Here is a 269,506-nt window from a genome sequence, read left to right as displayed (position 1 = left end):
GATTTGTAGTGGGACACTGATGGGTTAATTTGCTTTCCTTTTCCACCTGTACCTTTCATCTAAGCGCTAGGGGCCACATTGCTCAGTAAATAACAATAGGAGGCATTTAAACAACTAACAAACATTACTCAGTGATGGGCAGCACGAAGTCTAATGGGCAATTAGCGCTGCAATATCTACACATCATCAAAGCTTGCTCCAATCCACACTATTAGCAATGACAATGGAGACACTGAGTGGGGCCTGAAGAAACCGTATTATTCCAGTTGGAAAAGATTTCGGGGTTTCCTTGTTGCACTGGAGGAGATGCTCTTTCAGTTTCTCTTCTTTTTGCCTTTTTAAATATTCACTTTTGCCCAGTGATGACTTCGTCTGTCAGAGTTGAGTGCTGTCAGCTGTGGATCCTTTGAGTAAATCTGTGTGCATATAAGCCTGCTTCCTTATTGGCTATGCTGCAAGGCTAAACTCCTAATTTATTGTTAAGTGCCGAGATGGAAGGGTTTGCTATTATGAAGATGGTTAAATATCTTCCTTCTTCTCCTCCTTCGTCTCTTTTTTTCCAGTAAATAAATGAGTTACATTAATTTGTTTGCTTCTCTTATAAGACACAAGTGCTTGTAATCATTTCTGTTAGATAATCACTGGAAGAGGGAGAAGGAAGGAAATACGAGTTATCCTGTAATATTCAACTCCCCAGTTATCATTCTGGACTGGCAGTGTCAGAGAAGGACACGATTTCAGAAAGGGTTCAGTCTGAATAGATCTCTAGAGAATCAGCCACTTTCAGACTGTGGAATCTCAGTCCTAAGCAGACACTTCATGCTGTGAGACAAGAAGTGAGCTGGAGGTGTATCTCTACCTTTGTTCTTGCTTTCTGGCAAGCAGGAGATTTTGACTGCAACACAGAGGAAGCGTTTTTGCATTTGAAGCTCCTATTTTGTCGGGGGCAGGGGAGGAAACTGAATTTAAAAGAAGAATACAGTGCTTTCACCTAAACTTAAAGAATCTTAGGTTTAAAGAAAAATTATTTTTTTAAATTTTGCTTAATCTCTAAGTCTGGTAACAATATTGCAGAGAAAACACATCACATTAAAAAAACGCGCAGGCTGGGAAGATAACTGCAAAGGCAGTAGGATAAATAGCTGAGCCACATGTGCTTTTAATTGACACCAATCAGTTAAAGCGCTTCAGTTAGACTAAAAAAAAGTCCAGTTTCATTCAGTCTGTGGAAGATACTGATTTGTTTGTTCTGTCTCCTAAATGGTGTAACGGGGTTTGAGGTGAAAGAGCTGCATGAACTTCGGTTTAAAAAATGATAATGACCGAGGCTGTCCGTGGTTTTCACAGACAGTGTTCGGGTTTTTTTCAAAGAAGAGGAAAGAATTTTGTTTCTGTGCAATCTCAAGTCGTTTGTGGCGTCAAAACCTGGTAACATTCTGCCTCAAAAAGAGCCTGGATCTTAGGTAAGAAGTTAAAAACAACCTGGTGGTTTCTATAGTTCAGAATAACTGTACAAACACTACTTTGCGAAGTGTGGATTTCTCCTTTCTAAATGTAGATATCTTAAAGTGGAATAGTTATTCAAAGCCATTTCTTCATTTATTCGATGTCATGAGTTTATTCCAAATCACTTTACTGGCCTTCCTCCACACTTAACAAAGAACAGCATTCCTGGCTGATAGCTCTTTCGAGTGCTTTTGGAATTGAATTATCACTTGGACATGCTCATTCTTCTTTTCTAAAGGATCAAAGTCCTTTTTCTTTTCCTTTTTCAGAAAAGAGGGTGTGTGTATAGAGTTACATCAGATCAAGCAATCAATTACGTAACTGGCTAAAGTCATGAAGTAAATGAAGCAATTTCTCAAGAAGCTGCTAAAATTCTGTCTGAGATTCCCTGGTTACAAGTAAGGTTGCGCTGATCACTAATGCTCCAACAAATTCACTGACGATACCAGACATGGAAGAGGGAGATAGGTCAAGGCTTTATCCAAGCCATCAAGGTAACTTTTGTTGTTTTAAAAAATGCCACTCAATTCCACAATGGTGATGATAAATTCTGAATTTAAGAAAATGCATTTCAGAAGTCCACACTAAAAAAGTTCTGAGAAATTATGTGAAGTCACAAGATGAAGTAGATAATTCAGTGTTGCAGTAAAATCAGGAAATTGTTACCAAGAGGGCATTAGCTCTGTACTGCAGGAAAAAGTGTCAAGTAGTATTTGGGGCTGGTTATGGTCCTCATTAGACAGACATTATTTCTTTTAAGAAATCAGTTGTTTTCTCTCACTGTGAAAAATTTTAAGAGGGCCTTTCTAAGATGGGACCTTGCATAGCTGGACATGGATCTCAAGTCTGAACTGTACCTTTCAAGCTCTTTTTTTTTTCTGACCAGCATGAGGTAAGAAATCTTAGTTATTTCTGAATATTCATTTCTAAAAGGAAATCCCTTATTTCTGAATATATGAAATGTTATGCTGGTTTACTTAGTCCCCAGTGTTACAAATTGTTCTAAATCATAGGTGTGAAACTATGGTGAAAAGTGCGGTATTCACAGTTAGCTGTTCTCAGACTTTCCAAATTAGTCTGTTTCTTCTTTTCTGTAATGTTTTTTTTAAATCCCTGTTTATGTTTTTATGCCTATTAAAAAAGCAAACATAGAAGGCTCACTGTAAAACAGAGTAATCCACTCATTCAAACGGAGCAGCTTGAAGGATGAAATCATCTAAGTTGTAAATAAGGCAACTGTTTCTTCATTAGTGTAATGAGTACTTGTATTTTTGAACCAGACATTTGAGACCTTCTTTCTAGAGAGTTTCAAAACTTCTGGGCCTGGCAGGTGGCTGTAGCCAAATCTTAGATCTGTTGTACCCTTGGAAGTAGGAGCTCCATAAGCAGGATATAATTAATAACCAGCTTGTTTGTAACTCAGACATTAACACACTTGTATAATTATCAGTGTATAAGCATTTTTGTACCTGGTGTACCTAATAAAAGTAGTATTGCCATTGCTAGAAACAGCTTTTAGGCTTTACACTAACTGTACCGGACTCCAGTCCCTGCTTGTTAGGTTTGGTAGCAGCTTGTTACAAGAACTTGTGTGTGAACTTCAGCTTTAACTAGTGTCTTTAGCTATATACACAATTTAAACATAAAATAGCATCTAAGGCCTTGAAAATATGGGCACATGTTGAAACAGAGTCCCCAGGACTGTGTCAGCAATGAGTTGATCAACTGTGGTCAGCCCCTGGTGATTAAAAAGGCACACCCTGGGAGGCTGAGAAAAGACTGCTTTGGCTTTAAGGTGGTGGGGAAGTAGAAAAGGTAGCAGCTTATCAAGAGATTAAAGAAGAGAAATCACACACAAAATCCCAGCACAAAATGAAAAACAACAGGCCAAGACATATATAGTAGCCTGGAAAAGTACATCTCCCCTCCCAGCATGCTGCAGTGCATGGGTGAATGGGTTAGAACTGTCTGGAAACTGAAACACTTATAAAAGGAGGAAAGTATTGAATTTAGGCTTGTAAAGGAAGGTTTTCCCCTTTGATTCCAGCTTCTCCTTTCTCACAACTGATCTCTTTCACCTTCTGGACTGAGATCATCAAGAATGGGAGCCTTATGCTATTTGAATACATGGTGATTGTTATCATAAGTACCAACAGCCAGTAATATGTGTATTGTTCTCAAAAAAGTGGAGTTGATTTTAGAGTTTAAAACTGCCCTTATTTATCTGTCTTTTAAATGCTCCCATCACAGTAGTCTGTTTCCTTAACTAGTACTGCTGTACTCAATTACAGCATGCTAAGGAGTTGACCAAGGAACTTTATTCTCAGTAGTGAATCAAACAAATAGTATTTAATACTATAGCTAATATTTATATATTTCATGTTACATGGGCAAACAGGGAAATATGTAGGCAAGATTTAGAAAACCTAGTGGGATTCACCTGACCTAATCTGACAAGTCTGCAGTACAGATATCTGCATCTGATCTAATCTTTGTGTCTCCTTTCATACTCAGTGGAGGGAAATAAACTCTTCTGAATTTCTAGTCATTTGTCCTATTTTTGAGTGAGATGAGGTGACCCTTGAAAGGCCTATTTCTGTCTCTTCATAAAGGGAGCCCAGACAATGAGCTCCAAGGTGACAGTCTGCACCACAAACATCTCCATTTTGACAGAGGAGTCACACACTTTGGGTTTTACAGTTGTATGCTGCTGCTGCAAACATGTCTGGCCAGAAGTTCCTTTTCTGTCTCTTAGAACCACAGAATAGTTAGGGTTGGAAAGGACCTTAAGATCATCTACTTCCGATCTCCCTGTCATGGGCAGGGACTTCTTCATGTGGGAGGCTAGTAGAATCTTGGTTTAGAGTGAGAAAGCCCACCAAGATTATTCATTTGTTATTCTTAATTTTCATCTTCTTCAAGCAATCCAGTTTTTGAGGTCAAGTAGATATTGATTAGTTATAAGTTCAGAGTAAATGTTATGCAATTATTTTTCTGCTTAAATTAGTGTTCCCAGTCTTCCTCCTGCTTAAGCCTCACACACACACAATTTTGATACCAACAGAGTACTGTTTGAGTGTAGGAATGTAGGTTTCTATGTTGATGAAAAGGCTAATATGTTGTTATTCTGGGGAGCAAGGTATGATGGCAATGCAATTTATACTGGGTAGGAGATGATGACCAAAGGAATGAAGTTCAGGCTCTTCTCAAGGTCATTGGCTCATAATATACCTCAAATAGGCACAGAAAGAGACAGTGCTGGAGAAGTGGCTGTAGGGGCAATTAACTGCACAATAAGAGGAGGCAGAAAACTACAATGCATTCAGGGAGCAATGAGAAAGCCAGAAATGAGGCAGTGTGACCTCAAAAACAATTGCTGACTGAACAGACTGGAGCTCAAGAAACAGACATGAAAGACTGTGGTGGAGGAGACCTGTAACATCTAGCATAGGTCCCTGTGCTACTCCTTCCCCATGATCTTTCGGCTGCTGTGAGGCCAGTACCACCTTAAATTTAAGCTGCTGTGGCAAATGCTTTATGAGGTAGGGAATGATTTGGGAAGCAGTGGGACATAGACTAACAAAAAATACACTAAAATGAAAAATATTTGGTACTGGTTCCTAGCCTATTGGAAGAAGATAATACACATATGTAGCAGAGTACCTGTCACATTGGCTGCTCTTAGGAGCCTTGCTCAGAGCATATGTACTTGCATTTGCACTAAAATAGCTTCCAGGCAAGGGAAGAAATGAACTTAAAGTGACAGCTGCTAGAATTCAAGGACTAGGAAAGACTCTAGGGATGTATTCTGCTGTAGATTGCAGACAGATCAAAGTCATTGAGTAAACTGGTGGTTTACCCCATCTCTGTGTTGCTGACTCAAGGAAAAAAAGTTACACTCCTTTTGCATATATTCCAGCTCCACTACCATCTCCCTGACTTGTACAACTTGGGAACACACTGCAGTATGCCTTCAGTGGTTTAAAATCCAAATTATGGTAAACATCACATGAAGGTACAGCTAACAAAAGAGTAAAGTACTGTTAGAATATTTTCTGCCCCCTTCCGTCTCCGTGTCTGTCACTAGGTTAGCAGTACGCTTTCGGATTCTCTGAACAGTTCCAGCTCCTGAAGCCTAGCATCCCAGTCTGCCTTTCTTGAGGCTCATGAAGATGATCCACTGCGGCCTGTGCACACCTTACTGTGTACTTCTGGTCCTATCATGCACATACAATGGAACTAGGTCCTATTATTATAGAAAAGAGCACACATCCTAACCTACCTCACTGTTATTTCTGAGCTGCTGCTGTTTTTTCTCTGAATGAATAACTTCGAATACCAGGTGAATGCTGAAAACTTTTGGATTGGAACACAGCGGTTGTTCCTTGATGCAATAAAGGGAATGGCAGTTGGTTAACTAGCTAGTCCTTAAAAGGAATCCTTCCCTATCCACACCCATATCAAAGCACAGACTCCTGGTACTGTTCAAAAGCAACTTGTACTTGCTGGTGGTCTTTGTGTTTTCAGGGTGGTTTGGGGTTTTTTTTGTTACAGTGGTAGGGAAAGAGCACTTTGATTTACTTTGCTCCTATTATATGCCCCAGGCCTTTGCGAGCAGCTGACAAGATAGACTTCTTTTTACAAGCTTAAAACAATGGAATTCAATATACAAACTTCTGAGCATCTCAGCCATAAATTCCTGCAGCGATCAAGCTGGCTTACGCTTGGACCAGCCTGGTGCTCCAGGATGTCTTATGCAGATTTTGTTCAGACTCTTTTGCTTTGTAAGTCTTGATCTTGTTTGGTTTAGGGTTTTTTGTTTGTGTTTTGGTTTCTATGGGGTGTTCTTGGTTTCCGTTGATTTTGGGGTTTGTTTTTTGGGTTTTTTTTGTTGTTGTTTTTTTTTGTTTGTTTGGTTGGTTGGTTGGTTTTTTTTGTTTGTTTGGTTTGGTTTTTTTTACAGATCTGTGCTACAGTAAAGAGCAAGCTAATTAAATCTGCATAGACAATCTTTTCTTGCATCTCTATCCTGCTGTAATAATATTTGACAGATATTATGTCCTGCCTATTATCTCCCAACTTTTGTCTTGTGGTTGCAAGATTGTGCTTTAGTTGGAAGCACAGTTCTCTCACCTTGCTATGTGCATCACTGTTGCTTGTTATAATTAAAGGACCTGCAATCTTACAAAAGTGAGAACTGGGATTTTGAAAGGAGTTGCTGAAGCAGTTGTTAATCCATAGGAAAGAAAGCATGTAATATATTTTTTTAAATTCTAGAAAGTCTGCATGTTATTGGCCTGACCAATGAAAGTCCCACAGATGGGCAAGTGAAAGATGATGAAAATTAAAGATGACAAAGTCATTATCACAGCTTAGTGTAAGCATAGTATTTTTCTGTTTATTTAAATTTATTTACTCAAAGCGCTTGGCTTGAACCATTAGACACTTTTATAACTTTTTTGAAACATGAAACTCCAGCAAACCTAATGTCCTTAAAAATCTACAGAATTCCATATTCCTCTTCAAAGCTTAAAGCTCCTAAACTCAGTGCAATAAAACCCACTAACTACATTACATGTTGAGAGACTAACTTTGCATCTTGTCATATCCAGGAAGGATGTGAATTCAACTTGCAGGTGACCAAAAGAAAATACCAGGTTATTGGTTTCCTCCCGTTTGAAAAGCTTGTCATGTGTCAAAGCAGCTCAGTAACTAAGAATTTGCTTAGTGTCACACGGGGAAAAAGAGGATTGCCAAGATAAACAAGACACAAGCAACTGAGCTTTATAGATAAAAATCAATAAGTGAAAGTATTGCACTTCAAAATATAGGTATGTTGTACTCTATGTGTTATTTGACACACAAGAATTTAGGAAATTAGAGAAGTCCAGTGTCAAAAATACTGTAGCAACCTGTTGACAAAGTCATAGAATCCTCTACTGGGATCTGCTCTGTAATAATTTACTTTCATATTCTTCTCTGGTTCATAATGAGAAGCTGTCATCAAATAGTGCTGCTAATGATCCTTGCCAGTGTGTAAATAGCCAGTCATATAAAAGATGGCTGGAATATACTCGGTATACCAAATACCTTAGCAAGCCTCTCACAAGAATTCTTGCTAAATCTGCAACCAAGATGCTCTACAGTGTCAGATTGGATGCACAGCCTGGTCCAGTATCATTACATATAGAATATATGTACATACAGTGGTATAATTTCCACAAAGATGTAAGAGATGACGAAATGATTTTCTGCCTTACTTGGAATATTAAATACATGCAGCTCTTATCCCTGACACATTATCCAAAACTATTCTTAAAACTCCTTATTGAGAGGATCCTACTGCCTCTCCAGGTAGCCTGTTCCAGAGCTTAAGTATCCTTAGAGTAGCAAGTGTTTTTCTAGCACGTAACCTAAATCCTCTTTGCTGCAAATTAAGCAGATTACTTCTTGCCTTCCTCCAGAGGACACAGAGAACAACTGGTCAGTATCCTTATTGTGATAACCTTTGATAAACTGGAAGACTCTCTTGCCTTCCCTCAACTTATCATCTAAAAAGACAGTGGTTTTGGAAAAAAAAAAAAAGCTTATTTTTCTTGCTCTCTGTTGGATATTCTCTATACCCATGCTTCTTTAATTGCAGTGCCCAAAGCAGGAACCAAGCTCTCGCTAGTAACAAGTAGAGCAGAATAATTACCTCCCTTGTCTTGCATACAGTGTGTCTGATAATATACCCCAGAATTAGATTTTTCTGGCTTTTGAAAGTGGCATCTCAATAGTCTGTGAACCACTATAACCCCAGGTATTTCCTTTCAGTACTAGTCACTCATTTAATTCCCCATTTTACTCACTTGTATTTGCTCTGACCTGCCTGACTGTATGTTTCTGAATGTGTCATTATGAAATTCTGTCTTATTTCAGACTCTTCCTCCCAAATTGACAAGGTACTTCTGAATACCAAAAGGCTTGCCTTTTTCCCTATCTGGCATCAGCTAAAATTTTGTGTGCATTACAATAGCATATAAGGTGCTAGTAAACCAGCTCTGTAGAGCCGGATGCATGACAGATTCCTGTAGGAATACATGAATACATGAAATGTCATCACAGACCGACAGTAAACTGTAGTTTAAACACTGATTTTTTATTTTTTTTTTCAGAGCCTATTACTTATGAACCTTATGGTGATTTAATCTAAACCATTTCTAGGGTGTAACCAAGTTGGTTTTTGAAGTTTATCTTCAAATTCAGCACAGAAAAATGAAGTGTCAAATTCAAGGCTGAGGAGGGGAGAAGGAAGAGGTTAGAGCTGGAATAACAGAACATTAAAAGGTGACTTGATCTACATGGCATCAGGAAAAGTAAGCATACTGGAGAAAAAGAAGATGAGACCAGGCACAAAGATTCACAAAGGCTTTCTAGAGGAAGAGGAACAGAAGAATATTAGCAGTTAACAGAGACATACTGTAGGCAGGGAAGTAAGTGTGAAAAGAAATGCAGTGTTCTTTAGCCAGGAATGGACCAGATTTGAAGAACAAACTAATTTGGAAAGTAGAAAGATAACAGTACCAAAAGGCATCTTGCAGAATTGCTAACATTATGCACAAAAGCAGCAGAGTGTGTTTGGGACCTAGATCCCAGCTCTTGCTTAGGGAAACAGCTCCCTTTTGAACAAAAGGGAAACAGAGAAAACAGGCCAGAAACCTCAATGCTGTGACAGAGGGATTTGTAATAGGAGACTGAAAGCAGGAAAAGTAGATGAAAAAACAGATGAAGAGAAAGAGCAGTAAGAGATTATAGATACTTGTTTATCTTCTCAAAAAAACCCACCCATGATCACTGTAGCAAACATGGGAATCGAGATGGCTTATACACAGTGACAGCTTAAATTCTCTGACATTTTCATAGCTGGCTTGGTAAACCAGAGATTTTCAGGAGTTTAACCCTTGAAGAGACTGTATTAGTTTTTCCATTTTTGTCTATAAATATGGTTAGGGAGTTTTGTCATTATCAAGAGCCCTATCAGGATCATTGCCAGCAGAAGATGTTTTAGGAATTTTACTTCTATGCAAAGGGCAGAAAACTTATTGGTCAACCACTTCTTATGATGCAAGTCCCTGCTTTATGTGTCATCTTTCTGTTTCAGAGCAGTATGGGATTTCCCTGTACATTTACTGTCACTTATGTTCCCTATAATCAAGGGTGACAGCCCAGTGGGGTAAGTCAAGCCCTCTGGTGCCCATGTAACTGGATGCTTCTGTGAACAATAAGCACCTTTTACTGCACAGTCCGCAATGTCTCTCATGTGTGAATCATTCTGTTCTGCTCATGCTTCCTTCACTCTGCATCGTTTTATTGCTCAAGGGCATTCTATTCTTACTTAAAGAAACCTACATCTTCCTTCCTTTTGCTGCTTCACTGTCATTTATTTATGTTTAAGAGCTGAAAGAGTTGAATCTTAATTTCAACTCATTGAAGTCTACATTAGGTTGTCCTTGTCTGCTTTCTGGGACACCAGTCAGCACAAATTCAGTCTCTGTGTATGATAAGTGACTAGCAGTAAGAAAGGTCAATGCTTTTCAGTCACGTACACAGAGGCACACAGACTTCTTCAACTAAAGGAAAATAAGAGGTGGCTTTATAAATGTTCTTGGCATGCAATTGAGGCATAAAAATGTTTTGGAAAAGTGAAAGGCTTTTCTGGGCACAGACTGTGGTAGAGGTCAGTATGAGGGGTATCAGGTAGGTAAGATTTGGGGAAAAACAAGGTCTGTTCAAGGAGAGGTAGTGTAGTCAGAGACTAAAATGTTTTGTTCGGTTTTGGCTTTTTTTCCCATCAGCATTTTAACTCTATGGTGTATGTCACAGGCAGATGAGAAGTAACAGGGAGGACCATCCTGCAGGAACAGTATGGTTCTGAGGAGCTGTGCACTTCTGAATAAAGAACAAACGGTTTAACTGTGGGGTAGTGCTGACTCATTTGACATTCCTGAAAATAAGCCTGAGGCAGGTCCACATGGAAGCCCTGGCCAGGCTTGGCAAAACTATTCCAGTGCTAACTGGGCTGACTCCATGTTCCAGAAAGTTGAGAACAGCATATGCTACAATGACAGACTGAGTAGGATAGACTTAAACAGCTTTTACAGTGCTCAGAGATGCTGATATACCAGCAGAACTGAGAGGTACCACAGCATCCAGATATGAGATGAGTGGGGAAAAAGAAAATCTAGTTGCTTTATACTCTCAGCTGATATTTAATATATCCCCTTCTCAAATCCCAATTCCTTTCAGAGCTCAGGACTTGGGTTGGGTGAGCCAGTGCAACTGGAGAGCTCTGGCTGGTTCCTCACATGGGTTGGGTAATATGGTCCATGGCAGCCATAAAGGGAAACATGTTTGCTTTGGTATTTTCAGCATCAATCAGCTTCAGGATTTGCTTTTTGACCTCTACTCAGTACTGCACAATCACCTGTTCAGGTCTGTTGAGCAATAGCTATACTTCCATATGCATAAATATTCAAGGACTGATCATTAGCTAAAGGCATTTGTGGTACAGAGGTGCACCACAGTGCTGTGGCATGAAAACATTCCATCTCTGGCTTCCTTTATTCACAGATCACTCCAGAAAGAGGATTTATGCATCCTCTTCCCTGAGGAAGAATAATGGCAGAGTGCTCTATGATGCAGCACACACACACATGCTGCACACATGTACCCTACAATGTATATAAGTAAAGGCCACCCTAGCATGTGAAGTTTTAAAATGTATTACAGTGCCTATGAAACTACAGGACTGAACTTCCCAAGCATTATTTAACATATTGTTATTAGATTTTCTTAGTAAAGAATCCACTATCTTCCTTTTTGTCTATGAAATGACCACAATATCAGCCTGACAGAGATGAATGTGTTGCTTTCTTGCTGCCAGACATTCTGCAATCTGAACTCGCTGTTATTAGAGAGAATCAATATGTGTGGCCCCAGTTCTGATCTTCAGAACAGATAACTATAAAAGCCTGCATTTAATTTCCTTCCAAATATTAGGCAATTTTAGAATTATCTTTGTAACAGATTACATTGCTATAAACATTACTGTTGGTAAAATAAATGAGTAATTCTTTAACATTCTTTGTTATTTGGTTGATACTATCTAGAGCAACTGCCTTCAACCTTAACAAACTTTTATCTAGAAACATTCTGTTCTTTCACAAATAACTTCAGTGTTGACTGGCGTACAGTTTTGGGACCAACGTTATGAAACTTTGTTTCTCTTAAGGCAAGTACAGAGATGAGTTTTAGAGCTGACAAGCATTCACTGGAGAAGTTTTTCCACACATAATGACTTGGAGTTCCTCTAGAACTAGTTTCTAGGTAGTACAACAGCCTCAGATGATAGAATCCATGAGAGGGTTGTATGAAAAACTCACAAGTATTTTTGGTTTATAATTAAGTCCTTGCATTCAGCTGAACATAGGGTGTGCTCTCTCTTATTAAAACCTGGCATATAGACCATTTGAAAACATAAATGGAAGCTACTGACTAATTTTGTCTCTGTGCTGCACAGCAGCACTGTAAAGATAAAGCAGTAAAAAGGCTTTCTGTTTCCTGGGGGTTTACTGAAGAAATAGTGTCTACTTGGATATCTACTGGTGTGTTCTCAGTGTAGTTATGCACCACTGTATGTCTTTTCCCCCTAGCTGGGACAGTTACCACACTTAACCACAGAGAGCATTGTGGGCAGAGGTAGAATTTTCAACTGGAAACCAGGTATGAGAAGATAATCAGAATGTTGGTAGAGCTTACCCTAGAGAAGGATCAGAGGGGATTTTATCAAATACCTGATTGGAGGGAGTAAAGCAGACAGAGATATTGACAGGGCAATAGGCAGGACCAGAAATACATGAAATTCAGTTCTAAGCATAAGAAAAAACTTTCATACTGTAACAGTAGCTGACTACTGGAACAGGTTGCCCAAAGAGATTGTGATGTCTTAATTCCTGCAGGTATTCAAAACCCAACTGCTTTAGCTTACCCAGCTTTGGGCAGTGTGTTGAACTAGATGTCCAGAAGGTACATTCTAATGTCAACTGTTCTGTGGCTCTGGGGTTGATAAGAAAACTGGTTCCTAATAGAGCAGCTTGACAGTGAGCTCCTCGGAATGAAAGAGAAGTTCAGAATCAAAATTGGTCACATTGAGGTAATGTACAACTCATGCATTTTCAGTAGAAGATGGGAATTCACATTTTGCTAAAAGAAGTCCATTATGCCCCTAGGGCTAGTTGACCAAAAGATATTAGGAGTAGGCTGTTACATTCAATTTGATGAAGCTGAGTAAACTAGAATTTGATTTACACTTTATCTTTTTATTTCATATATTTAACTTCAAAGCCAGCTTTTTCCTTTTACAAACTTTTCATGCTGTATGTACCCTAATCATTAACTTCCTAATTTAACAAGATGCAGCATAGTGTCAAATCATTTTTATGTCCATGATTTCCCTCTGTGATATTTGTTACCACTGTGAAAAATTCTGTCAGATTTGATAGGAATAATCCCCCATGTGTGAATCCCACAGAGTCAAACTCCCCTTAATTAAATCATAACAGTCCAGCTGGCCTGCTCCATCTTGGCTTAGTGGTGTCCTCTGTTACCCTTCCTGCATGCTTTTGTATTCTTGCATTTTCCTTAGTATAAAAGACAGGTGTTACAACTGAATCTTTCTAAACACCTCTGCTTCCAGAAGCATATTGAATACATATGCTAATATTGCCTCAGTTCTTTTGGCATTTGCCTTGGGATTTGCAAAGGAGGCTTTCTCATTTTGCACAGTTGCTTAATCTTCCAATGCTCTAATTTTTTTCTTTTAATTTTTTTTTTTCATTCTTTCTTTTTAAGTACCAGATCTGGCAAAATACCAGTTTCCTTCAGTGCATTTTGTTTTCTAAAGCAAGAGCATCTGTTCCTGGCAAAAGTGGCTTGCCTTAATAACTGCATGGCTTTTAGTAATTCCCTTGGGTGTTCTTGTTTCTCATTTTACTGTTGTTAGTTGTGCTGATGTTATAGTTACTGCTGAACAGTCAGGCCACTTGGTCAAAAGCATTGCAGTCTGCTCAAAACCAAACTTGTTCAAAAACATTATATACTTGCTGATGATAAAAGTAAGGCAGTAGAACGAACTTCCTTTGCATTATGATGACCATTTAACATGTGATACGTATAATACAAGGTGAAACTATAAAATGGAGATCAAACTTCATAATTTTTACTCATACCTTTCCTTATCTTTGTACATCTGGATAAATTAAAAGCTGAAGTTAAACCTGGAATTTTTGTATTAGGAATGCTCATCTGGTTCAGTAACTGCAACACATCCTCTTAAATGTTAAGGTACTTCCCTGTAAACTTAGTATTTTTTTAATACAATTTGCAGTTGGAGAAAAGGTATTAGAAGGCAAATGATCAAGTAGGTCAAGAAGACTGATAGTTCTCTTTCGCTATCTCTATTTCTCAATTTTATTCCAGAATATTCACCAAAAAAATCTGCTATAATCAATTTTAGAATGTGCTTTTATATGGAGATTATGTTTGGACTTGCATGGATCTATATGTAAATAAACCCCAACAGTTCTTTAGCATTAAATTTACATCTTCCTCTCAGTCATTTTATGCACATGCTTGATTTTGTGTCCTTGTCCTTTTGCTGTTTCTTGCTTCATTGTTGACACACTTTTGATTTTTGTAGACTTATATCTTACCTTGTCATCTATTTCTCCCTAAGCTATATATTTTTAACTCCTTTTCCTCACATTTAATTTCCTTCAGCCATTTTATCAGTTGTTAATATTTCTTTGGATTGGCTTAGTTTATGAACATGTTGCACTTGAGCTATCCTGTGTTGTGCAGCCATCCATTTATTATAAAACGGATATTATAGAAACAGAGAGAATACAAACCTGTCAGATTTCCAGATGGATCTAGGAACTGTAGTTAATTAAAAATATTACAAAAGTTTCGTGTCTACTGTTTAGAAAATAGGAAGCTTACTAGTTCATGGTACAAAAAAGAGTACAGAGTTACAGGGGTGTAGTTGAACTTCTTGTCTTTTTCATTTATAGTGGATGGTATAATTAAATATATGAACAAAGCAGCAAGTAATGATGTAGAAAATTGACAAAATATACCATTCACTTGCAGGGTGCATTACCTTTTACCTTAGATTACACCAGCTAAACCCAAGGTAACAGCCTGGATGATGCACTGCTTTTCAGGGTATTTCAGAAGTGCTTCTTATGATCAAAATATAATCAGGAATAAATAGGAATACAGATCATAATATTATAAAAGTAGAATAATCCTTGCTGGCTAGTTTGTAGGAGTTAGAGCTGTAAACATCACCCTTGAGGAAGCCCAGGTAGTGAAATATTTCAGCTTGCATGGGTAACGTTAAAACCTCTCTTCTGTTTCCTTTCAGTAGGATTTATGTATTTGTGATTATATAGCATTTCAAAGGAGTGAACTTTAATCTGTTTTGTTACCACTCCACATCCCAGCCAGTTTTACCCACATCCTGATCACATTCCCTAGAAAATTCTGCCCAACTTAATACTGCAGCGAAGGGCAAAGGACTCAGGACAGACTATGGGTTTGCAAGGACAGCCTCCTCAAAACACAAAAAAAGCACTATTCCAAACCATGGGAAGTCAAACAGGCATTGCAGAAGCCAACTTGAATGTGCAACGAAGTCCTGAGCTCAAGTGCTAGCAGGATTTGCACAGTGAAAGTGGGAATGGACTGCTCAAACGCAATATAGAAACCCGACTTGACCATGCTGAGGTCACATTTGTGAGGCTGACACTGAGCTGGAGTACGAACCAGGGTGTGATGATACAGCAAGAAAACTCGCAGAGTTACAATGACAGCAAAAAGAAGTCTAAGGAAAACAGCAGCTCACTGCCCAGTGGGGTGGGTGGTGTAACGACAAATGACATGACTTTCCTCTTCCAGTTAAGGCAGACTAAACTCGTATTTCACCCCCAAAAAGCAATGGCATAAATGCAGACTTTAAGAATCCCATGTTTACTGTCTGATTGGAACAGGTTATACAGAGAAGCTGTGACTGCCCCATCCCTGGTAGTGCTCAAGGCCAGGTTGGATGGGGCTTGCAGCAACCTGTTCTAGTGGAAGGTGTTCCTGCCCATGGTAGGGGAATTGGAACCAGATAAGATTTCAGGTCCCTTCCAACCCAAATCTATCTGGGATTCTATGATTCTGTGACAGAGCTCAGATCAACCATGTTCATAATACAAGCAAGAAGTATGTTCTCTATTGCCAAGAAGCACCATTTCTGATAGAAGTCAGGCTGTTTGCATTGCCTGGGTATAGGTGCAACAGGGAAGATAATATTTAACACATCACATTGGTTTTTATGTTCTGAAAGATCATAATTTCAGAGTACACAATGGCAGACAGGGGAGTAGCTGCCTACAGTCATTACAAAGGTCAGCATCTGACCCTACAGATGTATCTTCATTAACACCTCAGTTCATATTTGTGATATGGAACAGGCAGAGCAGAGGTGGCTCTAAAGATCTCAAAGGGAATATATTTATATATCTATATATATATACTAAATATATATATAAGCAGAACCAAATATAGCTAGGGGATCAGCAAGATGTCTACTCTTCAAAAGACAGCTGGAATTGAAATGAGGTATTTACAAAATGACAAAAACCAAAAAAAGTCAACCTATTTTACTTAATGCACACATATGCAGTCCCTGAGGGGTAGCGCAGAGATCAGTCTGTCATTTGAAAGAATCCTGTGGGAAATTGACTCACAAGAAGCAACATCTGATGCACACAGCTCTTTTGACCAGAAGGAAAGGGACTTGTGTGTGTTTCCAAAGGTATGGAGTTGGAACTTTGTTTTATATCTTTGTGGTTTCAGTAATGCCTGTGAAAATCTCTAGTTGTCTGTGTCTTTAGGAGGGGCACAACAAAGAGTAAAAGCTGAATTTGGTTCATTTTATTATTTAAAAAAGTAATTCCTAGAGAATCTGAGTGTTAATTAAAAGATGAGATTATTTTGAAAGTTAATAGTTATGAAAGCTAATAGATTAGGAATCAAATGTGGAGAGACTAAATACAGAAGACATGAAATTTGACCTAGAGCATGTTAGATATTGATGGATATATTTTGCAGATGCAAGATGAATTTTGTGATCATCTAACATGCTCTGTGTAGGCTGTGCACTGCTTATTTGTATCCACTGCTTCTTGCAACAGGACTGCTGAGTTGTTACAGGATTACAAACTCTCTTTAGAAAGACCCTGCCTATTGACTTGAAGGTATCAAATGAGACCTACGCCTTGTCCATGTTCTTTTGCTGTTCTAAATTGTACTTGATTCCCTATTTTCACTTCTTTAAACTTCTGAATAAACAGGGACATGTTAAAGAGCCATGTAATAGATATCTGTTCATCAGAGTCTGATCAAGCCATCTGTAATTTCACAACGGTAAATTGAAAACTGGAGTTTTTCAGTCTCTGCATCTTGTTCTTCTAGCACACTCTCACTGTTCCTCTGTGAACTACCAGCATTTCTGAAGTGCACACATGGAAACAACAATACGTTTCTATCAAAGAAATGCTGTATTTCTACTTAGTGTTCTGTAATAATCAATGTGTTGCGTTAGCTTTCCCAGTGGTGTTCAAGACATTGCTTACAGAAATTTTCAGTCTGTCCAGAGCTAACATCTTCTGAAGCACTGCCTACAGACAGGTCTCTGTGTATGGTTCTTTGGTCCTGCAGGAATAACATTGTGTTTTGTTGTATCAAAAAATGCCTTGCTGTGCCATAGCAAGCATTCCACAGCTCTGTGAACCAATTGGCTTTCTTGTTTATCAATATTTATATAATTTGAAAACTTTGCAAGAACAGAAATATATTTAAACTATCATTATCTCTACATATAATTGCAAAAGATGACTCTATATAAAAGCATAAAAGAAAGTCTTTATAGGACATTACCAGTTTAATTGCTATTTGATGCAACCAGATTAATTGCAGTGAGACTACCAACTTGACACATTCAATTCAATATGTGCCATTCAAATTTTCCATGGTGCTCTTGTTTTCACTTTTTTTATCTGAACATTAGAAGCATAAAGCCAGTCTTACAAAAGTCTGATTATATATCAGTGCTGCAGTCTCAATTATCATTCATATTCGTAATCTTGTCAGAGAAAGATATCAAATCTTTTGGCATAATTCCATTGAGTTGTACTTTCCTCATTAGACTTGTGATGAAAGTTTAAACTGTTGCCACCCAGCAACAGGACTATCTAGGTTCTTCTACTTTTTGCTACTTTCTAGTAGGAAATAAGGTGAGTAGGAATTGGGGGTTTAACTTGTTCACTTCTTCCTGATGGCTGGAAGCACTGCTTTTCCCTTGCTTGTGACTTTTGCTACATGTTTCCCCTTGTGTCCAAGTCCAATAATTGTGTTTTAGAAATAACAAGTTAATTCCCTTACTTGCTGGTTGGCAGCCAGTACTGTATGCAACAATAACTGGAACATACACAGAGGACTGGAAGATGTTACAGACCTCTGCTTAAGACCCATGTCTTTCTGGCACTGAAGACAAGGCCAGGCATCCTCTATGATGCATATATATATACACACGCTACATTGTGCTGTGTTTCACCTTGAGTAACACCAGGGACCTCTAAGAAGCTAAAAGGTCTTAAGAATTTAGGAAATTACTACCTCAATAAAAATTGTATTTCCAGCTTCCCTGTAAAAGAACTTGAGAAAAGTCTTATGAATACATTTTCTGCTCTGGTTAGAGATATACACACATTTAGGGATGTTTACAATGTCAATTCAGAAACCCTCAGAATAGTCTCAGGATTTTGTTCCCATGGGCTAGGAAACCAGTACCTGCAGTCCCCTGAAAGGTGCTCAGTGTCTGTCACTGTTTCACTTAGTGACAAAAGAATCACTTTCCAAGCTTGATCTTATTCTTAATTGTGTATAATTCACACATTTTATTTCAGAGGCAAGTGCAAATGTCTGTCTGGTAGGAAGGGTCTTTTCTTTCTTCCCTTCCACCCCAATTTGATGTGAAACTTCAAATGATGCAGGAAGAACTTTTGTAAGAACAATACTTTTGGCATTTTAAAGAAATTCATTTGACCATTCATATCAAGTCTTTTTGAATATTCAAGTGAATTGGTAGGTATACCAGCCTGGGGTTTCCGTTTGTTTGCTTGGGGCTTTTTTTTGGGGAAAATACTTTTCTGATTTCACCATTTATTTTCAGCTCCAGCATTTTATTCTTAGGGGAAGCATCAAGGTTTTCATTGATTTATATGATAACACCGTTCTGACAATCTGACTATCTCTTACATTTCCTTCTTATTTCTCTTAAGGACCCATTGCTTGCTATCTGCATGCCATTTATGAGTGTCCTCTTTGGTGGACAACATTTTGTTATACCTCTTAATAACCATCTTAGTACAAAACAGAGTTCTCCTTAAAGCTCTAGAAATTTCCTACAACAAATGCAAGATGCATTATGCGATGCATCTTCCATTCAGGGGATTCTTTGAGCAGACTGCACTTCCTGGTATTGACCTTGTCATGGGGTTGTGATGGCTCTTGTATCTCTGGCTAAAATTTATGTCCAGTATTATGCTAACTGCTCCCATATGCTATGCACAGTATGTGCGTTGTGGTAATGTTACAGCTAGTTTTCAGGCTATTGACAAACTTGACAACAGTTGGATGGCTTCTGTATAACAGCAGAAAGTAGTAGTGTGTTTGAGAATCTATTATCTGTTTCCTAAAATAATTATCTGTTCTTAAAGAGAGTGTAAAGCAGAAGTTGTCTAGAAGAGGCAGCCAGGATTTATAGATCTTAACGATTATTTTGTGTTCCTTAGAATTTGTAACTTTTCCCCTCAACTGAAATTTCTTTGTTGGCTTTTTGGCCTATTTTGTCATTGTTGTTGCTTTTAAAAATAGTAAATTAGTTTCTCAGTCTTACCACATAGCTGTTGCTCTAATCCACCTTTTATTGTTGGTACTAGGCCTCACTGGTTTTCTCCCTTTCAACACACTGAGACTTGAGGAAGCTGTATTTTCAGCCATCTGTGACTTACTGTTCTGAAGCTGGAGAGCATTCGAGCCATCAGTGAGGTAAGGAGGAAAGCAAACAAGTTAAAAATCTCAGATTCAGAGGCAATATCAAATGGTTTGTCTGAATGCTATGTAAATGAAAAGAATTGATAGGCTATTATCATATTTGCTTTTCTTTAGTTATTCTTCTCCTGCAGTTCACCTTTAGGCAAGGCTTCCTTGAAGAAAATTTTTGCTGCATCCTCAGAATGCTGGAACTCAATTATCTGTGCAGTTCAACAGTGCAATTCATCTTATTTTTTCTGTCGTTTTGCTGATGAGGTATGTGTGAAGGTTATGTATAAAGCAAGAATCACTACAGAGGTTTATTCTGTTAAGCTTAAAGGGTTTGCCAAATACTGTATCTGATGTCTTTCTGCCACATGCATTTATTAGACAGAGTTAATAAACAAAGACTGGATAGCCAGGAGTCTCTTGGTTTAGCTTTTTATCTAAAAGTAACTTATACTCCATCTACTGAACAACAATGTAATGAAAATTTATGTCTTCCTGTTGCTGTATCAAATATCCTGGTTTCACCCTCAGAATAACAGACGGTTGTGTATTGGCCACAGAGTGGGGTTTTCCATATGTTCAAAAGGATACACATTTAAACTCGAGTTTGGAAAGAGAAAGCTCAACATACATGCTTTTTATTCACACAAGCAGCCTGTATTAATTCTTAATCTGTCTGAGAGTCACTCATGACTTTGTACCAGGTGTGAGGAAATTATTTTTGGACATTTTTTTCTTTTGCTGCCCTGATTGATGTATCAAGAAACAGAATGAGATACATGAAAGAAAAAAATAATGAAGCAAAGAAATACTGATTTAGTTGTTAGCTACTGCCTGCAAATGAATATAATGTAGGTTTTTAAAGGAAGGCTAAGAACCACTCCAGTCCCATGCCAAAGTTCCTATCATTCAATATCCAGAGATGAGTTTGAACCTTTTTAGGCAGAGTTTAATTTTGAAACCTTAACCATAAGCTGGTATTAAATAAAAAGGAGATCATACAATCTTCTTCTCCACTTTAGAGTTTCAAAAGAAAACACTGTTCTCTGCCTAGCAGCACCACAGTTTGCATAGGTTCTGCACAAAGTCTATCCACTGATGCTGAGTGAACCAGATGTCTTCGGGAAGACAGACATGGGATCACAAACTTCTGAATCCCATCTGGGCACTCAAAGGAAAAACTAAGGTGCTTGTAATGTCAGGACATATCTGCACATGCAGAGGCAGAACTCTGTGATCTGACAGAACTCTAGAGGAAGAGCACTGATGTTCCTCAGCAGTGTACCTCCGAGTTCTCTGTCTCTGAGGGGGCAGAGCAGGGCTTCCAGGATTACACTTCAAAAACTTTGTCCTTAATTTCCAGTTAAGTAGTCTTTAATCATTTGGGCCTTCAGGACTAGTCCTAACTACACACATAACAATTGGTGAAGTTAAGACACATGTTTTCTATATACGTAATTTTTTTCCACAGTGGAAATGTTATGTGCCTGCTTAATTAGATGTATACAAATTCATTTTCCTCTAACACAGTCCAGAATACATGGCTCAGTTATATTTCAAATATCTTAGAGGACTTGAGGACTAAACTGTACAGGCCAAGTAAAATAATAAATTCATCTTCAGAGGAAATTAAATACTGTGAAGCACAGGCACAGAAATGTTTTGCACCTTGAGAAAAATGAGCCCAAACCTATTTTGCTTACAGCAGTGCATTACATGCTTGCTTATTGAAAATCAGAGTTGCTTACTGTGCTTTGGCTGCACCTTCTTTATCGAGCATGTCCACATCTCTAATCTTATTTTAAAATCTTGGCTTAAACTTTAAAAGTTGTATTTTTTAAGGTATTTTAAAAAATCAGTCATGGACAAAACTGTGAATTTAGCCTCAGATTATTGAACTGTGCGATTAGGAATATCATATAGACATATACATGTATATATATATATATATATGAATTCCTTACAACTGTCTCTCTAAATAGGTGTCAGTACCCCACTTTCTTTGTCTACTGTAAAGATTAAAATGGAAGATAAGCATGTAGTAATGAATCTGGATAGAATTCTTTAAGCATATTTAAAATGGTTATGACTATATTCTGCATTAGAGATACACTGGCCTGACAGGGAAGTTAAATCCTTCAGCCCTGGTGTCTCCTCCAGCAATCCCTGATTTCCCGGCTTTAAGCTGGCTGCTGTCCTCACTTGCCCTGTGCTCCCAGTGCTGGGGGGAACCAGTGTACTGCTCAATATTACTGCAATTTAATTTTTGATCTGGGGCAAGGATAAAAAGCCAGTGCTAGGAACCCCAAGGGATAAACCGATCTCCATGGCTGCTCCATGACCTATATCCCCTCTCAAACTTAGCTCAGTCCACAGTGCTGCATTCCCCCTCACAATCTCACCACCTCACTAATAACCTTGTCCCAAGTCCCTGCAGCCCTCTGCTTTGACTTTAAAACTCTCTCAGTCTGAGCTTGTTTCCCTGGGTCTGTGTGTCCCTTTCCCCAGTGCACTGAGAAGCACAATGGGGGCCAGCTCCCCACGGTGCTGATGTGAATGAATAGATGGATAGACAGATAACCGATGGATGGGTGGGTAGGTAAATAGATGGATGGATGGATAGATGGACAGATAGATGAGACAGATAATAGAGACCTGCCTGTCTGGTCCTTGCCCAGCCGAGCCCGGGGAGCTGCCTGGCTGTTTTCAAGCAGGTTTCTGCCGCTCCCTCCCGTGGCTGGCGGGGCCGCCGTTGGTCTGTTTCCGCGGCGGCGGCTGCCCTCCGCTGGCGCAGAGTAGGGATAGCCACAGCGGTTCCGGGCCCACTGCCCCGCCTTCCACGCCGGGCAGAGCTCCGGGCAGGGTCCGACTTACTGCTGGACAAAACGACTGCGTTGAAGTTATCCTAAGTGCTGCCCAAGCCTCATCACCTTCTTGGATGGGCTTAAGCAGATAATATTTTTATATGTAATAGTGCTCATTGACTGCAGGCTTTTTTTAAATAGCACTCTGTCGTGGTTTAACCCAACCAAGCAGCTTGTTAACTCACTCCCCCCCCTTCTTGCCCTCCCCCTACTCTCGGAGGGACGGAGAGGAGAATCAAAAAGAAATGCAATTCCCATGGGTTGAGATAAGAACAGTCTAGTAACTAAGGTATAACACAAACCACTACTGCTACCACCAATAATAATAATGATAAAGGAAATAACAAGGGAAGAGAATACAACACCCCATCACCAGGCGACTGATAACTTGCCCGCCCAGCCCGACCAAGCACCGACCAATACTTCCTCCAACCCTGCAGTCCACTCTAGCCCCTTCTGGGTCACCCCAGTTACATCCTGGGCATGACGTGCTGTGGTATGGAATACCTCTTTGGTCAGTTTGGGTCAGGTGTCCTGTCTCTGCTTCCTCCCGGCTTCCCTCCTCCCTGGCAGAGCATGAGGCCCACAGAGTCCTTGGCCAAACCAAAACATCATTGTTTTTCAGCTCTGTTCCCAGCTGAAAGTCAAAACACAGCACTGCACCAGCTACCAAGAGAAAAATGACTGCCACTGCTAAACCCAGGACACCCTCCCTACCACTGATCCTTCTTTCTTTCCCCTTCTTTCATTTCCCCTTCTTTCATTTCCCCTTATTTTCTTTCCTTTCCCCTTCTTTCCTTTCCCCTTTTCCTTCATAGTTTTTCCCTGTTTGGTTTGCTTCCTTCCCCCACCCTCTTTTGCAAACCCAGAAATAGAAGAATCTTGGCATCAGAGGTGTGCTGTATCTGTCCAGATGTAAACTCTTTGGAAAGTAAATTAGTTGGCATGCACCTTCAGCAGTACCTGATAAATACATTGCTTTCATATCTATTTACTTTATAATTATTCACTAGGAGCTGTGTGTGTGCATCTATCTTTGAGCTGCTGTTCAGTTCTTCACTGCAAGTGTGTCCACTCTGTTAGTAAATGTGATCCTGATATCAATATGCGCCTGTTGGCTAAATAATGATTAAATCCTTTCTGGATTTCTCCCCACAGGATGGATGGTTTCTGCTCTTTTAAGTCTTCTTTCTTTCAGAGTATCTACATGTCTTTTGTCAGCAATACCGAGCTTGTTGAAATGTCATCAGATGAAAAGGACGCCTTTCCACAGCTCAGCTTTGCCAAGGTAAATCAGGTAAAAAAACCCAAAATAGTCAAGATACAAGGGTATGTTAAGATACTGAGAGCCTGGATGTCACCACATTCTGTAAAAGATCTCCCAGGAATTTCACTGGTTACCCTGTATTTCTGGGAATGGTTTAGTTGTGTCAGAGACGAAAGGGTCATTCTATGACCCCACAGGGTTCCTGGTCTGAAGCCGCTCCTGAAATGCGAGAGAAAGGGATCTACAGCTCAGGGTCGAGGGTGTTAAGCAGAGAGCATAAAAACCTTTGCTTCCGAGTATGCTCCCATAACAGGATGTCTCTGCAATTTCTGTGAAGCATAGGCCAGATTTCTCATGCTGGGGTTGTATAGTCTTACCATTTAGCTACTTTTGGTTTATGAGCAGTGCTGTCCACTTAGTTAACTGCTGGACTGGTCACTGTGCCTTCAGAAGCACTAAGCATGAAGGGGGTGATCCGTTCATCTTGACCTATTCCTCTGTTCACCTATGACATGAGTAAACATGATAACACACTTGATTGCTTTTATTCCTGTGAAAACCTCAGTCCAGAAGCTGTTTTCCTTCCAGGCAATGATCTTGCTGGATGTGAAGCTGTGCTTGAATCAGTTCTCCATTGATGTCCCTTTAGGTAGCACTGAGTCAGGAGTTTCCACCTTCTCAGTATGTTCATGCCATCCAAGGGTTACAGGATTGGAAACTTGGTTTGAAGACGGGCCAAACCTGGTATCAGGAAATGGAAAGCAGGGCACTGATGCTTGCTTTCTCTGGTCACTTCATCCTGTTAAACTGAGATAATAGGGTTCTCTCTTGGTTTGCTGCTACCTTCTGATAATTTTCTTACTCCCAAATTGAATGAGAGGCATTTTGAGGGAGAAATATGGAAAACAGGAAATGTAGGTCATAAGCCAGACACTGAGAATGGGGGAGGGACAGGCAGGTGCTTGAAGAACTGTACCTCCACTTTTCTTTCTCTTACTTCCTCTCCTGTCTAAGCAGTTAATTTATTCCTTCTTTGTGTCTATTTTGGCTCCTTTTTGATCCATGCTTTGACTTCAAACAACACCTACTGCCCTTTTCACTCTGACCGACTGGACCCCGATTGCCCTTTACTAAGGCCCATTTTGATTGTTTTCTTACAGGTGCTACAACAAACCAGTTCATCATAAGATGCTTCAAGGATGGATCCTATGTGTATTTCTCTGTCCTTATCCTTCCTGATCAGCCTTGTCAACCAAATAGAATGCTTGTTCACTCTTGGCCCTGCTTGCATAACACTTTTCCCTCTCCTAAACATTGCTATCCCTCTTTCTGCTCACCCTTTCCCTCCTTTCCTTTCAATCCTGCTTCCCAGCTTGGTCCCTGTTTCTCTCATCAGATGAGCAGCTAAACTTTCAAAATTAGCCTAAGGCCAAGCTCTTCCTGTATCCTTTCCTTCCTGGCCTGTCCATTGAAAACCAAATATGTTCTTTGTTAATAACGGTATACAGTAGCTGTTTCTCACTTCATTATTATATCACTCAACCATTTTCCTTCAATCACTTCTAATCATTATGTTCAGGTAGCCAATTGTAGAAACATTTCTTCAGAAGCTGAAAATTTCTTGCCCTTATGCGTGAAATGCCTGTGTGGCACTTCTGTCTCTGAAGTCTCTTTTTCAAGGCTATCCAAATGTCACTGACAAAATCATCTTATTCTCTGATGCTTCATGGAAAGCACACAGAAAGCCAAGATTATTCACACAGTGAACTTGAATAGCCCAATAATCTTGTGCTGCGTGACTGTTCATGGTGTCACTTTCCAATGAAGTCTATCTCTTGCTAATCAACTGAAACAGCCACTGCAGGGAACTGGGAAAGGAGTCTCAGGGAAACTGAACAGAAGAACATAAAAAAAAAAAAAAAAGATCAGTAGATGACATTTTCCCCCACAAAATACATCATCGTAGAGCTAGAAATTGAAATTTTATTTGTGGGCCATCTGAGAGCTCAAACACAAGAAAACAGTTTTCGAGACTTAGGCAGAAAATTGCTGCATATTTGGTCTAGGAGTGAGATTGAGGATGGCAAAATTAGATCCCACTAAACACAAAGTTTATGAAGATGAGAAAAATTACTTGGTTTCAAAAGGCATTTATAACAGCAAAGTGTTGAAGCTGAGAGGATTTATTTTTAAATGAGAAGTACTGAGAATGTCATGTCTTGACAGAAGAGAGCAAGAATTCATTGCCTTCAAAAGATACAGGATGGAAAGGGTTTGGGTAGACATTTGGCAGGTATCTTCTGTCCAGCATTGTTTTTGGAGATTGAAGAGTGCAGAATGTCTCTGAGAAGGTTTATGAACTCAGACTTTTGAAGCAGGGAATTTCCCTTTATTTGTTAAATTTGGAAGGTATGCAGGAGAGATTTTAGAGCGAATAACCTTACAAAACGATGCTAATAGAAAGGAATTACTACTACTGAGGAGAAAACATGGGCCCCATTTTGTCCAAGGAGAATCAGCAGCATTTCTGCCTCAGTCAAAACACCAGAGTCCTGGCAGTGAAGGGGCTGTTGAATGAAAAGGATATCTGGATTTTCCTGGAGAGTGATACTTGCACATCCTTCTTTAAGATATTCTTTGAAAATCCATTGCAGCTGATCCAAGGGACAATGGATGTGTGTTCACTATTAATGCTAAATTGATCATTAACTTCAGGTTACTTTAGGAGAGGACATATAACACCTGGAGATCCCCTTGTTAAACAGAAAATATTCAAAACTCGGCGCCTCCTGCAACCATCATGTGCCTGAAAAAACCTCAGTCGTGTTTCTGGCTTCTGGGAAGTGTAGTGCACAACACATGAGTAGTGCCTGCTACAATTGCCCATGGCCTGCATCTGCGTTAAGCACATTTGCTGGCAGGTTTGTATAGGATGTCTTCTAGACTTTTCATATTTACCTGAATTATTAGAGCCAAACCAAACGCCTTGATAGCTACTAAGAAAGTACGTTTATTTGCCAAAGACTTCAGGTGGGAGACGTGGCTCATAATTTGCCCTAGTGACAGTCAGAACCTAACAGAGGAGAAGCTGCGCTGGGGCTGGTGCAGTTCCTGCGCTGGACGCCAAGCGCCGCTGCTGGCCAGCGCTGGGCGGGGGCTCCCATGCAGGGAGGGACCAGCGAGATGCTGCCTGGCTGACATCAGCTGAGAGCCCAACCGAAATGCCCGGCTGTACTGGAATACGCCTTAGTTTAAAGCCTTTTCAAGGGATGTGCTGGGAATTGCTGCATCGAGAACCGGCTGGAAACATCAAGAGCACAAGGCAGAAGCGGGAAGGAGAAGGGTCTCCCAGGTCCAGCTCTGGGGAATTCAGAAGCATTTCGCCGCAGGTCTGGCGTGACTCAAGCAGAGCCCGTTGGTTGGTAAGCACCGACAACACCGAGAGAAAGTATTGTTTATATTTAACGGAATGATGGGGAAAGCACTAACTGGAGTAAATGCAGAGAGAGGAGGCCGGCTTAGCTCTCGGAAAATGAACCATGAACAGGAGCTGTACCAGAGGGATTTGCAGTATAACGGAGAACCAGCAGGTTGGGAACTATTGTTCCCGGCTTTCCTCACGTTTCCATCCAGCTGAGAGCTCAGGGCAGCCATTTTCATAGGAGAGCTGGGAATTCAAGCGCCGAGTGCTGGATGAGAGAACAGAAACCAGTCCTGGAGCTGTCTGGGAACAAGAGGATGGGAATGTTGGCCCCTGTTTGCACGCATCTTGGAAAACACAGGGACTCGGGAAGCATCTGTGCTTTCGATCTGCAGGCAAAGACTCCTCCCACGCCAGGCTGTCCTTGGGGTGTGCTGGAGGTGGACGGATTCCAGGGATGGGGAAAAAAACTTTTACCCAGGAGGGCAACCGAATTTGCCATGGGGTCTCTGAGATTTTGCTTGGCGGATCTGAATTCCCAGCTAGAAGACCAACAAGAAGAAACAGAAATTGCTAAGGCTGCAGAAGTGCAGCAGAATCTTCATTTAGAAACACTATGCTCTGAAATACAGAGACATACCAGGAACTGAGCAAAGTATGTTGCAGTAACTCTGTTAATGTTAATATGTAAATCTCAGGGTAAAGAAAAGAACCATTTTCCACCATTTTAAACCACCTTCTTAGGATAAAGATGTTATCACTAAAGCAAGAAAAGAGGAAGCCCACAACATTACTACGTGCTCCAGGAGATAAGTAAATTCTCTGACACCTTTATGCAAATCAGTATTTTATTGTGGCTATAGTTCCTTATAGTGTGCCCTAAAACACAATGTGTTGTTGTCTGGCAGCATACGTACTTCTTTTTTTCCAGTTAAACAATGTCCTTTTTATTGTTGTGACCCAAAGGAGAATACCAGCATCCATCCAAAATCCAGTGAGGCATGGCAAATGACCCTATTTATTTGGTATTTCTCTAAGATATGAGCTTCAGTCTGTCGTGGTTTAAGCCCAGGAGGTAACTCAGAACCACGCAGCCGTTCACTCACTCCTCGTCTTCTTTCTCCCCCCTCTCCAGGAGGGATGGGGAGGAGAATCGAAATAATGTAGCTCCCACGGGTTGAGATAAGAGCAGTCCAGTAACTAAGGTATAACACAAAACCACTACTGCTACCACCAATAATAATAATGATAAGGGAAGAGAATATAATCACTCACCACCCACTGACCGATTCCCAGCCCAACCTGAGCAGCGATCTAGCCTTTCCGGGTAACTGCTCCCAGTTTATATACTTGGCATGACGTGCTGTAGTATGGAATACCTCTTTGGCTAGTTTGAGTCAGGTGTCCTGTCTCTGCTTCCTCCTGGCTTCCTCTCCCCCGGCAGAGCATGAAACTGAGAAAGTCTTTGGTCAGGGTAAACGTTACTGAGCAACAACTAAAACCATTGGTGTTACCAGCGTTGTTCCCAGGCTGAAAGCCAAGAACACAGCGCTGCACTAGCTACTAAGGAGAAAAATGACTGCTACTACTGAACCCAAGACAGTCTAAGAACAGCATGTTCTGATGTCCTTTTACACCCTTCTACATCTGAAGTGGAAAGACACCATTCCCATTCTGAAATGGGGTGAGTAACAATTGCCAGGTTATTGCTGAGAGGGTGGGAAGTCTCTATGGAAGCTCTTCCCAGTTTGTGTCTGTTCCAAAGATTATGATATGCAGAAGCAAAAAACTACCTTCCTCTCTCTGAGTTACCAAGAGCTGAGCAGGAGCACTGGCAAGGGCAAAAAGCAAATGGATTCCAAGTATCACTGTTATTTTTGCATGGCACAAATGAGGAGACAAGCCACGTTCCAACACATCTACCACTGTACTTGATCAATGTTTGGTTTTACATCAAGCTTCTTTGCTGGTGAGAATAATAGCCACTCGAGAAGGACACGTACATGCCCCTGGAAAGAAAGAAAGGAAGATAGAGCTGACGTGATCTTTGATGTAAGTTAACCTTTTCAGTTCTATTACCCCTACAATTCAAATGGGGATAAGAAGAAATCACAAAAGATGGCTACACCCGTGAAAAATCCTAATAGCTAAAAATGTAGTTAAAATTCCGTAAAAGTCAACCTTGGCTTTTTTTAGATTACATTCTCCTACTGATACAGTCACGAAGTTTTTATTTTAAAACAAATGAAGACATAAGCGAATTTCTAGAACTTCACCTGGTGAGTATTGCTGGAGAGTGGCAGCCCTTTTAGCAAACAAAACATAAAACGGAAACATCTGGGAAATTAAGGAAAGGTATGAAGAACAAGGAGGTCAGAACACTTTCCATAGAAACAACAACAAAAAAAAAACCCCACCAAAAACAACAACAACAAAAAAAAAAATAGCGCACCAGCGGTACATAGCGTGGGCCTTTCCCGGAGCGCCGCTGCGTCTCTTATGGTTTCTGGTTGAACCTCTCTTGATTTACACCTGAATGGTTCTTTTAATTGCGTCATTAGATCCCGGGTCGTTGCTATTATCCCCTTTAGCTCCTGCTCATTACCTTTTGGGTACCTGGAAGTTTAATTTATGAGCTTTCCTGTCTACTTGCCTTTTGTATTAAATAGCTGTAGGCTGTGTATCCTTACACAGGGAGAGGAGGTCAAGTTTGACGTCTGAGTAGAGGAACAAGTATTTCTAAGCTTGTGGGGTAACAGTAGAGGAGAAAGGACTGTACACCATCTTATGAAGACAGGAGGAGAAAGTTGGGGTTGTTCAGCCTGGAGAAGTCACCCTCGGGGAGACCTTAGAGCAGCTTCCAGGGCCTAAAGGGTCCTTCAAGAAACCTGGAGAGTAGATTTTTATAAGGGCATGTAAGGATAAGACAAGGTGTAATGGTTTTAAAGAGGGGAAATTTAAATTAGATATTAGGAAACAAATCTTCCCTGTGAAGGTGGTAAGACACTGACGAGGTTGCCTAGGGAAGCTGTGGCTGCCCCATCCCTGGCAGTGTTCAGGCAATCCAAAAGATGCTTATTGAGAGTTCGTGGGTGTGAGCTGGGAAAGTGATACCCGGAGCATGAAGGGGGGAAGTCGGCTTCCGAGAGCGAAGAGCATTTACACTGGGCCCGTTAGCTTCGTTTTGGCAGGGAGGCTACAGAATCAAGCAGCAAGCTCCGAACCAGCAGCTCTGCCCCCGAATAAGACAGAGGACGGACTATTCCCCCTTACGACGCTGGGTGGGGATATTGCCCACGGACCTGCAGGTTCCGCAGCTCACCCCGAGTTTGCAGGCACAGGGAGACAAAAAAAAGAAAAGCCGTAGGAGCTACTCGGGAAGAGCTGCTCGGCTCGGAGCTGCGGTGCTCGGAGGTTTTCAATCCCACAAACCCGGGATTCCTGACAAACACCTCTCTGCCTCGGACGCTACTTAGAAATGCTAGGAATCAGGGAGGACGGTGGATGGCTTTTCTGGAGAGTAATGGCGTGCGGGATACGGAACAGAGACAGCAAGAGGCAAGTGATCTTGTTTTTTCTGTGCGTTTGCGTGTCTCAGAGCGCGGCCGAAACCCTCCGCTATTCTCTGTCGGAGGAAATGGAGAAAGACTCCTTTGTCGCCAATATTGCAAAGGACCTGGGGGTTTCTCCGAGCCAGCTCATGGCTCGCAACGCCCGGGTTGTGTCGGAGGGGAACGAGCAGCTTTTCCTCCTTAATCAAAACACCGGAGTCCTGACTGCAAAGGAATCTCTGGACCGAGAGGAGATCTGTCCGCAGAGGGACATCTGCACGCTTGTCTTTAAGATATTCCTTGAAAATCCGCTGCAGCTGATCCGAGGGGAGGTGGAGATTCGTGACGTGAACGACAACTCCCCCGTGTTCCCCGAGAAGGAGATGGTTTTAGAGATTCTGGAAACGGCATCCCCTGGGTCCCGTTTCCCTCTGGAAAGCGCCCAAGACCAGGACGTGGGCAGTAACGGTTTGCAGAACTACAGCCTTGGATCAAATTTACATTTTTCCCTCGCTCTGGAAACAGGGACAAATGGAATGAAATATGCTGAGCTCGTCCTACAGCAGCAGCTGGACCGCGAAGAGCAGCGAGAGATGAATTTACTTATCACTGCCATCGACGGGGGTTCGCCACCCAGGTCAGGGACTGCTCAGGTCCGGATCGTGGTGGTGGATGCCAATGACAACACCCCGGTATTCACTCGGGAGGTCTACGAGGTGCGCGTGGCCGAGAACAGCCCTCCGGAGCAGCTGGTGGTCAGAGTGACGGCCGCTGATCCCGACGAAGGGTCCTACGGAAAAGTGCGGTACGCCTTCACTCAGACACCGGAGCGGTCCCGGCAGCTCTTTGAGCTGAACCCCGCCACAGGGGAGATAAGGGTGGCGGGCAACCTGGATTTCGAGGAAGCGAAAACCCACGAGATGGTGGTAAAAGCCACTGACGGTGGGGGGCTGTCGGCGCATTGCAAAGTGCAGGTGGAAATCCTGGACATGAATGACAACGCTCCGGAGATTGCGCTCACCTCCCTCACAGCCTCCATCGCTGAGGCCGCTCCACCCCGCACCGTGGTGGCCCTGTTCAGTGTGCAGGACCGGGACTCCGGGAACAACGGCAGGACAGAGTGTTCGATCGACGGGGACTTGCCCTTCAGTCTCACCCCAACTTTTGATAATTACTACGAACTGAGAACAAACGCGGCCCTGGACAGGGAGAGGACAGCGGAATACAACATCACCATCACAGCCACGGACTGGGGCACGACGCGGCTCAGCTCCAGGGAAAACCTCTTTGTACAGATATTGGACGTGAACGACAATTCCCCAGAGTTCACCCAGGAGGTTTACACCATGTGGGTCACGGAGAACAACAGCCCCATGCTCCGGATAGGCAGCGTGAACGCCACGGACGCCGACGCTGGAAGCAACGCCCGCATAAACTACGCGCTGTTGCGGCAGGAAGGCAAGGACGAGCCCGTCGTGTCGGTCAACTCTGAAAATGGAGATATTTATGTCCTCCGCCCGATGGACTACGAGGAGGTGCGCGCCTTCGAGGTGGCTGTACGAGCTACCGACGGCGGCTCGCCGCCGCTCAGCGCCCAGACGGTGCTGCGAGTAGTAGTGCGGGATGAGAACGATAACGCACCCGTCGTGCTGCACCCAGCTCCCGAGAGCAGTGCAGCGACGGGTGAGCTGGTGCCGCGCTGGGCTCGGGCGGGCTACCTGGTGGCCAAGGTGGTGGCGGTGGACGCGGACGCAGGGCAGAACGCGTGGCTGTCGTACGAGCTGGCAAAGGCGACGGAGCCGGGGCTGTTCCGCGTGGGACTGCACAGCGGCGAGGTGCGCACGGTGCGGGCCGTGTCGGAGAGGGACGCGTCCCGGCAGAGGCTGGTCGTCCTGGTGCGGGACCAGGGAAAGCCGCCGCGCTCCGCCACGGCCACCCTCGGCATTGCCCTCGTGGACGGCTTCTCCGACGCCCATCTGCGAGTGAGCGAGGAGGTACCAGCCTCTGAGCCCGACGGGCCGCTGACTCTATACCTCATTGCCTCCCTGGTCTGCGTGTCGGCGCTGTTCCTGGCCACCGCGGCGGCCGCCGTGGCCGTGAAGGTGCGGCGGGCCAGGCAGAGTGAGGCAGAGTCCTTGCCCACGTTTCCGAAGGCTGCCACAGATAGCAACGCGGGATCCCTGCCCCGCAGCTACCTGTACGACGTCTGCTTCGCCACGGGGACCGTCAACAGCGAGTTTCGGTTCCTAAGACCCCTCTTACCCTGCTTCCCCGCCGGGCTGCCCGCCGGCCAGGGCGAACAGCGGAGCTCGGTGTGCTCGCAAGACGCGGCTATCACCGGAGAGGGAGGGAACTGGTCTGCACAGGTGAGGGACCTGACGACGGGGGGAGCGGGGTGGGGGGAAGGCAGCGCGGCGGCAGAGTGTGACTGGCAGTAAGGACTATCGATGTTGAGGAGGTGATGCTCCCCAAGTGTTGAATAACCACGCCTCTCCGCCCCTAGCTCTGTGCTCTGAGCATTAGTCTTAGATCAAGTCTTAAGTCTGGTGGGCTTGATCTGTGGGCTCACAGAGGGAGCAGCTGGGCCAAGAGAATATGAGACGTAGAGGTATAGAATTGTGACCCATGCAGTGGATCCTGTCCACGCACTGTGTCATGCCGGTACAGACCCAGAGCAGGAACGACACACCTCCTAGGAACACGTCCAGTAACACCAGGAATGCCGTGATCCTGTCCGGAGTCAACCGGACTGCGGGGACAACGGTGCGAAGGGGTGTCACGTAGCTAAATTATGTCCCCTGCACTGCTGTTACGAGCTGATGCTCGGTGCTGCCAAGTGCTGTTCACCAGGGTAGTGACAGTGCCGGGCTTGGGCTGTCTGATAAACTGCTGGAGGCCACGGAGGTGGGGACCTCTGCCATTGAATTCCCTTACATTTTTTGTGGTTGCACTAATAGTATTGTCCAGAAAAATATGGGTATCTGGACTTTACAACGCAACCTCACAGCCTTTTCCTGACTTTGCGGGTGCTGTCAGACATTATCAGCTGTCAATGTTTCTGTGAACTCAGAGTGAGTCATGTCTGAGGCATCCATTAACATCCGGCTGTTCAAAGAGCAAAAGGGAGATAAGAGGTGATCATTGAAGCAGTTCCTTCTCACTCTCCCATGAAGCCCAAGCGCCCTCTAAATATGGGGTTACTACTTTCTGGGGATCCATCTAGCACTTCACAATGGTCCGGAGCATGAACATATATGAGGCTGAGGACCTCATATATGTTTTAAGACCCACAAACCCGTGATTTTTTACAGTTACACTGTCATATATCATAACCACAGATGACTTATTGCAGGTTCTCAAAACCTGTTGCAGTAGCCTCAGGAGAGACCAGGACCCACCTCGATACAGCAACATTAAATCACATTTACTGTTAGTGAGAAAACGTTTTTATTTCGGGCTCTTACCATCTTAAATTACTTCCTCAAACTCATAAAGGTTTGCTTTTGTCATATCCACAGTGGAGGATGGTCTCTTGCGTTAGATTTTCCCTTTTCAGGTCAGACACCCACCACCAAGTCCAAATTCTTTGGCTCTGGGTAGAGAAGGGTGATGTCACACATGCAGCGGTGTAAGACATGCCCTTAGTTTCTCGATGCTGTCTGCTTACCTTCGAAGCCCAAATGATAACTTCCAGTCTGTTCTCTGCAGGGCAGAGCTCCTCTCCCCGAAGATGTGGGTCCCAGCCCCGCAGAAGCAGCCTACACTGCGAACAGGGGGATGGAGCTAAATGTCAGTTCTGATCAAAACCCTTGGCTCACCCAGTAGTAAGTGGAGAGAAGGACAAGCACACCTGTCCTCACTGATGAACGTCCTCAGAGGGAAAATGGAACAGATACCAAATACCCACCAAAAAGTACCAGGGAGGTACAAAGCTTCCCTGTGTGAACAAAACCACTCTTCTCTTGAGCAGTTCTTTATTCATGTAGGTATTTTGTAATTATGGTATGGATGAAGGAGGAGAGACTTGATGTATGATTGTGAGAGTGCTACTGCTTCTAAATGGTAAGGGAAATACTGAACACTGGAGGCAGGTCTTCAAGATAACTTTTTCCCACATAATCTTTTCCTTGTTGTTGTTTGTTTTTTTGGTTTTTTTTTTTTTCTTATGGAGAGAACTCTTTAACCATGTCTTAAATTTCTTCAGCCTGTTCAATACCAGGCCAAGCAAAATGAAGTGGTGCTTGCAAAGAAATTCCTTAGCAGCAAGCTGAAGCCGGTTACATTAGAAACTGATATTGGCACACTTTGCATACGTGACCAGAAATTTACAGGTTCTCCATATTGTAAAGAGTGGGATTTACGCAATGTATTCAATTTTATTTTCCATAAAGTAAGGTTGAAATTAACTTTTCACCGAGTAGAAAGTAGTAGAGAATTAAACGTATCATTTGTGGGTTTACAGTAAAATAGACTAAAGTTTACAATTAACTTGAGCCGTAGTATAATAGCTTTCTGTTTTCTTTCATTAGTCGGTATTGATCTGTAAGGTAATGTGATATTTCCTGTCACACATTTTTAAAAGTCAAAATGCCTGATGACAGAAAAAAAAAAAACCTACTCGGACCTCCCCCAGGTGAGTGTGCTTTCTCCAAGAGCATTTATCACAATCATGGCCGAGAAAACAGCTGCCCCAAGAGCAGGATTTCGGGAATAAATCCGTGGACATTGTGAAGGGGAAATCAGCAGGTCGTTCTCAGAAGCTGGAGCAAGGTTCCAAGAAGCTGTGTAAAATCTCGGTAGTAGAAAATAGGTCTCAGGGTACCTTATGGGACGTTGGTGCCTGCTAACGATTTAGACACAGGAACGAACGGGAAAAAGTCATCCCACCGAACACCGTGGCCTTTGTCAGTGTGCGGGACGGGACCAGCACTGAGGAAAAACGAGCCGGCAGGACGCCGAGGCGAGAAACAATGCCCGTTTGAGATACGCGCTGGAGCCGGCGCCTCAGGGAGCATCATTTCTGTGGTGGACGCTGAGAAGGGAAACGTGCAGGTGTCTGCTAGACTAAGAGGAAGTGCACGCCTAGAGGGTGGCACCGGGCGATGCCACGCACATGGATTGCTCATTCAAGTGCGGGATGAGAACACCGGTGTTCCAGTCGCGCTGCATTCAAACCCTGACAGGGGTCGGGCGGGTAACCTGGTGGCCAAGGTGATGGCGGTGGACTCGGAAGCGGGGTAGAACGCATGGTTAACGTACAAGCTGGCCAAGCCAACGGACTTACCGCTGTACCGCGATGGGCTGCACAGTGGCGAGGTGCTCACGGCGCGGGCCGTGGCGAGGACGGACGTGTCCCGGCAATGGCTGGCTGTGCTGGTGCGAGAGCAGGGACAAACGCCGCTTTCCACCACCACTACATTAGGCATAACGTTTATTGACAGCTTTTCCGACACGTCCTTCAAGCTGTCTCTTGCTTCTGCGGGGCAGAAGCGCAGCTGCCCAGTCCCCGAGGAGGACCCAGTCAGGGTCAGTGTCATCGCTTTTCCTCCTGCGCGACAGCGGCTGTGAGGCTGCCAGGCAATCCACGCATCGCCTCCCAGACTTAGATAGCCGAGAGCTTTGGGCAGCTGGGAAAGCCTCGAGTCAGCTTCCTGCGATGCCCGGGGGCTTGGGGTGCAGCGGCGGCTCTCTGCGATGTTCATGTACTTCCTGCCGCGGGACCCCAACGTGGGCGAACGCCCATCAGCCGCGCCACGGATCCGTGGAAGGAAACGGGCCGTAGCGAGCGCAGTCCCACCTCGGGCCGCAGGGTGGTGCTGCCGGCCAAGGCTATGCACAGCTTCTGCTAGAGGGGAGGTGGCTGAGCCCACGCAGTCGAGCTGGGCAGCGGAGGCGATCAGGATCCAGTACCAGCCGCTAACAAGACACGGCGGCCGCCCTCCGGGTAGCCAGCCGGACTCTCACAGAGGAAGGGCGCAAGCCCACCGTTCCGACGCGCTGCTGCCGGGTGCCGCTTGCTGCGGACGACAGCACGGGCCATCCCCGACACGGAGGCTGTCCACCGCCTCGCCATGGCCACCGCAAGGCAAGTGCTCTGTCTCTGTGCTTTCCTCTTCCTGCCGCACGCTCGCCCCGAGCCCATCCGCTACTCCGTAGCCGAGGAGAGCGAGAGCGGCTCCGTGGTAGCCAACGTAGCGGAGGACACGGGGCTGACCACGGCGCAGCTCTCGGCTCGCCGCGCCCGGCTGCTCTCGGAGGACGGCCGGCAGCACTTTCGCTTAGACCCGGCCACCGGCCGCCTCGTCGTGGCCGAAAGGCTGGACCGCGAGGAGCTGTGCGGCCAGTCCGCTACCTGCACGCTGCCCTTCGAGCTCCTGCTGGCAAACCCCGTGCAGTTCTTTCGGGTGGAGGTGGCCGTGGAGGACATCAATGACCACGCGCCCGTTTTCCCGAAGGAACTTGTCACCATTAAAATCCCAGAAATGAGCAACCCTGGCTCTCGTTTCCCCCTGCAGGGGGCTCGGGACCTGGATGTTGGCAGCAACAGCATCCAGGCTTATAGCATCTCTCCTGACAATGACTACTTTAGTGTCGCTTTTGGGAGTCAGTCTGAGGATGCTAAGTATATTGAACTGGTCCTGGAAAAGCCACTCGACAGAGAGGAGCAGGCAGAGATGGATTTCAGTCTCATTGCCATAGATGGGGGCTCTCCACCTAGGAGTGGGACCACCCAAATCCACATTGTCATTCTAGATGTAAATGACAATGCTCCCACATTCACACAGAAGGTTTTCATCGCACAGGTTTTGGAAAATGCCCCGGAGGGTTCTTTTGTTCTCAGAGTAGAGGCAACAGATCGTGATACGGGAGTTAATGGGGACATCTCCTATCAGATCAGCCAAGCAGGAGACCAGAGCCACTCAGCATTCGAGATTGACTCCAGGAGTGGTGAAATTAAACTCACAAAGCCTCTGGACTTTGAGACAGCAGAAAATCATAAACTCAGTGTTCAGGCCACAGATGGTGGGGGCCTCTCTGCAATCTGTAGAGTGTTGGTGGAAGTGGTGGATGTGAATGACAATGCACCCGAGCTGGTGGTCAGTTCCTTCACTAGCCCTATCCCTGAGGACACATTGCCTGGGACAGTCGTTGCCCTGTTTACTGTCAGGGACCGAGATGCTGGTTCCAATGGGAAGATCTCCTGTGCCCTTGAGGACCAGCTGTCATTCTCCCTGCGGCCAGCCTATAAAAATTACTTTGAGCTTGTTACTGTGAGTGCACTGGATAGGGAGGAGAGGGCAGAGTACATCCTGACTGTCACAGCAGCAGACGCAGGATCACCTCCTCTCACAACCACCCAGACCTTCACAGTGGACATCTCTGACATGAATGACAATGCCCCTGTGTTCAACCAGACATCTTATACTATGTACGTACGTGAGAATAATGTTCCCACAGTGCTTGTTGGGACTGTCAGTGCTGTAGATGCTGACATGGGGTCTAATGCCAAGGTGACCTATTCTCTGATCCCAGCCCACCCTACAGAGCAGCCTCCCTGCTCCTGCATCTCTGTGAACTCTGAGAATGGGGATGTGTTTGTGCTGCGATCCCTGGACTATGAGCAAGTGAAGCAGATCAAGGTCATGGTGCGTGCTTCTGATGCGGGGTCACCTCCTCTCAGTGCCAGTGTCGCTGTCTACATTTCTGTGGTGGATGAGAACGACAATGCTCCACTGGTGCTGTACCCCTCACAGGACAGTAACCATGCATCCAGTGAGCTGGTGCCCATTTCAGCTGAGGCAGGCTACCTCATCACTAAAGTGGTGGCCGTTGATGCTGACTCAGGGCAGAACTCATGGCTCTCATACCACCTGCTGAGGGCCTCTGATCCTGGACTGTTTGTGGTGGGTGCCCAAAGTGGGGAAGTGCGACTGAGGAGATTGGTGACAGAGAGAGATGCTGTGAAGCAGAAGCTCGTCATACTGGTGCGAGACAATGGTCGACCGCCACTGTCAGCCACGGCAGCAATGAGTGCACTGCTTCTCAATGACTTCTCTGACGTGCGCCTATCACACAGCAGCCTGGCCACAGAAGAGGATGAGGGCAGCTCCCTGACAGTGTACTTAATAATTTCCTTGGTCTTCATCTCACTCCTCTTCCTCGTGTCCACAGCAGCCTTCGTCATTCGCAAGGTGTGCAAGAGAAAGGAGCTGAAGGATGGGCATGTGCTTTACGGTGCCAGCAATTTACAGAGTGGCCTACCTGAGGCAGCTGCTTCAGGGACACTGCCCCATGCCTATTGCTATGAGATCAGCCTCACGACAGGCTCGGGCAACAGTGAGTTCAAGTTCCTGAAGCCCATCCTCCCCAGCCTGCCACCACAGCTTCTTGCCACAGGTGGGGGTACCAACAGTGAGCAAGATTTCCCATGTGGCACTCTCACTGCAGAGGATGTGGCATGAAACAACCCTCAGATGCTCTCTGCAGAGCAATTCAATAGTCTTTCCATTAACTAGCATGGTGTTGGCAGAGACAGAGGTTTCGCGTCTCATGACAGGAAGGGGTTCCAGCTCAGACATGTGGCAATGGTGCCTCCAGAGTTAATCTGTGTTTGCAATTGTCATCATTGATTTCTCTCAAAGAATATGTGAGAAAATATGTTCACTTCTTCTACAACAATACTAAGAAAACCTAAGAAAACAAACTAGAGCTCCCTCACTCAGGAAATAGGTTGTTCTAGCTCTGTTACAGCCATTTTTTAGATGTTTTGAGATTGAGATTTTCTCGAGGAGCTTGGTTAATTTTTTGTCCTAGCTGCTGGCAGACAGGACTATGGGGCAATTCCTTCGTGCTGTAATGGAATGACACAGTCAGGCAGGCAGACTACAATGTCATTAAAATGCATGAGTCATGAAAGCAAGGATGTTGTGAGTACCCTGTAACAATGTGGTGTGAGTATGGGGCTCCTTCTCCTCTGGGTTCTGGTTGTCTGTGTCTGAGTTGGGTGGGCTCTGTGTGTTTTTTCTGCTGGCCACTTTGTCTGTCTGTATCTCGGTTGAGTGCCTGCCTACGCTGCTCAACGGCTAGATATCAAATCAGGCAGTTGCGCATATCCAGCCTTTGCACACCATGCCAGCGAAGGAGAAAGTTGTTTTGACCTTTTGAGTACAGCAGTCTCATTGTCCTTAAGGGAGAACGAGGTCTTCCATTTGCCCATAAGGAGTGATGGGATGGGCTGTCTCCTTGGGATTGCCTGGAGAATACAGCAGCACAAATGGTATTTTGATAAACTGTTATGGGCCAGATTAGACTAGAAATATTTAATTTTGAAGGGACCTACAGTGATCGTCTGGTCCAACTGCCTGACCCCTTCAGGGCTTACTGGAAATTAAAGCATGTTTCTAAGGACATTGTACAGTATCTGTTAAACACTGACAGGCATGGGTCATCAACCACTTCCCTAGGAAGCCTGTTCCAGTGTTTGGCCACCCTTGCAGGAAAAAAAAGGCTTCTTAATATCAAATCTATTCCTTCCGTGGTGTGGCTTTGAACCTTACCCATTATTACTGGATGTGAGGGAGAAGAGTTCATCGCCTCCCTCTCTACCTCCCTTCTTTAGGAAGCTGACCCTCACATGCTGTTTAAATTGTGGCACCCAGCAGAGCGCACAGTTGTAAAGGTGGGGTGACATCAATGCTGAATGCAGAAGGATAATCAAGTGTTGGGAGCAACTGGTTGTGCTGGTTTTGATGCCAACAGGATGAAGTTTGTCATCTTGGCTGACAGAGGGCACTGCTGGCTCCTACTGAGGCTGCAGCACACCAGTAGCTCCAGCAGCTGCCTTTTTGCAGGGCTGCCCTCCAGCCTCTGCTTGCCCAACTTTGACTAAAATCCAGAAAAACTACATCCACCCCCTTCCCTTCATCAGCGAGGTAGGTGACCTTTGTACCCAGTATGATCTTCTCCATATGTTTTCCAGGAGCTGTTTTCTCGCCTGTTGATCTCAGCAACAGGTCTGTAGTTGCCTGTTTTTCCTCATGCCCCTCTTGCAGATTGGAGGGACATTGGCTAGCTGCTAGCCAGAAAGCTCAGGGGTCTGGGGAGCCCTGGGGGCTAACGATTAAATTAAAACTTGAGACAAGGAAAGCACAATGGCTTCTCCTTAATCCCTGTTATTCAGGGAGGGATCACTTTCCACAAGTACCAGTCTAATGTTTTCTTTTGACCTTCACTTGCTGTAAATGTACTTAAAAAAGACATTCTTGTCACCTAAATGTATTTCAAGTGTGATGCAGTTTTGACCTCTCTAGTCTTCTCTGTGCATATATGAACGACAGATCTGTAAGCTTCCTGGAATGCCAGAACTTTCTTCCAGATGCTATACCAGTTCTTTTCCTCTGGAGCTGTTTAACTGGGCTGGTTTTCTGCCCCAGAATTTTGACTTTTGGCACATGGAATTGCCTGCTTATAGACTCTAATCAAACAGAGATGTGAGAACATGTTCTTGTCCTGGGTTCGATTGTAGGGAAACTCCACAAGTTGATTCAAAGGACTTTTTCTGAAGGTTGAATTGAGATAAAATCAGAAGAGGAACTTTGAGTCTGGCCTTGTTATTGTTGTTTCTGAATGCAGGTGTTTCTTGATGGGAGTGGAAAGATGTTATGATTTTCTGTGTTTTTTATTAGACAACTGTATTCTTTTTGCCTTTTCTTCTTCTCTTTGAACTCTGAGTATTGTATTGTGTCTTCCTTTTAAGAAGGATTCTCTCACCTACATATAATAGCGGACTGTTTGAATGAAGGCAGTGTGGCATGGGATATTTGGAAGCCCTCACGATGTGTTGTGCTGCAGTATATAAACTATACTTTTGTAATGTGAGAGAATCATGTGTAAAAGCAAAATAAAGAGAACATCCAAATGTTCTGTGTGGAGAAATTAGTCATTGTAGAGTTGTTCTTTCTGGAAAAGCTTTCTCCTAGATTCTGAAGAGCCAGGAGTATTTTTCACATGCCCGTTGTTTGAGGTAAGGTTGAGTGGGCATAGTTCTTGAGCTGGGAGATATTGCTGGCAGAACATTCAGGAAAGTTGTAGAGAGCATGGACCTCTACATGTCTCCTTGGTACTGAGTGTTCTGCTATGATGGGGCCGTCATATGCAGATTGGGGTGACCTGTCCTCTACCTTTCTAGAGACCCTGGGTCTGCCTTGGTGTCTGCAAAGCAGGGAGGTGGGGAGAGTGACCTGCCCTGAGAGGTCTAGCTGCAGATGGCAAGTGTAAGGCTTTTCAGAACAAAATGTTTGTGACACTAAAGTTGTGGGAGTTTCAGAGATGTATGTCACAAAGGTGGCATCCCTGTTCTTTTGGAAGTGTTTTGGGCAGCACCAAGAGGTGAGAATTTGGTGAGAAAAACCAGCTATCAGGAAGAGGCTTCTTTCCTCAAATGTCTCAGTCTTCACTGGCAAGTGCTCCAGCCTCATCACCCAATCCACAGAGGGCAAGTAGTGGACTGGGAGAATGACGACAAACCACTGTAGAAAAGATCAGGTTTGAGACAGTATAAAGAACATGAAGATGCAGGTATACACGGAACCTGAAGAGATGCAAGTGGACAAGATACTATCCATCATGTTTCAGAAGTCATGCCAGCCAGAATAAGATCCCAGTGACAGAAAAATGGGAAACATAACCCCAGTATTTACAACGGGAAATAGAGCCAGGGAACAACAGGCTGATCAGTCTCACCTTACAGCTCAGCAAGATCATGGACCAGATCTCCCTGGCATGCATGCAAAAGCTCATGGAATGTAAGGATGTGATTAGTGCCTGCTGACATGGCCTCTCTAACATCCCTGAACAATTTGATGGCCTTCCACAATGGGGTTATAGCATTGGTCCATAAGGGAAGACTGAATGCTGTCATCTACTTGGGCTGGGGCAAAAACTTGACTCTGTCCCGCATTACACCCTTCTTAACTGGAGAAGTATTTATGTGATGGATTTACTTGGAATGGATATGGATATGGATATGGAATTGGAAGGATGATTGCACTCAAATATTTGTGGTTAATTGCTCATTATACAAGTGACATGTGGTACTCGTTGATGCAAAGCTCAATGTGACCTGGCAAGGCATGCTTCCAGATCTTAGGCTAACTACATATAAATGATTTAGTTCTGCTGGAGTGAGTCAACAGGAGTGTCACAAAGATGATCAGATGAGTGGAGCACTGGTCCTGTGAGAAAACCATGAGAGCACTGGGTTTGTTCAGCCTGTAGAAGTGATCGTTCAAGGTGGCTTTAGAGCTTATTTGCAAAAGGAGGAATACAAGAGCGTCTAGTGAGAGAACAACTGGTAGTGGCTTTAACTTGAAGGAGGGTAGATAAAGATTAGATTTTAGGAAGAAGTTCTTCACTGTGAGGCTGGTGATGGACTGGAAAAAGTGGTTTGGTGTCACATGCGTTGCCTGGTTGTATGGGACTTTGAACAACCTCAATAAGCAGAATGTGTCCCTGGCCATGACAGAGAATTGGAAATAGATGAGCTTTAAGGTCCCTTCCAAGCCAAACCATTCACAGATTTCTTCTATGAAATGCAGAGGACCACAGCCATACCTTCTAGAAGGCCCTGATATAAAGATAAGTGCTGAGGAAAGACTCTGCTATCCAGTCAACCTGAGCAGAAACAGAATCATCTGATGGAATAGATCCTTGATGCCATCCATATCTAAGGGGATGTTGGATTAGGTATGCTAATCTCCTCCAATAGCGACAGCTGTAAGAAACGGAGTTGTGGAAGGCATTTGAGAAAGTCGGTGTGTCTCTCCTCCAGAGATCACAAGGAACCAGCACCTCCTGGTGTAAAACTGCTGTTTCTCGGGTTCTGGCTGGATAGGCCAAGTGTCTGATGCACTGCTGAAGTAGAGGTATTATCACGGCTTTTACAGAGTGAGAGGACGAAAGCCTCTTTCCAGCACTTGAGAACCTGCATACACTGCTTTCCCCGCGGGCTATTCGGAAGCGCCCTTAAAAGCGCACATTCTTTAAGATGCATCGCAGTGGGCAGGAGCAGTCAGAGAGACTATTCAGGGGGCAGACACTTTCCGTGCCTCTGCAAGCACAACCACCCTCTGCGTCGACCCGTTGGACATTCTGCCCCGCTTCTGCGTGTCCAACCTCTCCTTTGGGGAAGCCACGCTGCATACGGCTAGCCTCCGGGGCGTTGCCAGCGGCGGGCTCTGGGCAGCGAGGGAAGCCGCGGTACAGGTGCCGGCGGTGCCCGGCTCTTGGGATGCAGCGGCGGCCCCGCGGGGCTGTCGGACCTCCTGCCTCGCTCTGCCGTCCCCGACGCGGTGTGAGCGCATCCTGCCGCGGGGCTGCAAAATGGGTGACCGCCCGGCAGCCGCTTGTGTGCGCATGGGTCCGTGTGCCGGGGAGAGCCGACAGTGCGGGTACCAGCCGGCGACGGGCGCAGTCCCGCCTCGGGCCGCAGGGTGGTGCTGCCGGCCAAGGCGACAGAGAGCAGCTGAGAAGGAGGAGGTGTCTGAGCCCACATTCACTCTGCCCAACTGAGCGGAGGAGAGCAGAGCCCAGACCAGCCCCGGCAGAGCCGATCTGGGCAGCGGAGGCAACCAGATTCCCGTAGCAACCACTGCCGGGACACGTCGGCAGCGCTCCGGTCCGCCAGCCGGACTCGCATAGAGGAAGGGCGCACGCCCAACGTGCCGGAGAGCTGCTGCCAGGTGCTGCTTGCCACGGACGACTGCGCGAGCCATCCCCGACACGGAGGCTGTCCACCGCCTCGCCATGGCCACCGCAAGGCAAGTGCTCTGTCTCTGTGCTTTCCTCTCCCTGCCGCACGCTCGCGCCGAGCCCATCCGCTACTCCGTAGCCGAGGAGAGCGAGAGCGGCTCCGTGGTAGCCAACTTGGAGGAGGACGCGGGGCTGGCCACGGCGCAGCTCTCGGCTCGCCGCGCCCGCCTGCTCTCGGAGGACGGCCGGCAGCACTTTCGCTTAGACCCGGCCACCGGCCGCCTCGTCGTGGCCGAGAGGCTGGACCGCGAGGAGCTGTGCGGCCAGTCCGCTACCTGCACGCTGCCCTTCGAGCTCCTGCTGGCAAACCCCGTGCAGTTCTTTCGGGTGGAGGTGGCCGTGGAGGACATCAATGACCACGCGCCCGTTTTCCCTGAGGAACGGGTCGTTCTTAAGATACTGGAAACGAGCTCCCCTGGCTCTCGTTTCCCTCTGCAGGGGGCTCGGGATATGGATGTTGGCAGCAACAGCATCCAAGCTTATAGCATCTCTCCTGATAACGAGTACTTTAGTGTCGCTTCTGGGAGTCAGATTAAGGGCAAGAAGTATGTGGAACTGGTCTTGGAAAAGCCACTCGACAGGGAGGAGCAGGCAGAGGTGGACTTCAATCTCATTGCCATGGATGGGGGCTCTCCACCTAGGAGTGGAAGCACCCAGATCCACATTGTCATTCTAGATGTAAATGACAACGCTCCCATCTTCTCACAGGAACTTTATGTTGGGCACGTTTTGGAAAATGCCCCAGAGGGCTCTGTGGTTCTCAAAGTAGTGGCAACTGATAATGATGCAGGAGTTAATGGGGACATCTCCTATCAGATCAGCCAAGCAGGAGACCAGAGCCACTCAGCATTCATGATAGACCCCAGGAATGGTGAAATTAAACTCACAAAATCTCTGGACTTTGAGGCAGCAGAGAATCATGAGCTTAGTGTTCAGGCCACAGATGGTGGGGGCCTTTCAGCAATCTGCAGAGTGTTGGTGGAAGTGGTGGATGTGAATGACAATGCACCGGAACTGGTGGTCAGTTCCTTCAACAGCCCCATCCCTGAGAATGCATTGCCTGGGACAGTTGTTGCCCTCTTTACTGTCAGGGACCGGGATTCTGGTTCCAATGGGAAGATCTCCTGTGCCCTTGAGGACCAGCTGTCATTCTCCTTGCGGCCAGCCTATAAGAATTACTTTGAGTTGGTCACCGTCAGTGCACTGGACAGGGAGGAGAGGGCACAGTACATCCTGACAGTCACAGCAGCAGACGCGGGATCACCTCCTCTCACAACCACCCAGACCTTCACAGTAGACATCTCTGACATGAATGACAATGCTCCTGTGTTCAACCAGACATCGTATACCATGTATGTACGTGAGAATAATGTTCCCACAGTGCTTGTTGGGACTGTCAGTGCTGTAGATGCCGACATGGGGTCTAATGCCAAGGTGACCTATTCTCTGGTCCCAGCCCACCCTACAGAGCAGCCTCCCTGCTCCTGCATCTCTGTGAACTCTGAGAATGGGGATGTGTTTGTGCTGCGGCCCCTGGACTACGAGGAGGTCAGGCAGATCGAATTCTTGGTGAGTGCCTCTGATGCAGGGTCACCACCTCTCAGTGTCAATGTCACCATCCGTCTTGTTGTGGTGGATGAAAATGACAATGCCCCACTGGTGCTTTACCCCTCACAGGACAGCAGCCCTCCATCCAGTGAGCTGGTTCCTGTTACGGCTGAGGCAGGCTACCTCATCACTAAGGTGGTGGCTGTTGATGCTGACTCAGGGCAGAACTCATGGCTCTCCTATCACTTGCTGAGGGCCGCTGATCCTGGACTATTTGTGGTGGGTGCCCAAAGTGGGGAGGTGCGACTGAGGAGATCGGTGACAGAGAGAGATGCTGTGAAGCAGAAGCTCATCATACTGGTGCGAGACAATGGGCAGCCACCACTATCAGCCACTGCAGCAATGAGTGCACTCCTTCTCAGTGACTTCTCTGACGTGCACCTTCCGCACAGCAGCCTGGCCACAGAGGATGAGGGCAGCTCCCTGACAGTGTACTTAATAATTTCCTTGGTCTTCGTCTCACTCCTCTTCCTCGTGTCCACAGCAGCCTTTGTCATTCGCAAGGTGTGCAAAAGAAAGGAGCTGAAGGATGGGCATGTGCTTTACGGTGCCAGCAACTTGCAGACCAGCCTGGCTGATGCAGCTGCTTCAGGGACCCTGCCCCATGCCTATTGCTATGAGATCAGCCTCACAACGGGCTCTGGCAACAGCGAGTTCAAGTTCCTGAAGCCCATCCTCCCCAGCCTGCCACCACAGCTCCATGCCACAGGTGGGGGTGCCAACAATGAGCGTGATTTCCCATGTGGCCCTAGTATTTCAGGGGACATGGAACCAGAGAACCATGGGATGCTTTCTGCAGAACAGTTCAATAGTCTTTCTTTTAACTAGCATGGTTAACTAGCATGGTTTTAACTAGCATGGTGCTGACATAGATGCTTCACTTCTAATGACGGTAAGGGTCCGTGCTAGGACACGTGGCAATGTGACCTCCAGAGTAAATCTGTATTTACAGCTGTCATGAGTGACTTCCAACAAAGTGAGGAAAAATATTGACTTCTCCTACAGAATAAAACCCAACAAAAGAAGCTAAGGCTGCCTTATTTAGGGAACAGCACGTTTCACCTCTGTTATTGAGGTGAAAATACAATTCTGAAATGCTTTGAGAATGTTTTTAGTTCCATGACCCCAGCTATGATCTCATCTCAGTTGCTGGCAGGCAAGACCATGGAAAATTCCTCTGTGCTCTAATGCAAACTGCAACCTCACTGAAATGCACGTAGCCCTCCTTGTGGGTCAGGAAAGCAGGGATGTTTTGAGCACTGTGTGACTATGTGGTGTGAGTTCATGGCTCTTTCTCCTCTGGGTTCTAAATTTCTCTGTCTCAAGTGGAAATGCTCTGTGTGTCTTTCCTTCTGGGCACTGAGTCTGTCCATACAGTGGTTGTGTGTCTGCTTAGGCTGCACAAGGTCTACACATCATAGCAGGTAGTTGCGCACATCCAGCCATTGCACATTATTCCAGTGAAGCAGAAAGAAAGTTGTTTTGACATTTTGAGTGCAGCAGTCTTCCTTAAGGGAGAGCAGCAAAACACTTGAGACCTTCCATTGGGCCATAAGGGGTGGTTGAGTGGGTTGTCTCCTTGAGATTGCCCGGAGAATACAGCAGCCCAAACGGTGTTGGGATAAAACGTAATGGACTAGACCAGACCAGGCAAGACTAGACTAGGATACACTAGAAGCATGTCGTGGTTTAAGCCCTGCTGGCAACTCAGAACCATGCAGCTGCTCGCTAGCTCACTCCCCCATTTATTTCTCCCTCCACTCCTGGAGGGATGGGGAGGAGAATTGAAAGAATGCAGCTCCCACAGGTTGAGGTAAGAACAGTCCAATAACTGAGGTATAACACAAAAATACTACTGCTACCACCAATAATAATAATTATAAGTGAAATAATAAGGGGAGAGAATAGAATTGCTCACCACCTGCCAACTGATACTCAGCCCAACCCAAGCAGCGATCTGGGCTTTTTGGTTAACTCTACTCAGTTTATTTACTGGGCATGATGTACTGTGGTGTGGAATACCCCTTTGGCTAGAGGCTCAGTTTGGGTCAGGTGTCCTGTTTCTGCTTCCTCCTGGCCTCCCCTCCTCCCTAGGAGAGCATGAGACTGAGAAAGTCCCTGGTTGGCGTAAACATTACTTAGCAACAATTGAAAACATTGGTGTTATCAGCATTCTTCCCAGGCTGAAAGTCAAGAACAAAAGCACTGCACCAGCTATTAAGAAGGAGAACACTGACTGCTACTGCTGAACCCAGGACAAAGTACATTTTGAATGATCTTCTGCTCCAACTATCTGACCACTTCAGGGCTGAACAAAAAATGTTTTAAGAGCATTGTACAAATACCTGTTGAACACTGACAGGCTTGGGCCATTGACCCCCTCTCTAGGAAGCCTCTTCCAGTGTTTGACCACTCTTTCAGGAAAGAAACGCTCATAATATCAAGTGAAATCCTCCACAGGTGTGGCTTTGAACTGTTCCCACACATCCTATATCTGGATATGAGGGAAAAGAGCTCAGTGCCTCCCTCTCCAAACCCCTCCTTAGGAAGATGACCCTCGCATGTTTCTTCAGTTGGAGCACTCAGCACAGCACACAGTACTCAAGGTGAGGCCACACCAATGCTGATAATTATGTCTTGTGTTTGATGTCCACAGGATGTGGTTTGTCATCTTGGCTGGAAGGGCACACTGATGGCTTGTGGTGCACAGGAGCAACCCCAGCAGTTGCCTCTCTGCAGGGCTGCCCTCCAGCTTCTTCTTGCCCAATTTAGACTAAAATCCAGAAAAACTACATCCCCCCTTCTCTTCATGAATGAGGCAGGTGACCTTACACCTCCATATTTTGTCCAGGAGCTGAGGTGAGACCAAGTGGTCTGTAGTTGCTTTCATGAGGAAAGATCTTTCCTCATGACCTTCTTGCAAACTGGAAGAACATTGGCTAGTTTCCAGCCAGGAAGATCAGGGGACTGTCCTCTGTGACACTGGGCAACCCAGGGGTCTAACGATTATTTAAAACGAGGCAAGAAAAGCACCGTCTTCTCTGCTCCTTAGCGCCTGTTACTCGGGGAGGGACCATCTTCCACAAGTACCAGTCTAATGTTTTCTTTCAAACTCCTTGCTATGAACATACTTAAAAAGCCATTCTTGTCATCTAACACAACACTGGTCAGTTTCAACTGTGATTGAGTTTTGGCCTCTGGGGTCTTCTCTGTTCATATATGAACCACAGCTCTGTAAGTTTCCTGCAATGCCAGACCTTTCTTCCAGATTCCATACCATTTCTTTTTCCTCTGGAGCAACACAAGAAGATCCCTTTTGGGCCAGGCCAGCTTCTGATCCAACAGCTTGACTCTTGGCACAGTGTAATTGCTTTCTAACAGACTGTAACTGTACAGAGTAGTGAAAATATGTTCCTTGTCCTTGGCTGGATTGTAGGGAAAATCCATAAGTTGCTTCAAGAGACTTTTTCTGAAAGTAGAATTGAGATAAAATCAGCAGAGGGACTTTGGGTTTGGCCTTATTGTTGTTTCTGAATGCAGGTGTTTCTTGATGGGAGTGGAAAGACGTATTCTTACGATTTTCTGTGTTTTTTATTAGATAAATGCATTCTCCTTTTTGCCTTTTCTTCTTTCAGTCTGTGATCTCTGAGGATTTTCTTGCCCTTTCTCTTAAGAAGGACTGTCACACCCATATATAATAGTGGACTGTTTGAATGCAGCATTGCACAGGGTATTTGGAAACCCTCATGTTGTGTTGTGCTGCAGTTATGAACTGTGCTGTTGTAACGCAGGATACCCTTGTGTATAAAAGCAAAATAAAGAGGACATCCAAATGCTTTGTGTGGGTCCAGTTCTTTGTAGAGCTGTTCTTTCCGGGAAAGTTCTGTCAGAGATTCTAGAGGGCCAGAAGTGTTTTCCCTATGTTGTCCCTTGGCTGAGGTAAGGGTGATTGGGTGCATTTCTTGAGGTGGGGGATGTGGCCAGCAAAGCAACTTCAGGCAAGCTGTGGGAGCATAAAATTGCTGGCAGGCCTATGTATTTCTCCTCAGTACTGACCACCTGGCTGTGACGGGGCCCAGTCATGTTCGGACTTTAGCAAAATGACCCCTAGACTCCCAGAGGCTGTGGTTGTGCAAGGGCCTCTCCAAGGCATGGATATTAAGAGACTGGCCTTCCCAACTCTTCTGACAGCTCCAGCTGCAGATAGCAACCATGAGGCTCTCCAGCATAAAGTGTTTGTGACGCTAAAGGTGTAGTAGTTTCAGAAGATGAATGTCACAAAGACGGCATCCCTGTTGCTTGGTGGAGCTCCAGGAGGTGGGCTTTTGCTGAGCAAAATCAGCAACCAGGAAGAGGCTTCTCTCCAGAAGTGTCTCAGTGTTCACTGTCAAGTGCTCCAGAAACAATGTCCAAGTCACTAAGGGCATGTCATGGACTCTGATAATGTGAACAACCTGCTATAGAAGATCAGGTTTGAGACCATCTAAAGCAACATGAAGGTGCAGTAATTCATGGGACCTGAAGAGATGCATGCGGCCAAGCCATTATCCATCATGTTTCAGAATTCCTTGTAGTTGGATTAAGTTCATAGTGACTGGAAAATCAGTAACATAATCCCAGTTTTTACAAATGGAAAGTCAGAGAAATATGGGCCCATCAGTCTCATCTTGATGCAAAGAAAGATCATGGAGCATATTCCCTGGAAAGCATGGAAAATCTCTTGAAAAATAAGGAGGTGATTTGTCACCACCAACATGGCCTCACTTATGTTCCCGAATAATTTGGTGTCCTTCTACAATGGCGTTATGGCACTACTGGATAAGGGAAGAGTAATGATGTCACTTACCTGGACTTGTGCAAAGATTTGACACTGTCCAAATGACATCCTTCTGCCTAAACTGGAGAGATATTTATATGATGGATGGACAACTTGGTGCATAAGGAATTGCAAGGATAATTGCACTCAAAGATTTGTGGTTAACGGCTCAATGTCTAAGTGACAAGTGGTGGTTGATGCAAAGCTAAACTTCCCTGACGCAAAATGAGTCCATTTCGTCATGTTCTGTTGCTTCTGACTTGAGAGACGCTATCTCCTGAAACTGCTACAAGCCCCTTTTCAGCACGGGAGCTGGCTGTCATCTGCTGTGTTCTTCCTTTGGTGGAAGAAGAAATTCTGCTCATTGTAAGTGAGGAACCTGCAGGCAGCACCCACTTGCTATTGGTGAGAAAACAACATTCCCGAGGGCTCCCTTTAAAAGCAACGGCGCCCTTTAAGAAGCATTGCGGTGGGCAGGAGCGGTCAGACTATTCTGAGCGCAGGCAATTCCCGCGCCTCTGCAAGCACAACCATCTTCGGCATCGGCCCGTTGGACGGATTCTCCCCCGCCTCCCGACACCTTTGCCCCGCTCCTGCGGGTCTGACCTCGCCTTTGGAACGGCCACGCTGTGCACGGCTCGCCTCCGGACGTCGCCAGCGACGGGCTCTGGGCAGCGAGAGAAGCCGCGGGGCAGGTGCCGGCCATGCCCGGGAGCTCGGGATGCAGCGGTGGCCGCGAGGGGCTCTCGGCCCTCCTGACTGGCTCTACCGTCCCCGGTACGGTGTGCGCACATCCTGCTGCGGGACCTCAATGCGGGTGAGAGACGGGTAGCAGCCTGTGTGCGCACGGGTCCGTGTCGGGGGCGAGCCGCCCCGCGAGCAGCCGGCGGCAACTGGTGCAGTCCCGTCTCGGGCCGCAGGGTGGTGCTGCCGGCCAAGGCGACGGAGACCAGCTGAGAGAGGGGATGTGGCCGAGCCCACGCTGGCTCTGCCCAACCCATCCAAGCCGAGCAGAACTCAGTCCAGCAGAGCCGAGCTGGGCAGCGGGGGCGACCAAAAGCCCTTACCACACGCTGCAGCGACACGGCGGCAGCGCTCCGGTCCGCCAGCCGGACTCGCACAGAGGAAGGGCGCACGCCCACCGTGCCGGAGAGCTGCTGCCAGGTGCCGCTTGCCACGGACGACTGCGCGAGCCATCCCCGACACGGAGGCTGTCCGCCGCCCCGCCATGGTGACCGCAAGGCAAGTGCTCTGTCTTTGTGCTTTCCTCTCCCTGCCGCACGCTCGCGCCGACCCCATCCGCTACTCCGTAGCCGAGGAGAGCGAGAGCGGCTCCCTGGTAGCCAACGTAGCGGAGGACGTGGGGCTGGCCCCGGCGCAGCTCTCGGCTCGCCGCGCCCGCCTGCTCTCGGAGGACGGCCGGCAGCACTTTCGCTTAGACCCGGCCACCGGCCGCTTCGTCGTGGCCGAGAGGCTGGACCGCGAGGAGCTGTGCGGCCAGTCCGCTACCTGCACGCTGCCCTTCGAGCTCCTGCTGGCAAACCCCGTGCAGTTCTTTCGGGTGGAGGTGGCCGTGGAGGACATCAATGACCACGCGCCCGTTTTCCCCGAGGAACGGGTCATTCTTAAGATACTGGAAACGAGCTCCCCTGGCTCTCGTTTCCCTTTGGAGGGAGCTCAGGACCTGGATGTTGGCAGCAACAGCATCCAGGCTTACAGCATCGTACCTGAGAATGAGTACTTCAGCATTGACTTTGGAACTCAAACTGAGGATGCCAAATACATTGAACTTGTTTTGGAAAAGCCAATTGACAGGGAGGAGCAGGCAGAGATGGATTTCAGTCTCATTGCCATAGATGGGGGCTCTCCACCTAGGAGTGGAAGCACCGAAATCTACATTGTCATTCTAGATGTAAATGACAACGCTCCCATCTTCTCACAGAAGGCTTTCATTGCACAGGTTTTGGAAAATGCCCCGGAGGGTTCTTTTGTTATCAGAGTAGCAGCAACAGATCGTGATACGGGAGTTAATGGGGACATCTCCTATCAGATCAGCCAAGCAGGAGACCAGAGCCACTCAGCATTCGACATTGACTCCAGGAGTGGTGAAATTAAACTCACAAAGCCTCTGGACTTTGAGACAGCAAAGAATTATGAGCTTAGAGTGCGGGCCACAGATGGTGGGGGCCTTTCAGCAATCTGCAGAGTGTTGGTGGAAGTGGTGGATGTGAATGACAATGCACCCGAGCTGGTGGTCAGTTCCTTCAGTAGCCCCATCCCTGAGGACTCATTGCCTGGAACAGTCGTCGCCCTCTTTACTGTTAAAGACGAGGATTCTGGTTCCAATGGGAAGATCTCTTGTGCCCTTGAGGACCAGCTGTCATTCTCCTTGCGGCCAGCCTACAAGAATTACTTTGAGCTTGTGACAGTCAGTGCACTGGACAGGGAGGAGAAGGCACGGTACATCCTGACTGTCACAGCAGCAGACGCGGGATCACCTCCTCTCACAAGCACACAAACCTTCACAGTGGACATCTCTGACGTGAATGACAATGCCCCTGTGTTCAACCAGACATCGTATACTATGTACGTACGTGAGAATAATGTTCCCACAGTGCTTGTTGGGACTGTCAGTGCTGTAGATGCCGACATGGGGTCTAATGCCAAGGTGACCTATTCTCTGATCCCAGCCCACCCTACAGAGCAGCCTCCCTGCTCCTGCATTTCTGTGAACTCTGAGAATGGGGATGTGTTTGTGCTGCAGCCCCTGGACTATGAGCAGGTGAGGCAGATTGAGGTCATGGTGAGTGCCTCTGATGCAGGGTCACCACCTCTCAGTGCCAATGTCACCGTCCGTCTTGTTGTGGTGGATGAAAATGACAATGCCCCGATGGTGCTTTACCCCTCACAGGACAGCAGCCCTCCATCCAGTGAGCTGGTTCCTGTTATGGCTGAGGCAGGCTACCTCATCACCAAAGTGGTGGCTGTTGATGCTGACTCCGGACAGAACTCATGGCTTTCGTACCATTTGCTGAAGGCCTCCGATCCTGGGCTGTTTGTGGTGGCTGCCCAAAGTGGGGAAGTGCGACTGAGGAGATCGGTGACAGAGAGAGATGCTGTGAAGCAGAAGCTCGTCATACTGGTGCGAGACAATGGGCAGCCACCACTATCAGCCACTGCAGCACTGAGTGCACTCCTTCTCAGTGACTTCTCTGATGTGCACCTTCCGCACAGCAGCCTGGCTACAGAGGATGAGGGCAGCTCCCTGACAGTGTATTTAATAATTTCTTTGGTCTTCGTCTCACTCCTCTTCCTTGTGTCCACAGCAGCCTTTGTCATTCGCAAGGTGTGCAAGAGAAAGGAGCTGAAGGATGGGCATGTGCTTTACGGTGCCAGCAACTTGCAGACCAGCCTGGCTGATGCAGCTGCTTCAGGGACCCTGCCCCATGGCTTTTGCTATGAGATCAGCCTCACAACGGGCTCTGGCAACAGCGAGTTCAAGTTCCTGAAGCCCATCCTCCCCAGCCTGCCACCACAGCTCCATGCCACACATGGGGTTACCAACAATGAACTAGATTTCCCCTGTGGCACTCTTAATAAGGAGGACGTGGCACCAGACAACCATGGGATGCGTTCTGCAGAACAGTTCAATAGTCTTTCTTTTAACTAGCATTGTGTTGGCACAGGCATAGGTTTAGTGTCTTATAATAGGAAGGGATCCATGCTAAGATATGTGGCAATGTGACCTCCAGAGTAAATCTGTATTTACAGTTGACATCAGTGACTTCCCATGAAGACAAAGTGACAGAAAATACTGACTTCACCTACCCAAAACCCCCAAGCAAACAAAAATGTACAAATCCAACCAAAGAAACTAAATCTCTCTCAAGAAATCGCATGTTTCTGCTCTTTTGCAGCCATGTCTGAACTGCTTTCTGATTAGGATTAATACCAGCACCCCAGGTAAATTCTTGTCTCAGTTGCTGGCAGGCAACACTTTGGACCAATTCATGCTGTAACGCAATGGCATGGTGGGGTAGACAAACCACAACTTCACTCAAATGTATATGTTAGGAAGGCAAGGACATTGTGAGTTCTGTGTGACAATGTAGTATGATCATAGGGCTCTTTCTTCTCTGCATGTCTCTGTCTGAGATGGGTGGGCTCTGTGTTTTTTTTCCTTCTGGTCACTGTGTCTGTCCGTACAGCTGTTGTGTCTGCTTATGCTGCACAAGGGCTACACATCAAAGTAGGCAGATGCTCCCATCCAGCCATTGCAATTCCAGCCCAGCATTAAGAAAGATATTTTGTGTTTTTTAATAGAAAAAATCTCATAGTCTCTAAGGGAGAGCAGCAGAACAATTTCTTTTTCCTTTGGAACTCCAGAAGGATTTCCCTGTTTGGCCAAGCTGATTTTCTGCTCCACGTGCTTGACTTTTGGCACAGTGGAATTGCCTCCTAGTAGACTGTAACCATACAGAGTTATGAGAACATGTTCCTTAAGGAAGATTGTAAGAAAACTCCACAAGTTGCTTTAAGGAACTTTTTCTGAAGGTAGCATCAAGATCAAATCTGAAAATGAACTCTGAGTTTGGTATTGTTGTTGTTGTTCCTGGATTCAGAGCTTTCTTGATGGGAGTGGAAAGCTGTTATGCTATGATTTTCTGTGTTTTTCTCTTAGAGCATTTGAGTTGTTCTTTATGTCTTTTCTCCCTCTGCTCTGTGACTACATTTGAAGATTATCTTGCCTCTTCCTCTTAAGGAGGAATGTCACTCCCACATGTAATTAAGGAAAGATTGTTTAAAAGAAAGCAGCATGACACAGGATATTGGGAAACCCTCATGCTGTGTTGTGCTGCAGTTATAAGCTGAGCTGTTGTAACATGGGTGACCCTTGTGTGTAAAAGCAGAATAAAAAGAACACTTTAATGCTTTGTGTGTATCCAGTCACATTTGTAGAGCTGTCCTTCCTGTGAAAGCTCTGTCACAGTTTCCAAAGGGCCAGAAGTGTTTTTTCTATGGTGCCCCTTGGCCGAATTAAGGTTGAGTGGGTACAGTTCTTGAGTTGGGAGATGCTGCCAGCAGAGCCTTCAAGAAAGTTGCAAGGAGCAGGGAATTGCTGGCAGGCCTCTATAGGTCTCCTTGGTACTAACTGTCTTGCTGTGACGAGAAAAGTTATATGCAGATCAAGAATACCAGGCTTCCTCCTTCCCAGAGACCCTGGGTCTGCTTTAATGTCTGCAAAGCAGGGAGGTGGGGAGAGTGACCTGCCCTACTCTCCTGACTTCTGCAGATGGCAACTGAGGCTTTCCTGAAAGTGTAGGAGTTTCAGAAGATGGATGTCACAAAGATGGCACCCCTGTTCTTTTGGAAGTGTTTATGATGTTTGTGGGAACTCCATGATGTGGACATCTGGTGAGCAAAAACAGTGACCAGGGAGAGGCTTCTCTCCAGAAACATCTCAGCCTTCACTGGCAAGTGCTCTAGCATCAATGACCAAGCCACGCAGGGCATGTAATGGACTGGGAGAATGATGACAACCCACTGTAGAGAAGATCAGGTTTGAGACCAACTAAAGGAACATAAAGGTGCAGAAATACATGGGAATTGAAGAGATGCAGTAGTCAATATACTATCCATCATGTTTCAGAAGTCATGTCAGTCAAGAGAGGATCCCAATGACAGAAAAATGGGAAACATAACCCTGATATTTACAAAGGGAAAAATTGCCAGAAAGCTACAAGCCAGTCAGTCTCACCTCATTGCCCAACAAGATCATGGACCAGATCTCCCTGGAATGCATGCAAAGGCTCATGAAATGTAAGGATGTGATTGGTGCCTGCTGACATGGCCTCACTAACATCCCTGAACAATTTGATGGCTTTCCACAATGGGGTAATGGATTGGTTTGTAAGGGAAGACCGAATGCTGTCATCTACTTGGACTTGGGCAAAGACTTGACTCTGTCCCGCATTACTCCCTTCTCCTTAAATTGGAGAAGTATTTATATGATGGATCTACTTGGAATGGATATGGATATGGAATTGGAAGGATAATTGCACTCAAAGATTTATGGTTAATGGCTCAATGTTCAAGAGACAAGTTGTGTTGGCTGATGCAAAGCTAAACTTGACCCAGCAATGTGTGCTTCCAAGATGAGAAGGATGTGGGTCTGTTGGAGTGAGTTAGATTGAGTCCAGACAAGGGCCACAAAGATTATTAGATGGATGGAGCAATGCTCTTACGAGGAAACCCTGAGACAGCTGGAGTTGTCCAGCCTGGACAACAGAAGGCTTAAGTAGGCTTTAGAGCAGCCTTCCTAAAGGGCATGTACAAGTTCATGTAGTGATAGAAAAAGTGGATATGGCTTTAAAATGACATTGGGTAGATATACATTAGATATTATGGAGAAGTTCTTCCTTGTAGGATTGGTAAGGCATTGGAACAGGTTACCCAGAGAAGTGATGGATGTTCCATGTATGGTCAGGTTAGATGGGGCTTTGTGGAACTTTTCTAGTGGAATGTGCCCCTGCCCATTGCAGGGCAGGTTGGAACTAAATGATCTTTAAAGACCCTTCCAAACCAAACCATTCAAGGATTCTGTGATTCTGTGACATGCGGAGGACTACAGCCATGCTTTCTGCATGACTACACTATTCAATCACCCTGAGTGAAACAGAACAATTTGATTTGGTAAAGATCCCTGAAACAATCAAGTCCAATGATTATTTAACACTGCTAAAGACACCACAAAACCATGCCCCAAAGTGCCATGTCCTGGAATGATGACTCAACCACTTCCCTGGGAAGCATTTGTGAACACTTGACAACCCATTTAGTGAAGAAATGTCTCCTAACATCCAGTCTAGACCTTCCTGGCACAAACAGACCATTCTCTCCCGTTCTGTACTTCTTACAAGAAGAGACCAACCGCAATCTAGCTACAATTTCCTTTCAGGCATAAGCCTCGGCTATCCTGTGCTGTGTTGTATTGCACAAATCCTTTGGCAGAAGGAGAAATTCAGCTCATTTTAAGTAAGGAACCTATAGTGAACACCCACTTGCTACTGGTGAGAAAGCCACCTGTGAGCAGTAAGTCCACATAGAACTTCTTTACCTGGGACAGTGGAAAAGAATAGAAGCTGCTCTCTGACAGGAAAGCTCTGAACTGGCTTGGAGGACTGCAAGGGAGTACTCTCTCTTCTCCCTAAGTGGGGTCTGTCAGTGCCTGACTGGAGTCCTGCCTGAAGCTACGCTGCTCAGGGTTCTCCACATCCAAATAGACATAGGATTATGGATGCTAATCTCCTCCAATAGAACACCTGTAAGAAACGGAGTTGTGAAAGCCATTTGAGAAGGCAGGAGTGTCTCTCCTCCGGAGATCAAAAGGAAAAAGCAGTACATAAACCGACTGGTTCTCGGGTCATTCCAGCTGGATGGGACAGGGATGCAGTGCACAACTACAGGATGTATCACAGTTTCTACCCAGTGAGAGGAGGCCTCTCCAGGACTTGAGAACCTGCAAATACTGCGGGGCATTCCTGCGGGCTCTTCGAAGACTCTTTAGGAAGCATTGTGGTGAGCAGGTTATCCTGGGCGCAGGCACTTCCCTTGCCTTTGCAAGCACCGCCACCCTTGGCATCATCCCACTGGACGGCTTCTCCCTCGCCTTGCGCTAACTCTGCCCTGTTCCCGCGTGTCCGGATTCAGCCTTGGAGCGGCCCGGCTGTGCACCGGTCTCCGCCGGGACCTCGCAGGAGCGGATTCTGGATAGCGGAGGAACCCGCAGGGCAGCTGCTGGTGATGAGCTGCAGCGCCGCAGGGCTCTCGGCTCTCCTGACGCGCTCTGCTGTCCCCTGCGCGATGTGCAAGCATCCTGCCGCGGGGTCCCAATGCGGATGAGCGTCCGACAGCCGCCTATGTGCGCACGGGTCCGTGTGGCCGGGCAAGCCGACAGCGCCGGCAGCGGGCGGCAACGGGCGCAGTCCCATTTCGGGCCGCAGGGTGGTGCTGCCGGCCAAGGCGATGCGCTGAGGCTTTGGGAGAGGAGCCGGCGGAGCCCACACTGGCTCTGCCCAGCCCGATGCAGACGAGCCGAACGCAGCAGAGCTGGGCAGAGGTGGGCAGCTGTCGGAGAGCGGTTCCCCGCGCCATTCGCTGACGGGACACGGCGGCCGCGCTCCGGGTCGCCAGCCGCACTCGGACAGAGGAAGGACGCACGCCCGCAACGCTGCTGCCGGGCGCCGCTTGCCGCGGAGGACTGAGAGGGCGATCCCCGACACGGAGGCTGTCCGCCGCCCCGCCATGGCGACCTCAAGGCAAGTGCTCTGTCTCTGTGCTTTCCTCTCACTGCCGCACGCTCGCGCCGAGCCCATCCGCTACTCCGTAATCGAGGAGGGCGAGAGCGGCTCCGTGGTAGCCAACGTAGCGGAGGACGCGGGGCTGGCCCCGGCGCAGCTCTCGGCTCGCCGCGCCCGCCTGCTCTCGGAGGACGGCCGGCAGCACTTTCGCTTAGACCCGGCTACCGGCCGCCTCGTCGTGGCCGAGAGGCTGGACCGCGAGGAGCTGTGCGGCCAGTCCGCTACCTGCACGCTGCCCTTCGAGCTCCTGCTGGCAAACCCCGTGCAGTTCTTTCGGGTGGAGGTGGCCGTGGAGGACATCAATGACCACGCGCCCGTTTTCCCCGAGGAACGGGTCATTCTTAAGATAGTGGAAAGGAGCGACCCTGGCTCTCGTTTCCCTTTGGAGGGAGCTCAGGACCTGGATGTTGGCAGCAACAGCATCCAGGCTTACAGCATCGTACCTGAGAACAAGTACTTTGGTGTTGATTTGGGGAGTCAAGTTAAGGGCAAGAAGTATGTGGAATTGGTCCTTGAAAAGCCACTCGACAGGGAGGAGCAGGCAGAGATGGATTTCAGTCTCATTGCCATAGATGGGGGCTCTCCACCTAGGAGTGGGACCACCCAAATCCACATTGTCATTCTAGATGTAAATGACAATGCTCCATCCTTCTCGCAGGAGCTTTATGTTGGGCAGGTTTTGGAAAATGCCCCAGAGGGTTCTTTCATTCTCAGAGTAGTGGCAAGTGATCGGGATGCAGGAGTTAATGGGGACATCTCCTATCAGATCAGCCAAGCAGGAGGCCAGAGCCACTCAGCATTCAAGATTGACTCCAGGAGTGGTGAAATTAAACTCACAAAGCCTCTGGACTTTGAGACAGCAAAGAATCATGAGCTCAGTGTGCGGGCCACCGATGGTGGGGGCCTCTCCACAATCTGCAGAGTGTTGGTGGAAGTGGTGGATGTGAATGACAATGCACCAGAGGTGATGGTCAATTCCTTCAGCAGCCCAATCCCTGAGGACTCATTGCCTGGGACAGTCATCGCCCTCTTTACTGTCAAAGACCAGGATTCTGGTTCCAACGGGAAGATATCTTGTGCCCTTGAGGACCAGCTGTCATTCTCCCTGCGGCCAGCCTACAAGAATTACTTTGAGCTTGTGACTGTCAGTGCACTGGACAGGGAGGAGAAGGCACGGTACATCCTGACTGTCACAGCAGCAGACGCGGGATCACCTCCTCTCACAACCACCCAGACCTTCACAGTGGACATCTCTGACGTGAATGACAATGCCCCTGTGTTCAACCAGACATCGTACACCATGTATGTACGTGAGAACAATGTTCCCACAGTGCTTGTTGGGACTGTCAGTGCTGTAGATGCTGACATGGGGTCTAATGCCAAGGTGACCTATTCTCTGGTCCCAGCCCACCCTACAGAGCAGCCTCCCTGCTCCTGCATTTCTGTGAACTCTGAGAATGGGGATGTGTTTGTGCTGCGGCCCCTGGACTATGAGCAGGTGAGGCAGATTGAGGTCACGGTGAGCGCCTCTGATGCAGGGTCACCACCTCTCAGTGCCAACATCACCATCCTCATTTCTGTGGTGGATGAGAATGACAATGCACCAGTGGTGCTGTACCCCTCACAGGACAGCAGCTCTCCATCCAGTGAGCTGGTTCCTGTTTCGGCTGAGGCAGGCTACCTCATCACTAAGGTGGTGGCTGTTGATGCTGACTCAGGTCAGAACTCATGGCTTTCCTATCACTTGCTGAGGGCTGCTGATCCTGGGCTGTTTGTGGTGGCTGCCCAAAGTGGGGAAGTGCGACTGAGGAGATCGGTGACAGAGAGAGATGCTGTGAAGCAGAAGCTCATCATACTGGTGCGAGACAATGGTCGACCGCCACTGTCAGCCACTGCAGCAATTAGTGCACTCTTGCTCAGTGACTTCTCGGACATGCGCCTGACACACAGCAACTTGGCCACAGAGGATGAGGGCATCTCCCTGACAACCTATTTAATAATTTCCTTGGTTTTTGTCTCACTCCTCTTCCTTGTGTCCACAGCAGCCTTCATCACTCACAAGGTGTGCAAGAGAAAGGAGCTGAAGGATGGGCATGTGCTTTACGGTGCCAACAACTTGCAAAGCAACCTGGCTGATGCGGCTGCTGCAGGGACCCTGCCCCATGGCTTTTGCTATGAGATCAGCCTCACGACGGGCTCAGGTAACAGCGAGTTCAAGTTCCTGAAGCCCATCCTCCCCAGCCTGCCACCACAGCTTCATGCCACAGGTGGGGTTACCAACAACGAGCAAGATTTCCCATGTGGTCCTCTCACTATGGAGGACATCGCACCAGACAACCATGGGATGCGTTCTGCAGAACAGTTCAATAGTCTCTCCCTTAAGTAACATGGTGTTTGCACAGCCAATCACGAAATGCTTCCCTACCAGGGTGTGTGGCGTTGGTGCCTCCAGAGTTAATCTGCAGTTGGCATTAGTAATTTCCCACAAAGTCAGAAAAAATATTTACTCCTTCCTCCCCCCCCCAGAAAAAACCCAAACAAAGAAACAAAAACCCTAACAAAACTTAACAAAAGAGACTAGTGCTCCCTTATTCAGGAAATGGCATTTTTCAGCTCTGTTACAGCCATTTCTGAAATGCTTTGAGAGTGGTTTTATTTCCTGGACCCAGCTAAGTTCTTAGCTCCCTTACTGGCAGGCAAGACCATGGACCAATTCCTCTATGTTGTAACACAATGGCGCAGTCAGAGAGACAAACTACAACCTTCCTGAAATGAAATGCTTGTAGCCCTCCTCATGGGTCAGGATATGAAGGACATTCTGGGTACTGTGACAATGTGATTTGACCATGGGGCTCTTTCTTCTCTGAGTTCTGGATGTCTCTGTCTGAGATGGGGGGCTGTGTGTGTTTTTCCTTCTGGACGGTGTCTGTCCATACAGTTATGCATCTGCCTATGCTGCACAAGGGCTTCCCATTGAAACAGGCAGTTGCTCCAATCCTGCCATTGAGAGTCCAGTGAAGCAGGAAGAAATATATTTTGACTCTGAGTACAACAGTCTCATTGCCTCTAGGGGAGAGCAGAAAAATACACAAGGTCTTCCCTAGGCCCATAATGGATGTTTAGGTGATCTGGAAAATACAGCAGCACAAATGGTGTTGGAATAAAATCTTACTAGCCAGACTAGACTAGGATAGAAGTATTTAATCTGAAGGGACCTACAGTGATCATCTGGTCTGACTGCTTGATCCTTTCAGGGCTGACCAAAGTTAAGCTATGATTTTAATGGCATTTTACAAATGCCTGTTAAACATGGGCTTGGGACATTGACTACCTCTCTAGGAAGCCTGTTCCAGTGTTTGACCGCCCTTTCAGGAAAGAAATGCTTCCTGATATGATGCCTAAACATCCCCTGGCATTGCTTTAAAAATTCCCATATGAGGTATCACTGGATATGAGGGAGAAAAGCTCAGTGTCTCGCACTCTACTCCCCCTCCTTAGGAAGCTGGCCCTTACATGCTGCTTCAGTTTTGTGCAGTGTTTGATGCCAACAGGATGCAGTTTGCCCTCTTGGCTGCCAGGGCACACTGCTGGCTCCTACTGAGCCTACTGCACACCAGCACCCACAGCAGCTCCCTTTCTGAAGGGCTGCCCTCTGGCCTCTCCTTGTCCAATTTACACTGAAATCCAGAAAACTACATCCACCACTTTCTCTTCATCAAGGAGGCAGGTGGCCTTAGTACTCAGAGTGATCTCTGTATTTTGTCCAGCAGCTGAGGTGAGACCAACAGGTCTGTATTTGCCTACGTCTTTCCTCATACCCTTCTTGCAGACTGGAAGAACATTACCTTCAAGCCAGGAAGCTTAGGAGACTTTCCTCTGTCTCAGGGGATTGGGCATCCCTGGAGTCTAATTTAAGAAGTGAGGCAAGAAAAGCACTGAATGGCTTCTTTTCTTCGTCCCTGTTACTCAGGGAGTGACCATTTTCCACAAGTACCATTCTAATGTTTTCTTTCAAAATTCTCTTGCTATGAACTTACTTTAAAAGCCATTCCTGTTGTTCACCACACAGTGGTCAGTTTCAACTCTGATCATGTTTTGGTCTTTCATGCCTTCTCCGTGCATATATGAACCACAGTTCTGCAAGCTTCTTGCAAAGACTGACCTTGCTTCCAGAGATCATTTAATTTCTTTTTCCTGTGGAGCTCCACAAGGAGTTCCCTGCTCAGCCATGCTGGTTTTCTGCCCCGCATTTGACTTTTGGCACAGTGGAATTGTCTCGTTATAAGTATATGGAGTTGTGAGATGTTCCTTGTCCTGGGGTGGTTTGTACAGAAGCTCAAGTTGCTTCAAGGGGCTTTTTATAAAGGTAGAATTGAGATTAAATCAGAAAAGGGACATTGTGTTTGGCCCTGTCATTCAAATTCAGAATTGTTTCAGAATTTGGAGGTTTCTTGATGGGAGTGGAAAGATGTCCTGATATGTTTTTTTTCTCTTAGAGCATTTGCATTCTTCTTTTTGTCTTTTCTTCTTCCACTCTGCAAACTGTATTTGAGCAGACTGTTTGAATGCATGCAGTGTGGCATGGCATCTTGGAAAACCCTCACGCTGTGTTGTGCTGCAGTTATAAATTGTGCTATTTGAACTTGGGATACCCTTGTGTGTAAAAGCAAATAAAGACAACACCCAAATGCTTTGTGTGGAGTCAGTCTTCTTTGTAGGGCTGCCCTTTCTGCAAAAGGTCAGTCTCAGTTTCCAAAGGGCCAGGAATGTTGTTTATATGTTGTCCCTTGGCTGAGGTAAGGTTGAGTGGGTACCTTTCTTGAACTGGGAGATGTTGTCAGCAGAGCCTTCAGAAAAGTAGTGGGAGTTGCTGGCCAGCCTCTATGGGTCTCCTCAGTAGTGACTACCTGGCTGTGACGGGGCAGAGTTATATCCAGATTGGGGCAAGCTGACTCCTACAGTCCCAGAGGCTCTGGATATGAAAAGGCCTCTCCAAAACATGGATGTTGGAAGAGTGGCTTTCCCAGCCCTTGTGACAGCTCCAGCTGCAGATGGAACTGTGAGGCTTTTCAGAATGGAGTGTTTGTGACACTAAAGGTGTACAAGTTTCAGAAGATGGATGTCACAAAGATGGTATCCATGTTCCTTTGGAAGTGTTTGGGGGTGCTCCATGAGGTGGGCATTTGGTGAGCAAAACCAGCGACCAGGGAGAGGCTTCTCTCCAGAAATGCCTCAGTCTTCATTGGCAAGTGCTCCAGAATCAATGCCCAAGTCGCTAAGGGCAAGTCATAGACTCTGATGATGATGGATGACCTGCTATAGAAGATCAGGTTTGAGACCATCTAAAGGAATGTGAAGATGTAGAAATTCATGGGACCTGAAGAGATGCACGTGGCCAAGCCGCGAACCATCATGTTTCAGAATTCTTGGCAGTTGAGTGAAGTTCCCACTGGCTGGAAAACAGTAAACATAACCCAAATTTTAACAAAGAGATAAAGGAAGAGGCAGGGAACTACAGGCCGATCAGTCTCACCTTGATGCCAAGAAAGATCATTGAGCAGATGCCCCCAGAAAGGGGGCAAAGGGTAATGGAATATTAGGATGTGATTGCAGTTGCCATTGAACTAATGCCCCTGAACAATTTGGTGGCTTTCTTCAGTGGAGTTATGGGACTGATGGATAATGGAAGAGAGAATGATGTCACCTACCTGGACTTGCATGAAGACTTGGCACTGTCCCAAATTACATCCTTCTTCCTAAACTGGAGAAGCATTTATATGGTGGATGGACAACTTGGTGGATATGGACTTGGAAGGATGATTACACTCAAAGATTTGTGGTTAATGCTCAATAACCAAGAGACAAGCTGCTGGTTGATGCAAAGCTAAATGTGACCTGGCAATGTGTCTTCCAGAGGCTACCAGCATATAAAGGATGTGGACCTGTTGGATTGAGTCCAGACGAGGACCGTGAAGATGATCAGGTTGCTGAAGCAGTGCTCCTATGAGGAAACTCTGAGAGAACTGGGATTGTTCAGCCTGGAAAAGAGGAGGCGGCTTCAAATCAGCCTTCCTAAAGGGGGAGTACAAGCTTGTGTAGTAATAGGACAGGTAGAAATGGCTTTAAAATTAAAACAGATTAGGAAGAAGTTCTTCCCTATGAGGCTGGTGAGGCACTGGATCATGTTTCCCAGAGAAGTGGTTTGGTGTACCACCTATTTCCAGGTTGGATGGGGCTTTGAGCAAGGTAGTCTAGTGGAGTGTATCCCTGACCATGACAGGGGGTTGGACCTTTTGAAGGACCTTTGAATGTCCCTTCCAAGCCAAACCATTCTAGGATTCTATGAAATGCAGAGGACTACAGTCATCCCTTCTGTAAGGCCCTGATAAAAAGGTAAGTGCTGAGTAAAGGCTCTACTGTCCAGTGAGCCTGAGTAGAATCATAGAAACATTTGCATTGGAAAATATTTTAGAGGCCATTGAGTCCAACAGTTATCTTTACACTGCTACGGGCAGCACAAAGCCATGTTCCAAAATGTCATATCTAGGGGTGGTGACTCAACCAGTTGTCTGGGCAGCCTTTGCCAATGCTTGAAAACCCTTTTGGTGAAGAAATCTCCTAACATGTCCAATCTAATGTGACCTTCCTGGCACAAACTGAGGCCATTTCCTCACATTCTGTCTCTTCTTTCTTGCAAGAGGACAGATCCAGCCACTTCACTACAAGCTCCTTTCAGGCACTTGTCTGAGTTGTGTTGCACAAATCCTTTGCCAAAAGGAGAAATTCAGCTCTTTGTAAGCAAGGAACCTGCAGGTAACTCCCACCTGCTACTGGTGAGAAAGCCACCTGTGAGCAGTAAGTCCACATAGGAACAACTTCTCCTGGGGCAGTGGAAATTAACAGAAACTGCCCTCTGTCAGGAAAGCTCTAAACTGGCTGAAGGGCTGTCACGAGGTTACTTTCTCTTTTCCCTGAGTAGGGTCTGCCTGGCATGAAGTGAGTGGCTTGAGTCTTGTGTGAACCTACTTTGCTCAGGGTTATCCACATCGAAACGGACATAGGATTAAGGATGCTAATCTCCTCCAATAGTGACAGCTGTAATAAATGGAGCTGTGAAAGACATCTGAAGGACTCTGTGTGTCTCTCCTGAGATCACAAGAAACCAGCACCTCCTGGTGTAAAACTGCTGTTTCTCAGGTCATTCCAGCTGTAGGGTCTAGGTGTTGGAAGCAGTGCGTAACTATAGTTTATCACAGTTTTACTCAATGAGATGGGAAAAGCCAACTTTCTGCACTGGAAGGACTGCATGCACTCCTGAGCTTTCCCTAGAGCTTCTCGAAGACGCCCTTTAGGAAGCGGTGCAATGGGCAGGAGTGGTCAAAGAGGCTATCCTGGGACACAGCACGCCCCGTGCTTCTGCAACCACCGCCACCCTCGGCATAATCCATCTGAAGGGCTTCTACGCCGCCTCTCGCCAGCGCTGTCTTCTCCGTGTCCGGCCTTGTCTTTGCCGCAGCCACTTGTAAACGGCTCGCCTCCGGGACCTCGCTGGCAGCGGGGAAAGCCGCGGGGCCGCTGCCGGCTCTACCCGGGCCTTACAGATGCGGCAGCGGCCCCGCGGGGCTCTCGGCCCTCCTTGCCCCGCTCTGCCGTCCTTGGCGCGGTGTGTTTGTGTTCTGCCGAGGGGCCCCAGCGCGGGCAAGAGCCCGGCAGCCGTGCGTGTGCGCACAGGTCCGAGTGTCGGGGCGAGACGGCAACGCGGGAAGCGGGCTGACGCGGAGGGCGCAGTCCTGCCTCGGGCCGCAGGGTGGTGCTGCCGGCCTAGGCTATGCACAGCAGTTGAGGGATGGGAGAAGGCTGAGCCCAGCTTTAATCTGCCGAGCCCACCGCGGGTCGAGCAGAGCCGAGCCAAACCCAAACCAGGCGAGCAGCAGCTGCGAACAGCAGCAAGCGGTAGAGAACGGTGCTCCGCGTCATCCGCTGCTGGGACACAGCTACAGCGCTCCAAGAGCTATCAGACTCGGAGAGAAGGACGGCACACGCTCGCCGCACCGTTTACCCTTGCAGGACTGCGCGGGCGATCACCGACACGGAGGCTGTCCGCCGCCCCGCCATGGCGACCACAAGGCAAGTGCTCTGTCTCTGTGCTTTCCTCTCACTGCCGCACGCTCGTCCCGAGCCCATCCGCTACTCCGTAGCCGAGGAGAGCGAGAGCGGCTCCGTGGTAGCCAACGTTGCGGAAGACGCGGGGCTGGCCACGGCGCAGCTCTCGGCTCGCCGCGCCCGCCTGCTCTCGGAGGACGGCCGGCAGCACTTTCACTTAGACCCGGCTACCGGCCGCCTCGTCGTGGCCGAGAGGCTGGACCGCGAGGAGCTGTGCGGCCAGTCCGCTACCTGCACGCTGCCCTTCGAGCTCCTGCTGGCAAACCCCGTGCAGTTCTTTCGGGTGGAGGTGGCCGTGGAGGACATCAATGACCACGCACCCGTTTTCCCCGAGGAACGGGTCATTCTTAAGATACTGGAAAGGAGCGACCCTGGCTCTCGTTTCCCTTTGGAGGGAGCTCAGGACCTGGATGTTGGCAGCAACAGCATCCAGGCTTACAGCATTGCTCCTGAGAGCAAGTACTTTGGTGTTGACTTGAGAAGTCGAAGTGACAGTGACCAATATATTGAACTTGTTTTGGAAAAGCCACTCGACAGGGAGGAGCAGGCAGAGATGGATTTCAATCTCATTGCCATAGATGGGGGCTCTCCACCTAGGAGTGGGACCACCCAAATCCACATTGTCATTCTAGATGTAAATGACAATGCTCCCGTCTTCATGCAAGACCGATATATTGCGCAGATTTTGGAAAATGCCCCGGAGAGCTCTGTGGTTCTCAGAGTAGTGGCAAGTGATCGGGATGCAGGAGTTAATGGGGACATCTCCTATCAGATCAGCCAAGCAGGAGGCCAGAGCCACTCAGCATTCAAGATTGACCCCAGGAGTGGTGAAATTAAACTCACAAAGCCTCTGGACTTCGAGGCAGCAGCAAGACATGAACTCAAAGTTCGAGCTACAGATGGTGGGGGCCTCTCTGCAATCTGCAAAGTGTTGGTGGAAGTGGTAGATGTGAATGACAATGCACCGCAGCTGGTGGTCAGTTCCTTCAGCAGCCCAATCCCTGAGAATGCATTGCCTGGGACAGTCATCGCCCTCTTTACTGTCAAAGACCGGGATGCTGGTGCCAATGGGCAGATCTCTTGTGCCCTTGAGGAACAACTGTCATTCTCCCTGCGGCCAGCCTACAAGAATTATTTTGAGTTGGTGACCGTCAGTGCACTGGACAGGGAGGAGAGGGCACGGTACATCCTGACAGTCACAGCAGCAGACGCGGGATCACCTCCTCTCACAACCACCCAGACCTTCACAGTGGACATCTCCGATGTGAATGACAACGCACCTGTGTTCAACCAGACATCGTACACCATGTATGTACGTGAGAACAATGTTCCCACAGTGCTTGTTGGGACCGTCAGTGCTGTAGATGCCGACATGGGGTCTAATGCCAAGGTGACCTATTCTCTGGTCCCAGCCCACCGTACAGAGCAGCCTCCCTGCTCCTGCATTTCTGTGAACTCTGAGAATGGGGATGTGTTTGTGCTGCGGCCCCTGGACTATGAGCAGGTGAGGCAGATTGAGGTCATGGTGAGTGCCTCTGATGCAGGGTCACCACCTCTCAGTGCTAACATCACCATCCTCATTTCTGTGGTGGATGAGAATGACAATGCACCAGTGGTGCTGTACCCCTCACAGGACAGCAGCTCTCCATCCAATGAGCTGGTTCCTGTTTCGGCTGAGGCAGGCTACCTCATCACTAAGGTGGTGGCTGTTGATGCTGACTCAGGGCAGAACTCATGGCTCTCCTACCACCTGCTAAGGGCCACTGATCCTGGACTGTTTATGGTGGGTGCCCAAAGTGGAGAGGTGCAACTGTTGAGATCGGTGACAGAGAGAGATGCTGTGAAGCAGAAACTTGTCGTGCTAGTGCGAGACAATGGGCAGCCACCACTGTCAGCCACTGCAGCAATGAATGCACTCCTGCTCAGTGACTTCTCGGACATGCGCCTGACACACAGCAACTTGGCCACAGAGGATGAGGGCAGCTCCCTGACAATCTATTTAATAATTTCCTTGGTTTTTGTCTCACTCCTCTTCCTTGTGTCCACAGCAGCCTTCATCACTCACAAGGCATGCAAGAGAAAGGAGCTGAAGGATGGGCATGTGCTTTACGGTGCCAGCAACTTGCAAAGCAGCCTAGCTGATGCGGCTTCTGCAGGGACCCTGCCCCATGGCTATTGCTATGAGATCAGCCTCACGACGGGCTCAGGTAACAGCGAGTTCAAGTTCCTGAAGCCCATCCTCCCCAGCCTTCCTCCACAACAGTGTGCCACAGGTGGGGTTACCAACAATGAGCGTGATTTCTCGTGTGGTCCTCTCACTATGGAGAACATGGTACCAGACAGCCATGGGGTGCTCTCTGCAGAGCAGTTCAATAGTCTTTCCTTTAAATAGCACAGTATTGGCACAGCCAGAGGCTTTATGCCTTTTGATAAGAAGGAATCCAGACTAGAACATGTGGCAGTGGTTCCTCCTGACAAAATCTGCATTTCCAGTTGGCATCAGTGTTTTCTCAGCAAGTCAAAGTCTGAAGAAAGGCTGACTCCTCCTACGAAAAAACAACCAAACAAAAGAACCTAATGCTTCTTTACTGAGGAAGGCATGTTTCAGCTGTGTTAGAACAATTTCTGAAATGCTTTAAGAGTGGGGTAATTTACAGAAACCCCAGAAAATTTCTTGGCACTATTGCTGACAAGAACAACAGAGACAAGAGGGATTACTGTAACACAATGGCATGGATGGGCAGGCAAATCACATCCTTACTGAAATGCATGTAGCCCTTTTCCTACATCAGGAAAGCAAGGAAATTGTGAGTACCATGTGACAGTGTGTTATGAACAAAGGCCTTTTTCTTTTCTGAGTCCTTTTTGTGCATCCCTGAGATGGGTGGGGTCTTTTACTCTTTCTTTCCATACAGCTTTTTTGTGTCTCTGTATGCTGCATCAGTGCTGCCCAATGAAGTAGAGTTGCTCATATCTAAATGTGGTGATGTGCACAATTCCATTTCAGCAGGCAAGAAGGATATTTTTATCTCTTAAGTGTAGCTGTCTGATCTTTAGGGGGAGCAGCAAAATGCATGAGATCTTCCTTTGGCCTGTAAAGGGAACTTACTCTCCTTGGGATTGCCTCTGAAATACAGCACCACAAAGAGTGTTGGGTTAGAATGTAATGTAACAGAACAGAACAGAGTAGTAGTATTTGAGTTGTAAACTAATCATCTAGTCTAACTGACTGACCAGGTTTGACCAAGTTAACATATGTTATTATGGACATTTTATAAATGACTGGTAAACACTGAGAGGGTTGGGGCATCAACCACCTCTCTAGGAAGCCTGTTCCAATGTTTGACAACCCTGTCAGGAAATAAATGCTTCCTAAATGTGTAGTCTAAACCTTAACTGGCATGGCTTCGAACTGTTCCCTATCATGGCTCAGATAATCACCTCTTTTGGGCTTCTCCTTGTCTGATATGTATTTATACCTGGGGCAGAGGGTTTTTTTATACAAACTTGTTAGATTTTCTGCCATCAACAATTCCCCCAATGTCTCAATCTATCCAGATACCTCTGCATGGCATCTTGACCCTCAAGAGAGTCAACTGCACCTCCCAGTTTAGTATCATTAAAACAGTTGCTAATCATCCATTCAACTCCTGCATCTAAATCACTGATAAGTACATTGAAAAGCCCTAGAATTGAACCATGAGGAACACTGCTGGTGCCTGTCACCAGACAGATTTAGCCCCATTTACTGCAGCCTTTCAAGCCCTGGCCTCTAGCCAGTTCTTTACCCAGTTCACCACAAACCCAGTCATCTCACAGGTGACCTTATCATAAGCAGAACTTTCTGTTGTGGAACTCATATTGACTATGTCTGATGACTCCATTGTTCTTTAAATGTGTTTCAGTAGTACCCAGTATGACTTTATTAATGATTTTTACAGGAGCTGAGGTGAGACCAACAGGTCTGTAGTTGCCTATGTCTTTCCTCATGCCTTTCTTGCAGACTGGAAGAACAGTGGCTAGTTTTCGGCCACCAGGACCTCCCTGGACTCCTGAGACTTTGTGTAGGTGATTGAGGGGGGTCCTGCTGTAACCTGTGCCATCTCCTTCAGTGCTTTGGGCAGAATCCCATCATGTCCCATATAATTTTGTCCATACAGTTGGTCCACAAATGGAGTCACTCAGTGTTACACTTGTGGTCCTCTGACTCAGGTGACCAGGCAGCCATAGGGACTAACAATGTAATTGAAAAGCATTGAACACCTTCAACTCTTTTTGTCCCTGTTAGTCAGGGTGTGATCTTCAAGTATCAGCCTGTTTTCTTTCTAACTCCTCTTGCTATGAACTTACTTTAAAAGCCATTCCTGTTGTTCACCACAACAGTGGCCAGTTTCAACTCTGATAATGTTTTGGCCTTTCATGCCTTCTCCCTGCATATATGAACCACAGTTCTGCAAGCTTCCTGCATATCCTGACCTTACTTCCAGAGATCATATAATTTCTGTCTGCTCTGGAGCTCCACAAGGAGTTCCCTATTTGGCCAAGCTGATTTTCTGGCCTGTGTGCTTGACTTTTGGCACAGTGGAGTTGCCTTCTAATAGACTGCAACCATAAAGAGTTGTGAGAACATGTTCCTTGTCCTTGGATGGATTGCAGACAGTAAGAACTTTGGCTTAGCTGCCAATTCTGAAGGTGAAATTAAGATGAACTCAGAAGAGAGGCATTGGATTTGGTTTTGTCAGTATTGTTCCCGAATTTAGAGGGCTCATAATGGGAGTGAAAAGTTGTCCTGCTAGGATTTTCTGTGTTTTCCTTTTTTTTTTTTTTTTTCCCCTCCCTAATCTGTGAACTGTATTTGAACATTTTCTTGCCTCTTCCTCGTAAGAAGAACTGTCACCCCCATGTATAATAAAAGATTGTTTAAATGAAAACAGCATGATAGGATATTTGGAAACCCTCATGTGTTGTGCTGCAGTTATAAGCTGTGCTGTTGTAACATGGGAGACGCTTGTATGTAAAAGCAAAATAAAGAGAACACCCAAATTCTTTGTGTGGAGCCAATCTTTGTAGAGCTGTTCTTTCTGGGAAAGCTCTGTCACAGATCCTAAAGGGCCAGGAGTGTTTTTCACATGTTGTCCCTTGGCTGAGATAAGGTTGAGTGGGTACAGTTCTTGTATTGGGAGATGTTGCCAGCAGAACCTTCAGGAAAGTTTTGGGGAGCAGGGAATTGCTGTCAGGCCTCTACAGGTCTCTTCAGTACTGACCACCTGTGTGATAGGGCACAGTTGTATCTAGATTGGGGCAACCTCTCCCTGAGCTTCCTGGGTGACTTGTGTATGCAAAGGCCTCTACAAAACGGATATGGCGAGAGTGACCTTCCGAACTCTTCTGATAGCTCCAGCTGCAGATGGCAACTGGGAGGCTTTCCAGCATAAACTGTGAGACTATAGTTGTAGGAGTTTCAGAAGATGGATGTCACAAAGATGGCATCCCTGTTCCTTTGGTAAGAGTTTGGGGGAGCTCCAGGAGGTGGGCATTTGGTGAGCAAAGACAGCGACCAAGAAGAGGCTTTGCTCTTGAGAAATACAGAGGATTACAGTCTCCCTTTCACAAGGTCCTGATAAAAAGGTAGGTCCAGACAACAGGCTAGTGTAGGGATACTGACCAGAAGACCATTGTACATCAAGGACTGAGTGATCCACTGTCCAGTTGACCTTGGAACGCACAGGCTTAGGCCATCCCGTGTTGTGTTCTATGGCATAAATCCCCTGTTCCACAGACAGTTCATGTTAACAGAGGAACCTGCAGGCAGCTTGCACTTGCTACTGGTGAGAAAGCTACCTGCAAGCAAGGAGGCCTCATAGGAATTTCTTTTCCTGAGACAGGAGAAACAATTAATAAAAATTTCTATCTTGCAGGAAAGCCCTAAAAAGGCTTGAAGAACTGAAACAGGGTCACTCTTTCTTTTTTCTGAGTGGGGTCTGCCTGGCAGTGTGTGGCTGGAGTCTTCTGTCTAGCTACTCTGCTCGGGGTTCTCCACATCTAGAGGGACATGGAATTATGGTTGCTCATCTCCTCCAATGGTGACAACTATAACAAACAGAGTTATAAAGACATTTGAGAGAGTTGGTGTGTAGCTATTCCAGAGATACAAGGAACCAGCATCTCCTGGTGTAAAACTGCAGCTTCTCAGGTTGTTCCAGGTGGAGGGTCTGGTTGTCTGATGCACTGCGTAACTTAAGAATTTATCACCTGAGAATGAGACAGGGAAATGCTCTTTTCTGCACTGGAGAACCTGCACAAAGTGCTGAACTTTCCTGAGGGGCTCATCAGAAGTGCCCCTTAGGATGGACAACTTCTTAGTTCAGGTAAGAGATGGTCCTACCAGAGGAGATGCATTTCTGGACCTGTTGGTCACCAGCGCAGGCAAGCTAATACGAGACATCAAGTTTGGAGACAGACTGGGTTGTAGTGGTCACACACTGGTTTGTTTTGCAGTCTTGAGGGATATAAGTCAGGTGAAGAGTAAAGTCATGTCCCTATATTTTAGGAAAACACACTTCACAGAGGGGTTAGACTGCCTGGAAAGCTACTCTCAGGGTCAAAGGAGCATAATACAGCTGACAGATCTTTAAGGACACTTTCTGCAGAGTGCAAGACCTCTCAGTCCCCACACATAAATCTGGCTGTGATGGGGCCCAGTTATATCCAGACTGGGGCAACCTGACCCCTACCCTCCCCGGGAACCTGGATGTCCAAAGGCCTCTACAAAGCAGGGAGGTTGGAGGAGTGATGTTCCAGACTAGGATGGAAGGCATGGAATGGAAGGCAAGAGACTGACATGGCTGAGTAAAGATTTGCCAGTGAAACTAAGGGGCAAGAAGGAAATGCACAGGCAGCAGAAGCTGGGATAGGTATCCTGAGGAAAGTCTAGGGACACTGCCAGTTGTGTAGGGGTGGAGTCAGGAAGGCCAAGGCATGGCTGAAGCTGAACTTTTTAAGGGATGCAAAGAATAGTGTGAAGGGCTTCTACAGCAGAAGCAAAGTCCTTCCCCTGCCACCGTAAGAGAAGATCAGGTTTGAGACCACCAGAGGAACTGGAACATACGTAAGTTTATGGGACTTAATGAGACGAATCTCAAGGTTCTGAGGGAATTGGCTGATGTAGTTGACAAGCCACTCCATGATATTTCAAAAGTCATGGCAGGTAGGTGAAGTCCCTGGTGACTAGAAAAATGGAAATATCACACCCATTTTTTAAAAGGTTTGAAAGGAGGACCCTGGGAACTAGTACCCTCAACCTCATCTCTGTACCTTGGAAGATTATGGAACAGATCCTCCTAGAAGATGCGTTAAGGCACATGGAGGACAGGGAAGTGATTCGAGACAACCAGCATGGTTTTACCAAGAGCGAGCCTTGCCTGGACAGCCTAATGGCCTTCTATGACACTGACTACATCAGTGAGCAAAGGGAATATATCTACCTGGACTCCTCTGAGGTCTTTGACACAGTCCTGCGCAACACCCTCTCTCTAAATTGGAGACAGGCGCATTTGATGAATGGACTGTTTAGTGGATGAGGAATTGGCTGGATATTCTACAGCATAATGTCCAGATGGAAATCAGTGATGAGCAGTGTGCCTCCGGGGTCCATATGGGGACCAGTACTGTTTAATATCTTCATCAGCAACACAGACAGTGTGATCAAGTGCACCCTCAGCATATTTGCAGATGACACCAGAACTGATGGTGTAGTTCATACACCTGAGGGACAGGATGCCATTCGGAGGGAGCTTGGTAAGCTTGAATGTCATGATGTTTAACAAGGTCAATTGTAAAATCCTGCACCTGGGTCAGAGTGTGGCAGGTACACCTGGCCTTATGAAAGCCTTGACAAAGACCTGGAAAAAGCCCATGGAAGCTTCCTCTTATTGATGAAATCCTGGGAGAGCTTCCTCTATGATCACCTCTTGTTCCACCCACATAGTGGTAAGCACAGGGGCAAGGAAGGTGGGATCCTGAGCCAATGAGGTGACACCATCCAATGTAACTCCTTGTGCTTGAGAGTCCTCCATTTTTAGGTGAGTGATAGTGCATTTTGGATCATTGGGCCCTAAAGTTTAAGAATTGGCAGTTTAGTGATGAATCCATGTGACATCTCGAATCTGTAGTTAATGTGGGTGAAGCTTTAATTGAATTTGAACAATATATTTTGTTTACCCTCAGTTTATTCTGTGACATGGGGCAACCCCCAGGATCAATACAGGTTCAGGGATGAAGGGTTGATAGCAGCCCTACAAAGAAGGACTTGGGCGTACCAGTGGATAAGAAGGTGGACATGAGCCAGTGATGCACTCTCACAGCCAAGAAAGCCAACCATATCCTTGGATGAATTAGCAGCAGCATGGCCAGCAGGTCAAGGGAGATGATTCTGGCCCTGTCCTCCGCCATGGTGAGACCCCACCTGGAGGATTGCATGCAGTACTGGGGGTACCTTATTGTGGACTTTCAATAATTCAAGAGAGCTTGTAAGAGAAATGGGGACAGACTTTTTTAGTAGGGCCTGTTGTGATAGGACAAGGATGAATAGATTTAAACTAAGAGAGTAGATTCGGACTAGACAGAAGGAAGAAACTGTTTACAATGTGGGTGGTGAAACACTAGAAAACGTTGCGCAGCAAGGTGGTAAATGCCCCATGCCTGAAGATATTCAAGGCCAGGTTGGATGGGGCTTTGGGCAACCTGGTCTAGTAAAACGTGCTCCTGCCCATGAGTGGGGTGGAACTATTTGACCTTTAAATACCCTTTCAAACCTACACCATTCTGTGATTCTATGATTCTATTCTATCAGTCAGTAATTCTAAGCAAAACGGTGGGTAGGACTTTTTGGAGAGACTATCCTGAATGCAGGCATGTCCGTAAGTCTGTAAACACTGTTATCACGGGCAATAGCAAGCTCTGCCGGCTGAGCAGGAGTGGAGAGCCGCTTACCCCTGCCGCTGCGCTGCAATTGCTGTCTGCGGCTCCGAGTGTCGCTGTTGACACGCGATGGGCCGAACGCAAGAGGGCTGCCGCCAGAGCAGAGGCGAGCCAGCCGCGGGACTGCGAGATCCGAACCGGAAAGAAGTGCTGCGGGAGCGGTACGAGCCGAGCTGTTCAGAAGAAGGCTCGGCGGGAGGAGCGCAGCGGCAGCGGTGCCCCGCGAGAGGGTTAAGCGAGTGCTGCCGAGCTTCGCAATGGCGGGGAGAGGAGGGCGCTGGAGCCAGAGGGATCAAGCCCTGCTGTGCACCGTCCTGGTGGCGGCGTGGAACGCGGCTTGGGGGCACCTGCGCTACTCGGTTCCCGAGGAGCTGCCCAAGGGCTCGTTCGTGGGCGACGTGGGCAAGGACCTGGGGCTGGAGCTGCCGGCACTCCGCGATCGCGGCGTCCGAATCGTCTCCAAAGGTAGGACGCAGTATTTCGCCCTGCACGGGAAGACGGGCCATTTGGTAACAGCTGAAAGGATAGACAGGGAGCAGCTGTGCCGGCTAGTGGAGAAATGTGTGCTGAGCTGCGAGGTGATAGTGGAGGGGGAAATGAAGCTTTACGAAATTGAAGTGGAGATCACGGACGTTAACGACAACGCGCCCAGCTTCAGGGAAATGGAGCTGGAGGAGACAATGAGTGAGATGACAGCCCCGGGGTCGCGGTTTCCCTTGGCCAGGGCTCACGACCCTGACGCGGGCCCGAATTCCCTGCAGCGCTACGAGCTGAGTGGCGACGACCACTTCTCGCTGGCCGTGCTGGCGGGTCCCGGCGGCGATCAGCGTCCCGAGCTGGTGCTGGAGAAGGCGCTTGACCGGGAGGAGGCGGCGTTTCACGAGCTGGTGCTGAGGGCGAGCGATGGTGGAGAGCCTGCGCGGACGGGCACGGCGCGGATCCGCGTGGTTGTGCTGGACGCCAACGACAACGCGCCCGTTTTCAGCCAGGAGGAGTACAGGGTGCGTGTGCCAGAGGATGTGCCCGTGGGCTCCGTCCTCGTCACCCTCACGGCCATCGACGCTGATGAAGGGCTTAACGGTCATTTGAAATATTCGTTGAAAGAAATGCAGCTGATATCGGACGTGTTTCAGCTGGATTCTGAGACGGGAGAGCTCACCTTGGTGCGCAGCTTGGACTTCGAGGAAGATGACTCCTACGAACTAGACGTGCAGGCACGGGACAGCGGGGGCCTTTTCGATACAGCGAAAGTCGTGATCGCTGTTACAGACGTCAACGACAACGCCCCGGAGATTTCGGTGCGATCGTCGCTGTGCGAGATCTCTGAGGACGCGCCTTCGGGGACGGTGGTGGCCCTGCTACATGTGCAGGACAGGGACTCGGGGACGAACGGCCACGTGCGGTTCTCGCTGGACGGAGGCGTCCCGTTCCGGCTCCAGAGCTCTCAGGGGAGCTACTACAGTGTGCTAACGGCGGGGGAAATGGACCGCGAGAAGGTGTCCGAGTACAACGTGACCGTGCGGGCGGTGGACGGTGGGTCGCCGGCGATGCAGAGCAGCACAGTGCTGGCACTACGGGTGCTGGACGTGAACGACAACGCACCCGTGTTCGCCGAGCCGCGCTATAGCGCCCGGCTGGCAGAGAATAACGCGGCGGGAGCGCTGCTGCTGACGGTGCGGGCAACGGACGCGGACTGGGGGCAGAACGCGCGCGTGCGGTACCGGCTTTCGGAGGGGTGGGTGCGGGGCGCGCCGCTCTCGTCGTACGTGTCGGTGCAGGCAGAGATGGGCGCGCTGTACGCGCTGCGCTCGTTCGACTACGAGGAGGTGCGCGAGGTGCGGCTGTGGGTGTGGGCGGAGGACGGTGGCGCGCCGGCGCTGAGCAGCAACGTGTCAGTGCTGCTGGAGATCGTGGACGAGAACGACAACGCGCCGCAGGTGCTGTACCCGCCGGCAGCGGCGCCTTCGGCGGCGGTGTCGGGCTGGTCGGGCGTGGAGCTGGCGCCGCGGTCGGCGGAACCCGGAGCGCTGGTGGCCAAGGTGGTGGCGGTGGATGCGGACGCGGGGCAGAACGCGTGGCTGTCGTACGAGCTGGCCAAGGCGACGGAGCCGGGGCTGTTCCGCGTGGGGCTGCACAGCGGCGAGGTGCGCACGGCGCGCTTCACGCTGGCTCGCGACGCGGCTCGCCAGAGCCTGGTGGTGGTGGTGAAGGACCACGGGCGGCCGGCACTGTCGGCCACGGCCACGCTGACGGTGGTGCTGGCCGAGAGCGTGGCCGAGCTGCTCTCGGAGTTGGGCAGCGTGGCGGCGGCGCCGGGCGAGCCGGCCGCCAGCCTTACGCGCTGGCTGGTGCTGGCCGTGTCGGCCGTGTCCTGCCTCTTCCTCTCCTTCCTGCTGCTGCTGCTGGCGCTGCGCCTGCGGCACTGGCACCGCTCGCAGCTGCTGGCGGCGTCGGGCAGTGCCGCCTTGCGCGGTGTCCCGGCCTCGCAGTTTGTGGGCATCGACGGCGTCCGCGCCTTCCTGCACTCGTACTCGCATGAGATGTCTCTCACCGCCGACTCGCGCAAGAGCCATCCCCGCTTGTCCTCAGGCAGCTGCTGCGACACGCTCCCGGCCCGTCCGCCTCCTGAGGCTTCGGGTGATCTCGTCCCTGCCGGAGATCACATTGACCGGAATGATGGCCAAGTTTGCTTTCAGGTACGTTAATTTTTTTAAACTTGTCTGTGCAGGTGCCGTAGGATTCGTAGGGTGTCCACTGACATTTCAAACTGCACTGTTCCCAGTTTTGAAGATCCTGTTTTACTGTAGTAGGTAGCTCTTGAATGTAATCGTCTGAAGTGTGCTGAGTATTCTCTGTGGGTTTTATGTGCCATGTTCTCTACCCGCTAGTCGGATGTCATCACATCTAACTTTCCCTAAGGGTGGAAGGTTCCATTACGTATGCAGATGCAAAAGGAAATTTCAGTCTAGGGCTTCCTCTGACACTTGCTTGAAATTGTTTATGTACTTTTAAGTACGAAGTTCCCAGAATTTCATTGGTGTGCTCTATCAGCTGCCATGTGCTAGTAGAATTGATCCACCTTGCATTCCCAAAGCCATCACTTTGAAATCCCAGGTTACTTGGAAGTCTACCTCTAACAAATTAGTTAATCCTGACACTCAAAGTTCTATGAGTTGATTTGTATAACATGGAGAAAAATCCCTCTGATTTTTTCCCAATGCTATGTTTTGTGCCTTAACTTTTGGATTCGATATAAATGCTGTAATTAGTGCGCAAACGTAGACATTGAACTAGAGTATATTTACTAGAATACGGATTTAAAATATTTTAAAACAAAGTATGATTTATCACAGTCTGTTTGTCTTGTGTCTAATTTCAGAATGATAGTTGTTTTGAGAATAAAAATTATTTTATTTCCTGATTTTCTTATTAAAACTTGTTTTTCCTGACAAGCACAGCATTATGTTCTGAAAGCACGTCTACCAAAGAGGCTGTCTTGGAAGTGGCTTGCCTTATTTCTTTCCTTACTGGTCTTTCAGCATTGACTGGATAGGCTTTTTGGACTTCAGGAATAGAATCAATGGATAATATTAGGTCGCCCTATTGCTTGTTATTCTCCTATTTAAGTTCGTTGCATGGGAAACAAAATGAACTCTTGTTACAAAAACTACTGTTTTCAAGTCGAGAGAAAATCGTACTATAAGGTTCATGGTGCGAATTTGCACAGTGTTTTTTGTGGTGATTCTAGATCTTGCTAAAACGTTGTGACTGGCGCTTTTGTGTGTGGTGAGAATGTAAACTGAGACACAAAATATGCCACACATAAACTAACCTTGTGGAAGTTACCCCTTTTGCTGCCATCCATCAGACACAAACTTACATGGAACATGCATGTGAGAAGAAAGTGTTTCCCTCGGTGATGCAGGCTGGTTCTTATCTGCCGACCTTCTGTGGCTTAACTGTGCTGTGTCCCGCACACCCAGGCACAAGGAGGAAGAGAAAATCCTGGAACTAGGAGATATCAATCTCCGCTTAAAACAGCAGCGGGGGAAGGGTAGTTAGGGGCGAAAGGCTGTGTGCGTCGGTGTGTGCGGAGTCCCGAGGTCCCTATACAAATATTTACATCCTTCCCTTGACCTCATGTAAAGATGCTCACCTGATTGCTACCACTTGGCTCCTGACACATTAAAACCAGGTTCTCGTTCAGATAGGTTATTAATTTGTCACCGTGAGTTATGTATGTGTAGCTGGAAGAGAAGGAATTCTCCTCTGGCTATATGGCCAGAGTCAGCAGTAAAACACATTTTCTAACACTTTACTGAGAAGGGGAGGAAGTCTTCCCGCTGACTGGTGGAGGTAATGTGGAGATTTTTCTAGTCTTTCCTTGTCTTCTGTACAAGGGGCTGTGGCGATACAACCTTCCTTCGGGTACATGGGTTGTTTTTCCTATTTTTGTTTTGTTTTGCTTGTTTTTCTTCACGGTAAGTGAGACGAGGTTTTAATGTACAGATGAGATAAAATGCTTAATTGTGAGGGATCTCTCTGTTTTCTCTTGGCTTGTTCAAGCAATGGTAACCGCCGTCGACACTTGCCAAGAAATATTCTTAAGGTCTGAGACCCACTGCAGTAATGGCCGGCTTAGGAGGTAAGGATGTGGTTTGTCAGAGAGATATAAGAAATTCGGGATTGTATTGTATTGTATTGAAATGGTGATGCGGGGCATGGAATGTCAGAAGAGACGGCTCTGGTGGTTCTGGTGTGAGTCCTGTGGTTTAATCAGGGTCCGGGATTCCCGGGCTTCAGCGTTCATCCCATCTTGCCGCTTCTTTCAAAGCGGGGAGGAGGTGGCGGCGGGGACACCCTGTGCAGCATCCTGGAGATCAGAGCTAGAGACCTTGCCTCACATCCAGCAATGGTGGAGGATTTGGGCTGCAGAAGACTTGCAAGTGTAAGGAATTCAGGCAACGGGAATTCCTAGATGCACCATTTCAGCACAAGTACAAGTTTTCTATTTCGCGTTACTGACATATTTTCCCACCCGGGTGTGAGTCCGATATTAAGACGTGCGTGGCAACACCTTGGGGTGTTCTCTCCCTCTCGGTCCTTGCGGTTCTCCAATACGGACTCACGGTGTCACTGTTGCCCAAGTCGGAGAAGCCGCTCAGCAGTCGGCCCCTCCCCGGCTCCTATCTGCAGTGCCGCTCTGCCGGGAGCGGAGAACAGGAACAGCCCGACTCAACCCGTCCTCCGCCCAGCAACAGGGATTTCCTATATTTATTTCTTTCGGGTACAGATTCAGCTGCTCGGAAAGCCTAATTTAAACTCGTCTGCAGAATCCTCTTCAGCAAAGAGAAGGATGGAGGTGAGACCGGCAGCGCAGGGCCGGGCAGCCACGGGAAGGATCTTGCTATTGATCGCTCTGCTGCCGGTGTGCTGCCGGGCGGCGCAGGAGCGAGTCCGCTACGCCATCCCTGAGGAGCTGGGCAGAGGCTCGCTGGTTGGGCAGCTGGCACGGGACCTGGGCCTGAGCCCGGCGGAGCTGCCGGCACGCAAGCTGCAGATAGTCTCTGGTGACGAAAAGCAATATTTCGACCTCGGGGAAGAGAGTGGAAATCTGCGAGTAAAGGAGAGGATAGATCGAGAGAACATCTGCGGGGCCGTGTCACCCTGTGTCCTCAATTTAGAGGCTGTCGTGGAAAACCCTTTCAATATCTTTCATGTGGACATTACTATCCAGGATATCAACGACAATTCTCCTCAGTTTGACAGAGAATTTGTTGACATAGAAATAATGGAGTCCACCGCTCCTGGGGCCAGGTTCCCTCTGGGCAGTGGCAGAGACCCCGACATCGGAACTAACTCATTACAAAACTACCAACTTACCCCCAACCAGCTCTTCTCCCTTGTAGTCAGGGAGAGTCCTGACGGGATGAAATATGCGGAACTGGTATTGGAGAAAAGCTTAGATCGAGAAAAACAGAGAAATCACCATTTGATATTGACGGCCGTGGATAGTGGGAATCCAGTCCGATCCGGAACGGCCCAGATTAATATTTCCGTGACCGATGCAAATGACAACCCGCCGGTATTCACCAAAGAGATCTACAAGGTTCAACTTCTGGAAAACCTGCCAGAGGGCTCTTTAGCTTTTCAGGTGAAAGCTACAGATAGAGACGAAGGTACAAATGCAGAAATTACCTACACTTTCAGTGACATTGCAAACGATGCTCGCCAGCTCTTCACTCTAGACTCGAGGACAGGAGACGTGAAGGTAAAAGGACCCTTAGATTATGAAGAAGGAAAATACTATGAAGCGAGCGTTGAAGGCAAGGACGGGGGTGGACTGAGCGCTCATGCCAAAGTCCACATAAACATTTTAGATGTGAACGACAACGCACCAACACTTTCCCTCCTGCCTATCGTGAACCCTATACCCGAAGACTCGGTCCTCGGTACAGTTGTAGCTGTGGTCAATGTCCGAGACAGAGACTCGGGAGATAACGGAAAAGTGAGCTGCAACATTGACGACGGTATGCCTTTCAGACTAGAATCGTCATCAGGGAAGACCTATAAACTAATAATAGCCAGTGCCTTGGACAGAGAAAAGGTCTCTGCTTACAATATCAACATCACGGCCAGGGACGGGGGCAGCCCGGCGCTCTCAAGCAGCACAGCGCTGGTGCTGGAGGTGTCAGACGTGAACGACAACGCGCCGGTGTTCGAGGAGGCCGCCTATAGCGCCTACGTAGCGGAGAACAACGCGGCGGGGGCGCTGGTGCTGCACGTGAGCGCTCGAGACGCGGACGCGGGCAGCAACGGGCGCGTGAGGTACTCGTTGGAGGTCGGCAGCGCTGGCGCGGCGCCGTACGTGTCGGTGGAGGCTCAGAGCGGCGCGGTGTACGCACAGCGCTCCTTCGACTACGAGCAGTGCCGCGAGTTCGCGGTGGTGGTGAGGGCGCAGGACGGCGGGGAACCTGCTCGGAGCTCGACAGCGACGGTGCGCATCTTCGTGTTAGACCGCAACGACAACGCTCCGCGGGTGCTGTGGCCCGTGCCGGCCGCAGCAGCGGCCGCGGCCCCGTTTGAGGTGGTTCCGCGGTCGGCTGAGACCGGGTACTTGGTGGCCAAGGTGGTGGCGGTGGACGCGGACGCGGGGCGCAACGCCTGGCTGTCGTACGAGCTCGTGCAGGCTTCAGAGCCGGCGCTGTTCCGTGTGGGGCTTCACAGTGGCGAGGTGCGCACTGCGCGGGCCGTGTCGGACAGGGACGCGGTGAAGCAGCGGCTCGTGGCCGTGGTGAAGGACCACGGGCAGCCAGAGCTGTCGGCCACGGCCACGCTGCACGTGGTGCTGGCCGAGAGCTTGCAGGAGGCGCTGCCGGAGCTGAGCGAGCGGGCGGCGGGCGCCGATTCGGCGGCGGAGCTGCAGTTCTCCCTCGTGCTGGCGCTGGCTCTTCTGTCCGCACTCTTCCTGCTGAGCGTGGCGCTGGCCGTGGTGGCAAGGAGCCGCCGTGCCGGCCCGCCCGCCGTGCTGCGCTGCCTGGGTGCGCAGCGCCTCTCCGGGACCGGCGCCGCCTTCCCGGCCGACTTCTGCGAGGGCACCTTGCCCTACTCCTACAACCTGTGCGTGGCGCCCGGGCGCGCCGTCGCCGAGATCGCTTGGCCACCGCCGCCGCTGCCCGTGGAGGAGCTTCTCGGCGGGGAGCCCTGCGGGGAGAGGAGCCTGATCAGCAGCGCTGGCGCTGGAGAGCCGCCCGCGAAGCCCGACGCACTGCAGGTATGTAAGCCCGTGATGTCCTTGTCTCGGACTCTTTTCCGAGTCAACTCTGTGCTCTTATTCGTCATTACCCTGCCTGCAAGGAGGGTCCTCGTGCTGATCTTCGTTTCCACGAGCGCTGTCTCGTGGCTTTTTATGGTAGCAGGCACTGTGGATGGGCACTTCCCGCTTCACCAGGAGAAAGATTTTTTTATTTTGTTTCGTTTTCCACGGTTAGTAATAAGTTAATGATGGTACGGCTATGTTCATCACGAGCTAAATTTCAACGGGGAAATTTTCTGTACAAAACTTGCACTTTAGAAAGTATTATGCGTTAATCACGGTTCAGAGGAGCCCTTTGTGTTCTGATGATCTTTCTGTCTTTCTGAACCTCTGTCCTTTTGCTGCCGGTTTTCGCTGAGTGGAGGAATGGGAAGTGCTGCTCCATGAGTCCATGAAGGAGAGAAGGAACAAGGCAACCCCCTTCCATTTGGAGTCAGCTTGCGGTTTCCCTTCTTGGTGGTTATAGGCTTAGCTTCAGCTAAGAAGTGTTTTCTATGAACCTTGTGTTCAGGCAATATAATGGTGAAGGTGCATTCTCGCTGTGCAGAATAAGATCCGTGAAATCAACATGGCAGGATCTTGAAAATGGGGTTGGCAATTGGTGAAGAAAATTTTTCCTCCCTGATTGCTTTTTCCCAAAGCAATGGGCTTGCACCTGGGTAACAGCTGAACGTAACCCCCTTTGTTAGTGCTGTTTCAGTGTTGAACTCCCAAAGGAAACATGCATGTGGCTCCATGAGTAGAAAAGCAATACTGATCCTCTGTCTCTGCCATGTGCCCTCTCATATTTCGGGGGAAGGTTGATGCAGAAACGGCAGCTTAATTTTGTCCATGCATTATTTCTCTGAGTTATTTGTGCAATTATTTCTATTTTTTTTGGTACTCTCATTTTCTGCCTTTGTTGATCTGTCTTTTTTAACGGGTGTTATGTTGCTTAACCTGATCTCAAGAAAAAGAAAAGGTTGTGTTTTTTATGTTATAGCCTCTTTAACACCCTAAATATCTGTGTTTTGTTTAATGTGATGTTTAGAGTGTGTTTAAGGCTTTCTGATGGGTTTGGGGGTTTTTTTCTTCTAATGACCCCCGACAGATATTGTGTGTACACCCCTGCCTGCTGCTGAGTTACTCTAGAACAAAGCCCCAAGTCCTAGGCTTAAGCGCAGCCTGTAGTGTCAGGCTGTAATGAAAAATTAGCAGGTGATGGTGGGAGAAGGGGGAGGAATGCAGGGTGATCCAGAGCAGCCTTCGGAGTGCAGGGAAAAAGTAGAAAAGTCCAGAGGGAATGGCTGTCCTTGTGCCTGTGGACTGATAGGCGACAACTCATAAGACTCTGCATGTCATATGAAGAGAACTTCCTATTATTACCATTTCATAACCATTGTTCCTTGTGGTAAAAGTAGCAGAACCATGGAAGATCTGTTATTTCTGTCTGGACAGGATCACCTCAAGGATCACACAGGGAGTGCCTTGAGAAAAGCTGAAAACCTGTAAACCGGCATGTCCAGTGTTAATAGCCATCACACACATAGGCTCTGTTGGAGGTTTCTGCCATTCAACTTGTGCTAAATAAAACATTAGTCCTGTGGTGAGGTCTTAGATGAAATGAACTCTGCTGATGCTGGATGCTCACAAGGCGAAAAATGAAAAAAAAAAAAACCAAAAAAACTACCCTTACTTTCATTTACAGTCAGGGCAGGTGGTCAGTAATGCCTCTTCAAAATTGTAGAAGTGTGGTGAACCTTTTGTTTTAGTTCATCATACATTCAGGCTCAGCCGAGAAGTATATTCTATGAAGCTTCTATTGTCTCATATGTTATGAGTCATTAAGGGTGATGGCAGATTCTTAATATTTAGAATGAAATCTTCGAACGTGACATGATGCAGTTGGGCAATTGGGGTCGATTCTTCGTGTTGGAGATTTTTCCTTTCTGAAATATGCATGGTTTCTCAATGAAAGTGGCAGTTGTGGGTTGTTCTATGTTTTGGAGTAAGGCTTCTGCAGAAAAGGTAGTCCAGGTAGAATGGGTTAATTTGTACAGGCACTGTGTCTTCCCAGCCACAAATGTGCTTGACTTGTGTGAGATTCTCTTGATATACGGAATAGTAACAATCCCGGCTATAGCTCTATTGCTCATTTTTTCTATTCTTCTAAACCTTTGTGTTTCTCCATGATAAGGTGGTAAGCAATGAAAGGTCTTTGCATTTGTCTACATTGTGATCTTTGCGTGCAGCTGGTGGAGGAAGGGGCTGGGTAAAAACTGTTTCCCTGACAATGTCCATCTGCCTCTTATGAAGATAAAGGAGAATCCTAAAAATTGCGATCAGATACTGATATGAAGGCTGTACCATTATGGTGGTGCATGGGGAAAATAAGTGATCTGGACAACTCTTCCCTGGATGTCATGTGCTTGCAAATTATGAGGGTCAAGGAACTCAAGTTGTGAAGGGTTGGAGGGGAGAGTTTTGTACCTGTGCTTGAGGGGCTGTTGAAGGGCACAAGAGACACAGTTTACTTCATTCCCTGTTTAGTGCCCAGCTGTAGTATCATGCATTGAGAGTTTTATGTTGCCAAAGAGTGTTTGCTAGAAGACATGTTAATTCAGCTGCATGGGGAGCCTCTTTTGTACTGGTAGGTTGTTGTGGTGTTCTTATTAACAGCTGATTTATGTACTTGTGAAATGTGTCATAACAGGAGCTTTGAGAGGAGGCAATGATCTTTCTATTCCCTACTAAATACCTGGATTATATACCTTCTCTAACTGCTATAATGTAGAAGAGCATGCTGTGATCCCTTCCTTTCTGCATGTGTTTCTTGCCTTGCCTGTTGTGATTAGCTGAACGTCGGATGTTATCTCTAATGTATGTGGAAGATGAGAAATGTTACTTTCATCTGCCTTTCCCATACATGCCTTTTGCGCTTATCAGCTGTAAAGAGAAAGACTTTCACAGACATGTTTAAAATGTCACTGGAAGAAATGCACTCTTGTCACATACCCATGGTGAGAAGTCAAATATCATCCATGGTAAGGAGAACTTCTCTGTTCATCTTTTCTCTTGATGAAGTGGGGGTCTGTTACAGGCTGCTCAAAGATGAAGACCAAGGTGATGAGGCCTTCTACAGAAAGATAGGAGTAGCCTCATATTCACAAGTGCTGGTCCTCGTGGGGGACTTCAATCACCCAGATATCATTGTGGGGACAACAGAGCAGGGCATAAGCAATGCAGGAGATTCCTGGAATGCATTGGTGATAACTTCCTCCTCCAAGGGACAGAGTAGCCATTGAGGTGTAGGCCTATGCTGGACCTTGTCCTCACCAACAAAGAGGGGCTGGTGGGGAATGTGAAGCTTGAGGGCAGCCATGGCTGCAGTGACCATGAAATGCTGTAGCTTGAGATCCTTACATGGTGAGGAAGGCCCACGGCAAGCTGACTACCCTGGATTTCAGGAGAGCAGACGAGAGAGCAGGTATTGGTATGCCTAGTAATATAAATGGATCAGATCATCCAGAAAATTTCGCTAAAGATAAAAATCAGGAGGTGATTGGTGAGAGACAACATGGCCTTCCTAATTGTGCCTGAGAAATATAGTGGTCTTCTACAATGAGGTTACAGCATGGGTGGATAAGGGAAGAGTGAATGATGTTACCTGCCTGGATCTGAGAAAATAATTTGATGTGGTTGCACACATGATCTTTGTCTCAACGCTAGAGACATGGGTTTGACAGATGGACCATTTTGTGGATAAGGAATTGGCTGAATGGTCCCACTCAAAGAGTTGTGATCAGTGGTTGTGTCCATGTGAAAACCAGTGATGAGTGGCATTCCTCAGGAATTGCTATTGTCACAGTGTTGCCCAACATCTTTGTCAACGACATGAACAGTGGGATGGACTGCACTCTCAGCAAGTCTCTTTCTAACACCAAAGTGGTACGCTTGACATGCTGGAGGGAAGGAATGCCATTCAGAGGGACCTGAACAGGCATGAGAGATGAACATATGAGAACCTCATGAAGTTCAACAAGGCCAAATTCAAACTCCTGCTTTTAGGTCAAGGCAATTCTAAGCACAAATACAGGCTGGTTGGAGAACGGATGAGAGAAGCCCTGTAGAAATACTTAAGGGGTGTTGGTTGATGAGATGCTCAGCATGACCCAGCTGTGCTGAGAAGTTTTCTCTGCATAGCTTATGTTGTCTGAAATGTTATAAGTAATGGTGAAGGGGGATCCTTAGACTCAGTGGGAAGGTTCTTGCTGTTCAACTTGTGCTGCACAAAACGGTACATATGGGGTGAACCTCTTAGATGTAACGAGCTCTGCTGATGGTGGATGTTCATAAAACAGAAAAATTGCCTTTTATTTTCCATGGAGAGCAGGACATTAGTGATGGCACTTTGTCACGTGATCAGGCTCAGCTGAGAAGTTTTCTCTACAAAACTTGACCTCTTTAAAGTGGTGCGCATTAGTAATGGGTAAGAAGGGACCCATTATGTGCTGAAGGACCTTTCTGAAGTCAGTGTTTTTTGACGTGGATGCTGTGGTTGTGGGAATGAGAAGTGCTGGTCCATGTGTACATGAAGGAATCAAGGAATGGGGTAAACTCCTTCCATTCAGAGCAGGCAGATAGTGATGGCACTTCCTGGCTAGACATCAGTTGCAAGTTCAGCTGAGAACTTCTGACCACAAAGGTTATGTTTTCTGAGGTGTAATGATTAAGTAACAGTGAAGGCAGATCATCATTGTGCAGGATGAGATCCCCTAACTCTACAGAATGGGACAGGAAACTGGGGTCAATGCTTAATGTTTGGGAATTTTCCTTCCAGATTGCTTGTTCCTAAAGCTACCTACTTAGACTTGGTTGGCAGCTTAACAAAAAAAGCCTTGGTTAATGCAGTTTCAATGCTAGACTCCCAAAGGAAAAGTGTGTGGCTCAGTGAAAGCCCCTAATGAATGTTCCTCCATTCAGTGATGTGCCTCCTGTATTTTGGTGCAGGGCTGCTGCAGAAATGGCAGCAGTAGTGGGATGGATCAGTTTCCTCTGAGCTTGATTTGTTTGTTTTCTTTGTGAGGTTATTCACGGTTTGTCTTCCATCCTGGGTGCCAGTTCCCTCTTCTTTACCATTCCTCATCTGTCTTTTCTACAGAGGCATAGAATGGAATCTAAACCAGAAAATCGGTAGGTGTTTTTCTGAACTTAGCTTCTTTTTCTATGCCTTTCCCCTCCCCCATCAAAAAAAAAATCCAGGTGCTTTGACTCTATTTAATGCTAAGGATGTGCTATGTGCGGCAGAGATGTTACTTTTCTTAATGGATCCCAACAGGGAATGTGTGTGCACTGCTGCCTGCTGCTGAGTTACTCTAGAATGAAGACCCAAGTCCTAAGCATGACCTGTAATGTCAGACTCCAACCTGTGGGAGAGGTTGTACTTTTGGACATATTGGTTCGTAATAAGCTGCATATCATGTGAAGAGAAATTTATAACTGTAATATATCATCCTGGGTAAAAAAAAAAAAAAAAAAAAAAGATTCCATGCAGTAGAATTAGCCGAGCCACGGGAGGAGTGTTATTTGTGCCTGGCCGGGATCACCACGAGGATCACTAAAGAGAGCAGCCGAGGCAGGAGATCACAGTTGCCCTGGTAGTTCCGTGTCGCCTGTGTCGTCCCCGCGAGCTGGCCGTGAATAAAGCCGGGTGGGTCGCGCTCGGCAGCGCTGGGTGCGTGTAGTGCCGGGAGGAGGCTGAGGGTGCCGCTGTTGACCGAGAAGCGAGGAGGAGCGAGAGGAAGACCCGGAGAGCTGCCGGCAATCCCGCCCACTGCGGATCGGCTCACTCGCTGGCTTTCTCCGCGGCTGGGGGATCCGCGAACGTCTTCGCGGTGGGAGCTGTGCTGCAGCAAGGTGGAGGGGCCGGCGGCAGCGGCGGGCAGAGACAACCCGAGCTGGGAGCTAGTGCAATCGCCAGAGGAGGAGCGGGAACAGCGGTCGTCTGCGGAGAGCTGTCTGTAGGGATGAGAGGCCGGTAGGTCAGTGGCGGAGATGGGCATGACGGGGAGGCGATGGGGCCGGTGGGAGCGAGCCCTGCTGTGGACCATCCTAGTGGCGGCGTGGAACGCGGCTTGGGGGCAGCTGCGCTATTCGATTCCCGAGGAGCTGCCCAAGGGCTCGTTCGTGGGCGACGTGGCCAAGGACCTGGGGCTGGGGCTGCCGGCGCTCCGCAATAGTGGCGTCCGAATCTTGGACAGAGGTAGGGCGCAGTATTTCGCCCTGCACGGGAAGACGGGCCATTTAGTGACGGCGGAGAGGATAGACAGGGAGCAGCTGTGTGAAAGCGTGCAGCAATGCATGCTGCGCTGTGAGGTTATCGTGGAGGGAGAAATGAAGGTTTACAAAATAGAAGTGGAAATCACGGACGTTAACGACAACGCGCCCAGCTTCCGACAAGCAGAAAAAGAACTGAGAATGAGCGAGACGACAGCCCCGGGGTCGCGGTTTCTCCTGGCAGAGGCTAACGACCCGGACTTGGGACCGAATTCCCTGCAGCGCTACGAGCTGAGCAGCGACGAGCACTTCTCGCTGGCCGTGCAGACGGGTCCTGGAGGGGATCAGCGTCCGGAGCTGGTGCTGGCGAAGGCGCTGGACCGGGAGGAGGCGGCTTTTCACGAGCTGGTGCTCAGGGCGAGCGACGGTGGAGAGCCTGCCCGAACGGGCACAACGCGGATCCGCGTGGTTGTGCTGGACGCCAACGACAACGCGCCCGTTTTCAGCCAGGCGGAGTACACGGTGCGTGTGGCAGAGGACGTGCCTGTGGGCTCAGTCCTCGTCACCCTCACGGCCTCCGACACCGACGAGGGTCTGAACGGGCACGTGAAATATTCGTTGACGAAAATCACTGAGAAAGCCTCAAAGATTTTCCGTCTGGACTCAGAAACGGGAAGGCTCACGTTGGTGCAGAGCCTGGACTTTGAGGAAGGCGGCTCCTACAAACTGCAGGTGCAGGCACATGATGGCGGGGGTCTTTTCGACACGGCCAATGTCGCGATCACTGTGACAGACGTTAATGACAACCCGCCCGAACTGACCGTGTCGTCGGCATTGAGCGAGATCTCTGAGAACGCACAGCCAGGGACAGTGGTGGCCCTGCTGCACGTACAGGACAGGGACTCGGGGGCGAACGGTCACGTGCGATGCAGCATTAGTGAGAGTCTGCCGTTCCGCCTGGAGAACTCCTTTGAAGACTACTACCGCGTGGTAACGGAGGGAAATCTAGACCGCGAGAAGGTGTCCGAGTACAACGTGACCGTGCGGGCGGTGGACAGCGGGTCTCCGGCGCTGCAGAGCAGCGCGGTGCTGGCACTGCGGGTGCTGGACGTGAATGACAACGCACCCGTGTTCACGGAGCCGCGCTACAGCGCCCGGCTGGCCGAGAACAACGCGGCGGGAGCGCTGCTGCTGACGGTGCGGGCAACGGACGCGGACTGGGGGCAGAACGCGCGCGTGCGGTACCGGCTGTCGGAGGGGCGGGTGCGGGGCGCGCCGCTCTCGTCGTACGTGTCGGTGCAGGCGGAGACGGGCGCGCTGTACGCGCTGCGTTCGTTCGACTACGAGGAGGTGCGCGAGGTGCGGCTGTGGGTGTGGGCGGAGGACGGCGGCGCACCGGCGCTGAGCAGCAACGTGTCAGTGCTGCTGGAGATCGTGGACGAGAACGACAACGCTCCGCAGGTGCTGTACCCGCCGGCAGCGGCGCCTTCTGCGGCCGTGTCGGGCTGGTCGGGCGTGGAGCTGGCGCCGCGGTCGGCGGAACCCGGAGCGCTGGTGGCCAAGGTGGTGGCGGTGGACGCGGACGCGGGGCAGAACGCGTGGCTGTCGTACGAGCTGGCCAAGGCGACGGAGCCGGGGCTGTTCCGCGTGGGGCTGCACAGCGGCGAGGTGCGCACGGCGCGCTTCCCGCTGGCCCGCGACGCGGCGCGTCAGAGCCTGGTGGTGGTGGTGAAGGACCACGGGCGGCCGGCACTGTCGGCCACGGCCACGCTGACGGTGGTGCTGGCCGAGAGCGTGGCCGAGCTGCTCTCGGAGCTGGGCAGCGCGGCGGCGGCGCCGAGCGAGCCGGGCGCCAGCCTTACGCGCTGGCTGGTGCTGGCCGTGGCGGCCGTGTCCTGCCTCTTCCTCACCTTCCTGCTGTTGCTGCTGTCTCTTCGCCTGCGGCGCTGGCACCGCTCGCATCTGCTGCCGGCGTCGGGCAGTGCCGCCTTGCGCGGTGTACCGGCCTCGCAGTTTGTGGGCATCGACGGCGTCCGCGCCTTCCTGCACTCGTACTCTCACGAGGTGTCTCTCACCGCCGACTCGCGCAAGAGCCATCTCCGCTTGTCCTCAGGCAGCTGCTGCGATACCCTCCCGGCCCGTCCACCACCCGACGAGCCCGCCCTGCTGCTCGGGGAGGACCCTGCTGCTGTCTGCAGCCTGGACTCCGTCGCTCCTACGGTGAGTTCCTTTCAGAAGCCATTCTTCAGGCCTCTTCTTTTCTCCTGATGCTTCTCTGGTCTTTTCCCGACTGGTTTCTTGTTCCGTGTGCTGTGCTGGGATTTGCCCAGTTGAAGGCTCAGTCCCGTGCTGGCTGCTGGTATCTGTTGCTCCCGGGAAGTGAATGTGGGGTCACTGCTTAAGTTCTTAGCAGGTTAGAAAAGCAGGAGTGAGCCTGCTGCCAGCTGGATTTCTTTGGATGGAATTCTCTTTCACCACGTCTTCAGTGTGTTCCGTGTTGTTCAGTGATCCAGCTTCTCCTGTAGCACCATGTCTCAGTTTTAAACTTTGAAGTTTCATGAGTAGATAGTGTGTCCAGAGATGAAAATACAGTGCTGGTCTATGTGTCCCTGGGTGATGGTGTTGCAAGTTTATGGAGAAATGATGCCATTAACTGGCTTTCATATGTCATGTGCTAGTAAATATTAAAGTGAAAGAACAGCATGGTAGTTGTGAAGGGCTGGAGAGGAGAATCGTGGGAGATGTCTGTGTGGGGCTATGAAGGAAAAAAGAGATAAGGTTTGATCCTTTCCTTATTCAGTGATCAACTGCAATGTGAGTTTTGTTTTCTCATAAAATGTTTACTGGAAGATGGGTTATGGCCCTTGGATATCATATGCTTCTTGTGAAGGGTTAGAGAATCCTGGAAGCTATGTGTAAGGGGCTTTTGAAGGGCACAAGAGGCATGGGTTGCTCCTTTCTATAACCAGTGCCCATGTGCAGTATTACAGTGTGACCTGGTTTTCCTAGTTACAATGTGACTTTTTTTTTCTCCCCAAAGAATGTCTGCTACAAAACCTGCTATCCCAGCTGTGTGGGGAGCCCTGGGAGGTTCTTCCTATATGTTGGTAGGATATTGTGGTATTCTTTGTTAAAAGCTGAATTATTTATTTCTGGCAAGTGTTTTCATTACTCACTAGATAAGTTCATTCTAAACAATCTGTCATAATCTTGAAAAGTATACCGTGGTACTTTCAGGTTTACGTATTTAACTTTCTTGCCTTGTTAGATAACTTTTATAGACGTTTCCTTAAATTATTTTTGAAAGAAATGCTCTTGCTTGCCAAATGTACCTGGTGGCAAGTCAAATACTATCCGTGGTAAGCAGTTCTGTGCAGGTTTCCTTTCAATGGAATCTGTCTGCAAATGGTGAAGATCAATGATAATGTTAACTGTAACAGGGTTTGAGGAGAGTCTCAGAAGTCCTGTGTGTGTGGAGGTATTGGTGGAGACATGGCATCTGTTGTCTTGATTCCAAGGGTGTATCACTGGTCTACAGAAAATTATTCTGAAGGTGTTATATTGCCTAGCTTGTACTGCAGCCAGAGAAGTTGTGGGTTCATCAGTTTCTTATTGCATGATCACTTTTTGACCATAGGTATACATTTTTACTTTAAACTTTGAAAGTTGTACATCTTCCATGTTTCCCATTTGATAAAGAGGTATGATGGTGTCTTTGAGCTGATACTTTGACAACTGGGTCTTTATCAGAGTCGCATATGGCTTATGTACTGGAGAATGTTTTACATTGCTTCTAAGTTGTGTGATGGGCAGAGAAATCTCTCTGCATGCATCTGTGTTGTAATTGATGTTCCCAGTAGTGAAAAGTTGCATGTGCATCTTTGCTTTCATTGGATGCATGCAAAAGTAGCTTCTCTGTTGCCTAATGTTTGGTCAGGTTAAGAAATTCTGTTTGTCTAGAACTGGGGCAGGTGAAAAGGTTTGCTATGATATCACTTGAAATGTCTAAAATAGGTAGAGATGGGTGTAAAAGTTGTTTGTTCTCATTGTTATATGAGGTCCATGGTCATGGTTCTGTGCATTTGCTTCTTTTTTATTGTCAAAAGAAATTGACTGGAGGGAATGTGGCTGCTGTCTGTGGTCCTCTGGATTTTTCCCAAACTGGATCCCCCTCTTCTGTACCTGCTCTGAAATATAAAGCTTTGATCCCTGCACATCTGCAGGCTTCCCATTCTTGTCTTATTTGTCATCCAGATTTAAAGCTGTGCCTCATTGTGGCTGCTAACTCTTAAAATATTAAAGGTTCTCTTATAGTTGTTGTTCTGGGGAGCAGATCCCATCCATACCTAGGAGAATTTAATCTGCAAAAACAAAGGCATTGATATACCTCTGTTTACCTGAGACGTCACAGAATTACAAGCTCCTTCATATGTGGATGATATGCCTAAAATTCTGCATATTGTCTATGGTGTGACTAAGGGCTTGAAATGCAGACCAAGGAGGTTGAGAGGTTGGCTATGAACCTGGAAAATAGGTGGTCACTGTGGTATTGTCATGGCAACACTTTGATTTCCAGCCTGGTGCTAAGGCCTGTGCCATTTTTTTTATGTGATCCTGGTTTCTCTTTCTTGAAAGGCAATGGTAGTAGAGCATTTATACAGTAACTCAGCACATAGAATGATGATGCATGAACAGAATAGCTTATAATTCCTCTGTGAAATTTCCATTTTCTCTCTGTATATCCCTGTAACATGACAATGTAGATTTTCTTCACAGCTACAGTTACACTTTTTTTTTCAGGCATTTTTTTTTTTTGTGCATGTTGTTTTACTGCAAATACTTATTTCATCCACCAAAGACAAGAGGAAAATGAATCGGAAGCTAAAAGAGAATCTGTTGTACTTTCTCTGAGAACTGAGCTGGAGAGAAGATCCACGATATGGTGCTTACTCTTATGGCTTCGTACCTGTGGGAGTTGAGCAGGCCGCAGAGTAGAAAACAACTTTGGAGAGCTGACTGTTTCTTAAAATGACCCCCACACACTATGTAATCCAGAGGAAGGCTTTAAGCCCACATGTGCAGCCTGAGATAGGAATAACTTCCAGGTGCTCCCAGGGGAGAATTTCAATGTCCACAGCAAAGACCAAGAATTTCTGGTGAGTTCCTTTGACAGCACTTTCCTTTCTAAAGCTTCCTTGCCTTGCTTGTCTGATTTATAGTTTTGGTTTTCTCTTCTTGGTTTCCTACATGTGTCACTTTACTTGTACATAAAAGCATAGATTTGTTTATCAGTGCATCCTGTGTTATTGCTTCTTTCGCATGCTGTAGCTGGTGTGAAAAGCAGGAGATATGAGGGTGCCTTTGTGTTCTGTTATTGTCAGGGGAAACAGATGTCAACATAAACTGGGTAGCTGTCTCATTTCTGCAGAACAATGTGCGTAACAGAGGGAAGGAGTTTCCCTCTAAGTGGAGAGCTGAATGATCCAATCTCTGTTGTATTACTATTCCTCTTTTATTTTGGCCATTTATCATTCGTGTGCTTTTGAATCCTTCTGTTTCTCCTGAGAATGGTGTTAAGAAGCTGATTGTACTTCCCTTTTTTGGAGTGAGGGTAGAACATCATCCTCTCATGATTGGTTTCTGCTTATTCTCTCACAGGCTGAGAGAGATGGGGTTGTTCAGCCTGGGGAAGAGAAGGCTCCTGGGAGACCATAGAACAGCTCCTAGTGCTTAAAGGTGGCTACAGGGAATCTGGAGAACTTTTTACAAGGGTATGTAATGATAAGACAAGGGAGAATGGCTTTAAACTGAAAGAGGGTGAATTTAGGTTAGATATCAAGAAGAAATTCTTTACTATGAGAGTGGTGAGATGCTGGCGTAAGTTGGCCAGAGAAGTTGTGGATGTCCCATCACTGGAAGTGTTGAAGGTCAGGTTGGACAGGGCTTGGAGCAACCTGGTCTAGTGGTAGGTGTCCCTGTCCATGGCAGGGGGTTGGAGCTGGGTGAGTTTTAAACTCCCTTCCAACCCAAAATATTCTGTGATTTCATGGTTCTGTGATTATGAGGTCAGAATTACAGGACATCGTATTTTTGCAATTCTGCCAATTATAAGAAGGTCAGAAGGAAACTGGTAAGTTTTACAGTGTTGCAAAAAAGACAGGGGAGCTCTGTGTGTGAGGCTGTAGATAGTCATTTCCTTGCTTGTCACAGTTCACATAAGCATGTGCCTTATTCAGTAGCACACAAGTAATGCTTCTGTTTCTGAATACATTTGGCCTCAGAATCCTGCTCCATTCATTTCTGTATGTTTCTAAGTCTTACCTTGTGTGTTTTCATGACTGGACCTCAGGGCGTCTGGTCAAATGGGATGGTCACCTCTATTTCAGTTGTCTGAGCATGGGCTCAGTTCCCATGTGCATCTTTGATGTTTACAGCCAGGAAAGGCAAGGCTTTCATAGGCATATGGGTGCTCAACCAGTTGTCCATAGCAAAATTATGCAGTGTGGCAATCCAACCCAGCCAAGGTTGCCATGAACAGACTAGGGGCCAGCAGGAGAACACATGCAGGGTGTCCTCAACATGGTCCTGCATAACATGGTGGCCACTGGGTTGGAGAGATAATGGTTTGGCAGATGGACTCTTAGATGGATAAGGAACTGGCTAGATTAGTCAATGGCTCAATGTCCAAGTGGAAACCAGTGATGTGTGGTGGTCTACAGGGAGGTCTGTACTAGGACCAGTAGTATTTAGTATTTTCACAAAGAGTGGATTGAATGCACCATCAGCAGGTTTACAGATGACATTAAGCCGAGTGATACCATTGATTCACAAAAGGGAAAGGATCCAGCCATCCAGAGGGGCCATGAGACACTTGGGAAGTGTGTCTGTGGAAAGTCATGAAGTTCCACGGGCCAAGTGCAAGGATCTGCACATGCATCAGGGCAATCTCAGGTTTCAGTACAGACTCAAGAGATTGAAAGCAGCCTTGTGGAGATGGACTAGGAGGTAGCGGTGGGTGACAAATGGGACACGAGATGTCAATGTGCACTTGCTACCTAAAAAGGCAGTTGTATCCTGGGCTGCTTCACCAGCAGTGTGGCCAGCAGCTTGAGAGAGGGGATTCTCCCCCTCTACTCTGTTTCATGAGACACTCCCTGGGCACTGTCTCCAGCTCTGATCCACACTACAGGAAAGACGTGGACCTGTTAATTAGGACTGAGAAGGACCATGGAAATGGTCAAAGGGCTAGAACAATTCTACTAAGAAGAAGGGCTCACAGAGGTGAGGTTTTTCAGCCTGGAGAAGAGAAGGCTCTGTGAACATGTTATTGTGGATTTTTTATATATAAACAGGCTTAAAAGAAAGACTTTTTTACCAAGGCCTTTTGCCAAGTTGAGACAGGACAAGAAGTAAGAGTTTTAACCTGAAAAAATGTAGATTTGGATTGGACATAAGGAAGAATTTTTTTACAGTGAGGGTAGTGCGACACTGGAATGGGTTTCCCAGGGAACTTGTTGATGTCCCATCACTGGAAGTGCTCAAGGACAGGTTGGATGGGGCTTTGAGCACTGTAACTAAGCGAAGGATGTCTCTGCCCATGGCAGGGGGTGGCACTCAATGATCTTTATAGTGCCTTCAACCCAAACCCTTCTTGGGTTTTGTGAAAGGCTTGACATGGCTTTGGACTTTCCCATTGTCAGCTCCCCGAGTATGGAGAGGCAAAAAAAGGAACTTCTGTGAATCAGGAAGGAAACAGTAAAAGTTCTTCTCTTCTCTTAGGACAAAGCTACACACATTACCTTTAGAGTGATATTTGTCAGGGAGAATGCTGTTCTGCCTGCAAGAAACATTAGCAATGAGATAAACACCACTGTCTCACATGAGGAAAAGCAAGAAATGTAGGAAGAAAAAGAAAGAAAAAGAAGAAAGACTAAAGCTGAAACACAGCTCTATACCAGCTACTAAGAAGGAGAAAAATAACTGTTACATCTGACAGCAGAGAAGAAGGAAATCTTTATAGCCTGGCATGAATGGATTCCCAGGACTTTTGCTTCATTCTGTTTCTGATTACTCTTTGATTACTCCAACAGTATTTCCTTCTTTGACGAGGTAAGGAAAGCAGAATTCAAAATACCTGTCAGAGTGATAAAAAGCTCTGCCAGTCTTCCACAGATATAATTTCTTGCTTTCATAGTTTCCTTTGCATTCTATTAAGGACAGCCAACTTTATTGCTCTGCCACAAATATTCCTTCTGACTGTTCACTGTCCTCCAAAGAGATGACCTAAAACCCCCAGTGGTGTCTTGAGAGTTGCATAAAGGAAGTGCCTCTGCTTCCCGACTCTGACACAAGTGAGACCTGAAACCAGGTGCAGACCCTTAACAATTACAGCTTTGGCATGAAATTATAAGGCAGGTTTAGAAAATGGGAAAGAACAGCGTTTTGAGCTTTAAGTATGTCCTTCTGCCTCTCCCTTAACATTGCAACTTGGCACAGGGCTTTACCAAAATTGCTGGCAGACCTTACAGATGACGAACATAAAAATCTTCATTCTGCTTCTGACTCTGCACAATGTTTAGCCCCCTGATTCCCTTTTCTCATGGATGCTGGACAAACTATATCTCAGATACAAATGATAGACATAACCCCTAAAGTGTGTGAGTAACTGTCTTTTCACATTTGGTCTTTCATTCTCTGACTGTGCATGAGGGAACTTTATTGGTCTGGCACACAGGTTTTCTTGGTTTTGTGCCAACACAGGCCACAAGATATAAGTCCCTGATAGAGTGTAATACTCCTTTAAAAGTCTTCTGTAGATACAGAAACCCACTTCGATAGAAGCCTGCTCTTGCTGCTGTATGGGGGGCTATAACTGCTTCTGCTAAGCATGAACCCCGTGCCTCGGGGCATCCCACCCTGATACAAGCGAAACCCTGGATACGGGCGCAGACTTTGGCTTTCAGGGCCCCTAAAACGCGGCTATTACCTGACTGCGGTGGCGTCGCGGCGCCTCCGGGTGTCGCTGTTGGCCGACGGAGAGCTGTGATGGAGCCGAAACCGGAGCCGCAGCCACCACAACGTTCTGTCTCTTCAGGCTGCTCGCTCTCCCTAGCACCGGCCAGAGCGGCAGCTGCGCGGGCAGGAGAGGCAACGGGGGGGAGGCTCAGAAGAGCGGCGTCCGAGCCGGCGCAGAGCTCGCTGCCCTCCGGCAGCCCCTCCGCTCCCTGCGGAGAGGAGCTGAAGGCGAGGGAAGGCTGCGGCAGGAGGGAAAAGTGCTGCGAGCTCTGCCGACAATGGCCGGATGGCAGACCCGGCGGCCAGCAGCCAGCCTAGTGCTGCTTCCCTCTTTACTGCTGTGCTGGTGCTGCCGGGCGGCGCCAGAGCGGCTCCGCTACGCCATTCCCGAGGAGCTGGACAAAGGCTCGCTGGTGGGGCCGCTGGCGCGGGACCTGGGGATGAGCCCGGCAGAGCTGCCGGCACGCAAGCTACGGCTGAACACCGAGAAGCAATACTTTACCGTGAATGGGGAGAACGGGAACCTGTACGTAAGCGGGAGGCTGGACAGAGAGGAGATGTGCGGAAAGTTGGCGACCTGTTCTGTCAGCTTCGAGGCACTGGTGCAAAACCCGCTTAATGTTTTCCATGTCGACGTGGCAATCCAGGACGTGAACGACAACGCGCCCCGCTTCCTCAGAGACAGTTTCCAGCTGGAGATTAACGAGCTCACTTCTACTGGCTCCCGTTTTCCCTTGGGCATGGCAGATGACGCGGACGTGGGCAGCAACTCGCTGCAAAGATACGAGCTGGAGGAAAACGGGTACTTCGCAGTGGAGGTGAAGGAGAGCCCGGACGGCGGTAAAATCGCGGAACTGCTGCTGCGCAGGGCGCTGGACCGGGAGAAAGAGCAGAGCCTGAGGCTGCTGCTAACGGCGGTGGACGGCGGAGACCCGCCCCGAAGCGGCACCGCCCAGCTCTGCATTAACGTCACAGACGCCAACGACAACGCCCCCGTGTTCGCACAGGAGCGGTATCGAGTGAGCTTGCGGGAGGATGCACTGCTGGGCTCGACGGTGTTGAGCGTCTCCGCCTCCGACGCCGACTCAGGCAGCAACGCCCGCATCACCTATGGTTTAGGGGAAACACCGGCAAAAGTACTTCAGAAGTTTTTGGTGGATGCGGAGAGTGGGAAAATCACGCTACAGGAAGCGCTGGACTTCGAGGACACCCGTGGCTACACGCTTCTGGTGGAAGCAAGGGACGGGGGCGGTTTGTTGGCTCACTGCAACGTGGAGGTGGAGGTACTGGACATGAACGACAACGAGCCCGAAATCACGGTGCTGTCGGTGTCGAGCCCGATACCCGAGGACTCGCCGGCTGGCACGGTGGTGGCCCTGCTGCAGCTGAAGGATGCGGACTCTGGTGAGAACGGTCAGGTGTGGTGCGAACTGTTGGGTGAGGCTCCTCTGTCGCTCGTGGCGTCGTCGGGCGGCTCGTACAAGGTGGTGACGGCGAGCGCGCTGGACAGGGAGCAGGCGTCCGAGCACCGGGTGACGGTAGTGGCGAGGGACCGGGGCAGCCCGGCGCTCTCGAGCAGCACGGCGCTGGTGCTGGAGGTGTCGGACGTGAACGACAACGCGCCGGTGTTCGAGGAGGCCGCCGATAGCGCCTACGTGGAGGAGAACAACGCGGCGGGAGCACTGGTGCTGCACGTGAGGGCGCGGGACGCAGACGCGGGCAGCAACGGGCGCGTGAGGTACTCGATGGAGGGCGGCAGCGCTGGCGCGGCGCCGTACGTGTCGGTGGAGGCTCAGAGCGGCGCTGTGTACGCACAGCGCTCCTTCGACTACGAGCAGTGCCGCGAGTTCGCGGTGGTGGTGCGGGCTCAGGATGGCGGTGAACCTGCTCGGAGCTCGACAGCAACGGTGCGCATCTTCGTGTTGGACCGCAACGACAACGCGCCGCGGGTGCTGTGGCCGGCGGCGGGCTTGGGAACAGACACGGGCTCGGCCACGGCCCCGGTCCCGTTCGAGATGGTGCCGCGGTCGGCCGAGGCCGGGTACTTGGTGGCCAAGGTGGTGGCAGTAGATGCGGATGCGGGGCGCAACGCCTGGCTGTCGTACGAGCTCGTGCAGGCTTCAGAGCCGGCGCTGTTCCGCGTGGGGTTGCACAGCGGCGAGGTGCGCACTGCGCGGGCCGTGTCTGACAGGGACGCGGCGAAGCAGCGGCTCGTGGCCGTGGTGAAGGACCACGGGCAGCCGGCGCTGTCGGCCACGGCCACGCTGCACGTGGTGCTGGCCGAGAGCTTGCAGGAGGCGCTGCCGGAGCTGAGTGAGCGGGCGGCGGGCGCCGATTCGGCGGCGGAGCTGCAGTTCTCCCTCGTGCTGGCGCTGGCTCTTCTGTCCGCGCTCTTCCTGCTGAGTGTGGCGCTGGCCGTGCTGGCAAGGAGCCGCCGTGCCGGCCCGCCCGCCGTGCTGCGCTGCCTGGGTGCGCAGCGCCTCTCCGGGACCGGCGCCGCCTTCCCGGCCGACTTCTGCGAGGGCACCTTGCCCTACTCCTACAACCTGTGCGTGGCGCCCGGGCGCGCCGTCGCCGAGATCGCTTGGCCACCGCCGCCGCTGCCAAACCTGCCCGCGGAGAAGCTTTTCTGCAGTAAGACCTGCGGGGAGCAGAGCCTGACCACTAACGCTGGCGCTGGAGAGGCGCCAGTGGAGCCTGACGCACAGCAGGTTTGTAAGCACGTTTTTTATGATTCTTATCTCGGAACTTCCCCGAACAGTTGCTAGGAGGTTGGTTGATGCTTTCCGTTGCTCTGCTGAGGGAGGCTGCTACTCTTTTTCCAGAGGCAAATGAAATAACCCTGTCGCTACCCTGTTTTGGTAGCAGGTATTTTCGGCGCGTCACAGACAGGCACAGGTGTTAACTCCATGTAGAGTTGTGTCTCCCCAAATCTCCTCATTCTCCCATCCCCTCCACCCCCAGCTTTTTCTACCGTTCCTGATCTGTCATTTTTTTTTAACCGGGGTTAAATCATATTCGGTCTTTGGTAGCCTTTTTTTTTTTTTTTTTTTTTTAACCACTTTTTTCCCAATAAGCTCTACCTTTTAACCTGAAGGCTGTATTCGAAAAAACCCAAGTGGTAGTGAGAGAAGCTGGAGCTATGCAGAGTCATCAGAGCAGCCTCCAAAGTGCAGGGGAAAAGTATGAATGTCGAGAGGAACGGCCGGACAGAGGAGGTCTCTTTTTAAGTGGACATCTTCATAGGTGTCTTGTGGTATTGCACGGAATTTGGAAATTAATATGGCTGGTGGCGTTCCAGTTTAGTAAGGTTCTGATATGCTGAAAAGGTGAGGGAAAAGTAATTCAAGCAAAAGGATTAGAATAATCTGTGCAATTGGTGAGGGAAATTGTGCTTGCAGGGTGCTGGGCTAAGGTTTCTAATAACATAAAAAGCTGAAAACACAAGAACTTACTTTGAAAAGAAGCTGATGTCTGAAATGTTATGAGTCAGTAATGGTGCAGACAGATCCTTACGGGGCAGAATGAGATCTGCTAACTACGTTACAGGGTCGAGAAAATGTGGTTGACGCTTGGTATTGCAGATTTTTCCTTCCTAATCACTTTTTTACCGAAATGATGGACTTGAACGTGGTTAATGCTGTTTCCCAAAGGAAGCGCACTTACGGTTCTCTCAGTGTCACTCCACAGTAAATGTTCCCGTCTTCTGCTGTGTGTCCTGCCACCTTTTGGAGAAATGGCAGCATTGCTTACAAGGATAGTTTCTATCTCGGCTTAATTTTTCTGATTTCTTTGTGTAGTTACCGCTTATCCCTTTCTCCTGATAGATGTACAATGGGCTCTCAAGAAGAAAAAAACAAAACCCCAAACCAAAACAACATCCTTTTGTATATAGGAACCTGTTCTGTTTTCCTATCCTCATTTCCCGAAGAGAAGCGCTTGCAGTAAACCGAGTTCGGTCTGTCAGTCACTTTTTGCAATATTTGTTGCGTTTTCCTGGTTACCAGTAAAAGCCTCTACGCAACAGAGAAGGAGGTACGCAAAACGGCAAAAATTAGGCACTCGAATAAAAGCCATTTACACATTTACAGGCTACGGTTTGCAGCTCTAATCCAGAGATTGCTGTCCTATGTTGGGTTTTTTTCAATAAGTGTTTATGTGCGCTATTAAAGGGGGAAGTTACCAGTTAAAATACTCCAACTTCACTTTCTAGTCGAATATTAGGAAGATTTATAAGAAAAATGTGCAGTAGTCCTGTAAAACCTGTCGCAAGAGTAAAGGCGGGTGTACCTGTTCTCGTTCTTACTCTAGTCGAACAAGTAAACATATCTTCTGCGGCAGGCGGTGGTAGCAGATCTGAAACTTGTTCCGTATGAGCTGAAGTATGTGCATCTGAGAACTCCAAGCCAGTTTTCTTTTGCTCTCCTTGTACAAGTCAAGCACGAAGGCGAAAAAATATTTATATACCGCCATCACCACTTCGTTTTTAAAGGCGGTGTAAAGAACAAGTCACGGAACAGCTCGTTTCGAGGGCAGCCAGGAGATCAACTGGGACCCGATGGCAGCTCTGTGTCGTCCGAACTGTGGCCGCGAGACGGACCTGGGCAAGGTCAGGCGAACAGAGCTCGGCAGCGCTCGGTGCCTGCAGTGCCAGGAGAAGGCTGCGGGCGCCGCTGTTGACCGAGGAGGAGCAGAAGGAAAGCCGGAGCGATGCCGGCAGCCCCGCCCGCTGCGGCCCGGCTCGCTCGCTGGTTTTTCCAGCGGCTGGGCGGTCTGCGAGTGTCTCGGCAGTGCAAAGCCGTGCTTCAGAGAGGCGGAGGAGCCTGCGGCAGCGGCCGCCAGCGGCGAGAACCGAAACACGGACCAGAAGCCGAAAAAGCAGGAGCTGAAGCAGCGGTGGGCAGAAGGGAAGTGTTTGCGGCGGTGCGGAGCCGACGGGGCCGTGGTAGGGAGATGAGAAATGCGGGAAGGAGCTGGGCCCGGCGGGAGGAAGCGCTGCTGTTGGTCATCCTGGTGGCGGCGTGGAACGCGGCGTGGGGGCAGCTGCGATATTCGGTTCCGGAGGAGCTGCCCAAGGGCTCGTTCGTGGGCGACGTGGAAAAGGACCTGGGGCTGGAGTTGCCGGTTCTCCGCCACCGTGGCGTCCGAGTCGTCTCTGAAGGTAGGACGCAGCATTTCGCCTTGCACGGGAAGACGGGTCATTTGGTGACAGCCGAGAGGATAGACAGGGAGCAGATCTGCGAAAGTGCGCAGCAATGCGTGCTGCGCTGTGAGGTGATCGTGGAGGGAGAAATGAAGGTTTACAAAATAGAAGTAGAGATCACGGACATTAATGACAATGCGCCCAACTTTCGACAAGCAGAAAATGAACTGAGAATGAGCGAGATGACAGCCCCGGGGTCGCGGTTTCCCCTGGCAGAGGCTCACGACCCGGACTCGGGTACGAATTCCCTGCAGCGCTACGAGCTGAGTGGCGACGAGCACTTCTCGCTGGCTGTGCAGGCGGGCCCCGGCGGCAGTCAGTCTCCCGAGCTAGTGCTGGAGAAGGCGCTGGACCGGGAGGAGGCGGCGTTTCACGAGCTGGTGCTGAGGGCGAGCGACGGCGGAGAACCTGTGCGGACGGGCACGTTGCGGATCCGCGTGGCCGTGCTGGACGCCAACGACAACGCGCCCGTTTTCAGCCAGGAGGAGTACACGGTGCGCGTGCCCGAAGACGTACCCGTGGGCTCCGTTCTTGTCGCTGTCACGGCCTCTGACGCCGACGAGGGTCTGAACGGACACGTGAAATACTCGTTGAAGAAAATCACAGACAAAGCCTCGAAGTTCTTGCAGCTGGAGGCTGTGACGGGAACGCTCAAGCTGATGCGAAGCCCGGACTTTGAGGAAATGTCCTCATATGAAATCGAGGTGCAGGCACATGATGGCGGGGGCCTTTTCGACACCGCGAAAGTCGTGATCACGGTGACAGATGTCAATGACAACGCCCCGGAGATTTCGGTGCGGTCGGCTTTGAGTGAAATCTCTGAGGACGCTGCATCAGGAACGGTGGTGGCACTGCTACACGTACAGGACAGGGACTCGGGGGCGAACGGGCAGGTGCGGTGCAGCATCGCCGAGACCCTCCCTTTCCAGCTGGAGAAGACCTTTGAGGATTACTACCGCGTGGTGACGGTGGGGGAGCTGGACCGCGAGAAGGTGTCCGAGTACAACGTGACGGTGCGGGCGGTGGACGGTGGGTCGCCGGCGATGCAGAGCAGAGCGCTGCTGGCGCTACGGGTGCTGGACGTGAATGACAACGCACCCGTGTTCGCGGAGTCGAGCTACAGCGCCCGGCTGGCCGAGAACAACGCGGCGGGCGCGCTGGTGCTGACGGTGCGAGCGTCCGACGCGGACTGGGGGCAGAACGCGCGCGTGCGGTACCGGCTGTCGGAGGGGTGGGTGCGGGGCGCGCCGCTCTCGTCGTACGTGTCGGTGCAGGCGGAGACGGGCGCGCTGTACGCGCTGCGCTCGTTCGACTACGAGGAGGTGCGCGAGGTGCGGCTGTGGGTGTGGGCGGAGGACGGCGGCGCGCCGGCGCTGAGCAGCAACGTGTCAGTGCTGCTGGAGATCGTGGACGAGAACGACAACGCGCCGCAGGTGCTGTACCCGCCGGCAGCGGCGGCGGTCTCGGGCTGGGCGGGCGTGGAGCTGGCGCCGCGGTCGGCGGAGCCTGGGGCGCTGGTGGCCAAGGTGGTGGCGGTGGACGCGGACGCGGGGCAGAACGCGTGGCTGTCGTACGAGCTGGCCAAGGCGACGGAGCCGGGTTTGTTCCGCGTGGGGCTGCACAGCGGCGAGGTGCGCACGGCGCGCTTCCCGCTGGCCCGCGACGCGGCTCGCCAGAGCCTGGTGGTGGTGGTGAAGGACCACGGGCGGCCGGCACTGTCGGCCACGGCCACGCTGACGGTGGTGCTGGCCGAGAGCGTGACCGAGCTGCTTTCGGAACTGGGCAGCGCGGCGGCGGCGCCGGGCGAGCCGGCTGCCAGCCTCACACGCTGGCTGGTGCTGGCCGTGTCGGCCGTGTCCTGCCTCTTCCTAGCCTTCCTGCTGCTGCTGTTGGCGCTGCGTCTCCGGCACTGGCGCCGCTCGCAGCTGCTGGCGGCGTCGGGCAGTGCCGCCTTGCGCGGAGTCCCGGCCTCGCAGTTTGTGGGCATGGACGGCGTCCGTGCCTTCCTGCACTCGTACTCACACGAGGTGTCTCTCACCGCCGACTCGCGCAAGAGCCATCTCCGCTTGTCCTCTGGCAGCTGCTGCGATACCCTCCCGGTCCGGCCGCCTCCTGTCGAGCCCGCGCCGCTGCTTGGGCAGGACCCTGCCGCCACCAGCCGCTTGGACTCCGCCATTCCCCCGGTGAGTTCATCCCAGGAGCTGTTTTCCGCGCTGTTTCCTTCCCCCTGCTGCTTGTCTGCTCTTTCGCCGACTGGTTTTGTATTCCGTTTGCCGCGCGGGAATTGTGTGGACGAGGGAGGCAAACTTTGTCTGAGCCCCGCGTTGGGTACTGGTGCCTCTCGCTCCCGGGAGGCGAATACGGGTTGGATGCTCAGGTTCCCAACGGGTGGGGAGAAGTGAAGCTTCTGCCGGCATGTCTTTCCTTGTGGTGGTGTTTTGTGTTTCATCACGTTCTCTCTGTGTTTTACGCTTTTTAGCGATTTAGTCTCTTCTGATGGTTTGTGCCTGGTTTTCTTTTAAACCTTGATATTTTTCTCTCAAGTGTCATAAGGAGAAAATTTGTCTTCATCTTAGGATAGTTATGTAAAGACCACCATGTGGGTCTTGGAGAGGATCCTCGGAGCAGCTGTGCACGAAGGACACAAGAGACATGATTAGCTCCTTTCCCTATTCAGTGCCCATCTGCAGGATCGTTATGCGTGACTTCCTAAAGAATGTTTGATAGAAGACATGTTATTCTTGCTCTATAGGGGGTGTTTGGAGTTTCCTTCCATGTGCTGTATGTTGTTGTGGTATTCTTAATTAACAGTTATATTATGTGCTTATGACAAGTACACTTAGAGGATGCAACAGTTCTGCCACTTCCAAAAAGCCCCCTTTTCCTGCATACTGAGAGGGGATGACAATCGTTTTACAAACTTGTCTGCAAGCATTAGGCATGGATGTGTGAACATCACTCTGGGCTACCGTGCTTAAGAACTGCTGTGTGAAGCATCATTTTGCCATCTATATCTCGTTGTTGGTTGTATGAAGCTTTCCCCAGCCTTGACCAAATTTCAGATGTTTTCAATGGCTCCTGCTTACATGAAGTAACTGGTGATGTTTTATTGGTATTAAAATTAGTGTGACTGCAGGGTATGGGGTGGGATATTTCTGACATTAATTTCTGAGTCTGAGCTTTGTTCTCTGAAGCATGTGCCAGGAAGTTACTCATTGTATGCACTGTGACAGATGCAGCTTTTCCTGTGAATGGTGGTTACTGGGTGTAGATGTAAATGTCACATAAAGTGTTGTAGAGTCACGTATCTGCACAGTTGCCCAAGTGTGATGCTATCATTGAGCTGATGCTCATGACTCAGTTTTGAACCAACCAGCTAGATACTCTTCTTATGTACCTACTACAGATGACATAGTCGGAGCTACTAAGCTGTAGTGCCTTCATGTCCCCATTTTCTTATTCTTGCCTTGTTTTGTCTCCTGTTCTACACCTGGGTTTCAATGTGGCTGTTAGTAGAGAGCTGTTCTAGCTGTCAGTCTAGCAGAGCAGTGTCCATCCATTCTATGAAGGTGTTCTGCTGCCAAGACAAAGATTTTGATGTAATTTTGTTTCCTAAAATGTCAATGAATGAAACTCTTCATTGTCAGCTTCTAGGCCACATATGGTCAAAAATAGGATATAGTCTGTGCTGGTACTAAAGGCTCTTTATGCAGAACAAGGAAAATGAGAGAATGGCTTGGTACCAGAACTACGGGTGGGTCAACATGCCTTTTGCCTGGTGCCAAGGCCTGTGCCACTCAAGCTGTGATGCTGATTCCTTGTCCTGAAAGGCAGTGGGGGGTCCTGATAAGAGAGCATTTGTACAATATCTCTGCATGTGGAATGCTGATGCACTGGTAGGAGTCAAATATTTTTCGTTGTAAGGAGACATTCTCTGTGTAACTTCTCTTTCGATGGAGTCTGTAAGTGATGAAGATCAGTGACAATGATGCAAACTGTGAAACATTTGAGGAATCTTAGGGGTGCTCTGTGGAGGTATGGTGGAGACATGGCATGTGTTGTGTCAGTTTCCAGGGTTTTTATTACTGGTCTACAGGAAATGAGTCTGAGGGTGTCCTTTGGATATCACACATTTCAGAATCTGACTGCCCAAGCTGTGGGTTCATCAGTTTCCTTTCCTGTTGCATGATCACTTACTGGGCCTAGCTATATGCTTTACATTAGGCTTTGAGAATCATGTATCCTCTAAGTTGGCCTTGTGCTGAAGTAGGATCACATCTTTATACTAATACTTTGACTGGGTCTTTATTGGAGCTGCATATCACTTATGCACTTGAGAAAATTTTACATTGCTTCCAAATAGTGTGATGAAGAGAGAAATCCCTCTCCATACACCAATATTGTGATCTTTTTTCTCAGTTATGTGTTGAACTTCTCTTTCAGTGGTGTCTTCTGGAAATGTAGCTTTCCTTCCATGTGACATTTGGGCATGGTGAGAATTTCTGTCTATCCAGAGACTTAGCAGGTGTATACATTTGCTGTGGTATAATTTGAAATGTCTAAAAGATGAACAGATTATGTAAGTTTGTCCCTTTTTTTCATATGAGGTTCATAGCTGTCCATGCATTTACCTCTTTTTTATTGTCCAAAATGAGGAAACGTGGGTATGTTCTGTGGTGTGAGCTCCTGTGGACATTTTATCAACTAGATCCTTCTTTTGTGTACCTAGTACAGTTGAGATACTCTGAAATTTTAAGCTATAATGCCCTCACCTCTGCAGGTTTCCTGGTGTTCCCTTGTTCGTTGTCCAGGTTTAAAGCTGGATCTCACTGTGGCTGCTAACCCTTACAATATTAAAAGATGTCTTAAATTGTTGGACTGGGTAATGGTTTCCATTGATACTTTCAGTGATTTCATCTACAAAGCCAAGGCTTTGATATACCTTTTTTTTTTCTATGATATCACACAATGACATGATCTCTCACCTGTGGCCAGTATATGGCCAAAACACTGAATATAGTCCATGGTGTGACTCTGGGCTGTGAATGCAGAGCAAGGAGGGCAAGATGCTCATTTTGAACCTGGAAAATAGATGAGTCAGTGTGATTTTGACTGAGCAATGGCTTGAATTCCTGCCTGGTGCCAAGCCCTGTGTCATTTTTTTTTATTGTAATCCTGGTTTCCCTGTCCTGAAATGCAATGGTAGTAGCGCATTTGTACAGCAGCTGAGCATGTAGAGAGATGATGTATAGCTAGAATGGCTGGTGGTCCTTCTGAAATTTCCATTATCCATCTGTATCTCCCTGACTGTTGTGATACAGTGTTTCTTCACAGCTGTTGTTCCACTTTCTTTCAGGCCCTTCTTTCCTGAAAGGTCATGGTTCCCTTTTCCCATTTCTGGACAGTGCTTTTGCATTTGAAACTGCATGGGTTTTTTTGCAACAAATACTTACTTTAGCCTCCTAACACAGAATTGTAAGTGTGAGCAGAAAGAATGAGAATCTAAAAGAGAATCTATTGTGTTTTCTTAGAAGAATGCACTGGAGAAAGTGTCCCATGATGGGGAAGAAACAATAGGAATTAGAGATGTGTACACATCTAAGTGAATATGACATTGTTGGAATCACAGAAGTATGGTGGGATGGCTCCTATGACTGGAGTGTTGGAATGGAAAGTTATAGGCTCTTTAGGAAAGACAGGCCAGGCAGACAGGGGTGAGGGATGTAGCTACTTATGTCAATGGTAGTCTAGAGAGTATGGAACTCTGCCCAGGGATGGGTGATGAGTTTGTGGGTTAAGTTCAAAGGGAGAACTGTGATGGGGACATTACCGTGAGGACCGGCTGCAAGCTGCCTCACCAGGAAGGCTCTGTGAATGAAGCTCTCTATAGACAGATAGGAGCAGCCCACAGTTGCAGGTCTTTGTCCTCATGGGGGACTTCAGCCACCCCAGTATCTCTTGGAAGGATGGTACGGCCCGGCACGAGCAATCCATGAGGTGTCAGTTGTGTGAAAGACAACTTCCTCCTGCAAGTAACAGAGGAGCCAACAAGGAGAGGTGCCATGCTTGACCTTGTGCTCACCAACGGGGGGGACTGGATGGGAATGTGATGCTCCAGGGCAGCCTTCACTGCAGTGATCATGAAATGGTGGAGTTTGTGATCCTCAGGGCAATGAGAAGGTCCCTGGACTTCAAGAGAAAAGACTTTGGACTCTTCAGGAATCTACTCAATACAGTTCCATGGGATAAACCCCTAGAGTGCAGGGGGCCCAAGACTGCTGGTTGATATTTAAAGATCACCTGCTTCAAGCTCAGGAGTGTTGTGTCCCTGCGAGAAGGAAATGGGGCTGGAAAGCCAAGACACCTCCATGGGTGGATAATAAACTGCTGTGAAAACTTAGAGGGAAAGAAAAAGCTTATAGAAAATGGAAGGACAGAAAGCCTGGGAAGAATACAGGAACATTGGGAAGCTAGGGATCAGGTCAGGAAAGCAAATATTCAGGTAGAATTGTCTGGCCAGGGATGTCAAGAATAACAGGAAAGGCTTCTGTGAGTATGTTACAAACAAAAGGAAGTCTAGGAATAATATGGACCCTCTCTGGAAGGAAATGAGAGAACTGGCTACCCTTGATTTGGAAAAGACTGAGGTTCTCAATGACTTCTTTGCCACAGTCTTTACCAGAAAGTGCTCTGACACACCACCCAAGTCTTGGAAGGCAGATGCAGGGACTGTGAGAATTAAGACCTTAGGCCTACTGTAGGAGAGGATCAGGTTCAAGATCATCTTAAGAAACTGAAAGTGCACAAGTCCCTATGGGACCTGATGAAATCCATCCGTAGGTCCTGAGGTAGCTGGCAAATGAAGTTGCTAAGCCACTGTCCTTCATTTTTTTTTAAATCATGGCAGTTGGGTGAAGTACCCAGCAACTGGAGAAAGGGAAATATAACCCCCATTTTCCAGAAGGGCAAAATGGAAAAGCCAGGAAACTACAGATCATTCACTCTCACCTCTGCCTGGCAAAATTTTGTATCAGATTCTCCTGGAAAGCATGCAAAGGCACATGAAAAGCAGTGAGGTGGTTGGTGACAGCTAGCATGGCTTCACTGAGGGCAAATCGTGCCTGACCAATTTAGTGTCTTTCTATGATGGAGCTACAGAACTGATGGATAGGAGCAAAGCAGTTGATGGCATCTACCTGGACTTGTGCAAAGCATTCAACACTGCCCCTCATGACACCCTTGTCTCTAAACTGGAGAAACATAAATTTGATTGATGGACCACTTGATGAATAAAGAATTATCTGGATGGCAGCATGCAAAGAGCTGTGGTCAGCAGCTCAGCGTCCAGATAGAGATGGGTAACGAGTGGTGTCCCTCAGGGGTCAGTGTTGGGACTGATCCTATTTGATGTCTTTGTCAGCAACATGGATGGTGGGTTTGAGGCGCCCTCAGTAAGTTTTCTAACAACACTAAGCTGTGTGGTGCCAACTTCATGAAGTTCAAGAAAGTGCAAGGTCCTACACCTGGGTTGGGGCATTCCCAGGCACAGCTACAGGCTGGGTGGAGAAGTGATTCAGAGTAACCCTGCAGAGAAGGACCTGGGGGTATTGGTCAATGAGAAACTGAACATGAGCCAGCAATGTGTGCTTGCAGCCCAGAAAGCCAACTGTATACTAGGCTGCATCAAAAGAAGAGTGACCAGCAGGTCCAAGGAGGTGATCCTTCCCTTTTACTCCTCTTGTGAGACCTCACTTCGTGTACTGTGTGCAGTTCTGGTGTCCTCAACATAAGATGGACATGGAGCTGTTGGAGCAAGTCTAGAGGAGGGCCACAAGGGTGATAAGGGGACTGGAGCACCTTCTGTGCTAAGACAGGTTAAGAAAGTTGGGGCTATTCAGCCTGTAGAAGAAAAGGCTGCTTTGAGACCTCATAGCAGCCTTCCAATATTTGAAAGGGGCCTACCAGAGGTAACAGGTTCAAACTTAAACAGGGGAAGTTCAGGTTAGAAGGTATAAGGAAGAAGTTCTTTATTGTGAGGATATTTAGGCACTGGCACAGTTTGCCCAAAGAGATGGTGAATGCTTCTTCCCTGGCAGTGTTCAAGGCCAGGTTGGACAGAACGTTGGGCAACATGGTCTAGGGCGAGGCATCCCTGCACATGGCAGAGGTGCTGGAACTAGATGACCTTAAGGTCCTTTTCAACCTCAACTATTCTATGATTAGGCGTTTAAACTTAAAGCTTCATATCTTTGGGAGAATAGAATGCGACATGGTAAAAACAATGCCTGAGGGCTGGTGAGTGGTCCTATAACTGAACCCTGATACTATGTGGTACAGATGAAGACTTTAGGGCCGCACTTGCTACTTCAGATAGGAATGACATCCAGGTGCTCCCAGGATTGAATTTCAATGCCCACAGTGAAGACCAACAAGATTTCCTGGTGAGTTTCAATGACAACACTTAGTTTTCTAAGGCTTCCTTGCCTTGCTTGTCTGATTTATGGTTTTGTTTTTATCTTCTTGGTTTCCTAGGTGTGTATGTTTACTGTAATTAACAGCATAGATTCTAGCAATGTGTCATGATTTAGTGCTTCTTGCTTATGCTCCAGTGGGTGTGAAAGGCAGGAGATATGAGGGTGTTTTTATGTTCTGTTATTGTTGGGGGGAACTAATGTAAACATGAACTGAGCAGAAGTTGCACCTCTCTGGAATGGTGTGTGTGATTAATGAGGGGAAGAGATTCCTCCTAAGCAAATACTTTGGTGACCCAAACTCTGTTGAATGACCACTCCTCTTTAATTTTGGTTTTTTTTTTTTTCTCATTTGTGTGCTTCAGAGTCCTTGTGTTTCTTCTAAGAATGGTGGTGAGAAGCCAAACGTACCTCCCTTCTTGGTGCAATGGTAGGACATCTTCCTCTTATGATAGGTTTCTGCCAATTATGGGAAGGACAGAAGTAATCTTGCAAGTTGTATAGGTTAGAAAAAAGATCAGGGAGCTCTGTGTGTTAGCCTGTAGAAAACCTGATGAGCATTTCCTTGCTTGCTATATGTAACACATGTGCCTGATGGAGTATCACACAGTTTGAGTTCCTGTTTCTCAGTAAGTTTGGCTTAATAAATACACATTTGTCTGTAGCAAAAGAAAGCAAAGCCATCTCTGCTGCAGTCATCAGAGTGTAAAATGGCAACCCAGCCCAGCAAAGGTTGCCATGAATAGACTAGAGGCCAATGTGAGAAGGCCTGCAGGGTGTACTCCACGCATTTCCTTTCATCATGGTGGCCATTTAAAGACACAGAGATGACAGGTGGACAATTAGGTGGTTGGCAAACTGGCTGGATGACCAAGTTCTCAGAGTTTACAGTCAACGGCTCAATATTCAAGAGGAAACCAGTGACGTGCTCTCCTACAGGAGTCCATATTGAGACCCTTGGACTATTATCTTCTTAGTGGGATTGTGTACACCATCAGCCAGTTTATTGTTTTCTACTGGGAGCAGTTAGTTAGTGATGGAATTTCTTGGTTCATCACATTTTCAGGTACAGCTGAAAAGTTTACAAAGGTTGTGTTGTGTGAAATGCTATGAGTTAATAAAGGTGAAGGCCATTCATTAGTGTGTAGAATGACATCTGCCAGCTCTACATAACAGCATTGGGAAAACGATGTTTCATTGTCTGACTCCCAGAGGAGCCTGAAGTGGAAGCACAAACTTTAGTGTCAGGCTATAATGAATTATTCCCGAGTGGTAATGGGAGAAATTTTACAAATGTAAGGTGATCCAGAGCAGCTTCTGGAGTGCAGGGGAAAAGTAACAAAGTCCAAAGGGCCAGTCTGGAGGACAGCTGTCATTGAGGAGGGATCTTGATTGCTGCCTTGTGCTACTACTCGGGATTTGGGAAATTGTGGCATGTCATTCCAGTCTGATACAGGTTTGATCTCCTGAAAGGCTGAGGGAAGAGACATTCAACCACAATGACTACAAAAAGCTATGCAATTGGTGGGAGGGAGATTGTGCCTGCAGAGTGATGGGCACATAAAATATTCCGTGTGGAAAAACTAGTAGAGCCACAGAAAGAATATTGTTTCTGCCTGGCCGGGATCGCAGAGAGAGTCACGGCAGACCTCGTCTCGAGAGCAAACGAGTAAGGAAATCACCGGGACCCGATGGCAACTCCGTGTCGCCTGTACTGTCTCCGCGAGCTGGACCCGAGTAGGTGCGGACGGGCAGCGCTCAGCAGCGCCCGATGACTGCAGTGCAGAGAGGAGGCTGCAGGCGCCGCTGTTGACCGAAGAGGAGAGAGGAAGACTGGAAGCGTTGCCAGCAACCCCGCCCGCTGCGGCCCGGCTCGCTCGCTGACTGTCTCGGCAGCCGAGCGGTCTCCGAGCGTCCCCGCGGTGGGGAACCCTGCTACATCGAGGCAGAGGGGTCGGCGGCAGCAGCGGCCGAAAGCAGCGACACAGACCGGGAGACGGAGCACAAACCAGCAGAGCGGTCGGCAAAGGAGGGAAGTGTTTGCGGCGGTGCGGGGTCGGCGGGGACGCGGATGAAATGGGCACGGCGGAGAGACGCTGCAGCCGGTGTGAGAGAGTGCTGCTGTGGGTCGTCCTGGTGGCGGCGTGGGACGCAGCGTGGGGGCAGCTGCGATACTCGGTTCCGGAGGAGCTGCCCAAGGGCTCGTTCGTGGGCGACGTGGAAAATGACCTGGGGCTGGAGCTACCAGTTCTCCGCGACCGCGGCGTCCGAGTCGTCTCTGAAGGCAGGACGCAGTATTTCGCCTTGCACGGGAAAACAGGCCATTTGATGACAGCGGAGAGGATAGACAGAGAGCAGCTGTGCCGACTGGTGGAGAAATGCGTGCTGCGCTGTGAGGTTATCGTGGAGGAGGAAATGAAGGTTTACAAAATCGAAGTGGAGATCACGGACATTAACGACAACGCGCCCAGCTTCCGACAAGCAGAAAAGGAACTGAGAATGAGCGAGATGACAGCTCCTGGATCACGGTTTACCTTGGCCGAAGCTCACGACCCTGACGCAGGCCCGAATTCCCTGCAGCGCTACGAGCTGAGCGGCGACGAACACTTCTCGCTGGCCGTGCAGACGGGCCCCAGCGGGGATCAGCGTCCCGAGCTCGTGCTGGCGAAGGCGCTGGACCGGGAGGAGGCGGGGTTTCACGAGCTGGTGCTGAAGGCGAGCGACGGCGGAGAGCCTGCGCGGACGGGCACGGTGCGGATTCGCGTGGTGGTGCTGGACGCCAACGACAACGCGCCCGTGTTCAGCCAGGGGGAGTACACGGTGCGTGTGCCCGAGGATGTGCCCGTGGGCTCCGTCCTCGTTACCCTCACGGCCTCCGACGCTGACGAGGGTCAGAACGGACACGTGAAATACATTTTCCATAAAATTTCAGACCGAGCGTCGGAACTTTTCCATCTGGACTCTGAGACTGGAGAAATATCTCTAAAGGACGATTTGGACTTTGAGGAAATCGCCACACACGAACTGGAGGTGCAGGCACACGACGGAGGAGAGCTATCAGATACAGCGAAAATCGCGATCATGGTGACAGACGTCAACGACAATGCCCCCGAGATTTCGGTGCGATCGGCTCTGAATGAGATCTCTGAGGACGCGACATCAGGAACGGTGGTGGCACTGCTGCACGTACAGGACAGGGACTCGGGGGCGAACGGGCAAGTGCGGTGCAGCATCAGTGAGAGTCTGCCTTTCCGGCTGGAGAAGACCTTTGAGGATTACTACCGCGTGGTGACGGTGGGGGAGCTGGACCGCGAGAAGGTGTCCGAGTACAGCCTGACAGTGCAGGCGATGGACGGTGGGTCGCCGGCAATGCAGAGCAGCGCGGTGCTAGTGCTGCGGGTGCTGGACGTGAATGACAACGCCCCCGTGTTCTCGGAGGCGGGCTACAGCGCCCGACTGGCAGAGAACAACGCGGCGGGCGCGCTGGTGCTGACGGTGCGGGCGTTGGACGCGGACTGGGGGCAGAACGCGCGCGTGCGGTACCGGCTGTCGGAGGGGTGGGTGAAGGGCGCGCCGCTCTCATCGTACGTGTCGGTGCAGGCAGAGACGGGCGCGCTGTACGCGCTGCGCTCGTTCGACTACGAGGAGGTGCGCGAGGTGCGGCTGTGGGTGTGGGCGGAGGACGGCGGCGCGCCGGCGCTGAGCAGCAACGTGTCAGTGCTGCTGGAGATCGTGGACGAGAACGACAACGCGCCGCAGGTGCTGTACCCGCCTGCAGCGGCGCCTTCTGCGGCGGTGTCGGGCTGGTCGGGCGTGGAGCTGGCACCGCGGTCGGCGGAGCCCGGAGCGCTGGTGGCCAAGGTGGTGGCGGTGGACGCGGACGCGGGGCAGAACGCGTGGCTGTCGTACGAGCTGGCCAAGGCGACGGAGCCGGGGCTGTTCCGCGTGGGGCTGCACAGCGGCGAGGTGCGCACGGCGCGCTTCCCGCTGGCCCGCGACGCGGCTCGCCAGAGCCTGGTGGTGGTGGTGAAGGACCACGGGCGGCCGGCACTGTCGGCCACGGCCACGCTGACGGTGGTGCTGGCCGAGAGCGTGGCCGAGCTGCTCTCGGAGCTGGGCAGCGTGGCGGCGGCGCCGGGTGAGCCGGCCACCAGCCTCACACGCTGGCTGGTGCTGGCCGTGGCGGCCGTGTCCTGCCTCTTCCTCGCCTTCCTGCTGCTGCTGTTGGCGCTGCGCCTGCGGCGCTGGCGCCATTCGCAGCTGTTGGCGGCGTCGGGCAGTGCCGCCTTGCGCGGTGTCCCGGCCTCGCAGTTTGTGGGCATCGACGGCGTCCGAGCCTTTCTGCACTCGTACTCGCACGAGGTGTCTCTCACCGCCGACTCGCGCAAGAGCCACCTCCGCTTGTCCTCTGGCAGCTGCTGCGACACCCTCCCGGCCCGTCCGCCTCCCGACGAGCCCGCGCCGCTGCTCGGGGCGGACCCTACCACCACCAGCCGCGTGGACCCCTCTGCTCCCACGGTGAGTTCTTTCCATGAGTCTTTTTCCACGCTGCTTCCTCCCCTCTGCTGCTTGTCTGCTCTTTCGCCGGCGGATTCTTTTTCAGTGTTCCCTCTGTAGCGGGGGCAACTGTGGTGACGAGGAAGGCAAAGATTATCTGAGCCCCACTCTGAATTCTGGTGCCTCTTGCGCCGAGGAGGGGATCGTGGGGTGTAGGCTCAGGTTTGCAGCGAATGGCTAGGCAGGAGGAGCAGGTGGCGAGGCCAGATGGATTTTCCTTGGAGGAAGGTGTCATGTTTTACCACATCTTCGCTTTGTTCCATGCTGTTCAGCGACCCGGTCTCTACAGTAGCCTTGTGCATCATTTTCTTTTACACCTTGACTTTTCTTCTCTGTAGGGGCATGAGTAGAAATGTGTCTCCATTTTACTATAGAAATTTAAAGTTGTTCGAGCAATGCATTCAAATTTTGAAGGACCTGTGCCGAGGAGTAATGTCCTTCTCTGTGAGTTCTGCCTTCCAAAGGAATTTTCCTAGAAGGTGTCATTGCATCTGTATGGGTTGCCCTGATAGGTTCTCCATGTGCGTTTGCACTTGTATGAATTTTATGCCTTAGCGGCATTTCTGTGCAACTGTTTTGGTCGAGTTTGTCTGCAGGTGATTAATATCAATGACAATAATGCAAGCTGTGATGGGTTTGAGATCTCGGTGGTGTCTGTGTGAAGGTATTGGTGGAGACATGTTATGTGTTGTGTCGATTCCCAGGGTTTATTGCCGGTGTATTGAAAATTATTCTGAAGATCTCATATGTTTTGGATATTGCCTTGGTTTGGCTCCAACTGTCCAAGCTGTGGGTTCATCAGTTTGCTTTCCTGTTCCATGATCAGTGACAGAGCATAGATATACACTTTACAATAGCGTGGTGAAAAAAATCTCTCTGCATGTTGAGAATCTCCTCTTGAAGGAGAAGCTGCATGTGCAACTTTTCTTTCAATGGTGTCTGAATGAAAATGTAGCTTTTCTGTTGTGTAAGTTTGGGCAGGGTGAGAAATCCTGATCAGGTGCAAAGTTTTGCTGTGGTATAATTTAAAATGTGTATAACATGTAAAGATGGTGTAAAAGGTCAGTTTGTCCTGGTTGTTATTTGAGGCGCGCAGTTGTGGTTCATGTATTTAGGTATTTTTATTGTCCATAGAATTGCCTTGAGGGAATGTGGCTACTCTCTGTGGCGTGAGCTCCTTTTTTTTTGCCAACTAGGTCCTTCTTTAGTGTCCCTGCTGCAGCTGGAATGTTGGCTATGATGCCTTCACTTCTGCAGGTTCCCCATTCCTGCGTTTTTGTTATCCAGGTCTAAAGCTGAGCCTGACTGTCCCTGTTAAAAGGTCTTTTATACTTGCTGGCCTGCAGGAACAGTTGCCATGCATAGCCTGAAGGTGTTCAGCTGCCAAGATGAACACTTTGATATACCTGTTTCCCTGAGATGTCACAGAATGACACGCTCCTCCACCTATGGCTGACATATGGGTAGAATATTGGACATGGTCTGTTGTAGTGCAACTAAGGGCTTGGAATACAAAGCAAGGAGGGTGAAAGGCTGGCTTTGAACCAGGAAAATAGGTGGGTTAGCATGGCTTTGCTTGGGCAGTGCTTTGATTTTTCTGCCTGGTGTGAAGGCCTGTGCCATATTTTGGTGATCCTGGTCTCCCTGTTCTGAAATGCAATACTAGTAGAGCATTTGCACCATAGTACATAGAAGGATGAAGCAAAGGTAAAATGACATAAATCTTGTGAGAAACCTTCTTTATCCAACTTATATCTCCCTGTAACATTACAGTGTAGAGTTCGTTCACAACTGTAGTTACACTTCCTTTCAGGACATTTTTCCTCAGAGGTCATGGTTCTTTTTCACCATTTTGGACAGTGCTTTTACGTTTGGTAATGTGAATGTTGATTTGCAGCACATATTTACTACAGCCATCTAAGACAGTATTGTAACCATGAGGAGAATGAAGCAGAAGGTAGAAGAGAATTTGTTGTATTGTTGAATACTGAGGTGGAAAAGGAGGTCCATGAGAAGGGCTTACTCTTACTGCTTCATATTTCCGGGAGATGAGCAGGCCACAGAACAGAAAAGAGTTGCTGAGAGCTGGTGACTATTAAACTGAACCCGATATTATGTAGTGCAGAGGAAGACTGTGGGTCCACAGTTACAGCTTGAGATAGGAACAGCTTCCAGGTGCTCCCAGGGATGAATTTCAGTGCCTGCAGTAAGTAGCAAGAAGACTTACAGGTAAGTTTCAGTGACAGCACATTCTTTTCTAACACTTCCTTGCCTTGTTTCTGTGATTTATGGGTTTGTAATGTTATGTGATGGTGTCATGAAACTGTTTGCTCAATAATGAACATTCACTTTGGTGACAGATGAACAAGAATTGGTTGGTTAATGCTGTTTTAGTGTTGGACTCAATAAGAAAACGTTCATGTGGTCCATGAACGGTGAAGTGGCAGATTTATCTGCCCTAATAAATGTTAATCCCCTCAGCCTCATGCCGTCGTGCCTTTAGGTGAAGGGTGGCTACAAAAATGGCGAGTAGTGGTATGGGTTCATTTTCTCTGGGCTTGATTTCCTTGTTCTCTTTGTGCAGTTATTACTCAGTTTGTCTTCCATGCTGGGTGGCAGATGGCAGATCCCTCTTCCTTGCCATTTCTCATCTTCTACAGCTGTGTGGGATATAAGGCAACCGTTTAAAATACAGTTTGGTTGTTGCTGGGGTTTTTTTTTGTTGTTTTTGTTTGGTGTGGGTTTTTTTGTTGTTTTTTTTTTTTTTTTGAGAATGCTGCCACACAGTAGAAGCAATTCCCAAGAACTGGTGGCTTTCTTTTCTAATGCTTCCTTGCCTGCTTGTGTGAGGTATGGTTTTGTTTTCCTCTTCTTGATTTCCTCATTGTACAGGTTTACTTGTAATTATCAGCATAGCTTTGTTTAGCAATGTGTTGTAGGTTAGTGCCTCTTGCTCATGCTGCGCCAGCTGTTCAGCGTGTTCTGTTATGGTCATGGTACCCGATGTAAACATAACCTAATCAGAAGTTTAATCTCTGTGGAACAGTGTGTGTGAAAAAAAATTTGGCCTCAGAAATGCTAGACGTCCTGTTCTGTTCATGCATGATCATGCACTGCATCTAGACCTCATGATTTCTGCTCAAGTATCTGTTCTAATTGCCAGAGCAAAGGTGCAGTTCCAGAAGTAAGAGCCACAGGGACGAGGCATGCAGGGTGTCCCCTAAACGGTCTTCCATAACATGTTGGCTTCTCTGTTGGAGAGACGTTTGACAAGTGGACTGTTAGATGGCCTGAGTTCAGGTCCACTACCATTTAGACTCATATTTCTCCATCAGTAATAACCGTTATTTCAAATCAGAATCAAAAGTGAGCAATTCAAAGTAAAATTAAATTCACCCTGAAGCAGTGTAATATAATCTTAAAGTCTCCGTAGCTACAGAAATTATTCTTTAGGTGGGTGGCTGCCGTTGCTGCTATCAGGGGCGCAGCCTCCGATTCGACTTCGGTGGCATGGAGGCGCCTCCGGGTGTCGCTGTTGGCCAACGCGAAGCGGCGCTGGAGCCAAAGCTGCAGCCGGACCCGCCGCAACGTTCTGCACCCGCAGGCTGCTCTCTCGTTCAGCGCCGGCCACAGAGGCAGCGGCACGGGCAGGAGAGGCGAGAGGCGGTGTCCGAGCCGGCATCGAGCTCCGTGCCCTCCGGCAGCCCCTGCGCTCACTTCGCAGAGGGGCTGGAAGAGAAAGAAGGCAGCGGCAGGAGGGAGGAGCGCGCCTAGGGCTGCCGAGTATGGCGAGCAGGCAGAGACAGAGCCGGCAGCCAGCAGCCGGTCGAATGCTGCTGCCGTCTTTTCTGCTGTGCTGGTGCTGCCAGGCGGCGCCGGACCGGCTCCACTACTCCATCCCCGAGGAGCTGAACAGAGGCTCCCTGGTGGGACCGCTGGCGAGGGACCTGGGTCTGAGCCCGGAAGAGTTGCCGGCACGCAAGCTGCGGCTGAGCGCAGAAAAGCAATACTTTACCGTGAGTGGGGAGAACGGGAACCTGTACGTGAGCGAGAGGCTGGACCGGGAGAAGATGTGCGGCAAGTCGGCGTCCTGCTCTGTCAGCTTCGAGGCGCTGGTGCAGAACCCACTTAATGTTTTCCATGTCGAAGTGGCAATCCAGGACGTGAACGATAACGCTCCACGGTTTCTCAAGGAAAACATTCAGTTAGAAATAATTGAATCCGCACCTCCCGGCGCTCGGTTTTACTTGGGAGTTGCTGAGGACGACGACGTGGGCAGTAACTCGCTGCAGAGATACGAGCTGGAGGACAACGAGTACTTCGCAGTGGAGGTGAAGGAGAGCAAGGACAGACGCAAGTTCGCGGAGCTGGTGCTGCGCCAGGCGCTTGACCGGGAGAGAGAACAGAGCTTGCGGCTGGTGCTAACGGCGGTGGACGGCGGGGACCCGCCCCAGAGCGGCACCGCCCAGCTCTGCATCAACGTCACGGATGCAAACGACAACGCCCCCATGTTCGCTCAGGAGCGGTATCGAGTGAGCCTGCGGGAGGATGCACTGCCGGGCTCGACTGTGCTGAACGTATCCGCCTCTGATGCCGACGCCGGCAGCAACGCCCGCATCACGTACGGCTTTGGGAAAATGCCGCCTAAGGTGCTTCAGAAGTTCATGGTGGATGCGAAGAGCGGGAGGATCACGCTGCAGGAGGCGCTGGACTTCGAGGACACGGGCTCGTTCAGCCTGGCAGTTGAAGCAAAGGACGGGGCCGGTCTCTTGGCTCACTGCGAGGTGGAGGTGGAGGTGCTGGACGTGAACGACAACACGCCCGAAATCACAGTGCTGTCGGTGTCGAACCCTGTGCCTGAGGACGCGCCGGTGGGCACAGTGGTGGCCCTGCTGAACGTGAAAGACCCGGACTCTGGGGAGAACGGTCAGGTGTGGTGCGAGCTGTCGGGCGAAGCGCCGCTGTCGCTCGTAGCGTTGTCGAGCGGCTCGTACAAGGTGGTGACGGAGAGCGCGCTGGACAGGGAGCAGGCGTCCGAGCACCGGGTGACGGTGGTGGCGAGGGACCGGGGCAGCCCGGCTCTCTCGAGCAGCACGGCGCTGGTGCTGGACGTGTCGGACGTGAACGACAACGCGCCGGTGTTCGAGGAGGCCGCCTATAGCGCCTACGTGGAGGAGAACAACGCGCCGGGGGCACTGGTGCTGCACGTGAGGGCGCGGGACGCCGACGCGGGGAGCAACGGGCGCGTGAGGTACTCGATGGAGGGCGGCAGTGCGGGCACGGCGCCGTACGTGTCGGTGGAGGCTCAGAGCGGCGCGGTGTACGCGCAGCGCTCCTTCGACTACGAGCAGTGCCGCGAGTTCGCGGTGGTGGTGCGGGCTCAGGACGGCGGTGAACCTGCTCGGAGTTCGACGGCGACGGTGCGCGTCTTCGTGTTGGACCGCAACGACAACGCTCCGCGGGTGCTGTGGCCGGCGGTGGTGGGTTCGGGGACAAGCCAGACTGCAGTCCCTGCTGCAGCCCCTTTCGAGATGGTTCCGCGGTCAGCCGAGGCCGGGTACCTGGTGGCCAAGGTGGTGGCAGTGGACGCGGATGCGGGGCGCAACGCCTGGCTGTCGTACGAGCTGGTGCAGGCTCCCGAGCCGGCGCTGTTCCGTGTGGGGCTGCACAGCGGCGAGGTGCGCACTGCGCGGGCCGTGTCTGACAGGGACGCGGCGAAGCAGCGGCTCGTGGCCGTGGTGAAGGACCACGGGCAGCCGGCGCTGTCGGCCACGGCCACGCTGCACGTGGTACTGGCCGAGAGCTTGCAGGAGGCGCTCCCGGAGCTGAGGGAGAGGACGGCGGACGCCGATTCGGCGACGGAGCTGCAGTTCTCCCTCGTGCTGGCGCTGGCTCTTCTGTCCGCACTCTTCCTGCTGAGCGTGGCGCTGGCCGTGCTGGCAAGGAGCCGCCGTGCCGGGCCGCCCGCCGTGCTGCGCTGCCTGGGTGCGCAGCGCCTCTCCGGGACCGGCGCCGCCTTCCCGGCCGACTTCTGCGAGGGCACCTTGCCCTACTCCTACAACCTGTGCGTGGCGCCCGGGCGCGCCGTCGCCGAGATCGCTTGGCCACCGCCGCCGCTTCCCAGCCTGCCAGCGGAGGAGCTTCTCTGTGGGGAGTCCCTAGGAGAGCGAAGCCTGACCAGCAGCGCCGTCGTGGGAAAACCGCCAGTGGATCTCGACGTCCCTCAGGTTTGTAAGCCCGCGCTTACATCCTTATCTCGGGTCTTCCCTAAGAGGCTCTGTGCGGTTATTTGTGGTTGCATGCGTGCTCGTGCCGTTCTCTGTTTTCAGGAATGAAAGAAATAATCCTGTGCCGTGGCTTTTTTTTTTTTGGGACCATTCACTGAAAATTAACTTTTCCGCTAGTGACCACCCATCACATGTGTAGTCCTCGTGGGAAGGTTCTTGCTGTTAATTGGCTCTTGAAAACGTTAATTTTGTCCAAGTAACTCCAAACAAATCCAACACTTTTTGTGTTTCAGAACCCATTTTATTTATATCCTCTTTTCCCAAAGAGATGTATTTTCAACGTGAAGAGGTTGCGTTCTGACCTATTTTTATTTTCTTTTTTGCTGTAATGACTCCACGACAGTGTGTGCATCACGCTCTAGAGTTAGTCTAGATCAGAGCCGCAAGTCCTAGGCAGTAGTATCAGCCTGCAATGAAAAATTCCCCTATGTCGGTGGCAGAAGCGGGAGCAATGCAGGGTGATCCAGATCAGTCTGCGGAGTGCAGGGGAAAAGTCCGACGCGGACTGGGGGCAGAACGCGCGCGTGCGGTATCGGCTGTCGGAGGGGCGGGTGCGGGGCGCGCCGCTCTCGTCGTACGTGTCGGTGCAGGCGGAGACGGGCGCGCTGTACGCGCTGCGCTCGTTCGACTACGAGGAGGTGCGCGAGGTGCGGCTGTGGGTGTGGGCGGAGGACGGCGGCGCGCCGGCGCTGAGCAGCAACGTGTCGGTGCTGCTGGAGATCGTGGACGAGAACGACAACGCGCCGCAGGTGCTGTACCCGCCGGCAGCGGCGCCTTCTGCGGCGGTCTCGGGCTGGTCGGGCGTGGAGCTGGTGCCGCGTTCGGCGGAGCTTGGGGCGTTGGTGGCCAAGGTGGTGGCGGTGGACGCGGACGCGGGGCAGAACGCGTGGCTGTCGTACGAGCTGGCCAAGGCGACGGAGCCGGGGCGGTTCCGCGTGGGGCTGCACAGCGGCGAGGTGCGCACGGCGCGCTTCCCGCTGGCCCGCGACGCGTCTCGCCAGAGCCTGGTGGTGGTGGTGAAGGACCACGGGCGGCCGGCGCTGTCGGCCACGGCCACGCTGACGGTGGTGCTGGCCGAGAGCGTGGCCGAGCTGCTCTCGGAGCTGGGCAGCGCCGCGGCGGCGCCGGGCGAGCCGGCCGCCAGCCTCACGCGCTGGCTGGTGCTGGCCGTGTCGGCCCTGTCCTGCCTCTTCCTCGCCTTCCTGCTGCAGCTGCTGGCGGCGTCTGGCAGCGCCTTCTTGCGCGGTGTCCCGGCCTCGCAGTTTGTGGGCATCGACGGCGTCCGAGCCTTCCTGCACTCGTACTCGCACGAGGTTTCTCTCACCGCCGACTCGCGCAAGAGCCATCTCCGCTTGTCCTCTGGCAGCTGCTGCGACACCCTCCCGACCCGTCTGCCTCCTAACGATCCCGAGCCGCTACTCGGGTATGACCCTGAAGCCTCCCGGTGCGCGGACCCCACCATTCCCCCGGTGAGTTCCTCTCAGGAGCCTTTCTCCACGCCACTTTCTTCGTTCTGCTGCTCCTCTGTGTCTTGTTGCTGCGTGCTGGTGCCTCTTGCTCCCAGGAGGAGAACATGGGATGTTAGTAAGTGGAGAGGCAGAAGGCGCGAGCCTGCTGCCAGCGGGAGTTTCCTTGGAGGGGGGCTTCGTGTTTTAGGACATCTTCACTATGTTAAGTGACACAGTTTCTTCCTGCAATCGGGTCTGCTTTTTCTTTTAAACCTTGACATTTCTTCTCTGAAGTCTCATGAGCAGACAACATTTATTTTTCTTAGTGTAGATATGTAAAAATATGCAAAGAGCACCACTGAGTGGTGTAGGGTTGAAAAGCAGGGTCATGGTACTTGTGCAGGAGGGGTCTTGAAGACACGAGACATGGTTTCTTAATTTCTGTGACCAGTGCCCAACTCTAAGTATTATACAGTGTGAGTTTCATCTTCCCAAATAATGCCTGCTAGAAGACATTTTAGTCCATCTGTATGGGCATCCGTGGAAGGTTTCTCCTGTGTGTTTTTAGGTTGTGGTGAGTTTTAATTGGCAGCTGAATTATGTATTTATGGCAGGTGTGATAATGGGAGCTTTTGCAGTGGCTGCCAGTGAAATCACTGCCTACTATCTGAATTATATTTCTAGCCTAAAAGCTATTATCAAGAAGAGTATGCTGTGATCATAGAATCATAGAATAGTTAGGGTTGGAAAGGACCTTAAGATCATCTAGTTCCAACCCCCCTGCCATGGGCAGGGAACCTCACACTAAACCATGTCACCCAAGGCTCTGTCCAACCTGGCCTTGAACACTGTTAGGGATGGAGCATTCATAGCTTCCCAGGGCAGCCCATTCCAGTGCCTCACCACCCTTACAGTAAAGAACTTCTTCCTTATATCCAATCTAAACTTCCCCTGTTTGAGTTTTAACCCATTACCCCGTGTCTTATCACTGCAGTCTCTAATGAACAGTCCCTCCCCAGCATCTTTACAGGCCCCCTTCAAATACTGGAAGGCTATTATGAAGTCTCCACGCAGCCTTCTCTTTTCCAGGCTGAACAGCCCCAGCTTTCTCAGCCTGTCTTCATACAGGAAGTACTCCAGTTCCCTGATCATTCTCGTGGCCTCCTCTGGACTTGTTCCAACAGTTCCGTGTCCTTTTTGTGTTGAGGACACCAGAACTGCAACAATACTCCAAGTGGGGTCTCACGAGAGCAGAGGGGCAGGATCACCTCCTTTGACCTGCTCCTTTTGATGCAGCCCAGGATATGGTTGGCCTTCTAGGCTGAGAGTGCACAATGCCGGCCCATGTTAAGCTTCTCATTGACCAACACTCCCAAGTCCTTTGCCTCAGGGCTGCTCTTTATCTCTTCTCTGTCCAACCTGTAGCTGTGCCTGGGGTTGCTCTGACCCATAAGGGTCCATAAACTCCATAAGGTTGGCATTAGCCCATGTCACAAGCATGTCAAGGTCCCTCTGGATGGCATCCCTTCCCTTCAGCTTATCAACCAAACCACACAGCTTGGTGTCATCGGCAAACATGCTGAGGGTGCACTCAATCCCACTGTCCATGTCCCTGACAAAGACATTGAACAAGACCAGTCCCAACACTGATCCCTGAGGGACACCACTTGTTACTGATCTCCAGCTGGACAGTGAGCCATACGCCACAGCCCTTTATGTGTGGCCATCCAGCCAGTTCTTTATCCAGTAAGTGGTTCATCCATCAAATTGGTGTCTCTCCAATTTAGAGACAAGGATGTCATGCAGGACAGTGTCAAACACTTTGCACAAGTCCAGGTAGATGTCAACTGCTCTACCCCTGTCCATCAGTTCTGTAGCCCCACCATAGAAGGCCACCAAATTGGTCAGGCAGGATTTCCCCTTAGTGAAGCCATGCTGGCTGTCACCAGTGGCTTATTTACCAGCTCCTTCAGGACCTAGTGATGGACTTGATGGACTTCATCAAGTCCCATGGACTTGCACGTGTTCAGGTTCTTAAGATGCTCTTGAACCAGATCCTCTCCTATAGTGGGCCTAAGGTCTTCATTCTCACAGTCCTTGCAACTGTCTTCCAAGACTTGGATGGTGTGGTTAGAGCACTTGCCAGTGAAGACTGAGGCAAAGAGGTCATTAAGAACCTCAGCCTTCTTCATATCCAGTCCTTCGTTTGTGTGTTAACTTTGTGCCTTGCTGATTTGTCTTGCTTCTTGTGATGAACTGAAAGTAGGCTGTTCTCTCTGATAATGTGTGGAAGATCAAGCCTGTTACTTTTACCTCCCTGTTCCATAGGTTGCTTTCATGTTTAAAGCAATAAAGAAGAAGACTTCATATGTTTGTTTTCTCAAAATGATACTTGAATAAATGCTCTTGCTTATCACATGCATGTTGTGGAAAGTCAAATATTATCCATAGTAAGAAGTTCTCTGTGCAACTTCTTTTAATTGCATCTGTCTGCAATTGATTAAGATTAATGATAACAATGCAGCTGTGAAGGGCCTGAGGAGAGTCTCATTGGTGCTATGTGTGCAGAGGTACTTATGGAGATATCTCCTGTGTTGTGTTCATTCCCAGGAGTTGTTGATGGCCTATGGAATAATGATTCTGTTGATGTATTATTTTTTTATATCACTTTGCTTGCATTTTTCTTTCCTATTGCATGATCAGTGACCGAGAATAGACATACAGATTCCATTGATCTTTGAGTCATGAACTTCTAAGTTGCCCATGTTCTGAAGTAGAATTATGATGGGTTTGAGGTGATATTTTGGCAACTAGGTCTTTATCAGAGATGCATATCACTTATGCAATTGAGAACATTGTACATTGCTTTCAAGTAGTGTTATGAGCAGATAAATCTCTTTATATGTGTTTGTGTTGCAATCCTTGTTCTCAGAATTTGCATATGCCCATTCTTTTTCATTGGTGTCTTTCTACAAATGTAGCTTTCCTGTTGCATAGTATTTGGGCAGGATGAGAAATTCCATCTGTTCAGAGGCAGGGCTGGTGAAAACATTTGCTGTGGTATCATTTGAAATTTCTAAAATATGTAATGATGGTGTAAAAGTTCATTTTGTCCTGGTTTTCATATGAGGGCCACAGTTTGGGTTTTGTTTGCTTGGGGGGAGGGGGGTGGTTATGATCTAAAGAAATTGCCTTGTGGAAAGGTGGGATGAGTTCCTGTGGGCTTTTAACCAACTAGATCCCACTCTTGTGTACATACTATAGTTGACTTATATAGTTGACATTATCTAAAATGTTAAGCTTTGATTTGTTCAGTGCTCTTAAGTTTCCCACTGTTTGTTGTCCAGGTCTAAAGCTTGTCTCATTTTGCATGATGACACATAAAACATTAAAAGATGTCTTATATTTGCTGGGCTGGGGGAAAGTTCCACCCCATGAAAGTGGCTTTGAAGGAACTTCTTGGTGGGGATCCCATTGGGTAGCAGTGCCTGAGTAGCTGCACCAGTGTGGGAGAGCTGCTTGTGGAGCCTGACTTGCCACAGCTCCATAAGTCTGCATGTTTTTACTGTCCTGGAACCTTGCTGAACTGTTGTCTTCTTCCCCTGCATGTTCCAGGATGGTACAGATTTGGAGTGCTGGTCTCTGTCCTTGTCGAAGAATGAAAGAATGGGGTCACTCCCTTCTTTTGTGAACAGGCATTTGGCTGTAGTGCTGCATGGTTCTTTGGTGATTGCAGGTTCAGGTTCACCTGAGAGCTTTGGCCTACATCTCACATGTGAGTTAGTAATGTTGAGCATGGTAAATTAATGACATGGTGATTCTGTGTGATGGAGATTTTTCTTTCCGATCACGTTTTTTCCAAACCAATGTACTTGGTCTTGTTTGAGACCTGGATGCAAAGCTGTTCCTTCATGCTGTTTTGTGAAACTTGCATGTGGCTCCATAGGTGGAGAAGTTACAGATTGTTCCTCCAAAGTGGATCTTCCTAACTTTTGGAGAAAGGAGCTGCAGAAATGGCAGCATTAATATTTGCATTTGTTCCTTTTCTACTCAGAGTAGGCAGTTAGTGGTCGTATCTCTTTTTTCATCACACATTCAGCTTCAGCTGAAGAATTTATCTGTGAAACTCGTGTGTTCTCAAATATTATGAGTCAATATTGGTGAAGGTGGATCCTTACGATGTGGTATGATATTCACCAACTCTACATAATGTGGTTAAGAAAAGGGGGTTAATGCTTGGTGAGCAGTTCTCTTTGCATCTTTTCTTTTGATGGAGTCTATCTGCAAATGGTGAAGATTAATTCATGAAGACAGGCTAGGGAGATGAGGAGGGGATGTTGCCCTCTAGATCAATGACCATCTGGAACTCCTGGAGCTCCACATGTGGTTTGATAAGAACCTGACTGAGAGCTTATGGGTCAGGATTAAAGGGAGGGCATGGACAGGTGGTATTGTAATGTGTCTGCTACAGGCTGCGATACCAGGAAGACCAAGCAGATGAGGCCCTCTATAGACAGGAACAGCCTTACGTTCACAAGCCCTGTTCCTCACTGGGGACTGCAACCAAACCAGTATCTGGTGTAGAGACAACACAGCAGGGCATAAGCAATCTAGGAGATTCCTGGAATATATCGATGATAATTTTCTCCTCCCAGTGACAGAGGAGCCATCGAGGAGAGGGGTTATGCTGGACCTTGTCCTCACCAACAATGAGGGGCTAGTGGAGAATGTGAAGCATGAGGACAGCCATGGTTGCAGTGACCATGAAATGCTGCAGTTTGAGATACTTACGTGGTAGGAGTCTGTACAGCAAGCTGGCTACCCTGGACTTCAGGAGAGCAGACAAGAGAGCAGACATTGGTCTCTTCAGGGATGTGGTAAAGTACCACAGGATAAAGTTCTGGACAGAAGAGGGGCCCAAGAAGCTGGTTAATATTCATGGACTGCCTCCTCCAAGCTCAGATGAAATGCATCCCAACAAAGAAGAAATCAGGCAAAAACAACAGGTGGACTGCATGGATTAACAAGGACCTCCTGGAAAAACTCCAGCACAAAAAGGAAGTCTGCAGAGGGTGGAAACAAGGGCAGGTAGCCTGGGAGAAATACAGATAAATTATCTGGACAGCTGGGAATCGGGTTAGGAAAGCCCTGATAGAATTAAGTGTATATAGGGTTGTCAAAGGCAACAACAAAAGCTTCTCTAGGTACATCAGTGATAAAAGGAAGACTAGGGAATATGTGGGCTGTCTCCAGAAGGAAAAGGGAGACCTAGTACCCAGGACATGGAGAGGGCCAAGGTACTCTCATTTTTTTGCCTTGTCTTCATTGGCAACTGCTCCAGCCACATCACCTAACTTGGAGAAGGCAAGGAGAATAAAGAACCATCTGCTGTATGTAAAGATCAAATTTGAGACCATCTAAGGAACCTGAAGGTGCACAAGAACATGGGACCTGAGGACATGCATCCATAAATCCTGAGGAAATTAGCAGATAAAATACCCAGGACATTATGCATCATATTTGAGAAGTTGTGGCAGTCCAGTAAAGTTTCCAGTGAGTGGGAAATGGGAAACATAACCCCCATTTTAAAAAAGAGATAAAAGGAAATCCTGGGGAAGTACAGGCCAGTCGGTCTTACCTTGTCAGTCTCAACCTTGCAAGATCATGAAGCCCCTGAAACTATGCTAAGGCACATGGAAAATTAGGAAGTGATCTGTGACAGCCAACATGGTCTCTCTTATGGCAAACTCTGACTGACAAAGATGGTGATCTTCTACAATGAAGTTACAGCATTGGTAGATAAGGGAAAATATCTACCTGGGTTTGTGCAAAGCATTAGACACTTTCCTAGACAACATTCTTGCCTTCAAATTGGAGCAGCGTGGACCTGATGGTCAGAGTACTTGGTGCATAAGGAGCTAGGTGACTGTACTCAAAGAGTTGTGATCAAGGCTCAATGTCCAAGTGATGAGTGCTGTTCCTCAGAGGTTCATATTGGGACTTCTGATGTTTAACATCTTTGTTGGTGACATGGACAGTAAGATCAAGCACCCTCAGCAAGTCTGTGGACGAGACCAAGCTGTGTAGTGCAGGCAACACATTTGGAGGGAAGGAATGCCATTCAGAGGGACCTGGATAGGCTTGAGGTGTGAACCCATGCAAATTTAATGGAGTTCAACAAGGCCAAGTACCAGGTCCTGCACCGGCTTGGGGCAATCCCAAGCACAAATGCAGGCTGGTTGGATTGAGAACAGCTCTGAGGAGAAGGACTTGGGGGTATTGATTGATGAGAAGCCCTATGTGACCTGGAATGTATGCTTACAGCCCAGAAACGCAACAGTGTTCTGGGTTGCACCAAAAGAAATGTGACCAGCAGGTTGAGGGAGGTGATTCTCCCCCTCTACTTCATTCTTGCGAGACCCCATTTGAAATAGCGTATTCAGCTCGGGGGCCACAATGTAAGAAGGCGGTGGACCTGTTGGAGCAACTCCAGAGGAGGCCATAAAGGTGATCTGGAGGTACTGAAGTACCTCTCCAATGGACACAGGCTGAGGGAGGCGAGCTTGCTCAGACTGGAGAAGAGAAGGCTCTGAAGAGATAGCAGCCTTTGAGTACCTTAAGGGGGCTTAGAAGAAAGCCCTACAAGAAAGAGGTTCTTTCTACAAGCACATATTGTGATAGGACAAGGGAGAATGGCTTTAAACTGAAAAAGGATACATTTATATTAGATATTAGGCAGAAGTTCTTCCCTGTGAGGGTGCTGAGGCGCTGGCACAGGGTGCCCAGAGAAGCTGTGGCTGCCCCATCCCTGACAGTGCTCAAGGCCAGGTTGGATGGGCCTTTGAGGAGCATGATTTAGTGAAAGGTGTTGCTGCCTGTGCAGGGGGTTGGAGCTGGATGAGCTTTAAAGATCCCTCCCAACCCAAACCATTCTATGACTCTGTGATTCTATGATTCTATGATCATTGAGAACACTGTCAGCTGTGACACATCGGAGGAGAGTTTCAGGGTTGTTGTGGATGTGGAGGTACTGGTGGAGAAAAGGTACATGTTTTCTCAATTCCCAGGGTTTATTGCTGGCCTTCTGAAAGTGAGTATGAATGTGTTTGAACATGACCAGGACTTGAACTGATCCCTGTATTACTTATGGCCATTAGAACCCTTGATGTTTCATCAAATTATATGGGATGAGCAGAAAAATCACTTCACATGCAGCTGTGTTGTGACCTCTGGGCTCTGAGAATTTGTGTCCACAGCATTTCATTCAATGGTGTCTATCTGTTGTTAGTAGCTTTCATGTTTTGTGAGATTTGGGCAGGGTGAAGAGTTCTGCCTGTGAGGAGACAGGGCTGGTGGAAGTGTTTGCTGGACTACAAGTTGAAACAGCTAAATGGAAGCTGCAGAAGTTCAGTTTGTCCTAGTTATTATTTGAGGTTCACACTCATGGTTTGATGATTCCCCTTTGTCATTATACAAAGAAATTACCTCGAGGAGCTATGGCCAGGATCTGTGGTATAAGCTCCTGTGTGAATGTCCTGTGGACTTTTTACCAAAGATCCCCTCTTGTGTACTGCTAGTGATGAAATAATATGAAATGTTAAGCTATGATGCTTTCACTTTGCATGTTTCCTATATGTGACTTATTTGTTGTCCAGGGGTAAAGCTGAGTCAGTGATCTTGATGACCCTTGAAACATTAAAATATCTTTTATAATTGTTGGTCTGGGTCAACAGATTCCATCCATACCCTGAAGGTGTTCAGCTACCAAAACAAATCTTTGATATACCTCTGTTTCCCTAAGATGTCACAGAATTACATATTCTTTCACCTGTGGCAAACATGTGGCCAGAATTCTGGCTATTGTCTGTGGTGCAACTAAGGGCTGTGACTACAGAGCAAGGAGGGTGAGAGGCTGGCTTGGAATTAGGAGAATAGGTGGGTCGATGTGCTTTGGGCTGAGCAATGGTTTGATTTCCTGCCTGGTGCCAAGGCTTGTGCTATGTTTTATGTGATCCTGGTTTCTCTGTCCTGAAATGCAATGGGAGTCCTCTGAGAACAGAGCATTTGCACAGTGAATGTGTATTTAGAAGACTGATGCATGGGTAGAGCATCTTATAATTTCTCCATGAAATCTCTGTTGTCTACCTGTAACTCCCTGGAATGTTGTGATACAGAGTTTCTTCACAGCTGTAGCTACTCTTTCTTTCAGACCTTGGTTTCCCTGAAGTTTGTGGTTCCTTTTCCCTATATCTGGAAAGCGATTTTGCTTTTGAAACTGGGTGTTGTTTTGCTGCAGTTACTGACTTAATTCACCTAAGACAGAATATTATCCCTGATGAAAATTAAGCCAGAATATAAGAGAATCGGTTGTATTTTCTAAAAAGGATGACTTGGAGAAAGAGGCCCATAATAAAGACTTCACTCCTAGTGCTTAATGTTTTGGGGAGATGAACAGGCCATGGAATAGAAAACAATTGCTTAGAGCTGGTGATTATTTTTAAAAGGACCACCCCCTAATGTATAGTTCAGAGGAAGACCTAAGGGCTGTACTTGCAGCTTGAGATAGGGATGAAATTCAGTGACCTCAGGTGAGTTTCTCTGACAGCATTTTCTCTTCTAATGCTTCCTTGCCTTGCTTGTCTAGTTTATGGGTTTGTAACTCTACATGATGCTGTCAGGGAAGTGTGATAATTGCTCAATGCTTGAGACTTTTCATTTATGAGTGCTTTTTCCTGAGGTGATACACTTTCACTTTGGTGACAGTTGAACAAGAATCTGTTGGTTAATACTGTTTTGGTTTTGTACTCACTAAGGAAATGCGAGAGTGGCTCCACGAATAGAGCAGATTGTGCAAGCGACAGATTGCTCCTCTCTAATGAACGTTCCTCCCCCAGCCATGTGCCATCACTCCTTTTGGTGAAAAGCTGCTGCAAAATGGCAGCAGTAGTGAGATGGGTTCATTTTCTCTGATCTTGGTTTCCTTATTCTCTTTGTGCCGTTATTTGTGCTTTGTCTTCCATCCTGGCTGGCAGTTCCCTCTTTACCGTTCCTCATCTGTCTTTTGTACAGTGGCATAGAATGGGACAGAAGATCGGTGGCTGGTTTTCTGAACACGGTTTCTTTTTCTATATTTTTTTCCCCTAAAATCACGAGGTACTTTGTCCAGGGTGATAGCATTTAAGCTGAGGGTGTGCTACGTGCTGATGGTTTTGTTTTTGTAACAGATCCTGACAGAGTGGTTGTGCAACTCTACTTGTGCTGAGTTACTCTTGAATGGAGACCCGAGTGCTAAGTGGAAGTGTGCCCAGAGAGGCATCTTGTGTGCACGGGAAAAGTGACAAACTCCAGAGTGAGTGACCAGAGCTATACTACGGGATGAAGGGAGGGAGCATTCTGACTCCATGATATTGTTTTAATTTGCTAAAAGCTGAGGGAAACTTCATTCAAGCCCAACGCCTACAAAACTCGATGCAATTGAGGGGGGTGGGATAATGCCTAAGGACTGTTGGGCTAAAGCCTGTGATGTTCTAGCCATCATAGAGAATATTCTATGCATCAGCATCAGAAAACCCACTTCTCATAAGGTATGAGTAGGAAAACCACAAGAAGACTGTTCCGGGATCTCAGTGTAGATCACGAAAGAGCTCGTCTCGAGGGCAGGCGCTACAGTAAGTCAGAGCTGGACAGGACCCGATAGCGCGTGTGCCGTTCATGCGACCTTGCAGTGGTCAAAGCCCGGCTGGCAGCACTAGGCAGCGCCCGGTGCTTGCAGTGCCGAGAGGAGGCTGCGGGCGCCGCTGTTGACCGAGGAGGAGCGAGAGGAAGGCCAGAGCGCTGCCGCCGTCCCCTCCCGTTGCAGCCAGACTCTCTCGCTCGCGGACTGTCTGCCTCCGCGGCCGGACCGTCTGCCAGCTTCCCCGCTGTGCGGAGCCGTGCTGCAGCGAAACGGAGGGGCGACCAGGAACGGGAGACAGTGAAGGAACCAGAGAGGAGAAGAAGCCAGAGCAGCGGTCGGCAATTGGCTGCGGCGATACGGGGTCCGAGGTGCGGCGGCAGACATGGGAGCAGCGGGGAGGCGCTGGGAACGGCGGGGGCGAGCCTTGCTGTGGAGCGTTCTGATGGCGGCGTGGAAACTTACGTGGGGGCAGCTGCACTACTCGGTTCCCGAGGAATTGCCCAAGGGCTCGTTCGTGGGCGACGTGGTCAAAGACCTGGGGCTGGAGCTGCTGGCACTCCGCGACTTCGGCATCCGAGTCATCTCCGAAGGTAGGATGCAGTATTTCTCCCTGCAAGGGAAGACGGGCCATTTGGTGACAGCGGAGAGGATAGACAGAGAGCAGTTGTGCCGACTGGTGGAGAAATGTGTGCTGCGCTGTGAGGTGATAGTGGAGGGAGATATGAAGGTTTACAGCATCGAAGTAGAGATCACGGACATTAACGACAACGCACCCACTTTCAAGGAAACCGAGCTAGAGGAGACAATGAGCGAATCGACTGCCCCCGGGTCGCGGTTTCCCTTGGCCAGGGCTCACGACCCGGACTCGGGCCCGAATTCCCTGCAGAGCTACGAGCTGAGCGGCGACGAGCACTTCTCGCTGGCTGTGCAGACGGGCCCCAGCGGGGATCAGCGTCCCGAGCTGGTGCTGGAGAAGGCGCTGGACCGGGAGGAGGCAGCGTTTCACGAGCTGGTGCTGAGGGCGAGCGATGGCGGAGAGCCTGCGCGGACGGGCACGGCGCGGATCCGCGTGTTTGTGCTGGACGCCAACGACAACGCGCCCGTGTTCAGCCAGGAGGAGTACACGGTGCGTGTGCCCGAGAACGTGCCCGTGGGTTCCGTCCTCGTTAGCCTGAAGGCCACCGACGCCGACGAGGGTCTGAACGGACACTTGAAATACATTTTCCATAAAATTTCAGACCGGGCTTCGGAACTTTTCCACTTAAGCTCTGAGACGGGAGAAATATCTCTGAAGGACAATTTAGACTTTGAAGAAATATCCTCACACGAACTGGAGGTGCAGGCACGGGACAGCGGAGGTCTTTCCGACACAGCAATAGTCGTGATCACTGTAACAGACGTCAACGACAATGCACCAGAGATTTCAGTGCGATCCTCGCTGAGCGAGGTCTCGGAGGACGCGCCGCCGGAAACAGTGGTGGCTCTGCTGCACGTGCAGGACAGGGACTCGGGGGCGAACGGGCAGGTGAGGGGCTCGCTGGATGAGGGTGTCCCGTTCCGACTGCGGAGCTCCCAGGGCAGCTACTACCGCGTAGTGACGGTAGGAGAGCTGGATCGCGAGAAGGTGTCCGAGTACAACGTGACCGTGCGGGCGGTGGACGGCGGGTCTCCGGCGCTGCAGAGCAGCGCGGTGCTGGCGCTACGGGTGCTGGACGTGAACGACAACGCACCCGTGTTCGCGGAGCCGCGCTACAGCGCCCGGCTGGCAGAGAACAACGCGGCGGGAGCGCTGCTGCTGACGGTGCGAGCAACGGACGCGGACTGGGGGCAGAACGCGCGCGTGCGGTACCGGCTGTCAGAGGGGCGGGTGCGGGGCGCGCCGCTCTCGTCGTACGTATCGGTGCAGGCAGAGACGGGCGCGCTGTACGCGCTGCGCTCGTTCGATTACGAAGAGGTGCGCGAGGTGCGGCTGTGGGTGTGGGCGGAGGACGGCGGCGCGCCGGCGCTGAGCAGCAACGTGTCAGTGCTGCTGGAGATAGTGGACGAGAACGACAACGCGCCGCAGGTGCTGTACCCACCGCCGGCAGCGGCGCCTTCTGCGGCGGTGTCGGGCTGGTCGGGCGTGGAGCTGGCACCGCGGTCAGCGGAGCCTGGGGCGCTGGTGGCCAAGGTGGTGGCGGTGGACGCGGACGCGGGGCAGAACGCGTGGCTGTCGTACGAGCTGGCCAAGGCGACGGAGCCGGGTTTGTTCCGCGTGGGGCTGCACAGCGGCGAGGTGCGCACAGCGCGCTTCCCACTGGCCCGCGACGCGGCGCGTCAGAGCCTGGTGGTGGTGGTGAAGGACCACGGGCGGCCGGCACTGTCGGCCACGGCCACGCTGACGGTGGTGCTGGCCGAGAGCGTGGCCGAGCTGCTCTCGGAGCTGGGCAGCGTGGCGGCGCCGGGCGAGCCGACCGCCAGCCTTACGCGCTGGCTGGTGCTGGCCGTGGCGGCCCTGTCCTGCCTCTTCCTCGCCTTCCTGCTGCTGTTGCTGGCGCTGCGCCTGCGGCACTGGCGCCGCTCGCAGCTGCTGGAGGCGTCGGGCAGCGCCTCCTTGCGCGGTGTCCCGGCCTCGCAGTTTGTGGGCATCGACGGCGTCCGCGCCTTCCTGCACTCCTACTCTCACGAGGTGTCTCTCACAGCCGACTCGCGCAAGAGCCACCTCCGCTTGTCCTCTGGCAGCTGCTGCGACACCCTCCCGGTCCGGCCTCCTCCTGGCGAGCCCGCGCCGCTGCTCGTGGATGACCCTGCGGCCTCCTGCAGCGAGGACCCCTCTGTTCCCACAGTGAGTCCTCTCCAGGAGCCTTTCTCTGCTCCACTTCCTTCCCCTTTCTGATTTTCTGCTCTTTCCCCGACGGGTTCTGTGTGCTCTGCAGGGGGCTGTGGGAACGGGAAAGGCAAAGTTTGTCTCTTCTCCCGGTGTTTGCTAGTGCTTCTTAATGCCGGGCGGGAACTTGGGGTGTTTCAGCTTTCCAGCGGGTGGGGAAGTGGGAGCAATGAGGCTGCTGTGGGACGGCCTTTTGTAGTGGCTGGAACTGTTTTTGTTTACCATGTCTTCGCTGGGTTCCACGTCGTGGATGCAGTCTTTCTTGGAGGTCCATGTCTAATTTTTTATGTTTTGAAACCTTTTCTCTCAAGTGGCGTGAGCTAACAATATATCTTCGTTGGGATGTAGAGATATGCATGCTATATTATGTGAGTTGTAAAGGGTTACTCAAGTGAGCTGTGGGAGATGTACCCAACACTAGTGTCCTGCAGTGTAAGTTTTGCCTTCTCAAGGAATTTCTGCAAGCAGAGATTTTATTCTGTCTGTATGGGGACCCCTCGGAGGTTCTTCATGTGTATTTGCAGGTTGTTCTTACAGTTCAATTATGAGAAATTCCTTAGTGGGATCTTTGGGAGGAACCAACTGATTATTCATTCCCTACTAAATAAATTACTCGGTGAGCCATTATCAAGAACATAATATGATCCCTTTGTTTCAGCATGTGTTAACTTGTTCCTTGCTAATTGTGATGATCTGAACATGGGCTATTGCTTTCATGGGCTGTGGAAATCTGTAGTTAGATATTACTGCCTATCCCATATGTTCCTTTCATGTTTAGAGCTGTGAAGAGAAAGATTTTCATAAACATATTTCCTTAAATTTTCACTTGAATAAATGCTATTCCTTTATACATAGACATGATGAGAAGTTAAATATTATCCATAGTAGGGAGAAGTTTTCTGTGCAACTCTTTCGATTGAGTCTGTCTGCAAACTGTGATGATCATTGACAACAATGAAAGCTGTGAAGTGTTTGAGAAGACATGGCATATGCTGTGTTGATTCCCAGAGTTTATTGCTAGCTTACAGAGGATTATTCTGAAGGTGTCATATGCTTGGATATAACCTTGGTTGAACTCTAACTGTCCAAACTGTGAGTTCATCATTTTGCTTTCATGTTCCGTAATCAGTGACTGAGCATAGACGTACACTTTATATTAAGCTTTGAGAGTTGTCCATCTTCCAAGTCGCCCATATGCTAAGGATGATGGTATCTTTGAACTGATACTTCCATAACTGGGTCTTTATCAGAGTTGCATATTAGTTATGTAATTGGAACGTTTCATATTGCTTCCAAGTAGAGTGATGGGCAAAAAAATCTCTTTGCATGTGTCCGTGTTGCAATCCATGGTCTCACTAAGGAGAAGCTGCATGTGCAGCTTTCCTTTCTGTGGTGTCTGTCTGCAAATGTAGCTTTCCTGTTGTGTAACTTTAGGCAAGATGAGAAAATCTGTCTGTGCACAGACAGGGCAGGTGTAAAGGTTTGTTGTGGTATAATTTGCAATGTCTGTAAGATGTAAAGATGGTGTGAAGGTTCAGTTTGTCCTGGTTGTTTGATGAGGCCCACATTTGTGGTTCATGGATTTGGCTCTTTTCATTGTCCAAAGAAATCGACTGGAGGGAATGCAGCAAGGGACTGGTGAGAGCTCTTGTGGAGTTTCTACCAACTAGATCCCTCTTTTGCATACCTGTTACTGATGACAGACTCTGAAATGTTAAGCTATGATGCCTCCATTTCTGTACATTCCCCATTCTTGCCTTGTTTGTTGTCCAGGTTTAAAGTTGGGCCTCATTGTCCCTGCTAACCATTAAAACATTAAAAGATCTTTTACACTTTTTGGACTGGAGCAGTAGTTTCCATCCATAACCTGAAGTTGATAAGTTGCCAAAAAAAAGACCTTGACATATCTGTTTCCTTGAGATGTCATGGAATGACATGCTTCTTCACCTGTGGCTAACTTATGGCCAAAATGCTGGGCATTTGCTTTGGTGCAACTAATGGCTGTAAATGCAGAGCAAGTAGGTAAATATTTTCCTTGGGCAATGGTTTGATTTCCTGCCTGGTGACAAGGCCGGTGCCATTTTTTTGTGTAATCCTGGTTTCCCTTTTCTAAAAGGGTATGGTAAGAGAGCATTTGCAACATAAATCAGTAGGTAGAAAGCTGATTCAAGGGTATAATGCCTTATAAATCTTGTGGAAAACCTTCTTTAATCAAGTTGTATTTCCCTGTAACATTACAGCGTAGAGTTCCTTCACAGCTGTAGTTACACTTCCTTTCAGGACACTGTTTCCCCAACAGTTGTTGTTCTTTCCCTATTTTCAGTAGTGTTTTTGCATTTGAAACTGTGCATGTTGTTTTTCAGCAGTTCCTTTAGCCACGTAAGATAGGATTGTAAATGTGAGAAGAATGAAGCAGAAGCTAAAAGAAAATCTGTTCCAGTGTTGTATACTGAGCTGACTGAGTAAGAGGCATTTCCTCTTACTTCTTCATATTTTTGAGAGATGATCAGGACACAGAGTAGAAAGCAATTGCCTGAGAGCTGAAAGCAATTGCCTGAGAGCTGGTGACTATTAAACTGAACCCGCTACGGGGTATTGCAGAGGAAGACTTTAGGCCCACAAAGCAGATTGAGATAGGAATGACTTCCAGCTGCTCCCAAGGATGAATTTCAGTGCCTGCAGTGAGGAGCAGGAACACTTCCGGGTAATTTTCTCTGACAGCACTTTCTTTTCTAATACTTCCTTGCCTTGCTTGTCTGATTTATGGATTTGCAACTCTACATGATGGAGTCAGGAAAATGCATTTGATGCTCAATACTTGAGAATTTTTTCTTCCTGATAATTTTTCCTGAAACAATGGAGTCTCACCATAGTGACTGATGAACAGAAGTTGGTTGGTTAATGCTGTTTTGTTGTTGGAATCAATAAAGAAATGTGTGTGCTGTCCACAAACAGGAAAGTGACATATTGTTCACTGTAATGAGTGCTCCTCTTCTCAGCCTCATGCCATGATGCCTTTAGGTGAAGGGCAGCTACAGAAATGGCAGCGGTAGAGAGACAGATTCATATTCTCTGAGCTTGATTTCCTTGTTCTCTTTGTGCTGTCATTAGTCAGTTTGTCTTCCATGCTGGGTAGCAGTTCCCTCTTCCTTTACCGTTCCTCATCTGTCTTTTCTACAGGTGTGTAGAATGGGATTTAAGCCAGCCTTCAGTAGCAGAAACAATTGCCAAGGGCTACTGACTTTCTTTTCTAATTCTTCCCTTCCTTGCTTGTGTGATTTATGATTTTGCTTTGTTCTTGATTTCGTAGGTGTATATATTTAGCTGAAAGGTTACATATATTCCATTTGCATGGGTGCATTTCCCATAAGCTCCTTTGATGTCTGCAGCTGGGAAAAGGAATGCTTTCATAGGCATACGGATGCTCATCAGGCGTAGTTGGCTGCATCAAAAGTGTGCAAAGTGGCAACCCAACCCAGCCAAGGTTTCCAGGAACAGAGTATAGGCCTGAGAGACAATGCATGCAGGGTGTCACCCGCACATTTCCCAGTAACATGTTGGCTACTCTGGATAGATATGGATAGGCAGGGGTTAGAAAAGTGGACTATAAAATTGTCTGAGTTCAGGTCCACTACCTTTAGGCCTCACAATTCTCCATCAGTGTTAATCCTTATTCTAAATCAGAATAAAACCTAAGCAATTCAGAGTAAAATGAATTTATACTAACAAAATGCTATACTACTTTAAAAACATTTAACAGATAGAGAAACATTTCTGTGGGTGGCTGCCGTTGCTTTTATGATCCCGACAAGCGAGTCCCTGGGAGCGGGACCGTCACCCGGCAGCGGTGGCGTCGTGACGCCTCCGGGTGTCGCTGTTGCCCGACGCGGAGCGGCGGTAGAGCCGAAGCCGCAGCCACAGCCGCCGCAGCCCCCTTCCACTGCAGGCTGCTCGCTAGCCGGGTGCCGGCCACAGCGGAGCGACACGGGCAAGTAGAGGCGAGAGGCGGAGGGGGAAGGAGCGGCGCCATAGCCAGCATCAAGCTCGCTGCCTTCCGGAAGACCCTGTTCTCTGTGGAGAGGGGCTGGAAGAGAAGGAAAGGAGCGGCAGGAGGGAGGAGCACGGTGAGCTCTGCCGACAATGGCGAGCAGGCAGAGGCATGGGCAGAGCGGGCAGCCAGCAGCCGGGCGAGTGCTGCTGCCCGCTTTGCTGCTGTGCTGGTGCTACCGGGTGGCGCCGGAGCGGCTCCACTATGCCATCCCTGAGGAGCTGGACAGAGGCTCGCTTGTGGGGCCGCTAGCGAGGGACCTGGGGCTGAGCCCGGCAGAATTGCCGGCACGCAAGCTGCGGCTGAGCGCCGTGAAGCAATACTTTACCGTGAGTGGGGAGAACGGGAACCTGTACCTGAGCGAGAGGCTGGACAGGGAGGAGATGTGCGGCAAGTCGGCGTCCTGCTCTGTCAGCTTCGAGGCGGTGGTGCATAACCCCCTCAACGTTTTCCACGTCGACGTGACCATCCAGGATGTAAACGATAACTCCCCGAGGTTTCCACAAGAAAGTTTCCACCTGGAAATCAACGAACTCACTTCTCCCGGCGCCCGCTTTGCCTTGGGCACGGCGGAAGACGCAGACGTGGGCAGGAACTCGCTGCAGGGCTATGAGCTGGAAGCCAATGAATACTTTGCAGTGGAGGTGAAAGAGAGGAAGGACGGCAGCAAGTTAGCGGAGCTGGTGCTGCGCCAGGCGCTGGACCGGGAGAGAGAACAAAGCCTGCGGCTGGTGATGACGGCGGTGGACGGCGGGGACCCGCCCCAGAGCGGCACCGCCCAGATCTGCATTAACGTCACCGATGCCAATGACAACGCTCCCGTGTTCGCGCAGGAGCGGTATCGAGTGAGCCTGCGGGAGAACGCGCTGCCGGGCTCGACGGTGCTGAACGTGTCCGCTTCTGATGCCGACTCAGGCAGCAACGCCCGCATCACGTACGGCTTTGGGAAAATGTCGGCAAAGGTGCTTCAGAAGTTCGCGATAGTCGCGGAGAGCGGGAGGATCACGCTGCAGGAGGCGCTGGATTTCGAGGACACGCGTGCCTACACGCTGTTAGTAGAAGCGAGGGACGGGGGCGGACTTTTAACGCACTGCGAGGTGGAGGTGGAGGTGCTGGACGTGAACGACAACGCGCCCGAAATCACGGTACTGTCGGTGTCAAGCCCTGTACCCGAGGACACGCCGGCTGGCACGGTGGTGGCCCTGCTGAACGTGAAAGACCCGGACTCTGAGGAGAACGGTCAGGTGTGGTGCGAGCTGTCGGGCGAGGCGCCGCTGTCGCTCGTGGCGTCGTCAGGCGGATTGCACAAAGTAGTGACGGCGAGCGCGCTGGACCGGGAGCAGGCGTCCGAGCACCGCGTGACGGTGGTGGCGAGGGACCGGGGCAGTCCGGCTCTCTCGAGCAGCACGGCGCTGGTGCTGGAGGTGTCGGACGTGAACGACAACGCGCCGGTGTTCGAGGAGACCGCCTATAGCGCCTACGTGGAGGAGAACAACGCGGCAGGCTCTCTAGTTCTGCGCGTGGGAGCGCGTGACTCCGACGCGGGCAGCAACGGGCGCGTGAGGTACTCGATGGAGGGCGGCAGCGCTGGCGCGGCGCCGTACGTGTCGGTGGAGGCTCAGAGCGGCGCGGTGTACGCGCAGCGCTCCTTCGACTACGAGCAGTGCCGCGAGTTCGCGGTGGTGGTGCGGGCTCAGGATGGCGGTGAACCGTCGCGGAGCTCCACAGCGACGGTGCGCATCTTCGTGTTGGACCGCAACGACAACGCGCCGCGGGTGCTGTGGCCGGCGGCGGGCTCAGGGACAGACCAGGGAGCGGCCCCGGCCCCCGTCCCATTCGAGATGGTGCCGCGGTCGGCTGAGGCCGGGTACTTGGTGGCCAAGGTGGTGGCAGTGGACGCGGATGCGGGGCGCAACGCCTGGCTATCGTACGAGCTGGTACAGGCTTCAGAGCCGGCGCTGTTCCGCGTGGGGCTGCATAGCGGCGAGGTGCGCACTGCGCGGGCCGTGTCTGACAGGGACGCAGCGAAGCAGCGGCTCGTGGCCGTGGTGAAGGACCACGGGCAGCCGGCGCTGTCGGCCACGGCCACGCTGCACGTGGTACTGGCCGAGAGCTTGCAGGAGGCGCTGCCGGAGCTGAGCGAGCGGGCGGCGGGCGCCGATTCGGCGGCGGAGCTGCAGTTCTCCCTCGTGCTGGCGCTGGCTCTTCTGTCCGCGCTCTTCCTGCTGAGCGTGGCGCTGGCCGTGCTGGCAAGGAGCCGCCGTGCCGGCCCGCCCGCCGTGCTGCGCTGCCTGGGTGCGCAACGCTTCTCCGGGGACGGCGCCATCGCCGCCTTCCCGGCCGACTTCTGCGAGGGCACCTTGCCCTACTCCTACAACCTGTGCGTGGCTCCCGGACGAGCCGTCGAAGAGGCCGCTTGGCCACCGCCACCGCTTCCCAGCTTGGCCGCGGAGGAGCTTCTCTGTGGGGAGCCCTGCGGAGAACGGAGCCTGAGCAGCAGCGCCGTCACGGGGAAACCTCCAGCGGACCCCGACGTATCTCAGGTTTGTAAGCCCGCGCTTCAGTCCTTATCTCTGCTCTTTTCGTACCGGCTGTATGCTCTATTGCTCTTCGTTGCTCTACTGGGGGAAGGTCATACTGTTCTTTTTCCAGGAACCAAAATAATCTTGTCCTGTGGCCTTTTTTGGGGGAGCATTCACTGAAAGGTCACTTTTTTGGCGTGTGACGAGCTCTCACATGTAATCCTCCTGGGTGGGCTCTTGCTTTTAATTGGATCTTGACTGGTTAATTTTGATCAGGCGTTATTTGTTGAAGTTTTGGGAAATGGAAAATTCCTAAGTGCTGGTGGGAGAAGCAGGAGCAATGCAGGATGATGCACAGCAGCCTCTGGATTGCAGGAGAAGAGTAACTAAGTCCTGAGAAGGACTTTGTCTGATGGGGGAATTTTATCGCTGCCTTTTGCTACTATTGCTCGGAATCTGCAAAATTAATTTGGCTGATGGTGTTCCGGTCTGATACAGTTTTGATCTGCTGAAAGGGTGAGGGAAAAGTCATTCTACCGCAACGACTACAAACGTTTGCAGCTGGTGTGTGTGTGTAGATTGTGCCTGCAGACTGATGGTTAAGGTTTGTTTTATATGAAAGAGCTAAATAGACGAGAACTTACGCTTAAAGCTAAGTAGCTGATGTTGTCTGAAATTCTGCATGTCAGTAGTGGTGCAGATGGATCCACACCATGTAGAAGGAGATCTTTCCGCTCTGCATAACGGGGTCTATAAAACGGGATGGAGCTTGTTATTGGAGATGTTTGCTTCCTAATCACTTTTTACCAAAACTATAGACTTGTCCGTGGTTAATGCTGTGCCCTAAAGGAAACGTGCATGTGGTTCTATGAATCAACAGTTACACATTGTTTTTCCCCAGTGAACGCTTCCGTCTTCAGCCTCGTTCCCTCCTTTCTTTTGCAGAAGGCTGCTGCAGAAATGCAAGCATTGATAGCAAGGATAAGTCCTGTCTGGGCGTGATTTTTCTGAGTTCTTAGGGCAGTTACTGCTCATCCCTTTTCCGTGGGTGAAGGTGTAATATGGGATCTCAAAAAAAAAAACCAAACAAAAAAAAAAAAACAAAAACCCAAACCAAAACAAAAACAACAGAAAAAAAAAAAAAAACCCAACAAGCTCTTTTGTATTTCGGAGACTGTCCTCTTTTTCTCGCCCCATTTCCCTAACAGAGGTGCTTGGACTAAGGATTTCGGTCTGTCAGTCACTTGTAGCCATAGTTGTTGTGTTTGCCTCGTTACCAGGATAGTCTTCTACCCATTCTGAGACACATTTAACCCGAGAACGAGTTATGCAAAAATGCAGCAATTAGGCACCGTAATAGACCCCATTTACACATTTCAAACTCGTCCGCCTGGTTCAGGGTTTGCCGCTGTAATCTCCTGTCCTACGGTATTTTGTTTTGTTGAAGAGGTGTCCTACCAACATGAAGAGTCAAGGATTAGCTGAAAAGTTTATTAACAAGTCACAGTCCTTTACATCAGTATTTCAGCTATCAAGTTGCTTGAATAAACTATAAACCTTCTTCATTTTATATGGGAAAAAGGGAAATTATCCACTGAAGTCCTTCAACTTTGTTTTTCCGCTCGAATACTGGGAAAAAAAATGTGGAGTAGACCTATAAAACCATTCACAATAGCAAGGGCAGATGTATCAACTTTGATTCTTTCTCGAGCACATAGTGTAGTGAAGTTGAAGCTTGTTCCTTGTGAACTGAAGTTTTTAAAGAAAAGCTCCCTCCATGTGGATTAATAAGCTGAAACCTGGTTTTTGGGAGGGTTGAGAAGGGTGTGTCTGGTTACTGCATTTGGGATCTTAGAACCAGTTTTCTTTTGCCCAGTCATTCAAGGACCAAGGATAAAAAATGTAGTGTTGGAGACTATGTTTTTAGAATGACGGGCGATGGAAATAAAAGGCCTACGATCCAAAGAAAAGCTCGACAGGAGCCGGGCTGGCAGCGCTGCGCAGCGCTCAATGGCTGCAGTGCCGAGAGGAGGCTGCGGGTGCCGCTGTTTACCGAGGAGGAGCGAGAGGAAGGCCGGAGCGCTGCCGACAGCCCCGCCCGCTTCTGCCCGACTAGCTCCCTAGCTCGCTTGCTGTCTGTCTCGGCGGGTGGACTGTCTGCGAGCGTCCCCGCGATGAGGAGCCGTGCTGCAGCAAGGCGGAGAGGCCAGTGGTAGCTGGCGGCAGATGCGATCCGGACCAGTAGACAGTGCAGCAGCTGAAGAAGGAAAAGGAGACAGAACAGCGGTGCAGCGGCGGGGAGCTGTGTGAGGCGATGATGAGAGCAGCGGGGAGACGCTGGGAACGGCGGGAACGAGCCCTGCTGTGGGTCGTTCTGGTGACGGCATGGAATGAGGCGTGGGGGCAGCTGCGCTACTCGGTTCCTGAGGAGCTGCCCAAAGGCTCGTTCGTGGGTGACGTTGGCAAGGATCTGAGGCTGGACCTGCCGGCTCTCGGCGACCGCGGCGTCCGCGTCATCTCCGAAGGTAGGACGCAGTATTTCGCCCTGCACGGGAAGACGGGTCATTTGGTGACAGCAGAGAGGATAGACAGAGAGCAGATGTGCCGACTGGTGGAGAAATGTGTGCTGAGCTGTGAGGTAGTTGTAGATGGGGAAATGCAGGTTTACGACATCGAAGTGGAGATCACGGACATTAACGACAACGCACCCAGTTTCCAGGAGAAAGAAACGGAAATTAGAATGGGTGAGATGACAGCCCTGGGGTCGCGGTTTCCCCTGGCCGAGGCTCACGATCAGGACTCGGGGCCGAATTCCCTGCAGCGCTACGAGCTGAGCGGCGACGAGCACTTCTCGCTGGCCGTGCAGGCGGGCCCTGGCGGGGATCAGCGTCCCGAGCTGGTGCTGGAGAAGGCGCTGGACCGGGAGGAGGCAGCGTTTCACGAGCTGGTGCTGAGGGCGAGCGATGGCGGAGAGCCTGCGCGGACGGGCACGGCGCGGATCCGCGTGTTTGTGCTGGACGCCAACGACAACGCGCCCGTGTTCAGCCAGGCAGAGTACACGGTGCGTGTGCCCGAGAACGTGCCCGTAGGCTCTGTTATAGTCAACCTTACTGCCGTTGACGCTGACGAGGGTCTAAACGGACACGTGAAATACTCATTGAAGAAAACGAAGGACACTGCATCCCAGATTTTCCAGCTCGATTCTGAGACGGGAGCGCTCACATTAGTGCGGAGCCTGGACTTCGAGGAAGGATACTCCTACGAACTTCAAGCTCAGGCACATGATGGTGGGGAACTTTTCGACACGGTACTTGTCATTATTACCGTGACAGACATCAATGACAATGTCCCCGAGATTTCGGTGAGGTCGTCCCTGAGCCAGATCTCAGAGGATACACAGCCGGGGACGGTGGTAGCACTGCTGCACGTGCAGGACAGGGACTCGGGGGCGAACGGGCAGGTGCAGTGCAGCATCGGCGAAAATCTCCCGTTTCGGCTGGAGAAGACCTTTAAGGACTACTACCGCGTGGTGACGGCGGGGCAGCTGGACCGCGAGAAAGTGTCGGAGTACAACGTGACCGTGCGGGCGGTGGACGGTGGGTCGCCGGCGCTGCAGAACAACGTGATGCTGGAGCTGCGGGTGCTGGACGTGAACGACAACGCACCCGTGTTCGCGGAGACGAGCTACAGCGCCCGGCTGGCCGAGAACAACGCGGCGGGAGCGCTGGTGCTGACGGTGCGGGCCACGGACGCGGACTGGGGGCAGAACGCGCGCGTGCGGTACCGGCTGTCAGAGGGGCGGGTGCGGGGCGCGCCGCTCTCGTCGTACGTGTCGGTGCAGGCGGAGACGGGCGCGCTGTACGCGCTGCGCTCGTTCGATTACGAGGAGGTGCGCGAGGTGCGGCTGTGGGTGTGGGCGGAGGATGGCGGCGCGCCGGCGCTGAGCAGCAACGTGTCAGTGCTGCTGGAGATAGTGGACGAGAACGACAACGCGCCGCAGGTGCTGTACCCGCCGGCAGCGGCGCCTTCTGCGGCGGTGTCGGGCTGGTCGGGTGTGGAGCTGGCGCCGCGTTCGGCGGAGCCCGGAGCGCTGGTGGCCAAGGTGGTGGCAGTGGACGCGGACGCGGGGCAGAACGCGTGGCTGTCGTACGAGCTGGCCAAGGCGACGGAGCCGGGGCTGTTCCGCGTGGGGCTGCACAGCGGCGAGGTGCGCACGGCGCGCTTCCCGCTGGCCCGCGACGCGGCTCGCCAGAGCCTGGTGGTGGTGGTGAAGGACCACGGGCGGCCGGCGCTGTCGGCCACGGCCACGCTGACGGTGGTGCTGGCCGAGAGCGTGGCCGAGCTGCTCTCGGAGCTGGGCAGCGCGGCGGCGGCGCCGGGCGAGCCGGCTGCCAGCCTCACGCGCTGGCTGGTGCTGGCCGTGGCGGCCGTGTCCTGCCTCTTCCTCGCCTTCCTGCTGCTGCTGTTGGCGCTGCGCCTGCGGCACTGGCGCCGCTCGCAGCTGCTGGCGGCGTCGGGCAGTGCCGCCTTGCGCGGTGTACCGGCCTCGCAGTTCGTGGGCATTGACGGCGTCCGCGCCTTCCTGCACTCGTACTCGCACGAGGTGTCTCTCACCGCCGACTCGCGCAAGAGCCATCTCCGCTTGTCCTCTGGCAGCTGCTGCGACACCCTCCCGGCCCGTCCTCCGCCCGACGAACCCGCTCAGTTGCTCTTGAATGAGTCTGCTGCCACCCGCCATTCTGACCTTGCTGCTTCCACGGTGAGTTTCTCTCGGGGGTGTTTTTCTGCTCTGGTGAAGGGCTGGAGAGATTTATCATTGGAGTTGTGCGTGAGTTCTGCCACTTCCATCAATCTCCCCTTTTCTGCATCCTGAGAAATGCTGAGAATCCTCTGATGCGTTTGCCTTCAAGCATTAGCCATGAAAGTCACATGTGTCTGGGTTAATTTGTCTAAGAACTGCCATGTGAAACGTCGTTTTGCCATCTGTTTGTCCTTGTTGGTTGGTTGAAGTTTTCCCCTCCCTTGAGCAACCTTTCAGGTGTTTTCAGTGGCTCTTGCTCGCATGAAGTAACTAGAGGCGTTTAACAGTCTCAAAATCGGCTAGTAATACAGGGGATGGGAGGGTATTTTTGTCATTAATTTCTTGATTTGGGGCTCGTTCTTTGAAGTATGTGCCAAGAAGATACTCGTTTTATGTACTGTCATGTTCGATGGCCGCTTGTTCTGTGAATGGTAGTTATTGGGTGTAGATGTAAACATTGCATGAAGAGTTGCAGTCACATATCTGTCAAATTGCCTCTGTGCATGATGGTGTCATTCAGCACAATCGCTGATACTCATGACTGAGTCTTGAACCAACCAGCTCGATAATCGTCTTATGAACCTACAACAGATGACATACTGCAAAGCTAAGGTGCCCTCACATTCTCATTTTCTTATTCTTGCCTTGTTTTGTCTCCTGTTGCCCTGTTTCTCTGAAACATCAAGGAATGAAACTCTTCACTGTCAGCTTCTAGCCTACATATGGTCAAAAATAGGATCTATTTGGTGGTACTACTAAAGGCTATTAATGCAGAGCAAGGAGGATGAGGGGCTGGCTTGGAACCAGGAGCACAGGCAGATCAAAATGCTTTTTACCTGGTGCCAAGGCCTGTGCCACTCATGCTGTGATGCTGGTTCCCTGTCCTGAAAGACAGTGGCAATCCTCTGATAAGAGAGTACTTGCATAGTAAGTCGTCATTGTTGCATATTATGGAACAATGATTCATGGGTAGAATGGCTGACGGGCTGGTGAATGGCACAAGAGACATGGGTTGCTGTTTTCCCTGTTCAGTGCCCAGCTGTATTATTGGGCAATATTTCATCTTCCCAAAGAAACTTGGCCAAAGACATGTTATTCAGGATGTATGGGGAGCCCTAGAAGGTTCTTCATGTGTGTTTGCAGGTTGTTGTGATGTTTTTAACTGACAGCTTAATTATGTACATATGACAAATTATTTGGAAGGAGCCATCTGATTATTCTTTTCCTGTGAAGGACCTGATTTATGTACCTACTCTAAGTGCCATTATCAAGAAAAGTTGGTAGGTTGGGGTTTTTTTTTCACATTTTAACTTCTTCCCATGCTCATTGGAATAATTTGAATGTGGGCAGTTTTCTGTCTTTGTGTGTGGAATATCAGATCTATTTGTTTATCTGTCCTATATGTCCCTTGCATGTTTACAGCTGTAAGTGAAAGACTTTCATAGACATATTTCTTTAAAATGTCTCTGAAAGTAATGCTCCTGCTTGTCACATAGACATGGTTTGAAGTCAAATCTTGTCTATGGTAAGAAGAAGTTGTCTGTGCAACTTTTCCTTCATGTAGTCTGAGATCAAGGACAATGATGCAATATGTGAATGGCTTGAGGAGGGTCTTGGGTGGTGTCGTGTTTGAGGAGGTACTGATGGAGACATACCATATGTATTGTCAATTCTGAGGGTTTACTGCTGGCCTACAAAAAAAAATTAATCTGAAGCTGTCTTACTGTTGGATATTGCACATCTCAGAATCTGACTGTCCAAGCTCTGGCAGGTTTATCCATTTGCTTTTCTGTAGCATAATCTTTTTTTTTTTTTTTTAAGTATATACGTATGATTTATACTAAGTTGTGAGAGTCATCTATCTTTCAATTTGTCCATATGCTGTAGGTAGGATTATGGTGTCTTTGATCTGGTACTTCCACGACTGAGTCTTTAGAGCTGCATATCATTCACACACTTGAGAACATTTTACATTGTTTCCAAGTAGTGTGATGAGCAGAGAAATCTCTTTGCACTCATCCGTATTGTGATCCTTGTTCTCAGTCAGAAGTAGTTATGTGCACAACTTTTATTTCTGGTGTCTGAATGCAAAAGTAGCTTTTCTGTTGCATGAAATTTGGCCAGAGTGAACAATTCTGTCTGTCCAGAGACAGGGCGGGTGTAAAAGTTTGCTGTGATATAATTTGAAATACCTAAACCTGGAAGGATGGTATAAAGATTCAGTTTGTCCTGGTTTTTTGGTGAGGCCCACAGTCATGGTTCCATCCATTTACCTCTTTTTATTATCTAGAGAAATTGCCTTGAATGAATGTGGCTGCTGCCTATGCTATGAACTCCCATCTCTTTTGTACCAACTAGACCCCCCTCTTGTGTACCTACTGCAGCTGACATACTCTGAGATATTAAGATATAATGCCTTCTCTTCTGCAGGTTCCCCGTTCTTGCCTTGTTTGTTGTCCAGGTTTAAAGCTGGGCCTCATTGTCCGTCTTAAAACATTAAAAGATCTCTTACACTTGTTGGACTGGGATAATAGTTTCCAACCATACTTTTGAGGATTTCCTCTGCAAAAACAAAGGCTTTGATATATGTTTGTTTCCCTGAGATGTCACAGAATGAAACACTCTTTCACCTGTGTATGACTTATTTTCTAAATACAGGATATTGTCTGTGGTGCAAACAGAGACTATGAATGCAGAGCAAGAAGGGTGAGGTTGACTTTGAACCTGGAAAATAAGTGGATCAGCTTGGTTTTGGCTGAGCAATGGTTTGATTTCCATCCTGGTGCTAAGGCCTGTGCCATTTTTTTTTTTTGTGTGACCCTGGTTTCCCTGTCCTGAAAGGCAATGGGAATAGAGCATTTGTTTGGTAACTCAGCATGCAGATGCATGATATGTGGGTAGAATGGTTTATAATTCCTCTTTGTTATCCCTTTGTATCTCCCTGTACTGTGTGATGTAGAGCTTCTTGACAGCTGTAGTTACACTTTTTTTCATGCTTTAATTCATTGAACGATCATGGTTCCTTTTCCCCATTTCTGGACAGTGCTTTTGCATTTGAAACTCTGTGTATTGTTTTGCAGCAAATATGTACTTCAACCACCTAAGTCAGAGTGGTAGGTGTGAAGAGAATGAATAAGAAGCTAATCTGTTGTATTTTCTCTGAAGGATGAGCCTATGGTAAGACCTTTGAACTTACACAATCATATTTTTGGGGATGAGCAGGCCACAGCGTAGAAAACAGTTGCTGAGATCTGATTACTGTTCCTTAAAATAATGTCTGCTGCTATGTGGTCCAGAGGAAGACTATGGGGCCGTAGGTGCAGCTTGAGATAGGAATGACTTCAGGTGCTCTAGGGAAGAATTTCAGTGGCTGCAGTGTAGACCAAGAAGACTTCCCAGTGAGTTTCTCTGACACTTTCTCTTCTAATGCTTCCTTGCATTGCTTGTCTGGTTGATGTTGGGTTTGGGGTTGTTTATTCCTTTTATTTGTTGTCTGTGTATGCTTACTTGTAATTATCAGCATAGCTTTGTTGAGCAATAAGTTGTGTGTTAATGCCTCTTTTTCATGCTCCAGAAGGTGTCAAAGGCAGATGTGAGGGAGTCTTTGTGTTCTGTTACTGTTAGGGGGAGCAGATGTAAACATGATCTGAGTGATGTATGGTGTCTTTCAAGAGTCTGTGCAGGGATCCTTGGACTACTCAGTATATTCATAGACAGGGGGATTGAGTGCACCGTCAGATAATTTGCAGATAAGCAGTGCTGCCGATTTGTGAGAGGGAATACATCCCGCAGCATTAGCCATCACACATGGAAGCTCCTTGGGGATGTTCCTCACATTCAACACGTTATGCATAAAATGACAGAAGTGTGGTGGAACTCTTGGATGTAAGGAGCTTTGGTGACGCAGGATGTTCTCAATGTAAAAATATCGAATTTTGCATTTTCCACTCAGAGCACTTAGTGATGGTATTTCTTGGTTCATCACACATTCAGGTTCAACAGAGTCTTCTCTATAAAAATTGTGTTGCCTGGAATGTCATGAGTTAGTAAAGGTGAAGGTGGTTCCTTAGTGTGTAGAATGAGATCCGTCAGCTCTGCACAACGGGGTAGAGAAGGCGGAACTGACAAACCATGTTTGAGACTTTTACTTGGCGATCTGTCTTTGCCAAAGCAATGGACTGGCCCCTGGATGACAGCTGAACATGAACATTTTCGTTAAAGATGTTTCAGTGTTGGACTCCCGAAGGAAACCCAAATCCTCAGTGGAAGTGCAACCTGTATTATTCGGGCTGTAATGAAAAATTCCAAAGTTGTGCTGGGAGCAATACAGCATGATCCAGAGCAGCCCCGATGTGCACAGGAAAAGTAACAAACTCCAGAAATGGCCAGCCTAGAGGACCACTGCCTTTAAGGGACGACTGTCTTCATAACTGCCTTGTGCACTTATGCTCGGGATTTAGGAAATTAATGTGGTCGATGGCCTTCTGGTCTGCTACAGCTTTGATCTGCTGAAAGACTGAGGGAAAAGTCATTGTAGCCCAAATATAAAAAAAGCTGTGCAAATAGTGTGTGAGTGCCTGTGGACTAAACGGCAAAGGCTTGTACTACTCTGCACATCATATGAAAAGAACTTTATATCTCCATTATATCGCCTTTACAAAATTGTTCCTTGTGGGAGAAGAATTTCACATTATATCCATCACCATCACCACTTCATTATTCCTGGGAGGTAGAAATCCCTGACTTACGGATCACGGCTCCTCCGTGGCGCCTGTGCCGTCCGTGCGAGGTGGCCGTGGGCAAGGGCGGGCGGGCTGGCAGCGCTCTGCAGCTCTCGATGCCTGTAGTGCCAGTAGGAGACTGCGGGCGCCGCTGTTGACCGAGGAGGAGCGAGAGGAAGGCCAGAGCGCTGCCGGCATCCCCGCCCGCTGCGGTTTAGCTCAATCGCTCACTCTCTCGTTGGCTGTTTCGGCGGCTGGGAGGACGGCGAAGCGTCCCGGCAGAGCGGAGCCGTGCTTCAGCGAGGCGGAGGGGCCGGTGGTAAGGGCCGGCAGAGGGCATCCGGATCGGGAAACAGGTGCAGCAGCAGGGGAGAAGAAGGAGCCACAACAGCGATCGGCGGCGGGGAGTTAGTTACGGTGGAGCAGGGCCGGCAGTACCGCGGCAGAAATGGGTGCGGCGGGGAGGCGCTGGGGACGGCGGGAGAGAACCCTGCTGTGGGGTGTCCTGGTGGCGGCGTGGGACGCGGCCTGGGGGCAGCTGCGCTACTCGGTTCCCGAGGAGCTGCCCAAGGGATCGTTCGTGGGCGACGTGGCCACAGACCTGGGTCTGGAGCTGCCGGCGCTCAGCGACCGCGGCGTCCGAATCTTAGACAGAGGTAGGGCTAAGTATTTCGCCCTGCACGGGAAGACGGGCCATTTGGTAACGGCGGAGAGGATAGACAGGGAGCAGCTGTGCCGACTGGTGGAGAAATGTGTGCTGCGCTGTGAAATGATCGTGGAAAGGGAAATGAAGGTTTACGGCATCGAAGTAGAAATCACGGACATTAACGACAACACTCCCAGCTTCCGAGATACAGAGACGGAGCTGAGAATGAGTGAATCGACTGCCCCGGGAGCTCAGTTTCGCTTGGCAGGGGCTTACGACCCTGACGCGCGGCCAAATTCCCTGCAGCGCTACGAGCTGAGCGGCGACGAGCACTTCTCGCTGGCTGTGCAGGCGGGCCTAGGCGGTGATCAGCGTCCCGAACTGGTGCTGGAGAAGGCGCTGGACCGGGAGGAGGCAGCGTTTCACGAGCTGGTGCTGAGGGCGAGAGACGGCGGAGAGCCGGCTCGCACGGGCACGGCGCGAATCCGCGTGGTTGTGCTGGACGCCAACGACAATGCGCCCGTGTTCAGCCAGGCAGAGTACACGGTGCGTGTGGCAGAGGACGTGCCCGTGGGTTCCGCCCTCGTTGCCGTCAAAGCCTTCGACGCTGACGAGGGTCTGAACGGGCACGTGAAATACATTTTCCATAAAATTTCAGACGGGGCGTCGGAACTTTTCCAGCTTGACTCTGAGACTGGAGAAATATCTCTGAAGGGAAGTTTAGACTTTGAAGAAATCTCCTCACACGAACTGGAGATACATGCGCACGATGGAGGGGGACTTTTCGACACGGCTAATGTCGCGATCACGGTGACAGACGTCAACGACAATGCACCAGAACTGGCGATGTCGTCGTCCCTGAGCGAGATCTCTGAGGATGCACCACTGGGGACGGTAGTGGCATTGCTGCACGTGCAGGACAGGGACTCGGGGGTGAACGGCCAGGTGCGGTGCAGCATCGGCGAAAATCTCCCGTTTCGGCTGGAGAAGACCTTTGAGGACTACTACCGCATATTGACGGCGGGGGAGCTGGACCGCGAGAAGGTGTCAGAGTACAATGTGAGTCTGCGGGCGGTAGACGGCGGATCCCCGGCTCTGGAGAGCAGCGCGGTGCTGGAGCTGCGGGTGCTGGACGTGAACGACAACGCACCCGTGTTCACGGAGACACGCTACAGCGCCCGGCTGGCCGAGAACAACGCGGCGGGAGCGCTGGTGCTGACGGTGCGAGCGTTGGACGCGGACTGGGGGCAGAACGCGCGCGTGCGGTACCGGCTGTCAGAGGGGCGGGTGCGGGGCGCGCCGCTCTCGTCGTACGTGTCCGTGCAGGCGGAGACGGGCGCGCTGTACGCGCTGCGCTCGTTCGATTACGAGGAGGTGCGCGAGGTGCGGCTGTGGGTGTGGGCGGAGGACGGCGGCGCGCCGGCGCTGAGCAGCAACGTGTCAGTGCTGCTGGAGATCGTGGACGAGAACGACAACGCGCCGCAGGTGCTGTACCCGCCGGCAGCGGCGCCTTCGGCGGCGGTGTCGGGCTGGTCGGGTGTGGAGCTGGCGCCGCGTTCGGCGGAGCCTGGGGCGCTGGTGGCCAAGGTGGTGGCGGTGGACGCGGACGCGGGGCAGAACGCGTGGCTGTCGTACGAGCTGGCCAAGGCGACGGAGCCGGGGCTGTTCCGCGTGGGGCTGCACAGCGGCGAGGTGCGCACGGCGCGCTTCCCGCTGGCCCGCGACGCGGCTCGCCAGAGCCTGGTGGTGGTGGTGAAGGACCACGGGCGGCCGGCGCTGTCGGCCACGGCCACGCTGACGGTGGTGCTGGCCGAGAGCGTGGCCGAGCTGCTCTCGGAGCTGGGCAGCGCGGCGGCGACGCCGGGTGAGCCTGCCGCCAGCCTCACGCGCTGGCTGGTGCTGGCTGTGGCGGCCGTCTCCTGCCTCTTCCTCGCCTTCCTGCTGCTGCTGCTGGCTCTGCGCCTTCGGCACTGGCGCCGCTCTCAGCTGCTGGCGGCGTCGGGAAGTGCTGCCTTGCGCGGTGTCCCGGCTTCTCAGTTTGTGGGCATCGACGGCGTCCGCGCCTTCCTGCACTCGTACTCGCACGAGGTGTCTCTCACCGCCGACTCGCGCAAGAGCCATCTCCGCTTGTCCTCTGGCAGCTGCAGCGACACCCTCCCGGCCCGTCCGCCTCCCGACGATCCCGCGCCGCTGCTCGGGGAGGACCCTGCCCCTCCCAAGGTGAGTTCCTCCCAGGAGCCTTTATCCGCGCCGCTTCCTTTCCTCTGCTGTTTTTCCTCTGCTTTTTTACCCATGGTTCATTTTTCCGTGTTTCATGTGTCGGCGGGACTTACCTTGTGGCGGGGCTTCGTGTTTTTTTAAGACGCCTCTTCGTTTTCCTTTTTCTCTCTTGCCGTGTTTTATATGAGATTCCTGGTGGTCATGACTCGTCTCAGTACGGCGCTCCCACGGTGAGTTTCTCACACGAGACTTTCCCTGAGGCTCTTCCTTCCCGGTGTTGCCTCTTCCCTTTCTCCGACGGGTACCACGTTCCTAGCGGGGAGCTCTGCAGACGAGAAAGGCCATGTTTGTCCCCGACCCGCTGTGGGTGTTGCTGCCTCTTTTTCCCGGGAGGGGAACTTGGGGTGTTTGCTCAGGTTTCCCGCGGGAAGCGGGAGAAGCGGGGTTGGTGCCAGCAGTACTTATGCTGGGGCTGGGACTTTCTTTTTTTGCCATGTCTTCATTGTTTTCCACGGTGTTAAGTGACCATGTAGTTCCGCATCTGGTTTTCTTTTAAACTTGACGTTTCTTTTCTGAAGCGGCATGAGCAATGTTTCTTCATCTGGTTAGAAATGTAAAGATGTGAGAACTGTGCCCACCCATAATATCCTTCATTGTAAGTTTCGTCTTCTCTGAGCTTTTGCTAAAAGACAGGTTATTCCACTTGTATGGGGAAATCCTAGGAGGTTCTTTAAGTGTTTTTGCAGGTTGTTCTTACAGTTTAATTGCCTTAACAGGAGCTCTGGGAGAAGACAACTGGTCATTCATACCCCGAATTGCTCTAGAAACCATTATATATTTTATAATATGATCATATTGTTTTCTAATGTATTACTTTTCCTTGCTCATTATGCTCATATAAACGTGGGCTATTGTTCTCACAGTATGTAGAAATCAGTTCTGTCTTTCTGCACGCCCCTTATGTCCCTTTCATGTTTTGAGCTGTAAAGATGTATATGGGAGACGAGATCTGTTACTGCTGCAGTCCTGTCCAGTACATGCTCTTCATGTTTACCCCTGTAATGACTCTTTCATATGCCTGGGGTTTTTCTGTTATTTGAAGAAATGATCTTGCTTATCACATGGAGATAGATCTTATCCGTGGTAAGGAGACACTCACTGTGCAGCTCCAATTCGTGCAAAACGGTGGAGTCTGCAATTGATGAAAATCAATTACAAGATGCAAGCTGAGAAGGGTTTGAGGAAAGTCTCAATGCCACTGTGTGTGTGGTCGTAGTGGTGGAGACAGGACGTATGTTGTGTTGATTCCCAGGGTTTATCACTGGCTTACAGAAAATGATTCTGAAGGTATCATATTTTTTGGTATCGCCTTGCTTGGGCTTCAGCTGTCCATGCTGTGGGTTCATCAGTTTGCTTTTCTGTACCTTGATCAGTCAGTGACCATAAACGTACACTTTAAGTTTTGAGAGTTGTGTATCTTCCAGGTAATCTGTTTGCAAAGAAAGGATGATAGTACCTTTGAGCTGATACTTCCATGACTGGGTCTTTATCAGAGTTGCATACTACTTACGTAATTGGAACGTTTCATATTGCTTCCAAGTAGAGTGATGGGCAAAGAATTATCTTTGCGTGTGTCCGTGTTGCAATCCATGGTCTCACTAAGGCGAAGCTGCATGTGCAGCTTTCCTTTCTGTGGTGTCTGTCTGCAAATGTAGCTTTCCTGTTGCATAACTTTAGGCACGATGAGGAATTCTGTCTGTGCACAGACAGGGCAGGTGTAAAGATCTGTTGTGGTATAATTTGCAATATCAGTAAGATGTAAAGATAGTGTAAAGGTTCAGTTTGTCCTAGTTGTTTGATGAACCCCACATTTGTGATTTATGGGTTTACATTTTTTTTTTTTTTTTTTACTGTCAAAAGAAATCGACTGGAGGGAATGTGCTGTGAGCCCTCGGGTTTTTTACCATTTAGGTCTCCATTTTGCATTCCTACTATCAATGACGTGCTCTGAAATGTTAAACTGTGAAGCCTTCAATTCTGCAGGTTCCCTATTTTTGCCTTGTTTGTTGTCCAGGTTTGAAGTTCGGCCTCATTGTCCCTGCTAACCATTAAAACATTAAAAGATCTCTTACACTTGTTGGACTGCGGCAGTAGTTTCCATCCATAACTTGAATGTATTCAGTTGCCAAGAAAAAGACTGATGTATCTGCTCCCCTGAGATGTCACAGAATGACACGCTTCTTCACCTATGGCTGACATACAGCCAAAATGCTGGGCACTTGCTTTGGTGCAACTAATGGCTATAAATGTGGAGCAAGTAGGATGAGAACCGGGCTTGGAATCAAGAAAATACACGTGTCAACATAGATTTCCTTGGGCAAAGGTTTGATTTCCTTCCTGGTGCCAAGGCCTGTGCCTTTTTTTTTTTTTTTTTTGTGCGTGAGTCTGGTTTCCCTTTTCTAAAACAGAACGGTAAGAGATCATTTGCACCATAAATCAGCATGTAGAAAGCTGATGCAAGGTTATAACACCTTATAAATCTGTTGGGAAACCTTCTTTATCCAAGTTGTGTCTCCTTGTAACATTACAGTGTAGAGTTCCTCCACAGCTGTAGTTAAACTAATTTTCAGGCCATTGTTTCTTCAAAAGTCGTGGATAGTGCTTTTTGGAGAGTGCTTTTGCATTTGGCACTGTCCGGGTTGTTTTCCAGCAAATACTTGACACAACAATTTAAGACAGAATTGTAGGTGTGAGGAGAATTAAGCAGAACTAGAAGAGAATCTGTTGTACTGTTGAATACCGAGCTGGGAAAAGAGAACCATGAGAAGGACTTTACTCTTGCTGCTTCATATTTTGAGAGATGATCAGACCACAGAGTAGAAAACAGTTGCTGAGACTATTAAACTAAACATGCTATTTTGTAGTGCAGAGGAAGACTTTAGGCCCACAAAGCAGCTGGAGGTAGGAATGACTTCCAGCTGCTCCCAGGGACAAATTTCAATGCCTGCTGTGAGGAGCAAGAAGACTTTCAGATAAGTTTCTTTGACAACATTTTCTGTTCTAAAACTTCCTTGCCTTGCTTGTCTGATTTATGGGTTTGCAACTCTACATGATGGGGTCAGGAAAATGTGATTGATGCTTGATACTTGAGATATTTTCTTCGTGAAATTTTTTTCCTGAAACAATGGACTCTTACCATAGAGACTGATGAACAGAAGTTGTTCGGTTAATGCTGTTTTGGTGTCGCACTTGATAAGGAAATGTGCATGTGGTCGATGAATGAAGAAGTGACAGACTGTTCCACCCATGTTTATCCCATCAGCCTTGTGCCAGCATGCCTTTTGGTGAAGGGCAACTGTAGAAATGGCAGCAATAGTGGGATGGCTCAGTTTTCTCTGAGCTTGATTTCTTTATTCTCTTTGTGCTGTCATTAGTCAGTTTGTCTTCCATGCTGGATGGCAGTTCCCTCCTTACCGCTCCTCATCTGTCTTTTTTTACAGTGTAGAATGGGATCAAAACCAGATTTTTAGAATAGCTTGCCGCACAGCTGAAACTATTGCCAAGGGCTGGTGACTTTCTTTCCTAGTGCTTTCTTGCTTTATGTGATTTATGGTTTTGGTTTTATCATCTTAATTTCTTCGGTGTACATTTTTAGTTGTCATTATCAGCATAGCTTCGTTTAGCAATGTGTCTCATGTTAGTGCAGAGGGGCATTCCAAAGCATCCAGCTTTTCAGTAAAAAAAAAAAGCACACATGGTGTCCCCCATAACATGCTGGCTGCTCAGCTGGTGACATGGGTTTGACAAATGGACTGCTAGATGATCTGAATTCAGGTCCAATATCTTTAGGCCTTATTTATCCATCAGTGTAAATTCTTATTCTAAATAAGAATCAAACCTGAACAATTCAAACTGAAAAGAAATTCACCCTGACAGAGTGTAATGCTACTTTAAAAGCCTCCTGCAGAAACAGAAATACTTTTTTTCGGTGGGAGGCTGCCGTTGCAGCCATAATCATGAGCGCAGCCCCAGGTCCTCTGGTCCCCGGGAGCACAGCCGTCACCCAGCTGCGGTGGCGTCGCGGGGCCTCGGGGTGCCGCTGTTGGCCGACGCGCAGCGGCGCTACAGCCGAAGGCGCAGCCGCTGCAGCGTCCTACCCACATAGACTGCTCGTTCGCACGGAGACGGCCAGAGCGGAAGCGGTACGGGCAGGAGAGGCGAGAGGCGGCGCTGGGAGCAGCGGCATCCGAGCCAGCGCCCATCTCCCTGCCCTCCAGCAGCCCCTGCGCTCCCTGCGGAGAGCAGCTGAAATCGAGCGAAGGCAGAGGCTGGAGGGAGGAGCGTGGCGAGCGCTGCCGACAATGGCGAGCAGGCAGAGGCAGAACCGGCAGCCAGCAGCCGGGCGAGTGCTGCTGCCCGCTTTGCTGCTGTGCTGGTGCTACCGGGTGGCGCCGGAGCGGCTCCACTATGCCATCCCCGAGGAGCTGGACAGAGGCTCGCTTGTGGGGCCGCTGGCGCGGGACCTTGGGCTGAGCCCGGCAGAGCTGCCGGCACGCAAGCTGCGGCTGAGCGCCGCGAAGCAATACTTTACCGTGAGTGGGGAGAACGGGAACCTGTACGTGAGCGAGAGACTGGACCGGGAGGAGATGTGCGGCGAGTCGGCGTCTTGTTCTGTCAGCTTCGAGGCGCTAATGCATAACCCCCTCAGCGTTTTCCACGTCGACGTGACCATCCAGGATGTAAATGATAACTCTCCGCGGTTTCCACAAGACAGTTTCCAGCTGGAGATCAACGAGCTGACTGCTCCCGGCGCTCGGTTTCCCTTGGTCATGGCGGAAGATGCGGACGTGGGCAGTAACTCCCTGCAGGGCTATGAGCTGGAGACCAACAGCTACTTCGCGGTGGAGGTGAAAGAGAGTCCGGATGGCAGCAAGTTCGCGGAGCTGGTGCTGCGCCAGGCGCTGGACCGGGAGAGAGAACAGAGCCTGCGGCTGGTGCTAACGGCGGTGGACGGGGGGGATCCGCCTCGGAGCAGCACCGCCCAACTCTGCATCAACGTCACGGACGCCAACGACAACGCCCCCGTGTTCGCGCAGGAGCGGTATCGAGTGAGCTTGCGTGAGAACGCGCTGCCGGGATTGACAGTGGTGAACATCTCCGCCTCCGATGCCGACGCGGGCAACTACGCCCGCATCACCTACGGATTCTATAAAATGCCGCTCAAGGTGCTTCAGAAGTTCATGGTGGATGCGGAGAGCGGAACGATCACGCTGCAGGAGGCGCTTGACTTTGAGGACACGCGTGGCTACACGCTGCTGGTGGAAGCAAGGGACGGGGGTGGTCTTGTAGCGCACTGCAAGGTGGAGGTGGAGGTGCTGGACGTGAACGACAACACTCCCGAAATCACGGTGCTGTCAGTGTCCAGCCCGGTGCCCGAGGACGCGCCGGCCGGTACGGTGGTGGCTCTGCTGAACGTGCAGGACCCGGACTCTGGGGAGAACGGTCAGGTGTGGTGCGAACTTTTGGGTGAGGCTCCTCTGTCGCTCGTGGCGTCGTCGGGCGGCTCGTTCAGGGTGATGACGGCGAGCGCGCTGGACCGGGAGCAGGCGTCCGAGCACCGGGTGACGGTGGTGGCAAGGGACCGGGGCAGCCCGGTGCTCTCGAGCAGCACGGCGCTGGTGCTGGAGGTGTCGGACGTGAACGACAACGCGCCGGTGTTCGAGGAGGCCGCCTATAGCGCCTACGTGGAGGAGAACAACGCGGCGGGGGCACTGGTGCTGCACGTGAGGGCGCGGGACGCAGACGCGGGCAGCAACGGGCGCGTGAGGTACTCGATGGAGGGCGGCAGCGCTGGCGCGGCGCCGTACGTGTCGGTGGAGGCTCAGAGCGGCGCGGTGTACGCGCAGCGCTCCTTCGACTACGAGCAGTGCCGCGAGTTCGCGGTGGTGGTGCGGGCTCAGGACGGCGGGGAACCTGCTCGGAGCTCGACGGCGACGGTGCGCATCTTCGTGTTGGACCGCAACGACAACGCTCCGCGGGTGCTGTGGCCGGCGGCGGCAGGCGCAGGGCCAGACCAGGGATTGGCCGCGGCCCCCGTCCCTTTCGAGATGGTGCCTCGGTCAGCCGAGGCCGGGTACCTGGTGGCCAAGGTGGTGGCAGTGGACGCGGATGCGGGACGCAACGCCTGGCTGTCGTACGAGCTGGTGCAGGCTCCGGAGCCGGCGCTGTTCCGCGTGGGGCTGCACAGCGGCGAGGTGCGCACGGCGCGGGCCGTGTCGGACAGGGACGCGGCGAAGCAGCGGCTCGTGGCCGTGGTGAAGGACCACGGGCAGCCGGCGCTGTCGGCCACGGCCACGCTGCACGTGGTGCTGGCCGAGAGCTTGCAGGAGGCGCTGCCGGAGCTGAGCGAGCGGGCGGCGGGCGCCGATTCGGCGGCGGAGCTGCAGTTCTCCCTCGTGCTGGCGCTGGCTCTTCTGTCCGCGCTCTTCCTGCTGAGTGTGGCGCTGGCCGTGCTGACAAGAGGCCGCCGTGCCGGGCCGCCCGCCGTGCTGCGCTGCCTGAGTGCGCAGCGCTTCTCCGGGGACGGCGCCGTCGCCGCCTTCCCGGCCGACTTCTGCGAGGGCACCTTGCCCTACTCCTACAACCTGTGCGTGGCGCCTGGACGTGCTGTCGCCGAGGCTGCTTGGCCGCGGCCACCTCCGCCTTGCCTGCCCGCGGAGGAGCTTTTCGGCTGCGATCCCTGCGGAGAGCGAAGCCCGAGCAGCAGTGCTATCGCTGGAGAACCTCCCGCGGAGACCAATAGACAGCAGGTCTGTAAACCTTCTATTCGGTCCTTTTCTGAACAGGTGTTTTGCTTTTGCTGTTTCTCTTTATGGCTCTCCTGAGCCTGGAGTTTGTGCTGGTCTCTGTTTCCAGGAACGGGTGAAATAATCTCGTCCTATGGTCTTTTTTAACAGTAGGCACTGTGAAAGGGCACGGCAGCCGCCAATTTGTGTAGTGTAGCTCTCAGTTGTAATGCGTTCTGCTTTTTATGCTGGACGTTTAGAAAGCAAGAATTTTTTAATTTTCAGTTCATAGCAGGAAGGTACTGATGACCCTTGTTGGTTCATAACACATTGAGTTTCAGTTGGGAAGTTTTTTTTAACCCTATATATTCCGTAAGAAGTGGTGTTCATTAGTTCTGGTTATTAGGAAACGTTTTGTGCTGCAGAAGATTCTTGGGTCTTTCTGAAGCTCCGTGCTTTTTCTACTGGGCTTCCCCGGGCGAGGGCTTTGGAAGTGCTGGTGTCTGTGTGTACATGAAGGAATGAAGGAAGGTTTAACTCCCATTCAGAGCATGCAGCTGGTGGCAGCACTTTCTGGATCATCATAAGTCGGAAATACAGGAAATTTAAGTGATAAGTTTTTGTCACAAACCTTGTGTTGTTGTGTAATGTTATGAGTGAAGAAGGCAAATCCTGAACAGAATGAGATCTGCTAATTCTTTGTGATGGGGAAAATGGGGTGGACACTCGGTAACGGAAATTTTTCCTTCCTGATTGCTTTTTCCCAAAGAGATGGAGTTGGTTCTGCCTTAAGCTGAAGATAATCCCCTTGGTTACTATGTTGTGTTGGACTCTCTAAGGTAGTATGTGTGTGTATCTGAAAATGGAAAAGTGGAAGATTATTCTCTGCCCGCCCCCCTCCCCCCGTCATGTGCCTTCCCATCGTTTAGGGCACGGTCACTGCAGAAATAGTTGCACGAGTATGACGGGTTTATTTTGACTAAATCGAGGACAGGAATCTCAGTCACTTTTTACGTTACCTGTTCTGTTTGCATATTGCACCTAGAGAGGTCTCTACCTATCCCGAGACTGCAGCTATCCCCAGAACACAAAATGGCAGCAATCAAGCATTCGAATAAAGCTCATTTGGAAGTTTACAAATGATCAGTGTAGTTTAGGGTGTGCAGCTGTAATAGTCTTCTGCTTCTTACGGTATGTTATTGAAGAGGTGTCCTACCAACAGGAAGAGTCAAGGATTAGCTGAATAGTTGATTAACACTTTGAAATAATTTACACCGTGATTTCTGAGAAAACAACACTTCCTTATCGTTTAACCAATCGAATTACTTGATAAACGTGAATATGTAAAATTATAAATCCACTAATTTTATGTGGGTTATTAAAAGGTTAGAACCTGTGCGTTACTAAAAGGGGAAATTGATGTTCAAGACCTTAGTATTTTCCATAGGGACTGAAGTATTTAAAGCAAATCCCCAGGCGTATGTGCTAATGAACTGCTGGGTCTCGAGCAGGTGAGCAGCTTGTGTGTCTGATTATTGCGTTTTGGATCTCAGAGCCCGTTTTCTATTGTTCTCTTTGTATTAGTAACTCGAGAACGACAGCTTAAAATTTAGTATTGGCGATGATGCATTTGGACTTATAGGATGAGACTAAGAATATGCTACGCGTTCAAATACGACCAAGTATTTTACTTTAAATATACCATCATGACGGCCATTCAGTTGTTCCAGGCAGTAGAAACTCCAGGCGCACAGGAGGAATTTGCTTTCCTCCTGGTCGGGTTCGCAGCAACAATCAAGGGGGAGCTAGGACCCGATGGCTGCTCCTTGTCGCCTGTGCCGCCCCCGAGAGCTGGTCCTGCGCAAGGCAGGGAGGGCAGCTCTGGGTGCCTGCAGTTCCGTAAGGAGGCTGCGGGCGCCGCTGTTGACCGAGGAGGAGCGAGAGAAGGCAGGAGCGATGCAGGCAGCCCCGCCCGCTCCTGGCGGCCTCTCTCGCTGGCTGCCTCAGCGGCACAGGGTTTGCTAGAATCCCCTCGGTGCGGAGCCGTGCTACAGCGAGGCGGAGGGGTCGGCGAAAGCGCCCGGAAAAGGCGATTCGGTCTGGGAGACGGAGCAGAAGCCGGACGAGGAGAAGGAGCCAGAACAGCGGTTGGCGCTGGAGAGTTGTCTACAGTGGTGCGGAACTAGCGGTGCCGCGCGGAGATGAGCACGGGGGGAAGGTGCTGGAGCCGACGGGAGGGAGTGCTGCTGTGGATCGTCCTGGTGGCGGCGTGGGACGCGGCGTGGGGGCAGCTGCGCTATTCGATTCCCGAGGAACTGCCCAAGGGCTCGTTCGTGGGCGACGTGACCAGGGACCTAGGGCTGGAGATGCCCGCGATCCGCGACCGCGGTGTCCGCCTCTTGGACAGAGGTAGAACGCAGTATTTCGCGCTGCACGGGAAGACGGGCCATTTGGTGACGGCGGAGAGGATAGACAGGGAGCAGCTGTGTGAGAGTGAGCGACAATGCATGCTACGCTGTGAGGTGATCGTGGAGGGAGAAATGCAGGTCTACAAAATCGAAGTGGAGATCACGGATGTAAATGACAACGCACCCAGCTTCAATGATAGGGAGCTGGAAGAGAGAATAAGTGAATCGACACTCCCGGGGTCACGATTTCCCTTGCCTGAGGCTCAAGATCCAGACGAGGGGCCAAATTCCCTGCAGCGCTACGAGCTGAGCGGCGACGAGCACTTCTCGCTGGCCGTGCAGGCGGGTCCTGGCGGCGATCAGCGTCCCGAGCTGGTGCTGGAGAAGGCGCTGGACCGGGAGGAGGCGGCGTTCCACGAGCTTGTGCTGACAGCGAGCGACGGCGGAGACCCTGCGCGAACGGGCACAGCGCGGATCCGCGTGACGGTGCTGGACGCCAACGACAACGCGCCCGTGTTCAGCCAGGAGGAGTACACGGTGCGTGTGGCCGAGGACGTTCCCGTGGGTTCCGTCCTCATCACTCTCACGGCCTCTGACGCCGATGAGGGTCTGAATGGACACGTGAAATACTCACTGAAGAAAATCAAAGAGAAAGCCTCGCGTATTTTTAACTTTGACGCTGAGACGGGAGCGCTCACATTAGCGCAAAGTCTGGATTTCGAGGAAGGCGATTCCTACGAAATGCAAGTACAGGCACGGGACGGCGGGGGCCTTTCTGACACGACGAAAGTCACGATCACTGTGACAGACGTCAACGACAACACGCCCGAACTATCCCTGTCGTCGGCTTTAAGGGAGATCTCGGAGGACACGGCGCCGGGGACGGTAGTGGCCCTGCTGCATGTGCAGGACAGGGACTCCGGAGTAAACGGCCAGGTGCGGTGCAGCATCACCGATGGCCTCCCGTTCCGTCTGGAGAAGCCCTTTGAAGATTATTACCGCATAGTGACGGCGGGTGAGCTGGACCGCGAGAAGGTGTCGGAGTACAACGTGACCGTGCGGGCGGTGGACAGCGGGTCTCCGGCGCTGCAGAGCAGCGCATTGCTGGCACTGCGGGTGCTGGACGTGAACGACAACGCGCCGGTGTTCGCCGAGCCGCGCTACAGTGCCCGGCTGGCTGAGAACAACGCGGCGGGAGCGCTGGTGCTGACGGTGCGAGCGTTGGACGCGGACTGGGGGCAGAACGCGCGCGTGCGGTACCGGCTGTCAGAGGGGCGGGTGCGGGGCGCGCCGCTCTCGTCGTACGTGTCGGTGCAGGCGGAGACGGGCGCGCTGTACGCGCTGCGCTCGTTCGACTACGAGGAGGTGCGCGAGGTGCGGCTGTGGGTGTGGGCGGAGGACGGCGGCGCGCCGGCGCTGAGCAGCAACGTGTCGGTGCTGCTGGAGATCGTGGACGAGAACGACAACGCGCCGCAGGTGCTGTACCCGCCGGCAGCGGCGCCTTCTGCGGCGGTCTCGGGCTGGTCGGGCGTGGAGCTGGCGCCGCGTTCGGCGGAGCCCGGGGCGCTGGTGGCCAAGGTGGTGGCGGTGGACGCAGACGCGGGGCAGAACGCGTGGCTGTCGTACGAGCTGGCCAAGGCGACGGAGCCGGGGCTGTTCCGCGTGGGGCTGCACAGCGGCGAGGTGCGCACAGCGCGCTTCCCGCTGGCCCGCGACGCGGCGCGTCAGAGCCTGGTGGTGGTGGTGAAGGACCACGGGCGGCCGGCGCTGTCGGCCACGGCCACGCTGACGGTGGTGCTGGCCGAGAGCGTGGCCGAGCTGCTCTCGGAGCTGGGCAGCTTGGCCGCGGCGCCGGGCGAGCCGGCCGCCAGCCTCACACGCTGGCTGGTGCTGGCCGTGGCGGCCGTGTCCTGCCTCTTCCTCGCCTTCCTGCTGCTGCTGCTGGCGCTGCGCCTGCGGCACTGGCGCCGCTCGCAGATGCTGGCGGCGTCGGGCAGTGCTGCCTTGCGCGGTGTCCCGGCCTCGCAGTTTGTGGGCATCGACGGCGTCCGCGCCTTCCTGCACTCGTACTCGCACGAGGTGTCTCTCACCGCCGACTCGCGGAAGAGCCATCTCCGCTTGTCCTCTGACGGCTGCAGCGACACCCTCCCAGCCCGTCCGCCTCCCGACGATCCCGCGCCGCTGCTCGGGGAAGACGTTGTGGCCTCCCGCTGCTCTGACCCCGCCATTCCCCCGGTGAGTTCCTTTCAGGAGCCTTTCTCCGTGCCTCTTCCTTCCCGGTGTTGCCTCTGCCCTTTCTCTGACGTGTTCCGTGCTCCTCGCGGGGAGCTGTATGGATGAGAAAGGCCAAGTTTGTCCCCGCCCCGCGGTGGGTGCTGCTGCCTTTCTCCCGGGAGGGGAATTTGCGGTGTTTGCTCAGGTTTCTAGCTGAAGGCAGGAGAGGTGTGGTTGCTGCCAGCAGGACTTACGTTTGTTCTGGGACTTTCTTGGTTTGCCACATCTTCACTGTGTCCCACGATGTTAAGTGACACAGTCTACTCTGTAGCTTAGTGCCTGATTTTAAACCTTGAGGCTTTTTTTCTGAAGTGGCATGAGCAGACAATGTGTCTTCAACTTGTTAGAGATGTAAAGATGTGAGAACTGAGCCCAACCATAGTATCCTCCATTGTAAGTTCCGTGTTCTCATGGAATTTTTGCTAAAAGACAGGTTATTCCAGTTGTATAGGGAGCCCTGGGAGTTTCTTCATGTGTATTTGCAGGTTGTTGCTTTGGGAGAAGTCAACTAGTTATTCATTCCCTGAATTGCTCTAGAAACCATTATCAAGAATATAACCTTATGATCATTTTGTTTTCGAATGTGTTTCTTTTCCTTGCTCATTGTGCTCGTCTGAGCATGGGCCATTGCTCTCATAGTATGTGGAAATTACTTCTGGTATATCTTTCGGTATGTACCATATGTCCCTTTCATGTTTAGAGTTGTAAAGCTCTGTGTGTGAGATTAAGATCTATTGCTGCTTCATTCCTGTCCGGCATATGCTTTTCATGTTCATTGCAGTAATGTGACTTTCATAGACGTGGGTTTTTTTAAATGTCATTTGAAGAAATGTGCTTACTTGTCACATACAAATGAGAAGTCGAATATTATACACGATAAGGAGACATTCTCTGTGCAGCTTCTTTCTGTGGACTCTGTCTGCAGTTTATGAAAATCAATAACAACAATGCAAGCTGAGAAGGGTTTGAGGAGAGTCTCAATGCTGTGTGTATGGTTGTAGTGGTGGAGACATGACGTGTGTTGTGTTGGTTCCCAGGGTTTATCAGTGGCTTACAGAAAATTATTCTGAAGGTGTCGTATTTTTTTTTTATATTGCCTTGTGGTTCATGACTTTACCTATTTTTTTATTGTCCAGAGTAATTGTCTGAAGGGAATGTGGCTATGGTCTGCGTTGTGAGCTCCTGTTGTCTTTTTGCCAAACAGATCTCCCTTTTATGTAGATGCTACCAATGACATACTCTGAAATGTTAAGCTATGATTCCTTCACTTTTGCATCATAGTTTAACATAGGTTCCCCATTCTTGCCTCGTTTGTTGTCCAGGTATAAAGCTGGGCCTCATTGTCCCTTCTAACCCTTAAAACATTATAAGATCTCTTACAACTGTTGATCTGAGGCATGTGTTTCCATTTATAACCTGAAGGTTTTCAGCTGCCAAGAAAGACTTTTTTGATATACCCATTTTCTGAGATGTTATGGCATGACATGTTCCTTCAAGTGTGGCTGACAGGTGCACATAATGTCAGTGGTGCAAATAAAGGCTGTAAATGCAGAGCAAAGAGGGTGAGAGGCTGGCTTGCAATCAAGAAAGTACATGGGTCAACACAGCTCTCCTTGGGCAATGGCTGAATTTCCTACCTGGTGACAAGGCCTGTGCCTTATTTTTTGTGGTCTTTTTTCCCTGTCCTGAAAAGCAATGGTAGTAGAGCACCTACACCATAAATCAGCATGTAGAAGGATGATGCAGGTGTAGAATGCCTTATAAATCTTGTGGGAAACCTTCTTTATCCAAGTTGTGCCTCCTTGTAACATTACAACTTTATCCAAGTTTTGTCTCCTTGTAACTTTACAGTGCAGGCGAGGAGCTCGACAACATTACAGTGCAGAGTTCTTCCATAGCTGTAGTTACACTACTTTTCAGGCGATTGTTTCTTTGAAGGTTGTGGTTCTTCCCCGTTTTGGTCAGTGCTTAGCATTTGACACTGTGCTTCTTGGTTTGCAACAAATACTTACTACAGCCATCTAAGACAGAATTGGAATTGTAGGTGTGAGCAGAATGAAGCAGAAGTTAGAAGAGAATCTGTTGTATTGCTGAATACTGACCTAGGAAAAGAGGACCATGAGAAGGCCTTTACTCTTGCTGCTTCATATTTTTGAAGGGATGATCAAGCCAAAGAATAGAAAACAATTGCTGAGAACTTGTAACTATTAAACTGAACTTGCTAATTTGTAGTGCAGACGAAGACTTTAGGTCATAAAGAAACCTGAGATAGAAATGACTTCCAGGTGCTTCCAGGGATGACTTTCAATGCTGGCTGTAAGGAATAAGGAGACTTCCAGGTAAGTTTCTCTGACAACACACTGTGTTCTGCTGCTTCTATGCCTTGCTTGCCTGATTTATGGGTTTGCAACTCTACATGATGGGATCAGGAAAATGTGATTGATGCTAGATGCTTGAGATTTTTCCTTCCTGATAATTTTTTCCTGAAACAATGGACTCTCACCTTGGTGAATGATGGACGTAAGTTGTTCGGTTAATGCTGTTTTGGTGTTGCGCTCAATAAGGAAACCTGCATGAGACTGATGAATGAAGAAGTGAGATTGTTCCACCCTAATGTATGTTCATCCCATCAGCCTTGTGCCATCATGCCTTTTGGTGAAGGGCAACTGCAGAAATGGCAGCAATAGGGAAATGGCTCAATTTTCTCTGAGGTTGATTTCCTTGTTCTCTTTGTGCTGTCATTATTCAGTTTGTCTTCCATGCTGGGTAGCAGTTTTCTCTTCCTTACAGTTCCTCGTCTGTCTTTTCTACAGCTGTGTAGAATGTGACCTAAGCCAGCTTTCTATAAAACTATTGCCAAGAGGTAGTGACTTTCTTTTCTAGCACTTCCTTTGCTTGGTTTATGCCATTTATGGTTTTGGTTTTCTCTTCTTGGTATACAGCTTTAGTTGTAATTACCAACATAGATTTGTTTAGTAACATGTCTCATGTTATGCTGGGGATGGACTCTTCATTAGGGACTGTAGTGATAGGACAAGGGGTAATGGGTTAAAACTTAAACAGGGGAAGTTTAGGTTGGATACAAGGAGGAAATTCTTTCCTGTTAGGGTGGTGAGGCACTGGAATAGGCTGCCCAGGGAGGTTGTGAATGCTCCATCCCTGGCAGTGTTCAAGGCCAAGTTGAACGAGGCCTTGGGTGATATGGTTTGAGCGAGGTGTCCCTGCCCATGGGAGGGGGGTTGGAACTTGATGATCTTAAGGTCCTTTCCAACCCTAACTATTCTATGATTCTATGTTAGTGCAGAGTGGCATTCCAAAGCAGCCAGTGTTCCCAGTGAAAGAACACGTGCAGGGTGTCCCCCATAACATACTGGCAAGTCAGTTGGAGATATATGGGGTTGTCAAGTGGATTGTTAGATGGTCTGAGTTCAGGTCCCCTAACTTTAGGCCTTACTTCTCCATCAGTGTTAATCCTTATTCTAAATCAGAATCGAGCCTGAGCAATTCAGGATGAAAAGAAATTAACCCTGGCAAAGTTTAATACTACTTTAAAAGTCTTCTGTGGAAACAGAAATCCGTTTTCGGTGGGAGGCTGCCGTTGCTGCCGTAATCACGAGCGCAGCCCCAGGTCCTCTGGACCGCGGGAGCGCAGCCATTACCCAGCTGCGGTGGCGTCACCAGGCCTCCGGGTGCCGCTGTTGGCCTATGCGAAGCGGAGGGAAGGTGAAGCTGCAGCCGAAGCCGCCGCAGCCCCCTTCCCCTGCAGGCTGCTCGCTCACTCGCCGCCGGCCATAAGGGCAGCGGCACGGGCAGGAAAGGCAAGAGGCGGAGGGGGAAGGAGCGGCATCACAGCCATAGCCGATATCTCTGCCCTTCAGCAGCCCCTGCGGTCTCTGTAGAGTGGGGCTGGAGGAGGAGGAAGGCAGCGGCAGGAGGGAAGAGCGCGGCGAGTGCTGCCGACAATGGCGAACAGGCAGAGGCAGGGGCAGAGCCGGCAGCCAGCAGCCGGGCGAGTGCTGCTGCCCGCTTTGCTGCTGTGCTGGTGCTACCGGGCGGCGTCGGAGCGGCTCCACTATGCCATCCCTGAGGAGCTGGACAGAGGCTCGCTTGTGGGATCGCTGGCGCGGGACCTCAGGCTGAGCCCGGCAGAGCTGCCGGCACGCAAGCTGCGGCTGAGCGCCGCGAAGCAATACTTTACCGTGAGTGGGGAGAACGGGAACCTGTACGTGAGCGAGAGGCTGGACCGGGAGGAGATGTGCGGCAAGACGGCGACCTGCTCTGTCAGCTTCGAGGCGGTGGTGCATAACCCACTTAACGTTTTCCACGTCGACGTGACTATCCAGGACGTAAACGATAACTCCCCGAGGTTTCCACAAGACAGTTTCCAGCTGGAAATCAACGAGTTCACTTCTCCCGGCGCCCGCTTTGCCTTGGGCATGGCGGAAGACGCAGACGTGGGCAGTAACTCGCTGCAGGGCTACGAGCTGGAAGCCAACGAGTACTTCGCAGTGGAGGTGAAGGAGAGCCCAGACGGCAGCAAGTTCGCGGAGCTGGTGCTGCGCCAGGCGCTGGACCGGGAGAGAGAACAGAGCCTGCGGCTGGTGCTGACGGCGGTGGACGGCGGAGACCCGCCCCTGAGCGGCACCGCCCAGCTCTGCATTAACGTCACCGATGCCAATGACAACGCCCCCGTGTTCGCGCAGGAGCGGTATCGAGTGAGCCTGAGGGAGAACGCGCTGCCGGGATCGACAGTGGTGAACGTCTCCGCCTCCGATGCCGACGCTAGCAACAACGCCCGAATCACGTACGGCTTTGGGAAAATGCCGCCTAAGGTCCTTCAGAAGTTCATGGTGGATGCGGAGAGCGGAATGATCACGCTGCAAGAGGCGCTGGACTTCGAGGATACGCGTGGCTACACGTTGTTGGTGGAGGCAAGGGACGGGGGCGGCCTGTTAACGCACTGCAAGGTGGAAGTGGAGGTGCTGGACGTGAACGACAACACGCCCGAAATCACGGTGCTGTCAGTGTCGAGCCCGGTGCCCGAGGACTCGCCGGCTGGCACGGTGGTGGCCCTGCTGAACGTGAAGGACCCGGACTCTGGGGAGAACGGTCAGGTGTGGTGCGAGCTGTCGGGCGAAGCGCCACTGTCGCTCGTGGCGTCGTCGGGCGGCTCGTACAAGGTGGTGACGGCGAGCGCGCTGGACCGGGAGCAGGCGTCCGAGCACCGGGTGACGGTGGTGGCGAGGGACCGGGGCAGCCCGGCGCTCTCGAGCAGCACGGCGCTGGTGCTGGAGGTGTCGGACGTGAACGACAACGCGCCGGTGTTCGAGGAGGCCGCCTATAGCGCCTACGTGGAGGAGAACAACGCGGCGGGGGCACTGGTGCTGCACGTGAGAGCGCGGGACGCGGACGCGGGCAGCAACGGGCGCGTGAGGTACTCGATGGAGGGCGGCAGCGCTGGCGCGGCGCCGTACGTGTCGGTGGAGGCTCAGAGCGGCGCGGTGTATGCGCAGCGCTCCTTCGACTACGAGCAGTGCCGCGAGTTCGCGGTGGTGGTGCGGGCTCAGGATGGCGGTGAACCGTCGCGGAGCTCGACGGCGACGGTGCGCATCTTCGTGTTGGACCGCAACGACAACGCTCCGCGGGTGCTGTGGCCAGCGGCGGCAGGCGCAGGGCCAGACCAGGGATTGGCCGCGGCCCCCGTCCCGTTCGAGATGGTGCCTCGGTCGGCCGAGGCCGGGTACTTGGTGGCCAAGGTGGTCGCGGTAGATGCGGATGCGGGGCGCAACGCCTGGCTCTCGTACGAGCTGGTGCAGGCTCCGGAGCCGGCGCTGTTCCTCGTGGGGCTGCACAGCGGTGAGGTACGCACTGCGCGGGCCGTGTCGGAGAGAGACTCGGCGAAGCAGCGGCTCGTGGCCGTGGTGAAGGACCACGGGCAGCCGGCGCTGTCGGCCACGGCCACGCTGCACGTGGTGCTGGCCGAGAGCTTGCAGGAGGCGCTGCCGGAGCTGAGCGAGCGGGCGGCGGGCTCCGATTCGGCGACGGAGCTGCAGTTCTCTCTCGTGGTGGCGCTGGCTCTTCTGTCCGCACTCTTCCTGCTGAGTGTGGCGCTGGCCGTGCTGACAAGAGGTCGCCGTGCCGGGCCGCCCGCCGTGCTGCGCTGCTTGGGTGCGCAGCGCTTCTCCAGCGCCGGCGGCGCCTATCCGGCCGACTTCTGCGAGGGCACCTTGCCCTACTCCTACAACTTGTGCCTGGCGCCTGAACGCGCCGTCGCCGAGGCCGCTTGGCCGCCGCTTCCCAGCCTGCCCGCGGAGGAGCTTCTCTGTGGGGAGCCCAGCGGAGAGCGGAGCCTGACCAGTATTGATGGCGCTGGAAAGCCGCCAGCGGATCCCAACGCACCGCAGGTCTGTAAGCCCTGATTTACTTCCTTATCTGGGACACTTTCCGAACCAGTCTTTTGCTTTTGCTGTTGCTCTTTGTTGTTGCTAGGTCTGGGGGTCGTGCTGGTCTCCGTTTCCAGGAACTGATGATATTATCTTGTCCAGTGCCTTTTTTTTTTTTTTTTTGGTTTGTTTTGCAGTAAGAGCTGCGAAATTCAGTTCTTGATTTGTCATCAACGTCAATTGCTCTTTATGCTGGATATTCAGAAAGCAAGACTTAATTTCATTTCAGGGAGTTAGTGATTACCCCTGTTGGTTCAGCACACTGAGTTTCAGTTAAGAATTTTTTCTACAACTTATATTCCGCAAGAAGTGGTATACATTAGTTCTGGTTATCAAGAACCCTTTATGTGTTGCGGAAGATCCTTGGGTCTTTCTGAAGCTCCGTCTTTTTTTTATTTTTCTGGGTTTTCACGGGTGAGGGAATCGGAACTGATGATCTGTGCGTGTACATGAAGTCATGAAAGAAAGAAAGGGTAACTCCCATTCAGAACAGGCAGCTAGCGGCAGCACTTTCTGGATGATCAGAGGTCGGAAATTCAGGTTCAAGTGAATTTTTTACCACAAACCTTGTGTTGTTGTGTAATGTCAGCTATGGTGAAGGCGAATCCTGAACAGAATGAGATCTGCTAATTCTTTATGATGGGGGAAATGGGGTGGACGCTCGGTAATGGAAATGTTTCCTTCCTGATTGCTTTTTCCCAAAGAGATGGAGTTTGTGTTGGTTTAAACCTGAAACATCCCCTTGGTTACTGTGTTGTGTTAGACTCTCTAAGATAGTATGTGTGTGTATCTAAAAATGGAGAAGTGGCAGATTATTTCCCCGCCCCTGTTATGTGCCTTCCCATCGTTTAGGGGAAGGTCACTGCAAAAATAGTTGCACGGGTATGACCGGTTTATTTTGACTAAATCGGGGATTTGGGTCTGTCAGACACTTTTTACATTGTTAGTTTTGTCTACTTATTGTACCTGGAGAGGTCTCTACCCATCCGGAGAATGCAAAATGGCAGCAATTAAGCCCATTCGAATACAGCCCATTTGTAGGTTTACAAATGGTCAATGTAGCTGAGGGTTTGCAGCTGTAATTGTCTTCTGCTTCCCGTGGTATCTTCTTGAAGAGGTGTCCTACCGACGTGGACAATCAAGGATCAGCTGAATAGTTGATTAACACATTGAAATCCTTTGCACCGTGATTTCTGAGAAAACTTCACTTTTTTATCTTTCAAGCTATCGAATTACTTGATAAACGTGTATATGTAAAACTATAAATCCGATAATTTTATGTGGGTTATTAAAAGAGGAAATTGCTGTTCAAGACCTTAATCTTTTCCATAGGGAGTGAAATATTTAAATTAAAGCGCGCATGTGTTAATGACTTAAAAACGATGGTTCTCGAGAAGGTAAGGTGTTATTGCGGTTTGGAACTCCGAGCCTGCTTTCTGTTGTTCTCCTTGTATTAGTCACTCGAAAACGACTACTAAAAATTTCGTATCGGAGATGAAGCATTAGGACTTACAGGTTAAGAGAAAGAATATGCTATACGTTCAAATAAGAACAAGTATTTTACTTTCAATATACCGCCAACACCACCGTTCAGTTGTCGCAGGAGGTGAAAACTCCACAAGCAAGGGAGCAATTTGCCTTCCTCCTAGCCGAGATCGCGGCGAGGATCACGAAAGAGTCGGCATCCGTTGACTGCTCACCGTGTCACCTTGTGCCGGCTCTGCTAGCCGTGGGCAAGACCGGGCGGACAATGCTCAGCAGCGCTCCGTGCCTGCAGTGCCAGGACGAAGCTGCGGGCGCCGCTGTTGACCGAAGAGGAGAGAGAGGAAGGCTCGAAGCGCTGCCGGCAGCCCCGCCCGCTGCGGCCCGGCTCGCTTGCTCTCTGTCTGGTTCTCTCGGCGGTCCGCCGGTCTGCAAGCGTCCCCGCAGTGCAGAGCCGTGCTGCGGCGAGGGTGAGGAACCGGCGGCAGGAAGCGGCAGCGGAGACCAAAACCGAGAGGCACTGCAGCAGGGACAGGAGAAGGAGCTGGAGAGGGGGTCCGCGGCGGGGAGCTGTCTGCGGCGGAGATGGGCGCGGCGGAGAGGCGCTGGAGCCGACGGGAGAGAGCCCTGCTATGGGGAGTCCTGATCTCAGCGTTGGACGCGGCGTGGGGACAACTGCGCTACTCAGTTCCCGAGGAGCTGCCAAAAGGCTCTTTCGTGGGCGACGTGGCCAAGGATCTGGGACTGGAGCTGCCGGCGCTCCGTGACCACGGAGTTCGGGTCGTCTCCGAAGGTAGGACGCAGTATTTCGCTCTGCACGGGAAAACAGGCCATTTGGTGACGGCGGAGAGGATGGACAGGGAGCAGCTGTGCGAGAGTGTGCGGCAATGCGTGCTGCGGTGTGAGGTGATATTAGACGGGAAAATGCAGGTTTACGGCGTTGAAGTGGAAATCACGGACATTAATGACAACGCTCCGAAGTTTGAGGAAATGGAGCTGGAGGAGAGAATGAGCGAGTCAACAGCTCCGGGGTCGCGGTTTCCATTGGCTGAGGCTCACGACCCGGATTTAGGCCCGAATTCCCTGCAGTACTACGAGTTGAGCGGTGACGAGCACTTCTCGCTGGCCGTGCAGGCTGGTCCCGACGGCGATCAGCGTCCCGAGCTGGTGCTGGCGAAGGCGCTGGACCGGGAGAAAGCGGCGTTTCACGAGCTGGTGCTGACGGCAAGCGATGGTGGAGACCCTGCACGGACGGGCACAGCGCGCATCCGCGTGGCCGTGCTGGACGCCAACGACAACGCACCCGTGTTTAGCCAGGAGGAGTACACTGTGCATGTGCCCGAGGACGTGGTCGTGGGCTCTGTCCTGGTCATCGTCACGGCCTCTGACGCGGACGAGGGTCCGAACGGACACGTGAAATATTCATTGAAGAAAATCACAGCGAAAGCCTCGAGAATTTTAGAGCTCGACCCTGAGACAGGTGCACTTACATTGGTGAGACCCCTGGACTTTGAGGAAGGGGATTCCTACGAATTGCAGGTGCAGGCAAGGGACGGAGGAGAGCTTTTCGACACAGCGAAAATCGTGATCACAGTGACAGACGTCAACGACAACTCCCCTGAGATTTCAGTGCGGTCGGCATTGACAGAGATCTTGGAGGATGCGCAGCCGGGGACAGTGGTAGCCCTGCTGCACGTGCAGGACAGAGACTCGGGGGCGAACGGGCAGGTGAGGTGCTCCCTGGACGAGGGTGTCCCGTTCCGGCTGCGGAGCTCGCAGGGAAGCTACTACAGTGTGGTGACAGCGGGAGAGCTGGATCGCGAGAAGGTGTCGGAGTACAACGTGACCGTGCGGGCGGTAGACAGCGGGTCTCCGACGCTGCAGAGCAGCGCACTGCTGGCGCTGCGGGTGTTGGACGTGAACGACAACGCGCCGGTGTTCACGGAGGCGCGATACGGTGCCCGGCTGGCCGAGAACAACGCGGCGGGAGCGCTGGTGCTGACGGTGCGGGCATCGGACGCGGACTGGGGGCAGAACGCGCGCGTGCGGTACCGGCTGTCAGAGGGGCGGGTGCGGGGTGCGCCGGTTTCTTCCTACGTGTCCGTGCAGGCAGAGACGGGCGCGCTGTACGCGCTGCGCTCGTTCGACTACGAGGAGGTGCGCGAGGTGCGGCTGTGGGTGTGGGCGGAGGACGGCGGCGCGCCGGCGCTGAGCAGCAACGTGTCGGTGCTGCTGGAGATCGTGGACGAGAACGACAACGCGCCGCAGGTGCTGTACCCGCCGGCAGCGGCGCCTTCGGCGGCGGTGTCGGGCTGGTCGGGCGTGGAGTTGGCGCCGCGTTCGGCGGAGCCTGGGGCGCTGGTGGCCAAGGTGGTGGCGGTGGACGCGGACGCGGGGCAGAACGCGTGGCTGTCGTACGAGCTGGCCAAGGCGACGGAGCCGGGTTTGTTCCGCGTGGGGCTGCACAGCGGCGAGGTGCGCACGGCGCGCTTCCCGCTGGCCCGCGACGCGGCTCGCCAGAGCCTGGTGGTGGTGGTGAAGGACCACGGGCGGCCGGCGCTGTCGGCCACGGCCACGCTGACGGTGGTGCTGGCCGAGAGCGTGGCCGAGCTGCTCTCGGAGCTGGGCAGCGCGGCGGCGACCCCGGGTGAGCCGGCCGCCAGCCTCACACGCTGGCTGGTGCTGGCCGTGGCGGCCGTGTCCTGCCTCTTCCTCGCCTTCCTGCTGCTGCTGCTGGCTCTGCGCCTGCGGCACTGGCGCCGCTCGCAGCTGCTGGCGGCGTCGGGCAGTGCCGCCTTGCGCGGTGTCCCGGCCTCGCAGTTTGTGGGCATCGACGGCGTCCGCGCCTTCCTGCACTCGTACTCACACGAGGTGTCTCTCACCGCCGACTCGCGCAAGAGCCATCTCCGGTTGTCCTCTGGCAGCTGCAGCGACACTCTCCCGGCCCGTCCGCCTCCCGACGATCCCGCGCCGCTGCTCGGGGAGGACGTTGCGGCCGCCCGCTCCGCGAACTCCACCGCTCTCCCGGTGAGTTCCTCCCAGGAGCCTTTCTCCACGACCCTTCCTTCACTTTGCTGATTATCTGTCCTTTCTGTCACGGGATCCGTGTTCTGCAAGGAGATCTCTGTGGACGAGTAAGGCAAAGGTTTTCTCAGCTCTTTTCTGGGTGCAGGTGCCTCTTGCTCTCATTAGAACATAGGTTTGTTGCTCAGGTTGACAGCGGGTGGTGAGTCGGGAGGACAGAGGCAGTTGCAGGCAGGACTTTCCTCGGAGCACGGCTTCGTTTCTTTGCCCTGTCTTTGCTGTGTTCCACGCTGTTAATCTCTCCTGGTGGTCCATGCCTAATTTTCTATGAAACTTTTGATATTTCTGCTCTGAAGTGGCCTGTCTTCATCTTAATGTAACTACGTAAATATAATGCAGGGATCACTATGGGAGTTGTGAACGTCAGTGTCTTGGCAGTTGTGCATGAGTGGCTGTACACAGGAGACATGGTTTGTTTCTTTCCAATGCCCATCTGCACTATATTATAATGTGACTTTTTTTCTTTTCATCTTCCCAGAATGTTTGCTGGAAGACATGCTATTCTAGTACTATAAGAGAGCTTTGGAAGTTTCCTCCCGTGTGTTGTAGGTTTTTGTGGTGTTCCTAATTGACAGTTTCATAATGTACTTATGATAAGTACCCTTGGAGGAGCCACAGTGTTCGGTGACTTCTACCAAGCCCCATTTTCCTGTATTTTTTGCAAGAGGGGATGACAATACTCATAAGACCATGTCAGCAAGCAGTAGGAATGGAAGTGCCAACATGACTCACGGCTACATTGTTTAAAAACTGCTGTTTGAAACATCATTTTGCTATCTATATGTCCTTGTTGGTTGTATGAAGCTTTCCTCAGCCTTGACCAACTTTCAGATCTTTTCAATGTCACCTTCTCAAGTGAAATAAATGCTGATGTTTCGTCAGTATTAATATTGGTGAGATTGTAGAGGATGGGGGATATTTCTGGGATTTGGGCTTGTTTTTTGAATATATACTTGGAAGCTCCTCATTTTATACACTGTCTTGTCCAATAGAGCTTTGCCTGTGAATGGTTGTTATTTGGCATAGAGGTAAATTTTGCATGAAGACTTGCAGAGTCACATACCTCAAAATTGCCTATGTGCATGATAGTGTCGTTGAGCTGATACTCATGACTGAGTCTTCAACTAACCAGCTACAAACTCTTCTTATGTACCTTCTACAGATAACATAATCAGAGATGTTCAGCTATGGTTCCTTCACTTTTCCATTACTTATTCCTGCCTTGTTTTGTCTCCTCTTCTACATCTGGGGTGTTAGTTTGGTTGATAGTGGAGAGCTCTTCTAGTTATCAGGCTGGGGGAACACTTTCCATCTCTCCTATGAAGGTGTTCATCTGCCAATACAAAGATTTTGATGTAATTCTGTTTCTCTGAAACATCAAGGAACGAAACTCTTCATTATCAGCTTCTAGCCTACATATAGGCCATAGATCAAAAACAGGATATAGTCTGTGGTGCAACTAAAGAATGTGAATGCACAGCAAGAAGGGCGAGAAGCTGGCTTAGAACCATGAAAACGGGTGTCAACATGCTTTTTGCCTGATGCCAGGGCCTGTGCCACTCATGATGTAATGCTGGTTCCTTGTCCTGAAAGGCAGTGGGAGTCCTCTGATGAGAGAGCATTTGTATAATAACTCTGCATGTGGAATGATGATGCATGGGTAGAAAGGCTGAGTGTCTGTTGAAGGGCACAGGAGACATAGGCTGCTCCTTTCCCTGTTCAGTTTCCAGGTGTAATATCAATCAATACAAGTTTCATCTTCCCGAAGAATCTTGGCCAAAGCAATGTTATTCCAGCTGTACAGGGAACCCTGGAAGGTCCCTATTGCCTGTTTGCAGGTTGTTGTGATGTTTTTAACTGACAGCTTAATTAGGCACATATGACAAATGCCATAAAGGGAGCTTTGGGAGGAGCCAACTGATTATTCATTCCCAACTGAATACCAGAATTAGGTATCTACTGTAAAAGTCATGATCAAAAACAGTCTAATGATCCTTTTGTTTCTGCATGTGCTCACTTCTCTCAGTACTCGTAATAATCTGAAGGTGGGCAGCTGTCTCTGATAGCCTGTGGAATATTAGATGTTTTATCTGCCTGTCTGTCTCATACATGCCTTTCATGTGTACAGCTGAAAGGGGCTTTCATAGACTTATTTCCTTCAAATGTAACTGGAAAATATGCTTTTGCTTGTTATGTAGAGATAGTGAGAAGTCGGATCCATGGTAAAGAGATGTTCTCTGTGAAACTTTTCTTTCGATGGGGTCTGTCTGCAAATGAGAAATATCAAGGACAATGATGCAAATTATGAAGGGTTTGAGGAGTCCTGGAGGTGCTGTATGTGAGGAGGTACTGGTGGAGACATGGCATGTGTTGTGTTGATTTATCATTTCCCAAGGGTTGCTTGCTGGCCTACAAAAAATGAGTCTGAATGTGTCTTATCTTTGGTTGTCACATATCTCAGAATCCACCTGTCCAAGGTGTGGGTTCATCAGTTTGATTTCCTTTGCATGATCAGTTTTTAGCATAGATGTACAGTTTACATTAACCTGTGAGTTGTGTGTCTTCCAAGTTGCCATGAACTGAAGTAGGATGATAGTATCTTTGAGTTAATACTTCGATGACTGTGAGCTGCGTGTCGCTTATGCATTTGAGAACATTTTAAGTTGCTTCCAAGTAGTGTGACAAGAAGATAAATATCTCTCCATGCATCCATGTTGGTATCCTTTCTCACAGTTACATGTTGAACTTCTCTTTCACTGATATCTGTCTGCAAATGTAGCTTTCCTTTTGTGTGACATCTGGCCAGTGTGAGAAATTCTGTCTGTCCAGAGACAGGCAGATGTAGAAGTTTACTGCGGTATAATCTGAAATTGAAACATCAAATACATACTACAGCCTCCTAAGACAGAATCGTAGGTGTGAGCAGGAAATTCGAGAAGCTAAAAGAAAATCTGTTGTGTGTTCTCAGGAAATTAGCTGGAGAAAGTGCCCCATGATAAAGCCTTGAAACTTACAGCTTCATATTCCTGGGAGAAAAATTTGGGTTACTCAGTCATGTCATTTCTTGGTTCATCACATGTTCAGGTTCAGCTGAAAATTTTTCTCTACATAGGTTGTGTTGTGTGCAATGTTAGGAGATAGTAAACGTGAAGGTGGTTCCTTAGTGTGTAGAATGAGAGGCACCAGCTCTACATGACGGGGTTGGGAAAATGCTATTTCATTGCCCGACTCCCAGAGTAGTCCAAAGTCCCAAATGGGAACGTAGCCTGTAGTGTCAGGCTGTAATGAAACATTCCCAAGAGGAAGTTAAAAAAGGGGAGCAATGCACAGTGATCGAGAGCAGTTTCTGGAGTGCAGGGGGAAAAGTAACTAAGTGCAGAGGAAGGGCCAGCTTGAAAGACAGCTATGTATGAAGGGTATCTTCATCTCTACCTTGTGCTACTACTCAGGATTTGGAAGATTAATGTGGCTGATGTCATTCCAGTCTGATACAGTTTAGATGTGCTGAAAGGCTGAGAGAAAAGTCATTCAAGCACAACGACTACAAAAAGTTATGCAAATGAGGGGGAAGATTGTGCCTGCGGGCTGATGGACAGGTGAGTTTCCCATGCAGTAGAAGTAGCAGAGCCATAGAAAGGAACGTTATTTCTGCCTGGCCGGGGTCGCTGCTAGGATCACGGAAGAGCTCGTCACAAGAACGATCGGAGAAGATTACTGCTGGACTCTATCAGCTGGCAGCTCCGTGTCGCCTGCGACGTCCCTGCGAGCTGGCTGTGGGCAAAGCTGGGCGGGCAGCGTTCGGTGCCTGCAGTGCCGGGAGAAGGCTGCTGGCGCCGCTGTTGACCGAGGAGGAGAGAAAGGAAGGCCAGAGCGCTGCCGGCAGCCCCGCCTGCTGCGGGCCAGATCGTTTACTCGCTCGCGAGTGTATAGGCGGCTGGCGGTTCTACCAGCTTCCCCGCGGTGCAGAGCCGTGCTGCAGCGAGGCGGAGGAGATCAGGACCGGGAGACAGTGTAGCAGCCGGAGGAAAATAAGGAGACGTAACAGCAGTCGTCGTCAGGGAGCTGTCTGCTCCCTGGAGACAGTAGGGCCACGGCGAGAATGGGCGCGGCAGGGGGGCGCTGGGGCAGGCGGGAGCGAGCGCTGCTGTGGACCCTCCTGGTGATAGCGTGGGACGCGGCGTGGGGGCAGCTGCGCTATTCGGTTCCCGAGGAGCTGCCCAAGGGCTCGTTCGTGGGCGACGTGGCCAAGGACCTGGGGCTGGAGCTGCCTGCTCTTCGCGACCGCGGCATCCGAGTCGCCTCCGGAGGTAGGATGCAATATTTCGCTCTACACGGGAAGACGGGCCATTTGGTGACGGCGGAGAGGATAGACAGGGAGCAGCTGTGCGAAAGCGTGCAGCAATGCCTGCTGCGGTGTGAGGTGATCGTGGAGGGGGAAATGAAGGTTTATGAAATCGAAGTGGAAATCACAGACGTTAACGACAACACTCCCAGCTTTCGACTTGCAGGAAAGGAACTGAGAATGAGCGAGACGACACCTCCGGGGACGAGGTTTCCTCTAATCAGGGCTCATGACCCGGACTTGGGTCCGAATTCCCTGCAGCGCTACGAGCTGAGCGGCGACGAGCACTTCTCGCTGGCAGTGCAGGCGGGTCCCGGCGGGGATCAGCGTCCCGAGCTGGTGCTGGCGAAGGCGCTGGACCGGGAGGAGGCGGCGTTTTACGAGCTGGTGCTGAGGGCAAGCGACGGTGGAGAGCCGGCTCGCACGGGCACGGCGCGGATCCGGGTGGCAGTGCTGGACGCCAACGACAACGCGCCCGTGTTCAGCCAGGCAGAGTACATTGTGCGTGTGGCCGAGGATGTGCCCGTGGGTTCCCTCCTCGTCACTGTCACGGCCACCGACGCTGACGAGGGCCTGAACGGGAACGTGAAATACTCGCTGACGAAAATCACAGAAAAAGCCTCCAAGATTTTCGAACTGGACTCTGAGACAGGAGCACTCACGATAGTAGGATGCCTGGACTTTGAGGAATTATCATCACACGAACTGGAGGTGCAGGCACATGATGGCGGGGACCTTTTCGACACTGCAAAAGTTGTGATTACCGTGACAGACGTCAACGATAACGCCCCCGTGATTTCGGTGCGCTCGTCTCTCAGGGAGATCTCTGAGGACGCGCCGCCAGGGACGGTAGTGGCCCTCCTACATGTGCACGACCGGGACTCGGAGACGAACAGCCAGGTGCGGTGCTCGCTGGACGGAGGAGTACCATTCCGGCTGAGGAGCTCGCAGGGAAGCTACTACAGCGTGGTGACAGCGGGAGAGCTGGATCGCGAGAAGGTGTCGGAGTACAACGTGACCGTGCGGGCAGCAGATAGCGGGTCTCCGGTGCTGCAGAGCAGTGCGTTGCTGGCATTGCGGGTGCTGGACGTGAACGACAACGCACCCGTGTTCGCGGAGACGCGCTACAGCGCCCGGCTGGCCGAGAACAACGCGGTGGGAGCGCTGCTGCTGACGGTGCGGGCATCGGACGCGGACTGGGGGCAGAACGCGCGCGTGCGGTACCGGCTGTCAGAGGGGCGGGTGCGGGGAGCGCCGCTCTCGTCGTACGTGTCCGTGCAGGCGGAGACGGGCGCGCTGTACGCGCTGCGCTCGTTCGACTACGAGGAGGTGCGCGAGGTGCGGCTGTGGGTGTGGGCGGAGGACGGCGGCGCGCCGGCGCTGAGCAGCAACGTGTCAGTGCTGCTGGAGATCGTGGACGAGAACGACAACGCGCCGCAGGTGCTGTACCCGCCGGCAGCGGCGCCTTCTGCGGCCGTGTCGGGCTGGTCGGGTGTGGAGCTGGCACCGCGGTCGGCGGAACCCGGAGCGCTGGTGGCCAAGGTGGTGGCGGTGGACGCGGACGCGGGGCAGAACGCGTGGCTGTCGTACGAGCTGGCCAAGGCGACGGAGCCGGGGCTGTTCCGCGTGGGGCTGCACAGCGGCGAGGTGCGCACGGCGCGCTTCCCGCTGGCCCGCGACGTGGCTCGCCAGAGCCTGGTGGTGGTGGTGAAGGACCACGGGCGGCCGGCGCTGTCGGCCACGGCCACGCTGACGGTGGTGCTGGCCGAGAGCGTGGCCGAGCTGCTCTCGGAGCTGGGCAGCGCGGCGGCGACGCCGGGCGAGCCGGCCGCCAGCCTCACGCGCTGGCTGGTGCTGGCCGTGGCGGCCGTGTCTTGCCTTTTTTTCGCCTTCCTGCTGCTGCTGTTGGCGCTGCGCCTGCGGCACTGGCGCCGCTCTCAGCTGTTGGCGGCGTCGGGCAGCGCCGCCTTGCGCGGTGTCCCGGCCTCGCAGTTTGTGGGCATCGACGGCGTCCGTGCCTTCCTGCACTCGTACTCGCACGAGGTGTCTCTCACCGCCGACTCGCGCAAGAGCCACCTCCGCTTGTCCTCAGGCAGCTGCTGCGATACTCTCCCGGTCCGGCCGCCTCCTGAGGAGCCCACGCCGCTGCTCGGGGAGGACCCTCCCTCTCCCCCGGTGAGTTCCTCCCAGAAGCCTTTATCCGCGCCGCTTCCTTTCCTCTGCTGTTTCTCTGACCTTTCTACGATGGCTTTTCTTTTCCGTGTTCTGGGCGGGGAGCTGTGGGACAGGGAAGGCAAAGCCTGGCTCAGCCCTCCCTGGGTGCTGCTGCTTCTTCTTCCTGGTAGAGGAGCGTAGGGTGATTGCTCAGTTTCCCAACTGGTGGGGAGAAGGGAGGTAGGCAAGAGTTCTGCCGGCAGAACTTTCCTTGAAGAGGTGTTTTGTGTTTCACGTCCTCCTTGTGTTTCACGCTTTTCAGTGAAACAATCTCTTCAGATGATCTGTGCCTGGTTTGCTTTTATACCTTGATCTTTCTTCTCTCAAGTGGCATGAGGAGAAAATTTGTCTTCATCTTAGTGTAGTGATGTAAACATATGCAATGAACACTTTGTGAGTGTTGAAGTGTTGGAAGGATACTCAAGGCAGCTGTGCCTGAGTGGTTCCTGAAGGACACAAGAGACATGGTTGCTCCTTTCTCTTTCCAGTGCCTTTGTGAGGGATCTGACTTCTTCCTAAAGAATGTTTGCCAGACATGTTATTCCAGCTCTGCAGGGGCTGTGGGGAATTTCCTCCCATGTGTTGTAGGTTGTTGTGGTGTTCGTAATTAACAGCTGTATTTCTAACAAGTAGATTTGGAAGTTACCAGTCTTCTGACATTACCACAAAGCTCCCTCTTCCTTCCGCCTGAGGGGATAACAATTCTCTTATAATTTTCCCTGAAAGAAGTAGTCATGGAAGTGCCAGCATGACTCTGGGGTTCTGTGTCTAAGAACTGTTGTGTGAAGCATCATTTTGCCATCTGTTTATCCTTGTTGGTTGTATGAAGCTTTCCCCAGCCTTGAGCAACCTTCAGATGTTTCCAGTGGCTCCTGCTCACATGAAGTATCTGCTCATATTTTGGCAGTTTTAACATTGGTGGGAATGTAGGGGATGGGAGGATATATTTGTAATTTCTGATTTGGGGGCTTGTTCTTCGAAGTATGTGCCAGGAAGTTACTCACTGTATGCACTATGTCTGATACAGCTTTTCCTGTGAATGGTACTTTTTTGGGGTGTAGGTATAAACGTTGCACGAAGAGTTGCAGTTACATTATCTTCAGAATTGCCCTTGTGTGTGATGGAGTCATTTGGCTCGTACTCATGAGTCTTGAACCAACCACCTGCTAGTCTTATAAGCCTACAACTGATGACATACTCAGAGCTACAAAGCTATGGTGCCATCATATTCCCGTTTTCTTATTCTTGTGTCATTTTCTCTCCTTTTGTAAACCTCCACCTCAGTTTGCCTGTTAGTAGAGAGCTCTTCTAGTTGTCAGTCTGGGGGAGCAGTTTCTCCATTCTATGAAGGTGTTCTGATTCCGAGACAAATATTTTGATGTAATTGTTTCACTAAAACGTCAAGGAATGAAACTCTTCATTGTCAGCTTTTAGCCTACATATGGTCAAGAATAGGATATAGTGTTTGGTGCTACTTAAGGTTATTGCAGAACAAGGAGGGTGAGAGTCTGGCTTTGTACCAGGAGCATGGGTGTGTCAACAAGCTTTATTTGCCTAGCGCCAAGGCCTGTGCCACTCATAATGTGATGCTGATTCCTTGTCCTGAAAGGCAGTGGAAGTCCTCTGGTAAGACAGCATTTGCGTAATAAGTCTGCATGTGAAACGATGGTATACGGGTAAAATGACTGAGGGGCCGTTGAAAGGCACAAGAGACATGGGCTGCTCCTTTCTCTGTTCTTTGCCCAGCTGTATTATCGGGCAATGAAAGTTTCATTTTCCCAAAGAAACTTTGCTGAAGATCTGTTACTCAATGTGGACGGCGAGACCTGGAAGGTACTTTTTGCATGTTTGCAGGTTGTTGTGATGTTTTTAACTGAGAGCAAATGCCATAAAGGGAGCTTTGGGAGGAGCCAAGTGATCACTCATTCCCTATTCAAAACTTGATTTATGTACCTCTCTAATATACATTGATCAAGAAAAGCATGCTACAATCATTTTGATTTTGCATGTGTTCACTTCTCCCTGTTCTTGTGGTAATATTTTGAAGGTGCATAGTTGTCTCTAATAGTGTGTGGGAGATCAGATCTATTATATTTTCCTGCTTGTCCCATGCATGCCTTTGATGTTTACAGGTGTAAAAGATAGACTTTAATAGATGTATTTCCTTTAAATAACACTGAAAGAAATGCTCTTTCTTGTTATGGAGAGATAGTGAGAAGTCAGATATTATCCATGGTAAGGAAAAGTTGTCTGTGCAACTTTTGACGGAGTCTGTCTGCAGATGAGGACGATAAAGGACAGTGGTGCAAGTTATGAAGGGTTTGAAAAGTCTTGGAGTGCTGTGTGTGAAAAGGTACTGGTGGAAATATGGCCTGTACTGTGTTGATTCCCAGAGTTTATTGCAGACCTACAGAAAATGAGTTTGCAGCTGTCTTATTTTTTGATATCACACTTCTAAAAATACAACTGTCCAAGCTATCGGTTCATCAGTTTGCTTTCCTGTTGCATGATCACTGACTGAGCATAGAAGTGCGGTTTATATTAAGCTTTAAGAGTCATGTATCTTCCAAATTGCCCATGTGCTGAAGTAGGATGATGATGTCTTTGAGTTAGTACTTCGATGACTGGGTGTCTGTTGGAGCTGGATATCACTTTTGCACATGCAAATATTTTACATTGCTTCCAAGTAGTGTGACGAGGAGAGAAACTTCTCTCCATGAATCCATGTTGGGATCCTTTCTTATAGTTATGTATTGAACTTCTCTTTCACTGGTATCTGTCTGCAAATGTAGCATTCCTTTTGTGTGACATTTGGGCAGGGTGAGAAATTCTGCCTGCACATAATGTAAAAGTTTACTGCGGTATAATTTGAAATACAAACTTTAGATACATGCTTCAGCCTCCTAAGACAGAATTGTAGGTGTGAGCAGAAAGAATGAGAAGCTAAAAGGGAATCTGTTGTGTTTTCTCAGAAGAATAAACTGGAGAAAGTGCTTCATGATAAGGCCTTTACATTTACAGCTTCGTATTTCTGGGAGAAAAATTTGAGTTAGTCAGTGGTGTCATGTCTTGGTTCAGCACATATTTAGGTTCAGCTGATTTATTTATTTATTTATTTATTTTTCTGTACAAAGCTTGTGTTGTGTGCAATGTTAGTAAAGGTGAAGGTGGTTCCTTAGTGTGTAGAGTAAGATGCACCAACTCTATGTAATGGGGTTGGAAAAATGCTGTTTCATTGTCCGACTCCCATAGGAACCTCAAGTCCTAAGTAAAAGCACAGCTTCTATTGTCAGGCTGTAATTAAATATTCCCGAGAGGAGTGGGAGAGCGGCAGCACAGCAGGGTAGTCCAGAGCAGCCTCTGGAGTGCAGGGGAAAAGTAAAGTCCAGGGGAAGGGCCAGCCTGTACAACTTCAGGCATCTTCATCTTTGCTTTGTGCTGTTAGTCAGGATTTGGGAAATCAGTGTGGCTGATGTCAGTCTAGTCTGATACTTTAGATCTATTGAAAGACTGAGGGAAACGTAATTCAGGAACAACGACTTCAAACAGTTCTGCAAATGGTGGGCAAGATTGCGCCTGCGGACTGATGGGCACATAAATAATCCTTAGCAGTAGATGAGCCACAGGAGAAGTATTAATTCTGCCCGGAAGGAACGCCGCGAAGATGACGGAAGAGCTCACCTCGAGAGCAACCGAGGCTGGAAATCACCGCTGGCCGGGACCCAATGGCAGCTCCGTGACGTCCGTGCCGTCTCCGCGACTTGGCCATGGGGAAAACCGGGCAGGCATCGCTCGGTGCCTGTAGTGCCGGGAGGAGGCTGCGGGCGCCGCTGTTGACCGAGGAGGAGAGAGAGGAAGGTCGGAGCGATGGCGGCAGCCCCGCCCGCTGCGGCCCGGTTTGCTTGATCGCTCGCTGGCTGTTTCGGCGGCCGGGCGGTCTGCGAGCGTCACCGTGGTGTAGAACCGTGCTACACCGAGGCGGAGGGGCCGCCGGCAGCAGGCGGCAGAGGCGATACAGACCGGGAGACTGCAGCAGCAGGAGGAGAAGAAGGAGACAGAGCAGCGGTCGGTAGTGGGGAGCTGCTTGCGCGGTGTGGGGTCTCGGCGGAGATGGGCACGGCGGAGAGGTGCTGGGGCCGGCGGGAGCGAGCGCTACTGTGGACCCTCCTGGTGGCAGCGTGGGACGCGGCGTGGGGGCAGCTGCGCTATTCGATTCCCGAGGAGCTGCCCAAGGGCTCGTTCGTAGGCGACGTGGCCAAGGACCTGGGGCTGGAGCTGCCGGCGCTCCGTGACCACGGCGTCAGAGTAGCCTCCGGAGGTAGGACGCAGTATTTCGCTCTGCACGGGAAGACGGGCCATTTGGTGACGGCGGAGAGGATAGACAGGGAGCAGCTCTGTGAGAGCGTGCAGCAATGTGTGCTGCGCTGTGAGGTGATCGTGGAGGGAGAAATGCAGTTTTATGAAATCGAAGTGGAAATTATGGACGTTAACGACAACGCGCCCAGCTTCCGACAAGCAGAAAAGGAACTGAGAATGAGCGAGATGACATCCTTGGGGTCCCGATATCTCCTCCCCGAGGCTCACGACCCGGACTCGGGTTCGAATTCCCTGCAGCGCTACGAGCTGAGTGGCGACGAGCACTTCTCGCTGGCAGTGCAGGCGGGTCCCAGCGGGGATCAGCGTCCCGAGCTGGTGCTGGCGAAGGCGTTGGACCGGGAGGAGGCATCGGTTCACGAGCTGGTCCTGAGGGCGAGAGACGGCGGAGAACCGGCGCGGACGGGCACGGCGCGGATCCGTGTGGTCGTTCTGGACGCCAACGACAACGCGCCCGTTTTCAGCCAGGCGGAGTACACGGTGCGCGTGGCGGAAGACGTGCCCGTGGGCTCCGTCATTGTCACTCTCACGGCCACCGACGCCGACGAGGGGCTGAACGGACACGTGAAATACATTTTCCATAAAATTTCAGACCGGGCATCGAAACTTTTTCATTTGGACTCTGAGACGGGAGAAATATCCCTGAAAGACAATTTGAACTTCGAAAAAATCTCCACACACGAACTGGAGGTGCAGGCACTCGACGGGGCAGAGCTATTCGATACAGCGAAAGTCTTGATCACAGTGACAGACGTCAACGACAATGCCCCCGAAATTTCGGTGAGGTCGGCACTGAGGGAGATCTCAGAGGACGCACCGGCGGGGACTGTGGTGGCCCTGTTGTACGTGCAGGACAGGGACTCGGGAGCGAATGGGCAGGTGCGGTGCTCCCTGGATGAGGGTGTCCCATTCCGGCTGCGGAGCTCGCAGGGAAGCTACTACAGTGTGGTGACATCTTGGGAGCTGGACCGCGAGAAGGTGTCGGAGTACAACGTGACCGTGCGGGCAGTAGATAGCGGGTCTCCGGCGCTGCAGAGCAGAGCGGTGCTGGAGCTGCGGGTGCTGGACGTGAACGACAACGCGCCGGTGTTCGCGGAGCCGCGCTACAGCGCCCGGCTGGCCGAGAACAACGCGGCGGGAGCGCTGATGCTGACGGTGCGGGCAACGGACGCGGACTGGGGGCAGAACGCACGCGTGCGGTACCGGCTGTCAGAGGGGCGAGTGCGGGGCGCGCCGCTCTCGTCGTACGTGTCGGTGCAGGCAGAGACGGGCGCGCTGTACGCGCTGCGCTCGTTCGACTACGAGGAGGTGCGCGAGGTGCGGCTGTGGGTGTGGGCGGAGGACGGCGGCGCGCCGGCGCTGAGCAGCAACGTGTCAGTGCTGCTGGAGATCGTGGACGAGAACGACAACGCGCCGCAGGTGCTGTACCCGCCTGCAGCGGCGCCTTCGGCGGCGGTGTCGGGCTGGTCGGGCGTGGAGCTGGCGCCGCGTTCGGCGGAGCCCGGAGCGCTGGTGGCCAAGGTGGTGGCGGTGGACGCGGACGCGGGGCAGAACGCGTGGCTGTCGTACGAGCTGGCCAAGGCGACGGAGCCGGGTTTGTTCCGCGTGGGGCTGCACAGCGGCGAGGTGCGCACGGCGCGCTTCTCGCTGGCCCGCGACGCGGCTCGCCAGAGCCTGGTGGTGGTGGTGAAGGACCACGGGCGGCCGGCGCTGTCGGCCACGGCCACGCTGACGGTGGTGCTGGCCGAGAGCGTGGCCGAGCTGCTCTCGGAGCTGGGCAGCGCGGCGGCGGCGCCGGGCGAGCCGGCTGCCAGCCTCACGCGCTGGCTGGTGCTGGCCGTGGCGGCCGTGTCCTGCCTCTTCCTCGCCTTCCTGCTGCTGCTGCTGGCTCTGCGCCTGCGGCACTGGCGCCGCTCGCAGCTGTTGGCGGCGTCGGGCAGTGCCGCCTTGCGCGGTGTCCCGGCCTCGCAGTTCGTGGGTATCGACGGCGTCCGTGCCTTCTTGCACTCCTACTCGCACGAGGTGTCGCTCACCGCCGACTCGCGCAAGAGCCATCTCCGCTTGTCCTCTGGCAGCTGCTGCGACACCCTCCCGGCCCGTCCGCCTCCCGACGAGCCCATGCCGCTGCTCGGGGAGGACCCTGCCGCTCCCCCGGTGAGTTCCTCTGAGCCTTTATCCGCGCCGCTTCCTTTCCTCTGCTGTTTTTCCTCTGCCTGTTTCCCCATGGTTCATTTTTCCATGTTTCATGTGTCGGCGGGACTTTCCTTGTGGCGGGGCTTCGTGTTTTTCTAAGATGCCTGTTCGTTTTCCTTTTTCTTTCTTGCCGTGTTTTATGTGGGATTCCTGGCAGTCATGACTCATCTCAACAAGTCAGTTTATTACCAAATGGAAATTTGCGTTATGAATATTGTCAGCTTTATTGTCGACAGAAACTGTGTCTTACTGGTGTGAGAAGCGGAACATTATAGTCCCCAGGTAGAATTTTCAGTCGTAGGTTAATATTTTGTGTATTTTAGGCAGCCTTATTGCTTGTTTTGTATCATTACCTGTTTGTACATGTTGTACCACTTCATTTTGTTTCGTTTGTTATTTCTCATTTTTGAGAGCAGTGCGTGAGGAACGGAACTTATTACATTTTTTAATAGCGGTACTCATTAGAAAGATTCTATTTTTCTGTGCTTCTGAACAACCAGTGAGCTATTTTACGTATATGGTGGGACTATTGTAAACACAGAATCGTTTTTAAGTTAACGGTGTGTTAATTTACGTGGTTTTTTTCATGCGTCTTTGTTTTCACATAATTCTTCTTCCCTTTTTGCATATCTTTTTAATATAACTGCCTTGAGAGGAATTTAAGCCGTTGTTGGAAGTGAAACTATTATTTGGGGTTCATCTTGGTTTTATCTCATGTCTGAAAGTTCCTCACACACACAGCATGTTCATCAGCCAGTAGTGACAGCAATGTCAATTTTGCATACCAGAATTCAGAAGCTAGATGTGCTTCCTCCTCAACCAGCAGCCTATTCACAGACACTGATGCGAATTCCTTGTTGTTTGTGGGAATTTCCTTATTTGGGTCGAAAGTAAGCTCCATGTTCAAGATTGAGGAAGAGAATTGAAGGGGAGCGAAATTCCTTGTTAGTAATTGTTACATTCCAAAATAATGTGTGAACGTAAGCACCTTGGTGGTGACCGATCACTGTGCTCTTCCAAACATGGACTGGAGTTGAAGAACTGGATGTTCCTCAGCCTTGTGCCTCTAAACCACTTCTTAGACCTCTTAGACCCCTTAGAAAGTGGAGAGTATTGTTGCAATTTTCTTTTGGTTGCTACAGAGAGTGTGGCACTTCAAGACACGTCAAGATCCTCCTCCCGTGACGAGTTTTGTAACTTTTATGTTGCATTACTGCTTGTTTCATATCATTATTCCTGATGTAGCAGCACTGGGTCTGTCGAAACTATGTTTAAAATCGGTGCAGAGTCTGAGAAACAGAGTAGTATGCATTCTTAATAGCGTTAATGTCCGCTTTCTCCTTCTGTGCTCCTTACCAGGTACTGAGCATATCCAGAATCTTGCTGCACATGGAATGATTTTGTGATAGTGAGCTTGTTGTCCATGAGAAGCCTGTTTGCACAGCGGTCTTGTGGCCTCTTTTGCCAGATTAGGGTTGATCTCCAAATGATCAGTACTATCCAGTGGTTATTTTATATCTGCTTTACTGCTCGTTCTCATGTCTTTTACACCAAGGTATAATTACAGGTACCGGTGTAGCTGAGGGTATAGTGACAGCATGTCCTAGTGTTTCTAGTGCTGATATAATGTTCATTTCTCACTTGTTTACTATTGCCTTACAACACTGTTTTTATCATTTATTTGTAAAACGTGTAAGCAGCACTTTAGTAATGCAATGGAGGAAACATTGAGGAAGTGCAACATTCTGTGTAAGCACCTGCTCAGTATGGGTAGGTAACCCTCTTGTATGTTTATCTCCACCTTGAAGTAGAGTCTGGCTGCTTCTTTGTAAGAATGGTCTTGGTGAGGAAGAGCCCATTCTCAGAGCACTCTTGTGGCTGAGTGATTGTTTGCTAAGAACTGCTACAGTGGAATAAGCTTGTGAAGGAGAAACCGAGTCCTGTAGTCCGTTCTTTGTACTATCCAAGAGAGTTGCAAGAGTGGCATAACTGGGAGCTGAGTTATCACCAGGTCCGCGTGAATGAGCACAGTAGCCGTCCATGCTGTCATTTCTTGTCCAGAGCAATAGGAGCGTTAGGAAGATTTGCTGTACCTGTAGTTTCCAAACCCATGGTCTTGGTAGCACTTTAATGGTTCAGGTGGTGATAATGTGCGCCTCTCTCTCTGTGGTCATGAGCCAAGATATAGTGGTTTACAGAGTCCTGCATTCCATTATTTCCTTCGGCTGTTGCTAAGAGGTGGTGGGACTTGTACTAACAGGCACTTAAGAGGATCAGAACTTTCATAGCCGATGCACTCAAGAGGGTTTTATACTTTCCATTTTCAGAGCATCCCACGCCTTTAGTGTTTTGTGTATTGCCAGTGCAAAGAACATGTGTTTGTGTCATGGGTGAATTGTATGCTCCATTGCTGCCCTCCTGACTTTTCTTGTGGCTTTTGTTGTTGTATTCTTTTCTGCAAGTCCATGCCTATCATGGAAAAGGTAGCTCGGGTACCACATGTCGCAGACACCTCGGGCACCACCACCGAGGAGTACACTGCTCCTCTTTGCAATTCTCGGAATAGCACATTTAATTGAAGTTGCCTCGGCCACGCAGACCTTTTAGCTGCTACTCCATGTTCTTAAATCTTGCCAGTTTTCCCCCGTCTCAGTCATTTTGAGAGGGATATAAGATAAAAAGGATATAAACAAGAAATTGGCTGCTCTGATGCTTGCTTTCCACAATGGCTGCTGCTCTGCAGTATTTTGTAGCTGTTGCTTCAAAAAGCTCGTAGAAATTAAAGTGTTGAAGAAAGACAATCTGCAGCAGTAATAGAAGCTGTTGGAATATGTCTGATGTTTGCTGTGCAGTGTACCTGATGTACTCACCTGTACATACATGTACTTGCTGTACGAGGTGCGCCCGCTGCTCGGTAACGCGTTCACCAGCCAGACTCGTGATTTCCCCAGCTGAACAGAGCTGCTTGATCCGTTTTCTCCCGGGTGTGAGAAACCCCGATGGCGCCGACAGCCGGTAGCCACTGGCAGCGTGATTCAGGGTGCAGCGACCGGAGCACCGTACGGCCACCATCCGGCTGCGGTGGCGTTGCGGTGCCTCCGGGTGCCGCTGTTGGCTGACGCGGAGGGGCTAGAGCCGTAGACGCAGCCGGAGCCGCAGCAGCCTCCTGCCCTCGCAGTCTCCCTCGCCCGGAGCCGGCCAGAGCGGCAGCGGCACGGGCAGTAGAGGCGAGAGGCAGCGCTGGGAGCAGCGGCGTCCGAGCTTTCGCCCAGCTCGCTGCCCTTCGGTAGCCCCTGCGCTCCCTGCGGAGAGGAGCTGGAAGGGAAGGAGCAACGAAGCAAGAGCTGCCGAGAATGGCGGGCAGACAGAGACAGAGCCGGATACCAGCAGTCGGTCGGGTACTGCTGCCCGCTTTGCTGCTGTGCTGGTGCTGCCGGGCGGCGCCGGGGAGGCTCCGCTACGCCATCCCCGAGGAGCTGAGCAGAGGCTCACTGGTGGGGCCGCTGGCGAGGGACCTGAGGCTGAGCCCGGCAGAGTTGCCGACACGCAAGCTGCGGCTGAGCGCCGCGAAGCAATACTTTACCGTGAGTGGGGAGAACGGGAACCTGTACGTGAGCGAGAGGCTGGACCGGGAGGAAATGTGTGGCGAGTCGGCGTCCTGCTCCATCAGCTTCGAGGCGGTGGTGCATAACCCGCTCAACGTTTTCCACGTCGACGTGACCATCCAGGACGTGAACGACAATGCGCCGCGGTTTCTGCGCGACAGTTTCCATCTGGAGATCAACGAGTTAACTTCTCCTGGTGCGCGGTTTTATTTGGGCACGGCGGAAGACGCAGACGTGGGCAGTAACTCCCTGCAGGGCTACGAGCTGGAGGACAACGAGTACTTCGCGGTGGAGGTGAAGGAGAGCCGAGACGGCAGCAAGTTCGCGGAGCTGGTGCTGCGCCAGGCGCTTGACCGGGAGAGAGAACAGAGCTTGCGGCTGGTGCTGACGGCGGTAGACGGCGGAGACCCGCCCCGAAGCGGCACCGCCCAGCTCTGCATCAACGTCACGGACGCCAACGACAACGCCCCCGTGTTCGCGCAGGAGCGGTATCGAGTGAGCCTGAGGGAGAACGCACTGCAGGGCTCGACGGTGCTGAACGTGTCCGCCTCTGATGCCGACTCAGGCAGCAACGCCCGAATCACGTACGGCTTCGGGGAAACACCGGCAAAGGTGCTTCAGAAGTTCGCGGTAGACGCGAAGAGCGGAAGGATCACGCTGCAGGAGGCGCTGGACTTCGAGGAAACGCGCTCTTACAGCCTGGCCGTGGAGGCAAGGGACGGGGGCGGTCTTGTAGCGCACTGCAAGGTGGAGGTGGAGGTGCTGGACGTGAACGACAACACGCCCGAAATCACGGTGCTGTCAGTGTCCAGCCCGGTGCCCGAGGACGCGCCGGCCGGTACGGTGGTGGCTCTGCTGAACGTGAAGGACCCGGATTCTGGGGAGAACGGTCAGGTGTGGTGCGAGCTGTCGGGCGAGGCGCCGCTGTCGCTCGTGGCGTCGTCGACTGGCTCGTACAAGGTGGTGACGGCGAGCGCGCTGGACCGGGAGCAGAAGTCCGAGCACCGGGTGACGGTGGTGGCGAGGGACCGGGGCAGCCCGGCGCTCTCGAGCAGCACGGCGCTGGTGCTGGAGGTGTCGGACGTGAACGACAACGCGCCGGTGTTCGAGGAGGCCGCCTATAGCGCCTACGTGGAGGAGAACAACGCGGCGGGGGCGCTGGTGCTGCACGTGAGGGCGCGGGACGCGGACGCGGGCAGCAACGGTCGCGTGAGGTACTCGATGGAGAGCGGCAGCGCTGGCGCGGCGCCGTACGTGTCGGTGGAGGCTCAGAGCGGCGCAGTGTACGCGCAGCGCTCCTTCGACTACGAGCAGTGCCGCGAGTTCGCGGTGGTGGTGCGGGCTCAGGATGGCGGTGAACCGTCGCGGAGTTCGACGGCGACGGTGCGCATCTTCGTGTTGGACCGCAACGACAACGCTCCGCGGGTGCTGTGGCCGGCGGCGGTCCCCGGAGAGGACCCGGGATCGACCCCGTTCGAGATGGTTCCGCGGTCTGCCGAGGCCGGGTACTTGGTGGCCAAGGTGGTAGCAGTGGACGCGGATGCGGGGCGCAACGCCTGGCTCTCATACGAGCTGGTGCAGGCTCCCGAGCCGGCGCTGTTCCGTGTGGGGCTGCACAGCGGTGAGGTGCGCACGACGCGGATCCTGTCTGACAGGGACGCAGCGAAGCAGCGGCTCGTGGCCGTGGTGAAGGACCACGGGCATCCGGCGCTGTCGGCCACGGCCACACTGCATGTGGTGCTGGCCGAGAGCTTGCAGGAGGCGCTGCCGGAGATGAGCGACAGAGTTGCTGTGTCCGAGCTGACATCTGATCTAAATCTCATTCTTGTAGTGGCACTCGCTGCCGTGTGCTGCTTGTTCGTTTTCACAGTCATTTTTATATTGTTCTTTAAATGCCGACGGTCGAGGAGCCCTCCCGTTTTTATTACTTCTGATAAAGAAATGTATTCCACCCTGGGCTCAAAAGCACCCTACAACTACTGCAACAGCACTCTGCCCTTGCCCTACTCCTATGAGGTGTGTTTAGCCTCCGAGTCGGGACAGAAGGATTTTACATTTCTGAGACCAGCGGCAGCAACGCTGTCTGACCGTATCCCTGCCGGGGAAACTGGCTCAGGCACTGACTCTGGCAAAGACCCTCCTAGCCCTGGGAGCTCGACACAGGTGAGTTTCTGTCCTGGGATTCCTCTCTGCCGGCTTGTGTGAATCTTCGGGCTTGTGTGAATTATCTTCCCCTGCTTTCCGCTCAAAGATGGGTGGGCAACCGGCAGAGCTCAACGTCGCCTCCGGGAGCACTGCTCAATAGCTCGAGAGCGTTTGTGCAAGGTTTGGGGGGCACATGGGCCCCTGACTTTTCCATTTTACCTGCCCAGTCTCGTCCGCTATTTGTCGTTTGTGCCCCGAGGCGCAACACAATGTTGTCAGTACTGCTGTCTGTCCTGCTCCTAGCGCAAGTTTCACCGAGCCAGGGTGGTGAGTGCTTGCAGGGTGGAGAGGGGAGCAAAAATGTCTTGAGGTCCGAAGCTGAATCAGCCCTTTTGTCAGTGTAGTGACTGCTTCATTATCTCAGCCAGATCTGATTGTTTTCCTGTGATAACGATGTGTGATCCTGACGTTCGTGTTCAGTGAGGCAGCAACTCTGTTCCCTTTTTTTTCCATCTCGTTCTTTAGATGTGGTTTTGGGTTTTGTTTTGGTGGGTTTTGTTTGTTTGTTTGTTTTGGGTTTGGTGTTTTTTTTCATACTCTGAACCTCTCAAAAGGAAGATGTTGTGCACACCCGTGACTTACCATATCCCCGCCGTCTGGGAAGCCGGGGCTGGTGCCTCACTGTAGCTCTAAATCCGGAGCAGAGCAGAAAATGCTTTGGGTTTGCTGCTGCCACCGGCTTCTCCTGAGCCCCAGCAGAGCCGGGAATAACACCACTGAGCGGCTTTGGCTGGGATTTGGCTTGAACCAGTCCCCGAAGGAATTCCTGATGCAGGGAAAAGGCGTTTTTCCCCTTAAACTGTCACACGTTTCCACTTCTCTCTCTCCAAATGGTGAGAGCAATGGAACAATATCTGGAGCAATCTCATTTCTGGAGCAATGAAGCATCACTTTCAGTGTTGGGGCTTCCTGTCAAAGTAAAGGAGACGTAATGTCTGCAGATCAGCCAAAATATATGGAAATGTTCGGTCTTTCATGCCTTTCCTGAGATCTTTGCTGTACTCAGCTCTCCGCTGCTTGGCCGTTCTGCTATTGTTGGGATTAAGCGGACCAGGTACTCTGAATAGGGGTTGTGTGTGCACTCACGTGAAGAGAAACTCAAGAATTGTGGAACTCCTGCTAGACAAAATTACTCAGTAAACTGTGTTTAGGAAAGACAAAAAACAGGCAGTGCTTGGGAAAAAAGATTCAGGGCTTATTTCAGAGAAAATGTGTGGCTGAATGCTGTTTCAAAATTTGCCTCTATGCAAGCTGAAGATTTTCTACTCTTTAGAATATATATAAGAAAAGTAATTGGGATTTGGTTGCATAAGGACATATGAGAAGAGAAGAGCTCAAAGCACTGTGAGCCTGCAGACGTGGTGCGTTACAGGAGCGCTCCAAAGAGGATAGAGAGGAATAACATGTACTTACATGCACGATGCAGCTGCGGTGGTTAAAGCATACAATTTTCTTTCTCAGTCTTTAAATTGCTCCGAAATTAAATTCTATTAAAATACAGCGTTAGATGACTAACGTTGGATATTACCAGTGTGGTGCCTGTACTTTTATCACATTCTGTGGACGGGTGATAAGAATGCTAAGTAGCCCTGATAGGATTTATTACTCTCAGGGTTTACTCAGTAGGAAAGGAAATAGCATGCAGAGAGGAAAGACTGTGCCGACCCTTTTGGTACTGCATCTGCGGGCAGATCCTGCCCGCTCACGGCAGGTAATAGGGCTGTACGGAGCGAGGACAGAATCAGGATCCCTGTGTCGTGTCTCCCACGTTGGTTTGGGTTAATTGCAGCCCTTCCACGATGAAGCCATGACAAGCAGCGGGGTAACAGAAATGCAGCCACCGCGTTTGCGATCCAGGTTTGCACGAGAGCCTTGTCCCTTCTCTCGGTCTGCGAATGAACTCCTGGGAGCTCCTTTCCAGCCCGAATTATTTCCCAGACATCTCCATCCTTTCCTTAGCTGTCTCGGCTGTGGGAGGACACTTAGACGCTGTTTCTTGGACACAGCCGCCACTGACATTGTTCTGGCGCTCCCTTATCAAGCTCCCTTGTCCCTTTCCCACCGTGATAGCTGAGCTAGTGACGCAGGTGATGGAAAAACAAAACCTGAAATTACGGTAGTTTTATTCATATGAGCACTCGAAACGTCGGAAAACTCGTTGTATCACGAGTTATTGGTGACAGAAACAACCGCAACCGCAGGCTGGCATCCCGGGAATTGTCTGTTTCTTGCCCAGGCGCTGCTGGTGCCGTGGTTCACGCGGTACCGTCAGCCTGCTGGGCTGCTGTTGTACGGGAACGGGAACCGCTCCCGACCCCGGCGAACCAGACCGTGAGTTCCTTGCATCTGGCTGGTGGAAACAGATACCAAGGAGCAAGCTGGGAGGTGATGAGAGCAGGAGGGCGTATTAAACCGAGAACTTTACGATTTGTAGGGAAAGATGCCTGCGGGTATAGTGACGGGGCATGGAGTGGGCGCCTGTGTGGGGTACAGGAGGTGCCGATCCCAGGTGCTCCTGGGAACCCCGCAGCAGGGTCTGCCCTGCGGGGTGACTGTGATGCGGCCGGAGCAGCTGCTCATCACTCGGCAGCACTAAGTCTGTGTCGTTTTGCTGGCTACGCTGCTTTGGTGGCACAAAGGCAAGACGCCGTGAGGTATCAGGAAGGGTCTGACCAAGTACTTGGGTGGCAGGACCGGCATTCTGAAGATCCAAAAGGACACGGAGCTGGATTTCTCCGGCGCCCTGTGTACCCCGGCCGACCCTCTTCACCTCCCCTTCTTGTTCCCGCTGCTTCTTTCCAGCGAGGTTTTCCCGGGACATCCCCACCCTCCCTCGTTTCCATCCCTCTCTTTCTGGCGTCATCCATCTCTTAGACCTTCCTTCCCTCACACGGCAGTCCCCGTGCCCTTTCTACACTGCTTCTCCCAGCCCGGCTGTCCTATCAGCCGTGTTTCTCGCAGGGATGCTCTTTCCCTTCGGGGTCAACTGGCTGGAACCCCGCTGCCCTCGGACCGGGGCCCCTGCGCTCCCTCTCGGCGGGCGCTGCCCCTCGGCGGGGTTCCGGTAGCCCTGCGCTCCGTGCAGTTATTGGCCGGGACTGTGTGTGCCGCTGTCGGCCAATGATGGAGCGGGGGGGATCTGCCGGCCCGGCCCCGCTCGGAGCCGGGATGAGGCGCAGACGGTCTCAGAGAGAGCCCGGGAGGGAGTCGCGGCGCAGCCCGGAAAGCAATGCCCGTCCTCCTGCCGCCGCCGCTTCCCGGGGCGCGCTGGGCAGCGGCATGACGGGGCGAGCTGAGGATTTCTAGCCGGGGCGGGGGGACGAAGAGGTGAGCGCGGCCGTCTTGTGCGATGAACGGCGTTGCTGTAAGGAGCCGCGGGGTGACGACGGGGCAGGTACTGAGCCTCTTGCTTTTGTTCGGCGTTTCCGATTGGGTTTCCGCCGCTATACGCTATGCGATTCCCGAAGAGGCGCGGAGAGGCTCCGCGGTGGGAAACGTGGTAGCCGACTTGGCGTTGGACCTGGGGCGGCTGCCGGGACGCCGGCTGCGGGTGGTGTCCGGCGGCAGCAAGAAGTACTTCGGGGTGGATCTGGCGAGTGGCGCGCTGCTGGTGAGCGAGCGGATCGACCGGGAGGAGCTGTGCGGAGCTCTCTCTCCCTGCTCCCTCAGCTTTGAGATCGTGGTGGAAAACCCGCTGGAGCTGTACAGCGGCGCCGTGGAGATTCAGGACATCAATGACAACGACCCGGTTTTTCCCAGCAGCCAGGCGAGGCTGGAAATCAGCGAGTCGGTGGCGGCGGGAGCTCGCTTCCCGCTAGAGAGCGCGCAAGACCCCGATGTGGGGATTAACTCTTTGCAGACCTACCAGCTCAGCTCCAACCCCCACTTTGTGCTCGACGTGCAGACGAGGGTGGATGGCAGCAAGTATGCAGAGCTGGTGCTGGAGAAGGAGCTAGACAGGGAGGAGCAACGGGAGTTGCACTTGGTCTTGACCGCACTGGATGGAGGCAGCCCGCCACGGTCGGCCCACGTGCAGATCCACATTGATGTCGTGGACGCCAATGATAACGCTCCAGTCTTCAACCAATCCACCTACAAGGCAAGTGTGAGGGAGAATACGCCCAGTGGTACCTTGGTTGCCAGGATTAGTGCGTATGATCTTGATGATGGGCCCAATGGAGACATCATCTATTCCTTCAGCAGCCACACACCTGCCAAGGTACGAGAACTCTTTGCTCTGGACTCGGCCACAGGGGAGCTGAGGGTCAAGGGACAGCTGGACTATGAGGAAACAAAGCTGTACGAGATTTACTTACAGGCTAAAGACAAGGGTGCTGTTCCTGGTGTGGCTCATTGCAAAGTGCTGGTGGAAGTTTTGGATGTGAATGACAATGCTCCAGAGGTGACAGTGACTTCTGTGTACAGCCCTGTGCCTGAAGATGCAGCCCCAGGGACGGTCGTAGCTCTGCTGAGTGTAACCGACTTGGACTCCCATGACAACGGTCTGGTGAACTGCTTCATTTCCCCTGGGATCCCCTTCATGCTCAGCTCCTCCCTCAAAAATTACTACACACTGAAAACAAAAGCAGCTCTGGACCGGGAGAAGACATCAGAGTATAACATCACTGTCACAGCCAAGGACTCGGGCTCACCACCCTTGTCTGTGGCAAAACAGATCCTGGTGCAGGTATCAGATGTCAATGACAATGCGCCCAAGTCTTCCCAGGACTCATACGATGTGTACGTGCTGGAGAACAACATGCCTGGCATTCCCATTCTTAATGTCAGCGCCACAGACCCAGACCTTGGGCGCAATGCCCATCTCTCCTATACCCTCTTGCAGGGTGATTCCAATGTAGGCCACCTCTTCTCTATCAACCGGGAGAATGGCACCCTCTACCTGCTCACGTCTCTGGACCATGAGGACCAGGTGGAGTTCAGCATGACTGTGCAGGTCCAGGATGGTGGCTCTCCACCTCTGGCCACTAATGTCTCAGTCAGTGTGTTTGTCACTGACCTCAATGACAATGCCCCAACTGTGCTGTACCCTCACCCCAATGCCAATGCCACCTATACTGATGTGGTGGCACCAGGCACTCCTGCCGGGCACATGGTCACCAAGGTGGTGGCAGTGGATTCAGATGCAGGGTACAATGCATGGATCTCCTATACCCTGTTGCAGGCCACTGACCCCAGCCTTTTCTCAGTTGGGCTGCACAACGGGGAGATCTTCACAGCCCGCCAGCTCCGGGACGATGATGCTCTCCAGCACACCCTAGTTATCCTGCTCAAAGACCATGGGGAGCCTGTGCTGTCTGCCAGTGCCACTGTCTCCATCTCTGTGGCTGAGATGGTCAAGGAGGTGCTCACTGATCTCACTGAAGTGTCACCTGCCAATGATCCCAAGAGGCATGTGACCTTCTATCTCATCCTGGCTGTGATCTTAGTGTCAGCAGCTTTCTTCATCACCATGTTGTCAGTAGGCATCTTCAAGTGCTACAAGTGGAGGCAGTCCAAGGAGCTGTACAACAGTTCCAGGAGCACCCTGTACAGGACACCTGGGCCCTTCCACCACGTTGATGCTGTGCGGGGTGGCTTCATGCCACCCAACTTGTACCATCAGGTGTATCTCACCACAGACTCTCGCCAGAGTGATGTCCTGTGTAAAAAGCCCTTCTCTTCCAGCCCCCTGGGGAGCCGCCAGAGCACCATAAGGAATGGTGAGCCAGGGCTGTACCACCAGATTGTGGGCACTGCAAGCCGTCTCCCCACACCTGCTGAGGTAATGTAGCTCCTTCCTTGGCGTGTCCCAGTGCTGGGCAGAGCCATGGTTCACTTGTGCCATATGCATATGATAGTGGATTGGGGTTGGGGGGAATATCCAGTTGCGCCATGCCTCTGAAGAGCATTTAGCAATAGCTGAACAGGTCTTCTCTGGAGTTAAATGAGCCATCGTGTTGATGACATTTGCACTGCAGTGAGCAGGATCAAGTGAGTCAGTTTGCTGAGGTGAGCAAACATAGGTCTTTCAGATGCAGTTTTGGGTACGCCTTGCATGAGTAACCGATGGAAGCTGAGATCAGCTTGCAATAACTTGCAATTCCTTGGCAGAAAGTTTGCTGCAAATGGTAAATTCTTCCCTCTGCAAAATGAGAGACGAGGGGAGTACTTGGTGGGGTCAGGGGCTGGGAGGGGAACGTCGCCACTCTACGTCATGCTCTGGTGTGGGCTGAGGAGCTGGTGGTGCAAATGGGGCTGGAAGCCACCATCCCACTGGAAAACCAGTGTGCTGCTTCCCACGGTGTAGCATGCAAAGCCAAAGGACAAGGCTGGTTCCTCCGTTTGATGGTCTGTGGCCACAGAGCAGTCCTTCCCATCCATGTCTTGCTTTATGTTTGACTCCTGATGGTTCTGATTTTGTTTCTGTAGAGGTTTTGTGATGATGTTGACTTCAGTGTTGGGGGGTGGCATTGCAGACTGCCCCAGTAGCTTGCAGGGTTCCATCATGCTGGATTGTAGCTCTGAGCAGGATGGGTGAGCCTTCCATGCAGGTGGTGTTTAAACAACCCTATTACAAGCTCTGTATGATTTGTCATATGCTATCTCTGGGTGATGTCTAATATCCTGACTAAACAAACAGTAGCCAGGAAGGCATTTGCGCATGGCAGGCAGCTTCTGTGCTTCTTCCCCGCTGGGAATTGTGCATCTTAATTTGAGAGCTTTCAATTCTAGCAATGCTTTGATCCTTTATGATGAGGCTGGGTGGTGGATCCAGTGGAATCGGGGGGACATCTGATGGGTTTCCGAGGTGGTTGGTGCCAGTAATGCGTCCTCGGGAGGCTGTGAGTAGGAATGACCAGTTCCTTAGAGCAGAAGGAAGTGAGGTGCAGCGGAAGCTGTGCACGGGTGTGAGGCTGCGTGTGCCGCCTGCTCACTGCGGCCAAATCACAGACGGAGGCAGAAACCTCTCAGAATTATTTTTATGGCTTTCTTTTTTCCCGCCCCCCCCCCCCCCCCCCCCCGCTGCTCATACTCAGCACTTCTGATTTCTGGCAGATGGGAATGGCTGCAGCAGCTGCAGGAGCAAGTGTTCCTCTGTATTGTGTGGGCTGTTCTACAGCTGGGGGCAAGGATGTCCCCTGCACCAAAGGGTCCTGGCAAGATGCCTCTGCGGCTGGGGACAGTAAATGATTAGGAAGGAGGTGATAATGGGCAGGTGGTAACTCGAGCTCCAGCTGGCACTGAGCCCTGAATTTGCAGTCTCTCTGGTGACAGAAGATTCAGCCCAGTGCCACGAACCATGTCAAGCCTGCAAAGGCTTTATACTTCTTTGCTCTGCAGGGCAACAGCCAGACCCCCAAACCAATGCAGTGGGGATGGTGCTGGCCCCATCTACGGCAGGTGGCTTGTCCTGCCCTGAGGGATCCTGCCCTGATCTCTCAGCTACCTGGGTTGCCTTGGTCAGAACCTTTCTACAGGTGAGTTCTGGCCTTCTGGAAGAGGGATATCTCCTCTATCCGAGACATCCCATTCGCTTCCTGCCTCACCATCATCACCATCCCGGGCTTTGGCAGACTCAAGCAACAGCAGGATCCCCCTTGTGAAGCCTGCCCTTTGCTCCAGCCCCTTGGTGACTGAGCCACCTTGGGACACTGAGGGGGTTCTCCCAGACCATGTGAGCTTCGTAGAGGGCTTCTGCTGAGCCACCGCAGCAGCACCAAACCCCTTTCCAGGGGTTCTGCACCCCGTGTTGCCAGTGGCAATGTCTGTCACCCAGGTGTGCTGGCCTGGACTCTGCCTGGGATGGGGACAGGGCACATTCCAGAGTCAAGGTTACTGGAACTTGATGGTGACACCATCAGAAGCCCTCAGGGAATGAGTACATCCAAGCAGGTATTGGTTTCTGGACGTAGGGAATCCACCTGTCTAGCTTTTTGCTGCTCTGGCCCTTTAAGAATGTCTTTTCTCTCTCACCCAGCCGCCTCCCCCCCCCTCCCCGCTTTCCAGCGCAGGCAGTAGGTGGGACTCGGGCCGCGTTCTGCACTAATCGGGAGGTTCCTTGCTCTGTCTTTCCCTGACTGGCAGCAGCGTTGTGCCGCCCCATGCCTCTTGGACTGGGGGTGGGGGGTGTGTGTATGGGGGGGATGTGCTGCAGAGCATCTCCGCCGCCTCTGTCATTTCCCAGAAGTATGGTGTCCCTGTCACGGTGCACCGTGCACCGTGCATAGGTGTTCCCAGCCTCTCTTGCCTGTTCCCCCAGGTCCCCTTTGTGCCCAGGCACTGGGGATAGGCAGGGTTCCAGGCAGAAGCTGAGTCCCCTGCCTGTCGCACTGCTATGGACCCCAGCCCCCCAAGGTCTATGTGCACTGAAGGGGGGTCAGGGTGGTCTTGAGTGCACCGAGGACAGGACTCCAGGGTGTAACTGCACAAGGCTTCTGCAGGGATGTGAACTGAGCTAACACCCCGTAGCTTGCCGTCATCCTCTGATACAGGGAGAGGGGGAAATTACTGTGATGCTTCCCACAGGCAAGGCTGAGAACCTTGCTTTTGCTCTCCAGGAGATTGCTTGTCTGCAAAGCAGAATTTCAGTAAGTGTGTTTGCCAGGTGGGATGCTTGGACCTTCTTCCCAGTGTGACATCCTGACCCGATGTTGTAATCTGGTGGTGGTCTGGTGGGCTTGTTGCCTGACTCTGTGTGTTAGTGACTTAGGTACTGTGAAGGTTGACCCCTGCCTTGTCCCAGGGTGAAGAAGTGGCATTCAGCCAGGTGTGCATGGGAAGCAATTGCATTCTGGCTTTGAATGGCTCATCCAGCTCTGCCTTCCCACCTTCTTCTTCCAACACCCACGGGACCCTGGCAAAGCTGGGTGTTCCTGTCTCGGTGAGAGGTCCCCTAGCTGATGGCGGTACTGGTGGCAGTGATACCTCACTTACAGAGGCAGTAACGGGGTGAAGGCAGTGGCCAAAGCATTAGCTGAGGGGGGGAAAAGGAGTGGGAGAACAGCCCCTGAAACCTCAGGGCTCTAACAAGTACCTTTTCATCAGGCATGAAAAGTCCTTTGGCCCGTGTTCGTGACAGCTGCCCTTTGTCTGTGGGTGCGATGTGAAGCCACCATTGTGGAAGGGGGAGTACACAGGGAGGGCTTGTACCTAACTTCCAGGCTACCAGGACGTGCAGTTTCCCTGCGAACGAGAAGCGAGCTGTGGGAGCAAGTGACTCAGGCTGGTGGAGGGGAGGCCGGGGGTGGCAGCCCTGCTGGTGCCGCCGGCTCGGGCCCCTGCTTCCCGCACCTCCTGATAGCAACTCCTGGCTGAGAGGGGACGGAGCTCCCGGCCAATTGGGCGCTGATCTGAAGCGGGGGGGGGAGAAATCTGCTTCTCTCCCCCCCCCCCCCCCCCCCCACCTCCGCGCTGGGGCTGTGATTCAGTTCCCCTCCCCCAGCCCACCCCCTCTGCTCAGAGGCTGACAGCCGGAGCCGCAGCCTGCCGGAGCCCCGGAGCTGTTTTCCAAGCCGTGGAAGAGAGAGACCCAGGGATTTTTTCTCAGCTCCCCAGAGCCTGCTGAGTCCCAGGCCGGACGCACACGGACATGGAAAGAGTCAGCCTCCAGCGACCCGCCTGGAAATGGCAAGTACTGAGTTTGTTTTTGCTCTGCGGCTGGGGCTGGGTCTCCGGGCAGATCCACTACTCGGTGGTTGAGGAGTCGGAGGTGGGAACCATGGTGGGGAACGTGGCCCGGGACCTGGGCTTGAAGGTGGAGGAGCTGCCGGGTCGCAGGCTGCGCCTGGGCTCAGAGGAGAGCCAGCGCTACTTCGCCGTGCGCCTGGACAGTGGCGCGCTGGTGGTGAGCCAGCAGCTGGACCGGGAGCGTCTGTGCGGAGCGGCTGTCAGCTGCGTGCTGTCGGTGCAGGTGGTGACAGAGAACCCCCTGCAGCTCTTCCGCCTGGAAGTGGAGATCCTGGACCTGAATGACAACTCCCCGAGCTTCCCCACCTCTCACCGCACCCTGCGCATCGCTGAGTCTGCCACAGTGGCTACGCGCTTCCCCCTGGAGAGCGCGCAGGACCCCGATGTGGGCACCAATGCTGTAGGTTCCTACCGGCTAAGTCCCAACTCCCACTTCTCCCTGGACGTCAAGCAGCAGCAGGATGGCAAACTCTTCCCGGAGCTGGTGCTGGAGCGTGCCCTGGACCGGGAAGAGGAGCCAGAACTGCAGCTGGTCCTGACAGCCATGGACGGGGGAAGCCCAGCCCGCTCGGGCACGGCACAGATAACAATTCTGGTCCTGGATGTCAATGACAATGCACCCACCTTTGACCGTGCCACGTATAAGGTGCAAGTCCCGGAAAACACACCTGTGGGGGCTCTGCTCCTCCGTCTCAATGCATCCGACCCTGATGAGGGTCCCAATGGGGAGATACAGTATTCCTTTGGGGTTCACACTTCTGACTCAGTCCGGAGGCTTTTTGCCCTGGATCCCCGCAGCGGGGAGGTCCGGATAAGTGGGGCCCTGGACTTTGAGGAATCACCTTTCTATGAGATTTATGTGCGAGCCCATGATGGAGGGGTCCCGGAGATGGAGGGCCACTGTGTACTGCGAGTGGAAGTGGAGGATGCCAATGACAACCCCCCCGAGGTCCTGGTCACTTCCCTGCTGAACCCAGTGCCAGAAGATACCCCACCGGAGACAGTCGTGGGGCTCTTCAACGTACGGGACAGAGACTCGGGGGCCAGTGGGGATGTGAGTTTGGGGATCTCTTCTGATGTGCCTTTTGCCATCAGGTCCCTGCAGAACCACTTCTCCCTGGTCACCCGGGAGACTCTGGACCGAGAGTCCACCTCACGGTATGGAGTGGTGCTGATTGCCCAGGATGGTGGGTCTCCTGCTCTCACCACAACGCTCACGCTGCTCCTCAACATATCTGATGTGAATGACAACCCCCCCCGCTTCTTGCAGCCCTCCTACGATGCTTTCCTCCTGGAGAACAACCCGCCTGGCTCCCTGCTGTGCACTGTCTCTGCCTCAGACCCTGACGACGGGGATAATTCCCGGCTTGTTTACTCCATACAGAGTGGGCAAGTGCAGGGTGCCCCCACCTCTTCCTTCGTCCACATCAACCCTGACAATGGCAACCTCTATGCTCAGCGCACCTTTGACTTTGAGCTGATGCAGGTTCTGCCGGTTTCTGTGGCTGTGCGGGACTCGGGGTCCCCCCCACTCCGTGCCAATGTTACTGTCTACATCTTCGTGCTGGACCAGAATGACCACGCCCCCACCATCCTGCACCCTGCCAGTGAGAGCGATGTCCCGGCACCACAGAGGGTTCCACTGTCTGCCCCACCAGGCTACCTGGTCACCAAGGTGACAGCAGTGGATGCAGATGCTGGGCATAATGCCTGGCTCTCATACCACCTGCTGCCACAGTCCACTGACCCCTCTTTGTTCCACGTGTCACTGTACACAGGGGAGGTGCGGACAGCACGCACCTTCAAAGACACTGACATGACAGCGCAGCAGCTTATTGTCCAGGTGAAGGACAATGGTGACCCACCACTCTCCACCACTGTCCCCATCACTGTGGTCCTGGAGGAGGCAGCCCTGGAGGAGAGCTACAGCCCTCGGGACTTCCTGGCTGGTGCCAAGGAAAAGCCGGACCTAACCCTCTACCTGATCATCGCTCTGGCAGCCGTTAGCACTGTGGCTCTCGCCACCGTCACCCTCCTGGCCACCCGGTGCCTCCGGCGCAGAGGCCATGCTGCCGCCTCGCCCTGCTGCTGGCACCATGAGTCACCGTCCCGGGACTTCTTCAAGCACTCCAGCCCCAAGCTCCAGCTCAACTCCGACGGCACCCTTAAGTACATGGAGGTCACCTTGCGACCCACCGACTCCCCATCCCAGTGCTACAGCACCTGCTTCTCCCCCGGCTCCGAGGGGAGCGACTTCACCTTCCTGCGGCCATGCCCCCGCCCCGCCACCCTACCGAGGGAACCCGGGGCTTTCCTCTCCGCTGCCGGTACGCTGCGGGACCGCGGCCAGGTGAGAGTCTAGGGGCGGGGGAAGGAGGTGCCGGCGCGGGGCTCGCCGGGCCGGACCGGACCGGACCGGACAGGGCAGTGCCGCGCCTTCCCCCGGGGCCCCCCCTCCTCGCTCCCGCCCTGGCGCGGGGACCGCGGAGCCGCCGCCGCCGCCGCCGCTCGGGGAAGCGCCGCGCAGGTTCGCGCCGCGCGGCAACCGCCCGCGGGTTGCGATTGGCGCCGTTGTTGCTGTCCTGGGCACGGAGAGCGGCGATTGGAGGAGCAGTGCGGCGTACGGAGCCAATGGCGGGGCGGCTGCGCGGAGCCCCGGCGCCCCCCGCCCCCGGTGGACCGCGTCCGCCCCGCACAATGAATGGGAGCGGCGAGCGCTGAGCGCGGCCCCGGAGCGCGGAAGGGAGCGCGGCCCGGCCGCCCACCCGGCAAGGATGCCGAGGGCGGGAAAGGCGGGCCGGTCCCTGGGGCTGCCGCGTGTCTTCTCTTTCTGTTTGTTCCTGCACAGCTCCTCTGCTCAGATCCGGTACAGCATCCCCGAGGAGCTCACCCGGGGCGCCTTCGTGGGCAATATCGCGAAGGACCTGGGCACCGATGTGGCAAAACTGGCGGCAGCTAATCTGCAGGTACTGTCTGACTCGGATTCGCAGTACTTCTCTGTCAATGTGAACACCGGTGTTATAATGGTCAGTGAGCGGATAGACCGGGAGCAGCTCTGCGGGCAGAACCCACGCTGCTTCCTCCACCTGAAACTTGCCATTGAGAACCCAGTGGAGTTTTACCGCATTGAGGTGGAGATCCTGGATATCAATGACAACCCCCCGGTGTTCCCCAGTGATGAGGTTTCCTTGCGGATCTATGAGCTGGCCTCCCTGGGTGCCCGCTTCCCCATCCAGCCTGCCCAGGATGCTGATGTGGGCACCAACACCTTGCAGACCTATCACCTGAGTGCCAATGAGAACTTCAACCTCAACGTGAAGGCACGCACAGATGGTGGGAAGTTCCCTGAGCTGGTGCTGGAGAGGGCCCTGGACAGGGAACTCAGAGCTTTCCACCAGCTGGTCTTGACAGCCGAAGATGGGGGCTCTCCACCCAAGTCCAGCAAGACACGCATCACCATTCAGGTCCTGGATGCCAATGACAACCACCCAGTCTTTGACAAACCATCGTATGGAGCCCGTTTGGTGGAGAACTCGCCATTGGGCACCCTTGTGGTGAAATTAAATGCCACCGATGTGGATGAAGGGCCCAATGGAGACATCCGCTACTCCCTCAGCAGCCACAATTCAGCTGCCTTACGCCAGATCTTTGCCATCGATGAGCAAACTGGGGAGATTCGTGTTCAGGGCAACCTGGACTTTGAAGAGGCAACAGTGTATGAGATTGAAGTGGAGGCCAAGGACATGGGGTCACCCACGATGGAGGAGCACTGCAGTGTGGTGGTGGAAATCACTGATGTGAATGACAATGCCCCAGAGGTCATTCTTACCTCATTCTCAAGCTCCCTGAGTGAGGATGCACCTCCAGGCACTGTGGTGGCCGTGATCCATGTCAGAGACAAGGACTCGGGTGACCAGGGCAAGGTCCAATGTCATCTATCTCCAGATCTTCCTTTCCAGCTGCGTAAGGACTATGAGCACCAGTACTCACTGCTAACCAGTACCCGTTTGGACCGGGAGTATATTGCCTACTACAACGTCACCATCTCTGCCTCTGACCTGGGCAGGCCCCCACTCTCCCGCCACACCATCTTGCCCATTGTCCTGGCAGATGTCAATGACAATGCACCCCAATTTGAGCAAGCATCCTACGAAGTGCTTGTGGCAGAAAACAATGCGGTGGGCAGCGTGCTGGTTACAATCTCTGCTGCTGACCCTGACTCGGAGCAGAATTCCCGCCTCTCCTACACCATCCTGCGAGCTGGTGGGACAGATCCAGGCCTGGATCCAACTCGCTACCTCTCCATACATCCCACAAGTGGGCAGGTCTCTGCCAAATTCCCTTTTGACTATGAACAGACCACCTATCTCCAGTTCCATGTGGAGGTCTCCGATGGTGGCTCCCCGGCCCTGAGGAACAGGACGCTGGTTCACATTTTTATAGTGGACCAGAACGACAATGCCCCACAGGTGCATTTCCCCAGGGCCGGGGAGGACTCTGCTACCCAGTTCCGAATCTCCCCCTTCACCAACTCTCCTGCTCTCATCACCAAGGTGGTGGCAATAGATGCGGACTCTGGCCTCAATGCCTGGCTCTCCTATCACCTCGCTGAAGCCACAGACCCAGGGCTTTTCAGTGTGACCCTGCGTTCCGGGGAGATCTGGATCACACGGGCCCTACAGGAGACGGATGCCTCTGAGCACGAACTGCTGGTGGTGGTCCGGGATGCTGGGGAGCCCCCACTCTCCACAGCAGTCACACTGGTGGTGCTGGTGGAGGAGAAGGGTCCAGAGGCCTTGCAGGGCTCTGAGGCTCGTGCTACTGATGGTGGGGGCTTACCCACGATTACCCTTTACCTGATTGTGTCCCTAGTGCTCATCTCCACCATTTCACTGGTGGGACTGGTCACACTGGGTGTGCGGTGCCTCCGGCGGGGCTCAGCATCTTCCAACCAGAACTGCTGCGTGGAAAGCGTGAATACGCTTCAGCCCCCTCCCAGCCACATTTTTGGGCGCTGGCATTATGAGCCTAAGCAAGGGGACACGGTGATGGGCGTCCAGGTGACAGCCACGGCCCCCCCCGCCCCGCTTTATCGCTCCTGCTTTTCGCCGGTATCGGACATCAGCGAGTTCATGTTTGTGAAACCCTCCGCGGGTCCAGCCGGTGCCAACCTGCCGGATGCCACCCTGTGCAAAGAGGTGAGCTCGGGAGCATGTGACATGTGAGTCTGTCCCGACCGCAGCGCCACGGCACCTGCGGGGCTTGGCACAGAACCGGCTCGGGATGCGGCACCCCCAGCCGCTTTTGGGGGGGGGGGGGGGTTGTGCCCGCCGGAGCCCGCTGCCAGCAGCCGGGCGGGGCGGAGCTGAGCGGGGGTTGCCGCTGCCGGGAGTCCCCGGCGCCCTCCCGGCGCTGCGAGGGCGGATTGGCGGCGGCGGGGCTGGGGTTGGGGGGGGGAAGCTGCTCCGTGCGTATTTTGGGGAAGGCGGTGGAGGAGGAGGAGGGAGAGAAAAAGGAGGAGGAGGAGGAGGAGGGGGCTGTGGAGAGACGTAAAACTGTCACTCGTTCCATCCCCTCCGCTCGCCGACTTTGTGTGCCTTTGCGTGCCGAGAAGCGGCTCAGCCGGCCGGGCTGCGATCACCCCCCCACAAACCCCCTCCATCCCTCTCTGCCCGGCTCCGGCGGTTCCGGCGGCGGCTTCCTCCCTGCAACACCCGCTCGGACCCCCCGGGGCACCGGGGTTCTGGCGCGGCGGCGGCTGCCGGGGCTGGCAGCGGGGAGGCGGGGGAGGCTGCTCGGAGCCGCCGCCGCTCCGCTCCGCGCTGCTCCGCTCGCAGACCCGGCACGGGATGCCTGGGGAACGGGGATGGCCATGGCAGCTCCCGCTGCTGCTCGCAGCTCTCTCCTGCTTGCCGGCTCCCAGCAGCGCCCAGCTCCGCTACTCCGTGCCCGAGGACCGGGAGCCGGGCTCCTCGGTGGGCGACCTGGCCAAGGACCTAGGGGTGGAGGTGCAGAGCCTGGCCACTCGCAACTTGCGGCTGGTGAGCGAGGGGGGGCAGCGGCATTTCCAGGTGGACTTAGCGGCGGGCGTGTTGCTCCTTGATAGGAGGCTGGACCGGGAGGCACTGTGTGGGCAGAGCCCCACGTGCTCCCTACACCTCCAGCTCGTCATGGAGAACCCCCTCCAGCTCCACCGTATTGAGGTGGACGTCCTCGACGTGAATGACAACGCGCCCCAGTTCCCTAAACCAGAGGTGGTCTTGGAGATCACCGAGGTAGCCAACCCTGGGACTCGGCTACCCTTGGAGGTAGCAGAAGACCCGGATATGGGCTCCAACTCCATCTCCACCTATGAACTCAGCCCCAGCGAGCATTTTGCCCTGAGTGTCAACATGAGGGGAGATGGGGTTAAAATGCCCGAGATCATACTTGAAAAAGCACTGGATAGAGAGAAAGTGCCTGTTCATCATTTAACACTGACAGCCCTGGATGGAGGGAATCCGGTGAAATCTGGCACTGCCAAGGTTACCATCCATGTCCTGGATGCAAATGACAACCCTCCTGTTTGTGATCCACCTATATCCAAGGTACAGCTGGAGGAGAATGTACCGGTGGGCACTCTAGTCACCAAGCTGAATGTTACTGACCTGGATGAAGGTCCCAACGGGGATGTGGAATATTCTTTTAAAACAAGCAATAATTCACCTGGTAAATTCACTAAGCTGTTTTCTTTAGATCCCCGGACAGGGGAGATCAGAACCAAAGCCCCCCTGGATTATGAGGAATCCAGTGCTTATGAGATTGCGGTTCGAGCCAGGGACAAGGGATCTCCAGCCATGGAAGGACACTGTCACCTGCGAGTGGAATTAATTGATATCAACGATAACAGCCCAGAGATCGTGCTGACCTCTCTCTCCAGCCCAGTGCAGGAGGATGCAACCCCTGGCACTGTGATTGCCCTCATTGGTGTGAAGGACAGCGATTCTGGTGACAATGGGCAGGTCCGTTTGCAGATAGCAAAAGAGCTCCCATTTAAACTGGTGTCATCTTTTAAAGAGCATTTCTCCCTGGTTACAAATGGTCCCCTTGATCGGGAGAAGGCCAGTGGATACAATATCACAGTGAGGGCTGTGGATTCAGGGTTCCCACAGAGGGCTACCCAAAAAACCTTTTACCTCCAAATCGCTGACGTGAATGATAATGCACCAAACTTCAGCAGCCCTTTTGATACAGCTCACGTTCAGGAAAACTCCCTTCCTGGAACTTCTGTCTTTTCAATGTCAGCATCTGATCCTGATGAGGGTAGCAACTCCAAGCTGTCTTACTCCATCTTGGACAATGGGGTGCAGGATATACCCATCTCGACCTACTTCCGAATAGACCAGGACAACGGCACCATCTACACCGTGCGAGCTCTGGACTATGAGCAGGACAAGGTGTTCCAGGTGCCTGTGGAGGTGAAGGATGGTGGGTCTCCTGCACTGAGTAGCACTGCTGTGGTCCATGTGTTTGTCCTGGATGAGAATGACAATGCCCCCACCATTGTCTATCCATCTGTCCCTAAGGGCTCTGCTTTCCACCAAACCATCCCGGCCTTGGCAGAACCTGGCTATCTGGTCACCAAAATTGTAGCTGTTGATGCTGATAGTGGCCATAATGCCTGGCTGTCCTACCAGCTGCAGGAGACTGCTGAGGCTTTGCCTTTTCAAGTGGAACGCCGCTCTGGAGAGATAAGGGTTGCACAGGCTCTCAGGGAGTCAGAAGATCCCCACAGGCTGGTGGTTGAAGTGAGGGACAATGGGACACCATCGCTCTCAGCCTCTGTGGTAATAGTAATTTCTCCAGAGGAAAACAGTGTGCAGGACTTTTCCAAGTCCTTGGACCTTCCCAAATCTTCTCCCAAGGATACCAACCTAACTCTTTACCTCATCATCTCCTTGGTTTCCATTTCCCTTGTGTCCTGTGTGATGTTTGCTGTGGCAGCTGCCCGGTGTCTCAAAGCTGGCACTGCCAGCTGGACCTTTGCGGGTTGCTGCCGAGGGACTGGCAGCAAACCTGCCTCCCATTTCCGTGGGCAAATGAAGCCAGATGGCTTCATCAAGTACCTGGACGTGGGAGGAGCGGGCTTGACCTCCCAGGCACAGAATTACACCTCTTGTTTTTCGCCCATGTCTGACCAGAGTGATTTCCTCTTTGTAAAACCTTTCAGCCATTCTAGCACTGCAGAGACTGTGGCTGCCTATGAGCAGGTGACCAGCACCTTAGCAAGTCCCTGCGATGGGGTAAGAAAGGGGGGGTGGTTCTTGCTGTCCTGTCTGCTAAGTGCAATGGTTGGTAATATCCAGGCCAGTTGGCTGTTCTCTGTCTGTCCTTCTACCTGAGAAGGTGGCTTCAGGGAGCATGTGTCACTGTCACCTTCTGGGAAGTGGCAGGTGAAAGCTTTGGCTCGGTTTGGTGGAAGTGGGGAAGGGGGTGGGCAGCACTACAAAATCAGAGACTGTGTGTTTGTAGAGCTGGAGTGTCTTGGCACCGTTCGTACTCTTCTTTTTAAAGTGATTCTTAGCATGGTCAGGAATATGATTTGGGGGGGTGTTTAACTTTTTGATTCTTTTAACTGCTGCTCATTACAGGGGGGTTGGACTTAGATGACCTTTGAAGGTCCCTTCCAACCCAAACTATTCTATGGTTCTATGATTCTGCATGGCATACAAGATTATCTGAAAGCAAAGTTTGTTGGTGTTTCTTTTGCTTTGGTTTAGAGGTGTATTGTAGGTATTTCTCCTTTCTTAACCCCCAAGTGTTATTAAATACTGATTGTTCTCTGGCAAGGGGTCATTTCCAGCTTGGTTATTCTGAGCAAGGGGCTGAATTCACTATTCAGCACTGAACATAGTGACATTTTTTGCAAGCATCTTGGTGACCTTACGTGCCCTTGGGCTAGCAGAGACTGTAGCCATTCATATTCAGATGTCTAAATATGGATGTAGGTGACTGTGTTTAGCTGTAGCTTTTATGACGCTGGGATATAAAAAGTAAAGTAATTTTGTGTCATAAATGCCTGCCCTAAATTTGAAAGTAGTAATTATGACAGGAATTCAAAATACAGATTGAGAAGGGCTTATCTAGTGCAGGACTCTGTGTGCAGAAATGTGTATCTCAAATCTGAAGGGCAAGTGTTTAAACAGCTTCATTTGCATGCCACTTGGGTACCAATAGGGCCTCTATTTTAGGGGAGTAATTTATTCTAATATATTCTTTCATCAGAATCATCAAAGCTGTGGAGAAATTAGTGAAATCACATTTACTAAATCAAAATCTAGGTCAGCTTTACCCATCTTCACTTTTCCTTAGTAATTGCATGTACAAGCAGAATAATCCTATAAAGTAGATGTTCCGCTGTATGGATGATGAACTGCTCATTCAGAAGGTAACTGAGAGAAATGCTGTTCTTTCCAGGTCGCATGTTATCATTCTGGAGTTAATTAAGGAGATTATGATTCTCGGAAGTATGTGTCTTCCAGACAGCAAACAGTTCTGCTATTTAGTGCTCTTCACAAAGGCGTGATTCAAACAGGAATACACAAGCTTGCTTCATGTCCTTCCTTATTTACAAAATGTCCATTGTTTGATGGTGGAATAACACAGGCAGAAAGTGATACGGGGGCTTATTAATGAAGTGTGCTGCTGTGTCCAAAGTTGATTGTGTCTCCTAAACAAATAATGCTTTTTCTTTTGCTGTCGGAAGTTCATTCTTTTTCTTTGTGGACAGAAAAATATTGTAATGCTCTGAGGGCACAACATCTAGGAAAAGTCATTCAAATACAATGTGTGAGATCAGGATCCTGAGGCAGGCCTTTTTAAGAACAGAAGAAGGACAGATTAGGAAGGTCTGTTTCCATTTTACCTTCTGGCATTAAAAGCACCTTTCTCAGTATCAGCTACCACCCCCACTCCCTTGCTCCTCCAAGCTCATTACTTTGGTACCATCACTCCTGATGAATTGATGCTCTTATCAGTTTATTTCATGCTTCATTTCTTTCACAGCCTGGTTTCCTGAGCTGCTGTGGAAGATTATTTGCTGAATAGTTTTTTTCATGCTTTTCAGTATTCATGCTGGTTCAGAAATCCTCAAGAAAGGAGGATGGGGAGCTTTCCTTTTGTTTAATTGATTTGCTTTACTTGGAAGGAACACGCTGATATTCCACACTGAAATAATCCAGGATCAGTTCGTTTTCATTTTCAAATCAAGAATGGAGGTACTAAAACTCTTCTATTTTCTTTGCAGCAACCTCAGCCTAACACAGACTGGCGCTTCTCTCAGACCCAGAGACCTGGAACCAGTGGGTAAGTGCCTCTATCTTCATGTATATGTCTGGTGAATGCTTCTTCCCTTTGCATGCCACTTTCACGGCTGGAAAGTCCTTGACTGGTAGCTCTGAGAATGGGTGTTCCCTGTCACTGCTAGAATTGTTCAGCTAAAGAGTCAGAAAGAGTGCTGCTTCTGGGCCAGCTCTGTTTTGTGGTGGTGTGAGCTGCTGTTTGCAATGGTGTGTCTGGTTTTGGTGTCTGCAGCTCAAGGATTGTCAGGTGCCAGAGGGACCTTCAGGTAAAGTTGTGAGATGATTAGGAGACTGGAAAACATGCTTCACAGAGAAAGGTTTCTTCTCTGAAACACATTTTGAGCATTTAGACTAGATTCTGAGTCCAGAATCTTGATTCCTCCCCATGAACAGATGCCATTAGAAATCACCATGAGTTCCTTTACCAGTCACGGAGCCTCAGGCTCTGTGCTGCTGAAGGGTATTGCCTGCTCTGGCTGTGTAAGCCCCTATGGCAGCCAGAGACTGAGCCCCAGGTCCCCAGAGGCCCCTCTAGAGAAACATGCCCCAGCCACATCTAAGATCAGATCCCTCATGAAATGCTGCTCTATGTGCTTTCTCCTGTGAACTAGTCTGGCTGAATCAGGGTTGGGACCCCTGGATCCAGCTCTGTTGGGAAGTTTGAAACCTTTCTTGAATTCCTTGGGAAGTGCTATCACCAACATGGGATGGTTTATTCAGGTGAGGAACACTCTCCATGCTTCCCACTGGAGCTGGGCAACTGGGCAGGGGGAGGCTAAGGAAGAAATTAATGGTTCAGGAGACTCACAGGGAGGATATTTCCTAAGGTCTGGTCTTGCTGTCAAAGCCATGTCTGAGTTTTTGCATGTGGTGTCAAAAAGATAAGAAGCTGGGGCTGCAGAGTAGAGACCTCCCTCCAAAAAGTACCCCTCTCGTGACTGTGTGCTTTTGCCTCTGGCCCAGCAGTTTGCTTTTCTTGGCCCATGGTGAGAAAGCATTGATAAGAAAATGTTGAGCAGGTGCCCTTCACTTTTGCTGTCTTCCCTCCTGATCCATAAGCAAGAGGCAGGGATCCTCTTCAAAGGGTGAGCTTATTTGAGTACCATCAGGGTAAGAAAGGATTTAAACTTGGAGTCCACCCTCCTCTGTGTATACTTCAACCAGACCAGAAGTTATTGTGTATGATGAAACTACCTCCAGGATAACTTACATGTGAAAACAGTATATTCTGGGAGGGCAAACTGAAGGATTACACCCTTGGAGCAGTCAGGAGTAAATTTGGATAATGTGCTTCTTTGGCTGGCTGTGGAAAAGAGAGAAGCTCGTACCTCTGTGCTTTGTCATTCCTGGTGGTCACTTGGGCAGCTCCTGTGGAGGTTTACATGGTGCCACAGGGAGTGTTGGGTCTTGGATTTTAGTGTTGGAGTTTGCAGTAAAACATATGTGGCAGCTGCTTGTGTCTGAGTCTTTGCCTGGGTCTGGCTTGATAATTTAGCTTAACAGAAAATGAAAAGCCTGCTATAGCCAACTTGTTGCAGTGATTAAGCTTTGTTACTGGGATCTTCTAGCTGACAAGGCTAAAATGGAGTGAGCCTTTGAAGTAAAGCATTCCTACTAGAAACCAGCCGTGGACTTTAAAACAAGGCCATTGCTGGAATAGTTCTCTCAGAGGTCTGTTGGGTTCCCCATCACTGACAACATTTTAATCAGGAAGTGTCTTTCTGTCCATTTACGCTCTAGTTCCAATGACAATTAACAAAGCTCTGTTAATACAGAAGTGCACCAGAGCTGCTGTAATAGCTTTGTTACAGAAGCAAGTAAATGAGCTCCATCAAAGCAAGCTCTATTGCCCCCTCTTCTAGCATCATGCTGGTGCTCATCAAGGCACAGATCTGATGCAGTCCAGACCTACTTAACTCAGTGACAGGAACCTCTTCTCAGGTCATGGGGCAGTGACTCTCACCCCAGCCTCTGGCTAAAGCTCTACATCTCCAGCCCCTTTGCAGTGCCTAAGAGGGAGCAGCAGCACGTGGGGTGGGAAGAGAAAGGGCAGGAGGAAAGACAGCCTCAGAGAGCTAAACTACCCAATGTGTTGGTTCTGCTGCATGAGCCGTGATGTTACCCCTGGTGATCTGTGACCTGGGTGCCCACAGTAGTCCCTGAACAGCTGCTAGGAGCTCATGTCAGTGCTGTTGTGTTAGGGGTTCCTGTAATATGGGCTTCCCAGGCTGGCCCTTGGGTTTGGAGAAGGGCTTTGTACGTACAGCCTGCTCGTACAGGCTGGTACTGAAATAACTCAGTGGATTTTAATTCCTGCTGCTTTCCCCGCCTGCCTGTGTGCAGGCGCCACGTTTGCAATGAAACAGCTCTCTTTTTTGAAAAAAGGAAAAAAAAAATTATTTTCCTTGTTTCTTTTATCCTGTTTTTAAGTTAAATTGAGGGAGATGTTCTTATTCTAAACCTGTGCCACAATAGTAAAGGAAGGGAATAGAAAGTGGTATCATATGTTCAGTGCCCAGCCCTGATGTCTTCCTAGACATCAAACAGGCAAATCCTGGAGAGCAGTCTGCTCCCCGTTGTGCTCTTCCCAGCGTTTTGATGTCTAATGTGTGAATTCCCCAGGCAGTGGCTGGTAGTGTAGGTAATAAAGAGGTTGAGGGCCTGAGTCCTGCCTGCTGTTACTCTCTCCAATGTTAGCTCACACCATGAGCCCTCTGAACTACAGGGCTCTGCTTGGAGCTTGGGGAATGCAGGCCACCTATTACATGAAAAGGTAAAAACAGGACATGCTTTTAGCTGTATTTGTCTGACCCAAATTAAATAGCAATAAAGACAAGATAGCTTAGGCTTGTGGTTTGAATGGATCCCGGAGTGCTGCATTGACCCTAAACCAGAAAGCAGGTTTAAACTCATGTTGTGATTTCTCCTTTGCTGTCTTCATGGGAATTGGAGAAGGAAGAATTCTGTCTTTTCTCAGCATAATTCTGCCCACTGAAACAAATCCCACATGTCTCTGAGCACTGGGAACCAGGCAAAACTCCGGGTAAGCTCAGTAAGGGACCGTCTCTCGATCCCATATATCGCTGTTATGGGACAACAAAGAGACTTTGTTCTTTGTCCTGAAGTGCAGGAGAGCTCTGGTGCACACGCTTAAGGAAATAAGAGCTCAGCCAATATCCTCTGAAAATATGGCAGGGAGTCAGACCTGAGTAGAGCAATTCTCAGTTAATCTTGTTGTGAAGAAACAGGAGAATAGATATAAATGAATTAATTTCATGATGGTTTTACTTTGTTTTGTAAAGCAAAAAAACACCCATGCTGTCTCTGGGCAAATGTGGATGAATACAGAATGATACCAAGCAGCAGATGCTATTCCCAGACAAATCAGATCAGTGGCTGTACTGGAGATTACAGCGATGAATTGTCCTAAGTGAAGTAGACGTACAGTCTGGCAGTGTTGCAGGACATCCCCTGGGGTTTCCCGGGGAGGGAGTGGGGTGGCATGTGGGGGGAGAATGCAGGGACTGGGACTGGTACAAAGGACCCGTCTTGTTGCTTTGTCACTAGTTGCCAAAGAAAGAGAGACCAGGCTTGTGCCTCGCATGTTCCCGGTACTTGCCTGACCCCGGTAGCTCTTTGTTTTGGTCTCTGTGTGATGGTTTATGCAGGAAAACACCAGGATCAAGTCAGGTTTTCCTGCCTGGAGGAGTGGGGAGGGCTCTGTGTTGCTCACAGGTGGGCATGGGAGGGTGAGACATCCAGGGCTGGGAAGAACTGGTATGTTCTCAGCAGATAATGGGAAGAGTGGGGACAGTCTCAGGCCATGTGGGCAAGGTAGAAGGAGATCACAGGCAGCAGACACACCAGAGACCATGGTGGGGGGACTTGTAAGGAGGTGAAAAGCAGTATGAGAATCCCTGGTCACTCCAGGGGAGGGAGGAGCTAAGCATACAAGGAAGATATAAAGTGCCATTTCACACACATCACCTCCCCCCTCATTTATCCCCTCCAATCCTGAATCTCCCTGTGTTAATGCTTTCCAATGCTGTTGCGAGGCAGACTCCCCCTCCAAGCCCCAACACAGCTAATAGTGAGGTTCATCATCCCCTGCCTGTGCAGTGGGAGGAAGGAAAGTGCAACAGAAGGGGTTTGGGGCTGACAGTGGGGATGCTGCAGCAGTGCCCACCGAAGAGCCATGAAGGAAATGAGGTTTTTTTGTTTGGGTTACACAGAACAGCTCCAGAAATTGGGCTTGTAGGACTAGCAGCAGCCTGCCTGTGTGTGGTGGGGGACAGGGAGGGGAAAAAGGTACCCCAATATGGTGCTTAAAGCTCTCAGAAGCATTCTTGGGCCTCACAACATGCAGCCTTGGGGGCTTTTGGTGTATGTTTGGGGTCATTAGGAGGTCCTGCATGACACCCCACTGTACCAGGACATGCTCTGCCAGTGGGACCCTGTATGTGTGTCTCGTGGGACATCCCAGAGCAGAGGGATGTGGGACATCCTGGGGCAGAGGATAGAGAGAGGGAAACATGGATGTTTATGGACTTACACAGCAGAAAGACAACTGGCCACAGATGAAGGTTTACCACATCCTTCCTAAAAAGAAATATGTGCTAACCCAGCAGCCATAGGGGAGTTTGTGGGTGTTGTAACCCCTTGGGAATTTATATTGCAAGTTTGTGTAATGTTATAGTGGACACAGTAGCAAGCGCTGTAAAGGACATGCACGGATGCAACCAGTAGGGATGTATAAGGAAATGCTGATGGATTTGCCTTCTGTTTACTCTTTCACTGGAAACTAGTGAAAATGGGCACATGCTGGGCAGCCTGCAGAAGTCAGGAGACAGGCATCAGGACAGGGTCACCTGGAGAACATGCAGCTAGCAGGATGCACACTGCAGTAGTGTCATCATGGGTCAGGGAAGGTCAGGAGCCCTAGGAGTGACTGCTGGCACTTCTGGGCTGTGCAGGATTCCCATTGACAGTGTCAAGAGAAGCAGCAGGAGCAACTACCACACTGGGAAGTTTAGGACATAATTGCAATCCTCAGGTTTCCATCCCAAATGCACTCAAGGGTTGAAGCCAGAAGTGGTGTTCTCTTTGCCAGGTGAGGTTCCACCATGTTTGCAGGTGAACCAAAAAAGGTGCAATAGTTTTTGGGCTAAAATTACTGCTGCTTCTGCCTGGTTTGCATTCATAGAATCACAGGATGGTTTGGAACCACAGAAGCTCAGCAAGGGCCAGATGGTTGAGTCTGCCAGGTTTGGTTTTGCCTTGGTGGGTCTTGAATTAGGAAAGGTTGAAGAACATTCAGAGGCTCCTGGCTTTGAGGTGCTGGAGCGTGGCTGATGAAGGGCAAGAACCCTGGTGAGGTCCCAGACTACAAGTCTTATGAAGAGCAGCTGAGAGAACTGGGGGTGTTAATGTGGAGAAAAAGAGGCTCAGGGGACACCTCACTGATCTCTATAACTACCTGAGAAGATGTTGTACTGAGGTGGATGTTGGTCTACTCCTGAGCAGCAAGTGACAGGACAAGAGGAAAAGGCCTCAAGCCACACCAGGGGAAGTTTAGGCTGGATATTAGGAACAATTCCTTCCCCAAAGGGTGCTCAGGCATGGGAACAGGCTGCCCAGGGCAGTGCTGGAGTCATTGCCAGGCCCCCTGGCCCTGGGGTCATTTGAAAGATGTGGCACTTAGGGACAGGGTATAGTGGTGGACCTGCAGCTTTAGGTTTACAGTTAACTCGAGGATCATAAAGGCGTTTTCCAACCTAAATGATTCTGTGATTCTATGACTGTGGTTTCCTGTCAAATGCTGCAGAGCAAATGCTGCTTTAAAGCATTAGGAGACTTCTCAGAGCCCAGCTTTGCTCCTCGTGTGGGCTGCAGCCCTCAGGTGAAGTTTTGGAGTGGATTTCAGGTACTGGGACAGGCAGGAGCTGTTCTGATGCTGGGAGCAGGAGTTCCCTGTGAACAACTGCTCTCCTTTCCCCTCGTCCTGCAGAGCTGAGACAGGGAAAAAACCCTTCAACTTCTTGGGACTGGAAGCTGCAGGTTTTGTAGTGATGTGTCCTGGTCCCACCCCACTTCCACAGCCAGGATACCATGGAGCTGATCGTGCTGTGCATGATGCCTGTGAGCATTTCTGCTTACAGCTTTCCCCTTTTTGTTTATTAAAGCTCAACTCTCAACACATTCAGTATTTGGGCTTTCTAGTTCATGTACCCCTCTTCAGCTGAATGTTTCCTTCCCTTATTGATCATCCTAGGCCAATAACCCCTTTACCTGCATTTGTCAAGATCCTTGAAGTCAGAGCTATTTGGATCCTGTCAGATTGGACAAAAGCTGGAGAGTCTTTTATGGAGAAAAGGAAATATCCTAGCGATGGAACATGTTTCTCATTCTGGAAAGCCCCCAGAATATCAGCAGTTTCATCATCTTCGCTTTATGTATAGAAACATTATTTTTGGTAATTTAGCAGGTGCTGTGTGTATTATTTTAACTTTTCTCTCTCCATCTGCTTCCTGCACAGCTGAGCACATGCCATGGCCGGCTGCAGGGGCGCAGGGATCCAACAAATAGGCACAATAGCCTTTCCAAAGCATTTCTCAAAATATCCTTCACGGTGGGTTAAGGATGGTGGCAGGATGGGCTGGGTGAAATAATTCCTGCCCTCATCTCCATCTCATTCAGGAGGGCTAGAAGAGTCCCTGGGAGGGGGGACACTGCCCCTGGTCCCCCTTTTAGAGACATTGTGGCCTTTTGTTCTACCTCTGCCTGGCAGTGCAGCATCCCAGCAGCTCAGCTGGCTGGAAGTAAGGGCTCACCAGTGCTTTGGGAGGCTGCAAATCATTCCCCCACTTGCCTGCTATAGCATTTTCAATCTCATCTTTGCAAAGTCATGATCTTAAAGCTGGGCCTCATCCAGGCCCTTGTAATGGCATTACAGAAGCGGCAGGGAATGTGATGGGGGAAGGGCCAGCAGCATCCTCTGCTAAGGAAAGGAGAAGAGCAGGAAATTGTGGTAATTTTGGAGCTGATTCCATTGTTTTCAGAAGCTGGGGTAGGCGGGAGGGTGGTGGGCTGTGGGTTGCGGCTGGGGGAGTCTGGTGTGGGCAGTAGGGCAGAAGGATGCTCATCCTGGGTCTGCATCCCCAGTCGCGGGACTGTGTCCCCAGCACACCTTAAGCGCGGAGGAGGCACAGCACCAGCAAGGACAGATCCATTCCCTCTTTCTTGTCAGTTTGCCAGCCTGGAAACATGCAGGCTGAGATTTTATTGCTGCTGCCTCTGGCTGGAGCTGTGTGTGGGAGATGGAAGGGGGATGGGAAGGGCTTGGAGGAAGCTGGGAGAGGAAAAACACAAGTGCAGAGGGGGAAGCCTGAGGGGACCAGAGGCTGCCTCGGAACTGGGCTGGAGGAATGGGTTTGAAGATACCCCTGGCTAGAGTGCTGCTCAGGGGGAACAAAGGGGAATGAAAAAGGAAGAGTCTGGGAGGAGAAACAAACCTCAGTCACATCCCCTCCATGGAGTGGGGAAGCTTGGGAGCACCAGGGCTATGAGGTGGGAGAGGTGCTGAACGGTGGGAGGGGGGTCACTGCTGCGTGAGCCAGAAAGCCTCAAATGAGAGAGGAGGGAGGATGCTGAGGGTTTCCTGGGAAATTCCTGAAGGCAAGTGCTGCCTGTAGCCCTGCCAGGCACCCCAGGGTGCTGGGGTCTGGTTCCTGGGGTGCTGGGCTGTCCTTTCCAGCCCCTGGGGCTCCTAGAGCACTGCTCAGGCACAAGTTAACTTGTCCAGTTTGTTGTGGCACTGTTATAGCTCCTGATTGCAGCTGCAGAGCAAGGAAAACAGTTTTTTCATGACTCCACCAGGCAGTTGTGCAAATCCCTGTTTGCGAGGCCTCGGCTGCCATAGTGACGAGCTCCATAGCAACTCCGGCAGGAAATGAATAATTCTGGGCTCTGCTCGAAATGGGAGTTAAAAAGGGATGTGGTGGTTGGGGTGCTGTGAAATAGCTAGTCAGCAAAGCACCCAGGTCCACACTGTGCTGCTGGGGCAGATGCCCTTGGTAATGGGGCACCCTCATGATGCAGCTCGTTGTGGGGCTGTGTCAGGGCTGCAGGGCAAGCCTTTCATTTCAGTGTTCCCTAATTTCCACATAGAGAGGTTTAGTGAAGGGGGTTGCAGGTTGTGCACTGGCTGTACCTGCTGTGCTGGCACAGCCCCTGTCCTGTGCTCTGTGTCCACCATGCCTGAAACACCCCCTTAAGATGCTGCATCCCTTGGTTTGTCTCAAACGTGGGTTTGCTTCCTTCCCTCCAGTCCTAGCGGGGCTGGAAACGTTCCCAGAAATGAAAGCCAGCTCTTTTCTGAGCTTTGAAGTGTGGAGTAGGATTGAATAGAGGGGAAAAAAAAAATCTCTCCTATGGGGGATGGGTTTTTAGGAAAAAAACCCTACTATTGAGTCAATGGCATTTGTATTATAAACAGGGAGTCCTTGGAATCATTTCCATAGGAACCAGCCCTCCCCTTCCAAGCAGCCTCCCCGAAGCAGTGCCCCAGCAGTGCTGCAAGGGGGGGGTCTGAGGTCTGCCTATTCCAGGCAGGGGAGCAGGGCAGGGCAGGCTGCTCCCTATTGAATCAGTGATTCACAGCTCTGATTCACAACTCCATCCTATCGCCGGGGAAGGCAGCCAGACCTGGTCATCAGCTGTGTGCCTTCTGCCAAAGCGAGGAGTTATTTTTGGGTGTTTTTAGATTACAGCACTTATTCTTTTCATGTGCCTCTGAATTCTGGATTATTGCACTGCAAGTAATTGAGGCACTTGAATTTCCTGCTTAGACAACTGAGCTCAACCACTTTTTGCAACTCTAAGGCATTTCTAAAATAGCTTTTCTGCATCACAGGGAGCAGGCACACAGCTTTGGGGCTGTTTGTGCAAAATTTGGGAGCACTGGGTGCTTGCAGAGAATGGCTGCATCAGGCTGAGCATGAGTCACCAGTGCACCCTTCCTGGGATGGAGACTGACTGGGTGTTACTGGTAAGATCGTAGCCAGCAGGTCAAGAGTAGAGATGATTGCCATTGGTTAGGGAGCTCAGTGAGCTTGGGGGTCTTGGTGCTACCTCCAAGGTCAATGCTCTGACCACAGGGTGAGCATTTCCTTCTGTGCATTCCTGCTGTCCTAGGGCACACAGCTTTGACAGGAGGCAGGAGGAGCTCCTGTCTTGTGCAGCCCATTGCCTGAAGGAGAGGTGGGAGGAAAGAGTCTTTCAGGAGATGGAAAATGTGATGCTGGCACTGCTGCGTCATGGAGGGAGTTGAACCTGGGTCTCTGCTTTCAAACCAGAGTTCAAACCACTGCAGTATTTCAATTAAAAAGGAGAGATTTGGCACTTCCCTGTGATTTCCCTTTCCCCATCCCTGGATGCTATCACCACGTTGGGGCAGTTCCCTGAGCCAGGAGCAGCAGGTTGGAAACACTGGGGTGTTCCTGGGCAGCTTTCCTGCAGCCCTGAAAAACCTGGAAACCTCAATTGCCCCAGCAAGGAGCTGCTGGGGTTAACTTGCGGCTGTATGGGATGTGGTTTGCAATGGGGTTTAGTGCAAAAAGGTTCCTAAGTCCTTTATTGGATCTAGCCTGGGGCTCTATTCCCAGCCCTGCTTCTGACAGTAACAGGTCACTGCAGCCCCAGGGCTGTCCCCACCTTGTCCTCACTGCCTGGGTTGCCTGCATGCTGCTGGCTGGCCCAACAGGCAGTCAGAGCAGCAGTGCCCATGTCTGAGTAGTCTCAGCACAGCCATCATGCAAGCACCAAAATCCATTTGTGAGGCAGGCAAACCTTGCTTCTGGCCTTCCTGAAGCCGTGCCATCACACACGTTGTGTAGGAGAGATATAAATAGTTTTTGGGATGCCCTGGGTTGCAGCAGGTATTTCAGAAGTGGTGCTGTTTGTAGGGTCATGCCAGGGAGCCCCTGCTACATTAGTGATTGGATTCATCCTCCATGGATAAACCAGTGTGTGAGAGCAGTGCCCTGACTGGCTGGGGATGGATCAGGCAGGCAGTACAAAAGGGGAAGGGGTGGATATTCAGGTGGTCCTGGCACAGGTCCTTTGTGTCTCTGGACAAGTTGCTTGAGACAAGATTTTGCACAGAGTACATGGGAGCATCCATACACATATCTACACACAGATCACGTTGTTTCAAAGGGAGTCTGACTACAAGGTCACTGTGGCAGATACATCCTTCAAGGACGTGCCCATGGGTCCATCCCACTTCCAAAAGGGCTGTGTTGAGCCTGTTCTGTATGAGTGCTGCCGCAGGCACACCCAGTAAGGGCACTTGGGTTAGCGAGATACTTGGCATGGGGGTGAAGAGCCCATCTGCTGCCCAGCATGCGGTGTAGAGCTGGCATCAGCAGTGCTTGTGCTGGCAGCTCAAGCATGAAGCTGCCGGCAGGAGACCCCAGAGCTGGGGGAGATCTTGGCTGCTTGAGCATGTCTCAGTAGGGCTTCGGGGTCTCAGCAGGGCTTCAGGGTCCAAACAGGGCTTTGGGGTCTGACAGCTCCTGGGTGTAAGGGCTGGGACCACAGCAGTGGAGGAGGAGGCCGTGTCTGTGCCTTGTAGCCTGGTATTTGAACGCTTGCCCTGGGAAATGGGCTCAGCTCTCTCCATGGGAAAGGGCTTTCAACCTCCCCTGTCTCACTTCTAGAGAGCGCCCAGCTGCAAGGGAAGGGCTGCTCCTGTGCCAAGCGAGGCAGCGCACAGCCAAGGGGCAGATCCTGGTATCCCAGCAGGTGGCAAGAGCTGGGGGTGTCAGCAGTGGGGAGAGGTGGTCTCAGTGATGTGGTCACTTAGGGTCGGAGCAGAGGAGGGCACAGGAAGCTGGTGAGATGTTCGGGTCTCTGCTGAAAGCAGGGAGGTTCCGGAGGGGCTCTGGGAGAGCAGCCCTGACCCCTCTGGAGGGGAAGTGCCAGCACCAGTGAGCGGTGCCTGAGCACAGCTGGCACCTGGCAGACATGAAAGCGGGGCTTGTTCAACAGTGCACAGGCTGCTGATTGTAGCCTCAGCCACAAAACCTCCTTGGCTAAAGTCTGACAGCATCCCCAGAGCTTTCCCAGGCACATCTGTGGTGCTCAGCCCTCCCATCAGCCAGTCCCGGGGAACCAAACCTCCCTTCTCTCCTCTTCCTGTTGCTCCAGCCTCCCCAGAACTGTTTGCTGCCAGCTTTGCAGAGCTGATGCCTACTCTTGGACTCCCTTCAGAGCAAGTTTTGCAGTGCCAGGCAGCTGGCTCCATGCTGATCCCAAAGCCCACCCGGCCACAGGGTTTTCTCACCTTCCATCCTGTGAATGGAGTTGTAGCCTGAAATAGCTTGAGGGGTGCATCCACTGACATGGCCTGGAAAAGGACCAGAGGGTGAATGCATCTCTGAGGCTTTAGGACCAGCATTTTTTTGGTGGTATGACACTGTATCAGTGGGAAGGTGTTGGTGGGATTTTGAGGTGATAAGGTGTTGGCTGTCTCTGAAGTCACCAGAAGTTAAGTAGGTGTTGCTAGAAGCACCACTGAGCCCCCAAGTGCTTTTGGTGTTGCTGGTTCTTCTTCAAAATTCTGGTGGGAGATAGAGTCATCTGGAAGAGTTATTTAATAGGGCAGTGTTATTTACTAGAAGGATTTAAAGCCTGCAGCTCCTCTCCACCAGCAGACAAGCCTACAGCCTTGGTTTCTGATGTACTCTGACAAGCTCACTCCTCCTCACTGAGCTGCAGTAACTTGCTGTTTCTTTTCTCTTCCCATAGCTCCCAGAATGGAGAGGAAGGTGGAGCCTGGCCGAACAACCAGTTTGACACGGAGGTGCTCCAAGCCATGATCCTGGCTTCAGCAAATGGTTGGTCTCCATCTTTTGTGGGAAAACAAGCACAAGCTCTAGTGTGGATGTCTCAGTGCATGCTGTTAGATAAGATGCTGATGGGATTGATGTATCTGTTAACTGGGGTGGCTTCAGAAGCCCTTCTTCAACAGAAAACAGTGGAAAAGCACTGTCTGTGTTACCCTGCAGAGAAGAGGGGTCAGGAAGGATTCAGACAGAGGAGATACCATCAGCATCAGGCATGCTGTAGAAAAGGCTACCTCTTCCGTGCAAAATGTATTCTCTGTGTACTGAACAGAATGTTATCTGGCTTGTGATGCAATTCTGCTACATGAAAGAGACAGTCTTGAGATGATGTTTTATAAACTACTTGGTTCCAAAAGGTCACTGTAAATGAAACCTTTGCTGTGTTGCAGCTTGCTATAAGGCGAGGCTGTAGGAGGCCTGAAAGATTCGCTTGTGGCTAGAGAGTAGCCCAGGAACACAGTAAATGCCTGACTCAGTATCCCCAACAAAGCCTGTGTCCAGAGACACTGCTTTGCACCAGTGGTTCACTGCAGTTGTAGTCACAGGGATTTGGTTTGGGGTCATTTTGGGTTGGTTTGTTCTGCTTTACAGCTGTGCCACGTGGAAGTGGTGGGCAGGGAGGGGTATTCCCATGCACCCACGGACACGACGTGCAATTATCACTCTGCGCAGCGCTATGGATGAAGAGGCTGTTTTTCATGCAGCCTTTATTTATAAATACCTCACAGTCCTTTCCCCCTTGACTTAAAAATAGAAGCAACAGCACAGCCATAAAACCTTGTGCAGAATGCTTGGGATGCTTCCTTTGAGCTGCTGGGAGAGAAGGAATCTGGGGGAGGGGGATGGCTTTGGCGTTGCTTTCTTGGAAAGCTGCTGCAGATGAACTTTGCTGTTGTGCAGACACCAGGCAGCCTGGAAACACAGCTGCTGTGGCCAGGATAGGGGATGAAGGTCTTGGGCAAAGGACTTGTTTACACTCAAGGGAAAGGAGCAATGCGAAAACGTGTCCCTGCTCTGAAAAACGACCATGGAAAAATATCCTCTGGGGTTGCATGTGGTTATCATCACCCAGTGCTGCCAGATCCGGTTTCCTCGCTCATAAATAAAGCTGTTTTTCTGACTGCTGCTCCAGTGAGAGCACCAGAGAGCTGAGCGGGTCCCTTCAAGGTTAAGCCCTGACTTCCATGTAGCCCTGAGCCCCATTGCAGCCTCTCTTCCCCAGTCCACAAGTCTCCACAGTCCTAACCTCTCCCACGGCTTCAGTTCACCCTGGGGGTTAATTTAAAGCAGATCCATCTACCAGATTAGGGCTTCCCCTGCTGCAGCCCCATGAGAGGATGGCCCTCTGCACTCCATCCTTTCCTTCCCCGTGCCAGTCCCTTGCTGTGCTGGAGGAACAGAAGGATGGATGGATGGATGGATGGATGGATGGATGGATGGATGGATGGATGGATCCACCTACAGACACAGCACAAGCTTTTTTCCACCAGCACTGTGCTGTGATGTCTCCCCTGATGTCTGTCCTCCTCTTTTCTGCTCTCACTCTTAGTGAGAGCTCATAGTGTTGATGGCAGCAATCTTAGATTAGGGGCAGCATTAGTTCCCATTAAGCTTTGTGCTGCCCATCCTTGGGTGATGTTTCCTGGCTTTTTAAATGATCCTTATCTCTTACTTTCACCTGCTGAGCTCTGAGCTCTGTGGTGGTAGATGGACACAGTGACAGAGGTGATGGCACTGTGTGCTGAATGTCAGTTTCCATCCACACCATGTCAAGCCCACACTCAAGTTGCACTTACCAGAGACCATCTGGGAGGCAGGAACTCCTCTGATGCTGCTCTGCTCCATGAGCAAAGGATGCTCCCTAGAAGTGGCTGTGGATGCCATGAATGCATCCTTACCCTGTGAAAGGTGTTACCCTTTGCTTCAGCAAGAGGCCAAACTGGCCCTGCCATGCCAAGACTGTGATCCAGTGGCTCTGGTGATTAAATTATTTGCCCCATGGTTAAACCGCACTCCCAGGCTGGAATGCCTGGGGAGCTGGTTTTCCACCAGGGCTGTGACTCTGCTGTAGGGCTTCTGTCTCCCTTCCTGGGCTTCCTTCCTCTGGATCTGCAGGGATTTTCACTGCTCTGAGGGCTGGAGCAGCTCTGCTCTGGAGCCAGGCTGAGAGAGCTGGGCTGGGTCAGCCTGGAGAAGAGAAGGCTCCTGAAGGGGAGACCTCAGAGCAGCTCCAGTGCCTAAAGGGGCTGCAGGAAACCTGGAGAGGGGCTTGGGACAAGGGCCTGTAGGGACAGGCCAAGGGGAATGGCTTGAACCTGCCAGAGGGGAGACTGAGCTGAGCTCTTAGGCAGAAGCTCTTCCCTGTGAGGGTGCTGAGGCGCTGGCACAGGGTGCCCAGAGAAGCTGTGGCTGCCCCATCCCTGGCAGTGCTCAAGGCCAGGTTGGACACAGGGGCTTGGAGCAAGCTGCTGCAGTGGAAGGTGCCCCTGCCCGTGGCAGGGGTTGAGACTGGATGAGCTTGAAGGTCCCTTCCAACCCAAACCAGGCTGGGATTCTATGGTTCTGTGATCTCCTTCCCTTGCAGCTGGGAACAATATAAAAATCTGTGTTTTGAGCCATCTGAAGGGGCAGAGGCAGCTGCAAAGACAGACCAAGGAGCACAGATGCTCCAGGACACCAGACACAAAAGGACAGACGTCCTGTCCTTAAAATACTTCAGCTTCCAGGGAGAATTTATAGGGGTGCCATGAGATGATGGGAGAGCAGACAGAAAGGCAGCTGGAGGAGGTCCTTCTCCCCAGCTCCACTGCCTGCAGGCAGGGACAGACACTCTATATTGGGTTCTCCTGAAAGCCCCCCAGCAGCTGCAGCAACATGTGCTCTGGGGCTGTCTCCAGCCTCTCCTCCCCTCTGCCCATGAGGCTGATGTTGCTGCTAGCTGGTTATTTTTGTGAAGACCAAACCCTTGTTTTCCTTCTCAGCACCATTTGGGATAATGGTGGCTGCTGGTAAAGGCTGAGTGTAACCTTTCCCGTAACAAGAGCTGAAGGGCCCTGCTTGGCAAGAGCAGCTCAGTGCCCATTTACAAACCTCTATTGTCCCTGTTCTCTCTTCTTTTCAGCCTTAATGTCAATGTTACCTAGAAACAGCTCTTTGCTCTTCCCTGGGACCAACAGGCAGGCTGGGAACTTCACGGTGGCTTTTTCTCCCCTGGGAAAAACTGCTGTGACTGCAAACTAGCTCATGGGGACCACTTGTCCTGGGTGGTGCTGGCAGCCCCCAGCCCTATCACTGCTCAGAGCCCTGGTGCATCTGGGGTGGCCCAGGGCAGCAGAGAAGGTTTCCAAGCCCACCAAGCTCCTGGCTGGGCTCTCTACAGCTACAAGAGCCTTGAAAACGTTATCTCCCCTGCTGCCAGAGGCCATAGTCCACCTGAAAGTCAGTCTGTCTGACCCCACATCTCCAGCCATCCCATTCCCAGTTTAACACCCTGATGAGTGTGGGGTTGTGCTGGTTATTAATAAAACAAGCTGCTGATGAGAAGAGTGTGAATGAACAATATCACCAACTGTATATGCACATACCCGAGGTCCTCAAAGCCCTGCCAGATCTGGGACCCACTTAATGGGGACTGTAGGAAAATTCTCCTTCTGGTGACTGCTTCCACAGTGGGAAGCAAAAGGCATTTCCCCACGCTGGTTCCCTGTGTGTCTACACTGCCCTGTGCATCCCCTGGCCTCGGGCACAATGTCCTGCCTGGTTTTGGACTCGCTATGTGTTTTTCTCCTCCTCTGGCTCCAGCAGAGCAGCTGTAACTTTTCAAGCTGCAGTTGCTTCATACTTCTGACCCCTGTGAGGGGATGTGTACATGGCAGTATTGCAGGGGATGGGGGGATGTGGCCCAGCTTTTTGTCTAGCTTTCTGGCTGGCTTAGCCACTTCCATCTGCTTAGGGGAAAGCAAAGGCAACAAAGAGGAATGCATGGATCTCATCTGGAGAGAGGAGAAGCACGTGAGGACTGGCCCATGATCTCTGCTTGTTGTTTTTCTTTATTCCTGTGGTCTCTCCATCTTTGACAGGAGGGAGCAGAAGCCCTGGACTCTGCCTTGGATCCTTCATGTGCTCTTGCTGGGTCTCTCCAGCCTCCCAGGAGACTGTGTCTGCAGCCGTGAAGCAGTTAAAAGGCTGAGATAGGATCCACAGTATCCAGGGCAGAGAATTGGGTTTAGCAAATCATTTCTGAGCACGGCTGGGCAAGGATCCCACCCTGAGCCATGCACAGGCAGTTGCACTGAAGCACATCACGCAGCAGCCCATGGCAACAAGCATCGCTTGTGCCTTGCCATCCTCCCATGTTCATTTCTCCCCCTGCTTCCATGCATCCCCCCTGTCTCCATCTGGTTGCTACCTTACAGCCATGCCCCAGCAACCCAGGGGGAATCTGAGCCCTTCCCCATCCCTACGCTTGCTCTCTCCATGCTGGGGCTTTGCAGAGCAATAGGAATGAATTTGCCTTCCCCTCCCCCTGCTCCCAGATCTGGACCATCAGACGTGTTTCAGCATTGATTTCCTTTGTGCTCGGCTTCCTAGAGCCATTTTGCAGTACTGCAGGGGAGGGGTTTTCTTTCTCATCTCCTGTGCTCTGCTCCCTGAATAAACCTGGCTGGAGAAATACTGGGGGCAGGGTTTTAAATGCAATGGAAAAACAAAATAGTATTGGATTTCCCTTAATGCGTTGTTAATGGTTGTGGCTGTACAATATGTTTGTAATGAGGATGTTTTCAGTGGGGGGGTTGCTTTTATGTGGAGGGGGGCTAAGAAGGCGGCCAAGGGCAGAGGAAAGGTTGGCTGGAGGCCCCCAAATCCCAAGACTTTAGCAACCATGTGAGATGAAAACAAGGAATTTTGGTGCCGGCTGTGTCGTGCTCTCCATCATGCACATTGCAGCCATCCCATGGAGCAATAGCACTGAAGGGTAATGGAAGGGTTGGGGTGAGGTTTGATGGCACTGAGGTCTGGGTTTGACACCCAGTGAGAGCCTTTCGGGGCTGCTGATGCTTGTCTGACAGTAACAACCTGCCCTTCTCTTTCCCCCCACCCTCTGGTGTCCCCCACAGAAGCTGCTGATGGCAACTCAACGCTGGGCGGTGGGACGGGCACCATGGGGCTGAGCGCCCGCTATGGCCCCCAGTTCACCCTGCAGCATGTCCCTGATTACCGGCAGAACGTCTACATCCCGGGCAGCACCGCCACCCTCACCAACGCTGCCGGCAAGCGTGATGCCAAGAACGCCGGTGCCTCAGGAGGCAACAAGAAGAAGTCCGGGAAGAAGGAGAAGAAGTAGAGAAGAAGAAGGAGACCTTAGAGCCACAGGGCAGCCGGCTCCAGCACTCCCCCAACCCACAGCTCAGGCCAGAGGACGAATGTGAATTTGTTGTGATGCTAAAAGTAGGAAACACTGCGAATGTATCTCCTCCTCATCATCATCAGAGCTAGGAGCAGGGTCTCGCTGCTGTTAGATCTCATGATGAAAACCAATCCGGAAGCTAAACCGAACACAAACAAGTGCCCTGTGAATACTTGCTAATGTTTTATATGATCCCTTGGGTGTTAGAATATGCAAGGGCAGAAGGTCTTCTGCCACATCTTCGGATCCAATTTGCTCTCAGATAGTCCTAGAAAGGCACAAGGCTTGTGCATGGCTTTGCCCAGTGTAAATAATCCTAGCAGGGATCTTTTAATTTATAGACCTTCAATCATTTTTTCTTTGGAAAGAAAGTCCTTAGCTTAGAGCCCATGCTCCAGATCTTTGCTCTTAAACTTTCCATCAGTAAAATTCACCCCCAGTTAATGATAGCGATGGATTTGTTGCTGAGAAGTTGGTAGGGAGTGCTTCAGTTCCTGCTTCCCTGTTACCTGGAAAAACAGTAAGTAAGTGTTTATATTGCATGAGTCAAAAGGAATATGGCAAAGCTGCATCCTAAACATTTATTTTCTTGTTTTAAAGTGCAACCACTGATGGCCTGAAATATGAGATTAAAACCCCCCTCTTGATGTCAGATGTAGGGAATTCAATGAGGAGCGTGCCGAGGTGTGCGGCAGCTGCCCCAGCGGTTCTAGGGGTCTCCGAAGAGCAGACACATCTCATCCCTTCTTTGCAGTAAATATTTATATGTACAGTCAATGTTCTTCTGGAATTAAAGCTAAGAGAGTCTCACTCCCCTGTGGCCAGGTGGCCATCTGGCCAAGTCCCCATCAAGGGGACCAGGGGACGATGCTTCACGCTTCTGCACACCGTTTCTGCATGCACATCCTTCACCTCACGCCTGCACTAGCGCAGTTAGCTCCATGGACCCAGAGAAGTCCTTGCATGCCCATGCAGCGTGGTGTGAACAGCCCCTCTGTGCTGGGGCTGCTTTGGGAGGGGTGGGGTGGGTGGGATGGGTGAAACGGGATAGGGAAAATCATCACTTCTTATTTGGGGGTTATTTGGGGTCTCAGCCAAAGGGGGAGATCTGTGGAGATGCCGGTGCATGGCTTTGAGAGTTGGTGACTGAGTAAGTGATGGTTGGTTCGATGGTGTTTGGGGACCAGACCTGGGGAACAAGCCAAGAGCTGGGGGTGAGCATGGGGTGATGCTGCAAAGCTGGCGAGCCAGGGCAACAAGGTGGGGATGTTACAAGGGACCATGCCAAGCCAGCCCAGAGGAGATGCTCCCACTGGATTTGGGCTTTCCACCCTGTGTAGGGAATCAAAGGATGAGGAATAGAGTTTTTCCATATGCCCATAACCCTTGCACCAGGCCAGCTTCCCATATCAAAGCAGCTCTGAGCCCCCCCCAGGTTGGCAAAGCGGGGCTTTGTGTAGCCAGAGCGAGGAGAGGGGCTGCGGGGTGGCCAGGAAGGGGGTTCCTGGGGGGGGTGTTGTTTTTTCCGTTTTTAACCACTAACACATAACTCACCCAAGCAGATCCAGCCCTCTCAGCCAGGCTGCGGCCATCCCACCGCTGCCCCCTCCCCAAACCCAGGGCAGCAGGAGCATCCGCTGTTGCCCTTCTGTATCCAGCACCTCCAGCACTGGCTGCACTGGGAGCAGTTCCCACCCTGTCCCCTGCAGCTGCCACTTGCCCCCCCCTCTAGAAATGCTGTAGCTGAATCATAGTCTTTATATTTCTTTTTAACCTGCAACCCGAGGTAGCGTAGTGAGTGTTGTGTATTTAGTGCTGTGTTCTTTTTAATCTTGGTAACTTACTCGTGGCCACCAGTATTTTCAATTCTCTCTGTATCTTCTTTCCATGTGCTCTGTGCTCCGAGTGTACGTGAAATGAACACGTTTGCCCTTTCAATGTGTCTAATATTGAATTATACTTATATATTATATATATGCTTATATCCTTCTTATACCCATATAGACCAACGTCGATGTGTTACACGCAAGTTTTATACTCTAATATTTATATGGCTTTTTTTTTCTTTGGGAAAAAAAAATAATAAAATGGTTTCTTCTGAATGTGTTGTCTTTATTCTGATGGGAAGAGGAGGGCACAGATGGGGCCTGTCCATCCCAGTGCTGCTGTAGTGCCGAGGCTGCATGAGGCAGCAGTTCAGCCTCAGCCTGGCTCTGGCAGTGGGGATGCTCTCGGGGCACCCTCATTCCCAGGTCCCCAAGGGTGGAGGGTGACATGGTTGTGAGTCATGACCGAGGACACCATGGTGTCCACAGCTACAGCCCCTTTCCCAGCCCTAAGGGGATCCAGTTGTCCTTCCCCAGCCTGGCCACCCTTCCCCAGTGCTGGGGGGGATATGGTGACCCTTCCCCATCACTACCAGGGATCCACTCTCTCCAACCCTGGGGTTTTCACGGTGGGGAGGGGGGCTCAGGTGCTGTGTGCGGGGTCCTCTGGCCAATATAAGCCCTCACCCCCCACCCCATAGGGTAGTATCTGACACAGGCCAGGGAGAAACACCCCGCAGTTCATGATGTTGCATCCGGAGGAAAACTTAAGCTGCTGCTGCCCAGATGGGAGGTGGAGGAGGCGAGGGCAGAGCTGGCCTGACAGACAGACACACACAGAGCCAGGCTGGGAAGAGGCTGGGCTGCCCCCCCTCCTCTTTGATACGTGAAGGAGGCTCCAGGGGTGCAGGGCACAACCCCTGCACCCCACAGAGCCAACCCTCCTCCCTATGCACATAAGGACAGCCCAGGTCCCACACATCACATGCACACACGTGTGCACCCACATGCACACACATGGGAGTGTGTTCCAACCCCCAGAGCATCCTCCTTTGGAGCAGGCAGTCCCAGACCACAGGGGAGGGCATGGGGGGAGTCAGGGTGGGAACAGGGCAGTGACCTGGTGCTGTGGGGCCCCTGTCACACTGTGCCCTCTGCTCCCAGCCCTGGGGCCACCATCCCTCCCATGCTGGAGCACCTGGAGTGCATTAGGGCAGCTCTGGAGGGATCAATCACATCAATGGGGAGCAGGGCTGAGTGCTTCCAGGTGCCACCCGCAGGGTTGGAATGTCACCTAGCTGGGGTGACATTGTCCCAGGGCACCCGGAGCTGGGTGATGGGGGCTGTGGGTGCAGGAAGAGGGATGGTCAATCCAGCGGGGTCCCTGGCTGGGTGACAGCCACTGCTGGTAGGGAGCAAAGAGGCTTTGTGGAGCTGTGGCCACTGGTGTGGCTTCAGCCTCTCCAGTGCCCTGAGCCCCATGTCCCCAGCTGCTGGTGTCAGTGTGAGGATGTGAGCAGTGTGAGGATACGTGTTCAGTTTCATTTCAGTTCTCCTCTCTGCTGCACTAAAATCACCCCAGGGCATTGAGAAAACAGGGAAGGGAAAGGCACAAAGAGAAGCCTGGCCAATTAACAGCGATGAAGGGAACCCGGTCAGCTGTGCTAATTAACAGGGACACGTGGGAGTGGGAACATGTTCATCCCAGCATGGTTAACTGATGGAGAGCTTCCTGAGCTGAGCTGATGGGGAAAAGGAGGCCAACAGAAACAGAGCCTGGATCACAGCCCTGACAAAAGGGATATGATAGGGTGACAAGACTGAGCCCCAGGCAGCCACTCGGGTTGAGTGACCAGTGGGGGATTGGAGGCACAGCCTTGGAAAGGAGGGGGTGATCCTGGATGTGCAATAGGAGCAAGTGAGGGGATGGGGGGTGTCTTTCACCTGCAGTCATGGGGGGCACTGAGGGACTCTGTGGCTGGAGTAGGACTATGGGTTACAACAGTGCTGGATGCTGGGAGGCTGGGTAGCTGTACCCTCCCAGCCAGGTGTGTGCATGTGTGGGGTGTGTGTATTCATCAACACTGTGAGGTGGCTCAGCAAGTGAGCAGAAGGGGACCACAGCGAGGGTCTGTGCTGGGATGCTCTGAACATCAACAACAGCTGTAAGGGTCTCGTATCCTCCTTCACTGTGGTGCCCTCCTGCTGCTGCTTTGCTCTGCCTCTCCTCCATCTCCTTATTTCCCCCCACATTAGGAGCAGCTCATCGCCTCTGCCCCTCTCCCTCACTGTTCCCTGTCACCTTCCTGGATACAGCCATGGCACGGGACCAGGGGAGCCCTAGGCTGTTCTGCAGGCAGCTGAGCTGGAAGCCCTTGGTGATACAGAAACAGGTTACATGGTGCTGGAGACCCCGTTGTCCTTCCCCTGGGGACTGTCCCAAGCTCACCACCTGCTCCTGGCAGGGCTGGAGCCTGCAGATGCCGCGGGCAGTGATGGTCCCACGTCACCAGCTCGTGGGGCTCTTGTTTGCAGCACTCACTTTTTTGGGCAGTTGACCTTGAAAATCAAACTGAAACAACAGCAAAAAAACCCAAAACAAACCAAAAAGGAATAGAGCAAACCCGGTTTTCCACTGGTTTGTGAGCTGAGGTGACCTGTGGCTGATCGGCCCCAGGGAGGGCTGGGTGGGGAGCTGGCATCCCGCCTGGTGACATGCTCCTTGGCATCAGGCTGTGGTCATGGGCCAAGTCCCATCGGGCAGCTCCTCCAGCCATGATCTCACCCAGAAAAGAGGCGGAGGGGGGGAATAATCACTAAAAAAGCTGAATTTCCACTTGGCTCCCTCTCGCCTGCTCCTTTGGGGGCCCAAAGGCAGGCAGGAGATCACTCTGCTCTGACCCAGAGCCTGGGAGATGCAGGGTTAAATGAGGCTTCATGCATCCCTGTGCCAAGAGCCTGCAGCTGGATTTTGAGCCCTGGGGAGATGGTGGCAGTGTGTGTGTGTGGGGGGGGGGGGGGGGGGGGTTGGAGGGGTGGTGCTGCTGCTGCTGCTGCTTCTCCCATAAACAGATCAGAAGGGAGGGCTGCTGCTGTCTAAAGGCACTTAGAAACCCCGGTGCTTGGGATAGGAAAGGTCTAAAAGGGGCTGTCTGGGGCAGAGTGGGCCAGGCAAGGGGCATGGGTGTCTGTAGAACAGGGGTGTCCATAGAAAGGGGTGGTGTGGTGGGAAAGCCCTTCCCACTGCCCACACTTCCCAGCTCCCTGCCAGCCCCTCACCATAACATCCCCTGGTACTGTGTCTCCCCCTGACACAGCCAGCTCTTCTCACAGCCTCACATTCCCGGCCAGGAATGAGAAGTGTGTCAGCATCCCCTGTGTCCCTTCCTGCTCCATAAATCCACTTCCCCATGGTTTGATTTAGGATTTCACAGCTTAACCCCAGCTTGTGCAGATGGAACAAAACTTGCCTTTTGCTGCTGGAACCTTGTGACTGCAGTGGGGGAGAGGGTGGAGGGAGGGCACTGCCTGCCCTTTGCTGGCCCTGCCGGGAGCTCATCCATCACATGGAGGAGACCAGGCGAGATAGGCTGTGGTGGGATTTTGCCCTTTACAGCCTGTGTGACCTCGTGGTGGCCTCTGCTGTGTTTGCTGTTTGGGGTCTGTCATGCTGCTCGGTCTGTCTGTCCTCCCCGCAGGGCAGAGCCCTTGTCCAGCTGAGTGCTGGAGGAGCTGATGGCATCTGTGGCCAAGACATGAAGTCATGGAGCCAGTGAGAAGGGAGAGGAGGGGAAGGCAAAACAAGGGATGGGATGCCAGCGGGATGAAGGCAAATCAGGCAGAGGGGGGACTGCCTTGGGCCATGGTGTGGCTGGATGGGCTCTGCTCCAAGGGGACACTGCTGTCCTCTCTGGAGCCCATTCAGTCTCTTGGAACTTACTGGGGCCTCTGCACTGCTGTGGATAGGACTGCCAGGGTCACTGTCACCACCTTGCTGGTGGAGGAGCCAACCCATGCACTTGGTCCTTGAGTGTGATGTTGCCTCTGCAGTCAGGAACACTCCTTTGCAGGAGACAGGGACCTGGGTGGCACAGTGCTGGGCACATCCCACTGGCCAAAGTTTGGAAGCTGCTGCCAGTTTTGGGCTGGGAAGCAGAGGCACATGCAAGGGACATCCCCTCTCTCCCAGAGGGCTCATGCCACATGGGTTGTGGGGTGAGCCCTCTGGGTGAACTCTGAGAGACACAGCCCTGCTGGCATGGGGAAAGAAAAGCAGCTGGTGAAGCTGTGCCATGATCGGCAACAGGACAGCGGATCCCCAGGATAGGGATGAATGCCAGGGTAAGAGGAGTGGGGACACTGCCCATCACCTCTGGACCAGGGCACAGCCAAGGGAGTCCCCAGGAGCCTCAATGGGGCAACGGGGGGCTTGGATCCCGTGCCCTGAGATAAAGAGAGGAAGAGAGTCCTTGTGCTGCACAGGGAGACAGGACAGGCGCCAGGGAGGGAGAGCAGCCAGACAAGAGGAGAGGAAGAGGAAGAGGCAGACAAAGCTGCTTTGTGTGGGGCAGCATCCGGAGGGGAGGGAAGGGGGGACAGGGGGAAGGGGCCCGTGGGTGCCAGAGGGGGTGGGGACAGTCTGGCTCCCTTCTCCCCAATAGTCCCCAAAGTGGGGTGCAGGAGATAGTCCATTGAGGTGCGGGAAGAAAATACTTTTTATTATCATTAATAAACAAAACCCCCATTTTAAACTGGTGCTTTTTTCCTCTTTACCCCATCCTGTTTTAATTTCTGGTTTAGTTTGCACTTTACAACATACCCATTAGTACGTGCAGGTGATTTATACATCCCTAAATATATTGGGGGAATGTAATAAAACCAGTTTGGAGCCCGCTGCTCTACAGGATGCTGTAAATGCCTCATGCTATTAGGAACCAGAAATCCTCCTCCACCGCTGCAGCACCCAAGGGCAATGCAGCACTTCTCCCTGCTGAAGCTCACGAGGTCTCTGCTGGCTCCTGCAGAGCTCTGGGGTGTCCTCACCCCATAACCCAGCATCAGCCCATCCTGGCACCTCCGAGGCCGTCCCAGTTGGCAACTTGTCATTGAGGAGGTCATCAAAAGGCTGCTATAAAAACCCGGTGAGGTTTGACACAAAGTAGGGCAATAATCAGGTCCCTGCCCTCATTTTGAAACCATCCCTGCAGTCCCCTGTGTGTCCATGCCTGTCCCGAAAGCCCTGTGGCGCCGGAGCTGGATGGCTGGCGCCATCCCACACCCGTGGCAGCAATAGCAACACCTCGGAGAGGAAAGGGGGTGAGAGAAGAGGCAGAGACGCTTTAAAAGACAGCCCTGGCTGATGACCATGTCCCCCCAAGACTGTGCTTGTGGGGTGATGGGGAGGAGTGGAGGAGGGCAGAGGATGAGGAGGAGATGCTGGTGGCAGCTCACTGCAGCAGGAAGGGCTGAAGCAGCCCCAGCAGGATACTGATGAACCCCTTGGTTACGTCCCACCACCACCTTCCTAAACTCATGGTGGCAGGGGCTGCTCCCCGATGCAGGCATGGGGGTAACAGCAGTGCTGCCCAGAACAGGAGAGGATGGGGCTGGCTGCAGCGGGGATTCAGGTACCCCTTGGGGTACCTACCATGAGATACCAGCAGGACTTAGCAGCAGAACTCCAGTTCCTGCAATGTGGTCTTAGCCCCAGGATGAGGAATACAGCCCAGGCTGTGTTAGACACAGCCTTTAGCCCTTGGCTCCAGCCCCATGCACAGAACCAGTCGCAAGGACAAACTCCTCCTGTGCCACCAAGCCAGGGCCACCAGCACATGGCAAAGCATTTGTGCCTCCGAAGGGGCACCTGGCCTTCCTCCCAGCAGAGCAGCAGGAGCTGCAGCCTGGCCCATTGCTGGCAGGGTTGACCTCAAAGCTCAGCCGGTGGCAGGGCTGGTGCTGCTGATGGGAGGGCCAGGGAAGGAGGACCCCTTTGAGGGGTCACCGGGAGGGATGCTGCTGTCACATGGCTGCCACACGGGTACATGCACCTCTGGGGACAAGGAGGGCTCAAGCACTGTGACCAGGGCTCTGCTCTCTCCTTTATCCCTGGGGAGTAGCCATCATGGCAAGGATTTGGACAGTGAGGGTGGCTCCTGCCCTCGCCAGCTTCCCACCCATGTGGCTTTCAGCCTGGGTGACATTTGGGCAGGGGGGACACCTCCATTCCCCAGAGCCCACTCTATGTCTGGGCTCTCAGGAACCAGCTTTGCCCAGGTGGAATTCTGTGCATGGAGCAGGACCTCCAGCTCCCCAGCTGCCCACCCGAGCCTGGATGAGTGCCCCAAAGCTCCATGTTCATCTCTGCACCAGCAAAGGTATGAGACAGAGGCAAGATCACATTTTTTATATCAAAAATGTTTATTTCTCTTTTTTTGTCCATATAAGCTGTCACGATAACACAGACCATCGCAGCTGCAAAGCCATAAGAAAAGGCTTTATATGAAGGGAACTGCTACAAGAGAATAAAAGCTCTCAGGCAGGGCTCCAGGCTGGCCCGGGTGCAGCTCATGTATCCCAATTTCTCTTTTGTTTTGCTGCATTCTGGGACTGCTAAATGCAGCCACAGGCATCTGGTTGCATGAAAGCAACTCCTGCCTCGACTTACCAGCCTGTCAGTGCCCAGCACCTCCCTGACACGAGGGTGGCAGAGCTCTTGCCCCTGCAAGGAGCCCTCTGATGACCCACGCACCAAGAAGGCAGAGGGACTGATGGAGAACGTGGAGAGGGGCTTTGGACAAGGGCCTGCAGGGACAGGCCAAGGGGAATGGCTTGAACCTGCCCGAGGGGAGACTGAGCTGAGCTCTTAGGCAGAAGCTCTTCCCTGTGAGGGTGCTGAGGCACTGGCACAGGGTGCCCAGAGAAGCTGTGGCTGCCCCATCCCTGGCAGTGTTCAAGGCCAGGTTGGACACAGGGGCTTGGAGCAAGCTGCTCCAGTGGAAGGGGTCCCTGCTCGTGGCAGGGGTTGGAACTGGGTGAGCTTTAAGGTCCTTTCCAATCCAGTGTCACTCTGTGGTTTAATTTTCTTACCTGTCCTTTTTGACTCTCTCATCCCTTCCCAGGCAGGAGAAGGGGACAAACTGCTTCTAGTGGGCTCCTGGTTCTCCCTGGCTTGAATGTGGGGAATCCCTGGGTCACATCCAGCACCATCCATCCCAACCAGCTGCTCGAGGCTGAAGCCAAGCAACTCTTCTCCCCTCTACAAATAAGCATTTTTCTCTTTCAAGCACAAACCTCTTATACAAAAGGCACACTCCTACCTCTTCCCAAGGGCCTCTCTGCATCCACACGCTCACTGTTATTCTCTCTGGTTCATGCACCACTGGCTTTGCATAAGCTGAGCACCTGGGACTGGAGTGAGATAATAGACATGAAGTGCATTGGAAGCACAAAGAGCCCCGCTGAATGTAGCCACCACCGTGAGGGGACCAGAGGCTGTGCCACGTGCCGCATGGGGCTGCTGAGCTTCCAGCCTGTGATGTGATGGATGAGCCCCAGGAGCACCCAAATGATACCAAAGAATGGAATTGTATTATTAGTGAACACAAAAGAGCATTAAAACTAAAAGCTGCAAAGGCTCAGGGTGACCCCAGGAGGGACCAGTGCCCCCAGTAGTGCTTGGACAGGCACAGGCTCCAGCAGCAAAGAGCCTGCGCTGGGGTCACAGCCATGTTAAAAGCCCCAGATCCGGATGCACTGCTTGTGCTGGCTCACCCCTCCATGTGTGGCCATTCTCCCTTCTCCCTGAGAGCATTCCCAGCCACCCTATTTCCTTCTCCACCCTCCTGGTACCCCAGCTCCCTGTGCTGGAATCAGCCTGCCTCCTCCTGCAGGGATGTGACAGCAGCCAAGCTGTGTACTGGTTCCAGGTGATGCTGGGCTGTTATGGATCTTACCATTACTTCAGTGTCACAAATATGTTAAATTAGGACACAAAACTCAATGCCTGGAAGCTGCAGGCAGGAGCAGAGCTGTTCCCACTGTAAACTACTGCACCAACAGCCACCACCCTGCAAGACAAGAACTGGGGTCCCTGCTCTGGCACCCCAGCACCAAGCTGTGTGTAGGGAGGGCTGTGGCTTGCCCCTGTGTCTCTGCCTTTCTGCTCAGTTTGCTCCAGCATGGGAACTGCAGATGAAGTTCCTCCCCTTGGCTTGAAGCCTTTGACCCTTCACTTGTCTATGGGGGCAGGCCAAAGATTGGACAGGATAGCTACAATGGCACAAAAACTGGGTCAGGCAGCTCCAAAAGCAAGAAAGAAAACGCATTACCCTTCACAGCCATGCACTGTGTGAGCGAATTTTACTTACTGAAAGCTTTTGATGGTCCAGCAGTTTTCTGCCTTTGCCCAGTGACAATGTGTAGCACAAGCAGCTGATGGTCTCCACTGTGTCCTCCAGGATGCCACCATCTCCTGTCACCTCAATGGCTTTGCTGGTCTCAGTTGTTCTGAAAACAAGGTGTTGTTAAAAACAGAGGGGAGAAGCTCTGGTAGAACCTGCAGGCCAGCTCTGGTTCGTCTTCCTCAGTCTGGGCTGGAGGACCTCAAGACAATGGAGAATCAAGAAGTTCCCACCACAGGAACATGGTCCAGGTCTGCCCAATGCACCACATTAAGGGTTTCAGACCCCTGCCTGTCTTCACCCCAACCCCAGAGAGCAGTCATAGCTCCCTGATGGGCAACACCATGACCCTAATGGGACTCCACACCTCAGACACCACCTCCTTAGGGGGTCTCTGTGCAGCCCAAGGGAGGGAACGGTGATGGTGTAACAGAGGATGCTGCCTGCCAAGATTACAGCCCCCTGAATCCTTCCATCTCCAACACTTTGGCCTTATCCATTTAAGCTTGGCATTGCCTTCTAAACACAGCCAAGTGTTGATGTCCCAGTAATGAGGACCAGACAGCACCTACCCTTAAGAAGCCTTTACAGCTTAAAGCTGAGCTCACCCAGCTCATGACGCCACACTCAAGCCAACAGCCCCGAATTAGAGCAGCCACCAAGCACCAACTGGCACCAGGGCACCCAGTGATAGGGGACACGGTGCTAAGCATCACCACAGCACAGCATCCTGCCTTCAGTGCATGGGAAGATGTAGTTTATGATGGGATGGCAGAAGGGAGGAGACCTGCTCAGGAATATAAAGCAGCAGCTGAATTAGCGCTCAGATGCTGCAGGCAATGAGAAGTTAACTGTTTGGGGACTGAAAGCCTTTCTTGCTGTAACCATAGCTCCTGAAATACCAAAGGAAGGCACGTTAAAACGTGCAGAGGAGACGAGTTATAAGGCTTCTATACATGATTTAAAAGCCTTTTGGAGGGTCAGCTAGATACCCATCACAAACCCAGCACCCATCTCTGGAGCACAGCTGAAACTACTCCTCACCTCTCCCTGCACTGCTCCTACCCACAGCCCCACAGGAGACATCACCTATGGGTCTGCCCCCCATCCCCAAACTAGGAAAGCAAGAGGAACATGAAGGGAGCACGGGGGATAGGTGGAGAGCTCTGTGCACGGCAGGGCTGACGCACACAGATCACGCACAGAGCCTGGCTGGGGAGGGACTGATCGCCTCCAAACACAGACATCAACCATCTCCCTTCCAGGTCTGCTGCCAGGGTGTCCCCTATGGAGGGTGGGCGTTTTTAGGCGCTGGACCCTGCTGTGTGGACCCTGTGTGGGTGCTGCTGCTGGGTCAGCCCCTCGGGGATGAGGCATTTGGTCTGGGCAGACAACACAGGGAGCATTCAGAGCTGCCAGGCTTTGTGCACTGATTCCCTCAGGGCTACAGCAGAAAGGAGGAGGGTGAGATATGTCCCCCCAGCTGCCAGCTGGACTGCAGCACAGCTAAAGAGAGCTGAAAGAAATCAGGAGCCTCTATTCAATGCACTGCTTGTCCTTCTCCCTCTGCATACCCTCCTCTGATCCAGCAGCCCCTTCTCAGAGGCTCCCCCATGGCTCCCAAACCCCAGCCTGCAGCAGCAGCTCCTTGCTCCTCATCCTTCCTCCGTCCCCAGGATAACCCGTTCCCAAGACCTGGCAGGAACCCAGCAGACGGCTCCCTCCCTCCACCTCCGCTCCTCGCAGGTCCCAGTTCTCCCTCACGCCCGCACTGACACTCACTCTCTCATCTTTCCCAACCGGTGAATTTTCTCACATCCTCCCACCGTTTTCTTCCATAAATGCTTTATTCGGTTGCTTTATTTAACCCGGGCAGGCTGAAAGCATCTGCAACATCCTGTGAAGAGGAGGGCTGTGGAACTGCAGCTTGGCATTTAAACCTACCCCTGCCAGCTTCACTCCCGTGGGAGAGACCCCGACATCTCCAGGTTATGATTTCATATGCCTCCTTCGTGTTCTTTTCCTGAATTAAGCAGCCCCAGTTACCCTCGCTGCCTCGCTCAGCTCCGTATCTAGCTTATGGTGTCCCCCTTCAGGCAGGGGAGCCAGAACTGCAGGCAGCACAGCGCATATAAACCAGAAAAGGCTGCTGCTGCGGTTGCTTTTCCTTCCTCTTTCCCAGAGATTTCGAAGTCTCAGAGGGGGCTTTTGGGGTTTAACTACCTCAGAACACTTGGCTGACATTGCCATAGACACCCCACAGCCCCCACGTTTCGCTCCTACTGGCAACAGATGCTCAGAGCATCTCCATAGAGTTATAAAAGGCACACAGGGCAAGACAACCCCTTTGAGATGCTCCAAGCCTCCAAACATCCAGGTGAGGCCCTTTAGCAGCCCTTCACAGCCAGCCTTTTGTTTCTTTCCTACTGAAATAGGGCCAGAAATATCCCTACTATTCACAGTCTTCCTGATGAGTTGTTTCCTGCCTTTACCCGGTTAAATAACAGGTTAGCAGTGAGATAGGAACCTCCCCTCTCATCCTGTGGGAGCTTAGCTGTTTAAGGAGGCTGCAAGAGACCCCTTTGGAAATCCAAGTGGGGTTTATTAAGTGGTTTCTCATGCCAGTAGCAGCAGGACAACAGGAAAACACTGGAGCTACTGAACATACATAGTGCTTTGGGCAAAGAGTATTTATGGCTTGGCCAAGGGACTGCTGGGCTGGAAATCCATGCCCAAAGATGCTATTTTTGGTCAACCCCAGCAGATCTGGTTTGAAATTGCAGTGGCTTTACAGAGGACAAGCAAAACATTTCAGGAATACTTGGAAATTGCTGCCTCCTACACACAATGCACAGATTTTTGCCCTGGTATGATCACATCCACCAGCAAAGGCTGCAACCTGCCCTGTTCCTCAGGCTTGGATTGGGATGACAAACATCGTCATCCCTCCCACAGACCAGGCAACCACCTAGTACTGTGTCTGCTCTGTGCACCACAGCAGCATCCTCTCTGAGGAGGAAGAGTCCCCTTGAATCCAGCCAGCTAAACCCTTCCTCTCTTCCCTTTGGATTCTCGGGCCAGCAGCAATGGAATTGTGATTGATTTCCTGCCTTCACTTTGCTGCATGGTGGGAAGCAGATGGCACACGCGTGACGTTGGGGCAGCAGAAAAGATCACGGCTTGAATCACTTCAACCACAAACCAATTCTGAATCATCTGGCTGAAGCTCAAGGGTAGGACAAGTGCTGAGCCAGACCAGAGGAGGACACGGAGCTATTGTGTCCGTGCCCTGCATGCCTTCCTCGATGAGCTGGCTGCAGCATCCCCTTTCGCTGACCTCGCTCCCCCACAACGGGTCCTTTAAGCTATTAAGCAGAAGCCCAGCGGCTTTCCTTATTTCTTTCCAGTCTAGGGATGGAGCTGCTCAAGGCAGAATAGAGCCAGCTGCGGGGCAGGATGGGAGTCAGATCAGAGCTGACAAGGCTCACACGCTGAGCTCCTGTCTTCCTTGGCAGCCGTGACAGGGCATGGAGAAATGTCCTGACAACTGGTGATGGAGAGCAATACATCCCACTGGGAAAGCTCCTGGGGACTGCAAAGCACCAGACAGGAGAGTCATGGGAAGGAGGACCCCGAGGAGCACCAGCTCCAGCAGCATCCTCTGCAAACACATGCTTTCACACCTGTCGTGGGTTAATCCTGAGCTGCTGTGGGCAGGTCAGCACCACACAGCTACTCGCTCCTTACCCTGCATCAGGATAGGGTCAGAATGGGAAGGGTAAGGGTTGAGATAAAGGTGGTTTAATAGGTAAATCAACAGCAAAGCAATGAGGAATTCATTCACTACTTCTCATCAGCAGGAAGACGTTCAGCTGTTCAGTGGCTTTTAGCTACCCATGGGGTTAAACCACGAGACAAACACATGGGTACTGCACTGAACTGAAATCACTTCCTGAGAAGAGCAAAAAAGGGAAAGATCCAGGGCAGGGGAAGGGAATCCCATAGTGCCAGGCAAAGTTCAGGCTCAAGTATCTGGTACCCCCCTCCCAGCTCCTACCTCCAGAACCCTCTTGGCCATTTCCTCCTGTAGGCAGTGACTCCGGGCCCCCTGTTTGTGCAGGTGTGGAAAGGGAAATCCTCCCCCTCCAAAGGAAGCTGGGTCTGAACCAGCTGCAAAGGCAGCCAGTGCTCCCTCCCACCAGGGTTTTGATTGCAGCAAGAGCTTCCTGCCCTCAGAGCACACAGTGCTCCTCTGGGAAAGGGCCAGAGGGGTGAAACCAAGTCAGATGTCAATGGGACACAGGGCACGCTGTTACTGAGAGCCGAAGCCGTGTATGGGAGTACACATGGTGCTGTGTCACATGTACCTACAGGTTTTGTGCTGCTGCCACTCACAGTCACGGTCCCATCACTGGTGGAGGACCACAGGTACCCTGCACAGCACCAAGGCACATCTGCCATACAGACACCAAGGTGGTCGGGGTCTGAGGGGGCAGCAAGGCTACACTACCCACCCCTTAGACTTGGATCCTGCTGAGGCCAAGAGGCAGATCAGCCCCCTTGCTTTAAATCCCTGCCCTTTTCTGCAGGTAAAAGATGAGCAAGCATCCCACTGCTGCTGTAGGCTGCTGAAGCTGAGTTGGGGATTTCTTCCTCTGCTTCTCCTCACCCTCATCCTCCTGTATTTGTGCCAGAAAAGTTATGGCTTTATCTTTTCTACATCTCTACCCTGGTTTTGTTTTTCCAAGTGAGAGATCTTCCTACCCTATACTCTTCTGGTCTGGTCACTTGCTTGTGGCCATTTCTGTGTCCTCAATCCCACTTTGGGTCCTGTTTTTCCCTGTTTTCTTTTCCACTCTGAGCACATCACAGCCCCTCTACCCAGAACATCCTGTAAAGCAGCCACTTTCAGCAGCACAGAAGCTGCTTTAACATCTCTTCACTGTGTTGTGAACCTGCTTCCTTGGAAAAGCTGCCTCCTTTTCCAACCCTCTTGATCGCTCTTCTTTCTGCCTCTAATACAGAACAAGGCTTTCGCTGTAGCTGCTGGCAATGGGTGCGGTATTTCCATATCTCTCACTACCACCTCGATTCTTTCCATGTCTCTCTGGTCCTGTCTTTCCCACACTCATGCACCTAAAAGGTATAATTTTGCTCCTTAGCAGAAACACATAAAACTTTTAGTAGGGCCTTTGCAATAGGACAAAGGGTCATTGTTTTAAATGGAAAGGGTAAGTTCAGATTAGATATAGGGAAGAGATCTTTTACACTGAGGATGGCAAGACACTGGCACAGGTTGCCCAAAGAGATGACAGATGCCCCACCCTGGAAATACTCAAGGTCAGGTTGGACAGGGCTCTGAGCACCCTGAGCTAGGGGGATTGGACCAGATGACCTTCAAAGGTCCCTTCTAACCCAGACAGTGTATGATTTTAAGACTGGTATCCTGGTCCGCATCACTGGGCAGAAGAACAGACAACGGCAGGCGGGAGTGCGCAGTGAAAGTTGCTGTGTAAGCCACCAGGAATGGAGGGGTGAAGCTATTTTGGATGTAGATTAAAAGGATGTAACGTCAGCAACTACAGCAATACCAGCTGGGTATGTGAACCATGCCATGGTTTCCTTGACAGCTGCAAGGAAGGAACAAAGAGCAAGTAGTAAAAGTAGGCACCATGGTTTTTCCTTCCCTCACCAGCCCTGGAACTCCTTGTGGGAAGCAGCACAGAGGTGGCACAGCCAGGGAGCAGCACCTACCCTGCCACACTGCCTTGCTCTGGTGAGACAGGCTGCTGGACCACAAAGCTGCCTGTAAAGCACCCATCACTCCAGCCCCGTTAGCCACTGAGGAAGGAAACACAGAACCTGGTGACACTGATGTGGCAGGAAGAGGAAACAGAGCCCTGCATCTGAGCTCCTTCACAGTGGAGTCCACTGTGCAGTTCACTCACTCACCCCCTTCTCTGCCATGGAAAATAGCATCTTTTATCTTTTGTATCAGGGAAAGGGTCAGTATATGCTCAATATGTCTTCCATGTCTCAGATATGGGGTAAACTCCAGTAGGTCTTCACTCTCTATAGAACCATAGAATCCCAGACTGGTTTGTGCTGGAAGGGACCTTAAAGCTCATCCACTTCCAACCCCCTGCCACACCTTCCACTAGAGCAGCTTTCTCCAAGCCCCTGTGTCCAACCTGGCCTTGGACACTGCCAGGGATGGGGCATACGCTTTGAGGGAATGTTTTCATGCCCCATGGCCGTGTGGGGGCTGGGAAAGCATCCACACACATTCGCCCCCCCGGGGATGGGTGGGAATGGATTATGACCCAGACTGCCTGGCAACACCTTCCTGCTGGGGAGGAGGGAGCAGGGATGGCTCTGCTGGCATTCTTGGGTACGGTGTCTAAAGCCTTTCACTTCCTCAGAGATCCCAGCTGTTGGGTTATTTGCTGCCTATGGAGGAGGCCTCTCCAGCTGCTCCGCTGATGTCTCCCTGGGGTCTTCTCTCTCTCTGCTTGACTCAGTTTTCTCCTTGTGCCTCTCCAATGACCGTCCCGGGTTGCTAATGCCGCCGTGCCCTCTAATCTCCCTTCACTCTCGTGATGGTGCTCAGGCCGCTAAGGCGATTAGCCTGGCCTCAGCTGCCAGCCTGCCCTAGCAATAGGGATGTCACCCCTCGGGGAGCCATGTGCAAGGGTGGCCCGTGCTCTGCCACCACCCCGGTGGCAGCGCAGCTCTGGTGCCCTCTCCTGTCCAGCCCCACACCCAGAGGAGGTCCCCGCGCTGCAGCCTATGAGATGTGCTGGGAGCAGGCACTGGTAGGACATTTCCCTGCACCCACCCTTGCCTGTTGCCTCCTCTTGTTAGTGTGGGAGTCTCCCAAGCTTGAGAACAAGAGGGCCAGGACACAGGGGCAGAACATGCTCCCAGCCTTGTGCTCCAGCATCCCAGGAGCAGGTTTAAGAAGCCATTAAACCACCAGACCGAAATAAACCAGCTACCTCTGCAAAGCCAGGCAGAGGCTGTGAGCTCCAGATCCAGATCACTCACCACCAGCCTTGAAGCACATCCTGCCCTGGCCATCAGCACGGCACCGAGGCGGTTAACGCCGAGCGCACGGGGCTCTGCAGATCTCCGTTTCCGTGACAACAGCTCCCGATGAGACCCAGAGCTGTAAAATCCCATTAAACATCTGTGAGAGGCTGCCTATGCTGCCTGCCACCCCCCACTGCCTACACCAGCAGCACCCTGCACCCCAGAAACACGGCAGAGGGGAGCAGGGACAGCACCAGCACGCTGGGGGGAGGGCTGGGGCACAAAACGGGCTATCGGACCTGGCTTTTGGGCTAGTGAAGGGAGGCTGTAGGGATCGAGGGGGAATACACCCCACAAGTCACTGGAAACTTGGGGGCTCTCAGGAGTGACACAAGAGCCCTCACTGTGACTTCGGCTGGCAGAGGTGCTCCTTTCACAGCAATCCAGTCCAAATTCACCTGTGGGGCTCTCAATGTCTTTAGTGCAGGCTGAGTGGCAGCTATAACCAAAGCCCATCTATTAGGGCTTTCTAGTTTCTTACATTTACCTACCCACTTGTGCCAAAGCCAAGTAGAGGGTCTGGGGGGGTGTAAAGGGTCCCCGAGGTTGAGACAAGGCAGTGACCCAATGAGGCCTTCAGTCTGAGACCAGACAGCCCAGACCAGACAATGGGACTGAGAGGCTGAGGAAGGATGCAGTGACAGTGACAGAGCCTGACCTCTGGGCTTTATTTACCACCCCTCCCACCTCCCCCCATCTTCAGTGAACTCAAGGACTTTTAAACACCCTTTTCACTTTACCTGATTGGAGAAGTTTGTGCTTCTCCTTCTCCTTGCTTCCACCACTGCCTACAGTAGGAAAATGCATCAGGAGAAGGTGAGTGAGAAGTTAGGGAGGTGATTTAAGGTGATGCTGCTGATGGCAGAGCCCAGCCGACGCATTCCTGCTGTGGGTAAGAAAAGCAGTGATAAGTTTAGTCTGGTATCACACAAACGGGTCTCTGGGTACTGGGCAAGCAAGGCTCTGGCACTCTGGAGATCCTAAGGAGTTACTACTCTTTGTAGGGGGGGGACGGATGGGGTACCGAGGGGGGTGACAGGCACCATCCCTCGAGGGGAAGCTCAAACAACAGCACAGGCACAACCCATTCCCTATGCCTGCTGTTGGGGCTCAATGACCTTAGGAGAGAGAACATGGACACACAGTGTCCAGGCTTATTGTAATACAGTTTATTATACAATATCTCATAATATATAAGCCATATATAGATATATATGCATAGCAGTAAATAAGCCTTCTTATACAAGAAGGCTCCTGCATCTGAAGCCACAAATGTTTGTCTGTTGCATTCCCCTGAGCTGCACCCCAAGTTGCTCCCCTGTGCTCCTGGGTTCAGAGATGCAGCTTTTCATTCTGTTTGTAAGTGCTGCCAAGTCACTTATATCCTGAGAAAAGTACCTTTCCTCTGCTTGGGTAAGGATGGGGCAAGAAGCAATCAGTGCCTTCTTCATCGCCCCCCCAACCCCAACTCCATCGCCGGGTATGGGAGGGAAAACAGTCACAGGGACTCGCAGCAGCAGCCCTGGAAACTCTGGCATCTGCGGGAGCCAGGGGAATCCAAAGGGGCCATGGATGAAAGCTGACACAAAGAAAATACTCTTTTAGAGCTACAATTGCTGGCACAGCTGCTGGCCAGACCCCCTTCCACAAACCGAAACATGCCAGCAAGGGGATGGAAAGCATTAACTTGCTCGTTTGTGTGATTTAACCATTTCCACCCTCCTGTCCCTTGAATAAGCTCAGATTGCTTTAGATTTCCAGCACCACAACACAGCGGTGCCTGGGGCTCTCCCAGAGAAGCAGGAAAGGGTTGAGAGAACCAGTAATGGAGAAGATGGAGCTCCCTCTTCCTTCCTCCTCAAATGCTTTTAAAGGCAGGAGGCATGGGCTTTTCTGCAGGAGTAGATGAACAGGAAAGAAGCTGAACAGCACCCAGGAGGGGCCCAGAGCATTTTGATGCTCCTTTCAAAGCACGGAGGCTCAGAAAGCCCATGGGCTCAGAAGGGAAGGGGGTGGGGGGTGGAATAAACCCAAGTATTGCAAAGAGAGAGGTTGGCTGAAAACACCAGGGTGATCTAGGAACAATGCTGAGGCAGGGAGGGGACCTCTAGAGGAGCAGGGGCACCAACGCTAGACATGGAACATGCATTTAGTGGGCTGGCTAGTTCTGCCGTGGCAAGCCAAGCCCTCGGGGTTCCCGGGCTGAGCTCTAGGGACAGTGAGTGTCTGCAGCCTTATCTGTGCGTGCTCTGGATCAGGACCATCTTGTCAGAGGCAGCAAAGCGGCAGGAGGGAGAGAAGGAGGAATGCGAGAGCTTGCAAAGCATCTCACTGCGGGAGTTCAAGCTGCCAGGAGGAGGGGATGCGTTTCAGGAAACACAAAGAGGCAGGAAATCAAGAGAGAGGGACAGTAATTGAGTCCATATGTTGGAAGCAAAGAATGCATCTGGTAGCAAGGAGCAGACTAAGGGAGAAAGCCCACGCTGTGGGGACAGTCACAGAGTCGCGTTAACCCCCGGAGCCAAGCAGAAGGTTGAATTCAGACTAGCCACAACTGCTGAGATGGGTCACTTGTCACTTATGTGGCCTCTCAGGGCTGTGTCTGTAGTAGGCACACGTTAACATCCTGATGTAACATGATAATGCTGCACAAAGGGGAAGGAGATGGCTGTTATTACGAAGTGACATAGTTAGATCTACATCCCTGAGCACATATGGAGCTAGGAAGGAAAGCAGAGCGTAGTAACATCAGAACATGGTTTTGCTGTTCATTGGGCAGTGCCAGGAGGGACGAGGTCCACCCTGCTCCCAGGAAGCAGTACAGAACCTGCTGTAGGATTCCCTCACTTAGAGGTGAGGGCACAGGCAAGGTGAGGAATGAGGAACCTGAGGCTGCACAATCACTGCATGACTCTCCCACAGGGGCTGCCCTTCTGGTTTAGGTACTCCTGGGTTCAGGCTACAGCCCTGGGAAAGCTCCTGAGTTGTTTATGGCCTCCCCACCCCCCCTTTTAAAACACATTTGCAAAGAAATCTGAAACATTTGTGGTTGAACAGAGGAGCTGATGCCAGACTGCTGCAGAGTGGGCTGGGAGCGGGGAGAAGAGCTCTGGTGCTAATACTCATCCCGCTTCCTGAGAAAACAATGGAGGAGACAGGGCACAGGACTAAGTACTGAAAGGCTGTACAGAGTTTTGGTGTGTCATGTAAAGTGCTGCATTCTGTATAGGCAGAATATGTAGGGCTGGCAAGAAAAGTGGAGGGGGGATTTTGACAAGGGCAGGCAGGGACAGGACACCACCCTCACAGGGAAGAGCTTCTGCCTAAGAGCTCATCTAAGTCTCCCCTCTGGCAGGTTCAAGCCATTCCCCTTGTCCTGTGCCTGCAGGCCCTTGTTCAGAGCCCCTCTCCAGCTTTCCTGTAGCCCCTGCAGGTATTAGAAGGCTGCCCTAAGGTCTCTCCAGGATGCAGTCAGGTAACTCACTTGCAGACAACTGAACAGAGCAGCAATCCCTTTGTCCAAAGCTGTCAGTGAGGCTCAGAATGACAGAGATCCCTCACTGACAGCAAACAGCATCCCTGCAGCACTGCAATATCCCCCCCGGCCCAAGCTGTTGAGGACCCCTCCGTGGTCCACACCACGACAGAAATGCCTTTTCCCAGATGATGAACCCTTCTACTCAGTGTCCAGACTTTGCAGAGGGCCATGAATCCCTTCTACCACTGCTCATATCCACTTGGAAACGTTTTTGTTTCTAAAACCAAGAGGATGCTGTAAACTTTTCCCCACCGATTCATTGCTCTCATCTGTGTCAGCTGGGCAGTTCAGACCACACCGCACATCCACAATCTGTCCTTTGGTGTGTAGAAGCTTTTCTACATGTTGCAGCAGACACACACACACAAAAAGGAAGAAGAACAGAGAAGGACATTCCTAAAATTCTTGCTTTAAGCAGGAGCACAGTTTCTATCCTGCAACTGTCCTCAGGGCTCCAGACGTCCCTCCTGAAAATACCCTTGCCCTCACTGCCAGAAGTGTGGCTCATCCCCCATTTAGATCCATTAAATCACCCCCACACACTGAAAATTAACTGTTCAGGCAACACGGCAGTGCCCCCCAGCAGCAGATCACCCAGGAAGCATGGACTTTCCTGCTCCTGGGTGGTGTGTGTGTGCTCAGAGCAAGGGCAAAGCTCGCTCACAAATACCCTCGTGCATTTCACAGGCAGGTGACAGAATCCCAGCCTGGTTTGTGTTGGAGGGACCTTAAAGCTCATCCAGCTCCAACCCCTGCCACGAGCAGGGACACCTTCCACTGGAGCAGCTTGCTCCAAGCCCCTGTGTCCAACCTGGCCTTGAACACTGCCAGGGATGGGGCAGCCACAGCTTCTCTGGGCACCCTGTGCCAGCGCCTCAGCACCCTCACAGGGAAGAGCTTCTGCCTAAGAGCTCAGCTCAGTCTCCCTTCTGGCAGGTTCAAGCCATTCCCCTTGCCCTGTCCCTACAGGCCCTTGTCCCAAGCCCCTCTCCAGATTTCCTGGAGCCCCTTTAGGCACTGGAGCTGCTCTAAGGTCTCACTTTAAGGAACCTTCTCTTCTCCAGGCTGATATCTGATGCAAGAACTCTGCAGCAAAAATACAAACTGAGCCAGCACCAGTGCTCTCCCTGCCCTTTGCTTTTGCAGTATTTTGATACGGAACACACACAACAGGAAAGGTCTGCACACTTCAGCCATCTCCAGTCTGATTAAAAAGTGGTTTCTTTGGATCTGTTGTTAAAAGCTGCTTAAAAACTGACAGCCCCAGACTGAGGTGCAGAGACACAGTGAAGCGCCCTGCCCAGCTCTAGTGCAGCACAGTGGCATTGGCTCAGCAGCTGGGAGAAGGGATGGGACAGTTATACAGTGACATATAACTGTGTTAGAAGGAGACTGATTAGCTGGATGTAAATACCAGACCAGGTAAGAGAAGAGCAGAGCACCAGGGGGGCAGCAGGGAGCTGTCATCCTCTGTCCAAAGGACGGATACATCTGCAGCCCGCATCCTGCTCCTGCCTCCTACTTTCCTTCCTCCCTGGACACTGACTCAGCACCACCAGCCTTTTATCACAGGACAAAACAATGAGTATCCTTCCTTCCAGGCATCACATCCGCCCGTTTCATCAGTGTTTCTTTCCTTCGGCACCCCACACAGGACAGCACAGCCACAGCTTGGATAGGAAAAAGGCTTCCCCTGCAACACCACAAATGAGGCATCTTTGGGATGCAGCCTCAGGCTTTGCAGCTACAGATGCAGCAATGAGCCAAAACTGTCCTTGCTCAGAGCAGCCAAGATCCAAATCCCTGTTTCTGAACCACAGGAAGCATCTCATCTTCACTGAGATCACCTCTGCTCCCAGGTTTTTGTGTGATGGAGCTGGTCATGAGAAGAAATGATCAGGAAGACAGGACCATATGGGAGGCATTGAAAGCCTCACCAACAGGTATTCCCAGGTGCTGGAAATCCTCTGGGTGTGCTTTTTAGCCACCCACATACAGGTGATTGGGAAATAAACCCAGAGGATCCCAACCAGTTCCTTGAGCCACCCACACTAAAGCACTCACCTTGCAGGGAGCTGATTGCTCTGGTTCTGCTCCAGAGTCCCCAGGCTGCCCCAGAGCCACCACCCCCCAGAGGCCCACACGTTAGGTCAGGCTCTGAGCTGCAGAGGTGGAGCCCACACTGTATGATGCTCAATGCATTCTACCAACCAAAACCATGACAAATCAAGCCTCATTGCCGGAGGCAGCAGGTAGGTGAGTAGGTGCAGGATGTGTGCAGGCACCAGAGAGGCAGGCAGCAACTGTCTTTGCCATTGCCAGCTCCCACTTGTAAGATGAACTGCAGAAAGCACTGAAGTGATGCCTGCAGTCCCGCAGGCTTCAGACCCATCAAGCACTTGTATCCTGCTGACCTCAGCCAGAGTCCAACACAGAGACAAGCACAGAGATCAGCAGGAAGGTAAGGCAGAAAGATGTGTTTGAACAGAGATGAAAAGATGCTTCTCAAGATGAGCAGTGACTAAGTCTCAAGGGGCTGTAATTGAGCATGTCCATGCCACAGCATCTGCAGCAGCACAGGCACATATCTGAAGCAGCTCACTAGGCAGGACCTTCTGCTTTAGGACATGATTGAACACAGGCAGTTACTGAAAAACGATTGCTCACTACTTGTGCTGCTTCCCAGCTTGTTATGGCAACCAGAGCTATTTTCTGAACAGGTGGGTTCTGTCACCAGAGCACTTCTGCAGTCAGATCCCATTGTCAGGCAAACTGTTGGGAAGGAGAATCAGATTCATTTGGGTTGGAAGGGACCTTAAAGCCCATTCAGTTCCAACCCCTGCCACGGGCAGGGACCCCTTCCACTAGAGCAGCTTGCTCCAAGCCCCTGTGTCCAACCTGGCCTTGAACACTGCCAGGGATGGGGCAGCCACAGCTTCTCTGGGCACCCTGTGCCAGCGCCTCAGCACCCTCACAGGGAAGAGCTTCTGCCTAAGAGCTCAGCTCAGTTGACCTTCCTTAGAAGACCTTAGATTGAATGCATGTTGTTATGGCCAGGAATGGCCTTATAATGCTACCCAGGAGTTGAGAAGGAAGGAGATGGAGTTCAGGCTGCAGGCTCTAGGCAGGTTACACACAGCTGGGCACAGGAGGAGATGCTTCCAGAAAGATCATTGGCAAGGGTTGAGTGATGGCAGAATCACCATCCTTTCCAGGGGGGCTCCTTCTAAGCCCTGAACACATTTTAACTGTAAAAACAGCACTCTGGTCAATACAAGTGAAAAAAACAGAGGAAAAGGCATCTTTGAGGTGTTTTATCCTTCCTGTACATCACAAACATTATAAAAGCATTAGGAACAAGATCACACTTATTTTCCACTCCCCTGTTTCTGCCAAATGTCAGTGCTCTCATTAGCGGTCATGGTCTTAACACTGAGAGAACCCATCCTCCTCAGTGCACGAGCCATCAAACATGGGGTCCTGATCTTCCCATTTTCCACTTCAAGCTCTTCTTGCCCATTATCCCACAGCAAGGCCAAATGGACTGTGAAAACAACACTTCTGCTAAAGGAGGTTTTATAGCTCCAGCAGTTTAAAAGCTTCTAACACTGAAGAAAAGGAACAAAATCAGTTTGCAATGGGTGTTTCCTATTGGCATCATGGCCAAGTTTGTATGGGTTTGGAATTAAACGTGGCAGGAGAAAATGACCTATTCTTTTGGAGTTCTACCAGATGCTTTTGCCTGTCAAACATGAGATTCCTCTGTGTGCACAACCCAGAGCTCTGTGTCTTAAAAACAGGACAACCGAGACCATCTCAAGATTCTTTGGGAAGATAAATAGGGAGCTCTTAACTCTTCCTTTTTTATCCCTGCCTTTATAAAAGGTAGGGTGGGGGTGTGAAGCCCAGCAACCACACGCATTATGGAAGCTTGTACATAGGGAACAATGACAGGGAGCACAGATTTTCTGGAACACATACAAGGACATATAGATCTAGTCCAAAATTTACTCATCGAGACTCTCCCCACAAAGCGAGTTGATAAAGCTGCCTCCTCTACAGGAAGAGTGAGCCTATTTGGAAACTCGGGTAATAAAGCTGAACTGATCCAGCAGCCTAAGGACAATTACTGCCATCCAGGCAGGTTAAAGACATTGGTAGCCCTTTCTTTGGCCAAATTAAGCACAGAATTTAGGTTCATCACTGCTTGGTCATAAGGATTCTAAAAAACATTATCAGGCAGCAGGATGAGGAAGAAAAGGAGACTGAGAAATAAAGTCCCTACTGTAAGCAAGGCGTGTATGTTATAGAGGAGCCTTTCCAGTGTTGTTTTCCTTGACAGCAGATAAGGGCTTAGAGAACCAGACCTAAGTCAAACACTGGACCCACACTGTGCCCTCTTATCTCCCCTGAATCAGCCTCATAGCCCTTTGTTGTGCTGTGTGTGTCAGTGGGAAGCAATTAGACGGGAATAGTTAATTGCCACTGATGGGGGGAAAGAGGATCTGCCTTTTCCAGCCCTTCGTGCTGGGAGCGCTAACCTCGAACCAGGGCCCTCAGCAGGAGGCAAGGGGCATGAAAGCATCACTAAACATCACTTAAGGACGGGCAGCACTAAGCTTAACGGGGAATTAGCATTACAACAGCTACACCTAATCAAAGCCGGCTCCAATCAACACTTTCAGCCTAAGGATTGACAACGGGGGCACTGAGAAAGGCTTGAAATGTCCAAAGAGCTGAGATAGGAAAAGTATTTGGGGGACTCTTGCTGCACTGGAGAAAGCGCGTATTCAGGGAGACTCCTGTTGCTTCTCTCCCCATATGGACACTGGAAGAGCTTTTCCTTTTCTCTCTTTTCTCCCACTTATTCCCCCTTACCATCCCCAAAGTTGAACTTTGCTGCTGTAGCTGATGTTTAGCACCAGATTCTGAGGGTACATCTCAGTGTTAAGCCTGATTCATCATCTTTTGTGCAATACTAGACAGGGAAGCCCTGCAGGGAGCACAAGGCGAGAGGTGGAGCTGGGCAACACACAAGGAACAAAACATTGAAAAATGCAGTTTTTCTGTCAGGGGAACACGCTGATGAGATCCCTGTTGGATCACACTGGAGGAAAACTCACTCATCAGAAGCCCAGACTGCTCACACTCGGCCAGAGCTGCGCTTTTCCGAGTTTCATCAGCTGTGGAAGCTTGAGCAAGTTCTACAAGGGAAGAGCACAGAGCACAGAGCTGTCTGGACCTGCACCAGGGCGAAGTTCAAGAGATGCCGAGTGCAAACAGGTCCCTGACCATACACCTCTCCCTTCCTTACACAAAGGGCAGACGCAGAAACTCACTGCACCAGGTTAGTGCTCAGCCCAGCCTCCTCCAGCTCCAGGACCAGTCTTGATCTCTTCATAAGGCAAGTGGAGAAGCCCCAGGAAACATCTGTCAGGGCATAGAAAAAGCATGAGTCAAGCTTTAGAACCCTTGTGAGCACCACAGAGAAGTGGTTTCTGACTTGGTCCCACTGGCAGAGGACTGTGCAAACCCAACAAGTGCAGCTCCTTCCTCCTTTTGCCTTTGGAGGGTCTTTCTTCTCTTGCCCTCCTGGTCTGTCTTTTCTGAGTACAGCAAACCCGGGTAATCTATGAGCTGTTGGAGTCATGCTTTGGGGAAGCACCCGGCTTTTCTTCATGCAGAAGCTGACCAGAATTGCCCTCCTAATAAGTACCAAAGCTCTGGCTGCTACATGCAACAAATGCCTTTACAAAGGGGTACGGAATGATCAGAGTGTTGCTTTCCCTTCGTCCACTGGTACCGGCAGAGGTTACTCTGCCACAGAGAGCAAGATACCTTCACTGAAGACTTCTATTGCCTTAAATCAGTGCAGAGACTTCAGGCCTGACAATGTCCACAATATCCACTTGCACATCAAAGCTCAGTGCAAGGCACTGAACACCATAGGATTTGTGGAGAGGCACGAGAGAAGGGTTTCAGGAGATGTGTTTGCAGGTTTGGTGCTGAAAAAGTGACTGAAAGATGCCTAGCATCAGCACAGTGCCAAGGCTTTCCTTCCCCTTCTTTAACAGACATTTCCTCTGCATTGCACAGCAGTGAGGCTGTCACAGACACCCCGTTCCCTGGGAGCATGGACAGTCCCCACCGACACTCCTGGGGCTTGCAGAGAGGGGTATGAAAAGGGTTTGCAGCCTGTCCTGCGACTCTAACTGCCTCTAAAGCTCCACACCACTGACCATGACAGGAATCCCACTACTCGGGTGCCTGAAAACCCGTTGTTTCACTATGGGCTGGAACAAGCAGGGGGGTCTTTACCCATCCCAGAGGGGTAGTAAAGCCAAGACACCCCTTCCTGCAGTATCCCAACCATAGGCAGGGGGAGAAGCAGCACAGAACCCCAACCCTGAGAAGCTCTGCTTGGCGAGCTCTGCTCCCCCTCCAGTACCGTGGGGATGGGGTCTGCAGGAACCTGTAGCACCCCCAACATCACCCCCCCTCCGCTCAGCAGTGCCTGAAGCGGAACACTGCCCAGTAACAAGGCAGGAGAGGACGAGCATCCCTCCCTTGAGCTGACCTATGGCTGTGCCGCGGCTCCGTGCCTCCTCCTGCAGCCGCGCCGGCGCCCGGAGCCGCTGCCGGCACAGAATCACTGACCTATTTTTGTATAGGCACAAGATCACAAACAAAGGGAGCTTTAACTCGGGGTATTTAAAGGAAAAGATATTCATTTAAGGCTCCCGAGAAACCGCAGCAGCCTCACGACGTTTGTTACCTCCGAGAAGCATCTTTGAGCATGGCTCTGGGAAGGAGGAAATACCCAAAAGCATGGAGCAGTTGGGTAAAAGCAAAGCAAAAAGCTGTAAAGAAAAAAAAACCCAACCAAACAAAAAAACCTCCACCAAACACATTTCTAGGAAAAACAACAGAAGGGGATGTAAGAAATTGGGAATAAACTGAGCCTTGATAAGCACAAGAATGAAAGGAACAGATTTCTCTAACAAGGAGTGACTAAGCAGGGATATCCCCCACCTCCCTTCCCTGTCACTGCTTGTGCAGACTCATCGAAACAGGCTCGAAACAAGTCAGCTTTCCAGGGGATTTTGGTCTAAGTTTGCTGATGGACTTGGACCAAACTGTGAAGTATTTAATGCGCACCTGAGGCAGGTTTTGGAGCTGGCAGCTCCAGCTGGTTTGAAGTTAGTTGGATGCTTTATGGCACCTACTATGTCTGTGCACATACCTGTGAGGGTGAGGACTTAGCAATTCGGTCCTCAGGTACTGGAAACAATAGATGCCACGAATGAAAACCTTTTAACTGCACTCTTTAGCCTGAATAAAACTGCAAACAAACCCAGTACAGAGGCTCACAGAGCTGCCTCCTGCCAACCGCCTCTTATGGAAGGGAGGGATGTGTTGTGCTCAGTACAGAGCAAGAGCCTGTAAAGAACCGGTGACTGGGAGGGGACCACAGCCCATCTTCGAGCCGGCAGCATCCTTGTTTGGTTTGCTCAGTGAAATTCACTGTTGGAGAAGCCTCCAGTGAGTTGCCATCTTGCTTCATATCCTGAATTGGGAAATGCCTGCTCGCCCCCAAGTGCTCCACCGCATAACACGAAGGATGCAGTGACAAACAACATAAAAACGGTTACTACAAATAGAGATGCTGACAATAGTTACTCAATATCACATGCTGGCAGCTCTCCTGGGGCTCTCCATACAGCTGGGAAAGGTGCTGCTGCCAAGAGTTGTTGGTCACGAACCTGGGGCAACATCCCACTCCTCCCAATGTGCACAGGCAGGAAGGAAAAATAGAGCAAGAATAGATCCCAGTGTCCGGAACAATGGAAACAGGAAAGTCCCTCTCATGTGGGGAGCCCGGACAATAGAAGCTCTGCAGTGAAACCGTAGCTCCATCCCGCTTCCAGGCGGTTTGTGGGGTCTGCTCAGCCTCCTATGGAGATGTGAGTTCAAAAATAGGAATATGGAGCATCCTGCGGAGGGATGGAGGGATGGATGGAGGGCACCATCCAGCCCCGGGGACTCCAAGCAGCATTCCATCCCAAACACCAGCTCACTCCGCAGACCCCCCCCCCCCCCAGCCCCAATTCTGGCATCTCCCTCCGAGACTCCCTCACTCTGCATCCCCCCGGCACAGGTCGGGGCTCGCTGCCTCCCCTGCTCCGAGCCCCGCATCCCACCCTGGCGCCGGGAAAGCGCTTGCCAAGCTTCTCCTCGGCACATCCCGGTCCCCCCCCATCCTCTCCCTTTGCCAACCTTTATATTTTCTGCGTCAGAAACATAAAATGGAGACTGCAGGGAAGGAATCCGCTTTTCCCTAAGATGGCTGAGGGAGAAGCAGGATTTGCACGGCGGAGCATGAGCACCCTCTGCTGCTGGATGAGCCACTGCCGGGCTGTGGGGGGGGAAGCAGCTCCCCAGCCCCACAGGCTCCAAGCAGAAAGAGAGACCCCAACCAGCCCTTATTGAGGCATTTAAATTGCTCTTTATAGCCAAAATATTGGCTTAAATCCTTCAGCGGCCTTGTCTCCTCCAGGGCTCTCCTGGTTGCCTCTCCTTGCCATCCCTTTTTATTCCATTTTCCCCTGCTGTGTTGCATTCACAATCCTTAGGAAAACGGGAGTATTTTGTATTAAAAGCAGCACGTTTCACACAAAACTCCCCACAATTAATTCCCACAGCTCTGCACAATTACATCCTTTTCCAGGTTTGAGAGAAACCACCCAATTTCATTTGTATTAAGTTATACACGAGGCTGAGTGCCCAAAGCCTGGTGTTACCTCTTGTAGGAGCATATACAGGCTCAGGGACGGGAGAAAGGGCTGAAGACGAGCATGAGGGGAGAACCAGCACCCTCCTGAGATGGAGTGACCAGATGCTGTCCCTAGGAAAGGTTTAGGGACAAAAGGGTACACGCAAAACAAGCACACAGGTACCTTGCAAGTTAGTCACTGAGCATCCAAACTTTCAAGCCAGGAGCATGTCAGTGTAGGTCAAAATTCCGTTTGGATCCAAGGCTTAAAGTCCCAAAGGAATTTTGCAAGAAGTTTTCACAAGATCAGTTAAAAAAAGTCGAAAAGACATCACTCAGCTATGAGACAACACCACAAATAGATCCAGGACCCCGAGTCCTTTTTGTAACCTAAACACTGAGGAAAAAGAGGAAGAAAAGCAAGGAGGTTTAAAATACAGAAAGACAAAGTGCTTATATGGGTGACTGTAGGTAAAGTCCTAACACCAAAGGATCGAACTCAGCCAGGAGCGGAGTGCCCAGCACACGTTTTGGCACCTCCACTGCAAGCATTCAGCCTGGCAAGCACCAGTTCGGGGGTACCAGCACTTACACACCACAAAGCTGCACACAGCAAACCCCACCTCACTACAGCAACACCTTTAAGGGCCTTTCCTGGGAGAGAGCCATCCTTTTAGTGGGATCAGGGTGAAGCTCCAGGCTGGAGCTTGGGGTGATGCTCCTGCTTTTGCAGCATCCTGGGGTGCAGACACAGGGGGGGTGAGAGGGGTGTTAGCTTTATCACTGTCACTTCTGCAGCTGAAAAACTATGGGCATGTCCCCCTGGATGGCAGGAACCAAGCAAGGCTGGCACTGGGATGGCAGGGAGCTGGGCAGGTCAGAACTGGCATCAGGAGTGCACCAAGCATCAGGTATTTGTGGAGTGCTGCTGCATAAGAAGGGGCACCGACAGACGAGGTGCCAGAACACCTCACCCTGTGAGCAAGGGGGACTGAAAAAGAAGTTGCAAAACATAGCTCTGGGGCTGCTAAAGACGGGTGTATGCTCAGCATCCCCGAGGTGACTCAGGCTGGGAGTGCTGGGAAAGCACAGTGAGACATCAGGGTGGATCCCAGCTTGGTGAGATGGTGCCATGGGGCAGGAGCAATAGACACGGGCTCGAGGGGACAGTGGTCCCCAGCAGGACCAGGGTATGCTGGCATTACTGGGCACCCACCCGGATGTATAGTGCCTGCAGGGAAGGGGTTTTTGGGTGCCAGGAATAGAGAAGCACTGCACCAGCATAACAGCAATGGGCTGAGAGCACAGGGCAGGAAGGGGGTGCACTGGAGGCACTTAATACACCCACAGCTGAGGGGTCCAGAGGGGGACTCACACAGTGCTACAGAGATCCCTGTCACTTTTAATGGCACAAACCACTGCTAATCCCTTCTCCTGCTCTCAAACTGCCTGACAACCACGCACCCAAAAGGCTGGGGGGACAAGTTCTGCCTTGTGTGCCAGGGCAGGTGATTTCTCCCTGCGAACCCCTGTTCCCCTCAGCAGCAGATGGAGCCCCCCCTCCCAATTATGCCCTTGTCACAGGCATTGAAAGGAAAGACAAATCTCCCAAAGGAAGCTGTCTGACAGGACAAAGGCTGCTGGCAATGGGAGCTCTTTATCCTAGTTTGGGGGGGGGGGGTGCAGAGCAGAAGGGGGGGCAGGGCAGAAGCGGGGGCTGGCAGTGCGCAGGATGGGATGCGCACGCAGCCAGCACTTCCCCTCTTTGTCTGGAAAAGGAGGTCGCGGGGGGAGAGATGGGGGATGCAGAGAAGGATGCAGGGATGCGTCAGCCGCTCGTCAGCAAAGCAGCTGATCCCTTCTCCCAATCAGAAGCCTCTGAGCTCACTCCCGGGAAGCGAGCCAAGGCGGCTCAACTGCGCACACCTGGCGTATGAAAACAGCACTGCAAGGGACCTGGCAATGGGAACACAAACCAGGGGGGCACACAGAAAGCCCCCGGTTTTCACAGCCAGAACCCCCCCAAACCCACATAAGGCTAATACATACCCTTGGGCACCGCTGGCCCTGGCCTGGGGTTCACGCAGGGGCCTCGTGATGCTCAAATTGCAAATAAAATCACTGCCCAGCACTGATGTCCCAGTGTGAACGCAATGGGTAAGTATAGGGGCTACCACAGGCAAAGCCCAGCTCCCAGTGTCCCCCAGTAAGCACCACACAGTGCGTGCAAGCCCATCAGTAATATCCCAAGTGCTCCTTGCAGTGGCAGCAGCCTGGGACAGGCAGGAGCTGCATCCCAGAGCTGGGTGCAGCCATCACCTGCAGCACCCCCAAGAAGCAAGCACCCACAATGGGGACAGCAGCAGCCCCTCGCTCCCAAGAAGGCAGCCCTGGGGGGCAGCCTGACCTTGCGCCCACTTACTTTTCTACACATCCTCTGCTAGGAACACCACATCCACCTGGAAAAATACCTGTACTGGGATGTCTGCTGCAGCTGGAGCAGGCCAGGTGCCCAAAGGATGGCACTGCAAGGGCAAGAAAAGTGCTGCTTGCCCTGGAGTGGAACTGAAGGTCAGCCCAAGACATACAGGTAACACCGCTGCCTGTTGCAAGATGGAAATAGCTGCTAAAATACACAGCCATGCTACGGGAGGTTTGTGAGCTGGTTGTAGTTCTCCTCTCCAGACTCTGACGCATGCGGGTGGGAAACAGTGGGAATGTACAAACACCCCCCAGAACAGTTAATACTGTACCTGTACTTATAGAGGGCCTCAGTGTGGTGAGGAGTGACTTCAGTGTTCAGAAACTCCAGGGAATAGGCTCAAAACCCTCTCCTAGGACATGATACAGAGGTGAAATGGGACATCCGGGGAGAAAGCTCTCCAAAGAGGTTCTGCCTCTTTCAAAGAGCAAAGGAGCAATCAGTTCCCCACCAGCACCCCTCCCGGAGCTCTGTAAAAGTAGAGATGCTGTTAATGTGCGCTTCCCAGCAGCACTACAGGAGAAACGAGGAAGCAAGAGCAGGGATGAGGCTAAGGGGTAACAGCCACCAGCTCCAACAGGGAAAGGTCTGACTTGACACAAGGAGAGTGTGAATATTCACAAGGGTGGTCAAGCACCAGGAAGGGAGCTCAGTTGCATCCTCCAATCTCTGTCCTTGAAGAGATTCAAACTTGACTGCAAAAGGCCCTGGGCAATCTCTAACTTTCAGGCCGGCCTTTACTTGGAGCAGGACAGATGCATCAGAGACCTCCAGAGGACCCCTTGAACTGGAGTCATTCCACAATGCTCCCCCCATCACTTCTGAGCCAGGATTTACCAGCTCCTGGGTTTGGGGACAGAATTCTCCATCTTCCCTAAGAATATTCCTAAGCAACAGAGGAAGAGAGAAGTTTCCATCCCTATTCACTGTCACTTGCTCAGCCAATGCTGGCACGACAGGCATGGATGTGTGAGGAAGAGAGAAGCTACAGCTGCAGGATGCTGAAGGCCTCTTCCTCACCAGAGAGAGGTGATGGAGCTGGGGACATGGGACTGGAAAAGGACAAGGGAAGGGGGTATTGGCTCGAGGAGATGCTTGTGCCAGGGATCCCTTAGCAAGACACCTGTGAGCAAAAAGAAGTGATGGCTCCCAGCATTCTGGAAATCTGGGGACATGCAAAGAGCACATGGGGATGCTTTAAATGCATTTGTGAGCACCTGAAGGGCCTGGTGAACCAGGAGCAGACATTCTGGGAGCTCTGCTACAGTGCTGGGCAGCATCTGCAGAGACCCCCAAAGCTCCATTTGGAGATAAGCTTTGGTTTGGGCCACACAAAGCATTCAGGTCCCTGACCCCTGGCTGAGTGCATACAGCACCACTGTTTGTTAATGGTATCGTGTTGCTGTGTGTTAGGAGCTAAATACTTTTTGGATCTGGCCTTCTGGAGCTAAGGACTTCCAGCAAAGCTCTGGATCTATTATGTGGATAAGGAATCGGGTGCATGGCTGCATCCTGAGAGTTACAGTCAGTGACTCAACGGCCAAACTGAACATGTG

At 51.2% G+C, this 269,506-nt stretch overlaps 12 protein-coding genes and 2 long non-coding RNA genes across 37 annotated transcripts; 12 read left to right on the top strand and 2 right to left on the bottom strand.

The window, feature by feature from the left end:
- Positions 1-30,511: 30,511 nt before the first annotated feature.
- On the top strand, positions 30,512-39,500 carry LOC133212537 (uncharacterized). Its single transcript, XM_061354100.1, has 6 exons — positions 30,512-33,170; positions 34,513-34,628; positions 35,334-35,336; positions 35,660-35,780; positions 36,067-36,330; positions 36,753-39,500. The coding sequence occupies exons 1-6, from the start codon at positions 30,732-30,734 to the stop codon at positions 39,264-39,266; spliced, it is 5,457 nt and encodes a 1,818-aa protein (XP_061210084.1). The 5' UTR covers positions 30,512-30,731; the 3' UTR covers positions 39,267-39,500.
- A 5,045-nt stretch (positions 39,501-44,545) lies between these two features.
- On the top strand, positions 44,546-47,049 carry LOC133212485 (protocadherin beta-4-like). Its single transcript, XM_061353981.1, has one exon. It carries the CDS (start codon positions 44,608-44,610, stop codon positions 47,047-47,049), a length of 2,442 nt encoding a protein of 813 aa, XP_061209965.1. The 5' UTR covers positions 44,546-44,607.
- A 5,030-nt stretch (positions 47,050-52,079) lies between these two features.
- LOC133212483 (protocadherin beta-15-like) lies at positions 52,080-54,880 on the top strand. The gene has a single exon (XM_061353978.1). It carries the CDS (start codon positions 52,266-52,268, stop codon positions 54,705-54,707), a length of 2,442 nt encoding a protein of 813 aa, XP_061209962.1. The 5' UTR covers positions 52,080-52,265; the 3' UTR covers positions 54,708-54,880.
- Positions 54,881-55,401: 521 nt separating this feature from the next.
- On the top strand, positions 55,402-64,090 carry LOC133212486 (uncharacterized). The gene is made up of 2 exons (XR_009725499.1): positions 55,402-55,591; positions 63,764-64,090. It is a non-coding gene; the product is annotated as an uncharacterized LOC133212486 (long non-coding RNA).
- LOC133212482 (protocadherin beta-15-like) lies at positions 59,079-61,796 on the top strand. Its single transcript, XM_061353977.1, has one exon. The coding sequence runs from the start codon at positions 59,342-59,344 to the stop codon at positions 61,781-61,783; it is 2,442 nt and encodes an 813-aa protein (XP_061209961.1). The 5' UTR covers positions 59,079-59,341; the 3' UTR covers positions 61,784-61,796.
- A 3,378-nt stretch (positions 64,091-67,468) lies between the features above and the next one.
- Positions 67,469-70,105, top strand: LOC133212484 (protocadherin beta-4-like). Its single transcript, XM_061353980.1, has one exon. The coding sequence runs from the start codon at positions 67,511-67,513 to the stop codon at positions 69,950-69,952; it is 2,442 nt and encodes an 813-aa protein (XP_061209964.1). The 5' UTR covers positions 67,469-67,510; the 3' UTR covers positions 69,953-70,105.
- Positions 70,106-76,796: 6,691 nt separating this feature from the next.
- On the top strand, positions 76,797-79,457 carry LOC133212536 (protocadherin gamma-A3-like). Its single transcript, XM_061354099.1, has 2 exons — positions 76,797-79,235; positions 79,428-79,457. Exons 1-2 carry the CDS (start codon positions 76,797-76,799, stop codon positions 79,455-79,457), a joined length of 2,469 nt encoding a protein of 822 aa, XP_061210083.1.
- A 2,261-nt stretch (positions 79,458-81,718) lies between these two features.
- On the top strand, positions 81,719-237,942 carry LOC133212480 (protocadherin gamma-C5-like). 23 transcript variants are annotated; one of them, XM_061353970.1, is made up of 5 exons: positions 154,632-155,821; positions 178,217-178,751; positions 218,473-218,531; positions 230,336-230,424; positions 235,551-237,942. In XM_061353970.1, the coding sequence occupies exons 1-5, from the start codon at positions 154,674-154,676 to the stop codon at positions 235,775-235,777; spliced, it is 2,058 nt and encodes a 685-aa protein (XP_061209954.1). In that variant the 5' UTR covers positions 154,632-154,673; the 3' UTR covers positions 235,778-237,942. The 23 variants fall into 23 exon arrangements, with proteins under 23 accessions (XP_061209947.1, XP_061209942.1, XP_061209936.1 ...); XM_061353954.1 differs by lacking the exons at positions 154,632-155,821; positions 178,217-178,751 and adding exons at positions 172,384-174,314; positions 178,854-179,510; XM_061353963.1 differs by lacking the exons at positions 154,632-155,821; positions 178,217-178,751 and adding an exon at positions 81,719-84,313.
- LOC133212535 (uncharacterized) lies at positions 100,799-104,098 on the bottom strand. The gene is made up of 2 exons (XM_061354098.1): positions 103,932-104,098; positions 100,799-102,266 (listed from the first exon to the last, which is right to left on the bottom strand). The coding sequence occupies exons 1-2, from the start codon at positions 104,096-104,098 to the stop codon at positions 100,940-100,942; spliced, it is 1,494 nt and encodes a 497-aa protein (XP_061210082.1). The 3' UTR covers positions 100,799-100,939.
- On the top strand, positions 121,545-135,568 carry LOC133212533 (protocadherin gamma-B5-like). Its single transcript, XM_061354097.1, has 4 exons — positions 121,545-124,083; positions 124,584-125,727; positions 130,247-130,385; positions 135,364-135,568. The coding sequence occupies exons 1-4, from the start codon at positions 121,642-121,644 to the stop codon at positions 135,566-135,568; spliced, it is 3,930 nt and encodes a 1,309-aa protein (XP_061210081.1). The 5' UTR covers positions 121,545-121,641.
- LOC133212532 (protocadherin gamma-A2-like) lies at positions 146,891-154,383 on the top strand. Its single transcript, XM_061354096.1, has 2 exons — positions 146,891-149,462; positions 154,234-154,383. The coding sequence occupies exons 1-2, from the start codon at positions 147,018-147,020 to the stop codon at positions 154,381-154,383; spliced, it is 2,595 nt and encodes an 864-aa protein (XP_061210080.1). The 5' UTR covers positions 146,891-147,017.
- On the top strand, positions 161,364-164,841 carry LOC133212531 (protocadherin gamma-B5-like). Its single transcript, XM_061354095.1, has 2 exons — positions 161,364-163,900; positions 164,806-164,841. Exons 1-2 carry the CDS (start codon positions 161,453-161,455, stop codon positions 164,839-164,841), a joined length of 2,484 nt encoding a protein of 827 aa, XP_061210079.1. The 5' UTR covers positions 161,364-161,452.
- Positions 166,078-168,624, top strand: LOC133212468 (protocadherin gamma-A9-like). The gene has a single exon (XM_061353935.1). It carries the CDS (start codon positions 166,078-166,080, stop codon positions 168,622-168,624), a length of 2,547 nt encoding a protein of 848 aa, XP_061209919.1.
- A 6,789-nt stretch (positions 237,943-244,731) lies between the features above and the next one.
- On the bottom strand, positions 244,732-254,142 carry LOC133212479 (uncharacterized). 2 transcript variants are annotated; one of them, XR_009725497.1, is made up of 4 exons: positions 253,898-254,142; positions 253,064-253,233; positions 246,033-246,171; positions 244,732-245,073 (listed from the first exon to the last, which is right to left on the bottom strand). It is a non-coding gene; the product is annotated as an uncharacterized LOC133212479 (long non-coding RNA). The 2 variants fall into 2 exon arrangements; XR_009725498.1 differs by lacking the exon at positions 244,732-245,073 and adding an exon at positions 245,408-245,901.
- Between the last annotated feature and the right edge of the window lie 15,364 nt (positions 254,143-269,506).

Source organism: Neopsephotus bourkii, unplaced genomic scaffold (genome assembly GCF_033783945.1).
Source record: "Neopsephotus bourkii isolate Nb327-2 ecotype Australia unplaced genomic scaffold, CSIRO-AGI_Nbou_v1 NB_716, whole genome shotgun sequence".
Classification (NCBI taxonomy): domain Eukaryota; kingdom Metazoa; phylum Chordata; class Aves; order Psittaciformes; family Psittacidae; genus Neopsephotus; species Neopsephotus bourkii.
Note: the sequence above shows the minus strand (reverse complement) of the source record. Positions and strands in the feature narration are given on the sequence as shown.

Bases quoted from the DNA above. Each gene is read 5' to 3' on its own strand.
- LOC133212535 (XM_061354098.1), bottom strand. From the start codon at position 104,098: ATGGCGGTATATAAATATTTTTTCGCCTTCGTGCTTGACTTGTACAAG. The intron at 102,267-103,931 runs GTAAGAACGAGA...TGCTCCCCGCAG, and splicing joins TGTTTACTTGTTCGACTAGA to GTCTTACTGCAGAAAAGCTT.
- LOC133212531 (XM_061354095.1), top strand. From the start codon at position 161,453: ATGGCGAGCAGGCAGAGGCAGAACCGGCAGCCAGCAGCCGGGCGAGTG. The intron at 163,901-164,805 runs GTCTGTAAACCT...CCCATCGTTTAG, and splicing joins CGGAGACCAATAGACAGCAG to GGCACGGTCACTGCAGAAAT.
- LOC133212485 (XM_061353981.1), top strand. From the start codon at position 44,608: ATGGCCACCGCAAGGCAAGTGCTCTGTCTCTGTGCTTTCCTCTCCCTG.
- LOC133212480 (XM_061353952.1), top strand. From the start codon at position 104,336: ATGCCGGCAGCCCCGCCCGCTGCGGCCCGGCTCGCTCGCTGGTTTTTC. The intron at 107,012-218,472 runs GTGAGTTCATCC...TTTTCTTTGCAG, and splicing joins TGGACTCCGCCATTCCCCCG to CAACCTCAGCCTAACACAGA. The intron at 230,425-235,550 runs GTTGGTCTCCAT...TGTCCCCCACAG, and splicing joins GATCCTGGCTTCAGCAAATG to AAGCTGCTGATGGCAACTCA.
- LOC133212537 (XM_061354100.1), top strand. From the start codon at position 30,732: ATGCTAGGAATCAGGGAGGACGGTGGATGGCTTTTCTGGAGAGTAATG. The intron at 33,171-34,512 runs GTGAGGGACCTG...TGTTCTCTGCAG, and splicing joins GAGGGAACTGGTCTGCACAG to GGCAGAGCTCCTCTCCCCGA. The intron at 36,331-36,752 runs GTCAGTGTCATC...CCCTCCGGGTAG, and splicing joins CCGAGGAGGACCCAGTCAGG to CCAGCCGGACTCTCACAGAG.
- LOC133212533 (XM_061354097.1), top strand. From the start codon at position 121,642: ATGGCGAGCAGGCAGAGACAGAGCCGGCAGCCAGCAGCCGGTCGAATG. The intron at 125,728-130,246 runs GTAAGTGGAGAG...TTCTCCTCCCAG, and splicing joins GAGGAGAACATGGGATGTTA to TGACAGAGGAGCCATCGAGG. The intron at 130,386-135,363 runs GTAGGAGTCTGT...CGGTGCTTGCAG, and splicing joins CAGTTTGAGATACTTACGTG to TGCCGAGAGGAGGCTGCGGG.
- LOC133212536 (XM_061354099.1), top strand. From the start codon at position 76,797: ATGGCGGGGAGAGGAGGGCGCTGGAGCCAGAGGGATCAAGCCCTGCTG. The intron at 79,236-79,427 runs GTACGTTAATTT...TCTACCCGCTAG, and splicing joins ATGGCCAAGTTTGCTTTCAG to TCGGATGTCATCACATCTAA.
- LOC133212468 (XM_061353935.1), top strand. From the start codon at position 166,078: ATGAGCACGGGGGGAAGGTGCTGGAGCCGACGGGAGGGAGTGCTGCTG.
- LOC133212482 (XM_061353977.1), top strand. From the start codon at position 59,342: ATGGCGACCTCAAGGCAAGTGCTCTGTCTCTGTGCTTTCCTCTCACTG.
- LOC133212484 (XM_061353980.1), top strand. From the start codon at position 67,511: ATGGCGACCACAAGGCAAGTGCTCTGTCTCTGTGCTTTCCTCTCACTG.
- LOC133212532 (XM_061354096.1), top strand. From the start codon at position 147,018: ATGATGAGAGCAGCGGGGAGACGCTGGGAACGGCGGGAACGAGCCCTG. The intron at 149,463-154,233 runs GTGAGTTTCTCT...TATTCCTGGGAG, and splicing joins CTGACCTTGCTGCTTCCACG to GTAGAAATCCCTGACTTACG.
- LOC133212483 (XM_061353978.1), top strand. From the start codon at position 52,266: ATGGTGACCGCAAGGCAAGTGCTCTGTCTTTGTGCTTTCCTCTCCCTG.